This window comes from Halichoeres trimaculatus, unplaced genomic scaffold (genome assembly GCF_033239565.1).
Source record: "Halichoeres trimaculatus isolate MK-OKI-2021-1 unplaced genomic scaffold, fHalTri1.1 fHalTri1_scaffold_2, whole genome shotgun sequence".
NCBI classification, from domain to species: Eukaryota; Metazoa; Chordata; class Actinopteri; order Labriformes; family Labridae; genus Halichoeres; species Halichoeres trimaculatus.
Window position 1 is genome coordinate 33,333,388 of NW_027437180.1, and position 282,313 is coordinate 33,615,700.

The following is a 282,313-nucleotide window of genomic DNA, read 5'->3' on the forward strand; positions in this document are numbered from 1 at the left end:
TGCATTTTCTGCGAGTACATTCTGTGTTTGTTTTGGTTAAACTTACCCCGGAGAGACTCAAATCCAAATGCTAACTTTAAAATTGGCTCCGGATTCCCACTGATGGTTAATGTTTTCATACTGGCATCTTTCTTTGTCCCTGCTAATGTTTGTGTGTGTAACTTTGTCTGCGTGTGTGCATTTATTCTGAGCTCCCTGAGCCAAAATAATTAACAGTGAGTGCCGAAGTAACCTGCGGTAAACACAACAGATAATGATGAATGTAAAGGTCAAAGCCTTATGCTGGTAATTAAGTGAGTGGTTGTTTTTGTGCATAAAAGCACGACACAGATCATTCTGTTCTTAATATTAGATTATTCCTTGAGATCAAATTTGTATTTGGCCAAAATGAAACCACGGTTTGGTTTCTCTGTAAGCAGTCAGCGCAGTTTAACCCAGACTGATGTGAACAGAACTGAAGCCTCGAGAATCGGCAGCACGTCTCGAATTATGGCAAAATTTGAAGAACAAAGAATCAACTTCTGTTTTAAATTAGACTTTAAAATTGTGTAAAATTGAATAATAATTCCTTTCATTTGAGATGTTGCTTTAGTAGAAAATAAAAGAAAGCTTAAATTTGTGTTTCTATTTAAAGCTCCTGTGAGGAAATTACAGTTTGTGTCAATGTTGGCAGCTCCTGTGGACGCAGCCGTACATTTTCTTTCCCTGCTGATCCTGTCCTGTGCATGTGTAGGTAGTGTTTAACATTTTTTATATGCATATAAATACATCAAGAATCTCTGCCATAGATCATATAAAATGGCAATATCTGCAATGTTCGTATAATCACTTCGCCTACCACCTGCCTCTCTGCAGCTGTGTGAGGCTTCACTTCTCACAGGATTGTAACGATCAATCTTTGTGCTGATGGTCGTCTTGCTCTTTGTTGCTCGTGTGGACATCAGTGTTGAAATCAGAGGGCTTCACTACTGTAGTTAAAAAAACATAATGTCAGAATAAAAGTTGTTGGTTTTGTCATTTTTGGGGAAATCTAAGTTTGACCAAGTCTTGCTGAGAAGAGTGTAGTTGTGCTCTTCATGCTGCCACACTTACATCTGTACAGTCCTATGGACAGGGCTTCTAGTGGCCTCTAGTGGTTTGAGTATGATGTTACTCTGAAGTGACATTTACCCTTTGCACAGTCTTTAGTTTTTGCCAGAATGTGCTTTTTTTTATTCATTCATTAAAACGTAATCATAATTTGTACTCACAGTAAATCTTTGAGTCGAAAGTGTCTGACGGGGATGGGAGCAGAGTGGCACACTCAGAGGAGGACTGTCTCTACAGTTGCATATTGTTTAATAGCTCTGATAATGAACTGCATAAAAACCTGATTGAGGATCAATGCATATGTTGCAGGCAGAGATTGTTTGGTTATGAAGTTGCTGCAAGATTGTGAGTGACCCAAATAGAATATGTTAACTAGAAAAGCACTCAGAGAGCGCAGACCTCCTCCAAGCATATTGTGAATGTCACCAACACTTTAGTCCTACTTTAATGTTATACTCCCTTTCAGCAGACTGTCTGCTACAATTTGGTGTTAGTTGCAGGTTTGTACGATAATTTATAACCTGACAGTGTTGAAAATTATGATGACCCAGTACATATTTCATATTCTGTATCTTAGTATCCAGAATATTTCCAGGAACTGTATTGTACTTTTACATCTGTCAGAAATTATGGTGACCTTGTCTTGTATTGTTTTGCAAAGCAATCCAGTCGTTTATGAGTTATATACATATGGTGAAAACGGCCCTATCTCACAATGATAAAGAACCCTTTAAAAAAAAATCCTGGATCCAGAAGGTGATCCGGATCACCTCCAAAATTTAATCACTCCTTCCTCATCCCATTTTGCACATTTCCTGAAAATTTCATCCAGATCTGTTGTTACGTTGTTCACAGACAAACTCTCCCAAACACGTAACCTTCATTGCAGAGGTATCTAATGCCTGTCTATCTAGACATGTTTTGCTGATGATTTATTATTTTTCAGAGTATTATAATTAACTGCATTTGTCCTCTGCTCCAAAATCACCTCAAACATTCTGACACAAAGTCTTTTTTAATAATCATGCTTGTGAAATAATAAACAGTAAATCTGTCTGCAAAGAAGACGTGTAGCCCTAAAATAATCATAAGCAATTAAATATGAAATGGGCTTAGTCTTCAATCTCACCTAAATCACATCCCAAACAAAGCTTTTCTCTTCAGGGACAACACTCACATCGCCAGTTTCTTTGCTCAATAAATGTAACGCACCTGGACTTAATAGAGCACACAGAGATTCAAATCTGCGTCACAACAGGCTCAACGCTTCAGTTGATCTGAAACAAGCCAGCATGTTTGTGATTTAGGTTTATTAAAAAAATAACAAGCTTACAGCTTGGAAGAATTAATATTGGTATTAAAAACAAAAGTGCTGTATGTAAGCGAGAGCTGATGTAAATATGAGGAAAAATCCTGTAACAGTTACAAGCGCGAGGGGTGTACAGAATCAGATTTCTGGAAGTTATAGGTTAAAAAAAAGCAGCATCATGAAATGTAAGTGCACATAATTTTCTGTTTGAATCTGAGTGTAAAATGTTTAATATCTTGGAGCTTTCTACCTCTCTTTTCTGCTCTTTCTGTGAGGAGTGTGGTCTACCTCCTTCTCTGCCAATCTCTGCTACAGTCTCCAATAAGCGAAGAAATCACAGCTTTACACAAACAAGTTAAGAAAAAATATCTCCTGAAAAATAACTACTGAAGAAAAAAAAAACTTCAAAGTTGGTTCATTTTTAAACTTTCTTAAAATGACAGAAATTTTGATTTCAGAGTGAGACCGACGAGAGGAAGCCAAGGATTCAAACAGCTTTGGAAAGCAAGCCTCCGACAAGTTCTTCTGCAGGGAATATATGCAACACTAGTCTCTGCTCACCCCAGCAGTGTAAAACACCCAACAGAGCCAGGTCATATAATTTGCCTTAAGAAAAAAAATTGAATAAAAAAAATCTCCCCAGGATGGAGAACACGAGTTTAATAGTTCTTCTTATTAGCTGGTACCACTGCTGGGAGCCTGTGAAATAAAATTGCTGTTTTTCTGTTGATCTGTTTACGCTCGCCTGAGGAACTTTACAACCCAAAGAGCCAAGACTCCAGAGCAAAATAAAAAAAAGAACTTTTTCTCTCCCCCTCACAACCAAAGTGGACTTATTATGTTACTGATGGCAGAATTCCCAGTGTGGAATTAGGACTTTGAGCTCCGATAACGTTCCTGAATCCCAGCAAGGCGCTGCTTTTTACTGCTGGTGGTCACACACAGCTTTCTGCTGCGCCCTGAGCCAAACCAGGCGAGGAATTAGTCATCAATAGGGGGAAGACTTCAGGCTGCTACTGTTTCCCATACTGATGAAGAAAGAAATAACTGTGTAGTGATGTTTGTGATATGTGGGAGGTTTAGAAAGGTTTCTCTCTGCGTTTTTCAGATTGTGTGAACAGTGGGTGAATGAATTTCCAAAAGTGTATTAGCTTATGGCTTTATGATGTTTTGTGACCTCACTTGTTCACCTTTCTGACTCCTAACACAGCCTCTCAGTCACTCTCTTGTATTTTTGATGCCTCTCTGTGTCCCCGTCTTTCAGCATTAGCAGCATAGCCTCCGTGCCCCCGTGTTTCAATGCTAAAACAATAGAGTGCAAATCTTCCAATCTCCTTAATGTTCTCTAATCTAATGAGTGCGGCGGGGATATTAAGCAGATTGCTGAGCATTACGTTTTACCATTAGAGACACAGCCACTAGCTATTTCAGCACTTCTGCTCTGAAAAAAATGATCTGATTTTACCATTATTTCTGCAGTCTGATCCTATCGGCCCGCTGCGTCTTGGGTAGATTATGATTTGGCACGATGAGGAGTGCGGTTACTGCTGAGTGTGGGAGAAAGTGAGTGGGAGTATGTGTGACCATACGTGTGTGTGTGTGCGTGTGTGTGATAGTGAGGGAGGGAGAGAATGGTGTAATAACAAGCCAAGTTAATAAAGGGAAACAATTAGGACATAAAAGATTGACATGACCCACTGATTTGAACGCTCTTGTCTATCTCAATGAAATCCCTTTGACAATATCTGCTGCGCTCACACACACACACACACACACACACACACATGTACATACTCATTATAGTGGTCTCATTGCTTCCCTCAGGCTCCCCTGACAGGTGTGGCTCCCACACACAGACACACAGAGATAAACATTCACAAACACACACGCGCACACACACACACTAACCAGGCCCTACAGGGCATTTTCCCTATCCTGGGACCGCACAATGGGCACTTTGTACACCCTCCCAGCCCTTACACCATCAGCCCCCCACCAGCTTCCAGCACATCCCTCTTTAAACGGGAGATTATGCAAATGAGCTCACAGCAGCGCAGCACCCCACATATAAGTGATGTGCATTCAGTGAAATCTAACGTCTGTCTCTGAGAGTCAGCGCACCAAGGTTTCTCTGCACTCACACACGGAAGTGACCTAAATAAACGTCCGTGAACCTTGAAGGGATATTTTTCTTATCAAAAAAACACAAGCTTTTCCGACTTATTGTTGCTTTCCATCTCACGTCTCATTTTATATTCCACAGCAGATATGTTTTGTAAATTTCTGCTAAAAATAAGATGCTTCAGTTTGCAGAACGAGGCTTTTGTGGCTGAGAAACTTTCTTTGATCTGTAGCAGCTGTGACTGGACTGATGGGGGAGCAGCTACAATATGGTGCTGAAACTTATTAACGAAAATTAAGTGAACAAGATGTCGAAACTGTGCCATATCAAAAGAACTATTAATTCCAGTGGTGGTGGAAGGATTAAAAGGCTTTATGGAAGTAAAGTACAGAGCAGAAATACTAAAACTTTGGTGCAGCACGTTTTTCAGGAGTAGAGAACAAGAAGATTCAAAAGAAAAACTTTTTTTTGTAGGAGAACATTCAAGTTTTTTATTTCTGTGTAGTTAATTATCAAAGATATTCACGACTGGTGGAGCGGGACAAAATGGAATGATTAAAGCTCCTGCTGGGGGCTTTCCGTTTGTGTTGATTTTGGAGCACCCTGTGGACAAAGCTGCATCTTTCATCACTTTCCTGATCCTTGTTCTGTAAATGCATCGGGGGCGTTTACTGACCAAACACACATCCAGCTCTCTTTTAAAAAATTCACTACATTTTATTGTTTAAGATCATTGCACTTTCATAAAGTTATTAACCCTTAACATATGTCACCTTAAACAACAGATTTTAGACTCTCTGTTTATGACTGATTGGGCATATATATCTTGTTCTGTTGCCCTCACTGTTTTGAAACTACTATTTATGCTTCCTTTTGGCCAGCTTATCACTAAAAAAAAAAACCTGGTCAAATGAAGGAAGAGGTATATGTCACATGAGCCACTTGTTGTGGATATTTGCTTTGAAAAAAAAACAAGCAGGAGGGTTTTTTCTGCAGTAACTTGACTTGTCTATCACCCTCTTCACAATGCTACAGATAGGGATGGGTACCTTTCACATTTAAAACTATATGGTACCGATACCTGGTACCTGGCAATTGGTACCGTTACTCAATGTTACCAATTTTCGGTACTTTTTTTGTGTTAATGTGGTAAAAAAAATACCAATTTGTTTAACAAAAAAGTATAAAGCTTTTTTTCATTTTAACATATTTATTCTTCATTATATAACCTTGCAATGCTGTGTTCATGTCCAGCATGGAAAATCTCCTACTCTTCCACTCCCTCAGTCACAAGGATGCATTTAGGTACCTAAACATGGTACCTTTTGATTTTACATGAATCAGTACTCGGTACTTTTGACAGAATTCGGTCGATACCCATAAGAGTACCTAAGTCGGTACCCATCCCTAGGTACAGATGCTAAAAATTATAAAATTATAAAATCACATGTCAATTTATATACTGATGGTTTGCTTTTTGAGGGTCATGAATAAAAAACAAGTATTTTTTTCCTAAGATCACAGCCAGAATTTTACTGTTTCTTTCTCAAAGTTATGAAATCAAAGTAAGACTTCTGCCTTTTTTTAAATAATTTTTAGAAAAAGTAATGACATTAAAGTCTTTTGAACTTCTACTGAGGTCCATTCCACAAAGGGACACAGCACCTTCTCTGCACTTTTTGTATCAAAAGTTTTCAAATATATATATTCAAATAAAAAGAAGGAGTTCAAAGACGATTAAACACCACTAGTGTAATTAAGTCCAATTAGTCTAAAACTGTGAACAATCAAAGTTGAGAGAAAGTAGCCAGAACAAACAGTGCATAAAGGAATGGCCACATAATAACCAAACCAATATCATTAAAACAAACTGCAGGTGTAATTTGTAAAATTGCACTTAAAGGATCTAAAATACAATCTAAAATAAAAAAGCAATAAGACTGTCAGTTCATTATATCTGCAAATCACACTGACTGGTAATGCATCAAGGTGCACAAAGCAGCCTCAGCATATCCAAAAAATATTCATGTTTTTTAGCAAAAGCAGGTGAAAAGAAATCTTTTTTATGTGTTTGTGCTGAATCTCCACTCCGGGAGGGATAGGTGAAGTATTTCTGATTCTAAAATTAGGAAGGCTCAGAGATCAGGAGCAGCAATGAATCAGTTCAAAAGCTAAGACTAACTTTGTCTGGAACGTTTGTTTTGTTTTTGGCTCTTCTACAGCAAACATGAGCAGGGAAATGTCAGTGATCAGCAGAATTAAGTAAAACAATCACAGTTGATGTTAAGAGCCACTTGCTTGAGTAGACTGGCTCAATGTGATGTGTAAAATCAGATTCATTCATGAGTGTCAAAAAACTGTTTGACTGATCACTGGATCTACATGCAGGTAAAAGAGCAGAAATTAAAAATCGAGTTAAAAAAATAACTTTGTTAAAAATAATGTGCGTAATCTTGGGGTCCAGTAATGGGGCCTGATAAATTTAAAACCTCTTGATAACAGAGCAGAGAGTAGAAGCCACCTTTCCTTCAAACGTGAGGAAATGTCTCTCAGGTAAAACTTGAGACTCAAGCAGCACAGTGGGAAGTTTGGAAAAGAAACTAATCAGACACAGAGAGAAAGAAAGAGACTCTGCTGATGCTGATTCTCTCATAGGGTGCCGAATACATGAGTGTGCAGACAGAGACGTACTCGAGCGTGTACACACAAACACACACCGCAGGCTTGTTACATACAGCAGTCAGGTTCAGGGTCAGGCCGGGACACAGGTTACCACAGGGTTAAAGCCTCGTGCACATGAGAAAAACAGCAGAAACAGATTTAAGAGAGACGTGCATGCCAAGAGTGCCATCTGCTTTAGTTCCCCCCCTTTCCAGTTTCCTCTCTCCTCTCCCATCCCTCCCCGGCTCCATCTTTGTTTCTCCGCACATTCCCCTGTTCTCATCTCCCACTTAAAAACACATACATATTTTCTCAATAGCTAAATATTATCATTCACTATTGGTTTCGCACGCCGCTTCAGAACTGGTAATAAACTATGATGGTAAAGATACAAGGACGGCTGTGGGGGTGGGGGAAAAGGGGGGTAAGATAAGTCCAAATCTGGCAACCGTCTCAAGTGTAATGACACCTCCATCTCTATGGAAAACCATCCCCTTTTGTCTTCACTTGCATGGGAGCTCTTTCTTTTTACTGTTTTGTTCCCAGAAAACCCATGGAACATTTGCCAACATTTTTAAGAGCTGCGAAAAGCAGGATTTTTTTTCTTCTCTGCCGGTTTTTTAAGTCTTCCACCTCGCAGGTGTTTCTTTTTAAGGCGTGCTCGACAATGCCAAGCTCGTCTTGGCTCGTCTTGAATGCCGCAGGCCTCGAGAGGGGGTGGGGGGGTGGGGAGGAGGACTGGAGGAAAAAAAAACAAGGTTGGAGAAATCTTATTGATTAGCAGTTGTCGCTTCCCTTTTCTTTATCTCGCCGTGGCTCTCGGCCTCTCCATCGCTAACCCACACTTTTGAAAGTTCTTATAGGAGAGTGAGGAACCTTTGAAGGACAGGCCAGAAAAAATACAACTAAACAAATCTAAACTAATACTTCAAAGGCCCTTTTTTCTCACAGGAAGTTGCTGGAATTGAGGTGTCAAGGAACAGAACTGCAGCTTTGAAATGTTGCACAAATAACATTTGAGGGTGTATTTGTGCAAAGTGTTTATGTGTCACAGACTCCAAGAAAAGTCCAGCTCACCACAGGCCTGCTGAATGTGAAGTCTTCATGAAGAGGTGTCTAATTCCTCCTCGGCCTTTAGGCAAAACTCTGGCTTCACAGATGCCGTCGAACCTGATTTATGATGCACGCCTGCATGTCATACAGAAAAGGAAAAAAAGGAATAATCAATCTTATCTCATTCTGATGAGCCCATGTTTGTCTGATTAGTATTCTGTGGGTAATTGACACAATTGCAGCCAAAGCTGGGTTCATTAATGGTGAGACAGATTGCTGCTCGTTAGAGCCACCATGTGGTGCAAACACAAACAGCAGCCATCTTGTTGGAAAAAAAACTGGAGTTGATAACTGTGTAAAGCCGTGTTTGGTCTTAGCAAAATGTCATGTTAAAGTAATAAGTAATATTAAAACCATGTTATTGCCCTTGAGAGGGAGGGAAAATAATTCAGGTGTTTAAATTAGAGCAGGAGGGGGAGCGACTGAATAAACAGGTGGACTGCCAGTTAGGATCAGTGCTATGCCGGCTGGATGGAGAGAAACACGGGACAAAAAGGAAGGAGGGGGAAAAGCTCAGAGAGAGGGATGAAAAGAGGGACACGGGGAAAGAAGTACCATCTGTTTTTTAGGCACCAGGAAGATGAAAATGTGCATCGCGCTCAGAGGCGGCGTGTTGGTGTAGACTTGGGGTGTTAGAGGAGGAAGCTACGAGGGGCACAAAGAGGTAAGGGAGAGACAGGGCAGATAAGAGGGAGGCGGACAGATGGAAGACAGGAAGATGAGAGAGGGGGAAAAGAGTGAGAGTGATTGTGGAGGAGAGAGAGGGGAAGGGGGGGGCCTGGAGGTCTGGCAGCGGTGGGAGCGCACTGGGCACGCTCACATCAGGAGGGGACATGACTCGACATGCCTGCTCAGCCCAGCTGGGTCAACGCTCTGCACTGCCATGTTGTTTTGGCTCCTACACACACACACACACAAACACACACACGCAGAAACACACACACACTGTGGCACAAACTGACAAACAAACCCCCAGCTTGCTCCTCTCTCTGTCTCATATCTGGACACACACTCAGTCACAGGCAAACACACACAAGCTCACACCCAAAATGCCAGGGTTTTGGCGAGAGCAGGCCAGGCGGGCGAGGGCCCCGGACTAATGGAAACGCCAAACTCGTTACTCTAACGCTGGGTGACAAGGGCACCTTGGGCTGCAGATGTTCCTGCTGATGACAGATGGAGCCGGGCACTGCCAGGGGACAGTGGGCCAGGCCGGCGCCAGCTCCATGCCACCTGCACCCCTTCCTCTGTACCCCTCCACACAAACTCCAAAATGCACACACTCCCCGCTTCCTCACTTGGCCTATCTCTCCGCAACACTGGCGCCCTGCTTTCCCCCCTTTTTTTTCCTCCCTCCTATGTGTCTGTCTGTCTCTCCCTCAATCACCCGTCCTCTGTTTCTGTCTTTCTCACACACTGGCATGGTCCTCTTCCTCCTCTGCCCACTGCGAGGGTTACTGTTTGCAGACAGATATCTATGACACTGGCAGAATGCTGTTGGATGAATTGTGGCTTTATATGTGTTGATCCTATTAACAGACAGAGCACAGATTAGTGTCTCATGACCATAATTCAAGATGAGGAAATTAACAAACTGTTTTGTGGTGAAATGTCCACGACAGCATCCGATGAGCACTGTCAAAAAAATAAAAAAAGGGAGAGATGGTTTCACATTTTGTCAGTGCAATCTCATGACTGAGAGTAATCCATGCTGCCATTTCTGAGCAGGAAGTGGATTCCAGATCAGCTAATGCGTGATGGAGACTGTGTAATGATACCATTTATCTTCATGGAAGTGGTGACAGGCTTCTGGAGGTGATTCGCCGGCCTGGCTCGAGGAGACCGTCCACCAGGATAATTTGCTCGATGGTGTTTGTAGCCAGATTACCAAAGTGTGCTCAGCTGTAATTTTGATGATGGTGGTTTTCACGAGGCTTTCAACTCACCACAACCGCTTTTCACAGTGTCATTGTTCGAGGCAGGAATAAACACAACGAATGCAGCTACCCTACAGAAAGTTTAACGGCAACTTTTTACACGTATTTAACACTTTATAAAAAGCCAAAGCTGCATGTAGCTGCACCGCTTCCCAGTTTAATACTAAAAACAAATAAAGAGGGAATGTGCCTGGGTGGATGGATACATGAAGGAGGTAAATCAGGGTTCACATCAAAGTCTTTTTCTCTTTGAACATGTGATGAGATTCTGGGAGAGTGCTCGCGCTGCAATGCCAGCAACAAATCCAGGAACATCGCCTGTCAGTCTGGGAATCCAAGTGTTGAAAGAACACCAAGCAAAAGAGATGCATATGTTTGCCGTTTCATAAATTTTGATAAATCGAACCAGGCTTCGTAGCCAAAGTTGTGTCTCCAGCTTGGCCCGGTGTTTTCGTTCCCACTGTTGGAATCTGTGGACAGTGATATTGAACTACTCCGTGATTAATGTCTATTTTGACATTGAAGTCGTCTAAATGTGCTGCGAGTTGAAGACAACAATGTGCATGGTTGTAATCAAAGTTTCATGGGAGCTTGAGAAGCTGCCAACTCAATAAACAGCGTTGCATTGAGACTGCAGCTACTTGGAGCACTTTTCTGAGCTGCAACCTCCCCCACCCCATCCTCCCCTGCACTTTCACCACTCTTGCCCCAAGCCGGCATCTCCCCCCTCACCACCTCCTCCCTTCAGCACCACCTCATCCAAAAACCATGTGCGGCGTGTCATTTCAACTCCCTCCACGCTGAAGAAGGGCCCCTAACAAAACAAAACAATTATCTCTCCCCTCGTTAGGACCTGGCTCGCATCCCCTCTCCCTATTTAACTCCTCTTTTTTCCCCCTGTCGGACCCGGCCTTCGCTCTTACCCCTCCGTAGCTGTCTCTATGACAATAAGTTGAGCTGAGGGTCTCTTAAGTGCTCCTGAAGTGGAGCGTTTAGCTGGTTTTAGGCTTCATGTTTCTTTTAGAGGCCTCAGCAGAAGCCGAAGCAGAGGTACAAGATGGCTGATGTGCCCATGAGAGAAAGATTAAGACGGAGCAGGAGAGCAGGCGAGCAGGAGGGCAGAGCAGCACAACGGATGATGGTATGTTGTGGTCTGAAGTAGGCGATAGTTGGAGGTGGGCACTGATGTGTGCCGATAAAGAGGAAAGGGGAATGGATGGGCTGGCAGCAGGCGGGGTGAGCAGGTTTCACTGTGCCAGCTCTTAATTACTTTAATTGGAGTCATTAGCTAAGTGAGCATGAGAGACATCACCTGCACGGCACGCAGGACCGCACCTGCCACAGAAACATCACTATCATCATCATCATACTCCAGGAGAGGGTTTACAGACAGCTTCACACTCGGCCACGCCGCGGCCACAAACAAATAACGAAAACCTCACACATGCAATCATTGGTAGTTTTACCTGTAGGCCAAAGTCAGAGGAGGAGATATCAGTCTTTTTAATGCAAGTCTAAGAAAATCACAGCTAGTTTGGCAAGCTGATGTCAGAAAGTTAATTCAGAATAACAACAGGGCCTTGTTGGCGCTAGGACTTCAGAACCTTCAAGGAAAATGAGCAAGGCTTATAACCACACTGCAAAAACTGAAATCTTATCGAGTGTTTTTTTTCTTATTTTAAGTAAAAAAAAAATTTTGTTAGACTTGATAAGAGCCACATTCAACTAGTCGGTCTAGAAAAATGTCTTGTTTCAGGTTATTTAAAGACAAAAATGAGGTCTGAATTAGTGCTGCACGATTTGGGGAAAAGGTGCGATTTGCGATTAGGTGGACAATATTGCGATTGCGATTGTGCTTGCGATTTAATAAAAAAAGTTGTGTCATGATGAGTCTACAGACTTGCTTGGTTATCATGGAGAAAAATCTGAATTGCATGTGCTGACATTGCGATTGCGATTGCGATTGCGATAATCGTGCAGCCCTAGTCTGAATTCCTTTTAACAAATAAAAAAAAATCTGCCAATGGAATAGGAAAAAAATGCTTGAAACTAGAATAATGTCTCAATATAAGTAACTTTTCTCTTGTTCCATTGGCAGACTTTACTCACTACAAGCAATTCAGACCTCATTTTTGTCCTTAAACAACTTGAAATAAAACATTTTTCTGGACTGGTTAAGTGAATGTGGCTTATATTGAGTCTAAAAAGACATTTTTCACAGAAAATAAAATAAAAAACCTTTATAAGATTTCTTTTTTTTCCAGTGCATATCTTCAACGACCTTAGAAACTCGGGCTGCACTATATGGCCTAAAACCAATATCTCGATAAAATGACACCAGTAAACTGAAATCTTATCATCAATTGTTTTTGTCTTATTTTCTGTAAAAGATGCCTTTTTAAACTTAGTGTGAGCCACATTCACCTGACTAGTCTAGAAAAATGTCTTATTTCAAGTTATGAAAAGAAAAAAATGAGGTCCGAATTGCCTGTAAGAAGTAAAAAGAATTTGCCAATGGAACAAGAGAAAAGTTACTTGTATTAAGACATTAATTTAGTTTTAAGCCAAAAAAAATGTCTTGACCCATTGGCAGATATTTTTTACTCGGTACAGCAATTCCAACCTCATTTTTGTCTTTGGATAACTTGAAACAAGACATTTTTTCTGCACTGACCAGGTGAATGTTGCTCATATCAAGTATAACAAGACAATTTTACTCAAAATAAGACAAAAACACTGATAAGATTTCAGTTTTTTGCAGCGTATGACTGACGAAATACTGTATGTAAGCAACTTTTTTCCCGCATGTGCAGGAGAGTTTTCTGGGTGGGTAGGGAAGTGAGCTGCTTGCTGTGTCAGGAGCACCAGCAAAAAGTAGGGGTGGGTGTATTGATCTAAATAACGATAGTATCGATACTAAGATGAGTATTGGTATCAGATCGATACTAGCGTGATGAGATTGATGCTGCAGTTCCTCTTATGTTGTCTTGCAATTTACTTTACTTTCCTTCATCTGCCGCTTCTCTGTGCAAATGGGAGGAACCTTTTTGTTATTTTGCACTCATGACTTTTTTTTCCTAAAACAATTGTGGTGGTAGAATAATTATTTCATTACTTTTATAAAGTATAAAATTATATTCTATTGTTGGGGTTAGTAAATACAAAGCATTTTTATTGCCTAAAATCTTTGTGCTGTGTTTTACCATAATCATAATCAAAATCAACCAACTCAAGGCAAAATCACAAAATTATTCAATGATCATTACATTTAATGTAAAAAGTATCGGCATCAGTATCAGTATCAGCGATACCAGCCCTGTATTTACTTGGTATCGGATCGATACCAAAATTCCCAGTATAGCCCACCCCTAGCAAAAGGATAAGGAAGTGAAATTAAACAGAGAATTACAAACCAACGTCCTAAAACATCTATGTGACTATTTTTATTGTATCGTTGCAAAATTGTCTTTTCATGCATCTCATGTGCGATACATTCGAGTTTATTTGATATATCCACCATCTCTACTAGAAACCAACAACTTGTCCCTATAGCTCCTTTTACACTTGCAAAAAACTTCTGATTATTTCCTGTTTCATTCAGATGGGCTGCATGTCTGGGTATAAACATGAACATTTTTTATCCCAAAGCCTTATCCAGACTTCTACCTGACATTTCTTATGGTGAGGGTCTGCTGATGTAGATCAGGAAAGATACTTTTCCAAGTGGGCAGAGTGGTGACAACGCTCATATCAAGCTGTTTCTCTGCTTTATACTCTTTTTATTATTCGGTTGTCAGTATCACTCATTCTACTGTTGCACTGCATTAACCACACAGCGCATCAGACACAGTTAATCTCTTGCTGTCAGGTGCACTTGTGAACAGCAAGATCGTGAAAGCATCAGGGCCAGAATTTCCTGAAACCATCACGAAGAAGTCAGGAAATTTTGATGTGTCCTACCTTCATTGGTTTGATGCTGTAGGAGCTTGTCCGCTTGGGACAGGACAGGAATTGGGGGATTTTTTCAAGCCTTAAAACACCAAGGACAGAAATGGAACGTTAGCATCCACCAGTTTTATTTGAATTGTCTTCTATAAGATTTCTACTTCAGGACTCTAAAACTATTACGGGACTTTACCCAGTGACAAACTTTGATGTTGTCCAGACCTGCAGGCTACATCCTCCTCTGTCTCCTCTCAGCACCCAGCAGACAGCCTGGCAGGCGTGCTGGCAGACGGGCAGGGTTGCAGTAGACTGGCAGGCTTCACCTGGGGCACCATCTCCTGCAGAGCCAACTTTGACCAGCTGGTCCGGACTAACACCACCGAGTGAGCGTGTACCACCAGATCAGTGGGGAGGTAGATGTTAGCTGCAGTCCAGACCCTCTCACACCCAGAGCCTGACACCTCCAGCAGAAAACCTGCACCCAAGAGATTCAGGTGAGAAGACTCTGTCTGGTTTATGACTTAACAGGTTGTCACATTTCTCCTGGCGGACCCTGCCGCCATCCCGCTCGCTTTCCAGAGAGCAATGCATGATGGACCTCTATTTGTTCTCACCTGCTGATGCCAGGTCTATGAGCCTGATCCCCTTTCCAGTTTGGTGCAGTCTACTGTGACAGTTCAGCTCCAGCAGCTCTCCAAAAGGCTAGGGAAAATGGAAAAGGGCAATGCTCTTCCAGCTCAATGATGATAGTAAGTTAGCTTAGCACTGATTAGCATGAGATTCAAAGAGACACAGGGAGTAAGGGAAACAAGGTTTGCAGCACACTAGAGCTCACCAGTGGCAGTTCCATGAAGGCCTGCATGGTGAGAGGAAAATACATGTAGGTCTTCCTAATTTATCATTACAGTAAAAATACAAAGTGCATCTAATGAATTATGTCAGATCAAGCTGTTTACATTTCATGCATCTATCAGTTTTAACACAATAATGTGTATTTTTTCATTGCTGTACTGACACCATGTAATCTGAGGGTAGCTGATGGCTAGCTTTAGCTTAATCTTCCTGCGTGTACATTTAAACCTCTGCAAATGATCCAGAATGCAGCAGCACGTCTGGTCTTTAACCAGCCCAAAACAGCACATCACCCAGCTGTTAATCTCTCTTCACTGGCTTCCAGTAGCAGCTCGGATCAAATTCAAAGCTCTTCTTCTGGATTACAAAACATTGACAAGAATGGCTCCTGCCTACCTGGGGTCCCTCATGTAGGTCTACACTCCCTCTCACCCACTACACTCTGCTTGTGAAAGACACCTGGTGCTCCCAGCCCAGCGTGGCTCCAAATCACTAGCCAGACTCTTCTCCTCTGTTGTGCTCAAATACTGGAATGAATTACCTAACTCTATACGATCCGCAGAGTCCCTTTCTACTTTTAAGAGATGTCTGAAAATTTATCTGTTTAGGGAACACTTGTGCACTTAATCTGACCCTTCTCCTCTTTGCCCAATCTTGGGCAAGGCTTGCTGATTATTGTACCCCCCCACCAAAAAAAAAACAAAAAAACAAACAAACAAAAAAAACAATTTGCACTTAATGGCAGCACCTGCAGCCGAATAACTTGTAGCACTGTTGTCGCACTAACTAGGTTTTCCTTTTGTCTAAATTCTTGCTTGTTTCTTTCGTCACTTTGGACAAAAGCATCTGCTAAATGACTGTAAACTGTTAACTGTAATCTGATGGTCAAAAATATGAAACAATGCAGAAGTGCAAATTTCTGCTGTTTCTCGAGTGTTAACTTGAGATTGGCTTTGAAAGTACTGGAAGTCACACACACCAAGCCAAAAAAAGCCATTTTCAGAGCAGAAATTAACATATTTACAGCCTGGTTCAAAAAACGTCTCCTGTCTGAGTTGCTAATTTCACTATCGGCACACACTGTACGCGGGATGAATTTTTTTCAAACTCTGCAGTTCAGAGGATATGAAGATCGCAAGACTCACGGAAGGACGCCCTATAGCTGTACGCTTAGCCCTTGCCCCTTCCAATATGGCCGCGATAGCTGATTAGCTTCATTTTCCATTTCAGGAACAGACGGGTGACGTTTGGGAGACTATGTCCACGTCTTATGTAGTCTATGCGGTCATACCACGGATAAAATACACAAGCTGTGTCAGAAAACATCACTTCTTTCCATGATATAAAATATTTTATACTCACTGTGATGATTTCAGACGTTTGCAATTCCTTTACTGTAAATGATAATGTTTCATGATGTGTCGTGCAGCCTTTGCCCAAAGTTTGGATCCCACTTCTCCCTGTCTCTCTTCAGGGATCTCATGAGAAAAGCAAAGTCTTCCTAAATACAACTCAAAGACAGAGAAAGTTTGATAGCAACACAATTAGCTAACCTGGGAATATTTGTTTTCATGTCAATTATGAGGCACAAATAAACAAAGTAAGCATCTCGTGCTGTTAATTAAACTCAGAAAACAATTTTCAAAGAAATACTTCAGAGTAAAAGAGGTCTCAAATTCTCAGTTAATAATTAGGATTCTCCTTGATATACCTTGATTGACCTGATATCATTGAGCCCCCCCTCATCATGCACCTCCCAACTGTTTCCACGTCTGACAGTTAAAAGGCCTACACACACAGAGAAAGAGCAGGCAGCTCATTGTGCGTTTTAAAGCGCTAACTAGGCCACTTAGCACCCTGTGACGCTGATCTGATCCCTGAGGCGCTGAACTTGGCAGCGGGCCCTCCTCCTTTTCGCTCCTTCCTTTCCCCCTCGCCATGGGAACCAGGCCATCCTTAATGACGCAGGAGTGCTCCGCCGAGTCCCACAATGCAAAGGGGGCTGACATCTGTCTTGCTAAGTGGTGCACTCTCTTGTGCACCTTGTTTGTTCAATCAACAACCACCACCACCTCCTCCCCTCCCTCCTTTCCTCCCTCCTCATCCACCCCCCTCCCACTCTTCCCTCTACTATGCCCCTTTTTCTTTTTTATCTCTTTCTTTGGTTAAAAAAAAAAGATGGAGGAAGAGGCGTACAGAGTTTGAAAAGAATAGACAGTGAGATAGTGAGATCATGGCTCTCCCTTCACTGCAATCATCACACACACAAAGCACAGTGGGCAGATTACAAATACAAGCAAGTGTCTGATTGTGCAGGATAGAAGAACTCAGCACAGGTTCAGTTATGAATCAATGTGAACCAGGCATATCACAAACAATCTGCACTCTGAGGATTGAAAAGCAGACTCTGATCGCGTTAGCAGGCCTGTTTGAGCCTGGAATCCTCTCTACATTCTGCATATCTAGAAAAAAAACAAGTGCCTGATTAAGAGAGGCCCCTAATTCCTCATAGTTAAGACCTGGGCAAATATTTGTCCCATCAATCTTGGAAAATATAGCCATCAACCCAAGATGCTAATCACATGCTAATGGAATCCGAGGGGTTCAATGCAACCCCCGTAGCGCAATGAACGCTTTCACTTTTCAGAAAGCCCACGTGAATGCAAATAGCCATCTAAACAGTCATTTTGACAGCATGCCAAGGCGACGTAAAGAGCCCTCTTCTTTATGCTCCTCTGAGAATGTATGTAGAGATGTGTGGGATGAGTTCACTCTACCAGACCCAGCTGCCAGGATATAAATGAATAATAGGTTTTATGGACCCTAACTGAAAAAAAGCACATACACACATAATCACACATGCTCAGCCACTCGAGTGCATCTGCAAAGAAGGATGTTCAAATTCCCACAACTACCCTGAAAAGAGATTGGGCATGAGAATAGGTGGTTCCTATACATAATTCAGGGGTCCATGCTGAAACAATTATGTTTGCTTACTGCTAAGTACCCGTGCTCAATAGCTCGTTTGCTCTCTAGTTTGGTGCTTTCAGATGTAAGTGCTATGTGCTAAAAGTCGCTGGAACAGGCCTTTTTAATAAAATATAGGAGCTGATGCTTGAACACTTGAATACGAGAGTGGATGGAAAAAAACAACAAATGCTCTTCATGTTTTTACTCGAGCGTTGCATGCAAACGGCATTGCACTTGTGAATCTAACAGCAGTAGCAGAAAACTAATTAGCAATGGCAGGCAAAGGGGGACAATTGGGACACTTCAATGACAATATGACAGATCACAATATTTCAGTTCAGATTAATTTAATCACATTTTTGAATGTTAGCAAAAGTCCAGTATGGACAGAACCGTCTGTAACATGACCAAAATATAGGTCATTTAGTCATCAGTGAGTGGTGGAAGTAACCACTACAACATACTTTTCTGAATAACACATTCAGACTCATTAACAATTACAACACAGATACAGATACATGATAACACAGAAAACAAGAGTCTTAGTATTTTTCATCAGTTAGGTGGAACAAGTCCTTATCTTTGTAGAGATCTGACAGTTTTTTATCAATCACTCTTTTCTCTTCCAACTGTTCTGCATTCCTGTAACAACCCCAGTAACAAAATTAAAGATGTTCAGAAGCACTTCTTTCCTCTCTTCCTGTCTCACACTTGCACTCCTCCACCACCACCAGCCGCCTCTCCCTGACCTCAGCTCCACAGCGTAGTGGCACGGTCACGGTATGAGATTTGGACGGAGCGCAGCGAGAGCAGGGGGCTCGGTGGTGGAGCGACCCTGTCCCGGTGGCTCCCGGCCCCGTGAACTCTCCTTCTGACGGCACAAACAGGGAGCTGCACTGGCCAAAGCACAGCTTGTTGTGCACCGTTACTGTGCTGCATCCTTCTGCTGTGACATGCTGACGGGAAGAGAAAGAAGGTCAAGATTAGCTCAAACATCTCAGAATTAATGTTTTACAAATCTGCCTTCATGGTTTCCTTTCAGGCTTTGGATGGGACACTCAATGTGGCTATAACGTGATGTTGCTATTTGACAATATTTTGATTTTAACATTGTTGAAGCATCTTTAAAGATGCAAGATAGTGAAATACTTGGAGTACTCAAAGCAAAAAAACATGTTTAACAGCCCTTTATATACTACTTAAACAAAGCTAACACTTTATAGCCATTATGTTAGCTTACACTGAATTAGCAGGTTAAAGGTTTCATTCCTACACAGTTTTATCCTTTCGTTTGCATACTTAATACTATTTGAGGTTTAATGTTTATTTTGGTTTCAGCCACTTCCTCACATACAGTGATATTAACTAGAAAACATGCCAGAATGCTAAAGTTGGCAGATACCTGACCTGAGTTTAATGTGTAATTAAATACAGCCAGTTTTAGTGGCTCATTATCTTGTCAGTTTTTGTTCATATCTGAGCTATTAAGTGGTAATTAGGTCAGATTGTATTCATAGACAGGATTCAAATCCATATACAAAGCAGAAGACTATTATCACAGCATCTGTGGTTCTACCGTGCAATGACATCAGTTGAAACTTGGTTTGAATCTTCTGGCAAGTGAAAACTTTTTTTTACACACTCCTATAAAAATTTCCCATTTTTGTAGGCTCCTATGGACAAAGTGGGACATCTTTTGTTTTTAATAATCCAGCCCTGTACACCCTGCCATGTTTTCAAATAAGAAATCTCACCATGCTTTTTCTTTCAACAGTCAAACAAAACTAAAACAAATATCTGGTATTTGGATCAACAAAAAGATTTATTTCAAAAGTTGTGTTTGCAATTTGGTTTGCAATTTGGTCAAAAGCTTTGGCACATGATTGTCTTTTTCTTCAGGCATGCTTCGGCAATGACCTTAAATGACTTGATGGATTTTCTCGTTCTTCACTTTGACATATTAGTAGTGATCTTTATAACACATCTCATCACATGCAGCACAAAAAGGTTGATTGGTCCTCTCTATGTGGTGAGATTTGCTCATGAATCTATGTATTCATTTAGCTCTTTTTGGGATGCTACCTCTTTGTATTTCCTCTTTGTTTGTCTGAACCTCTGAAGCACATCACACTGGGCAATGATTGACTACTCAGGTTCCCAGAGTTCATTCTTTTAACACTGTTAGTACATAGCATACATTTAATGTTTGATCAAACTTTTAAACACATTTTTTTTCTTCTTATCATGCTGTTTCACCCTTTACCCTGCTCAGAAAAAGAAAGAAAAAAAGACAATAAAAAATACAATAAATTGACACTTTTTATTTATCATTTTAATCTTCATTATTTTAATTTTCAATTACTTTATTATTTTTTAACTTTCAATCAACCTATTCATCCATTTCTGACATTATTACTATGATAATTATTTTTTTTTATTGCTGCTTGTTCCCTTTGGATCCTTAGTAGTTTTTTTTATTGTTTATTTGTTTTTGACTGATCATCTTTTTTTCCTCCAGGGTTTAATTTTCATTTGTTTATCCTGCATTCTTCTTTTTTTTCTCCACACAATTGTAAATAAGGGCTTTTCTCTGAATAACTTTTAAGCCTAAAAAAGAGAATCCTATTTTATTTTGAATTGTGAATCTTTGATAAGCCTGTTTCTGCAACATTCAGACACCCTGACAGTTGTTTAAATCATTACAATGACTATGCAGCAATAGTCCGTCTTGACTTTCACAGGTCACAAAGAGGCATGACTATAAATTTCAGTCAGTTTTATAACCAGCTGCAGATTTCTGCCTGGAGCTTTAATGTTCCCGGTCATGTGATGCACAGACATGAATTTGGCAGAGACATGAAAGAAAAAGCTTTGAAAGTTCTTTGGCTCTTACCTGAGTGAAAGGTACTGCACTGCATGTCTGTTTGGTGTCTTTCAGGTTGACTGGCAGGTGCATCTTCTCCCCTTTACTTGTGGCTCTTTGCCACATCTGCAGGCCTTGCCTCTTCTTGGGCTCGATGTCGTTCTTTGGATTCAGGTGATGCAGAGGACTCACTGGGGTCTTACGAGCCGAGGTCTGTCCGGGGCGCCCGCTTGCTAAGAAAGCAGGGAAGGACAGTCTGGAACCAAGGGAGGGGGGTCTTCTGGGGGTGAGTCCTCGTCTGAAGAAGCCTGAGTGGGACATGGACAGAGGGTCTAGCTGCACCACTTTAACTATTCCTCTGACTGGTTCGTCTGGCCCACCGCCTGATGATTCAAAATCCACTCTTGACCTTTTCAAAATGTTGTCAAAAGCGCTGTGAGGGAGCGCAAGAGCTGAAGTCCAACAGGAGAGAAGGAGCAGGATTTTCAGGGATGCCATTCTTAGAGAAAAACAGTGAAAGAAGAAGAGTTGCAGTTATTTTCCAATCTGATTCAAAAATATAGCAAAAGTCAAACACAGAATTCTAAATAAACGTTGTCTGCTGGTTTGGTCCAAGGTTCCAAACGGTAACCTTGCTGTCAGTGCAGTGAGAGTGTGACGGAGAGAGTCTTTTATACAGGTAGCTGACAGTTCTCACCTGTCTTTTAATGCACAGAAGGTGTCGTATTTCCCACGCCAGGCCAGACGTCACACCAGGTTTAGAACTTCAGCTTGTAGATGGTTGCCAGACTGAGAGGACTTCAGTGTCAAGGTGAGGGAGGCGGGAAAAAAGGTTGGGTCTTGACATCCAAAGTAAAATTATTTGTAGGGATGCATGATATTATGGGCACAATATCGGTATCGGCTGATAAAAGCTTAAAAACACATTTATCTGTATCGGCAGATATGAAAATTTTTGCCGATATGCACAGCCAATATGGTGCTATTCAGTTAGGATTATTATTCTTTTCCATCTGAAAAATAAGCTCCTTAAATAAAATGCAGCAATTCATTTATTTGCACTGCAGAGCTCTGTGTCTGTCACCAGGTTGTTACAGTAGCTCTGAAATAATCAAATGCAACTTGGTTATGTTTAAAAATGCATTGTACATTTAAAGTTCATGTGATCTAAATAAATTATTTTTCTGTGTTTCAATACTGAATGTCTTGAGTTTGAAAAATAATACATTTCTTATTCATGGTAAAATCAAATGTTTTTTGTCTTGTTTTATGTGTGTTTCTTAAACAAATGAGACCGTCACAATAAGAGTAACATATAGATTCCAGTACAGGAAAGACTTAGCTTTCTTTACAGTGAAAAAAACAAACAAACTTGTGATTATCGGTATCGGTATCGGTATCGGTATCGGTATCGGCCAAAAGGGGTTTCGATATATCAGCATATCGGATATCGGCAAAAATCCAATATTGTGCATCCCTAATTATTTGAGGCGTATTTGGAGGAAAAAAACAATTTTCATTTTACATACTTCAGTCATTTTATATACTAATGTCAGGAAAGGGCTTTGTTCATCTGTATATCCCTTTAATGTGCAAAATATAACAGTTACAAGAGCCATAACTAGACATGCACCCATCGATCGGCGCTGATTTCCTTTATTTTGGGGATCAGTGATCGGTGATCAGGGATCAGTTATGGGCTCATCCTTACATCTAAAACTGATCTTATATACCTCTGAGAAGGTCTGACAACCAGCCATTGTTGATTTTTGCTCTAAGACCTAAAACTCAGGACACTTAATTGGTTGTTTAAGTTAAAACATAAAGATTTTATTGTTTCACAGGTATTGTTCAATGATTTTCAATAAAAAAAAGATTGGAACATTGAAGGTATATGCTTTTGGTTACATAAAAAATAAAAAACGGTATCAGCAGGTCAGGCTTTTTGAAAATCGGTGATCTGCCAGAAAATTGTAATCGACGCACCCCTTGCCATAACCAGTATAAAAAAAATTGTATTTCTTTTTCAATCTGTACACAACTAATTATTTTTTTGGAAACCTGTAATGTGATCATCACAATAGCAGAATATGCGCTTAAAAGACTAAACCCAACTTCAAGTTGAAAAGCAGCAGTTTTACCCAGGATGAATCTCTTCAATTGGATTGTGAAGGACTGCTTCAGTTAAAAAAATGATCTCGTCAACAATAAAAGCCTCATTCAGCAGGTGTTTCTGCTACAGTTGGTTGTAAAGCAGTAATAGCTTTATGCTCTCTTCGTAAACAAGCCATCTCCTGTCTACACCTCCCACAGCCTCCCCACTGTCGCCCCATCATTACACCATTAGACTTCAGTGAGCTCTGTCAGCCGTGACCTGATCACACAGCGGCCGCTGAAAGGTGGTCTGGCTAACAGTGTCACAGTTTCCAAAGTGTTTGACTTTCTCATAGACCAAGATCTTCCAGCTTGGCACTGCACGTAAAGGTCCAGACAGATTCACAAAAGAGTGGGAGAAAATAATTTGAAGAAGACTTACATTGGTGAAGACTTTCTTCTGGCTGTTTTTGAGAAATAAGCAATGTCTCAAAAACTGTGAGGATGAGTCCAGCAATAATATAGCAAAATAAGTTCCTTCTTTTTTTCTGCAGTGTATATGTTCTCCACAAGAGGGCAGACTCCACCATCATGTTCCCTACATGACAGCCTGCTCTCTTTGAGACAGTCTGTTCCACATGAACAGTTAATGACATATTAAGTGTTTTTAATCATACATCTCTGTTTCTCACACACTTACAGGAAGTTTTTTTTATCCGTTTTCAACACCTGACAAGAGTCCAAGTCTGTCTCTGCTTTCTTTTTTGTCTTTCAACACAAGACAAAGTCTTTGTAACACATTTAGAAAAACGAATGACTCCAATGACGCTTTTCACAGAGTTAGCACATTTGCCTGAAGCAGCAGCTGAGGTGTGACAAACAAGAAGGGTAGAAAAAAAAACCTTCACTTCATTAACTAAAAAAAATCAAGTCAATAAAACCTGATGAGAAGATATACAGGAAACAACGTAACGTATGAGTTTGGAGACCCTGTAAGACCAATGAGAGTTGAACAGGTGGAACCTGTAACGTGCACCCAGAACGTTCCCGTAGCCTCTGAACAGGCCTGCTTTTCTGTAAACTATCAAAAAGTGGCCAAACAAGAACAAGACTTTAGCAAGGAGAAAAGTTGAGAGGTGATAGAAAACAAGCTCTACCCGCTAGGAGCATTTTAGGGATGTCTTGACTCATTTTTTGGATTTTGACACTAGTTTAAATCATTTTAAAAACATGTTTTAAAAAGGCAGATGCAAACCTGCTGTTGTGAGACTTAAGAAATACAACTATGATGATGCAGTTCCCTTAATGTGTTTTTACTGCTTTAAAGTTTTCTGATCTTCGTTAGTGTGGACCTTTGTACTCATGTTTTCAAGCATTGTATGGCTTCTCTGCTTAACTTTATGTACTCTCCACTCCAAATCAACTTTTACAAGACTGCACCCACACAGCCAGACATAAAAACGTCCCAAGCCAGAGAACATAACACATAGTTGTTACATGCGGCTTTTAACTGCGGTACAAATTGTTTTATGATTGTTTCACAGCTGGAAAGGGAGCGAGATGGACAGAGCGGATGTTTCCAGGTTGTGATGTCATGGCACAGGGTCATCAGGTATCTATGTCGGGCATGTGACAGGACAACCTGCTGCCTCAGCAGCTGGCACAGAGCACGCATTAAAATTCACTAACTAGAGTCTGCTTGGTGCAAAAATATCTGCTGACTCACACACTCTCTCTCTCTCTCTCTCTCACACACACACACACACACACACTTTATTCTTACATTCTGTGTAATTTAAACTGTCTGAACAGATCAGAGGAAAACAACCTACAGAAATCTTTCACACAAGTGTCCTTGACAAGACCCCCAGAAGCATGTTCCAACAAAGTTAGATCAAACAACACAAAGCTTTAAAATATGTCAACATATTCTGGATCACATGACGATAAGTCACCACTCACAGCATCTCCAAAATTATGTATCTTCCCTGCTGTCAAAAAACATTTTTTAAAAGACCAGTGCTCTCGAACCCGAACCCTTCTGCAGCAAACTCAGGACTGCAGGAGGACCTAAAACTATTCATTCCTGTTTTGAGACATACTCTGGGGACAGAGAGCAAAAAGCAGTAGCATGCCTTTGTTCCCACAGCCCTATGTTCTCACAATTCTACGACTTTTTTTTCCAGAATCTGGTTTTGTTTGTCTGACTTAAGCAAATAAAATAAGCTCTGCTTCAGCCACAAACCTTTCTGTTGAGCCTATTTTATTTTTTCATGTAATGAATGTGACATTTGTAGAAAATTGCAGGAAAATTGAAGGGTTATATGGCAACACAAGGCCAAATTTTGAAAATGCCCTTGAAATGTGGGAATATAGGGCTGTGGGACCACTGGGCTTTGAAACCATCGGACTGTGGGAACCTAGGGCTGACCCCATCAAAACAAGCAAAGCCTCTTGCTTCCAGCATTTCTCATAGAATCAAACTGCATAGATGAGGGAAGTCTCTGCCTGTTTTTAAATCCCTTCTTAGGGCCCACCTTTTCTCCCTGGCCTTTAATGCACAGTAGCTGGCGATTGTATTATTATTATTTCTTTTATTTTGATTGCTTCTTCTGCATTTTTATTCATTTTAATTGGTTTTATGTCTTTTATATTGCTCATTGTCTTTGAAAATTCATTTTACTTATGTTTTATGTCTATTCTTTTATCTTGTATCTTATTCATTCTCCTGTACAGCACTTTGTTTTAACTATGGTTGTTTTTTAAAGTGCTTAACAAATAAGATTGGATTGGATTGGATTGGAAGTGAGTTAAGAATCGCCTGTGATGAAGTCTACCTAATGGGTTAGGGACTCTAATGTTGTGATGAACCTCGGGCCCCATAGTAGACAGCATGAAGGCACTGAGATGAAGCATGGATATCAAAAACTTTACAATAACCCCTCAAAGTAAAGACAGTAGCTACAACAAGTTGCAGCTAAAGAGAAACAAGACTCATATCTGAAATAGAAGCCCAACCATAACTTTAACTTCTCAAGTTTCTCAATGTGAGGTTTAAAGGAAAGAGAATCATCAAGAAAAAATCCAAAAGAAGAAAACAGACCACACACATCACTTTTAAACGTGGTTGTCAAATTCGGTTTTAACTGTTGAAGGTGTCTTTCACGTGAAAGTGGCAGATACTAAGTTGCATCCTGGTTCTATATCAATTAAAATGCGGTTCAAAGCAATAAAAGTTCAAGTGAAACTACTAAATACTAAAGGTGTGAGTAAAAGATCTAAAATTTAACTGCCATTGTTATCGTAACAACAAAACCCGACTCCAACTAGCTAGCAAGTGAGTGTTAGCTTAAAATTCAGGCACAAGGTACTTTACAGGCTCAGCTTATTTTCGAGTTTCGACACACGTTAACTTACCTTATAATGTGGCTGAATCCGCCAGTCATCTTTTACACTGTCCTATCTTCATTTTCTTAATCCTCCAATTTAAGCTTGCAGTGTCCTGACCCCGCTAACAGTTAGCATCTTCACTACTGGATATCACCGTCAGTAGTCACCAATGGCGGCCGTTTGTATTAATTGCTGTCGTTTGTATAACAAACGAAAGAGTCATTATCAAGGGACTGGCGTGAAATAAATGTAATAAATTATTCCTAAGTGATTATTTTATTAATAAAAAAAAAGTATGGAGTGTGTGTGTGTATATGATATTTTTAACTTTTTAACTTCACAGTGAAACACAGGACAAGGCCAAACATGGTATCTAGCTTGACCAAAATGTCATCAGATTATGCTTCATGTAATTTATATAGTGTTTTCACGTGACGTAATCAAGTCGAGCTCTGTTAGCTAAAGATGCTAACTCCTCGTACGTGTCTCTCCTGTCTCTAGGCGTAATTTTTCAATATGTCTCTCCTTTTCTTGATGGCTTTCCTCTGTACTATAAGTTCAGTGTGCTCCGTGAGGTTTTCCACATTTGTTGGCGGATAAGGCATCTTAAAAATGTACCGCGCACTTCTATCACCGTCCATTCAATGTTTACGTTAACGCCAATGCGGCCGCACATCCGGGTAACTACCTAAATCATGACATCAGCGCAAACGCTATAATGCTCTCAAAATCTCTCCAGCTTTTTTATTTTTTTTTATTTATTTATTTTTTTAATTGGGCTAAATAAGAAAAATAAATCTGTGGTTAAACACACAACATGTTCAAAATGTGTTATTTAAGTTAAAAAAAAAACTGTTGATTATTTCAATAATAATTTTTCAGGTGAAACATAAGTGGGACCTCTATTCCCTGACACATGGCTTTTACAATTCAACACATGGTAAGATATTGGTATCCAAGATATTGATGAGTAAAAATGAGCTTGGATCTGGTTAGTATTTTGTATATCCATTATTATTTTTTTTTTTTTCATAGTTCACTGTACGGTACAGTTCGATATTTAAATATTGAATGACAATGACAAATGCATTCATAAGAATCTAAACAATTGTGCATTTGTACATCCTATCTGTACCAAACAAAAACGTGCATATTTCAAAATATGCTAAAGAAAACAAGAAGTCAAGATTATAATATTTTATATTTGATCAAGCATAAAAAAATAAACGTGTCATATTATTACAGTGTATGCAAGTGATATAAACAACTGACACATTCCTCTTGCCCTGTGCATCACGACACAAAACTTTATGTATCAGCACATGCAATATTAGTTATTAGCAGCCCTATTAAAACACAAAGAACTCATACAGAAATGTGCAGAAATACAGTTTTAAGAAAACATCAGCTCCACTGACCAATCCTTGAAACGCTCCACAAGCAACAGGCCCCGTTTCTTTTATTGCTCTGAATCAAGAATAACATTTACACATGAAAGGGATGCTTGCTAGGGTTGATTTCCACTCATGCTGTCATCCAATTTCAATCACAAGTCACTATGCCTTGTTACCAATGTTGTTGTACAGGATCATCGAAACCACCATAGCAGCAATCTGTAAAGACAACAGTTCATCAATATATCATTGAAGCAGGGATCTGAGAATGAATGAATATGTTGTTTTAAATCTGTTGAATATCATGTATTGACTCTACTTAGTGGACTGTGACCAAAACACATTGCAGTCTTTTAGAATGGGGTCTGAAATAATAATTAAAAAAAGTCCAGACTAGAAATGTCTATGTACCTCAAGAGCAGCAATTCCGAGAGCCACAGCCGCAACAACCACAGCGTTGTCCTCTATTAGCTGTACCAGTTTGTCAAAGCAACCATCAATCATCTAGAAAAATGATGGAAATTAAGATTGTAGGGTGAAATTCAGTTCAAATACAATACTTTTTTTTATAATTACAATTCCGATTAAAAGGTACTTGGTTTCATACCGAAATATGTGCATTTTGCTCGTTGCAGACGTTTCCTGAGAATGTTGCATTGCAACAAGTGGTTGGAAAAACATCATGGTCGTTTAAAAAGGGAGAGCCTTCAAAATCTGTGTAGTTCCTGTATCCACAGCACTTGAACTGAACAAAGAAACAGAGAGAAACAGTTCAATGACTTTTTCTAACTGCAGATTAAGACCAGACGTGTGGACTACCATGGAAATAAAAAAAGAGACTAACCTGCTCCATGGTGGTATTCCAGAGAGATGTCACACCCTCGTTATCTCCATAGTTTTGTTGAATGTCTTTTCTTACTTCATTCTCCAAACTCTCAAGAAGTGGTTTAGCCTTTGAGGATAAAATGAAAAAATATATAGTTAGTTCAATTTCAGCAAACATCTTGGAAATTTTTAGGTGCCACACTTTATTTTAAGTGCCACTCAGTATTCACTGGATCATGTTTTGTTTCAAGAGACACTTACAACATCATCAAAGACAAACAGAAGCACAGCTCCAGCGACCTCGATGAGGAAGATGATCAACACGATACTGAAGAACTGAACAAAGAGAAAAATAACTGTAGGACTCAGTGTATTGGTAAAATCTAATCGCTTCAGAAGAGTTAGAAGCAGATCTGAAACCTTGACTTATTGTGCTTTTGAGTCATCTATAGCTTTGTAGATAAATATTGGACAGAACCCTATATTTGAATAAAGACAGAGTGCAGTCTTTTTTTTTCTTTCTTTCTTTCTTTTTCTGTTTTACCATAACTCATGTTTCATGTGGAAAAAGATGCAAATACAAATGCGGATTCAAAAAACGTCTACTCTAAAACCTCTTTAAAACAAGCAAGAAATTTAAAAATACCATAAAATATGTAACCAGTATGTAAAACACAGTAGAGACCAAGCTTGTCTGTCTTTGTAGCACAAATGCAAATAGTATTATGGGTGTTGATAAATTAATTTAGTCACAGCTCAGCATGAAGCAGTGTCTATTTTTAAGAACTTCCTCATTGTGTTTAATTCCATGGGCTGGAGTTGAGATATCAAACATCACTTACTGCCAGAAGCATACACCTGCTCTCCCTCATAGCACCGCAGCAGCCCAGGAAGCCAATGATCAGCAGCACAGCACCCACCCCGATGAGCAGATAGCTGACATAGGCAAGCTCCGCCAACCCAGATGGAGCATTCTCCACGCTTTCTAGTATACCCAGCAAAGAATCGCTGTCCACCTTCACCCATATCCCGATGCCAAGGATGGCTGCGCCTGCCAGCTGCATGATGGGTAAGGAAAAGATAACAAAGAACAACGCATTAATTACAGCATGAGGACAGAGTATAAGAATAAATTTTCCTAAATTACAAATAAGTGTAATTTGTGCAGTTGAGTTGTACAACTTCTAGAGCAAAATTGCATTGCATTTGTGCTTTTCAAGTTTGGTGGAACCTTCATGACTGAAAGGTCAAGGCTGGCCACACACAAGATGATTTGAAGACAGTACAAATATTTTAAAGCTCTCATGGTTAAAAACCCCTCAAACTTGAGTGTAGAGCTCATAACATGTTCCATTTAGCCTGGCCTTTTTAAGTTTTAAAAAAGTTAAGATTTGTTTCTTTTTTTCTTCTACCAAAGCTAAATAAGCTTAAACCCTTTTATGCAAGTTGTCCTCTACAGTGGTATAATACCTGGATGTCATTTTGCACTTTAAGCCTATTGAATCAATCTCACAAAAAGTAGCTGTCAAATAGCAAAGCAAACCAAACCATCTAGTTTTTTTTTTTTTTTTTTTTCACAAAATGTCAAACTATTTCTATTAGCTATCACTAAATCTACATCCACTGCACAGCTACATGGAAAGTTTTCACACTGAAATACACTACCGGCTATAGATGTGTGGTTTGCACCTGACTTGCATGTAAACACACCTGGAAAGCAGACACAGACACAGACACAGAAAAATTCTCATTTTTTCTACTTACAAAGATGGCGCCATTGAAGATAAACATCATAATCTTGAGAAAACCGGAGCAACACATCTTGGCAGTTTTTTTTTCACACTGTAAAAAACCAAAGAGGTTTGTTAGTTTAGTCTCTCACTACTTGATAAAATTTTTTTAAAAAAGTTACACTTCCCTCATTTTACTTTTGGATGTGAGTAAATTTGCATCTTAGCAAAATTTGTTTTGCATCTTAGGAAAATCAGTAGTATATTTGAGGACGGCTCTAAACAAAAGCAAGCGCCATGGTGGGTCAAATGGCATTTGCTTTGGTTATACATTAACCACAGTAACTAGCAGGGAAAACACAAGGGGTCTTACTCTCTCTTTGAATGTGCTCAGCTTTCACGCTGTCCTGATCAGAAGTTTCAGTTCATGTGTGACATAAAATGCATGTTCACATCCACACATGCTTTATTTTCATCTCACTTGGCCTTTAAGCTATATAAAGGATTATCAAGTACACACTTGTGTCACATGATGTGTTTCCTCTTTTTGAAATAAGGCTCTGTGCATATGTAACTGTACTATTCATAATGAAGATGTATAAGTGACTCCTCAGACTTATCATGATTATAACCTATATCTGTTTTAACTATGCCATAAAATTGATGAGATGTAGGTGGAAAGGTAGCAAACGTAGGTCATGGCCATGTCATTTTAATCTGACTGTAATCAAATAGATTCTGACCTTTATGTTTCTGATGAAGACGTCAGAGTATCTTATCAACCAGCAGCCCATAAAGTTCTCATACAGTGGCCTCTTTTCCAACAAGTCTAGTTATTGATCATTGGCGCTTCCTTATTGCACCTCTGACGGTAACAGCTTACAGGTACGCTTAGTCCCGTTTCCTCATGGCAGTATGCAATAAAAACTTTCCATAGCTGAGCCTGTCACATGTTTTTGTAGGTACAAGTTTAATGTCAGCCCTTTTGGGATCAAAATAGACAAACTACAGTTTGGTGTTGTTTTTCGCAGCTTGAAGTCTGAGAAACTTTTGAGGTTCCTGCATCAGTGCTGTGACAAAAAAAAGTATCTGATCCTCCACTGCTGAGAGTCAAAGTTTGTCTTTTATACACTGAGTTAAAGAGAACTGAGCTGGAAAGTATTTGGCTTATCACTCTTTTGATTGTTCAAATGGTGTTTTTTCAAGTGTAGGCACATAGATGAAACTATTACTACACTAAAACTGCTAAAAAAAAGAGTACTGCTAAACACTCATCTGAGGATCAGTCTGTGATAAGAATATAATTTGTTTTACACAAACCTTCATCATTCAAACTTTGTTGTGAATAATCCATTAGTTCTCCTGTTAGCTCATTAGACTTAAATATCATTTAATCCCTAAGGTGTCCAAAGTGGATTTAACATCTTAAGACCCAGCATCCACATATGTGGACATTACATTTCTGCCTCTCAGACCTATGATACTTCATTTTTTTATTACATCCATTTTAGTGAAAAAACCCAACATATTTGAGTTCAATAACACTAACAACAACTAACAGACAACTAATAACAAAAATAACCAAACTTCCTGTACAAAGACCAAGTTTAATTATAGTTATTAGGTCTTACTTATCCCACATAACAAGGTGAACACCAGACAAAAGCTTGTATTTTAGAAGGCTAAAGTAAAACTCAAAGCTGTCAGTCAAATTGTTCAACAGTTACAAGCAAGAATAAGTTTCATACCTGTTCTGCTCTGACGTCTGTCTGTCCGCTGAGGTCCAATCACTCAGAAGTGTCTGCCTCACGAGGGTTTCACAAGCTCCCTTTATCCTCTCGCCACAGGTTTCATCCACACACACACACAAAGTACACACTGATAGGAGGGAAAGAAGTTCATGCCCTGCACGTCACCGACGGTGTTCAGGACAAGCAACATTTCCTGGGACCAAAGTCCAACCCAAAATAGAAACTTTATGACGTTACAGCCAAGTCATGGCCAAACTTTTATACTGGTGTTAATTAATAACTGGCTAATAATCTGATTAGATTCAGAGTAATGGTCAGATACAAAAGTGGGTAAACTGGATTTTAAAGTGACTCGTTTTTTCTTTAAGCACATTTTAGAAATGTTACAAGAACTGTGAAGCCTTTCTCAAATTTAAGACATGCATCTAGTTATCCTGTTCACTAAAATGAAAACCAACAGTCAAAATGTATGGATCCACATTTTTTAATCTGAACTTTTGAGGGGAAAATAAACTTAGAAGGAAATATTGAACTTGCACTTATCCTCTCAAGGTACAACAAGAAATAAAAATATCAACAACGTCAGAAAAAATAAATTAAAGGCATATGAAGATTCCTCCAAACAGTGACCATAACCAGTCAGGACATTCTCATAGAAGGACACAGCAACTTTCACCCACATTTGACTTTTACTGAGCAGTCCACTCACTCAGCAGGACTAAAAGGGGAAATCTGAAGTATACGTGAACAATCACAGTGATGTATTTTTATGCAATACCCACAAGGGGGCAGCATGACTCAAGTAAATCACAGTGAACCCAACGCTATACTGATTAGGCTCCTCGCTGCTTCTCACATCCTCACCTGTAACAGGTGCTGCTCACCCTTCAGTAAAGAAACCATAAAGCAGACGTGTCTGGGGACAAAGGCACAGCTGCTCAGTGCAGCTCTTTGGCATGTCAGTGTAACAGTCACACTCAAATCATCTCAGCATGTTGAGAAAGATCAAACAAAAAGGAGGACGAGAATTCATGAAAGTGTTGCAGTAACATAAGTTAAGGTACATTCACAATGAGAGATCTTGGACAGTTTATATGAATGTGTATGTGTGACTTTGAAACCAGCACGAGCATCAGCACGAGCAGCCGCCCTGGTTTTTGCGAGGCGGTTCACTCAGGTCAGCTCCCTTGTGATTCGCCGACTGCCCGGCCTCTCCGTTAGGGCTCTCGTTCATCTTCTCACAGATGACATCCACCAGCTTGTCAAAAACCTGCTTCACGTTGATGTTGTCTTTGGCGCTTGCCTCAAAGAACTGAAAGCCTGGATGGAAGAGACAGACGGGGAGCACAGGTTAGGAGTCATTATGAAGTAATGTGTGTTCTGCTGAGTGTGTGATGAAAGTCAGTGTGGTCGTGTTAGTCTGCTCACCGAGCTCTGTAGCCAACCTTTGGCCGTCTGCAGTGGGGACCTGCCTGTCTTCTTCCAGGTCCAGTTTATTACCTACCAGCGCTACCTGAGCATTGCCCCATGAGTACGTCTTGATCTGGGTTGCCCTGAAAAACAACAGATTCACAATTTCACAACTACAATTTATCTCCTGAAACTTTCTGTCTCTTTAGAGGGTTACCGTATTAGTATACCATATAATGCAACTATTTAAATTTTATTCCTAGAGGAAAATGTTGTAACCTTTGTCTGATTGCATCACATAAGTAATTTTAATGTGCAGTTATCTCACAAAGTACGATAAATACCCCCGAACACAAACTGTGACACTGGTGTGTGAAATGGCTTCAGTAATTAACACTTTTTACCTACTTGAAAGGGAAAAACCTTTATGTTATATGGAAAAAATATGATTTATTTAATGTTGATAACAATATTGTGCTGATTACAGGAAAACTGTGACTGAAAGTTGACCCTTTGTCCCTTTTCTTTCTAGAAAAAGGCTTCTGTGAACCAAATTTTATATTTATATAAAGTATAAGAATTACAGCTGAAATAAAATAATAATAAAAATATGTTAAATGAACCACTTGGGGTATTTAAGTCCCATAAAATTAAAACAAACTGCTGTCTACCAGATATACGACAAGTCTGGTAATGGGCATACCTTAATTTGTTTTTCCAGTGACATTTTAAAAACATATTTTCAACGGTCTTGATGGACTTGTCATCTCCAGGCATTACAATTTGTAATGTTGTTATCGTTCTTGGCAGCTTGACAGTTGTTTAATGTCTCTGCTTGGTGTTTATTATGATAAAAATTGGCACCATGATGCCTTCTCTCTTACTGATAAACACTGTAAGACAATCCCTCAACATAGATCCAGTTTTGCAAGGTTGTAACTGCCAATCTGCTAGATTTCTTTGCCATATTCTAAAAAGGGACTCATGATTTTCACTCAGGTACAGGTTTTCTTTGACTTTCATTATTTACAATTACTGCAGCAGCTGAACTAATGACATTAAAAGCTTCATAATTTGCTCTGAACACAAACAAAAAGGAATCATCCCTCCAGTCATACAAAATAACCCATTATAACAGATGGCACTTATCTTCTCAAAAACCTATTTGAAGAACAGGCCCGTTAATTGTAGAACATGACCAATAGAGATGCACCCACCAGTCCTGTACAGCACAGAAAGACTCCTGGCTGGTGATGTCATACATCAGCAGAAATCCCATGGCTCCTCTGTAGTAGGCTGTGGTTATGGTCCGGTAACGCTCCTGCCCTGCTGTGTCCTGTGAACACATCACATGCCTGATCACTATTGGGCTCAATTTTGTACAAATGATAAGAAAAATGTAAAATTTAAAGCTTTTCTAGCAGGTTATCATGGCTTATACATGGAAACTCTAACCCTATTTTTGAGTGCTGGTTGTGAAAATACCAAAATGCGCACTGAAGGAGGACTTTCTGAAACTCACGTGAGACTGTAATAAAAGTCCAACTGTCCTGCTTTTGGGCTCAATAAATAAATTGTTCAACACATATTCCCACCTTAAGGGACACCACACAAAGAGGTCTATTATTAAGGAGGACAGGCTGTTTTCCAGAGGAGCCAGATCATGAAAAACAACAACAAATGCTTTAAAATAAAAGACTAAAAACATGAACTGATTCTGGGAGGAGGAGGAGAAATGTTTAACTTGCTGTCCTGGTGGGAAAGGTGAATCATTAACACTCGCAAAACAGGAGGTAATGTCTCATGCTGTGTGTTGATGTGGCCCCACCCACTAAACACACAAGGATCCGCATGAGGCTATGCCTTAAGGGCCACACAAAAAGTCTGGAGATGTTATATCATCCATGTTAAGCTCCAGTCTGATAAAACATCACAGCCTTTAGATTTGTTGCAAATGTACCAAGACCTACATTACGGACTCTTTCTCTCACAGAGCTCATACTGTGGGAGTCACAGTGTGAGCTTTTACTGGCAAACCCATCCAAGTGTTTCAGCATCCAATAAAACGTTCCCTTTGTGTAAATGTATGCAACTGAATCGCTGTTCAGCAGAGCAGAAAAGTCCTGCTACACTGAATAATTAAAGCTAAAAATGTATTACTTTCATCAAACTGTAGTGCTCTGGGTGACTCCTGGCCCTCCACTAACAGTCAGTAATAGATCTGTCCTGGGTGTCAGCCTGCCCAGTAAGCACATTCAGCTCCGGCGGCTCTTAGCCATGCATCTTTCATGAACCCTGCCATCTGGAGACGATGTTAAACATCAACTGTCATTAACTCCAGAGAGTGAGAGATTACTTCACACCACAGCCATGACAGGCCGCAGCTTGTAGGGGAGCAGACTACACTCTGGGCTGAGGATACACAGACTGTATTGGGTAACAAAGCTTTTGAACGCATTGCTCACTCTGTATGTGGTTAAAACTGTTACTGTGAATCTCTCTGCCAAAGTTTGTGAATTCAATTAATATTTGCAAATTACTGTTTTGACATTCAGAGGCTGCAGCCTTTTTAAATCCAGTCTTTTGTTGTTGTCTATCAATCCTTTTCCTCTGTACAAAATAATATCTGTTAATTTGTCTGTTTTCATCATTGAACTGAATTAAAGTTTAAGCTGTATTGAATTTAGTTTAATCCATTAGTTGACAAAGAAAATGACTTCACAGGCATTTGGATTAATCTTACAAGCTTAAAAACAAACAAAAATGCAATGACTTTGATTTTTTATTGGACTGAAAATGTAAGAACTTTACAGATGTCACTCAAATTTCAGAGAAATTGTGCAAACATCTTGTTTTGGACCTTTTACAGCCTAAAGAATAAAGGGATGACAAGAAATACACCTCAGAGAGTCTTTTGTGATTGGGGTTGGACACAACTGTCCTTGGCAGGTTCAATCAAATAAATCATGTTTCATTTGTTCGGGCAGATGAGTCTGGTTCCTGTCCATTTGTCCTCATTAGGTTCATGACAATCAAAACCATTTATGTAACACAGAGAGGGATAATTGTGTGGACTCATGCAGTGAGTGGCTGCACCCAGCTGGTGACAAACATTCTGCTTTGTATCCTGGAAATCAGGTTGATTCCACTTTTGTTCAAGTTAAAACAGTAAGTGTTGGTCACTCAGCCATATCTGATCTACTGTGTTTAGATGCTCAAAGGGAACAAGAGGATTTTAGACACATTTCTGTCATTATTTGCTTTCAGAGCTTTCAGAGGCAGCTTAAGGTCTGTTTATGACACCCTTAGAAATCAAAGGAAGAATTGCCTCTCCAAAATCTGATTATTAATTCATATATTGATGGCAGAAGACTCTTATTTTCACAATTAATGGCAACAATGACAAACCTCTGACTCTGGCTGATCCACACATGACTCTGTGACTCAATGGAATCATTTTTTTTTGTCATTTGATTTTAAGGATTGAGTGATGCACCAATCCGTATTTTTAAGACCCAATACTTAGGGCTGGGACGATATTGCGATTAAATACCATTCCGATTTTAGGGGTGCCGATTCGATTTAAATTGCAATATAGATATTTTTTGTGATCTTTAGTTTCCTTTTTAACACCAGATCATGTGAAAAAATTATAGATTATGAAAATGTCTACAAAATATATCAGGAGCCATATTTTCCCATAAAATGCGCATCCCATGAGTCAGAGAGAAACATTTCACCCTCTGCTGGAGCTAAGAGGAAACTTTTTTCCAATCCAGTTTATAAACAAAGGCTGAAATGAAGAATCTGAATTTAGAGAAAATAGAAAAACAAATTTCACAAAGTATCCTGATTTTGATATTGTCAAACAAAAAATCCAGATTGATTCCAATTCCGATTTTCAATTTTTTATCCCACCCCTACAGGTACCAATACTGATAACTGGGCTTTGATAGTGGCCGATATCTCAAGTAATTAAGCGTGACACAGCTTCAATTTAACAATATCTCTCCTTAATATGAAGATGAGACTGAGAATTATAATTTGGCAACTTCAAGCTTTTCTGAGATGTCAAAACCAAATTGATATACACACACACACACACACACACACACACACACACACACACATATATATATATATATATATATATATATATATATATATATATATATATATATATATATATATATATATATATATATATATATATATATAAACTGTGCATCTGTAATTAGGACATTAGGACAAAATTTGGACAAAGAACAGCTTCATGAATCAGGGAGAAGGCTGCTTATTCCCCGACACAAGTTATACAATTGAATATGTCTGTGATTAAATTCAGAGTGGTTTACAGTCTGGAGGTTCCCTTTTTGTAGACGTTAACATGCTCAAAAAGATTTGTAAATCAAATCAAAACTTTAAAAAAAATATGAGTTCAGTGATCCACAGGAGTTCTAATTTAAGTGTTTGTTTGTAATTAGACAGTGCAGCTTTTGTACTGGAGAACCAAGCTGAGACTTTCAGCTGGATGTACCAAAACTTCAGCCGTGTCATTTGGTAATGTAAAAACTTTACTTCAAAAACTCTACTCTTATTTGGGTATAAATTCCTTTTAGTGCTTCAAAACTCTTGTTTTCCATTTCTTTATTTTACCACTCTTACTTTGAGAGTAAAAAAAAACATTTGTAAAAAGTATGAACCTAAACTAATCTGGACCTTATTTTGACTTGTTTGTGCTATTTCTGATCTTCATTCCATTTGAATCAACTATTTCATCACTTAACAAACCAGCTTTTTCTAATACATTTCAGAAGCATGTTTGAGTAATCTCACCCAGATCTGAAGTTTGACCCTCTTGTCGTTCCTGTAGATTGTCTTGACTTTGAAATCAATGCCCACTGTGCTGACAAAAGCTGAGGTGAAGGTGTCGTCTGCAAAGCGGAACAGGAAGGAGGTCTTTCCCACGCTGCTGTTACCGATGATCAACAGCTTGAACATGTAGTCAAAGTTTTGATCGGCTGCATCTCTCTGCTCCAGGCCGGCTGGATCTTTGGCAAGTGCCATCTGTGGGTTAATAAAAAGAAAAAGAGGGCTTTAAATCAAACTCCAACTTAATGATTGTAAAAAAGGAAATGGAATTAATTTAGAAAATGTTTTATTTGGCATGTGGCTGTTAACGATTCAAAGGAACAAGGACAAAACTATTTAACTAAGCACTTGTCACACATGAGTCATTTACCACAACGATTTTCAATAAATAGCCTTGGGTTGTTTTTTGTTTGATATTTGTGTAGATAAGTCAATTTAACTGTCTTGGTTTTTGGTTGTGGTCAGAAAAACAGCAAAATATTGGATGTTAACCACTGACAGTATAATATATATGGACGTGGGCTCAATGACATCACCCATCTGTTTCTGATACACAGTTTGGAGCTCATCATCAGTGAGGGGCCAGATTGGAAATTCTGAACTCTGAAATCTGATATGCACTTTTTAGATTTTTATTTTGGAATTTCTGAAACTTAAAGTGCTTTCAACTAATTCACAGAACAACCGACACACAACTTATCATGTAAATTAAAGTTAACTTCTGACCCTTAAGAAAATAATATTCAGAAACACACCTGCAGCCTAGAAGAGGACTGTATTGGTTACACAAGCACAGTAAACTATCCCCATGTGCAAACAAGTTATTACAGGTTAAGCAGGGCCAACACACGAGACAACAGCACATTAAAGATGAATTAACTTCTGTGCAGGAAATAGTGATCAAAGAGTACAACATACAAATTTCAGACCATTAATCAGCATGGTGCATGAATTTTCCAATGATTCTTGTCCTTGATAAAAACATTTTGACCAATCAGAGAACATTTTAGTGGAAAGCTAATGCAATAAGTTTTTAACTTGAAAAAAGTGAATCTACTCAGTAAAAACTGTGAAAAGTACTCCCAAAAAGTTAAATGAATATCATTTTCATCACCAGTAAAAAAGTAGATTTGGTAAAAAACTGTTGATTTTTTTTTCTTTTTAATCCTAACAAGAGATTGCTACTGGACAAACTTCACATAATGATGGTTTATTTCAACTGTTTGCAAAATGCAACAAGTGTGTCACTTGGGGTCTAAGCTGAAAAAAAAGACTATGAAAGAAGATCTGCAGCTAAAAAAGCACATGAAAATAAAAGCACAAAATTCCTGGACTTATCAGTACTTAGAGTAATGAGTAAGACTTGGCTTTAACCCAAGCTGCCCTTGCTGATACAGCTAGATTTCTTTAAAGACCTAGAGCTTGGATTTCTGGGAAAGCAATGTGGTGAGACAGTACGTCTGTGTTCCATTGTAAGAGGAATCTCAACTATTTGATGATTCAGGTTAACACTCACATGTCTGAAAATTAATGTCAATAGCAGAGTAGATTCTCAGTGGTAAAAGGAAGTGCTGTTTTAGTAATGGTCCAGCAACGGCAATTTCTCCCTTGCCTTGTGCCATGAATCACAGCCAGAGCGTGCATCCTCCACTTTTTCTCCCTCTATTAGTCACTCACTGGACATTATCCACATGGACTGACCATATAAAATGTATGGCATCACTGGGTCTTGAGCAGCAGGCTCAGGGCGATAGATTCCCCTCCCCTCCTCTACACTGTATATTTCATCCATCACCCAACTGGCCATTCATCGACCCACTGACACACCCATTTAAACACGCAAGCACACACCCATTTATCCTCCTTTACTCTCTCATATTCATCCATCTTTGCATCCCTCCTGTCGTCATCCATTCATATCTCACCTCCCAGTCCACACTCTCTCACAACAGCACCTTGTGCATCTTAAGGGGGCTGAACCCTCCATTCATCCTCACATCCTCACCCCCACCTCCCTGGCTGCTGAGATCTCTCTGGAGACCAGCCCAGCATTACCGCCCCAGAGATCACACAGAGGAACCGGCCGCCGGCGTGCTGCTGTGCACACTCAGCTCAACATCAATATTTGCGCATGCGTGCTTTGGGCTTGTATGGAATGCGTAAAAACACTGCGCTCTTGGTTTTTACAGAAGAAACAGATAATTTCTCATAAATAACTCAATCACGTCATGATGTAATTTGTCACTTTGCTGTCAGGTCTTCCTGTCAGTGTCTCGGCCTTGATGAAGTGATAAAATAAAATTGGGTGTGTACTTCGCAGGTCTAAGTTATGGTTTATGGGGACACATGGGGTTATCCCACTTGTTGACACTTAGAATTAATCTCATAATTTCATCACAAACCAGCCGATATGATACTAACACAAAGGTTAAAGCTTGTTGATAGAATATTTACTCAAAGCTGTTTGAACCGTTAGCCTGATTTGCCTTCACAGTCCTACCATACGGTAGAAAAACTGCAACCCCTCACTTAACTAAACCTTGTTTCATGACGGAAAAAAGTGAATATTTGTTACCTCGCATCTAATTTAATGGTCCGTCTCCTCCGTCCTCTCCGCGGTCTTTTCCTCTACCCGAAAGCCGATGGGCGTGCGCAGCTGTCGGGCGCTTCTGCTCAGGCGCTCCGCTCCCGGATCTCTAGACTCTGCATGTGCCTGTCCCGGGACTCCCACCCTGAAACATGTCAAGTTATCGATACACACAAACGCCACTTCCTCTAGAGAGTTTCAAATTAAAACAACAGGTTCGTTCATGCTTCAAAGTTTAGAAAATTTAAGTTATTCTCGAGCAAATGAGATCATGAATCCAAATGAAGTTGTGAGACCTTGCATTATGTGTGAGAAGAAACTATTCAAAGCTATTTTTTTAACCTTTCTGGCTGAAGCGTTTCCCACCCAATATTTATTTTGAAGTTAAGAGCAGTGTGTTGACGCTTGTGTGTGGCGCCCTTGGGCTACTTAACGCACTTCAACTGATAAACTTCAAGCTCTGCTCAAGTGTGTGCTGAATAGCGATGGCGTTACGCACTGGTCGCATCCAAACTCATGACCTCACGGGTACTGAAACAGCGTGGATAAAATATAGCAGCTGATTTCTCACGTTGAACGGAAACATTTGAAAAGCCAGTAAATCAAAACACTCGTCAAACTTTCCAGTTCTGGCCCATATCAACAGGCATCAGTTTGACTGTTGCGCAATGCTGGATTAGTCAAACAAAGCCCTTCATGCCCAAACCAGACCCACTCTAGTTGATTTTGCAAACATTTAATGTTGATACCAGGCACGTATTTAGACTGTGGGTGCTTTCATGTTGGAGCAAGAAGAAAACTACAGCCACAGGGCAATGATGCAACAGACCTGCCAAAATTGTAGAATGAAACAGGGCTCATTGGGTGCTTGGTAAACATGATAGTGGGTGAGACTACAGAGGCACACCCTTCACAGTACACTGAGTTTCTAAGTCTAGAGTAATTCATTACACACAAGGAGAACTGTGAATTGTTTTTTTTTTTATTTGGCAGAACACTCAAATTCCTAACTACCCTGGATAATCCCTTGTTTCTTAAATCCCAAACTAACCCGGATAATCCCTCATGTTTGGATGGGGAAATGTGCCGTGTAATACATTGTTGATTGTAAACTTAACATTAAAAAATGATTTTAACTGATCTATAGGGACACTTTTCTCAAAGAGCCAACCTGTGCCATGTTGGAAGATAGAGACATTTTTTTCTCCACACAAACAGGAGACTTTTCTTTCGATAAAACGTAAAAAGATGACGTAGATATGGTCTGATCTTTGGACTGTGCCCAAAAGAAAAGCTGCAGGCTATTATATTTCAACATGAGAAAAAAACTGAATACAATCGGAACTTAGCCTGACTACTTCAATTACACAGTCAGGCTTTAGTCATCTTCTGATTTCAACAGTGTTCAGAATTCCAGCCATAAAACATCTATCATTTTGAGCAGTAACACTGTCACTTAAGTTTTGATAGTAGAAATTAAAGAAGAGAACTGCAAACATATATCAGCTCGGCTGAATTTCACACATACTTTCCACCTGAAAGTTCAAGAAGTCAAACTCCTTACTGATCACAGTCTAGGGCTTTGGTTGTGAGCAGCTTAAAGGTCGCTTGCATGGATCATTTTTAACCCATAACCTGTTGAACTCCTGGGAGAAGGGTAGCAGCAGATCCTGCTCCTCAGTGATAATGAGGTTCTCGTCATTGCTCTGCACTGCTGTGAGTGTCCAGTTGAGGGAGCCGGTGATGAGCAATCGACTGTCCAGCACCACAAACTTGTGATGCATGTACACAGTGCCCTTACTGCAGCGCACACATATGCCTGAGGAGCAGAGAGGTGGGGATGAGCTCATTCAATAATCTTTGAGAAATGTGCAACTTTGAGACTGGGAGGTGAAATATTTCTCTGCTTCTGAAAAAAAAATCTTAAGACAAAAACTCAAACCAGACATAATAAGCAATGCTGACCAGACACTAAAGAATTATATAAAGACACCTTAAACATTTAAAGTGCTCCATTGTTTTTTTAGTAAAAGGCTTCAAACAAACATTTTTTTTATCTTATTTGAGTGGCTGGAATGAAAACTAGTTAGAAAACTAACCAAATTGTGCACAAATATACAAACAATAATGAACCTATGCCATTTTTTTATTGTCTTGACTTGTCTTTCTTTCTATTTTAATGTCTGTTATGTCTGCAATTTCTGTGAATATTAAAAAAAAACACCACCAGCCAATGTATGCAATGATGGATAATTATGACTGCTATTAGCTTAGGCGCACCATGAAGATGAACATTTACACAAATTTGTTGAGAACTTCACTTTAGGAAACAAAACTTGTGATACAAGAATAGCTAAAGCAGCTATTTTCCATAAATAATGAATAAAACGTAAAATAAGGGATACTTACGTTTAGCCAATTTTTTGGTAATAGTTTATGTGGAACCTTTTACTGTTTAGTTAAATAAAACATACATTTCTTAGCCACCTAAAACAAACATTTGATGTCTAAGTATCACACCATAGATGAGTATATATTTTAGACCAGACTGCAGAATACACCCAGACAGTGATTAGTCATGCCAGCTCTCTCCAAGAGAAAAAGCAAAAACAATTAGCAGAATTTCTTTTCAAGGGTCACTTTTCTGAGCATTTCCATTCAGAGAATCATGACCCTGTGCTTCCTAGAATAAATCAGCTCATAATGAATACAGACAAAAAAAAATCCAGCATGGAGTAAATGCAACCATCAGTTACACTTTTAAGTATTTGAATTCTTAACCCCACAGCACAGATAGCTAAGAGGATGTCCCTCTAAAACCACTTTCAGATCCTGCAGGCATCAATCAGCCTTGCTCTCATAATTGAGATGTTTTATAATCAAATTCTGAGTTTCAAAGCAAACTGTGACAGCATGCCAAGCCATAGCAGTGTGCTGAGGTGCCAATCAGATTCAGCTACTTGAGGATACGAGTTGATTGTGTCTTGTGCCAAAGTGGTTCTCGTGAGGTCTTCAGTAAACACACACTCTCACTCAGAGACACTTTGCTTAATGAAAGTCATTGCCTGGTTGCCAATTTCTTACTTACTTAATTTTTACTTAACCATATGCACTAGCAGTAATTCATTAGATGCAGTAGGCTGAGGGACAGAGAGACAGAGAGAGACAGAGAAAGGATGAAAGACTGTGTGAGTGAGCCTGACACGTGACACAAAATCTTTCAGAGGTTTCAGAGTATGATTACCCTGAGTCATAGGAGCACTTGTAGAGGCAGGCTCCATTCACGCAGACAATTCCTATCAGCTCTCCATTCACAAGCGAGAACCCTGTTGAGCTTACTGACAATGGCACTTATGATTCAAGAACACAGAGTGAGCACCTTCTGTTGAGTAAGAGCCACGTCATCCTTCCTGTATCTCAGGTTAAAATTGTCCACGATAATGACCCCACAGAGGCTGGTGTGACTTCTTAAAAACTCTGGCGACAGATGATCCTCAGAGCCTGTTCTGGTTGTTTTTGCACAAGGGTGCTTTATGTCCTATGACATTTATGCAAAATAAAGATAAAGTTATTTTCTCTCACCGGCCTTACGCAGAGTTCCTATCTGGGAGCCAGAGATAGCAGTATAGTCTTTGTCAGCGAGGACTCGGATGATGACACCCCTGCTGTGCAGTGCCAGTATTGCCCTGCCCAGGTCCATGTTAGAAAAGGCAAACACACACAAGTCCAGAGAGGAGGAAGCAGACAGGATGTGTCTGAGGAGACGAGAGAAAGACGTCTCTATGCCATGAGGCAATGAACAGAAGCAGGAACTGGAAGAAGAGAGAAGAGAGTGCAAATTAAATATCATTCATGTTGTTTTCTGTACAAATATGTGCTTAAAAAATCTTCATACCTAGCACAATCAAGGTTTGGGATGTTGATGTTGTAGATATATACTAATGCTGATTTTCTGGCAGCAAGAATAAAGCTTCAGATATAACTGCCAGTTAGTGTGTGCATTAATTCAAAAACAAGGTCTGCGTACAAGCACTTATAGGGCCACTTGCTTTAGTTGCATGATATTTTGCATCTTTTACATTATCACAATTTTCCCTCAAGCACTGTTGGCTAGGCTGTAACAGAATTTGGAGTGTGTTCTTCTGACCACAATACAAGATGACGCCATACCTCAGCCACTGTTTTGAGCATTATTCATTTAATAGTGGAAAACATGCATGCTGACACAGATTTATGGATAACTGTCTGCAAATTATCAACCGCACCACGTGAATACAGCTTTCTTCAAAGACTTAATATTAGAAAAGCACACCAAAAGTCCAACCATTAAAAGATATCTGTTGAGATAAAAACCATTTCAACTTTTCCATGAAAGCATTTTTTTCCTAAGTAGTTTGCCTCATTGCTATTTTTGTAACCAGCAGCACAGATACCTCCCTTCGAGTTAGCACAGCCATAGTGTTACTCACTAAGTTAAGGTGGGATTGAAGATGTGCTCCACACAGGCCAGCTCTGAAGGAAAGAAGAGGACCTCATTGAGGGCTTTTTTGGGCCTGAGGTGACGAAAGACCCAGCAAACCAGCTCCACACTGAGGGAGAGGGCCACCACACCAAGGCTGACCGCTTTGACTCTCCAGCTCACTAGCATTCTCCACACAAAAGAAACATAGCAATCATAAGAACTCATCTGTGATGTGTAGATCATCTGAAAATTTACATATGTTGGTTAACATTTGGTATGATATGATTCTGGTTGCTAAAGAGTAGTTTTTCCACACAACTAATGTCTTCATGAAATTTACTAAAAGCTGCCGTTTGACATTTTCTAAATAAAAAATATGTCAATTCAAGAATGTGTATACAAAAATACCCTGATCTTCAAAGTCATGTCTGTAAAAAAATCTTAAATCAATAAAAATAAATAAAAAAGGAATGTAAAAGTTTATTTATATATGTAATTTTTACCTAACTCAATAAAAAATTGTAACTTTTCACACAGCATATCAGGGTAACAAATTTACTTTTTCATAAGAGGGAGACAGAAAACAAAACAGCCAAACAAAAAAACATGACTACATATTTTAATACTAATAATATAATTAATTGACACAAGAAATTTCAATGTGCAGGGGAAAACCTACTGATAGAAAGACGAAAAACGGAGAAAGTAAACAAAGGATATGAAAAGTAGCCGAGCTAAAAAAAAAAAAAAAAAAAAAAGTTTAAACAAATCAAGTAGGAGGGGTACAGAAAAAAAATCAACAAATATATTAAATAAAAAAGCCAATTAATATACTTAAAAGATCAAAAAGTGCGCATTAAATATGTATTTACCTAAAAATATTAACTTTTCTACCTTACATGTATGTTCACATGTGAGAATCACATGCATGTAAGTTGGAAATGTTGATATTTTAAGGTAAATACACAGTCATGTTAATGCTTTTCTATAGTAAGAAAAGCTCGCTGAATTAGTTAAACACAAATTGAAACACGACAAAACCTCTTTTTAGTTCTGCTAGCTTTGTTGATTGAAGTAGTTGGTGAATTTAACCGCAAAAATAAAAGCTAAGTAAATTCAGAGGTTATAAGATGGTCATGTAAAATTAGTTCGATGTTAAAACACACAAGTTTTAAATCGTAAACACTGCCAAATGTGCAAAAATATCAAATATTAAAGGGTGTTTTTTGACAACACAATTTACCTGGTTAAGCTTCTGTCGCCACCACGCGGGAGTAGTCTGTTGCATACGTTATTACGTCACAGAAAAATCGAGTTAACTGACGTACCACGCAGCCAATGGCTGAACACGCAGCACGACCAATCCACTAACGCGAACAGTTAAAGAAACTGGAGCTAAAGGAAGCTCTTCTCCCTCTGAACTGCAACGTGTATTTTCCACAACTGTAGGTAAACAAGACGAAACTTTTACGATATAAACACATGCGGTTAGAAAAATACGTATAGCTAAGTTAAAGCAGATGATACGTACCTGGCGAAGTTAATACGAGTCGTTAGGCGATATATAATGGAGTTAAGAAGATCAACAACAAACATGCTAACATTAGCATCCAAACTTGGTTGCCAACTGCATGTTGTAGCAGCTGCTCACAAGACCTGCTTCCTTGTTAAGTGTATAATCTCATTGTTACTTGTCACACACGTCCTTGTCACACAGTCTGCCTTGTTTTTGTCTCTTTCCTCACGCAGGTTTCATTCAGTTTGTGAGAAATGGGTCGTCGCAAGTCGAAAAGAAAGCCACCTCCTAAGAAGAAGATGACGGGAGATTTAGATTCCCAGTTCACCTGTCCTTTCTGCAATCACGAGAAGTCCTGTGATGTCAAAATGTACGTACAATGCCAGTGAAAATACATATCCCAGAACTACTGCTTAAGATCATAACTAGTGGTTTCCAATGGGATTGAAATGCAAACTTAATGGTATGTGTTGTCAACAGGGAGAGGAGCAGAAATACTGGGATAATATCATGCACAGTCTGCCTGGAGGAGTTCCAGACCCCCATTACCTGTATCCTTTCACCTAAATGACTTCAGGAAAAAGTAAACATATTTATTTCACCAAAAGTTATGTCATGCAATAAGTAAAGAGTTGTTCTTGATACTGAAGCCAACAGTATCTTATGCTAGGGAGTGTTCCTATTAGGCTTCTAAACTCAATCAGAAATGCTTGTTACGTAGTCAAATAGCCCTCCAACACTATCCCCATGTCTTATTAGGAAGGGTTTTTTTTATGTGTTGTTTACAATTAATCGAAAATGTTTGGATATCAGGCCTTACTTTGAAAAAAATCCTGGACATACAAAACGTATAGGTAGAGCCACTTTCACTACCCCAGAACTAAATTTAAACCTAGTTGATGGTTGAAATGCAGCTTATTTGAACCCTACATCTTCACAATGTAACACCCACTTCACAGTGTGTTTTGTCAGCTGTGTGATGCTAGGAGTTGAGCAAGAGCTTCAGCTACTTTGTTTAGAGCTTTTACCTTCTGTTCTTTAATTTATTTCTCTTTGCGTGTGAAATGTTGACAATACTACAACTTGAGTATAACTTTTCACAGCCATCTGCATGTGATCTTTGCAAAAATATGCATGAATGAGCTTGTCTATTGTCTGTACAATATAAACAATTCTGTTGCCTCGCAAAAGGAGGCCTGTATTTACCCTTCCTAGCTACATCACTTCATTATCGTAGTTTAGTCTGAGTAGTTAGAGTTGTTTATTTTCTTCCTACAAACAGGTATAGTTTTGCCTCCTGATATCTTTTAAACAGCACACTCATTGTGACATGAAGCTATGTGGACTTAAAGAGATAGTGACCAAGGGTTAAAGCTCATATCCCAACCTAGCCTTGGCCCAGTGACCAGACCAAATCTCTTCTGGTTGTTAGCACTTGCCAATATTTTATGATCATGTTTTCATCTCAAAAAACTTTTAAAAAAAATAAATCATTGACATGGATGAAAAAATAAGAAAATGAGTAACTTTCTGGCTCTATGTGAAGTGGAATAACACTTAATTGATGTCTCAGGACTGGGATTTGTTTATTGTATTTGGCCTCAGCTTTAAGATGTTTCCTTGGTCTGTGACAGGTTTTGTTTTGATTTTTACTGCCAGTTTTTGTCTGTTACTGCAGCCATTTATCTCTTTACCAAGGGTTTTTTGATGGTGTAGCTTGGGCTGTGAGAACCTTAAAATTTGAGTTAAACAAAAGAACAAGGAGGCTTTCTGCTTTTTTAAAGTGTCTAATCACCTGTTATGATGTGATTGAGTTACTGCACTAAGGTCATGACAAAACCTGACTTGAATGCATTTGAAACCAAATTTAATCTGCTTGAGTCAACAGGTAGAACAGGCTCAACCATGAGTTTAGAGTCTTTCTCAACACTTACTGAATTGCATCTCCCATGAGGCTTACACAGCAAACTGCCAAAGACTCATCTGAGGAAAATAAAGAGATCCTTAAAAGGAAAAAAGGAGCTATTCAGTCTTCTTGTGTGCAGTGAATCTCTTTATTTTCCATCAAGTTTGATAATTCCTGCTACCATCTGCACCAAGTATTTAGGAGAGTTCTCTGCACAAGGTACCTACTTTTGTATTAACTTGGAGGTATTGTTGTTGAAATAAATCACATCTTTTGAAGGAATGAGCCTCTTAAATCTTGTCTCAGCTCTGTGAGACTGATAGGTGAGGACGTGTGGTAATGGAACACAAAAAGCTGAAGAGCTCAGAAGTTGCTCTACAGGGAAAAACAAGGCCTACGACCACCTGTTACTCAGCTTGTTTTACCATGTCTTGTCTGGTAATTCTAGTTTATCTAGTGCCACATTAACTTTAAAAAAATCCTAAATTAAGAATAACTTTGTCTTTTCCCCATTTGGAAAAATGCACTGCTATAAACAGTCATACAAAAAAGAGAGAATGAGACAGAATTTGTTTTCATCCCTGTATTGATTTCCCATGTTCATGCGATCATCCAGTCTCACAAACTCTTACTTTAGCCTCGTGATTTTCTTTCCTCCTTAACCCATTCCTCCTCAGACCTGTCGGAGCCGGTGGATGTTTATAGTGACTGGATAGATGCCTGTGAAGCAGCCAATCAGTAGCCCTCGTGGAGCTGGACATTTCTCAGTAAGAAGGGGGAGGATGAGGATGTGGCTGGTGAACACGGGCCCATTAGGATCAAGCTGGTCAGGGGACACTTAACAAACTTTAATTATTCAGTTTCCCCATATGGTCACTTGAGTTGTACAGCTGTGCAAAGCTGTTCTGATGTGCTCTTGCTCTTCTGATTTCTCCCCTTTCTCTACAAGCCACATCTCCACTTTAGAGTTTTTATTTTATGATTTGTTACATAATTAGACATTTAGCAGGGTGGCTGATATTTTCTTGCACATTGAGGTGCTTTTAGTTTTTATTATAATCTGAATGTGTCTCAGGGATGCTTGAGATGCATTATAAACATGCCTCAGAAATGTGATTTTAGGCTTTTTATTTTCTTTCAACAGAGAAATAGTGTCACCTGATTGATATAATTTTATGAAATCTGGCTATTAAAAAGAATTAAATCCCATTTAGAGCTTTTGAATAATAGGAAGGTTTTGTTGCAGAACAATATGAGAGACATGGGTTTTCAGATCTTAACTCGAACAGGAAAAAAAGTGATTTGATTTCTTATCCTCATTCCTGATCGTACTCTCTGATGCAAGCTGCAGGACCCAGCAAAAGATTACCATCTTCAGACAGGCTTGTCAAAATGTACTTTAGTGAACTTTTTTTCTTCTTTGTTCAAGTTGTTACAGCTCTCGTCTCACTCTTTAAGATAGATCTGCCAAAAACACAAGGTCATTCCTCTGGAGAGGAATGAAAATGTAAAAGGTTTATTTTTAGCTCCTAGGTTTAACTGTCTAATCATTCTGAAATAAGTTTTATCAGTTTTAGCTTCATTTGAAGAGCAAATTTTGTTAGTTAATAAAACAACACATAGTGGTTTGCTTTGACTGAACCTATCCTCAAGTCAGGTGTGATATTTGAAATAGTTTTCCTATGCAACAGCAGTTCTTATGTAGTAGCCTTAAAACAAGCTGTATTTTTTCTAAATGCTGTGAATTTGAAAATTGTGATCTTGGAAATAAACTGGCATTAAAACTTGAAAACAGGGCGTGTTCACAGGTTGTCGTTTTATTTTTTAAGAGTGATATAAGTCCCTGGATTGATGATATGGAGAAAGTACTTACATGAAGAGGTCTGGTTGATCAACTGAAGGAATGATTAAAAACAGACACAGATGTCAAATCTGCTTGGTTAAAAGAAGATAATAAAGACAGTCATAAAATCTAACACAACATAAGTGAAGACAAACTACGGGTTAAATATGGGCATTTCAAGTAAAAATGATACTTAACAGTCACTTCTATTTTCCATTTATTCAAATAGCCTCTTCCACATGCAGACACAAGGAGATAAAGATCAGATTAATGGCTTTACATAGTTGTTGTAAGCTAGTTAGCTGTAATGTATGTAGGGGTATAACTTTGAGAGAGCAAAGTTTGCACCTAAACTTTTTTTTTTTTTTCAAATTTAAAGAAGTTTTTCCCAGGACACTTCAACGATGCGCAAGCCCCTGAGTTTTTCGCCAGTTTTTCTAAATCAGACAATGCCACACACATTTTACTGGCAACTGACACTTCTGCTTTCTCAAATTATTTGGCATGTGTTTATGTTATTATGGAAGTTTTCTGTTACGTAAAGGTCAAAAGCAAGCAGCTGCCCGTCACCTGAACTGTTGGGTTTTTAGTTACTGAACAGTCCTTTCAAAACTCAAAAATCATCCCTTTGCACTTTGATTTAAAATGACAGTCAAAAGAAATCTGTATTTATTAAATGGTTGGAGTCAAACACTTTTTATATGCAGTCTTTCACAAATTTATTAGAACACCTGTCAAGAAAATCATCCAGCATGATGACCTCTTTAAATTAAAACTTTTTATTTCTCTGTGGGTTCTCCATGCTTCACCATTTTAAACAGGAGTGAGGACTTTCAAACTGATTTCGCATATTGATTCCCAAATTTGAGCCAGCATGCTGAAAATCTCTGAGAAGTCAGAACTTAATCAGGAATGATACAGCTAATCAGATCGTCTGGAACAAAATCTTCTGATCAGGAATGAAAGATATCATTTTGATTAAAGAGACTGCACATACTGGTAGATTAAAACATTACAGAAACATAAAATATATTTTGGCAATCAGCAAAATGCTGTCAAATTAAGGCACCACTGGCAAACACCTTACACTGGGCGGTGGTTTAATTAATTTGTCAAAGACTGTATATGAATTGTATTTACCTGAATTAAGAGTAAAATAAAGATTTGGGGTAGAACTTGACTGAGAAATCAAAGAAAAGAATCAAGTCTGCATGTCACCTTTTATTTGGGTTTGCACTTCTCCACACTGCTACTTTTTTAACACAGGTGTAGCCAGCCTTGAAAAACATGTTTTGTTAAACCTGGTACAATAGGATCCCCTCAGCCAGTGAAAGGATGGAGAACCACCAAAAAACACATTTTAATAATTACACTACTTCTATTCAAAGGTGTCACACAGCAGTGGAAGTGCCAGTTTCAAAGTAAAATGTCTCTGTGCTCTACTCTTCTGTGGCATCTGTGACCGTGACACATTTTCAGGAGTCCAGTATCCATTCATGCCCGCTGAGCGCAGGATGCTGCAGATCACAAGTGAAAGCAGACACAGCAGAGTGCGGCCGTGCACCAGGCGAGGCTGAGTGATAATAGATGAGATGTGGAGTGCCTGCCCGGGCTCTCCACCCAGGAAGGAGTGTGTCGGTGCATACGCGCGCCACACCGTGCATTGTGTTTGATGATGGACCCCAGCTGGAGAGGTATTGCCATCGCCTTATGAACACGCTGGAGGATGATTACAATAGAGAATGATTATCACTTAGTCTCTCATCTGTCTGCGCCCGTCCCCTCCCACTGCCTCCCCCTCTCTCTTCTATTTCTCGCTCCTTCTTTCTCTTCTCCCATTCAGCACGCGAGGTCAAGTGTCACTCCTTCTCCGTTGTCAAGGCTGCCAATCACCCACACAGTGAGTGCGAGGCAACTGTTGCCAAGGAAACAGCGATTCGGTTGCTAGGCACCTGGAGCTGTGCTCACAATAGTCATTTTGTTGCTTAGAACACACTCACACACACACACACACACACACACACATACACATGCATACACAAATACACACAAAACCACAAAAGCAGATTTGCCAAATCAACAAGTTTACACAACGTCAGTGTGAAATGTGTATAAATTATAATTACTTTCTGTGCTAATAAATAAGAGATCTGCTTACACAGGAGTAAGAAATCATGGAGGAGGAAACGATAAGAGTGTAATTTATCACAGGCGCATTCGCAAACAGATGCTAATATATTGCTGAATTTGCAATGAAACTTTGAGTTTTTAATTTATAGTACTTAGCAATAATGCTAATGTACCAAAAATGTATTTCTGGATGTTTTATTCCAACTTCCCCGCTACCTGATTAATCAGCCCGACCTGACTGAAGAATTCTTCAGACCTGCACCTCAACTTGATCAATAAAAGACATAAGCATCCATCATTCTGACTAAAAATAGTTCCCCATAAAATCAATCAACCCCTTATTTCCCCACTGGCACATGGACTCAGCGAACCCCACTGCAGTGTGTGTGCATTCAAATAAACGTGGGGATCCAAATGCTGCTGTTCTTAAGACCCATCAATCCCTTACATCCCTGCAGGCATGTTAATCATGTGAACCCTTGTGCGGTGTATATACGTGTCTGCCTGTGTGTGCGTCTGTGTGGGTCTCCATCATGACAGCCAGTCAGCTGAGCCAAAAGCTGAAATGTCAGCAACGGGTGCAGCCTTGACAGGTCCTCGTGTGTTACTATCTCCTGTTGCTGCTACAGGCATCAAACTCTTCGCACATTTTTAGCATGAGCCGGGAAGACAGAAAATAGGAGTGTGAGAGGAGTAGAGGCAACAGTGGGGTGATGCTTATGCACAAATATCTCCCATCCTGTGGCATAGCAGTCGTTCCCGTCCCAGGTCCTAAAAAAAGCTGTTTGGGCTCCAATTTTGTAAAACTTTAGAATTCAGCCTGAATGAAGGAAATGTTTGGTGCAGAGTGTGAAGGGCTGCAAAGACATTCATCAACTGATAAGATTATGGGCTCACTTGTGTGCTCGAATGACTGACAAGAGTACGTAATCAAGAGGGTTTGGAATTAACGTCTGAGTCTGAAGACTTTTGTGTTAAGCCCCCTGAACTAATGCCTGGGGGGTTTAGCTTAGTGGCACGGTGCAAGTCTTCCCCCAATGTTGCCAGCGCTTTCACAGGAGAGGCTGAATTTGGCCAGCGAAACAAACTCATTTCCTCCACAGGTGTGAAGAGTGACATGGTTGATAAAGCTATGATGATAAAAACCGTTTCAATGGGTGGATTTGATTTGGCAGGTTCCTGAATGTGCTCGATTTAAGAAACCTTTCTGATAGAACAAAATAAACCCTTAAGGATAAAAATTCACCTTGAAAAACAACAAAAAATGAGCCCATGTGTGTCACCTTCCTGATGTTGTCTACACATCCATACATCCTACTGCTTTTTGGACCCTTAGACGACAAAGCTTCCACTCGACTACGCGTATTCTCAAGCAATAACATCCACATCTGTATTATCAACCCAAGAATACCCGTGGTCGAGACCGGAGCAAAGAGGCCCACCTCCTCCCTTCTCCGTTACTCCTTTTCTTTTACTCCTGTTCAGCTCCTTCATCTCTCCGGCGTGGAGGAGGAAGGAGGAGGTCTGCACAGAGGCAAATCTTTCAGGACAGCACCTAGGATAAGAAAAGACAAAAAAATGTGTTTATTCCTGCAGCAGCAAAAGGTTCCAGTACACATTTCACGCACGCTTTAAGTCACGTCTTGTGCACGATGTGAGACTAATAACCAGATTGTAGGTTTATGCAGTAGCCGGCGCACACTCAGGCAGAGACACGCAGGCAGCCGGCTATGCATCTTTACCTGAGCTGCACCGAGTAAACAGATTGCACTGCCAACAGCTAGTCCCTTTGCTCTCCCTGGTATCAAGCAACCGTTTAGCCCGGCGCTGAGGGAGAGGGCAGGCTCACCAATTATCAAATAGGTGTCAGTGTGTGTTAGACTGCACTGAGGGGAGACTGATTATCAAACAGATGTTCAGCCCTCACCTTCATGCCTTCCTCCATTACATCTCCCCTTCCTTCTCTGTCTACCTATCTTTGTCTCCTCCTCTCACTTATTGTGGGAAGACTCACACACACACTTCTTCTTTTCCTCCCTCTGTCCCACAGAGAATAAGCCTGACTCTCCCACCATCCACACTTGCCAATTAGAGACACAGTAGTTGTCAATCAACAGCTGTGGAGGAGAGAAAAGGAGAGACATTGGGAGGAAAGGGGGAGGTTTTTTTTTTTTTTTTTTTTGCATCAGCACCACAGACAGCTCCCTGTGGAAAACTGCTTCTTCTGCCGTCTCCCCTTCTTCCTCCTCATTTTCACGTCCAACCCCCTTAACCTTTCCACTCCAGCATCCTGACACCCCCTTCTTCTCGTTTACCCTTTTTAACCCTCCAGTCCCTGCTTCCTCATCCTCAGATTAGCTTGTTTATCTGCCCAGACACGTGCATTAACCCTACATCCGCCTCTGTATCCTTTAACCCCTCGTCAAAGCTGCGCATCATGAAACCTGACACTCCAGGCAAAGTTCCCATTCGTCACTGACAAACCTTCTCACCTCACTCACACCTGTGTTCGTCAACATGCTAGCCCGCTGTCACTGCAAAAGGAAGTGCCAAAAACCAAAGATGGAGAAGATGCTGACACTCGTCTCCCTCATTACCTAGTTTCCTCCCTCTCTCCCTCCTTGCCTCTTGCATTCTCCTCCATCCCAACTGTCCATGTCTGGGCCGCTGATGATGACAACTCAAGTGGACGTGTCTTCTGTTCTCACCAAGAGCTGTGAAGAGATGTACGGAGGTGTCAGGGATCTGGTGTAAAAATACACCCTGCTCCTGCTGTTGCTGCTGCCCTCCTCGGTACACAGGACCAGTGTGTGTCTGCTCCGTGTCACTCCAGCGTCTCCGTCTAATTTGGAGGCAGGCTTTAGTGTAGTTTTTAGCTCTTTTTGTGTATGTCTGTGTGTGCGTGTGTGTGCGTGGGAGTGAGTCTGGAATAGTTGGGTGTGCCTGCAGAAGCAGTTTTGAGTGCATGGACTGGGGCCTTTTGTTTATTTGATACTGGAGTTTTTATGCAATAAGGGGAAGGTTGTATAACGCGTAGAAATGCACTGTAACCACTGATTTTTGATTACTTTTTTTAATATTTATGTCCATGCACACTTGCTAAAGCATTTTTTGGTGATTTGAAAAGCGCCAAGACACATTCTTTACTTTTCCCTTCATGCTATCTGACCCTTCATCCACATGTTTTAAACTACTTCATTAAAAGCTGCATGGACCACACAAGAGCTTTATTTCACAGTGATGGACATCTGGCACGCTTTTATAAGAAAATCCATTTCCTGAATTGACTTGATTGAAAGTGAGTTGGCTCCAGCTGCAGCGCCTTATAAAAGGCGTTGGGTCCGTGTGTCATATTTATGTCCGACTTATCAATCCTTTAATGTACCTGGTGTTGCAGAATCACAAGTGGCAGTGCCAGAGGCAAAGACAAGAGCTGGTTTGGAGCCTGAGACAGAGACAGACTGAGCAGGCTGCTGGGCTCTGCTGCTTGCACATCACTGCTTAATTGCTTGGAACTAAAGGCGCTGTTATGAAGATGTTTATGCTTATGCCTGCAACAGCAAATCTTTGCAGTCATTTTGGCTGCACTGTGGAGTCTAACTGTCACTACCCAGACAGAAAAGTAAACGAGCCGGTGGTGGCTTTTGCAACAAATTCAGCCTGGAGTGAGGAATAAGAAACTTTCAGTTGCAAACTTAACAGACATGTTGGTTTTCCTTAATCCTCCCTCTGGGCCTAAATGTATCATAAAGGCTGTATTTGGCCTACTAGCCCAGATAAGCAGACAACCACACACAAGCACTGTAAAATGCACATAGACCAGCACCTGTCTCTTACGTGACACGCGTGGATATTAAGCTTTCTTTGTTTGTAAATACATCCGCTCCCACTGACAAGGAGAACCCAGTTCAGAGTGGTAAGCGTGGATTGAATCTTTAACCCTTTGCAGGGAGAGTTGAACCATCTTTGTCTCTGCTCCAACAGGCTACAAAGGAAGTGTCCCAGCCACAATGACACATGCTGCTGGTTAAATATTAAGCTGCGTTCAGGTGCAGCCTTCATCAAGTCGTTTGATAAGGAACTTGGGAGTGAAGCTGCTGGGACCAACCTGTTTTTAGTTATCAAATCATTACGCGTGCCAGCGACTAATTGATCGTGCGTAAATCCCACGCTGTGCGCAGCGACAAAACGGCTCGTTTAGCCCAAAGCTTCAATCTACAAATTGTTTTCTCACTTCAGGGATCAATAACGAATTTGTCGTAATTTCAGGACAGTCTAAAGTGATAGGACCTCGACCATCGCTGCGCTGTCAGCTGAGTCCACAACGTGTTTAATATTCAAATATCAGCCCAAATAATCAAACTTACCGTTGTGTCCACCTTTCCTGAAGCAGCAGTTCCATATGCATCACATTGTATCCATGCCGAGGAGTGAGAATAGGCAATACCGTGCAGGGAAACGCCCCCCTCCTCCTCTCCCTGCTATTCCTTTCTCCCTTGTGCGCTTCTCCTCCTGCTTGTGGGGAATCACATAACCACTCCTTGTTTTCTGCTTTCTCTTCGAGGGAGGGATGGAGCGATGGATGGATGGATAGATGGAGCCTCTGCAGCAGCAGCAGCAGCAGCAGCAGCATCATCCCATGCAACTCCGCTGCAACCTCTCACCTCTCCTCTTCTCCTCCCTCTCGCTTCCTTTCTCTGTAGTCCATGCCTTCATTCAGCCCTGACGCTGGAGAGCATGCCCTATGGTGCACCGGTTCCCAAACGTGGGTCCGGGGACCTTAGCGGGTCTCTGTGAGGTGTCTTTTAACGTCTGGTGAGGGAGGGTTTTCTTTTTCATAGGAGGTGTTTTTGTTTGAAGGGGGTAATTGAACCTGTCTGTAGTTGTTTTGCATCCCCAGGGTGACGTAATTTAATAAAACCTTTGAGTGTAGTGTTTACAGGGCCTACATCCATGTGGTTTGGTGATTGCTGTATCCTTCATGATAGTGGACAGATCTGCAAAATATAATGCAATCCAGTGCAACAACCATGCAATAAATCACCAAAACCTGCTTGGCTTTCGAAGCTCATAGTTTTATTGAATAATATTTAGACTTTATAGCAGTTTTACAGCTGTCTGAAGCTGCTGGTCCTCTTTAAATACTTTTACTCATCATAAAATATTCTTTAACATGATCCGGGCTCTGTGCTGCTATCCTTTTATCTTTGGAAGAAGTCAAGCTGTGATACAACCTGATGGGTGGTGCCATATTGTTTTGGTGGAGTGCATTTAAGGAGACATCCAATGCACCCTCAGGTCAGTGCAGTTCACATTGGGACAGATTCTTGTATTGATATATAAGAAGTTAGTAGTTGTGTTTTTATCAGCTTGCTGTTCTTTTTATGCTTTACAAACACAATAAAAAACACAAATACTACGATTTCACGTAGCTTGCATTTGTCATTAAATCACTATTTAAAAATAAAATCCTCTCTAAAAAGGAACATTTGCATATTTTCAGCATGATAAGAGCCAAGCAGTATGGTAGAAAACATGTTTGAGAAACTTTAGAGGCGTATTTCACTTTTATAGTTTATACCATGTCATATCTGTTACAAAAGAGGAGGCAGGCTTTTATCACATAGGTCAGTCAGTGCTATACCCTTAAATGAATAATAATTAAATAAATATGGGGAACAACAGTGATAGAAAACACATACGCAGAGTGCAAAATACCATCTGAAATTTACAATATTTGACTGTAATATTTTACAATGAATCACCATATTATCACTTCACAGGCTCAAGCAGTAATTCTTTGAACATGTTAATTGTGAAGTAATAGTATAAATCTGTATTTATACTGTATTTAACTGTAAAATATGTAAAGTAAGTGACTGTGAAGTAGATCTTTATTGTTATTATTAAAAACAGTCATTGATAAAATAACAGCATACGAAATAAGGAGAGTGTTAAATAACGCAAATCAAAATGGTTAAAATAAGCTAGAGAATCCTGCACAACTGACATTGTTTATTGCAAAATATTATCAGTCTCAGTAGAGTTTTATCTGAGTGGTGGGTGCAACTTTGTTGGTGATTTGAGAGAAGGGGAAACAGGTTGTGACCATAGGCTGTATATAGAGTGGACAGCGTGGCTCCACCATTTATCATTGTACGGTTTTGAAGCCAAAATACCGCCATCTCAGGCGCAGCCATTATAGCAGTTTGGAGCCAGAGTCTGCGCAGTAGAGACTATGAGGGATTCTAGGAGAATCTGAGTGGAGCTGGGTGACAAAAATAATAGTTTTTTTCTTTTGAGAGTCTAAACACTTCTTGACTCCACCTCCCGACATATTTTACAATCCCCGAAAACAATACACGAGAACAGCAGCTGTCGATCATCCTTAAACGGTACATAAAGCCTCGCTTTTAACCTTGTATAACAAATGAAAACGAAACTTTTCAGAAAAAAGAGGACTTGGATACAAGACAGCCAAATGTTATCTTCAAATCACCACAACAATCGGACGTGAGACACATTTCTACCAGGTGTAATGATTTTTTAAAGTTTGACCACAGCCCATCTTGAAAGGCTGGAAAGCCAGATTTTTTAACCTATACTGCAGCCAGTCACCAGGGGGTGTCGTTCTTGTGGAGACCTCACTTCGAGCCAAGCAAGCGGACGTCCATTTTTTATTACAGTCTATGGTTGTGACCACAAGGTGCCAAGTGGGAAAACAGAGCACAGTCCTCCTGCTGGATCCCAGAGGCATTGCACATACACATACACAGGATCTACGTGATGATCCATGTTCTAGGCCGTATAGTGTTAACAAGAAATACTGGTGCACACCGTATGTTGTGAAAAGAACAATTTTATTAAAGGGATGAGTTTCGTCTGACTGAACAACCTGTCTCTTCACCAGAGGGCGCTCTAAGGGTTTTAGTGGGTCAAGTGTTGGTAAATGCAACCTATGATTAAGACATGGGCAATTTAAGAGTGCAGTGAAGAAATCCTATATACCCATAGTCTGGGCTGTGGTATAAACGTTGGAACAATGGAAACCATGTGCTGCCACGTTAACAAGCTCTTTGCATACCATGTGATTGTCCTCATCTTTGTTCGTATTTTTTCTTTGTTTTTACTGATTACTTTCACTTGAATCCAGCCTGAATTAACTCGGAGGTACACTGGATGTCGAAGTAGAGGAACATAGTGTCTCACAAAGCCACCGCTTTGACCGCCAGTCATTAGCGCTGAAATCATAATAGACTGAATGGGACTGAATGGTGTTTCCTGCAGGGTTTTAACACAGGTTTGTAGATGGCCTGTGGTGAGTGTGAGCATGTGTGTGTACGAGAGTGTGTGTGTGTTCTTACTTCTAATCCTGTCTCCTGGGACCTCTGTATCCGGTTGATGGTCTTCCTTAGCAGACATGCTGGATGGGATTGGTAGTAAGGCCCTCTATAATCCCCTCCTCAGCTGGTGGCCTGTAAAAGAGCTGCCCATTGAAACCCAAAACGTGTTTGTGAGGAAGAGAGCGCGCTGAATACTCAGTACTCAAACAGGAGTATCTATACTTTGACTCAAGAAATAAAGAATCTATAATGATTCGCACAAGCTGCACAGAACAAAACATCTTTATCTTTAATTCTCTAACATTTCTCCTTCTCTTCCTCTCCTTCGTTTTGGTTTGGATATGTCAGGCACAGAACAGCAGACAGACAGGGGACATGTAAATTTGATGTTCGAGAGCCCACAAAGCACTGGAGCCTTCAAGGCCATAAAAACCGACAGCATATTTTCTCAAATAAGCAGCCGTAGAGTCTTTTTTTTCCCCTCACACACAGACACGCATACACACACTCAGTGTTAATAGCTTCATAATTGTCAGGGGCAGACCGTTGAGCATAATCAGGAGACTGCAGCAAGGCGAAGACCAATATTTGTAATTTACAATGACAGATAGTACATTTTTATTACCCAGGGGCTGCTGGTTTGTTTTGGGATGCGATAAACCACACTCATCCACACACTTTTTATCTCTCACTTCACATACTCACTCACTCACACTTACCCTTTTCCTAAGTATTTCCTTTCTCTTCCCTCCTTCTCTTTCACTCTTTCTCTCTTTCACACACACACATACAGAGACACACAAAGTGGTCCAGCCCCAGACAGTGTGTGACCTCGGGGTCAGGCGCATTACAGAGAACAGACAGACACTGAGTCAGGGAGCAAAGTTCAGCTAATAGCAGGAAATCACAGGTACGCACGCTCAGGCAAATATACACAAATACATACACACAATCAATCATATATAACCCTTTCATAAATACTTAAGATGTCTCTGAACGATGTGGATTGAAAGGTGAGACTACAAACTGATGTTTTCCCTTCTGAAAAAAAGATCCTCCGATATCTTACTCTGGGTGTGGAGCTCAACCACTAATACATTGTTGTATTGCTGTGTTTGAGGTTGTATGTCAGATAAATGGCTTAAAATACAAATTAGTATTATTGCACCTCTTCTGAATTAATAAGCAACTTAAAGAAAAACAAAGAGTGAAACTGAGAGACACAAGTAATGCTTTCAGTTCAAAAACATACTTGAGTTTAAAAAGATATGAAGCCTATTAGCAAGAGTAATAGATAACCAATCCAGTCTCTAGCTAGCTAAAGTTACTGTTATCTAGATGGAACTTAAATTACTTTACATTTTAAAAGCTTTACACGCCAATGGAAACAGGGTAAGAAGACTAGGCTTAGAAAAACACAACTCTTTTAGTTGCAAGTTAGCTACTTTTAGACAACAGCTAATGTTAGCATTTTAAAACATTAACTAGAAGCTAACACCAGCTACTTACAAACTTAACCCTTATTTATCATATTGTATGTCTCTTACAAAATGAAATGTAGGTATTCTGTCACTTTCTATCTAGTGCTAAAACAAGCTAACACGTTGCTAATTGACCATATTAGCTGTCAAACAGTTTGCTTGAAGAATAACACCACTGAATGTCCATCCAGACTTTCCCCTACTGTTGTCCGATCAGATGGTCGTAGGTCTTGAGATGGTAAATTTAAACTACCAAGGTCCAGATCCAGCCCGCCAGAGCTTTTGAGGAGAAAAAACTGTCATTTAATCTATTTTTTAAATGAAATGAAAAAAATAGTATCTAAAAAGTATCTCGTGCCATAGCCTGCCTTCAGTCAAAAATTACCACAAATTGGTTGCATGCTGAGACGCACTTGTGGAGCCACTAAAGACAGCATGCAATATAGAGTCATAATTTGCCCTTTGTGAATATTTGGTGTATATATGTTTATAAATCATATGTATGCTTTGGATCTTGCAGGATGATTTAAAGTTTTATTTTTTGCACATTTAAATATTGTGCTATAGCAGCTGTACTTCTCTGTTTACGTGTCCTGCTGCTGAGTTTCAGCCACCATAAAGTGTAGTTTATTGTCGTAAAAAGCCACGCAAGGAGCAGATGAGGAGGAGACAAGCTCTAGTTTGAAGGCATATCAAGCAGGATAAGGAGCTATGTTCTCTGACCGTTAGGATGTAAGTTATTGATTAAAAAATGGAAATGTCATATCATTTGTAACCTGCAGCTATCTTTTTGAGGAATAAAATGTTCCTTTTTTGACACATTGAATGGGTTCTCTTTCGTGATTAGATGACCCCTCACCTACAGCTTGAAGACTTAGCACAAAAGCTAGCATTTAAGCATACATACCTTAGCATGGACAATAAATTATGTTTACAGGCAACATTTTTGAACTAACATGTAAATTTAAACCCTATTAAGTTACAGTTGGGGTGAAAAAAAATCCATAAAGAATTTGTCTGGACCGTGATCTGGTTTCTATGTCCTGTTTTTACTTAAGGGGCAACTCAGCCACCATTTAAGTTCAAGATTAAGCATGTTTGAGGGTTGACTTAGTATTGTCACCATGACCTGAAGCTGCCTTTATGTTTTGACCCAAGATCACTTTCATCAAGCAGATATTATTGTCCTCTTGTTAGACTCTAGACAGGAAGTTGCTGGGATGAGGTTTTAGGAGAGAGGTCAGTCTGATTTTGTTTTTAACTTACATTCCTCAACCAGCAGAAGGCAGTCACACGGGTAATGAAAAGTATGAGCCATCTTATTTTGCTTTGTGACAGCCTAAAACTCTCCTGTCAATATAACTGCTTTAACTGCTGCTATACCAGGGGTGTGGCCACCAGGGTGGCAGCGGCTACTGGCACTGGGGTGTTTTAGCCACCTAAGTGGCAACCTCCAGTCTAAGATGAGACAGTGCAGAAGTGCTAAAACCTGCTGTTTCTCAAGTGTTTGCTTGAGGCTGGCTCCGGAAGTAGCTGAAGTCACATACACACCAAGCCAAAAAAAGCCATTTTCAAAGCAGAAATTAACCTATATACAGCCTGGTTCAAAAAACGTCTCCTGTCTGAGTCGCTAATTTCACTATCCACACACACTGGACGGAGGGTGGATTTTTTTTCTAACTCGGCAGTTTAAAGGATATTAAGATCGCGAGCTCACCCAATCAGAGGCACAGCTCAGGTCATATGACTGACAGGCACCCTATAACTGTACGCAAAGCCCTCGCTACTTCCAATATGGCTGCAATAGCGGATTTACGTCAACAGGCGGGTGATGTTAGGGGAGTCTACGTCCATCAATTACACAGTCTATCGCCGCGTTTCCACCCAGCAGACCGGTCCGGTTTCGGCTCGGTACAGCGCACATTTTGTGGCGTATCCATTGACTTATTCCGGGACAGATCCCCAAATAACCGAGACGAGCCGTCCCACTTTTTGTGACCCTTTTGTACGGGTGCCAGACTGACCAAATCCGCTCTCAGAAGGTGGAGCTATAACACCACAGACCTTTGATTGGTCTAAAGAATCGTCACTTACCCCGTCAGCGGATGCATTTCTTCATTTATTAGCAGGGTAAACTGTGTCACGCTGCTACGGCGTCATGCTATTGTTAAACAGCTGCGGCTTTCGGCATCCAGCTTACACGCCACCTACCACGAGAGGGCACAGTTTGCTGTGGGAATGCAAATGAGATCAGGCTTAACTGTACCAAACTGTGCTAAACCGTACTGAACTGAACCAGACTGCTTGGTGGAAATGTAGTCACCCTGTCTGGCCATCCCCAGCAGAGCTGTCAATCAGTTTGTTCACTTGAAGTTTTAAAACCACTTTACACTGTACAATGTGTATTATTTGTTATATTAGCATTTAGCCCACTGTTTTAACACAATCTATGTATGGTATTCAAAAAAAAAAGAAAAAGAAAAAATATTCAGTGTGCTACCTTTCTAAAGTCTGTGCCCCTACCGAGTCCCCCAAGAAATACATTCTAGACACCCCTGTGCACTGAAGCATGCCTGCAGCTCCCTCTAGTTTGTCTTTTCTGAGCTACCATGGCATCGCAAGATGTCAATGGCTTATGTAGATATAAAAAGGTAATTTTAAATCAACAGAAACCTAAAGGTATATCTGTACTAATGAAAATTTTTCTCCATATCCCCCAGGTCACTCCAGCTAAATGCTGCTAGAAGCTGCACATTGTACCTCAAATGATGGTTACATTTAATTTTATATCATCTTAAATGATAGATAAATCATAATCCTTGTGCTGTAAAATATCAAATTTCTAAAGTAGGTTCACAAAGTAAGGAAAGATTGTTTGGTGTAAATTTGGTGTTCTGTGGTTTTCTGATAATACTTGTTTCCCTTTCCAAGATGAGCTTCTAAAATATGCCGGTAAGCTGTGTCGTGTCACACCAATTCAATAGTGCTTTGGTTCAGTTAATGTCACAGGAAACAATCAAAACCAAAACAAATAATTTCTGTAACGCCGTTGAATGTTTAAAACATCAATAAACCAAAAGACACACATTTATTGTCTGAGAGGCGACATTTATAATTAAAAGCATATCCTTTTCGTTATCCCCTTGTTCCCTGATTCCTTATTTATTCAAACATGAATGAGAAAATGTTTCTCAAAGGCTCCCGACTCATCAATGACCATTTCTCATGTCCAAAAGATTCACAGGTCATTAGAGCAACACAGGTGAGCGGAGCTGCACTCTGATGTGGAACTTTCAAATGTCAGTGATTCATACTCTAATTGAAGAGGAAGGATGCTCGTGCTGCTCAGCAGTCAGTTAGTAGGACTGAGAATGTGGAGGCTGGCAATCAGCATGGAGAAGCTGTGTGTAAAATGTGTGTGTGTATGTGTGTGTGTGTGTGTGTGTGTGTGTGTGTGTGTGTGTGTGTGTGTGTGTGTGTGTGTGTGTGTGTGTGTGTGTGTGTGTCAGTGTTAACAAGAGAGACAAATAAGACACACAAATAGGACCAGAGAGAGGGAGAGAGGGAGAGAAGCAGGTGCATCACTAATGGCTTTTTAAAAAGGTTACAGCGTAGAGCTCTTCTTTTCTAATGGGGCTCCGGCTGTGCTTGAGAAGCAATTTCCGGAAAAGATAATGTTATAGAGAGAGTGCAGAGTTCTCTGTGTGTGCAAGTGTGTCAGTGTGTGTGTGTGCTTTGTCGTTAACAAGACTGACAAACACAAACTCAGAGGAACACAAAGAGGGGCGGAGAGAGATTTGGGCATTTGAGAGAGACAGAGAGATAGAGAGGAGTTGCCTGTGTCTTCATTTCAAAGTAATTGTGCTATTACATTTCATTTATTAGCTTGCTGACTAATGCCTAATGTGGGCCAGTGGAGGTCTCTGGTGAAAAACATTTTAAAGTGCTCTTTTCTGTTTTAGCATATTTTTACATCCCTAATATGCTGTTTGATTTCATAAACATTAAGGCTGCTTAATTCTGAAAGCCTCTCTGTGGGTTTGCCCTGTTTTTCAGGTATCCACAGTTACACTGCCACCCTGTGGTCAAAGAGTATGACTACAGCTTTTTGAAACAAGCTCTTCTACAACTGATGGTTTTTATTTATTATCCCTTATGTCCAGGAAGGTTATTCTTGTTAACTTTGTAGAGCTTTCAGTGACAGACTACACAATCAAATGAGTCAGAAAAACATATACCAGCTAATAATTATAAACAGCATTCATGCTGCATCTTGCCACTAGGGGGCAGCAACCTCCCATCAGTGTTTGCTGCTTCTTTTGTGTCCAAAAAGGAAAATATTTCACTGAACACTGCATCTTATTGCAAAAACTAATTTTTTTTTTGTTAATAACTATAATACACTTGACATTCTAATAAAAATGGGGCTTGATAGCAAAGTTTGAGTTTCAAAGCTTTAACAGCTCTTTGACATCAGGTGAGACATTATGATTTGCTACAACAGAAAAAGCAAAGGAATAAACAACAATTTTGAAAATGGGAAAAGTTTGAATTATGAATTATGGCTCCTTATCACACGTAGGACTGGATCCCATGGAAAACTTGCTGAAACCTGTTAATTAGCTTGTGTTATTGTCAAGATACATCAAAGATTGACAAATATGTCTTTATACTTGTAGTGTTCACAGCGATTGTTGAATAATGATTTAAAATATAAAACAAATTTCCCCAAGGAGAGCTGAAAACAGTGTAAACAAGCAGAAATCTGGCAGCAAAATGTGGCAATTACAATTTATTTTGGTAAATAAATACAAAACAGAGACATTTTGACATGAAAATAACATTATTTGGACGATTATGTTGTTTTATACCTCTTCAGTTGTTTACAAAAAAATTCAGACTGAAGAGCTTTTCTGAAGGTAATCTCAGAGCTGTAATGAGCACCTTCTGCTATAACAGGCATTAATAGGACGCCTCAGCAGGGGTCCTCCTAAAGGCCTGCAGTTACACACAAGCACAAGTGTGTCATTATAGCAGCTACGTTTGACAGTTTAACTTAAGAAAACAGATAACCAAATTAACAGTAATGCTGCCATACAATGTGCTCATTATAAACGTACACACGCATTTCATTTCCTCACACACAAGCACTCACACTCACGCACAAACCATTAAAGTATCTCTTGTATATAGCCTAGTGCTGTCTCTCCTGCTCATTTCACCTGTCTTCACTGTCTTCTCTAACAAAGCAAAACAAGTCAGAAGCCAAACACTCTTATTTTCCTATTCTTTTTGATTTCACACTCTTCACAGCTTCAGACAGCATCAACTTGCACACACAAGTTAAGACGTATCAATAATGTAGTTTATATAGTGTGTAAAGAAACCTATATACTGTACAAAACTATACAAAACTCAGAGGTCTCACCTCTGCGTCACACACTGGTCTGTGCCATTGATTTTTTAAAATCAGAAAAAAAAGCTGTGATAGTGACATGAATGAACAGAAGCTTTTGCATCGGATGCAACTAACCATGAGCCGGCCTGACAGCAGCCATTTTGCTCTGATGTCATCCTCAGATTGGGAACCTTAAATACTGTCATAATCTTGCACTGCAGAGTTTTGTGGTTTTAAGTAAATATTTCAAACATAGGACAAACTATTACTCTGTCATTGGTCCTAAATGCTAAATCAGGCCACACTGAAGGTAAAACAACAAATTTCATTAGCTGTTTTAACTTTGGACAACAGCACATGCTGCAGCAGCACATAATTATTGTAAGGTAGTGATGTAACTGTATGTTTTTATCTAATCAGAATATTGTTGTATTGTTTTGTGTTGTATTGTACTGTTGATCTACATCTTATCACATTATAGTGAAGTGTATTTCAGAGTAGAGAATTTGAAGGAACTAAACAGAGTCATACTGTATCCTATTGTGTCCAGTCGTTTTGTGTAGTATGGTATGGAGTATTGTATCATATTATACTGTACCGCACTGCATCTAACTATATCGTGATTTATTGTATCATATTGTATTGTAACATACTGTATACTGTGTTCTGTGTTGTGAAGTTTAGTGTGTCGTATTGTATTGTACCACATGGTATCGTACTGTTGTGTTGTTTTGTGTCGTAACCAACTATAACATATCATATTATCCATATCATGTTATATTGTAGTGTATCATATCATGCTGTGTCGTGTCGTACTGTAATTAGGGATGGGTACCTTTCACATTTGAAACGATACGGTACCAATGCCCGGTACATGGCAACCGCTACCGGTACTCAGTGGTACCAATTTTCTGTACTTTTTTGTGTTTATGTGGTAAAAAATATCAATTTGTTCAATAATAAAATAAGATTTTTTTTTCAATCTAATACATTTATTCCTCAGTTTATAACCATACAATGCTGTGTTCATGTCCAGTATGGAAAATCACCTACTCTTCCACTCTCTCACAGTCACAAGGATGCATTTAGGTACCTAAACATGGAACCTTTGGGTTTTATGTGAATCAGTACCTGGTACTTTTGACAGATTTTGGTCGGTACCTATAATAGTACCTATCTCGGTACCCATCCCTAATTGTAATGCAGCGCTATTCACTTAGCATCCCGAGGCGGCCTGAACGCAACCCTTGAGTGGCTCAAAAGCAGCTGTGAAGTTACTGGGATTCAGCTCTGACGAAGAAAACCTCTTTTACTTACACTGACAAGTTCTTAAAAAAAAATTCAACATCAGTACAAATATTGACAGCAACACCTATCCTAACCTGGCAACTAACCCACAATGTATTGTGTCATTGAGCAGGTGTGTTTGAAAAGTTAGCATCAGCAGTCCTACACAGGTGAAAATAGCATGTCCCTGTCTACCCTAAAACAAAAAAATCAGCATGGATAATTGTCAATTTAATCCTGTATGGACTGGAAAGTATTTATTTAATTATTTCACTGCCAAGTTCAAAAATGCGTTGCAGTGCTGAAAGATACAGGAGAGTACTTTGCACGTCTAATTTAGGAGACAGATGGGGCGGTGAAAAAATACGATGTAAACAAGTAGGTGGACTCCCGCACACTGTCTAACTTGCAAGAAAATAATTTATTTGCAACGTTACGGTCACAGACCTTCATCATGCAAACAGTTTTTTCAAAAGGGCAGAATGTCTTAAACAAGACGTGGCAATCGCACCTATGGCCTATCATCATCATGACGTAACATCTGCACCAGAAAAATAAATACACAGGACATCAAACACACATTGACTTCCTGACTAAGATAGTCATCATGATGAAAGCCTATTAAAGGCCAACAAATAAGTCTAAAATAGAAACATCAATCACAAAATATGCAGTTTAGGGGACATTAAAGGTCCATAAGACAAGTAACATGAGAAACATTAGATTTAACTTTTAGTTGAGACAGTCCATTGATGATTACATCACTTAATTCCCTGAGAGATAAAAAGCCTAAAAGTTGGTTGTGCCCCATTCTTGTGCTTTTTATCTCTCGGGGAATTAAGTGATGTCATCATGATGACTTTCTGAGTCAGGAAGTCAATGAGTGTTTGTTGTCCTGTGTATTTATTTTTCTGGTGCAGATGTTACGCCATGATGATGATTGGCCATGGGTGCGATCGCCACTTCTTATTTAAGATGTTCTGCCCTTTTAAAAAAAAAATGTTTGCATGATGAAGGTCTGTGACTGAAACGTTGCAAATAAATCATTTTCTTGCAAGTTAGACAGTGTGTGGGAGTGCTGAAAGATTAAAATGTCCAAAGACGCCACACTGAAAAACATGCTGCGATTCAGACAAACTTTACTGGGGGAATTCAGAGTTTGACTGCGTACTACAGTAAAGCCGGGTTGCATAGCTCAGGAGAGGACCACAGCAGCTTAACTTTGCGAAAAATGTGCCCAGCTCATGTCCTTACTCTGAAAATCCGTCCCGACTAAATTTTTAATTGAAAAGCCCTGCTGTAACGGATTATATCGTGACATATTAGCAGATCATATTATATCATGTCATGATCTGTCATGTAGTTACACATTGAAGTTTTTTTATGTGTTCTATAGTATTTCAGTTGCATTGTACAGTTTTTTCTAAATTTCACAACATGTTTTACCTGGCTTTATCTTGAGTCTTGTCCTATTTTGTATTGTATAACATCATATCCTCAAATATTTGCAAAAACAGCATAAAACAGTGCAGTTACACTTCCCACATTTGAGATTCCCACCAACTTAACGCTGTCAGAGAAAAATGGCCACTGCATGAAAAGGTGAACACTATTATCCCAAACAAACACTACTGGAAAGAAAATGAGATTAAAATAAATCAGTTTGATTAAATAAAGAACAGTGTGTACCGAAGGTGTTGAAGGTAAAACAAAGTGAGACTTTTCTGCAAGCTAAACAAAAACTTGACATGAGTATAGGTTGTAAATATTGAATGACACTATCTGAATATTTCACAGCTTTGACGTAAACCTACAGACATTTATTAACACAGACCTGAATAGTAAGTATATGGCAATGTCATTCACTTCACTTCAGGTATAAATCAACTGATGCCCCAAAACAAATTTGGTGTCACAAGCACAGCATGTGTGTGTTCATGTAAACCTCTTCAGTGAAGTCAGCAGCCAGATTAAACTCATAAACCCCAAAACAAATAAGATACAAACACAGTTCACTGAACTCTACAAAGGTTCTTCTGTGCTATTTATCCAAAAGGTGCTTTCTTCTTTGATTGCGTCTCTTCTAAGTAAGAAAAAAAATCTGTACTGTTATTCTCAACAGTACCTGCATTTTGATGACACGAAAGTTTTCGTTCTCAATCCTTTTCCCTCATTTTATTGTCCTGAGTGTTACCAACGGTCTTTTTGAGGACGATCATCCAGTGAGAAAGATTTCTATTGACCATAAAAAAACAAACACTGTGGTTTTTTTAATTGATCAAGTGTTTTATCAAGTCATCCCCAGCCAACAGTCTTTTGAGTCACTGGTCTTTTTGGACAACAGGTCATGAAATAGGACACAGTATTGCTTCATCAGCTCTGGCTTTGGCGAGTCTTTCGTTAGGTCTTTAACACCTGAAAGAAAGAGGAGGCCATCTTGAAGGACAAACAGGACAGAACTGGGCAGAGAGACATATATCCATCCCTACTCCGTCCTTGGCAGATGACATGTTTCAGCCATGCATGCCGTGTGCACATGCTCCTGTTCTGCCTCTCTCGTGATTGGCTGGACCTTTAGACCTGGGTGGATTTGACTCGTCGGAGAGGATTTCGTCCTTCGGGGTGAGCTGGGCAAGGTGGGGGGATCTCAATGGGCAGGTCTAGACTGCGCTGGTGAGGCAACGCCGCGAGGGGAGGAGCACATCGGGAGGGGTGGGGGACGGGATTGGCTGATGGTCATGTGATCTCAGAATACGGTAACCCTGGAGCCTAAAAAGAGGTAAAGGTACAGGTGTAAGTTCAGGAAGAAGTGGAGCTATTACTTAACTATTTGGAGTTAAAAATTGAAAGAAAGAGCACATCACTTTGCTAGAATGCAAAGATATGAAATTAGGACATGAGAAAACATGTACACAACCGAAAGACAATCAATATCTGATGTATTTAGATACAGTTAAACAACAGGGTTATCACTAAGTAAAATAAATACCCAAGACCAAGAGCTGAGAGCACTCCTAGCTGCTCTGTGAGGTTGTTCTTCGGCAGTCAACGCTTTTAGCTTCTTGCTAACACAGACATGCTAACATGCTCCTGATAGCAATGCTGCTATTCATATTTGGGCAGGAGTAATGTAGGCCTTTTGGTGTAGCATCTTAACTTACCATTGTTTTCTAATTACCAGTTAAAGAAAATACCTTAAAGCAGCTCATGGGATTGTCATTAGATCAGAAAGTAACACGAGTTATGATAGTGATGGTTATAATTTGAAATATAAATGAAAACTCTGATTTAAAAATTTGCACATAACCACAAATGTAAACCTTCTGGTGTCAATCACTGCTAAGGCTAAATGTTAATTTAATAATTCAGTTTCATTCCTCTATGCTGCTGCTGAATTGACGACCTACTGTTCTCTCTGTTAAAAAAGCTAAATCAAGTAAGCTAGCTCAGAAGTCCCCAAAGCATGGGTTGCCAACATGTCTTCAAAAACAAAAAAACAACAAAAAAAATTAACAACGGCATATTATTATAAAAATATATGAACAAAAAAACAGGGGTTATATTTTTATAAAACTAATGCAAACAGAAAATGTTTGATCTGTTTTTCCACATTTTTTCTAGACTAGACTCTCTATACCCCTTTATGTCCAAGCAAGGATGATGATGGCGCCAATGGTGGAAAGTTAATCCAGGAAAAACACCAATACATGCACACAGAGCTTAAACATTTTTAAAAGCAAACTTAAAACTTACCTTTTACTTATTTATCTATTTATCTATTGATGTTTGGATCTTTGTCTTCTTAAAGTTGTTACTTTCAGCTTTTCAATACTGTATCTTAAAGTTTTAGTTTTACATCATTTCTCTTTTACTGCGTTAGTCTTTTAATATTTTATTATCTTATTTGTTTCTTTAAATTTGGTTGTTTAATTTTCTTATTATGAGTTTAACATTTTACTTGACCTTCAGTGTTTCCTCATTAAGGTCTCCAGATAGCATTTCCACAGTTCCTCAGGTCATCTGCAGGGATTTTAATTAACTGTATTCACCTTGTGCACTAGGGGTGTGGGTTGGTGGGTTGGAGGTGGAGGCTTGTACACTGATGTGTGTGTTTATATGGGTTTATCAGATCGCTTAAGATTATTATTATTATTTTTTCTTTTCTTTTCTTTTCTTTTCTTTGTCAAGCACTTTGTGTTGCCACTATCCTGCTTAAGTTTGATTAATTTAAGTTTGATATGCAGTCATATTCTAAAGCAATCAACTAATTAATGATCTAAGGTCTTCCTTTGTTTATTTTTGGATTGGCCCATTGCTGTATTCCCAGAGACTGGTAGGGTTTTGCTGTTTTGGGGGTCACAAGCTGAACAGTTTGGGAACCTTTAAGCTAGCTCTTACTAATGTCTATGTTGGCTGGTAAAACAGAGGAAACATTTTTCTTAATTATTTTCCCCAAGCTGTTATCTGTAAAAAGAGACATACATTGTGATGTTATTTTGACTGAAAACTAAGTGAGACTTGATTAAATGAAACGCTCACTCTAACCTGAGTTTTCTCACTCTGATATGTTAGATCACCCATGTGGTATCAGTGTAAAAAAAGGGTGATTGTTCCTCTGTGGACCATGAAACTTTAGCACTTGGGAGAAATTCATTTTTGACCAGAGTGAAAGTAGATGAATTGTAAATGGAAAATGATCTAACCCCCAAACTTCTGAGAGGGAGCTGTAGTCCGTCTAATCGACATTATAACTGGAATCTAAAGGGCAAGCATTCACCAAAATGATTCCCCTCACTAAAAGAAACTTGAAAATCTCTGAATAAATGATGTGTTATCAAAGCTTCTTCTTTATTGATTTCCCCCATCCCTTACCTGGACGCCACTTAACTTTTCGAGTGGACTCTCCACACGGGGCAGAGTAAGGAGGGGCAGCCCGATGGACGGCTCCGGGCGATGTGGAGGTGGACTAGGAGTCGGCATTGCAATGTGGGTTGGCTGAAAGTTGTTGATTACACATGAAACCTGGGAAAGTGCAGAGACCGGAGAGAAAAGAGAATTAAAAGGAGAGATTTTTCTCTATAGTGGTTCAGAGATGGATTTTCTGGTGAACAAAATGTCTAAGTGCCATTGTGAGGGATGGAGGACACTCGTGTTATGAGAGACTAGAACGAATGAAAAACAGGTGGACACATAGAAAGAAAGCTCTTTTATCTTTGAAGTAGACTCTGACCGTGGTAGATTTTACAGAAAATGTATCAAGCGACAGGATTAAAAGTATGATAATAAAGATTCATATCAGTTTCACCGTCTCTCCTGCACTTACATCACACTTACACTCCCTTTGTTCTTATTCATTATACAGTTTAAGCTGAACACTATCATCATATCTGGTAGAAGAAAGGAAGAACATGCTTTTTCTCTCCATAAATCCTTTTCTCCTTCTCACCAGGAAGGCAGCGATGGCTCCTCCGGTGACAAACCCCGCCAGAACATCATTCCAGTGGTTTCTGTGCTCAGTCACCCTCATCACTCCCACCAGCACAGCCAGAGACAGCAGCACCAGGCACAGGGTGGGTTTGGTCAGACGGGTCCCCTTGGTGCGGAACACCAGAGTCACGTACATCTGAGGTACACGGAGAATAAAAACACAACGCATTATTTATTCATTGTGAGCTGGAACAGGTGTTGGATCCACAGGTCTTCAGTGAGCCTGCTGATATCATTCAAACAGAGCTACTGCTTAAACAGCTTGAAGAGGCCACAAGAGGGCGCCCTCTGCTGCGATTTCACAGCAGCTGAACAACACCTACAGAAAGCTCAGTGAACACAGCTGCAAGCTGCTTCTTAGAATGACAAGGACACAGCACTGTAAACAAAAACAGATTAGGAGCAATTGAATCAGAGCTGAACACTTTTACTAAAGCAGAACTTTTAGATTTTAAAAGTCGTAGGTACTCAAGTTAGTCTTTAAAATGAGGATTTGTCAGGTAATGGCTCAGAGGTTACTTCCCTTCAGAAGAATCTGGTGTTACTTCTGTTCTTTCTTCACAACTTTTTCAAGGATTTTGCTGTTTTTTTTCTTTTTAAACTTTTTTTTTATTATGGAGTTATTTGTCAGACTTGTACAAAATGCTGTGAAGGGGTGTAGCAAAAGCCAGCAAATAACCCATTTAGTTTGGGCTCTGACTCGCAAATAAGAAATTATAATGGCCAAACTGTAACAAGCAACTTAAATTCACTGACAAAAAAGAAATTTCTTTCTTGTGGGCACTCTTTTTTTTCTTAGCAACCTTAATCTAACCTGTTATCTCAGCTTATACATGTAATATTTGAGCAGGAGTATTTTGATATGTTTAACTACTTCGCCAGTTGTTGCTATTTCTAGGTTTTATTGTCTTGTACGATCACAAATAACCTGAGCTACCTTTATTTACATTCATGCTGAAAATGATGTGTAAACGAGGCTCCTGTCCTTAAAATAATTCTTACAGATGTAGAGGACAAGATCGAAGAGCTAAAAGTTGTGACATCAGCCTCATTTTACAGCTGTTAAGACCAGTTATTATCTTTAAATAGTGTTTATTTAATTTTTTAGATGGTGGTCAGTTAATTAGCTCACCAATGTATAGTGAATAGGTGACCTGTAGGGTCAGGATATTGTCTCACCCTGAAGAGATTACAATTTTCATCCAAGCACTCATTCAACTATTCAACCAACAAACCAAATGTACAAACTTCCAGCTGTTTGCAATGAATAAATCAAATAAGAACAATATAAACTGCTCAACACACCTTATATTATTTTGTGCTTTTTCCAATTTCTACAAAAAAAAAGCTATTTTTACTGACTATTTCAGTTCCAGAATCATTCAACCCCTATGTGATGAGCATATTGAGTACTTAGCTGAGCACCCTTTTGCTGTTTTGACCTACTGCAAACATGATTCAGAGCCAGACATCAGCTCCTGGCAGAGTTCCTCAGGAATCTTAGTTCAGTCCTCATGGGTAGTGGCCTCCAGTTCATCAACAATCCTGGGTTTGCATGCTCAAACAGCTTTCTTCAAATCCCACCACACATTTCTGTGGGGTTCAAATCGGGCAGCAGGGATGGCCTTATACTAGAATACTCATGGACTTATTTTAAAACTAAGCCTTGGTGGACTTTGAGGTGTGAATTGGATAATTGTCCTGCAGGAAGGTCCAACAACATCCAAACTTCAGCTTCCTGACAAATGGTGATGTTTTCTCCTTAAATTTTCTGATATGTGGTACTTTTGGGTCACCTGGTTATGATTGGCTTTGATGAGGCAATTATTTACCGTCAGTACAAAAGGGGCTGTGATATATGCTTGATAGTAATCCTCACTTTAAAATGAGATTATCAGCACCAATATTGGTGGTTACAGGTTATTTTAAATTGCTATTTCTTAGCTTCCAGTTTGGGTCGTCCAGTACTGGATTGCTCCAGGGCACATCTAGGTCCCTATGACAACACCACACCAGCTGACGAGGTTTAGTAGTGAGGAGAGTGTTTTTCCTCTGCTGAGAAAAATTTCTGTGATTAATTTTTATAGTGATGGTGGATACAGGAGCCTAACTGTCAGACAGAAAAAAGGACAGAAGGCAGAAGAAACGGGAGAGTGATACAGCCCGAGCCAAAGGCTACTTAGCTAAGCCGTTTGTGCTAATGTTCATTCCAACCCACAGTCAGCAGTTATTCTGCAGTGGTCTGTTCAAACTTGAGAGTCTATCAATAAAATGAAGAGTGAGGTTACGCTAGCTCTGCTTGGTAGATGACTGGCAGGACAAAGCTAACCAGGATTTGCTAACGTTTCACATTACAGACATGTCTAAGAGCACCGGGCTGCCAGCTGTGCTAAATAATAATAATAATAATAATATCCTTTATTTAACCAGGTAAAAAAATAATTGAACCATAAATATAAACTACTACTAAACTTCTTACAAGCTGACAGTGTTTACTTGTTGTCACATTAGCCTACGGATACATCGGAGCACTAGGCTAACATGTAGCCGGCTGCTACGTCTGCTTGATGTCACATTTCAAACTGTAGCACTACGAAACTATATTGATAAATACATGACCTCCTGGCGTTTTATCCAGTAAAAAGTTGTCTTGAACAAAGAAAATATGTTTTGATCCGATCCCCATTTAATTCCAAACCAAGCACACGCCTCACTAAAAGTAATTTATGACAGTGTGCGGAGACTCTGGGCCACAAGGTGGCGAGGGAGTGCAATTAAAACGGAGCCTCCTCATAGCATCTCTAACCCCAAAATAATGTATAAAATCCATCTAAAAAAATGAGTGAACGACTTTCAATTAACCACCCTCAATTACAACTTTCTGTAAAAGCCCCCATACTCCAAAGTAACACCTCAACTGGCTTTAACTTTTGTTTGGTTGAATTGGAGCAAAACAGAGGCTTGTCCTCTGATACACTGCTTGATTTACAACACAATTTTGTACCACAGCACACACAATATCTTTAAATCCCACAATGACTGCAGTCCATCCCATAAAAAGTACCGTACCACTGTGTAGACGGCTGAATAAAAGCTGAGCGCTGCATCTTTGGAGGGGAAAGATTTCCGAGCAGACGCCACCAGGTACGGGTTCCCTGTGCAAGCGCGGCGCTCTGCGATGTACTGCAGTGGAGACTGACAGCCCAGAGCTGTGTAGTTGGGCTTGCAGGCTGTCAGGAAATGTGGCGTCTGGTTCCCTGTCACCACCTGACCTGCGTTGGCAAAGATTGTGGTGGTGAAGAGGCCAAAGGAGTAAACACCTGTGAGAGAAAGGATGGAGGAAGTGAGAGACTGAGAGGAGGATGTTTGTAAACTCAGGATAATTGAATCAATGTCTGAGGTGGGAGTCAAAGAAGAGCATTTATGGGAGTTGAACAGCTACCCTGGATGGTAACTGTGTGGGAGTGAAAGGCCAGACAGACACAGCCTTTGCTTCAACGCGCCACCTCAGAAATCTAATAACTTGGATAAATACTGGGAGGAAAGGGATCACATTAACAGAGCAGAACATGAGGGGAGGGGACAGAGAAATTAGTCCACAGGAGACCTATAAGACATGGCCTTATATCAGAGATGTTCAAGCCTTAATGAGCCTTCATCTCAGCGTGTGGGCTCTATTTAGTCAAAAGAGAGGAACCTTTAATACTCAGGACTCCAACTGACCCAGAAAACGCACAATCCTGCGAAGCAGAGGGTTGAAATAACAGCAGTCGGCCGTCACGATGGTCTTCTCCTGAGCTCCCTCCGACTTCACAAAGAAGCTGGTCACTTCCCCGATCAGAATCTGGGTCAAAAAGACGGAGAAAACCAAAACCAGTTTAGTCAAACAGGAATCTCAAACTGCGTGGTTGTAGATTTATCAACTTCATGGTGCCCAGTGAGATTATTCATGAGTGTTCCTCCCTCAGCCTTGTCATGATTGCTTCTCTTGGCCAGTCTCTTCTTTATCCCTCAGCATTTGGCTGATTTTATGCTGCATTAGTGTATCCAAACATTAACACCTCACATTCACTCTCATCAGTGGGAGCTTGTCAACGTTAATATCTCCTACACTCTTTCAATCTCTCATAGTCACAGCGCTCTATAAAACCATTACCCCACCATGATTAAGAGTCATGCAGGTTAATAACTCTAACAGAGGGGATGAGGTTTAGTAGATATTTGATGAATCAAGCATATCTAATCCGACTTTATGTTATCTTTAAAGGTATTAACTCACCATTTAATAAAACCTCCATAAAACTTTACTGTTAGCCATATCACAGTTTGAACACACATTTAAAGAGCGCACAGCTGAAGCCTGTGGCAGCCGTTCAGGAAGCAGTTTTAAAACCAAGTGGACACTGATCTCTTTTGACTAGGGAATAAATTGACCAAACACCACACAACACATTCCTGGACATCACAACACCCCGCACACTTAACCTGTCTGCTGACAGAAGCATGCACAGATGAAGGTTACACACTCATACAATATGCATGGCCCAGGGCGCAGAGCGTGGGATGAGGCTCATGCACCAATGCTCCCCGTGCTTGGTGTGACAGATGAAGGCTGAGGTTTTGCACCAGGACTCATGTTATGGGCAAAGAAACACCAGTGTAAGGTTCAACGAGAGCTGAGAAGCTTGTGTGTCAACACAGATGATGTCTCTTGAGGATGAGTGTGTTTATGCAGCCTTGGGGTTGCCTGTGTCGAGGAGAGAGGTTCAAGGTTTTCATTGTGTTCGAAAAATGGCTCTTTGTTTGTTTTTGTGATTTCATGCTTGTAACACTTTTTTTTACAACTATAGATCAGGGGTTCCCAAGCTTTGAAGCATGAGTGCACGAAATATCAGTGCCCAAGACCAGCAATGAGAAAAACATTACCAGACTGATCCAAAACATAGACTGTACACAGAGTGGACAGCGTGGCTCTGCCATTTACCATTGTACGGTTTTAAAGCCAAATACCCCATCACAGGTGCATTGACAGCAGTTGCGCAATATATTTTTTTTCTTTCAAGAGTCTAAACACTTCTTGACTCTACCTCGCAACATATTTTACAATCCCTCCCAAAATACACGAGAACGGCAGCTGTCAATTATCGTTAAGCGTGACGTAATACTTCGTTTTTAATCTCGTATAACTAATGAAAATGAAACTTTCCAGAATAAAAGAGGACTTGAATACAAGACAGTCAAATAATATCCCCAAATCACCACAACAATCAGACGTGAGGAATATTTCTACGAGGTGTATTAATTTTTCAAAGTTTGACCACAGCCCATCTGGAATGGCTGGAAAGACAGATTTTTTAACCTATATTGCAGCCAGCCACCAGGGGGAGCAGTTTTTGTGGAGACCTCACTATGAGCCAAGCAAGATGACTTCCATTTTTTTTTACAGTCTACAGTCTAAAATAAGACAAAAACAAACAAAAGACAGAAGACACTCAATAGATTGAAAGTCAGACTTCTTAAGTGCACATATTGTACAGCCTAAATTAACCCGCCACCGTTGATACCTTTGTCATCCTGGCTTAATCACCATCTTAGCTTGGTAATACCTCTAAAAGACTAAGCAAACCATATCTTTTTGCTTGGTTTAATATAAGCTTTAACCTGTGTTCCTATTCAAATTCAATAACAATGGATGAAATGTGGTACTAAGAAAAGTTGGATTTTTCGTGACTCTCCTTAAGTAGTTTTGCACCCCAAAGGGACCCTGATCCCATAAATTGATGTAACTCAATGCTGAAGTTAAACATTTTCTAATCTTGAATGAGGGGTTTGCAGCGCTTGCATGAAGAAATCTGTTTTCACAGGAAAAAAAAAATCACAGTAAGGAGCTAAGACATCATTGCAGAGGTGTGTGTTCCACTTGATTTGCTCTCCATACAAATGGTTTATGTTGACAACATTAAACAGGGAAAAAAATGGCCATGGCATGCTTCAAATCCAGACCCCACAAACAGTACATTTTTATTAAGAATCTAAAAATAGAGAACCTTGAACCAGAACCTAAACCAAGAAAGTGCAAAGGTTTTATTTCTTCAGCCTGAGCAAAATGTGGAAAGCTTTCAAATACAGAGCATCACTTTGTACCAGGTTCGCAGCTTTTTGTAAAAGCGATCGTAACTTCTGTTAGAGACTTGAACCCAACAGGTGGAAAATAGAAAACTTTCTATAAATTTTAATACTGTTGAAACAACTTTAAAGATGTATTGCAGCATTTTTTGTTATATATAAAATAATTAGTCAGATTTAAGGTAAGGTTGTATGTAAATGTGACTTCTCGTTTCCCCATACGACCTTAAATACAGACACATACACTGTAAACAAACCCATTCATAATCTGCTCCTACAACAACTAAAGACAAAACACGCAACAGATTTATGAACCTGCAGAAATAAATTGGCCACATGCTCCTGAAAACTTGTCACGAATGATTAAAATCAGTTCCTTGTACCCCCCCATAATCACAAACCAGTTTGACTGTGCTATTTATTACAGCAGGGAGCTGGAGTGTGAGGTGAGCTATAATCTGTGTCTCTGGAGCTGGTGGAGGTTTGGCACCTTGCTGCAGGCACTTTGGCAGAGGAAGTGGGCGCCGCAGATCAGGCAGGGGGATTATTGCTATTAAGTAGCCCAAATTTGCCTCCATGTTGCTGGAAAATCACTTCACCTACTGCAGGTGTTAATAATGACTGCATACTCCCACCACAGGTTCAACTGGAAGCCTGGAGAAACAACTTTAAACATGGTTATCTGGTTTGGATGTATGTTTGTGTATGACAGGCCAGTGGGGTGGTAATAAGGTCCTAAAATTACAGGGCAAGAGCAGAAGACAGTCATTCTAAAAATAACCTTGTTTTATTATTTTTTATTATTATATTGGTCTTAATATTGCTTTAAAAAAAAAAAAAAAAAAATCATGTTCTTATCTGGTTCAGGTATCACTCTTCCATGTTACTTCCAGACAGATACTGTGTTTAAAACCAGATACTTCTGTGCGTACACTTATATGAAACACACTGCATATACTCAAATCAAACATTGCAGCTTTTGCACTTAATGGAAACAAAGCATTTCAGATCTGTTCACAGGTTTTCTTCTTCTATTCATTAATTAGATCTCTAAACCATTCTTAAACCCACTCCCACCCCTTCCACTTTATGGCCAAGGTGGCAACAGCTGTAGGGTGAGGAAGTGTCCAGCCTTCCATACTCAACTTTCTGTCCAACTGGGTGTGCCAGCTAAGAAATGCGCTACATTTTTCCACACTGCCAGTGTGAATGCATTAAAGGACTCAAAATAGTAAATCTAAGAACAGAACGCAATTTGAGACACAGCCTCAATGACTTTCACTGTTTCTTGGTGTTCCTTAGTGTTTCTCATTATTTCTCAGGGTATCTCAGAGTTTTTCAGTGTGCCTCAGTGTGTCTGGCTTGGCATTTTTAGCATCTTGGACCGAGTAGTTGGAGTCTCTGGGCCTTGTTTCAAACCCAGCTCTTTGTGTTTGGCATACCTGGCCATTTTTAGTGTTTTTCTCTATCAGGAGAGTCTCCTGTTGAGTTTCTGATCAGCTGCTTGGCAGTGGTGGTTTTGATTCTCATTTTTCTGGATTTTGCTTTCATTCAAGGAGCCTGCTTAACTCAGCTCAGTATTAATCCCCATTTTTTTTCTCTCCCTTTGTGACCGTCCATGATCTCAATGGTTTTTCCCTTTGGGATAACTTTCAGGGGCCCCCTTCTTTGGTCCATGATTATGTCCAACTTTCTCCCACCTGACACATTTATCCTCTTCATAATGTCTCCCATCACTCTCAAAAGCTTCCTTTAAAGGTCCCATATTATGCAAAAATCACTTTATTTAGTCTTTTAGTGAAATTTGTGGGTCTTTTGCTTTCCTCCCAGCCCACAAAATGTGACATTTAATGACAAAACCTGAACTTAGTAGTGCTTGTGAATGTAAAATCCTGACCTAAAACGAGCTGTTTGGATTTTGGGAATTTGCAAACGTCAGCAATTGCCTTTTTTGACCAATCAGGAGCAAGTCTGACCTGATTGGTCCTCCGGAGCAGATACCCCCGAACTCCCTCCCAGCCCATGCTGAAGTTGAAGGGCCATCACTGCTCTGTTTTTGGCTGTAAACAGCCACATAGTTCAATGCACAAGCTTCCCATCTTGGAAGAAGACAAGTCTAAGTGTCTAGAGTTCATTTATCAAGGAAATGTGCCAGCTACACTCAGTAAAACTGTGCATGTGCTAGTCACTTCACGGCCGGCTGCTTTTCCAACTTTGGACAGTACAACTTTAGCTGCAGTTAGCCAGTTGTTTTAGCCTGTAATGTTATGGTAAACGAGCTTTGCTGTTTTCTAAACATTGTGCACTCAGAGCTTGTGGCGCCACTCTCAGTGACACAGAAAAGCGGGGCGGTATCAGCGGTGGCTCATTTACATATAAAGGTCACGCCCACTAAGAGCGCTCTGAACAGAGGGGCTATGAGAGCCTGGAAACAATGCTGCTGTGCTTGATTTATTGGCTTTTTGGACCAAAACATGCTACTACCATTTCATGAAGACATCAATGATCCATATTAAACTGCAGAAAAGGAGCAGAATATGGGACCTTTAATGAGGGAGTGCGTCTTTGTTCCCAGTGTGTAATGTCCTCTTAATGTGACTTCACAAAGACCTTGCTCTGTGATTCTTTGGTAGTGTGAGTAATGGGTTAAAGTAAAGGCAGGACTCTAGGAGCCCCTGTGATGGGGATATGGTAGAAATGCTAACTTATTTCAGAGGCTGAAATATAAAGTAAACACTACTTTTTTCTCTGTAATGTTTCTGTCTTTGTGAGTGGGAATAGAAGACTGACAAGAATCAGTTATATAAAAAATTCAGCGACCACAATGTAGGTCAAAGAAAGTTCAAAATTATGAATGACAGGAAACAAATTCAAACATCCTTCACTTCTTTGACTGGGTTTGTGGTGTAAATCTGCGCATCAGCGAGTTGTGTCGTTACATATTCAAGCAACAAGACCACAAAAAGCTCTCAAACACCATGATTCAACTCATTACAGTGTTTGAAACTTTGTGCTAGATTTCTAAGTCAGATTAATGTGTGCTCTTCTCCAGGCCCATGTTTTATACTCTGGCAAAGCGAGTGCTGTCCTGATGTATTTCTGGGAGATGCGCTGCTGAAGTGAGTGTGGGAGAAGAGGAGGAAGAAGAGGAGTGGAGGAGACAGCATTCACTGATGATAGTCAGCTTGCAGCCAGCAGGACAGAAGGCATAAGAGACTTGTAACTGCTGTTGATGGCAATTAGTCAGCTTGAAACCGAGATTACAGATTAGGAAAAGAGGTTGATTGCAACATAATTAAAACTCTCAAAGGATCGTTCCAAGGTTGCCAAATTGGATCCTGCAGCTGGGTATGCAAGTTTAAGTGATGCTACAAGCTAAACTAAAAAGCTGTAATTTCTGATAAATCTGGTAAACACATATTCAGTATGGTTTAAATATCTAAAACACATGCAAACACAACACAACAAAACACAGTACAGTGGAATCTCTAAATCAACTATTCACCCAGCAGTATGCTCCTCTGGTGTCATACGAAGTGGGCCAGAAAGATTTACCCATCGTTTTTTCTGCTCTATCCAAAAATGCTTGCAGACAAACATAACAAACATTGAACACAGTTTCTATAGTTTATTCTCTGTCATCAAAAAGATTTACATCTCAATATGGCCACCCTTTGCCTTTATCATAGCCTGGAGACGACCTGGCACTGCCTGGCATGAGCGCTGCACTGTCTCTGCATCAAGTATTGACCATGACTTCATCAGAGCTGTCTGCAAAGCGCTGACACTGCTGTGAGACACTCTTGAGACCTCCCTCTTCAGTTTAGAACAGATCCCAAAGTCCATTGGATTGATGTCTGGACTTGACGGAGGCCACATGTTCTTGTCCCAGAGGCCAGAAAAGTGCTGCTTGGCCCAGGTCTGTGTGACATTGGATGTGTGAGCTGCTGCACCATCTTGTGTGAAGACAAACTGGTTTCCAAACACATTGGTACACCAAGGCAACACTTTTTCTTCAAGCATTTGAAGGTTCACCTGGCTGTTCACTTTCACACCCTCCTGAATGAAGACCAAAGGAGACTTTGAGCCATCAGATGCAACAGCAGCCCACACCATGACTCCAGCTGGCTTCTGACAATGAAAATGAGTTCTGCAGCCTTCAGGTAGGTGCTGTGCACTATGTGCATAAACCCTTTCTGGGAATCGACCACCGCCTGAACGGTGAAGATCTTCTCATCAGACCAAACCAGGACTCTGTCTGCAGCACTGTGGATCTCCTGCAGCATCATTTCCCCCCTGTAAAACTGTTTTTCCTTAGAAGCAGCTGAAATCAGTTGTCTGTGTTGCATTTTTAGTGCTTTCAGTCAGAGATCCTGTTTGACGATTCTTCTCAGTGAAGTTCTTGAGATGTTCACTTTCTTTGCTGTTGCCCTCATGCTCCTGCGAGGATTCCTTTGGATTCTCTTCCTCACCATCTCAAAAACTCTTTTGGTCCGAACTGAACCTTTTCTTCCAGGGATTGGCTTGCTTCATTCACCTTTTTCATGGTTTGCATTGTTGTCAGTTCAGCCTCCTTCAAGGCTACAATCTGGTCGCATTTACCCTTCGATGCCATACTCGACAATCATTAAGAGTAAACAAATGAACTCAGGTACAACAAAAGATATGCCTTTTCAGAGAAACTATCCAAAATTTTAAGTTTCGAGGATGAAAGCTAAGCAAACAAATTAGAGATATATGATGGGTAAATCTTTCTGGCCCGCTCTGTAAGGTATCGGAGGATTTGTTGACAAATAACTGCTCCACAACTTATCTTCAACTAAAAAGGCAATGGATGTAAAAACAAACAAAAAAACTAACGTCACAAAAACCATATGTTGTTTAAAAACAAAGACGACAGCACAACTTCCCTAAAGTGAAGTCCCTCTGGTGGTGAATAAAACACACTTCTGCTATTGTAATATAGATTGCAGAGTCTTGCAATCAAGTTTAAAGTTAAAACAACATTCTTGACAATAATTACCCCGAGCATATGACACTGTGTAGCTAATATTAGGCTAGAGTTAGCATTGTATTGTTAATGCTTTAGAGTGCAATTAGAAAGGAGTGCTTTGCTCTCCACTGTGAGATTCAAAACAAGTTCCCAACACCCACACTACTCAAAGCCTGCAGCAATACAAAACATTACAATTCTATCTTTGTTTTATTTTGTGTTAAGTAACAAAAACACTTTTCAAAATCACAAGCCAGCATCATTAACACATGGATTATTGAGATTTCTTTGAAGGGTAACTGTCCATATATTCATTATTTTTTGATGCCACAGAGGTAAGATGATATATTTTCAACAAATATGTTGTCATGGTGATAAATAAGCAAAATATGACATCTTACATATTCTCTTATTTCAAAGTCCTGTCAGTGGAGACAAAACGGGGTCAAAATGTGACAGAAACACGACTCAAAATGATGATGGATGTAGCTCTATATGTGTTATATTTCTCATTATCCAAGAAAAAGAAAACTGGATTTGGTTATTTGCAAAATTTACCATAAATCTTGTTCCAGGTAATCTTCAGTTCTGCTTTGATGTGCACACATTAAGGCTTAAAACACTCTGACACCACAGCTGTTAGCTAAAATCAAAGCCAAGGTGTTTATACCAACATATGGCCCCTACATATTGACAATTCAAGGCTGGATGAAACCGTTCTGCCTGTGACCTGCCAGTGGAGGTAGCAACAGGAAGATGGTGTCACTGTGAAGGATTGCAGCTGGCAGGTTGGAACAGGGCTGTGTGAAAGTGCACGTGTGAGTGTGTGCATGAGGGGCTCGCACTGTGTGTTCATTGGCAGTACCACAATGATGTAATGCACTGTGTTATCTGTCCAGTTGTAGTGATAAGTGTGGACACTTGTCAATGAAATGATTAACCACAACAATAAGGGAGGAAGGCAAGGCTGCTATACACTAATAGCATATGCTATAAGAGACGGAAGAAGTGTCAAAGCCATACAACGGAAGAATTTGCAGCAGTTGTTTTTGTCGTACTAGCGTTTGTGCTAACTAGTTACTGCAACCTAGGGTGACCAAGCGTCCTCTTTTGCCCGGACATGTCCACTTTTTACGTCCTGTCCGGGATGTCCGGGCGGGTTTAATAAATTCACGAAAATGTCCGGTGTTCACTGATTTTCATAGGACCATTACGCGCGTCCGTAAATTGACCACCGCTTGCAAACAATACTATGATGCGCGTCACTTACCGAGAGGCTGCCTTGTGGGCAGGTCTGCTCTGCGCGTGCACACACACGCATAGAGAGTGAGAGGGTCAGAGAGAAGGCGAGAGAGAGAGACATAGACGGAGAGCGGAGAAGACGGGGCTGTTTAGACAGCGGAGCTGTATTGCACGGAAGATGCCTAAGCGTAAGTGTAGCTTCACAGATGAACTGCAAAAAAATTTTCTGACATACCGTCCCAGTCGGGACAAGTGGGGGGCAGAGTATACCGTGTGCAAAGCTGGCACATATGTCTCAGTGTCCAATAAAGGTGCTGGAGTTTTCAAAGCTCACATGGACACCGAAAAACATGACATGACAGGGCATGTTTGGCATTTCATACTGTAAAACACCACAACAGCTACAGGTCCATGGATTGCACCAGTGCCTTGCTAAAAAGACATTTCCTGACTCTGACATTGCTAAAAAGTTTAGTAGTGCTGGCACCAATGCCCGGTACCTGGCAATCAGTAATGGTACTCAACGGTACAAATTTTCAGTACTTTTTTGTAGTTATGTGGTAAAAAAGTTCAATTTCTTTAACAATATTATATATATTTTTTTCAATTTAACATATATATCCTTCAGTATATACCCTTGCAATGCTGTGTTCATGTCCATCATGGAAAATCGACTATTCTTTCACTTCCTCACAGTCACAAGGATGTGTTCAGGTACCCAAACGTGGTACCTTTTGATTTTACATGAATCGGTACTCGGTACTTTTGACAGAATTCGGTCGGTACCTTTTGAAGTACCTGATTCGGTACCCATCTCCAGGTGTAATAACCCCCCATTCTGTTGAAGTCATTCATGAAGCACTCAAAAAAATCCAGTACTGTGGTGTTTCCACAGACGGGAGTGACCACGGGGCAGTGAAAATATTAAGAATATAAGAAGCCTGTCTGAATTTGTGCCTCGAGGCCAGTGCCGTTGTCCTCTTTTTTGGAAATCAAAATATGGTCACCCTACTGCAACCCAGAGTGCTGTTGTGTTAACCTAACATCATAAGTGTTCATCTGCTTTCCTCACAGTATTCATCATGTTGAAAAACATAATTACAATAATTTCCAGGTCTCATCTTGACTCAATCGATGCATGATAAATGTGTCAAAACAAAGTATTTTCAAACATGAGTGGAGTTTGATTTTATCTCATGAGTGAATGAATCTTGAACTAAAGCAGCTCTTAATTCAGGTTAGCCAAAAACTACAAAACTGGTTAGATGACACACCTCATTTGACAGAATTACTGACATTTGTAGAATACACTAGAATAACTCTATTACTGTTAAGTCCCAAGTCATCCCCTGAATCAAACAAGTCTGGACCAAACCCAATCTATGAAACTTCACCCAGTATGCTTCAGTGTCTCTCTCTGTCCCTCCAAACTGCAGCAGACAAACAACAAAACCAACTATATGAGTCAAATTAATTGTACAGACCTTACTGCATGCTAAAAATGGACATGGACATGAATTATTTTGTTGTTGGTTTATTGATGTTTGTTTTAATCCGTATTTGATACTGGGCTTCAGTAAGATGTTCATTCAAAACCAGATTTATTGATGCATTACTGATGTAACTAAAAAATCGGGCCAAAACCAGCCTTTTTTCAAGGTATCAGTACTTATGAGGGCTGCTGATACCAGCAGCTGATACTCAAGGCAAAAAAAATCTTACACTGAGTGAGTCCTCCTCTCCAGTAGTTGGCGCTACATTGCTGTGATTTGACAACACAGCAAATGTGCACTAGGTCCTGTTCAGACAATGAATGAACCAGGGAGTTAACAGATAAACTGTTTTATTTTGCACTTAAGTGTATTTAAGAGAATTAGTAAAACTCTGACAGTTGTAAGTCTTATTTTGCACTTTTGTTAATTTGTTAAAAACAAACAGTAAACTCAGAAAGAGTTGATTGTGTTTCATTTTGGTCTTAATGGCAGAGTGACCGTGCAGTATTTGATCAAAACTGTTAATTGAAATTTTATGTCTCGAGAGGTAGTACTCGTAGCGGTATCGGTCTGAAAAAAGTGTTTTCGATCATCCCTATATTATTCCTTTGAACATTTTGATTTGTAATGTTTTTGATGGATTAATTTGTCCAAAAAGGATGAGCATTTCAATCATTTATCCTATTAGATAGTCATCAAGAACTATTTGACGAGTAATCAAATAGTAACTGTTCCTTCTGCTGAGTGCCTTAGTGTGCGGTTATGGTCGTAGAGGTATATTATGCTGGGCTAGTTTGGCCTCCCGGAGTTTGAACTCTACATTTGCTTTATTTATTATGCCAAAGAGATTCTTCATAGAGCATTTAAACAACTGACAGCTCCTGTGGTTTTTCTCTGGTTCTGACTCTCACAGAAAAACAGCATTTTTATTTTACTGAACTCTTCTTCTTTTGCTTCTTCTTCCAGTAAAAATGAGGAAAGACTGTATGTCCTATGTAGGGAAATAGTCACATGAGATGTTCCATTCTTTATAAATAAAAAAAACAAGGCTAATCTAAAAATTTGAATATTTCATAGTTTAAAGAAAGATCTACTTCAGAAATTCCCCATACTCATTTATTGACTTTTACCCCAAAACATTACCAGTCTTATCCTACAGGGCATATAGGTCTTAATTTAACACTGGTATCGGCTCGGTATTGGTTGATACCCAAAGCCTAGATATCCATGTTGGTGTCGGAACCAGAAAAGTTGATCAGTGCATCCCTAATATAGTCAAACAGATAAGATGATGACGGTTAAAAAATGTTGCATACATCCAGATTTTTCCTAAGCTTAGTCAAACAAAGTTATGACAATTATTCCATTGCAAAGTGAACAATAAATATGAAATCCAAAACCAAGAGTGACATTCAGTTGCCATACTGCTCTTATCAGCTCCCTGTCTACCTGCTTTCATTTAGACACAGACAGCTCTATTCCTGCAGAACTTCTGTCACACTGCTGCGGTATGTCAGGTAAAAAACAACAGATCCAAGCTGACATTTACAACACAGCTCCTGCTCTGTGTAGACGGCAGTCTTTTTGGCATCATGTCAGTGATAGCAAATAGACAAAAACAGGGGCACACCTGCAGACATGCAAAACAAAGAAGAGAATTTGCACAAATTCAATGCCACCAAACAAAACAACACCTGGTCAAAAAAAAACAGAAGAATAGAAAATGACAGAGGAAATGGATTTCTGGGGAATGAACAAAGGGTCAGGTGTCATTGAAAGTTAATGAAAAGTTGATAAGAACAAAGCTAAAGAATAATGAGCGGGTCTGTGATTAGAAGTACATGTGTGGAAAGGAAAAGTATAATTAAGAGATAAAAGAAGAGAACAAATGGGAGATTGGGAGACAAGCCATGGAGTCTGGGGAAAAGATGAGATAGCCTGACACTCAGCGATCCTGAAATGCAAAGCAACAGATTTTCCAGTGCATTAGTCGTCCTCTGATGGAGAGGAAGATGGCGAGGTTATGTGAGAGCATTTTTGAGGGGATTTCTTTGAGAGGTGCAGATGGGGGTTGTTGCCGTGCCAGCAAGGAGCTCACAGCAAAATACACCCTCTTATTCATGCTGGGGCGTCTGCTGCTGTCCCACTGTGTGCCATCAAACCAGCATTTCTGAGACCGCAGTGGCCACAGATGCATGCACAAAAAACACTTAAAAGTCTGAGACACAAAAGTGGAAATCGATGATGACAGATACTGGTTGAAAAGAGGACAATTCTCCCTGAGTGAGGCCTTAAAATTCATATCTAGCAGATGTTGTGCCTGAGTCGGGGAAGTAAAAATGCTCCCAGATTTGAGAGGTTTCATATTTGATAAAGAGTTAAGTTTAGTTTCCTAACTTTGAAGTGCATTAGGCAGGTATGTGAGACTTGCCTGTGGGTTCAACTTTAACTTTCGATCTAAAAGTTTTCTAAAAATTAAAGATAGTCTAAAGAAAAAGTTTGAAAATCAACTGGAACAAGGTGAAAACCACAAGGCAGGCAATTAGTTTTGAGCAGATGTAGACAGTTTTCTGGAGGCAACTTGCTGTGTTTTTCAAGTCAACGTTTTCATATCCTGAGTTAGTCGGAGATATCAGGAGACATGTCAACAAGTCTGAGGAGGTGCTGGGATTAGGCTTCAGACAGACAGTTTTGTGAAAGGAGAGAGGAACAGGATGGAGCCAGAGGGGGGGAAGACTGAGACATGATGGAGAGCAGATAGATAGGTCAGAGGAGAGTGTAAAAGAAAAAGGAGTTGATAAAAATTGAAGTACAGAAAAAGAAAAAGATTGCTGAAAAGACAGTGAAGCCAGCTTATCATCCTCTGCCTCTAAGAGAGGAAAGATAACACAGCCTCTTTCGCTGAGGAAGAACGGAGGAGAAAGCTGTAAATACAAGTTTTTGTGAGGAGGGTGGTAACTCATTTTTGACAACTGTATAGATAAGTTGAAAAGAAGTCTGTGGGGATGGTGGTAGCTCAGAGAGGAGCCGCCTGTGGAGGTTGAGTGGGCTTTAATTGGCTTTCTTTCGTTTTTCCACCTATTGTGACAGAGTGGCAGTCGACTGTAGGATCCTCTTTTACTTTTGTGAGCTCCAAACAGTGTATATGTATGTGTGTGTGAGCCTTGTTTGATGTAAGATGTCAAAGATGATAAAAGGGTAAATACGCGGAAAGTAAAACAATCTAAAGGTGGTGAGAAGATATAAACACGCTCTGAAGTTGGAAACCTTATTCTCAAAGAGTTCTGGGAGGGTTCGGGCTGTAATGATGAGCACAGACTTGGCAGGTAAAGGAAATCTCTGTGACATCAGCCATTTGTCTGTAAAGCAGAGTTTTGTTGATGTTAGTCATTTTAGAAATGCTGACTCAACCTAACCACGATCAACCAAGCAAGAGGCAAAGAGGTAAAAATTGGGAGGGCCAACAAGTACAATAAACCTGTCTGTCAGGCAAGACAGCCTGTACAAAACTCCTTAGTATCTTCAAAAACAATGCGTCATCCCCTGAACAGTGTGTACTAATTGAGAAATGAGAGATTTAGAACCACAGTTTCTAACACATCTGTATCAGCTTTATAATTTAAAGACACTGGTTAGAATTTGAAGTATCAGTACAATCACCCACTGATATAAAGAACTGGATGCTACGGCATGCATTTGTTTTGGAGAGCAGATCCTTTTAACATTACTTTTCTTTGTTCAAGACAACTTTTTGCAGGATACAAAGCAACAATGTAATGTATTTATTGGTAGTGACAACATTCAAACTTAGTAAACTTAGTTTGTAGTGTAGTGTCCAGAAGGTGAGTAGATTTTCTGTTTACCTAACTCTATATGATCTGTAGAGTCTCTTTGTCTTTTAAAGAAGACTCTGAAGACTCGTCTGTTCAGGGAACACTAAAGTGCTTAAGGCTGGCACACATTACAGGATTCTCCAAAACTTTAGAGACCAGACACTTGATGATAACAAAAGACAGATTGCACAAGATATCTCTCTCCTGATCCTACAGTGTGTGGTGTGCACTCTGAGGACACTTCAGCAGAGCTTCAGCTTCTTCACACTCAATATTCCAAAACTTGTGTAGTAAAACGTGACTTTGGTGTAAACAAACATGACAGACCTACGGTTGTAGAATTTAAAAAAAATATACACAAAAGAAAAGGGATTATGGAGACGAGAAGGTTGTGGAGACGGCAGGGATCTGTACCGTGTCCCTGAAGTGCAAAACACAATGGCAAATTAACTAAACACAACTACAAATTAACCGTTGTTTTTAGTTAATTTGCCGTTGTGTTTAGTTAATTTGCTGTTGTGCTTAGTTTATTTGCCGTTGTGCTTGGTTCATTTGCTGTTGTGTTTTGCACTTCAGGGCCACCGTAGATATGGGCTGTATGATAACATACAGTTATCTCGCAATAACAATGCGAGTTGGAGGTGAGTAAAGTCGTTTTAAGTATTACAGATAGATTTCTTACTTTCTCTTTGTCAGCTCGCGTCTTGATTGGCTTTGCTCCAGTACATGTGACATTACATGCTGTACCTGCTCGGCTCCTCTCTGGGCGGCCCACACACTACAGGATTTCTAGTTGCAAATATTAAACATGGTCATTATCTACGATCTCTGAATCGGAGGCCTCCCGAGCAGCTCCAACCAGAAGAAATCACTCTTAACACACCCCACACCACAATCACACAAGGTGTCATCAGACAATCGGGCCTTTGGCTAGCTTTGATCGTAAGGGGGAGATTGGGTAACATGGGCAAAAAAAAAAAAAATTGCACGTAATGGCAGCACCTGCAGCCAAATAACTTGTAGCACTTTTTTGCACTAACTAAGGTTTTCCCTTCTGCTAAAATTATTGTTTGTGTTGTACGTCGCTTTATTGTCTGCTAAATTAAATTGTAGAACTGTAGAACTGAGACGTGTTTGTTGTGTAATGTAAGTAAATCCTGGTTATGTCCTACCAGTGTTCATCTACCAACTCCAACCTCACCAAGCAGAGCCAACGTAACCTCACTCTTCATTTTATTGATAGACTCTCTAGTTTGAACGGACCACTGCAGAATAACTGCTGCATGAACATTTTCACATACAGCTGAACCCGTGTCTCCTGTCCTTTTTCTTTTTGACAGTTCAGTTTAGAAATTACTAATTTTTGGGTTGAAAATCTTATTTCTAATCCTTGATTATGAGCAGGCGAAAGTGAATTATATCCTCATAGCGCCTATAAGATCACAAGCTGCTGTTTGGTGTCAGTTGGTGAATTCTTTGTGTCTTCTGTTTTAAGCTTACAGCTTTGAATGAATCAAAGGGCATGTACTGTACATAGAAAACAACAATAACATTAACAACACTGAAATTTTCATACACATTGTGTGTAAGTAATAGTTTTTCATTTAGGAGTAGAACAAGTGATGCAGCATTAAACGCTGGTTTGACGTCACAACATATAAATAGAAACCTTTGCTTGAGGGGGAGTGTGGAAATTTCACACCAGTGTCTCTGTGCATTTCAAGCAGATGTGTTTAAGATCTCCTCGTTCATCATTAACAGCTCGGGGATATTATGATAAACCCTAAATTTAGCTTCGCATTTACACCGTGAACATCCTCATTGCGAATCACGTCCGTGCTAAACTGCTTATCTTTGTGCTTATGGATGTATAATCTGTGTTTTAGTGGGAATCTTTTCGACCTGCACTCCCTCTAAAGATGATATAATGCTGACTGTATGAAACAAGGATACTTCCGTGAGGAATACACCGAGCTGACTTAAAGCTTCTGCAAACATCACATGACATTTGTTGATATTGCGAGCTCGGTGCTCTTCTTGAAAAACATACACACACAAGCACATACACACAAACACTCATCCAAGCAGGCAGCCGTGTTGCACACACAGGCAATGGTAACCATGACAATTTAGCTGCTTCAGCTTCATCATCACCCACACTCTTTCCATCCATCAGTCTCCTTATCTCCGTCTCACCCTCCTTTTATTCCGTGATTTGTTCAGTGCCGGGCAGCTTTCCCAGGTCTCTGTGGAGGAGAAACTAGGCTACCAAAACATCTCTTTTTTCTCTCTTTTTCACGAAATAATTGGCGTCTTTTTCTTCTTCTGTTCTTTCTCTCCTCACAGTTCTCATCCTGTTCTTCTCTGTTAGGTTTTCACCCAGTTTTGACGTATGACCCCATTCACGTTCTCCTCTCCTCTGCTTCACCCTCCATTCCTTTTCTTTTCTCCGAGCATTTTTCCTCTCGGCTCTACCTCTCACTCCTTATCTTTCTAACTATTTGTCAGCCTCTCTACACCTCCTCATATTCTCCTTTCTTCTCTGTTTCTGTGCCCACTGTCACACAGAAACACAGGGATCTTGGATCAGAGCGTGGAGAGGCCTTGCAGCTAATCCAGCTGAGTTAGAGTATGAGTGTATGGCTGGATTAGGATTCTCATCTGTGGGTTAGAGTATGTCTTACAGGCTATCTGGTGGGGGTGGATAGCTGCTCAGGCGCATCGATGTGGGGCTACATGGCCTGCTGTCTTCATCTCTCAATCCTCTGGCCGGTGTGATTGGCAGAGACGGGATAAAGCCGTGATTATCCTCTATTATCCCTGCCCTTTGTCACTGCTCCTGCTCATAAGCACAACTGCTGATGCTCTCTTCTGTCTGCCTGCCTGTCTTTTTTACAAACACACACAAACTGGATGACATGAATAGATGGACAAATAGAGACAGACAGAACGTGACGGTCAAATGTGGCTTATTTCCTGTTAGGATGGGTATTAAACCCCACAAAGAGTTTATACCCGCCCGTGAAGCAGTTTCAATTTGACGCTGCTTTCACAGTATGACCTACAAAAGACTGACTTCATTTGAAATTCCCGTCACCTCTACGGCTGATAAAGATCCAGACAAATCCGTTTACGGCACACAGACCGGGGCAGAGTGCCTTCTTTAAATTTCATTGGCAAAGTTCAAAAGATGACATTTTTCTTTGAGGTTTCTACAAATATTCATACACAGCAGCATCAGGGTCAGATGAGAGAAGGCTCTGATAGAGTATGAGTCAGCACTGGTCTGAAAACTATTCCTGGATATACCCTCTTCTTCTTCTCAGACTCATGTGAGATATGTCTGCGGTATTTCTGGAGTAAATTACTTGACATGGTTTTTATATTACATTTATATTTAACAATTCTGAAAAAAAGCTGTTCAACTCAAGTACAAGAAAAGTTATGATTACAAGTTTTTATTTAAATGGATATAAAGTAACAATGCTACAGATTTCTAATCCCCTTCACTCATGTGATGTAAAAATGTCTGTATCCATCAGTAAATGGCTCAAAAAGGTCTGTTCTAAAAACACTATGAGATCTTCACAAGATTTTCATGAAATATTCATGAGACTGGTTGTAATGATGAGGTTATAGCATAACTTTTGAGGAGAGCTTTTAATCATCAAGGTCTGCTCCTAGCTTTGCCCCCGACAGGCCTCCAGAGAGCTGGCCAATCAGAGAGAAGGGGGTTTGTGGAGCAGGGGACCTAAACGCCCATTTATATGGATTTGGATGGAGCCTTCTGTCCGTGCTCTGCGTCAATTTCCTGTGTATTTCTACACGTCTAAATAAAGCTTACGTATACAGAAAAATGGAGCAGTACCTTGAACTTGTTCTTCCTTAAAACCAGGAAAAGTAAAAATGTTTATTTCTGGCAAAAAAACTCTGAGATACAAAGATCCACCCAGTAGAATGACTGTAGCTGGCAGAGCCATACTACCTTTTAAACTTTATTCTGTATGGTTTGTTACTCTTACTGAAAACTGGAGGTCAGTAAAATTTCACAGTATTCCTTTTTCTTTTTCAATTTAGAAATGCAAAAAAAATACTTGTTTAAATGTTATAAGTATCCTTTGTCATGCTAGTCGTACTATAGAATGACTTCAAGCGTATGCTAAATCGCAATCGCAATATTGGTCCAAAAAACATCACAAGTATATTATTTCACAAAATCGTTCAGCCCTAGCTGTTACTACCCAAAACAAAGCTTTAGTGAGACATGAACAAGAAATAGCAATGGTGGAACTTTTGTGATGTATCTAACCGCCTCAACGACCACCGCCTCCTACAACACTGCCTCGGTCTTTTATGCAAAAGGTACATTAGCAATACCTCCTCCATAGTCGCCATGTTTGTTTTTGAGTTTTGTCGTCATAAACATTGGACTCTGAGTTGCCCCCCCCCCCCTGGTGGATGTATTGGTCAACTGCAATGCCAACATAAAGGAAGTGATGGTAAAGCAGTGATGGTAACATCATTTGAAAAGGATAGATACATTTTTGTATGTAAAGGGAGGATAAATGGGCCTTTAGGGCACAATCATGTCAGCAAACCCTACCATGCTCAAGCATGCTTTAACCCTAAAGTCCAGTTTGTTTGGCCAGTGTGACCGCAAGTGTGCTGTGTTGAGCACAATTCCGTCCTATGCTTTGGCACGCTTCAGAAAGGTGGGTTTCAGTGTGGTTCACCTCAACCACTAACATAAGCACATGGACATGAGGTATGATCAATGATGTGCTATCCCTGCAGCCGCTCCTCTCGTCAATCATTTCAAACAATGGCAGGGTGTGAGAGGGCTGTGTCAGACCAAAATGATTTAACATAAGCCAAAAAGTCTCTAAAGTTGCAGCAGAGTTCTCAGAGTCTCATTGTGCTGACTCTGATGAGATCGCAATTTGTGTAAACAGACGCTTCAAGATGACGCGAGTGGGCCATGCGTGTGTCTTAAGTCGGGTTAATATTGGAGTAGAGTGACCGCTTACAAACAGATGATGAAATAAGGGGTTTTCTAAATCACTAGTATGAGAGGAATGGGAATATTTTTGAGCTGTAAAGGGAACTACCAAATCACCACAGGGACAGAAAGCCTTAAAACAAATGCACGGCACCTTCTCTTTACTCTAACAATGTAAAAAAGGACTTTCTGTCTTTCTTAAAATGCACTTAAAGTACTGAATACTTATTTTGAAATTAGGGGGTGTAGAGTGAGAAGAGCTGAAAAGATTCTGGTGAGCTCCAAGTCATGCCATGTCAGAACATGTTTTCATGTACTTAGTTAAAGTCTAACCAACCGGATAGCATTAATGTGAGAGATTTTTAGTGGTGGCATTCAGCTGAGAGAGGCTGCATAAGAGCACTGGGGTCTACCATCAGAGTGCTTTCTTTGTTTACATTTGAATGAGAGTTTGAGTTTTAGATGCAGGAGATTTGATAATCATTACCCTCATCAGAGACTCAGTATGAGCCCTATCCTGAATCTATGGTAATTTAAATAAACTTAAATATAGTAATACACTGCTGACATTGAGAACAACATCTTTATAATTCTTCTTTGTAAATAACCACCCATGACCTCTAATTGCGTTTGATTAAGCCAACAGGAAAATCACAATCAGTGGCTGCCCATTTCATTGACTGCTGTGATGTGTGTAAGGGTTTTGTATTGAATCAATATCACACTCCAGGTCGAGATGCCGTGCAGACAATCAGCAGAGCTGTGGTAATCTCCAGCTCTCGGGCTGCAGCCTCGAGCAAATGAGCAAATAACAGCATGGCTGATACGCAGGACAACATTCATTCCTCTCATGCGAGACTGCTTAAATTTCATGCACCACAGCCATCGTGCTCTTTGTTAAATTTTCTTTTTTCTTTTGGGCTGATATCTTCCCCAAATTTTGACTTATTCTTATCTGTTTTTCATTTGATTTTCAAAACGTGTTTTTTTTTATAAACTTAAAACAAAAATATAAGGCAGTTTGTATTTGGTAGATGATTTCTTTGTTGTAACAAGCTAAGCCCATGAAATATTTTTCAAACCCCAATGCCAAACAGCTTAACATCTTATTCTGAGACTCTTGTTTTGAGCTTCTGGTTCCCCTATAATGGGCCCTGTTACAGTGGTCAGGAGATGTCTGCTCCAAGTCACAGCATGCTGTTTGTACACTGCCTGGCCAAAAAATAAGTCGCCACAAAAAAAAAAAGTCTGTTGGAAATGAGGTGAGTTGTATGACATACATCTAAGTGTCACTCCTACTCTGCTTTCCCAAACTGCCTTGCAGGGTACCTCTAACTGGGTGCTCAGTATCTTCCCACGCTGCTATCCTGACAGAGCTACTTTGTCCACGCTGCCTTACAGGGTACCTTTAACCGTGCACTAAGTCATGTTCCCACACTGTTATCCTGACAGGGTACATTTTCACACTGCCTTACAGGGTACTTTTTACTGTTCACCTCAGTTAGTTTCCCATACTGCGATCCTGACAGGGTACCTCACAGATAGTTTGTCACTCTCAAATGATGTCTTTGTTCTTAATTCCTCAAATACTTAAACTACTTCTTATTGGAAATGTGATGCTATCAATCTAACCAAAATACACTAAAATTATTAATCTGACTCCATTCTCCTCTCACCTCTTTCCGCGCAGTTCGTTGATGGGGAAGGATCAGGAGACGTCCTGGTTCTCAGTTGAACACAAATTTATTAACAATATGTCAAGAATATGTATTTACAGAGATCTCTGGTGCAGCCTCATTTCCCTGTTCCCTACATGTTGCAGAGACAGTTCATGAGACTGACCCCGACTCTCTCTCTCAGCACCAATATATAGTCACTAACAGAGTTTTTCTAAAGAATGTAGGTTGAGTCATCTTCTTATTGGCTCTCCAGGTGTTGTCCCCCTCTGATTGGCTGCTGGCCGTCTTCTGGCTCTGTCTGTGACTGGCATTCATCAAGTGGGTGATCAGCCCCCCTTCACTTTTCTGTAGAGAAACTGTTAGACACACAAATCTCGCTTCCTTCCTTCCTTTGATTGTTTACCTTCCTCACTTCGACTGAAACACCTCAACTCTAAAAGAGTAATTGCTGACTTGCGTTATTGGTGTTACACAGTTACTTCTTTTTATTATTGGGTATAAACATTAACTTCACTTGTGGTCACCCTACACTCTGGGTGCTCCATAAAATCCCAGGAATCCCCAGCCCCCCTCAAGTGTCCTGCAATTCATACCAACAACAATGAGCACATGTGTACAACCAAGTTAGTAAAAGCACATCTGTATAGTATTGTTAATAAAAACATGTCTACATGGGCTATATATTCTTTCAAGTCACACACTCTAATATTTCGTTGGACCGCCTTTAGCTTTGATTACGGCACGCATTCGTTGTGGCATTGTTTTGATAAGCTTCTGCAATGTCACAAGATTTTTATATCCCAAAGATTCTCAATGGGGTTAAGGTCTGGACTCTGTGGTGGCCAATCCATGAGTAAAAAAGGTGTCTCATGCTCCCTGAACCACTCTTTCACAATCTGAGCCCGATGAATCCTGGCGTTGTCATCTTGGAATATGGCCGAAAAAACCCACTGATGGAATAACTTGGTCATTCAGTATCTTCAGGTAGTCAGCTGACCTCATTCTTTGAGCACAGACTGTTGCTGAACCTAGACCAGACCAACTGCAGCAACCCCAGATCAAAGCACTGCCCCCACAGGCTTGGACAGTAGGCACTAGGCATGATGGGTGATCACTTCATCTGCCTCTCTTCTTACCCTGATGCGCCCATCACTCTGAATCAGGGTAAATCTGGACTCATCAGACCACATGACCCTCTTCCATTGCTCCAGAGCCCAATCTTTATGATCCTTAGCTCACGATCATTCAGGATTTTTTTCCAGCCACATTTCTTCCTCGAAGACAATGGGTCCCCACTAGGGATGCATGATATATCAGTATCAATATCCGTATCAGCCGACGTTGGTCATTTTTTTTTACATATTGGTATCAGCCTAAATGTGAAGACCCGAATAATATTGGTTTCTATGACTATGTAAACACCAAAACAGATTGTTTGTTTGTTGTTGTTTTTTTTTTTACCAATATTGATTTTGGAACCTGAGGGGATACGGCCTTTTCAGTTGCTGACCCCTCTCTTTGGAACTCACTCCCACAACACCTCCGTGATACTGCTGACCCCACCGCCTTCAAAACAAAGCTCAAAACTCACCTATTTTGCAAAGCTTTTAACTTAAACTCACAAACCCCTGTCCTGGGCCCTGTTCTACTAAGCAAGTTCAGTCTAGCGAGATAGCCTTGGAGCTACCTCGCTGAACTGAGCGCGGTAGCCGGAAATCTCGCTACACGGTTTTACGACGCTGGTTATCAACCTCATAAGTGGATCCAGCTCGGCAATTAGAGCGTGCACACATATAAGGCGGAGCCCGCTGTATCTGACCAATCGCGGACATAGAGCAGTCTGGAGCATCAGAGCAGGCCGGAGAGAGAAGGACCGCATACTTCACACAGGAGGAGCAGGAGGTGATCATGAGGAAGTATGACGAGCTGAAACATGTAATTAACGTTAAAAGCAGCACCGTCGCCACTGCTAAAGCACGGAAGGAGTGCTGGCAGAAAATTGCTGACAGTCTAAATGCGTAAGTGTAGTGGTGTAGTGCAAATAAAATATTTTGTGCCATTATCATCCTGAAATAGCACTGTTCACCATGCACTTTTACTGTAACATGCAACATATCTAATTTAGTTCTTACATGAATTTATTCATTTGTTCATTCCTATCGTGTTTACATTTTTTGTGATATGTAGCCCACATGAGCCCTACATGAATTCCTGTCACAATTTTAATACGTCAATAAAATATTGTCATGGAACAGAAGTGTTGGCATTGAAGATTTTATTACGGCAATGAGAGTTCTTCATTCCCTTTAACTACCTGAAGAAAGTGTCATGTACTACCAACCCCTCCCTGGAAAACTGGTAATTTTCATAGAGGTGGTCATCCGAAAAAGAAAGTGGGTCGGGCTCCGATGTCCACGGGATCCCCTAGGAACGGACAAGCCATTTTTTCGAGAGGGTTTATTGGTCAGAGGGCAGGGTTTTAATAGTCCGCGAGTTCAATCTGGAACCTAACCTGCCCAGGAGCAGGTTAGCCGTTCAGCGTACGTTGCCATGGAGACTCGCCTCGCTGAGGAGTGATCCCGTGTCGTAGGACAGGGAATCCAAAACCAATCCTCAAAGCTACCTCGCTAGGCAGTAATCCTGCTTCGTAGAACAGGGCCCAGACCTTGCTTTTTCTCTGCACCTTTGAATTGTTTTTGCTTCGTCTTCTTTTTCTATACATGTTTTTTTTTTTTACTGTTATTTCATTATTTGTATCTGTTTTTAAACTTGCTCTTTATACTGCTTTTACCTTTTAAAGCATCTTTGGGTTTTTGAAAAGTGCTCTATAAATAAAATGCATGATTATTATTATTATTATTATTATTATTATTATTATTATTATTGGTAAATATTGGTTGTTGGCCATAACAGCAATATCAATATTGGACCTCACTATTCATATCAGTGCATCCCTAGTCCCCACTATCCTTCCAGTTTGTAATAATGTGTTGGACAGTTCTGAACCCAGTTTTAGTAGTTTCTGCAATCTCCTTAGATGTTTTCTCTGCTTGACACATGCCAATGATTTGACCCTTCTCAAAGAGACAAACATATTTTCCACAACCACAGGATGTGTCTCTCCTCATGGCTGTTTGAGAAATGAGTAGCAACTTATTGCACCAGTCGGGGTTAAATAACTTGTTGCCAGCTGAAAGATAATCACCCATGCAGTAATTATCCAATAAGAGGCTTGTACCTATTTAGTAAGTTAAATCCAAGTGGCAACATTTTTTTTGGCCTGGCAGTGTATTAGACTTTAACTCTTACTTTCTGTTTTCATTAGCTAACGCTGCAACATGCTTGGTATTAAGTCAAACTGAAATTCACATCTGGTCTTCCTGAGCAACAGGGTGAAAGGAGAGCTCTTGGTTAATTTCAGCTTCTTTTTTTTCCGTAACTTAGATTCATGAAAAATCTGATGCTTAAAATCCAGATGTCCCAGAAACATACTACAGTCTGCAAAGAAGGCAAAGTTAGTTTTAAGGATATGAGGCCAGCACTGCATCTCTCCCAGCTATCTCCCCTTATGACGAAAACACATCTGTTTGATTTAAGATGCACAACTCTAGAGTCAATAAAAGCATCTGCACTCATACACTGACAGCATAAGAAACTCTCAATATTTCACACATGTCTGTTCCAGAAAAAGTTTTCTTACAAGTAAATCAAGAAAAGTGATCCTCTCACTGTCTATAGTTTGGGATGGAGACCAAAATAAGAGTTTGAAAACTTCACACAAATCTTTTCTCAGCTCCGCAGTTCCTCACAATCCTCTTCTGTCTGTCATATGTGACTCCATTATTCATGAAGGATTGTGCCGAGGCTTAACAGTATGCAAACTCCTGCCCAATTTGCATACCCGTATTGGACTGTTTGTGGTGTGAGTATACCACAGAATAAAGGACTAATGACAGTCTCAGTCAGATCAGAAATGTAAAGGAAAGAGGATGATTGGACCAATAAAGAGAACTATTCCTCCTGTTTCATGATCTTTAAAGACTTTCTCATCAGCCTCATTTTGTGTTCACATGAAGTAGAGTGTGACCGTACATCTGTGTGCGTTGGTGTTCCTTTTATGCAGATTATCAAAGATGACAACTCTGATTGCGAGAACAATAGAAGGTAAATATAGGATAAGGAGGCGAGAACAAGTGAACGGACACAGAGTGGCCAGATTTTCTGAACAACATAATTTGCTCCACATTAACATAACAAAAGCACGACTGGAGCAAAAGGACTCACCTACAGCCTCCCACTGCTTAAATCATATGTTTCAACCTCAAGCAGGTAAGCAAGGGGCACAGAGAGAGACCAAATCCCACATCTAAAATGTTTATGACTGAGAGAAAAAAGTGCCAGAGGCAACGGTAAGATTTGACATTTTCATATTTTTCTGGAGCTAGTCAGGAGGATTGGATTTTGTGATATTGCTGCATGTTACCACAGCTGGAGGGGGAGCTTTGTGGATAGGAAGGAGGTGTGTCTTGAAAGAGAAATCAGCCAGGGATCAAACATGACGCATCTCTAACAGCTAAATTTGGATTGAAATAAATAATTTCAAAGATTCTGCCACAATAAGCAGAGGGACAAGCCGGAGCAATGAGGCATCAGTTTTTACACAGAGCAGATCAGCAGAGAGTCAGGCACTAAAACAGCATAAAAACATCTGGGGGATTTTCAAAATAAAACACTCTGCATCGATACCAGACCGTACTTCCTTTTACTGCAACAACAAACTGACATAATGAGCCTGGGCAGGTCTGGGGTCAACCGATGTGAGGTTTGTAGAGCTTAATAAAGACAACGTGAATGAAGAGAGGTCACACATTGAATACACCTCCAGCCACTTTATTAGGTTCACCTGTTCAGCTGCTCGTTAACCCAATTATCTCATCAACCAATCACATGGAAGCAACTGCATGGTGCATTTAGGCATGTAGACATGATGAAGAAGAGTGGTTAAGTTTCAAATAAAGCACCAGAACAGGCTCACCAGAGAAGACTGGAAAAAGTCACCTGGTCTGATGAGTCTGAATTTCAGCTCCACATTCAGATGGTCGGCTCAGGATTTGGAGGAAACAATATGAGAGATCCATCCTGCTTTGTATCAACGCCTCAAGCTGCTGCCGCTGCTGCTGATGTAAGAGTGTGGGGGATATTTTCTTGGCTCACTTTGAGTTTAGTATTGTTGCTGACCATGTCCATCTCTTTATGAGCACAGTGTACCCATTTCCTGATGGAGACTTCCAGCGGGATAACGCTTCATGACACAAAGCTCAAATCATCTCAGACTGGTTTCTTGAACGTGACAATGAGTTCACTATACTTCATTGGCCTCCACAGTCCCCAGATCTCAATCCAGTAGAGCACCTTTGGGATGTGCTACAACAGGAGATTCTCATCGTGGATGTTGAGACAACAAATCTGCAGCAACTGTTTGATGCTATCATGTCAGTATGGAGCGAATTCTCTAAGGAGTGATTCCAGCAACTTGTTGAAACTATGCCACAAAGAACAAAGACAGCTCTGAAGGTGAAAGGGGGTCCAACCTTGACTTTAGACTTGACTTGGACTTGTGCTCAAAAGACTTCAGACTCAACACTGACTCATGTTTTAGGACTCATGAACAATCATTATGTTTTCTTTTTTGGTGTACATCTGATGATGTGATTCCTTCCTTTTTTCCATCGTAACCACTTTATGCATCGGTTGTGTGCCTCGCAGCGGTGGTATCACTTGTACATAGGATTACAACAATGGCAACGAGTGGCAGATCTGCAGCTGCTGCTGCATTTGTCGTTTAATTTAGTTATAACAGGACGGCACCAACAAAAGGAGTGCTGACTGCAAGTCTGCAGTATCCGGATCAAAGACGCTGAATCACCATACTGTATGCTAATAGCTAGGAGTAATAATAATATAGTAGATGCTTTGAATGCTTTTTGTAGCAACAGCTGTGCAGTACTCTTAGTACACCAGATAGCAGCAGATGATAAAAGCTCATAAGACTTATTTTCTTAAGACTTGAGACTTGACCAAGGTGGGCTTTACATAAGTACGAATTTCTACGACTCCAGTAAAATAAACTATCGATCTGGTGATATTGACACACGGAGACGCGTATTTGTTCATGACTCTGCATCTTTATCCGCATTATATCAACATTTTCTCAGAGAGCATGAACAACACCAGCTACGGCAACATCAAGTGCTCATGCAGAGACGCAGCATGTTATGCGTGCATGAGCACTTGTTGACGTGGAACCCGCCTCGGAGCAGAACCAGACGGGCAACCCGACCACAGTTTTGCGTTGTCATGTAAATGCACAAGCCTATGTTCAATACGATGTGTAAACAGCGATACATGTCTTGATGCCGACGCCAAGACGACACGGGGCTGTCCTCGTGTGAGGAGGGCCCAAGTCTCACCCCACAAAGACGTGAGACTTGCAAAAAAAGACTTGCGAGCATCTCTGCCTGGCACTAGCAAGGTGTATAAAGTGGCTGGTATCATGCATAACGGAGGATAAGGGCATAGTTTCTGGCACAGTATTTGTATTAGAGTATTTGAGTATTATCTGGGCTGAATTAAACCCAGCTTTGTTTGAGTGATTACCTCCGCTAAGGAGGCTTTGTTTTTTGGAGAGCTTGTCTGTTTGTCTGTGAACAACACAACTCAAAAAGTAACAAACAGTCTTGATGAAATTTTCAACTCTTCAAAATAGGATAAGGAAGAAGTGATCAAATTTTGGAGGTGATCTGGATCACTGTCTGGATCCAGGATTTTTTAAAAATGATTCTTTATCATTGTGAGATAGGGACATTTTTACCATATGTGTATATAACTCCACCATAAATGGTCAGATTGCTTTGCAAAACAATACAAGACAAGGTCACCACAATTTCTGACAGATATAAAAGTATGATCCAGATCCTGGCATTTTTCTGGATACTAAGATCTGGAATATGAAATATGTACTGGGTCATCATAACTTTCAACACTGTCAGGTAACAAACTATTGTTCAAACCTGCAACTAACACAAAATTGTAGCAGACAGTCTGCTGAAAGGGAGTATAACATTAAAGTAGGACTAAAGTGTTGCGTTAGAATCACAATATGCTTGGCGGAGGTCTGTGCTCTCTGAGTGCTTTTCTAGTTAATAAAGTGACACAACAGTCAGCAAAATGTTGTGATTTGTTTTTAACATTAGACACATCCTAACAGGGTTACATAACAGTTCATGGCCGGCCAGCTCTACTGTTGTACCTCTGATACTCTCTAAAAAGGTTTTATGTTATCTGTTTGATTTATTTATTAGAAAAGATAAAAAGAGGAACAGTTGTCTTGTTGAAAGAGAAACCTTCAGCTTTTCTTACCAGTGCTTGGTATTATCTGGGCCTGACCTCTGGAGGGTAAACAGCAACCATGCTTCATTCAAACCTGTCGCTTTTCTTTAACATGGCTCCACGCTTAGGTATGTTCGCATTCTGGCTTTTAAAAGATCAACACAATGTGGCCATGACCACATCCAGCAGCTGGTTTTGGAGATACAGTAGCACAATGCAGTTTATAAAGCATCAATAGCTCCCATTTAAAAACCTTGGCTTGACTGGATGATACGGTCTGCCTCCATCTTTCACCTCAATCCACATCTTTCTGTTACATGGAGCTGTGATATAAAGCCTCTCTTGAGGTTTAACACAGTAGCAAAGAAATTATAAACAGCAGATTAATGGCAACAGACAGCCTCTCTGTGTCTCTCTGTCCCGCTTCATGTCATTTTTATTATCTCTCTTGTGTTTCTGCTCTCACAGCCTGTGTTGAGCTCCTCGTTCTGCCTTCCCCTCACACTGCAATCTGAACTCTCAGCGTCTCTGCTCTCAAAGAGCGCCGTGGCTTTGCCTTCTCCAACTGTTTGAGAGGCTTATATTTAGCAGCATTAGCGCGTCTCTCTCTGGGGCAAAAGCATTTAGCATTATGCTTCTGACCCACATAAGAAAAGGTAGAGGAATAAGCTTCTCATTCAAAACTTTACTCATTCATGGCTTCATAAGCTAACCAGAATGTGTGTCCGTTTGCTGTGAAGGCTCACACTATGTCAGGTACAACCTAAGCTTATTATTACCATTTGATCCAAAGGTTGGTCAGAGCAGAAATTTATCCACTGATGGGTGGGTAAAGGCTGTGAAAGCAGAGAACCCATGAGGCTTTTGTGCTTTTTAACACTCCACGCTGCGTCCGTTGGTGTCCATTCCCAAACTGCAGGGGGCAGTGTACCACAAATGGACGTCTACCAGAGTACTAAACGAGAGTCAAAGAAGTTTGCATTTGTTTGCAAACTTAGACTGTAAAAAAAAAATGGACGTCATCATGCTTGGCTTGAAGTGAGGTCGCCACAAAAACTGCTCCCCCTGGTGACTGGATGCAGTATGGGTCAAAAATTCCAGCTTTCCAGTCACTCAAGATGGGCTGTGGTCAAAATTTTAAAAATTAATACATCCCGTAGGAATGTTTCTCACGTCTGATTGTTATGGTGGTTTGAAGATATAATTTGGCTGCCTTGTATTCAAGTCCTCTTTTTTTCCTGAAAAGTTTCATTTTAATTTAAGTTATAAGTGGTTAAAAATGAGGTTTTACAACACGATTGATGATTGACAGCTGCTGTTCTCTTGCATTTTTTGGGGAATCGTAAAATATGTCAGGAGGTAGAGTCAAGAAGTGATTCGACCTCGAAAGAAAACAAATAGTTACTGCTTTTGTCACCCGGCTCTACTCAGATTCTCCCAGAATGCTTCACAGTCTCTACTGCCCAGACTCTGGCTGTACAAATGTTACATTGGTGGCACCTGTGATGGGGGTATTTTGGCTTCACAACCGTACAAAGGTAAATGGGGAAGCCACGCTGTCCACTCTATATACAGTCTATGTTTACAACATAACATATCTGTCCCAAAGACTTTTGCAGGTTCTTTAAACCCATTCCTCTTCTCTGCCGAGAGTGGCTGCAATTTCTTATAAGAGACGAGTCATACAGATGCCTGTATTTCTGCACTTTGACCACTAGGAGATCCCATTCTTCTGCCATCTTGTCAGTGCAACTCTGTCTGGAAGGTTAGAAATTTTCAAGTGTGTCTGGCACAGAAATTTTCAGCGTGAAAGGGACCGTGCGAGTTGCAAAAATGACGTCATTCGGACACATCGTGGATAATTCAGCCTTTAGAGTGTGCAATCAGCACATGCCTACAGTCTCTATTAACCTACATCTTCAAAAACCTGCACCAATAGTCATCCAACAGCTCAAACTGTGCTTTTATACTGAAATGCGTGTTTTATATGTTGTTTCCGTGCTGTCAGAGCTTCATATGTGTGTGTGATTGAAATTAGCCTCAGTTTTAGAGAGTCACAGAGATCGCCTTCAGCTATTCCGAGCAGTTCTCAGATCCCAGCAACAGTCAAGACTCGCACAAACACAAAAAAATGGACTCCCACCTGCACACGTACAATGGGCTTCAGAGGAAGTGGAGGAGAAGATGTGCGCCGTCATCCACCCACACACACTCACCTTCACTGATGCACTGAAACTTGCAGCATATTTGCAGAGTACCACACAAGTGCCTCTCTTTTACTCATCCACTCACTTCCTTTCTCTTTGTCTCTGCTACACAAACACACACAAACACAAACACACACTACACTACAATAGTGAAATCTTTTTTTTTTTTTTTTTTGACTGCGGTCATCTCTGGTGTGTATTGTTCAGATCCTACAGGGTCACTTTGACATGAAAGCCTCAGAGATTCCTGCTGGTTTTACATTTGCAGGCAGGCTTTTGTGTTTCATCAGACCCCTGAGACTTGTTGGATTCTGCTTCAAACCAGAAAACTTTCATTATGCCCTCAGGAAGCCATAAAATGTGGAATCTGAATCATTTCTCTTTCTATTTGGTACTGATGGATTTTCGTACAGTGGCCAACAGTGCCTTTGTATCACATATACTATCATCATAGAAGCTCAACTCTAAATGTCTCATAATTAGAAATTCCTCGAAAATCAAGGGAAATTTATGTCAAAAAAGCTCAACTTTGATTTTATAATTCCCAAACCTTTTACTATTACTCCACACACAAGGTGGCTTTATAATTCAAATACTGTTTCTAAAGTCTGTGATGAAAATGCATCTGCAAAGCGTGCTGTACCCTTTCACAGTAAGACACATTTTGTCTTCGTGACAAAGAAAAACACAAGTCCATCAGTTCCCATTATTATCACCCTTTCTTGTCCTGTTTATGTGCAGTATTTTGTTAAACATCACTTTAAATGCTTTTTTTTTTGCATCTTTTATTTAAGTTACATTATTGTCTTTATTTATCTCTTTCTATTGTTATGACCTCCAGGGGGCTACAGATAAGAATTAGCCTCATGGCTAACTGCAGCATGTTTCAATGGATGTTCTGCTTAAGGGTAGATTTGCAGGATTCTCCTGAAAAATAAAATGTCAAATTTTACAGAAATAATCCTGCTCAGTTGTCACTTCTGGGCCTCTATACATGTGTGTCAGTGTCTGCCTCGAACCCTCTCCTCAGCCTGTATGTTGATGTTTTGTTGTATCGGGAAGTTTCTGGGCGGAGAGTGGTGGTGTGTGGTTACCTTAGCCAATTGCAGTGTGCCCAGTGCGCAAGTGACTTTGCATGTTGATTAACGAGTAAAAGAAGTAATCCCAAGCCGCTACGAAAGTGGACATAGCACGAAAAAAAGGAAAACACAACCATTTAGAGATGACACGGATAAAGTTTTTTTTTTTTCTAAACTAAGGTGAAGCTTGGCTCAACTTTCACTCGCTTTCAAGCACTTGGCTTTCTGCTAACCAGGTATGTGTCAAATGACGCAGTGATTAGCTTGTGCTAACATTCCAAGTCAGGTGCACAGCTCACAAGTCTCACGTAGACACGCGATACCACAGGTGGTCGCTAAGCTAGTTAGTATGTTCACGTAGCCATGGTCAGAGGCTGTGGGTGTGTGCTGCCACTGGCACTGAGCCAAGGAGGAGGAGCCTAGTTTGAGTGTTGTGTTTACTAACAAGAAAATTCCTGTAGACCCTTCCTTCAAATGACGTTTAATATGCACTGTCCTGTCAAATAAATCAATAAATAACAGTTTCATGTTCAAGGTTGTGCTCGTTAGCTAGAAAAAAAATGTTAAAAATTATCCTCGAACATGAAATGTTGGCAGTGTTCTAAAGCTCCAGTGAGGAACTTTCCACTGCTCTGGACAAAGCAGCTCCTTATATCTCTGCTGGATTTGCTCTGTAAAGTTTTAGGTACTGTTTTCAGACACACATTTGTCACTCATTTTTAAAATAGGCTGAAGAAAAAGATCGAACAGGCTTTTTCTTTGGGGGATGCTGTATACATCATCTTACCCCACTCCAATTCAAGCTGTATATATTACAACTCAGACATGTTGAATCATGCTTTTGATGGTCTCATTCTTCCTCATAATTTCATGTCAGTCTCTTTCACAACCAGATGAAAAAAAATCCTCACAGGTGCTCTAAAGCATTTTAAATGTGATGTTCCTCCACCCACGTTAAGGCTTCCTCACTACCTTGGTTATCCATTTCTCTATTTCTTGGCAAAGTACTCCTTCCTGTGGATCAGTGAAATAGAGTTACACCACTGCAGGGATTTTTTATGGTTACAGGCAGTTGTGCCAGAGGCTAACACAAGATGCCAATTTGTTAAAACTTAAACTGCTCCATCGTGCTGCAGCATTGGGGCCAGATAATATGTGAGCCGATGTTTTTCCTTTTTCCTTAATACAGATACATCTGTCCATCCCATTACATTAAAGAGAAACATAGCCATGCATTAAATATCTATCTATGAGAGGCCTTTATGAGTGGTTTCAAAATAATGTCACTCACATATTTGCCTGTTCATAACCCAGGATTTTAAATGAGTACAAACAAACCTGGTTGTTTCTAAATGCTATTTCTCAGCATCTGTGATCAGGTGGGATTTTCCCAGGAGAACAGGATCTATTTATGCCACATGGACCAAAAGTCCCTTTGACGATACTACACTTCTTGGCAAATATTAGCAGTGAAAAGTGAGAAGCAAGAGCTCAACATCTTGCCAGCCCAGCTCCAGTTTATGCCATTTTTACAAAATAAACCCAAGAAATCTTCTTCTTCAGAATAAAGGACAAAAATTGCTTCTTACTGCTTAACTTTGCCAGTCAGTTTGGTGTCACCAAAGGGATTTTTCAGTGGATGTGCTGAAAACAGATACCAATATAACTATGACACTTTGAGGTTAACAGCTCTCACTTCAGCAGCTTTAAACTTTCTGTTTTGAGCTCAAATCTCTACTGTTTCAAGTTCTCATGAATGGAAAGTTCATAAAATAGGGCATCAACTTGAGCCGGCGTAACCCTGAGTGGTGCCTGGTAAGATTTCTGAATTGAGCATGCTCAAAGCTTTCTCTACGGAGGTTTATTAGATTAACTTAAAGATGATGTAAATGAAGGCAAAGACTTCTGGGGACACTCCTTGGATTTTACACACCATAGGGGCAATTACTCATCCATTGAACACTGTTGTATAACATCAGCCCTGGCTCAGAAAGAAGCATCAGAGTTGGATCATGGGAAATGTAGGCACTAGGAAGAACTCGTGTTTGCTCCTGTTTCAAATTCTGATGATTCATGTTTGCGCTGACATCCACACACAATTGTCACACATACACGGGTGGTATGTGAAGCTACAGGAAGCTTCTCTGCAGTTTGTCAGAGGAACTCCTCCATCCACCTGAAAAGGTTTAAAATCTGAGAGTGAATTAAAGAGACGTGTGATGAATTTCTGCTCTGTAACCGAATGTGAACAGAGGCTCGTGGGATGATGTGGTATCTTGGAGCGTGAGAGAACACAAATGCTCTGACTTTCCAAAAATGCCGCTTTACACTCCTAGCAAAAAATAATCACGCCACTCTGCTCCCACTCTGCACACTGACACACAACCAAGCCTCCATCCATTGCTGTGCATGTATGTCAGGAGACAGTCACTCCCAGAAACTGAAAGTGCACCTGTGAAGCTGTCAGAGTGTAACTGAGCAGGTGTGAAATCATTTGAACTTGTCTGTCTTTGCGCACAATTGGACCTGATGGGCCCCCTTTCACCTTTAGAGCTGTCTTAATTCTTTGTGGCATAGGTTCAAAAAGCTCATGGAGACATCTCAGGGATTTTGCTCCATATTGACATGATAGCTTCAAACATTTGCTACAGATTTGTCTTCTGAACATCCACGATGAGAATCTCTTGTTCTACCACATCCCAAAGGAGCTCTATAGGCTCTGTGCACAGTTCGCTACTGCATTGGGGTGAAGTGGATTGGGAATTTCTGGTTACCGTAAAAAGTGACAGTAGATGGGTGTTATGATGGTAGAGATTAAATAGATAAGGTGTTGGTGCTGGAGTTGCATGAAGTGTCTGTTAACGATATTTGCAGAATCGTCCAGGTATCTAGTACAACACCATGTAGCAAGTCGCACAAAGGCTTTAAAATGTGTGTGTTTTTATTTCTTTAGAGCTTTTAAGGTAATTTGCTAACACTAGCTAGCATGAGCTAGAAGACTTGCTTTTGTGTTTCAAGTTAAGTGCTTCAGGTCAATCATACTTTAAAGTAAGTTTAATTATGTGTATATACCTCTCACTTCATGTGTTTGTACTTCTACAAAAGCACAGCACAAACAAGTTTAATAGTCTTGCACAAGGGATTTATTTTTAACCTATTCAGCATGTTTTGTAGCTCTTAATCTACCAAAACACTATAAAGCACTTGGCGCTAGCTTGATGCTAGCATGCATTGGAAACTGCATTGATATGCTAGCAGTTAGTACACACGATAAAACTTTGTTTCCCAGCAAAATAACAACTTTTATCAATGAACTCACAAACAAGTGTATATAACTTCCTCAAAAGAGATTAATTTACAATCCATTCAACGTGTTATATCTCTCCTACAGCACACAACAGTGGTGTGTAGATGGCTGAAAGAGCTTTCATCCCGTCTGAGAAAGGACACCTATGTACGATCGCATGTAATCTCCTTCAGTGTGTAAAAAATCAGGCCACAATTAAAATCATGAACATTACTGTTAACATTAATCATACATTGACAACGAAAATGCACCGTTTTGGATAATTTGATGTCAAACATTCACAATTATCATCTGGGAGCATGGCACTCTATGGTAACCAAGAGTTTACATGCTACCTCATTTTTAACCCAATACATCATGCTCGCATGTGCATAAGACTTATTGGATTGAGATCTGGTGACTGTGGAGTCCACTGGAGTCCATTGAACTCATGGTCATGTTGAAGAAAATAGTTTGAGATGATTTGAGCTCTATGACATTGAGCATTATCTGGCTGGAAGTAGCCATCAGAAAATGGGTACACTGTGGTCATAAACGGATGGACATGGTCAGCAACAATACTCAGGTAGACTTTAAATAATGCTCAGTTGGTACTAAGGTGTGGTGGCCCTGAGAACTCACAGCACTGCAACTCAAAAAAACAAATGCAAAAAGACAAAAAACAAGCGAAGTAAGAAAACATCTTCATCAATTTGACAATATGTTTAGAATATTTAGAAAATATCCTGCAAAGACCTCAAGACAACATTGTATTACAGTATGTGTAATAGAGCTGTGACTGAAAATCCATGGCAACAAGCATGTCAGGACATGTGCATCACTTTTAAGTGTCCTCCGGAAACACTTCCGTTGTGTTGCAGTGTATTTGCAAAGTGACACGTTGTCAAATTGATGAAGATGTTTTCTTAATTTGCTTGTGTTTTGCCTTTTTGCATGTGTTTGCTTAAGTTGCAGTGCTTTAAGCTCTCAGGGCCACCGTACTAAGGGGCCCAAAGTGAGCCAAGAAAATCTCCCCCACATCATTACACCATCAGTTGCTGCCTGAAGCGTTGATACAAGGCAGGATGGATCATCCTTAATCCTTACTCCAAACTCTGAGCCGACCATCTGAATATGACATGTCTACATGCCTTAATGTATTGAGTTGCTGCGATGTGATTGGCTAATTAGATTTGCATAAACGAGCAGTTAGACCGTTGTTTTTAATAAAGTGGCTCTTGTTTACGTATAGTTTGTGCTTCATACTTGCTTGTGTTTGTTTACGTGCATGTGTGTGCACATGTGTATGTGTTTGTGTGTGTGTGTGTGTGTGTGTGTGTGTGTGTGTGTGTGTGCTGCCCTAAGCACCAAAGCAGCCATGTTGCAATGCCACCTAACTACAGGACATCAAAGAGACATGCCATGGGGGACAAGACAGACCGTTGTGGAGACAGCTTTGATGAGGATGCGAGGCGGATTCATTATTAAAAACCACCCACTGTACCATCAGGAGGTATGGCTGCTGTCACTGAATTCTGCAGATTGTAGAATATTTGCAAAGATAACAGCACAAATACAAATGCTGCATCTTAATTTTGTGTTTTTAGATGACATAAGTCCCTTGCATGAATAAGGAAGCGGAATATTTTGGTTTATGATCTGCTGCATCAATGCTGCCAAACATTCATGACCTACAAACTGCATTCCTGTATGTGTGTTTAATTATTAAAAAGCTCAGATTTGCATTTTTCAGTCATGAAAAGCCTTGTTGAAAATAATGAAACTCTTCCTCTTGGGCATAAATAAGGGAGGCCATTTAGCCTGCATGATTTATTCTGTTTTAGCGCTGTGCAGAGTGGAAATAAGAAGAGAATCTGTGCACACTGTAGCTGTCTCTGTGGAGGACAAATATAGTGCCCGTTTCCATGGTTATGACAGGGAACGCATCCTCACAAACAGAGCAGAAAAACCACGAGGATGCACACCCACACATCTCCCCTCTTTCAATCCACAATCACCACGTGCACATGAGGAGGAACCATCCCTGTGTGTGTGTGTGTGTGTGTGTGTGTCACATGTAATCGATTGTGAGTGTGATGAGCACCTGTGGAGGAGGATTTTTTTTAAACAAGTTCAGCACAGACTCACCGTCACAGTGGGGATGGCGGTGACGAGGGAGTAGACGAGGACGGGTGGCGCCTTGCTGTTGTCCTCTGGTCCAGGATAAGGCTTGGAGTAGGCTTTATCGAAGCAGAAGAAGCCCTGGATGTGCACGGGGAACGTGTCCGTGTACTCAAAGTAGTACGCCAACAGAACAGTTCCTGCCATGATGACCAGCTGGAAATAAAACATATTGGTTCCAGCTTTAGGATCAGATCCACAGAACAGAGTAGGAGTTCAAAAAAAGACACAAGACAACCAGGAAGAACGGTATAGAAACCGATTTACATAAAAAAAAGAGATTTTTCCTTCTCAGAGCAAAATGATGGATGCTACCGTAATGTGTAAAATGAATCAAGTGTGCGTGGAGAGATAGTGAGGAATGAGGATGAGGGAGGGAGAGGGGGAGGGAGGGAGAGATAGAGACAGAGGGAGACAAATAAGGAGAAAGTCAGATAGAGAGTGGGAAGAGAAAGCAAGGACAGAGATAGAGAGCGCAGGAGAGAGATCCCTTCAGCGATGTCAGCGGGTAGAGTGGGAGGGTGAAGACTTAAATGGAGACCGATCAAAGAAAATGACGCTGAATGGAGGACGGAACTGAACGGGGATGGGAGACGGACGAGGGTGAGACACAGATGGGGAAAGAGGAGAGAAAGGAGACACAACCGGGGGAAGAGGAAGCGCGTGTGTGCGACTCTCTGCATAACTTAAGGAGTGTTTGTATCACACTACAACCCAGCCATATGAAACCCAAGCCATGAAGGACAAAATGTTACCTTTACAAGAATTAAATCATGAGCATGATGATAAAATGCGCTGGCAATTCATGACAGATTGTAGGCGAGAGGAAAGAGCTGAAGAGGGGGGCGATAAAGATAGAAACAGTTTTTCTGCACAGATGAAACAGATGCACAAGTTACAATTGCTCATTTATACCCCAGTTAACAGCACATTAACTCCTTTCCACAGCAGCACAGTGAGCTCATCTGAATATGTGACTTTAAACAAGATGTTTGTGCAGTATTTGTTCACCACTCAGGCAAAAAATGTCCTCAAATAAAAGCCACAAGTTAAAAAAAGAAAAGGAATGTGAGTTTAAAAATAATTGGTTTCATGAATGGTTTCATCATAATCTACCGTCTCAATGCTGGCTTCATTAACTTCTATTGTATGTAAAGGAAAAATTTATCTGCAGCAGAACAGGAGGAGCCTCTTTTGGCAGCTGTTTGACGGCTGCGTTGAAACAATGCAGGAAACAAATCAGTAGTTGTGACGCTGGGTGCAATTTGTTCTTTTACTTAATGGAGGAACAACGTGGAAAATCTATACTGCAGGCCTATACCTTTAAAAAAACAACAATAGTGGAATAACAGACAAATAAACTCAGAAATGTGCAGAGATTTACAGGTTCTGTCACCAGACAGCTATCACAGCACGTACAGGGTGAGCGATTTTCACAGCAGACATTTTGACTTGCCAAACACAGTGTAACTAACGATACCAGTAATCGTTGAATGGTATAACAGTAATTACTGGAAAGGAGAATGCCATTAGTGTGGCACGTGTTTATTGTGCTATTAGAGGTCAAAGTGCTGCTGGGGAAAAGGTCTATGAGTCTACAAATTTAGTGTCATTCAGTTTCCGAAACTGCTCGACTAGATCATAAATATGCTGAAAACAAATTAGATTCTGTTTTAAATTAAGACAAATGTAATGCTGTTATTAAAGTTTTTTAAGTCAACACTAACATAGGAGAGTCCAAACTTTTTTCAAAGAGGGCCACATTTGATTTCATTAAAGTGGCTCTAACATGACATATATACTAACCCTGAAAGTAACACATAGATGCTCCATTTGGTGACTATTTCTTCTAGAGATTTATATACCAGTAGGGTCAAACATCCTTGTGCTATCAAACCTCACCTATCCTTAAACTGTCTCTTGATACCAGATGACACGTGGTCAGTTTTCTGCAGTGTAACATGCTGCGTAAACATCAGCAAACTGTGCTTCATTTTTTGCTTGGTGCCGCCCTGTTGGCTATGGCTGCCTTTTGCAGCAGCTCTCTCTTCTTTGTCCGTTTCTTGTAATTTTTTCGTCTTTTTTTTCTTTTTCGTAATTTTTGTATCTGGGGTGGATCATTACTTTGTTTGGCTCATTTGTTGGTCATGGACACCAAACTTTTTGTGGCTTCAGTAATATCTTTACAACTTTTTCTCCTGTGTTTGTCTGGAGATCCTACATGCAACCATGGCTGCATTGTTTGCATGTGAACTCAGCTGTTAGCAGTCTGTAGCATGTCAATGCTAACTGGTGCAAGGTCTGATGTCTTCCCACAAGGTGAGGAGAACAAGGAAAGGATGACGTGCCAGTTCTCAGGTGTGTGCTTAGAAGTGACGACATGGACCTGTCCTTCCATCCATTATAATTGGGAATGTAAGATCTATCTCCAATAAAATGGACAAGCTAGCCGTGCTAACCCAGCAACAGAGGGAATACCAGAGGGCAGAGTAGCATCATGCTATTCACAGACATGGCTAACAGAGCTAACACCAGACACCAACGCCACATTGGAAGAGCTTCACCTGCTGTGAGCAGACAGGATCCAGGAGACAGAGACTGAACAGACTGCTGAAGAAGCTCAGTCCTAGACCCTGTGGAGGTGGAGGCTGGCTGAACTGGACAATGATGGACAAGCTATCAGCATCTTTTTTCTTATGGACCTTTTTGCACTTTCTATACACTTTCTTACTTTTGTTTATTTGATTGCTGCTGTGACTTCAATTTTGTTGTACTTGTTACAATGACAATAAAGCTCTATTCTATCCTGTTTTATTCTATTCTGTCCAAGGAAAATGTTCTCCATTAGGGGGCGATATGAGAAAAAATATCTCAGGATGTTTTTATGGCAGGATCAGGATCTGGATTTTATCAAGATTGTTTTTCAGGGTGTTTTAAGACTATTTTCACTTGCAATTAACACTTTTTTTTTGCCACAAATAGTCCTTATCATGTATCGTTGATAATCTTGATGCAGCTTAAATGACATTTGTAAAGATATTTTTTGGGCTTTTATGCCTATAATTGGATAGCAGAGAGATGACAGTGGATAGTGAAGGAAACAGGGTGAGAGTGGGGAGTGACATTCAAGAAAGAGGACACAGGCTGGATTCGAACCCAGGCCACCTACATAAGGGTAAACCTCACAGAGTGCGATCTAAACCACCAGGCCATCTGCACTCCTGAAATAACATATGTAGATCATTATATTGATTCATATTCTACACATAAAAAGATTGTATCAGATCCACTATGTCACAATATATTGGTCAGGGGATGAACTTCTTATGTCTATACATATAACTTAGTTATAACTATTGTGTGTGCTATACTCAAATTTTCACAAAAACAATCTATTTTTGTAATTGTTAATTAATTCAGGCAGTAAGGGGTTAATCTAGTCCCGTGTCCTCAGATACGTCTTCTGAAGCTCATTTTCACATGATAAATACTTTCATTTAAACAAACACTGTACAGCTTTAGCTTCATACAGGTAGCCTATGCACAGTCCAGATGTAGTTTGTGAGACATTACAGATATATACATTTTTTTATGAAACCTTAACAGAAAATCTAAATGTACACATAATTTAGAACATGATTCATTTCAGGGACATAATTAACACATTGTAAGATGTAAGCTGGGGTGGTATTAAAATGAACCTCAGGCCATGATTGGCTCCTCAGACCTGACTTTGAACACGCCTGCTCTTTTGTAGCTTCTCATTTCTAGATGAGTTTTGATTCACTTTGCTGGATCAGTTGTTTGATTAGCAAGCCAATGTGCGTCTGGTCCCGCTGCTTCTGTATGCAGACTGGCAGACGGACAGAGAGCAGTGTGTAAAGAAAGAAAAGAGATAGCTGAGTGTGAAGCAGAGACAGATGAGCTAGAGACAGTGGCAGTTGCTTGTAAGGAAACAGTACATGAGCTGAATCTCAAAATGTCTGTTTTCAATGTTTCACTTACACTTATATTACCATCATCATCATCATCATCATCATCATCATCAACATCATCACTGCAACAGTAATGTTAATTTCCAAACAGTCTGACTCCAACTGTTCAGACTGACATTTTTGCTCCTACTCCCATTATCAATGCTGTGCAATTATAAATGCTAATTTAGGGCTTAAATAGTCTAATTACTGTGAGCTTTAGTTGGGATTTCCTGCAAATAGTGCAAATACATACTTTCACTTTCAACGTCTGTTTTGTATTCATGTTGTTATTGTTGTTTCATGTCTCTCTAACCCCAACATGGCCTCAGTCTGTCTCACATGAGTCTGGTCCTGCCTGAGGTTTCTGCCTGTTAAAGGAAGTTTGTCTTCTTCATTGCAACCATAGACTGTATATAGAGTGGACAGCGTGGCTCCACCATTTACCATTGTGCGGTTTTAAAGCCAAAATACCCCAGTCACAGGCACAGCCATTGTAGCAGTTGTGCAGCCAAATTGTAATTGAGGTTGTGAGGGATTCTGGGAGAATCTGAGTGGAGCCGCATGAAAAACATAATAATATATATTTTTTCTTTTGAGAGTCTAATCACTTCTTGACTTTACCTCCTGACATATTTTACAATCCCTGAAAAAAATACACAAGAACGTCAGCTGTCAATCATCATTAAACATGACATAAAGCCCTGTTTTTGACCTCTTATAACTAATGAAAATGAAACTTTTCAGAAAAAAAGAGGACTTGAATACAAGGCAGCCAAATGATATCTTCAAATCACCACAACAATTGGACGTGAGAAACATTTCTTCGAGGTGTATTTATTTCTTAAAGTTTGACCACAGCTCATCTGGAATGACTGGAGAGCCAGATTTTTTTTTACCTATACTGCAGCCAGCCACCAGGGGGAGCAGTTTTTGTGGTGTCCTCACTTCAAGCAAGCCGAGCAAGATGACGTCCTTTTTTTTTTTTTTTTTTTTTTTTTTTACAGTCTCTGATCGTAACCTGCTGAATGCTGTGAAGGTCTCTATTCATGATAAGTTAAGATGAAATCAGACTTCTTGTCTCTTCTTGATGTTGGGTCTTTGTTTGTAATATAACATAAAATAATCTGAACCTATAGTTTCTGTAAAGCACCTTGAGACTGCATTTGTTTTGACTTGGTGTGATCAAAACAGAGATTTAGTGACTGATTATAATGCCAGTTAACATTTAACTATCAATACTGACCTTTCACTTTGATAATAACAGACAACCAAGTAGGGTTTTATTTTAGTGATGGATGAAACTATGGCCTAGTGGTCTAGGTTTAGCTCAACATAAGGCAATCCCTCCCTCTCCATGAACATATCATATTTAATACATAGGTTTCAAATGAAATTGAACTGAACTTTATTTATCCCAAAGGGACAATTAAGGTGCGTAAAGCAGCCAAGAAGAACAGACAGCACAACATACAGACCATACTGCACATCAAACTTAAAGTCTACTGTTTAAAACGCTAAAATCCAAACTTAAAGAAAGTAAATGTACAACAATTGCTCAGAAAATAAAAATACAACAACAACAAAACCAGGGTTAAAAAAAATATTTAAGTGCTCATGAAATACTGAGACCTCTATCTCATAAACATTAAAACTATTTTTCTTTAAAACCTGTTAAAACATGTAAACAAAATGTATCCTGCCCCCTTAAGAATGATCATACAACAACAGGCAGCTGAAGTTGACTTTTGGCCCCTTTTAAAAAGGCTCTCATGAAATCATCCACAATTTTTTCAAGGAAATCATGGTAAATTTTTAAGGGATTTGGGGTAAGACTAACATTGAAATAGTTAGTAATTTTTTTTCTGCATTGAAAGAACCCATATTTATCAAAGGCTTTATTTAAAAGTTGCCAAAACTGCCCAATTTAACAAATTTGATTTAAAAAAAAATCATAAACAAAGTGGTACAGCAATATTTTTGTGGATTTTTTTTGAAGTGTCAATAAACATCTAAGCTCCAAAAAAATTGAATTTTCTGGCTATTTATGACAGGTCAGGGTATTACAGGGTTATGGTAAGGATTAAGGTTAATCTGTGGCTCCTCTCCTGCATGTCACTCTCCTGTATCACCCCATTTCCTCCTCTATCCATCAGGTCTTCACTAATTTAAGGCATAAAATTACGTAGAAAAAGAATCAAAACAATCAACAGAGTCACTGCACCGGGGGATCTTGTTACATAACCCTTAACTTAATGACGCAGCTTTTCAAAGCCTTAAATTCTTTCTCTAATTTTAGTTCAGTGAGACTGCAGCAAGATCTGATATTCAAGTTTTTTCCCTTTCATAGAAAACTTAGAAAAAAAACAAAAACAGAATCCTACGCACAGTCTGTAGTGTTCAGAAACTTAGATAACAACAAGTTATCTCTGTTTTGCTGACTTTGTTTTCATTTATCTAAAATGAAATATATAAAGATTCAATGCAGAGTCCTTTTCATGATTACAGCACCAAACAGGAAAAGTGACACAGCGGCAGATGGCTGAACAAGTGACGAACAACTGAGAGAACCTCCTCCAACGTGTTTATCCTTTCAGGAGAGTGACAGAGAACCCACTCAGTCCTATGCTTTAGGGAGGGGAAGGGGAGACTTGTTACAAGCTGCACATTTCAGCTTTATTACACATTGAAGAGTGACAATGAGCAGAAAGAGAGGCTGACCTAATTCTAACTCTTATATTATACACTCTGCTCCTCTGTTGGATCGGCTTCTTTGTACGCTCTGTTTTTCTTGTTCCCTTTTACAGACATTTAAAAAAACCTGAGCATGAAATCCAGCATGAATAGAAAAATCAAATAATTGATCTTTATGACAAATTTAGTCTTCTGTGAGGAGAGCGTTACGCCAGAGGGACGATGTGCTCAACACACAAGTTAGAGCGTGAGGGACAGACGTGCACATGGAGCCGCACATGCTTCCAATTTGAACAAACACTTCCAGCCTGAAGTGTATATATAGTCAACAAATATCCGTATTCTGTGTGTGTGTGTGTGTGGGTGCCTGAGTGTTCCTGTGCTTGAGTGTGTTTGAATGTGTCTGCAGGCATGTGGGTGAATTCCCATGTCTGAGGAGGAACTCTGACTCGGGCAGCCACATTTTCGTTGAACATTTCTCTCCATCATCCATCCCTCTCTTCTTGCCAAGCCGTGGTAGGCGTGAGCGAGCGAGGGAGGGTGGAAGTGTAGAAAGGTGGGAGGAAGAGAGAAAAAGGGAGCGTGAGGGAGGTCTACAAAAACACTCATCAAAGTTTTTGCAAATATTTGAAGACAGCTGCCGAAAGCCTCACAGGGAGATTGTGCGTGTCATTTCACACCAACATGTGATTATTTACTGCGGCGTCGGTTTGAGCTCTTACTGCCACGTCTGCTAAATAACACACAAGTAAAATGTGAGCGTAATTAAAATATAAAACTCCAAATTGAGTCGCTGAACACCTCGTTAAGATGAAATTTTCCACTCTGATTACACCCCTGGAGCTCCAAAACCACATTTCATCTCCCTACCCTCCTACATGAACAAAAACAACTTCCCTTTTTATTCTGCAGCCACGGCCACTTTGTCTGAATATTAATAAAGGTCAAAGCAACTCAAAGTTGATGGTTTCTAATTAGCAGAGGGACACAACTTGCACCAGTCACCTTGGACCATCTATTTGCATAAACATCATTTTTAAAGCATCCTGTGCATGTTCGGTATGAAACCACTGAAAGATTAATGGAGGGGGTCAGCACAGGCCGCCGTCACTCCATCCACTGAGTCTGGATCTGAATGCAGGGAGTTTACCCAGCATCACTGCATGGTGGCTTCAAGGTGTTTGTCACTCAGAGGAGGTAAACACTTTGAAACTTTGTCTAACAGTTTGTGCATTTTAATGTATGACTCACTCTTCCAAGGAGCTCAAGATCTTTACCTTTAAAAACAAATGAGCTGTGAGCACATGTGTGCTTTAAAATGTAATTCTGAGCAGCTGTTACTCATGCTGTAGACTAAGGCTTCCCAAACGCTTCAGCTGGGACCCTAAAATAGCAGTGCCTGAATCCAGTGACCACCGGACATAGGAATACAATAATAGGCCAGTCCAAAAACAGACAAGAACTGACAAAAAATATTGTATTTTTATCTTAATTAGTCAAATATGCACTTGTAAATGGTTTTTGATTTGCAAGGCATTTTGTGACTCCCCTATCAATCGTGACCCACTGACATTGACAGTTCAAGACAAAGTATTTAATACAACAACCCAGCAAATTTGGTCATTTTCTAATTCTATAATTCCAGCATCAGAAAGACTTCAATACCACACTACATTAAACATCACCATGAGGCTTTCACAATAAGCCTAGAGAAGGATTATCAGTCTACGACATCATAAAGCTGCACACACATCTTCACCCCAGAAGCAGTATTTGGCTCCATTCATTCAGACAAGTTAGCTAGTTAGTTTTTGAAACACTAAATTCAACCTGTTGGCAGCATAAAAATGTTTGGTTGTTCTGTGTTCAGTGGTCAGAAACAATACTACACAGTAGAGGCAACTTCTGTCAAGATTTGACCGTTACAGCGCAACCGGTGTTTTGGAGTTAATAGCGACCATGCTAACTGGTGACTTTCAGCTGATGGTGGCTGTGATTAACCATAGACTGTATAAAACATGGACGTAGTCTCGCCGACATCACCCATCTATTTCTGAAACGGAAAATGAAACACATTGGCTATAGAGGCCATATTGGAAGTGGCAAGGGCTTCGCCTACAGCCAAAGGCCGTCGCGTGACCCTCAGCTGAGCCTTTTATTGGGGGAGCTCGCGATCTTAATATCATCCCCCGTACAGTGGGAGCCGGTAGCTAAATTAGCGACTCAGACAGGAGACGTTTTTTGAACCAGGCTGTAAATGGGTTAATTTCTGCTTTGAAAATGGCTTTTTTTTTGGCTTGGTGTGTATGTGACTTCCGTTACTTCCGGAGCCAGCCACAAGCGAACACTCGAGAAACAGCAGATTTTAGCACTTCTGCATCGTCTCATATACTCAGACCGGAGTTTGCCGCTTGTGATTAACAGCCGAGTGTCACCAGTTAACAGGGTGACACTTTACACTGATACACCAGTGACGTCTGCGGGTGTGTAATTAATTGTGTCTTCTTTATTCAACCTCGGTTAACCAGGTTTGACTGCAAACAAGTAATATTAACTGCTGATACTCATAATACAGATTTGACTTTGCTTATTTAATGAAAAAGTTGGTACATGCGAGATTTCTCTGCTAAAAACGTCTGTCCACTTAATATCTGTCGGTTGACAAACCATTATACTCCTCAGTGCTTCTGCACCCAAGTTGCGCGCCCATCCGCCGTTGTTGATTAACAAATAATCCCTCTCCAGATTCATCACCTAATAATTCAATCATTTTTTGTAATTTGTGATAATACACTTTATCTCATAAGATGTAACCGCAATTGCCGTCTTTTCGTCAATAGTAAAGTTTTACATCCTGAAACAGGTGCCAGTGTGTGATCCCTGATTAAGGTACCTGTTGATTCCTGGTCCAGTTGTTCTTGTTGTCAAATCGGTTTTTGACAAGGTTTCATTGCTTTTGAAGTCATTAGGTGTTTTCAGGTGGTTTCTATCACAACCTCCTCTCCCACTGCATCTGCTTTTTGTAAATTGATGCGTCACAGCTCCAGCAACTGGCAAATTTAGGAGGCTTGCGTATCTGATGTGCCCAGCTACGACTTGCTACAGCAGAGACTCAGCCAGACTACAACAGAGCAGATCCAATGTGAAACTCTGACTTGAATAGAAAACTGTCTGATCTGAAACACATCTGGCGTAATGTTTTCATTTCTTTTGATCTGACCCATGATGTACATGTTACCACTGTGGATGGACCCTTTTACATCTAAAACAATACAATATCAATACCCTGTACCTGGCAATTAGTATTGGGACTTAACAGTAACAAGTTTCAATACTTTCGTGTGTTTATGAGGTATTAACACTAATTTGTTACCTGTTTGTCTGTGAACAACATAACTCAAAAAGTATTGAACCGATCCTCATGAAATTTTCAGGAAATGCTCAAAATAGATAAGTGAGAAGTGATTATATTTTGGAGGTGATCTGTATCACCATCTGGATCCAGGATTTTTTAAAGGATCCTATATCATTGTGAGATAGGGCCGTTTTCATCATATGTGTATATAACTCCATGATAAATGGTCAGATTGCCATGCAAAACAATACAAGACAAGGTCACCATAATTTCTGACAGATATTAAAGTACAATCTGGATCCTGGCAATATTCTGGATACTAAGATCTGGATTATGAAATATGTACTGGTTCATCATAATTTTCAACACTGTCAGGTAACAAATTATCACACAAACTTGAAACCAACACTAAATTGTAGCAGACAGTCTGCTGAAAGGGAGTATAACATTAAAGTAGGACTAAAGTGTTGCCTGACAATTACAATATGCTTGGTGGAGGTCTGCGCTCTCTGAGTGCTTTTCTAGTTTAAAAACAAAATCTCAGAGTTTTTAAGTTCACATATTTATTTCTCAATATATAAACTAGCAATGCTGTGTTCATGTCCAGCATGGAAAATTGCCTACTCTTTCACTCCCTCACAGTCACAATGTGCATTTAGGTACCTAAACATGGTTACATTTGATTTTATGTGAATTGGTACTCTGTACTACAGACAGACTTTGGTTGGTATCTATAAAAGAACCTTATTCAGTATCCATCCCTCACTATCACTCCACACACTCATTTGTGGTGAATTTTTCCAAATGTCCCCAGTGTTTTACAGAGTTGCATTTTCCTGCTGACTTTTGCGTATATTGTACAGAGTTGCTGGCAGAAAAATTACTGTTCAAGTCAAGAAAACCTGAGAATATTTGGCTGACGAGCTGAAGATGGTGGTGTGTAGCGTGGAGTTTCCTGCATGGGGGCTTTTGACCAGAGTAGAAATACTACTCACACTGGCTGTGATACGCAAATGTTTTGTACTTAATGGGACATTTCCTTCCTTCACGTAAGACTCCTGACACCAGAGCAGAGGTGGAAACGGGTAATGATAAATGATTCATAAAGATTTAGTATTCCTGCAGCTCATAAATTAAATATCTGGGCTGATTCTGCTGACAGGATTGACAAAAGAGGGATCTGCTGTGGAAAGAAACATGGTTTGACTAACCAAAAACCATTCTGCATACATTTAGCCACAGGGTGAACCCAGCGTTTACAAAATCAAGAGTATTTATTTTTCATGATGACCCTTTCTCGGCTTCCCCAGTCAAGCTTAAAGACGAATCAAAGGGAGGAATTAAGACTTAATGCTCATACCTATTCACTTCAAAGAGAGTGAAAGCGAGAAAATCAAAGAGACTAATTTGGCATAGATATGACAGAAACAGAGGAGAATCTGCTGCCTGTAAAAACCTTTTAAGCACACATTCAGAGAAACAGACAAAGATACATTTCTAAGGTGGGAAAAAGGGCAGCTTTGAGGATCATTAGCATCTCCTGGGGCTGAACTGTGAGCGGGTGTGGATGATGCAGGTCGACTCTTGGCCCGTGCAGAGCAGCCAGATGGCAGAAAAGTCAAGTGATAGTCAAACAAGTTTACAGCAGGTGAGCGTTTGAATGGAGAGTGGAGCGGAGATGACGGCACCCTGCTGGGGGGAGATGTACCTCAACCTGCTCAGGAGACATGCTGCTTCAACCTGCTCTCAAAATGTCTGATCTGTTTTTCAATTAGCTGAAACTACAGCATGAATGAATGAATGAGCATGAGAGGATGCAGCTCAGGCTACACAGCAGCTTTGATCTGGTCAATTTGGCTAATTCTTTTTAAAGAAGACGGTTATTATCTGTAATTCAGTCAAAAGCAAACAGCTAATCCCAAACACAACTCCTTTCTGCTATCGGCAAAGCAATTCTCATTTTATAAAATCTCCAGTCCAAAATCTTGGTTAATCCTGGGTGTAAAGCATTAGATTATATTGGTGTCATACCAAATGTTTGGTCAGAAGGTATGGATAGATGGATTTATTCAGTGTATCCTCTGCAAAACAAAAAGTGAGGCTGTGAAAAAAATATTGGGAACAAACACTGACAAGTCCTTAGCAGGGGAAGTTGTAAAGCCAAAACCCTGCCGTCTCTATGTTAACTGTAAAAATGTTAAATCTAGGTTGAATAAATGTTGGTCAAACATGGTTTCTGACACTATAGTTAGTTTTTATCCTGCTGGTTTAGGTCACATTTTACAGTGAAATATTAATTTGAAATATTAGCTTAACATGAGAGAACTCCTCAGTGAACATGTTTTATCTTAGCTAGACCTGATATTAGTATTTAGTATTAGTATGCGGGGCAGCAGAAGCTCATCATCCATTAGGACTTGGGCTGGCAACTCGTGGGTCACCAGTTCAAGTTAAACGGCAATCTACAGTCAAAAATATGAGGCAATACGATAGTGCTGTAAACTGCATTTCACCAAGTGTCTGCTTGAGCCCCGCTCTGGAAACCACATAGACACCAAGCCAAAAAAAGTAATTTTTCCCAGCAGAAATAAACATGTTTACAGCCGGGTACAACAAGCGACTTCAGTCAGAATAGCTAATTTCTCTATCAACACGCACTGCACGGGGGGTGTTTGTTTTTCTAACTCAGCAGTTGAGAAGATAATAAGATCACAATCAGAGGCAGAGCTCAGATGATTGACAGGTGGGTGCCTTATCACCTTTAGTAAAGAGGCTCAAATCCTGCCTCATTTCCAACATGGCTCCCACCGATGATTTGCTTCAAAACTCAGTTCCAGAAACAGGCAGGTGATGTCACAGATACTACATTCAAGATTGGAAATTGAGCTAGTTGCAGTAGAAAGCAAGGTAGTGAACCCTTTTACTTCCACGTGGTCTATGACAGGGGTTGCCAAACTTTTTGAGACCAAGGACCCCTTTTAAGTGAGACGTTTTTCCAAGGACCCCCTCAATATCATAATACAGATTGGCATATTGCAGTACAATGGAATAATGCACTATGTAGTTCTTTGCGATGATTAAATTAAGCTACATTTATAGTTTACAAGCAATTCATTTTATAAATTATGAGTACATGCTTGTTCCAAAGTGTTTTTGTTTAAATGTTTTGTTTTGTTTTTCTATTGTTGCACAATATGTGATCAATATGTCACGATCATATCAAAATTGATGTAAGGGCACAAAACTAAATAGGGTTGGAGTATTGGAAAAAAAGCTGATTTTATTGGTGCAAGAGATCCAAGTTTGTTGATATGCTTTATCAGTAATGTAGCACGCTTTCACAATCATTTTTAAATTACTCCCAAACCCCCAAGCATTGTTTTGTGGACCCCACTTTGAGACTCACTGGTCTATTATACTGTGCAAAGTGCTAAAAGTACTGTTTGTGCATGGGTCTCTGTGTAAACATGATCAAGGGTGAAAAAGTATATCTTCTCCTTCTTCTTCTTCTTCTTCTTCTTAATTCTTCTAAAAGAAGAAAAAACTTTAGTAAACCAGAGAAATATTCAGCAATAATTTGGCATCACCCTCAGCTTATGGTAGCCTAAAGCAGTGGTTTCCAAACTGAGGGTTGGAACCCCAATTTGGGTTGCGAAACACCTTCCAAAACAAAAATTATTAAAATGATATCAAAACTATATTGTAACTAGTAAAATACTCAAAAAAGGGTTATATTTTACGCAAAACTATCCAAACAGAAAATGTTTGATCCGTTTGCCACATTTCTTTGTTGCCACAAGTCCACCGAGGTGACTCAGACAGAAAAGCATAAGAGTAACAAAAAATACAATATGTGCCTATAAGTTCACTCGTAAAAACTTAAATCTTATCAAGTGTTTTTGTCTTATTTTGCAGTGAAAAACGTCTTTTTAGACTCAATTAGCCTAACTCAGAAAAATGTCTTATTGCAAGTTGTTTAAGGACAAAAATGAGGTCTGACTTGCTTGCAGTGAGTAAAAAACACTGCCAATGGAACAAGAGAAAAATTACTTGTATTAGGACATTAATCAAGTTTCAAGCAAATTTTCAAGCAAAATTTTTCTTTTTCCATTGGCAGATATTTTTTACTTGTAACGAGCAATTCAGATCTCATTTTTGTCTGCAATAACTTGCAACAAGACATTTTTTACTTAAAATAAGGAAAAAAACACTTAATAAGATTTCAGTTTTTTTGCAGTGTAGTCTATTTTTCTACAGTTCACCAAAATTGAGCTTTTTGTTTTGTTTTCCGATTGGCCTGTTTAGGTCTTGACTAAAGAGTTTGGAAAGCTCTGGTCTACAGGAGGAGTAATAGTCGTTCAGAATGACGTTACAAATGCATAAACCACTGGTTTTGTTTTGATATTCTGTTCATGAGATAAACTTTCTTTAAAAAGAGTAATTTGTGAAAACAATTTTATTTACCATTATTCATTTAATCTTATTTCTGCTCTTCAGGTGTGCTCATTAAACAGATTTAATTAACTGATATAAAAAGTAATGAAACAATAATTTAGGGAGACAAACAACTCTAACCCTTTTAATAGCAAAACTCTAAATCACTTGTGTTAAATTTTAAATGTTTTACATTAATTTTTTAATCTGCTCTAAATAAGCATGAAATAGTCTGCAGCTTCCTCGTCCTTTCTGTGTGATTATCTCTCATTATGAACTGGTCACATGATCACAGGCACTGATGATTTCAGAGCAGATGAGGTTTCATATTCGCCTGGTAATTTTTTTTGCCAATAAAAAAGGTTTGACTGTAAAACACAAACACACACACACCCTTCACACACTCATCTGCATAAATCACATTTAAATGATTGGCACAAGAAGCCAATAAATTCCCCTTCAAGGGCAAAACGTCTAATCAAGCAGCAAGCAAAGGGGCTTGACTGCCGCCTGGTGTCAGTAGACTGTACTACAACACAGTGTGGTGTAAGATATATGAGGCGGCTAATAGAAGTGAGTGGACAAGCCGGAGGAGGCAGGGCCTTAAAGAGAGGTCAGGGAGACACAGCACAGGGAGTGAGGAGGAAGATAAACAGATGGATAAAACAGTTAATGAGACATTAGTATATCACAGAATGCACCAGGGCAAAGCTGAGTGTGCCACTGGGAAATAAAACAGAGGAAGGAGGCAGAAAAAAGAGACAACAACAGGCGGGAGGAGGGGAGTGTAAATGAGGATATATGGGAGAGGTGAAGAGGAGAGAAAGGTAAAACACAAAGAGGCAACATGGGAGGAGAGGAGGATCAAAGCAGGCATTCATCTTTTCAAGCGGCAGAGTGCCCTCCGCCTCTTCTGTCCTTCTGAATCCTGGTTTTATTAAATCACCATGCCATGTTTATCTTCAATTCATCCCCCTTCAATTATCTGTCACATAACATCTTCCCTCAATCATTACCCAAACCCACGCTCTTTGAGTCTCCCCCCTTCATGCTGCATTGACTTGCACGTCTCTCAATCATCCACGCTGTCAGAAACCCTCCGTATCTGCTCGCTGGCATGCACACTTCGTGTCTCTGCATCTACAGTATCTGCCTTACTCCATCCACGCTCTGGATTCACTATGACTACAAGAATCTCATAAATCTGCAAGATCCTTAGCAAACAAGCATGCCCCTGTGCTTTATGGGAAGAATAAAAGCAGATGCATACCCTTGGATAAACCCTGCAGCTCTGCTCTTGCATAGAAAACAATTTATATCAGTTTAGAAGAAAAATGAAACCCCCGTCTGTGTTAGATCGCGTCTTTTTAAATGCTGCCTTAATGCAACAGTTTTTTTCTGCAAGGAAAGGGAATAATTTGGCTAACAAATTTCACTTTGATGCAATCTGTCCCCGAGCCAGAAAGGATGCCAATTTCAAACATCCTTTTGGAACAAGACTCCTCAGTTACAGTTAATGTAGCTGACCTCACGCAGCACAAGCAGCTCTGAGAATCAGGCTGCATTTCTGAATCATGTAATTGCATGTAGCTCAGGAAGAAGCCAAAGCAAAGGGAGGAGATAATATCTCACACAAGCTATTTTATTTTAGAGTCTTACTCCGACAGCAGGGGTCTCCTATTTCTATTTCTGTGGGGATAATTTGGCCTCCAAGCTGCAGCGGTAGATATGCAGCTTCTATATCAGACGTACGCAGATGATGGGAGTATATGCGGTGATATACAGGGTCTCTCGTCTCTTTCTCTTCCCTCCCCCCTCAGGTAATAACAGGTGGGTAGCAGGCAGCTAACAAGTGTTTCAAACATCCACCCAGAGTGCAGAGAAATCCCGGCGCAGCAGACAGGCGGACAGCTGCTATTCATGGAGTCTCTGAGATAATGAGGGGGAAACGAGGGAGAGAATAATGTGAGAATGAGCTCTTAGTGTGTCTCTCTTGCAGTATGTGTGTGTTTGTGTGTGTGTGTGTGTGTGTGTGTGGGTAGAAAAGAAATTGGGTACATGAAAAGAATGGGTGTGAGCATTTTCATAAAATGAGCAAGAAAACTAACCCAAGAGATATAATAGATAAGATATTCTTTTGAGACTGTATGTGTTCAGGGATGGGTTGAAACTTAATAATTTTTCCACCCACTTTTACAACTTCTTTAACTGAAAATAAAAGATGCTGGTGATGTATAAGTTATCTTTAAAGATGTGAAGAAAGACTTTAAGATAATCACTTGCTCTGTCTTAGGCAACAGCTTAAAGGGCTGCTGTTTTGGAGAGATTTCATCTTTGGGAAACGCATGTGTTGTAAGTATTAAAAGAAGACAAATACAGGACCAAAGAAAGCATATTTTGTGCTTGGATATTTGTGAAGACAGTTTGTTTGGGGGGTCTCGGTCTCTGCACAAGGAACAAAACATCTTTAGAAAAGAATAAACACATGCAACAAACGTGTTTCTGGGAGGCAGAGGATGTACTGAGGCAGCGTTAGACACAGCGGGGAGCAGTGGAAAGAAGTCGGAGCACATGCGGAGAGGAGCTGCAGAGAAGAACTGTATTCAGTGCGATTTTCACTCTTTCACTCAGCAACTTGAGATGCAAAGTCCTCGTACTTGCACAAAGAGTGGTGGAAGATAGCAGGGACAGTGCATGCTCGGATGTGTTGACACTGATGTTGTCAACAAGCAGGTGAAGTTGTCTTTAGGCAGTAAAATCAAGAAAAGCCATATGGTTGTAACATCCAATTCTTAAGAGGAAACCCATTTTCATGGCAATAGCGCTTATAAAGAACAGTTGTCTCCAAGCATCATGTCATGTATGTGACAATGCTCCATTGTACACCAAGCCAGGGCTTTCTAACTTTTCAGCCTGCCTTGTATCCCCCTGCTGTGAGAATAAACCAATCCAGGAACAGAAAAAAGGCTTTATGTACTTAAGTAAACTGAACAGAAGAAAAATGAGCCCCCTATGTGCACATATTGTGTTTCTTGTCATTTTTAGTCACCTTGGAGGTCTTGTGCCTACAAAGAAATGTGAAAACGGTTCAAACATTTCCCGTTTCCATGGTTTTATATGTATTTTCACAATAGTTGATAGAGTGTGGAGTTGTAAATAACCATTGATTTTAGAAGGCCCCTCATACCAGTGTTTTCATGACCTCCAAGGGTAATAAATGTCAACTGGCAGCTTACTCTATGTGGCCAGAGCTTTTCATCAAGCCCCCCCCCCGAAAATGACTGAAAATGGAGAAAAAAAACTCACTTTTTTCGTCTACTTAAAAAAAAAAAAATTGAATGAAACACACGTCATCTGCCATAGCCTGCTGTCAATCAAACACAACCACAAACTGGCTGCATGCAGAGATAAACTTGTCGCCCTCTCTTGTTCAGTTGAAGTTGGGTTAATAACTCCTCTTTATGGGAGTTTTGAGGTTTTCAAAGTAGAAACATTTCTCTGACTGTTCAGGACTTCTTGAAGCTTGTGATGCCTAAGATTATATTCTTTAGCAGCAGAGACAGTTTGGTGTCAGATGAGGCACACAGGTACAGCATTTTTAAAAGTTGGAATACCGGAAACAGACCAAGCCAAAAAAGACAATTTTCATGGCAGAAATAAACATGTTTACGACTGGGTACACAAAAAAAACCCCAGTTTCAATCTGAATAGCAAATTTCTGTATTGGGACACCCTGTACAAGGGTGTTTTTCTTCTGCAGTTAAAGGGGCTGTGAGGAGTTTGAAAGTGATCTTGAAATAGTCTCCCTTCTAGATATATGCCTTAATGTAATCCACACTTTAAAATAACATTATCAGTCCCAGTATAGGTTATTTTGATATGCTATTTCCTAGCTTTTTCATAGTTCCTCATTTGGGTCAAGCAACACTGGATTGATTTGCAGCAAGTCCAAGTCTCTATGACAACACCATGCTGACTGACAAAGTTTAAAATAGAGAAGAGAAGCATTTTTCTCTACTGAAAATGATTTCATGGAGTTTCTGACGAGAAGAAGCTATTAAGGTTGGAAGTTCGGTCAATTAAATTCACAGGTCAGCTTACTGAAGGCAGGTGTCTTACATCTGATAGTTTGGAGGCTCTAATTCTGTTTTCCAATATGGCTCCCACTGACAATTTGCTACAAACCTTTGTATTAGAACCAGATGCGTGACATCACAGGGACGGCACGCAGTTCTTATGCGATCTATGGTCTACTAATGACAGATGCTATAAAAAAAATCACTCAATCACTCAATCATAACTTAATTTATAAAGTGCTTTTCATACATACAAGATGTAACAGCAAAGTGCTTTACAGTGCAGCTAAAAACAATCATCCATGCCCACCCAACCCTGAAACCCGTGGTTAACAGTTGCACACATGCTCACCCAGATTAACACACACACACACACACACACACACACACACACACACATACACACACACACACACACACACACACACACACGTATATGAAGCTGATAAAGCTGAGTACAGAATGAACCAACGGAGGAAGCACCATTAGAGGAGCCGTCTGCACCAGGAGCAGGGAGCCGGCCACAGCCAGGGAAAAGGGTGTAGTGGACACCACCCACTACCAGGGACCAGTATGACAGGCTCCTGCAACCACAGCCGACCAGTGGAGAGGGCTCCCTAGAGGAAACACTGGGGGAAGCTGAAAATACTAAAGGGATAAAAACCTGTTAAGACTAAAAGATGAATAAGATACGACTAAAAATAGTGAAGGTACATTTAGATAAACATGAAATAAGAAACCAAGGCTACTTAAAAACAAACAAATAAATAAATAAAAGACATAGATGTGGACATATTACTTATTTACATCATTTCCATGCCGGTGGAAGCTAATCTGAGGACGACTGAGAGATGAGAGCATCTAGCCCTCACAGTTGCCCTTGGACAAAAGGAGTTGTCGACCCCAACTTTGGGAATCACTGCACTGAGCTTGAAAGATTGAAGGTTTGAATGACTTAAAAAGTTTTCAGTGTTTTTGAATTGGAAATTTTTGCTTCATGTCAGAATGTCTCTTAACATAATAGAGTCCCATCGACTACTTGGCTCGTGGAGAATAGTTTCACTTACACACAAAATATGTTTAAAACATCTTTTGAATAACTCTGCCACCCACGTTCATCACAATGCAACCACCCACACTTAAGCTATGTTCTCGCGTATAGCTAGACACAGCTCAAGGCTGGCACGGTAATAGATTTGTGAAACCTTACACATGACAACTCATGACAGATTTATTGTCTATCAAATAGTATTTTTGCTTGAAAAGCTCATGTAGAGTGTTCAGCTCTGACTCTGCCACTTAAGTGAAATCACTCGAGGAAAATAAGCAGCTTTCATTCAGGTCTGTGCTGAGCATCAAAAAGCTCTGCACAACCTTTTCTCACTGAGAATGTGCAGTTTCATCCTCAAAAACAGACTTTGAGGACCAACACACATTATGTTGTCATTGAAAGCATGAATGCTGCAGGCGAAGACTTGCCCAATAAGTTTAATCATGTCTTAATGCAGGGGTGGCCAACCTGTGGCTTGGGAGCCGCATGTGGCTCTTTGCCTTTCAGTGTGTGGCTCTTCAATCCATTTATATATATATATATATATATATATATATATATATATATATATATATATATATATATATATATATATATATATATATATATATATATATATATATATATATATATATATATATATATATATATATATATATATATAGTTAAGAGTAGTGGTGTGCCGATCACTGTAAAATATTGATATACCGATGCCAACGTTGGGATCAGTGTTGATCAATGTTTGGTGTACAGATTGATACTTAAGTTTCAGTTTCTCTTCTCTAGAACGAATCAAAACACATAAACACAATAAATCTTTATGTGTGAGAGGGAGTGTGTTTGTAAGACCCTGTGACGTGGCTCTCTATAGTACCGCGGTCATTTATGTGGCTCTTGGTCTCTGACTAGTTGGCCACCCCTGTCTTAATGTGCAAAAAAGGTGAAGTACATTATCTTCAAAAAGTGATTTTATGCAGTTGCACATCTTTAGATTATGAACTGCATAAGAAACCTAAAGTATGCATCAAATTTCTACATGCAGAGAAGTAACTCAGGGAGAGTGTAACCGATGATGCAGAAACTCCTGAGCAGGCACAAATGAGGGCATCTACAGGGAAGGTAGGAGAAATGAGAGATGTGAGCGGACATGAACCAACACCTTAGAGTGCCACTGAAGGCAGCACAAGCCATAGACCCGAAACATTATGGGGTCCCGTGCTCAGCGGTCCGTGCACTTTACCGAGCTTGCTGTGCCACGGGAGGACGCAGCCAACGAGGCATGAGGAGGAAGGAGTGGAGAGGAGGAAGATACGCTACAATGAGCTGGCAGTTGAAGAAGAACAGAAAAACTGGCCAGGAAGACTGCACATTGCAAAGGAGGGACACCATGAATGAGCAGCTATAGCGTTCATTACCGTATCATTACTGAAGACCACACGTTACTATTAATCTAGCTCATATCACACAAGAACCCACTGCCTGCGAGTTGTCTGCTCAGTGAGACTCACTCACAGAGTCCACTTGTAGTCTCTGTGAGCACTTTGAAACTTAGCTTCAGTACAGATTTCTCACAGTAGGGCCGTCTCACACCAACGAGTAACACCACCCTCCTAGCGTCTGAAGCCAGTCAGGAATCAGTGGTATCAAAATGACTTTTTAAAGAGGGTCCTTTGAAGCTGCGTTCTCTGTTCGGTGCCAGTCCGGTCTCTTGTGTGGCGTTCGCAGCATGACGATAGAGACAGCAGCAAGACAGCAAGAAGAGAGGAGCCAAAGATCCACTGAGAGAAGACAACTACTTTGTTTCCATTATGCTTTCTCCATACAGTTCTGCTAAAAGTGAAACTGCTTAGACTCATCATTTCTGATGGAGCTAAAACAGGCCAATCTTACATCTTAATGTAGAAGACGGAGGAGACATTGACTTGGAGGGAGAGACAGGAGATGGAAAATGAAAAAAGAATTATAGAGCAGAGACAGAGGAAGAAAAAAAATCCATTATTGGTAGAGAAGTGATAGTTGCTGAGCCTCTGCAATGACTGAGACCAGGGCGTCCATACTCTTTTCAAAAAGGTCCACATTTGATTTGGTGAAATTAAAAAATAAATGCTCTATTTGTCAACCTTTTCTTAAAGTGATTTCTGTTAAAAATCAGTCACTACGTGTGCTCAAACTTGCCTGTGCCATCACTACAGACTTATGGAAACAAACCTCACCTGTCCCTCAGGTGTCTGTTGATACCAGACGATAAATGATCAGTTTTCTGCAGTGTTACATACTGCGTAAACATCAACAAACTCTGCTTCTTCAATCAAGGCTCATCTTATGTGGCTCACAAGAGCCTAAAAGTTCTGATTGTCTTGTAATTGATAAGCCAAAACTACCCTAAACTACATTTCCCATAATACCTACTGATAATGTTAGACACGAAGTGACGGCATCCTGCATTGGACTGCAGTGTTTTTATATCAGTGCAATTTTCCGAAGGAGGGGAACTGAGAAATAAACCAATTAACCCCAAATGTCCAGGAAGAGAAAGTTAATGCAAATGGGAGGCTGTTTCAAGAAAGTAGGCGAGTACATGTTTGTGCTTCAAGGAGACAAAACGGTATGTTGTAATAGACTGTATTAAACATGGACGTAGTCTCCCCGACGTCATCCGTCTGTTTCTGAAACAGAAAATGAAGCACATCGGCTACTGCGGCCATATTGGTAGTGCCAAGGGCTTCACATACAGCCATGGAGCGCATGTGGGTCACCTGACCTTAGCTGCGCCTCTGATTGGGCGAACTCATGATCCTAATATCCTCTAAACTGCCTAATTAGAAAAAAATTTGCCCCCTGTGTGCCAATAGAAAAATTAGTGATTCAGACGGGAGACGTTTTTTGAACCAGGCTGTCAACAGGTTAATATCTGCTTTGAAAACAGCTTTTTTTGGCTTGGTGTGCATATGACTGCCTGTACTGTAGCCAGCCTCAAGCGGACACTCGGGAAACAAGACAGGGGTTGCCGCTTGTATGTTGCTTGCGTTATGAAGCTGTGGCGGTTGTCAAAGAGCAGAATGTACGTTAGCATTTTTTGACCAAACATGGAGCTAAGTAAGCCAAAGTGAGCTTTAAAGAAAACAACAAATGGAGCAAGATTTAAATTGCAAAGTGTTATTGCAGCAGGTTGTGTTCAAGAAAGCCACGACCAAGAACAACACGGCAGAGAAAGCTAGCTTCACATGGCTGAAGAAATTGCCCAAGCTGCAAAGTCCTTTTCAGAGGGTGCATTTTTGAAGCAGTAGTTGCATTTACTTTACATTAGTATTAGTTACATATAGCTACATGTTATACTGTCTTACAGTTACATCTGGCCCTTTGAGGCCAACCGTTATGCTGATGTGGCCCTCAGTGAAAATGAGTTCGATACGCAGATGTTCTCCTTTACGGGGCAATATGGGAGGAAACATGTCAGGATTTCATTTTTTTCTTTTTTGAGGCAGGATCAAGATCTGGATTTATCAGAATTTTTTTTAATATTTTGACTTGCAAACAACATTTTAACCCCAAATATTTCTTATCCTGTATTCTGAACTATTTTTCTGCACTGTTTCATTATTTTAATCTTGTCTTTTGTCCTCTATCATGTTTTCCAATCTCTCATATACTGGCATAATGATAAATTCATTCATTTATAGACAGAAGCTGTAAGAGCAGTTGAATTTCTGCAGAGTTAACAGATCTTTAGCTTTATACAAGTAGCCTATGCACAGTCCAGTTGTAGTTCAGTGAGACATTACTAGATAGACTTAGGTTTGGTTTGTGCACTTGACATCTATTTCAGTAGCACGATTAGTACACTGGGCATATTAAAACTGACCTCAAGCCACGGTTGGCTCCCAGGAATAACATCGGACATGTCTGATCTAGGCAGTGAGGTCAAGCCATTGTCATGTTCCTTGTTTCTCCCATCATGAGTTTAGTATCACATTTCATGTATCGTGCTCTATATTCCCAATTCCTTATCCTGTATTGTGTGTCTTGTTTTGTATGTCATGGGTTGTAAATTGTTCACCATGTCCTGTGGATCATGGATTGCATCATGTGTTTCTTTAATCGTTTTTCATGTATCCCAGTGTTTTGTTTGTGTTTCATTAATCCAATTCAGTATATAAACCAACCCCCTCCATGAAATAAAAAGTTTTCAGTACATCATGATGTGACAGCAATAAAAATCAATCTCGCTCTGGCTAAGAGTGTGTTGTTGTGTCCGCAAATATCAGCAATCAATGTTTTTCAACTGATATCAGGCATATTCTTTTGATTGCACTGCTATCGGAGGGTTCTTGACATTTACCAAAAAACTAAAGGCAAGAAATCAGAATTTGAAATGAGAAATAACAAAATATCTTTAGGCTAATATGATTCAGTAAGAAGGAAACAGTGAGGGACAGAGTTCTGAATTGTAAGTAAAGAGAAAGTAGGAATCAGCAACTAGATCAGAAGTGATATGGAAAAGACTGAGTGTTTGAATTGAGAAGAAATGACTAATGAGATGCTAATGTAACAACAAAGGAGCGAGCACCCTCCGGGGGGAGCTATGCTACAGCAGGCTGCTGGAGTATGAGCACAGACGGAGAGAAGGGGGTTTGAAACTGCCCTTTATCAAACTACTGCAATGTACACAGATTCATGTGGGTGCAAATACAGTGATTAGAGTCAAACTGGAGTTACATCACCCCACCTCCGGCTGTGGGAGAATTAAATTTAACCAAAGGCTGCACCTGACAGTAGGGCGAAGAAGGTGACGAATGGGAAGAAACTGCCGACAAACAAACTGAACACCCTCTCTCCTGGATTGTGTTTGTTCATGACACCTTCCTGTCTGTGATATGAGGTGAACATGAGGACAGCGTGTACTCTGTGAAAAAAAAGAGCAGAAACATGTAAGCTGTGACCAGAAACAGGAGGAGAAATTCAAAAAGAAAAAAAAAAGAAAAAATGTTGGAGCCCCCTGAGGATACATGAAGCCTGAGAGGAGCGTAAAGGAAAAATGAGGAGAGTGGTGGTCTTTGCAAGAGTAGAAAGGCGTTTTGAGTGGGAGGAGGAGATGAGGCTTTGCAAGTAAAGGGGAATAATGGAGAGAGCCATGGTGCAAAAGATGCAATTACTCAAGGGAACAAGTGCTGGAGAGGCTGATGTGGTGGATCTGCATGAAAAGAGTGACTGGGCAGCGCTCAGGAGACCGTCAAAGAGAATATGGAAGGAAGGGGAGGAGCCGCACTGACAGATACAAGCCTAAAGATATCACAGACGGTCTTTAAAAAAAAATTAGAAAACTGGAAATCATTATAACAAGTCCTCAAGGGATGCTGAAAATGAGCCAAGGGAAAGGCGCAATGAAAGAAGGTAAAAGTGAGATAAAGATCGAATGTTAACCTGCGGGGATTGTAAGATGTTTGTGCAATAAAAGGATGCAGCTGTAACTAAAGGTGTGTCTGACAGGGTGCGATTCATGTGTGGAGGAAAAAAATTCAGGGGAATCTCAAGAGTATGTTGTGAATGAGTGAATGGGAACAAAGACGCAGAAGAAAAGCAAGGTTGAAGACAGTCCTTCAGGAGATTCAGACTATAGAAGATGTGCTCCTGCAGGTGCTCTAAAGAAAGAAGCAGCTTGCTAAACATAGTTCACAACAGAAACTGTTCTTTTCAACAATGCAATGCATCCTGAATAAGACACATTTTTCACTGAGTGTCTGTTTACCTTAGTTTGCTTGAGCCAGCGGGACAAAATGATGCACACAACTTTTCTTAGCCCGATAGTTAGCCTGCAGGATCCTGATACAAAACCATTTTCTTGACGACTGTATAGCACCACATGACTAGACAATTTTCACAGTTTCATGTCAACATTATGACTCAAGTAAGAGTGAAACATCACATTTTTAAAGGGGGGATTAAAAGGAGAAAGCTCAATTTGATTGCTCTAAAACAGGTGTTTCAGCTCGTTGGAGCTGAGAGGACCTGTGCGCTTGGAGCGTGTTAGCTGCAGCATTGGCTAATTGGGTTTCCTTTCTTAATTAGGCCAATTAATTAGGAAATGCAACCTAGGCCATGAGCGCTCCATCAGGTCATTCAGGGATTACAGTGAGCGAAGAAGAGTCGTGGGAAGAGCAGACGAGGAGTCGAACAGATTATGAACAAAAAAGGTCACATGAGAGGGCCTTTGTTGTGAGAATACCTCCTGCTGAAAGTAATCGCTGAGCCACTCGTGAATTGGGGGTAATTACCCATTTGTGACGATTCAATCAATCAGTTCTTTAGGGAGTCAGTGAATGGAAAAATAGGGCTAATTCAAAAAATTTCCCAGCTGACGCTCTTTGTTGTTAATCTGCCGTGAGAAACGTGAATTAAGGGAAGGGAAGGGAAAGTGTGGATGTGGAGTGGGAGAAGACTGTAAAGTGTGTTTTCATGTGTCCATCAGTTTGCGCTGAGTGACTCATGATTCCCACTTAGAGCTTTTCCACTTGTTATTTTCCCATTTTTATGTTTATGTGGGTAGAACAGTTTTGTGACAAATGTAGATTAAAACTCCAAATTGGAGGTTAGGTTTTAAAAGAAACGGGGTTCAAGACTCACCTCCACGAAGAGGAAGCAGGGCACGATGTAGGTGCTGGTCTTCTGCAGGCTGCTGTCTTCAGAAAGAGTCCTCATCGGCCTCCTCTGTGCTGACAGCTGACCGCCAATCATCTGTGGGGTCAGAGTTTGTTGTAAGGTCTTGGTTTACTTTCTGTGTCTGTGGCTTTGCTCCACTGCAAAAAGCTGAAATCTTATAAGTGTTTTCGTCTTTTTTATAGTAAAAATTGTCTTGTTATACTTAATATGAGCCACATGAAACTTATCAGCTCAGAAATGTGTATTGTTTTGAGTTATTTAAAGACAAAAAATGAGGTCTGAATTGCTTTTAATAAGTAAAAAAAATCTGCCAATGGAACAAGAAAAAAATTGCACGAAAATTTGCTTGAAATTAGAATTAATTCTTATTAGAAGTTATTTTTCTTTTGTTCCATTGGCAGATTTTTTCTTACTTGTTACAAACAATTCAGACCTCAGTTTTGCCTTTAAATAACTTAAAATGAGGAATGGGCGAGTACCAATACCATGTATCGTAACTTCAAGGTAATAACATTCGTAAAAGGTGTGGATACCATATAAGCAAAGAATTCTTGCGTTGAGTAAGTCTTCCTCACCAGTAGTTGGCGCTACATTGCTGCTGTTCGACACAATGACAAGTGTGCGTCACATCCTGCTCAGACAATATGAATGAACCAGGGAGCGTAAACAGTTAAACTGTTTTATTTTGCACTTCAGTTTATTAAAATACTAAAACTCTGACAGTTGAAAGTTATTTCTTTTCTTTTCTTTTTTTACGCTTTTGTTAATTTATTTTAAAAAATAAACTCAACAAGATCTTTTTGTGTAATATTTTGAAATTAATGGCAGAGTGGCTGAGCTGTCTTTGCTAGAAATGATCTGTCACTGTGAATTTAAATTTTATGTGTCAGAAGTACTAGTAGTGGTATTGGTACTCAATATGAGTACTCAATAGAGAGTACTCATACTTGTATTGGTCTGACAAAAAGTGGTATCAAACATCCCTACTTAAAATAAGACATTTTTCTGGACTGGTCAGGTGAATGTGGCTCATAATAAGTGTAAAAAGACATTTTCTACTGAAAATAGGACAAAAACATCGATAAGACTACAGTTTTTTCCAGTGTGCAGCAGAAATCAAACTACTTTATGTTTTGAAAACAATGAAATTGAAAGTGTTAAACCTGAAATTCTAGTAACACACACATATGGGAAACAAAGACAGCTGACAGAGTGAGTCAAAGACTTTCAAGCATCGAGCCCTGGTAATCTGGGTAGAGCTGAACTGGCAGGTAAGGACAGAGACCTTGACTTTTTGTGATTTACCTACTTGGATCTTCTTCATCTTTGTGACTTAAGTAACAGTCCTCTGAATTCCAGATGATACAAGAGAGTAAATACAGTAGTGATCTTTTTTTATACACTTCGAGGCTTAGAGTAAATCTAAGGGTGAAGGTTTCATGGTCTGTTGACGCACAGCCAAGAGGCAAATCATTTCTCTTTCATCTGAAAGTTCAGTGTCCATGAATCTTTTCATTTTTAAATACGCATATTCAAATATTCTACTAGCTATGCCAAAAAGATACACAGCTATACAGAGATGAGATGACCACATAAGATTACCAGAGTGGATGTTTCATATAAGGCATACAGCTAACTTTATGATCAGTAACAGTTCAGGTAAGATAAATCAAATAAGTATATTTACATAAATTCTTCCTCTGAATGCAGCTTAAAGAGATTTGTTCTTTAAAAGGTTATTTGCAAATTTTACACAGCATGATTTCTTCACTTGAATCATTTCACAAAACAGCTATATCTTTTAAGATTTGCATTAATAATAACATAACAACTGAATCGTGATGGGAAACTGACAGGAACTACCCACTGTGGATAAACTGCCCAGCTGTGTGAAGAGTGTGGGACTGATTGTTGATTGATACAGTCATCCTGACTTGTTTGATACAATTATCAATACACCTCTGCCAAATATTGATATTTTAATTGAAATCGCACTTTTAACAGATCCCACTGTGAATCTGACTCATTACTTCATGACTCAATAAGGTGGTGCTAACAACAAAAATTAAATGTGTCTAGAGGAAGTGGTCGACAGAAGAAAAGAGAAAGAAAAGATGACAGCTGATGATGTTGGCGGTGGTTGTGTATGTATGTATGCATGTTTTAGAGTAAGCAAACTGAAGTTTACATACACAAATTAGTAACTCTGGGCCAAAGTAGCATGACAAAACTACGTAATTTTTAGGATTCTCTACACTTTTCCTTTCAAAAGATAGTATTAGTTTTCATGCATTATAATGAAATGTATCTTAGCGTAATGTATCATAACCAATGTATCGCTTCACAAGATCAGATTTCTTTTATTTTGCCTCCAACTGTAAGTATTACGGCTGAGATGATAAGCGTTTTTCCCAATTCATTTCTTTTATGATTTTAGGGTGTCAATTCAGTTTAAATTGCAATCTTTGCCATTTTGAATTCACTTTTTTAACACCAGACCATGAGAAAAGGTGGAATGATGATGATGATCTCTACGGACTATAACAGAAGCCATGTTTTCCCTAAAAATGCACATCACATGTGAGTCAGTTTTGAGGATTAATTCAGAGTATCTGAGGTCAGATTATGGGATAGTTTAAGAAAAAAAATTTCCCCCTCTGCTGGAGAAAAGCATCAACTTTTCTCAACCCTGTTTGTAAAAAAAGACTAAAATGAAGGATCAACATTTGAAAGAAAAAAGTTTTTTTTTTTCTTTTTTTTTTGGTGAACAATTTTAAAATTGTCGAACAAAATACTGATACTTATGTGTATTCATGAACCCCTATGTGTTGTACTGTATCAAACTGTGTCATATTGAATCGTATGATGTTACAATGTGCAGCGATTACATAATTATACATAATTATACATAATGTAACATACATCACATATCATCACATATCGGGACGTAACATAGTAAAACATACCATTCCATACCATCTTCATTTATAAAGCACTTTTAAAAACAACCACAGCTGTAAACAAAGTGCTGTACAGGTAGATTAAATTAAAAAGATGAAAACAGATAAGGAAAAACAGACACATAAAAGAAAAACATATTTAAAACAACTTAAAGCAAATAAAACAGATAAAAGGGAAAAAGAGAAAATAAAAGGGAATAAGACAAGGCAAAGAATCTAAGTCTTGCCAAGGTTAAAAGCCAAAGAATAAAAATGGGTTCTAAGTTGATTTTTAAAAGTGGACAATGAAGAGGCCTCTCTAATGTGCAGGGAGAAACATGACGTAACCCGTAATGAAAAGTAACATTGAGTATTGTAACATAACATAACTTTTCGTAACATAACATGTTGTCATGCATGGTATCCTATTATGTATGGTATCATGATGTATTGTTTTAGATCATGAGTTACCTGGTGATTTAGCACCATGTGTAGGTGCACCATCAGTTTTTGCCTCACAAACAAATGCATTATCACAACTCAATAGCCAACTCTGATCCAGAAATTCTGTTTGTGGATCCTTTTCCTTCCACAGTTTCCACTGGTAACACCAATTTGATTTATTTCAGTAAGCTCAGTATGAAAGGACGTGTACTTGTCAAAATGCTATTCATACGCCACAACTTTCCTATTTTTCCCTCCAGATAAAATCTGAATATATCTTTTACCTTTGAAATAAAGAGAATTGTAGCTCATCCACCTAAGTGATCTCTTTCTTCCACTGTAGAAAATAGAAGTACTGTGTGTACAACTGCTTAAGATCTTCTGAACCAAGACCTCCTGACATGACTTTCTTTTCCATCCATTTATAAACCAGGAGCCCAGGTGACAGTATACGTGCTTCATGTTGACAATTTAACATCTAATCATCTCTCAGCACAGAAAAGGTAGTAGAAAAAAAAAAAGAAAAGTCTATTTTTGTGCGTACACCCACACTTGTATACTTTCCACATAGTTACAAACTCTCCTACCTATACAGATGCTGTGATGCCTACCATGTATGATACATCAAGGCGCATACACACAACCGCACGGGCTGGCAATCAAAAGGGTTGAATGGGGAGGAAATGAGGTTGAAAGGAGGAGAAGTAGAGTGGAAAACAGAGGAGCGATGATCAAAAACAAGAGCCTGACAGAAAGAGATAAGAGAGACACAAAGTCATGATGCAGACGTTTGGAGCCTCCTCTGAAGTAGACAGGGTGGGGTGAAAGCTAGCCGACTCAGCAATGGGAAATAATAGCAGTTGGGTAGGAAAACAGGTAGAAACGGTAGGAAAAAAAAAACTCTGGTCCCTAAAGGAGGAGTAAAGGAGGAGGCTGTTGAGGAAAATCAGAATAGAAAGGCAGACTAAGACATGCTTTGGGGCTTTGAGACATGCAAATGACAGCACTCCAACCATACAATGTCAGTTTCTTTCCTGGATCAAACAGCAAACACAATTTCTCTAGCAACTCTGAAGCGCCAAAATTATGATTTCATCAATCATAAAGCAAATGCCCTGAAGTGCACATTCTTTCTCATATATATTTTTTCATACTGCTACCAATTGGTTCTCCTCAGATACTGAGCCTGGTCGCTCCTCGCCTTGACAACAATTATCTCACTGACTTTATTGCTGAGGGCGAATCTCTGCTGCCGTGTCAGCCCTTTCTCTAATCAATGGTCGTTTTTGGTGAGAAGGGAGGAAGGCACTTCACACGGATGGAATTTGTGAATGTCTCCATGGTGCATCAGGAAAACTTTGAAGAATCACTGACACAAAGCACATTTTTACCCTCAAACTATTCTAAATCTAATTCTTTGAGTCAATTTTCATTGTTAAACATAAAAGAGGGAGACATGACTGAAACATTCTCACAAAAATACACCATTTTGATAAAAACTGAATACATGCTTCTTCAAATATTATGCACATTCAAAAGAGACCTAATGTACTGTGTGTATTAATAACTCTCATGATATTATATTCTCAGAAATCAGGAATCCTGAACAGTATGTTCTCGATTCAAATTGTTTCAAAAGGGGCTGGGGGGAGTATGAAAGTGATCTTGAAAAAGTCTCCCTTCTGGATAAATGCTTGATCGTAATCCACACTTTAAAATGAGATCATCAGTGCCATTATTGCTGGTTACAGGTTATTTTAAATTGCTTCTTCTTGGCTTCCAGTTAGGGTCAGTCAGGACTGGATTGATTTATAGCAAGACTATAGGTCTCTATGACAACACCACGCCGGCTGAAGTTGAACAGGAAGCAGAGATAAAACACAGAGATCTGTGTTTCTCTCTGCTAAAATATGATTTCTATGACTAGTTTTGTAGTGATGGTGGAGAAAGGAGCCTAACTGTCAGACAGAAAAAGGACAGAAGAGCATAAGAAAGCTAAACGGGAGAGTGATACAGTCTGAGCTAAAAGCTAATACAGGGGCTAAACTGATAATGTTGATTCCAACCCACAGTCGCCCGTTATTCTGCAGTGGTCTGTTCAAACTTGAGTCTATCAATAAAATGAAGAGTGTTATGATAGCTTTGCTTGGTAGATGACTGGCAGGACATAACCAGGATTTGCTAACGTTACGCATTACGGACTTGTCTTGGAGCACCGGGCTGCCAGCTGAGTTAAATATAAACGGCTACCAGTGTTGCCAGATTGGGCAGTTTTCCGACCAATTGGGCTACTTTTGATTACATCTGGCGGGGGAAAAAATGCATTGGGCGGGTATATAATATTTGGGCTGCTTTTGCCAACATCTGGCGTTTTTTTATATTGTGGAAACAGCACAACAAACTGTTATTTTATTATTATTATTTAATACAAAATTCAGAATACTTCATTCACTCGTATTATATTCAATTAAAAACACATTTATTTGCAGTGAGTTATTCAGTCGCTTTCAATGTCGCCATAACAACGTGACATCACATCAACAAACTAGCGTAGTGTGCTGACGCAGAAGCCTGAGGCAGAAGCCCGTGTGCTCTCTCGTCTCTAAGGTGCAAGGTGGCTGTTCATGTAAATCCACTGTCCCCATGTCCATAGTAAATCGTTTTACACTATTACACTAAAACACTATTGGGCGGTTTTTCGCAGAAGTGGGCGGGTTTTGGAGCGTGATTGGGCGGAAATAGCTCAACCAAATCTGGCAACACTGACGGCTACTAAACTACTTACAAACTGACAGTGTTCACTTGTTGTCACGTTAGCCTACAGATACATCAGAGCACCGGGCTAACTTATAACCGGCTGCTACGTCTGCTTGGTGTCACGTTTCAAACCGTAGTGCTTCTTAACTGTACTGATAAGCTTCTTGCCTCAGTTGTATCCAGTAAAAAGTTGTCTTGAACAAAAAAAATGTGTTTCGATCCGATCTCAATTGAATTCCAAAACAAACACACGCTTCACTAAAAGTAATTCACGAAAGTGTGCGAAGACCCCGGGCCACAAGGTGGCGAGAAAGTCAAATTAAAACAGATCCTCTTCATAGCATCTTTAAAACAGCAAGGATTCTGAACCACCCTTGTACTCACACTTACTCTTAAAGTACACCCAATATGCACCAGGAATGTCATGAATAGTGCTCAAACCAAGTCAAACTTGCAGGATTTGCTAAGACTTGCAATCCTCATTTCTGTAAAAACCACCTCAGGTTCTGCTAGAGTCCAAAAACTTGAACTTCAATTATCTGGCATTTCAGTCCCTTTTGGCCGTTTTCATTCCACGTCACAGATTTCTCATCATGGTCCTCTATTTTTAGTCACATGAGGCATCTTTATGGCCTCAAATGAGCTTCGTGGTCAGACAGTTCCTTCTATGTGTGTTAACCAAGGCCAAACATACATTGCGCTGTGTGGATGACTATAAGCAGAGTGTAGTTTTGTGCTTTGTTACACACACACAAATACAGAGAGCAGCACAAACTATTCTTACTCAGTTTGAGTGCGTTAATTATTCATGCTGCGGTTCATATTCTCGGTTTCATTCCTTCTTTCTTTCACTTTCCCCGAGCTGTGCCTCATGGGAAGCACAATCGCAGTATTATCGCACTGTTACAATATAAGTACAAGCTTCTACTACTCTGCTTTCAGGCTTCTGGTGGTAAAACAGCATTCATTGATCCCGAGTAAAGAGAACAGGTTGTACAAGTTGAAGCTGATGACAGACGGATTGTAAATATACATTAAAAACACACACACAGGAGGTTGTGTGTGTGTGTGTGTTTGTTGGGGGGGAGAAACAGAGCATTGAAGTCTTCCGTTATGTGTCCATCTAAAGAGCAAAGCAGGCAGAAGGTTGGCATGACTGATCGTCTCTTGTGTGGCTGTCTGTGTCGCTCACTGTGATGTGCATCCTTAAGCCTCGTACTGGCACCGCAGCAAACAAAAGACCCACTCTATCTCACTGACACACACACACACCATTATCCTAGTGTTATTACACATCAACTCAGTCCAACAAGTGGTGCTGCATAGCTGATGTGTGTGTGTGTGTGTGTTAGAGAGTGTGTGTGAGAGGGAGAGATAGGACAGAGAGGAACATAAACCATTTATCTCCGCACCCACACACTCACATACATGCTATACTGTATTTTTATATCTTATAAAAATCAATTTCTGAGTAATCATAATCTTAATGTTGTGTTAATGTTTATGTAGCCATGCACAGAATGTATTTCAACACTTTGCAAGCGTTGGGTTTGAAACTTTTATTGCGATGCAGCCTTTTGAATAAAATCAGTAATAATTTAGAGAGCATCCTGCATAAAACCGCTCCTGTTCTGCACCTGAGGTTTGTCAATGTGGGTCATAGAGATGCACAGTCCCAGTCACACACATGCACACATCCAAGAGCAACCTGTTCCCAAAAGAAGCAGAAGAAAAAGCCCAGCAGTAACTGGTTTTAAAACTCTCACCTTAAATCTGTGTGTGTTGGAAGCTGCTGCTGCTGCTGCACAGTGACCGCTGCCTCCTCCGAGTTTCTACGAAGATTTGCTCCTGCAGCGGACTCCCATTTCTTGCCTGTGTTCTGGTCCCAGCCTTGCTTCTGTTCCTTGCACCCCTCTCGTCTCTTTCAAAGCAAAAAACCAGCCCCTCACTTCCGCCGCGCTGCCACTGAGAAGCCCCTCGGCACTGTGTGTGAATACACAGAGATACAGAGAGCTCGCCACACTGCCAGGCAGCCAGCCCCCAGCCAGCCGAGTCTATATCTGTCTGCACTCTGCCGCTAGGTCGCTAAGCTAAATATGATGATCTTCAACAGCACTTCAAGGCTAATTAATCAAGTGAAGGGATCCACAGGCTGCTGAGGGAGGCTCCTCGGCACAGTTGCCTGTGGATGTGAGGAGAGGAAGAGAGGCAGGAGAGAAGGAGAACGGGAGAGTGTGTGTGAGTGTGAGCATCTGTATGCATGTGTGTGAGAGGGAGAGAATGGGAGGTAAAGAGGAGGAGGAGGGAAAAATCAGAGTGGGAAGAGGGAATAAGAGAATGAGAAAGCTGGAGTGGAGCAGAAGAGAAACATCATGTGCAAAAGAGAGAGGAAAGCAGAGAAGGAGAAGGAGGGACTGTGTGATTCAGAGACTGAGGCATTACAGTGGCTAAAATGGTAGACACTGTGCACTTAAGCACCCCGGAAACCACTATGATATCAGCTGAAACCATCGGGCACAGGTTTCTGTCTCTGTGGTTTGATTTGTTGCTGCTTTGTGTGTGTGTTTGCACATTAACAGGAAGTCAAAGCATGTGGGTGAAAGGCGAGCAATCTGAGAGTAGTGTCAGTGCCTGTGAGCCTTTAGACTCAACCAGCCTGTCAATAATGACAAAGTGAGCTCAGGTGAGCTGGGATTTAAAGCCAGCTCAGTCCTTGTTACAGTAGATTGTGGGTTAATGATGCATGGCCAAGCAGAAAAGTGGAACACGTCCTGCTCATGGCCCAATGTGGGTCAGAGGCCCCAGGTGAAAGCTCACCAGCAGCTTTTGGCTGTTTTGTGTGTGTGTATGAGTGTGTATTTGTGTGTGTGTGCTGCATAATGACATGGGTTAGTTCACCACAAACTGTCTGTCTCCCTCAGGGCAGAAACAAACACAGTGTGTGTGGGTGTGGGTGTTTCGTACATGTAAAATGTACTTGAATGTTGCCCTTGTTTAGACAAGTCATGGCCCTGACGGACATCTGGATAGACAGACAGCTGGTGAGTCCTGTTTGGCCCCATGTCCACCAAGCAGTCCAGTTTAGATCAGTATGGTTGCTGATCGCCGCATCAGTTAAAAAACAGCATGAAGCCATAACAGCTTGACACAGTGTATGCTGCTAAAAATACAACGAAGAAGAAAAATGTGACAGTAACAAAGAGCAAATATGAGTGAAATCCATTAATTCGTCTTCTTTGTGATTGGCATGTGGCTCTTTGTTAAAAAGCTGAATAAAGTTTTGTTTTAAGAGAAAACTGTGTGCCACGAGGAAGACATAAAGCTGCTGTCGCACGGTAAGTGACAATTCTTTCGACCAATCAACAGACTGCAGTGTTGTAGCTCCACCTTCCAGGATCAGAACGGTTTACTCTGGCACCCCTACAGAGAGGTCCCAAAGAGTGGGACGGCTCGTCTCAGTAATTTGGGGATCTGTCCCGTGATTATTCAGTGGAAAAGCCATAAAATGCGTACTGTGCTTGGTGGAAATGGGACTTTTTTTCGTTCTCTTGAGCAGAGCCAGATGCAATTGTAGGATGAGCAGCAGAGCTGTGTATGTGGGTTACGCCATGAAAAATTTGCCAGATCTTCTCTGCCAATGCCAAACAGCTGATTCTGCCATTGACTTTTGTTTTGTGGTTTTGGTCAATGGAATGACTACAGAGTATCTATTACATTCAAAAATAGTAGTATTTAAAACCTCTCTTTATATCAAAATTCTTGTATATGAAGCTAATGCTAAAGTAAAAAAACCTGCAGTTCCTCCAGTGTCCACTTGAGGCTGTTACCAAAAGCCTGGAGCGACCATTAACGTGTATGTTACAATGCCTTTCTTTACAGCCTCAACAAACAAGTTTTTAGATTGGTAAAAAAAAGCTTTTGGTCTGAATAATGCATCATTTTTTAGACTTATTCATTATCAAAGTATTAAGGGTTACAAGTTTTGCCAAATACGTGACATATTTGACTTGTCGGACACAACAGCTGCTTGCCATAAGGTTCAAATTCTGGTAAGTCTGGTAGCTAACTTGGTTTTGGTTAACTTAGGCTACACCGATGTTTCATACAGTTGACATATTTAAGAGACATCAGTCATTCTGTTGAATTGGCCATTAAAACATCCATAGAATTAATTAAATACAATGTCATCATTAAACCATGATGCTCTGTATACCATAGATTAGAGTCATCATAAGGAACATTTGGTCATTTTTGTTATAAAAAAGAACATTAAAAAAAAGGAAATGGTCCCTTCAAGTCTGGACAGCAAGAGCATCCAGCAAATATGTGGCGAGCTGTATATTAAGTGGACAGATCTGTTGAACATCCAAAGGAAAATCTTTGGCTTGAGTTGCAGAAGGTATGGGATAACATTAGAGTTAAAGCTCTCAGGAAATATATTGCAGTATGCCAGAGACATGTGTCGCTGTAACTGCAAAAAGTGGACAAACCTAATATTTAAGTTAAACCTAGATTTAAAAAAGTAGGACTCATTTCATCTGGTATTTGTTGAGCCCAGGGCAAACATCAGAATATATCATGATTATGATTTGGAGGCAAAACGTTCAGACCCATCAGCTATTCAAATAGTTTTGGCCACTACTAAAAATGTGATACGTGTTGTCCAAAATGGATTAAAACTTGATTTATGCAACATGTTGTTGGAAATACATTATTTCCCTCTTCCTTTTTAGGGTTTAAATCAACAGTTAGGCTTTAAAACCGTGGCAGAAAGATAAAGAGCCTAGTGTTGGAGTAAGGAGTGGATTGGAGGAAAATAGGTAGCATAGTTTAAACTACAGTTGCAAAATAGTAGTCCAACCTTTCTTGTTTAATTTCAGTTTTATTGAACTGACTCAGTCAGTAATACACTAACTTTACAAACCTCAGATCTGATTTTTGGGATAAAACTAAGTAGATATAGACTAGATGGGTTGAACAACTCGTGGTTTTATATTTTGCCTATTAGTTTTTCAACAAACAGAAGAGGTTCAACCCATAGACTGTAAAAAAAATGGATGCTTGCTCGGTTCGAAGTGAGGTCTCCACAAAAACTGCTCCCCCTGGTGGCTGGCTGCAGTATCGGTTTAAAAATACAGCTTTCCAGTCATTCTAGATGGGCTGTGGTCAAACTTTAAAAAATTATTACACCTCGTAGAAATGTTTCTCACATCCGATTGTTGTGGTGATTTGAAGATATTATTTAGCTGTCTTGTATCCAAGTCCCTTTTTTTCTGAAAAGTTTCGTTTTCATTAGTTATACGAGGTTAAAAACGAGGCTTTATGTATCGTTTAACAATGATTGACAGCTGCCGTTCTCGTGTATTTTTTTCAGGGATTGTAATACATGTCCGCAGGTAGAGTCAGGAAGTGATTATACTCTCGAAAGAAAAAAAAATTACTATTTTTGTCACCCAGCTCCACTCAGATTCTCCCAGAACCCCTCATCGTCTTCACTGTGCAGAATCTGGCTCCAAACTGCTACAATGGTGGCGCCTGAGACTGTGTTATTTTGGCTTCAAAACCATACAATGACGCGCTGTCCACTCTATATACAGTCTATGGTTCAACCTCCTTACAACTTGTGAACTGCTAGCTCTACCTCCTAAACTACAGGCTCCTGCTCCAACATCAATTCCAAACATGTATGATTGATGGGTCACAAGTTAACCAGGATCATGAAATCCCCCATCACTTTGAAAACTAGTTTGAGTGGAGCAATTATGGTCACAGTTGGAGTATGTCATTAATAGAAATGAGATCTCAGAGCAATAGGTGGGCAAGGAAATCCTTAAGTATCTCTCTCCTTCTCACTTCCCATCATCATTTGGTAGAAAAGATTTTTTATCCAAATGTGTGAGGAAAAGGCATTATACAAGCCTCCCACCCTCTTTCAGCACTCAAACAAATCACTCACAGCTGGAGAGGGGCACCAGTCCACTGACAGTAAAGTGTCTTTTTTTTCCTCCAAGATGATGGATAAAATCACGTGGTGTCACAGATGTCATAGTTCCCATGGCAACACGGTGCATTCATAGAGTGGGATGACAAGTGAGGAAGTGTGCATAGGCAGAAATACACTCAGTCACACTTACACATTTAATAGTGTACATATATGACTGGCAGACTGCTCAGATGCCAACTTCAACTTTTTTTTTTCCCATCTCACAGAAACACACTTGTTTAGTTTGACTAGCCCTTCTTAGTGGTGTCTGTAGCTGAAACAATTAACTGTGAAAAGCTCCAGGACAAAAGCTTTGAATGCAAAACACTCCCAAATTTAAAATATAATGTCTTTAAATCGCTGCCATTATCAAAAGCTCATTCACAGCCTTTTGATCTCAATGAGAGGTGAGTGTCATTTTACGCTAGTTTAGGCAGAGTAATAGCTTCCTGTTTTACCTTCCATTATCATCCTCACTGCCACTTGACTGAACCCTGAAAGTCCCCTTAGGCTTATCCTCACTGTATAATATATAACATGAAGCTGTTCATAATAAAAGATTTAAAAGCTCATCAGGAGAGAAGATTTTGTTTAAAGAGGGTGTATCCTGTTTTTGCATATTCTAAACATGGATATAAAATCACAATACTGGATGTTGACACTGACATGTTCATAGTCATCACATGAGGACCTGCTAACTAGGTTTGCAGAGGGTTTTTTAGAGCCCGAAATGTAAAAATGACCCAAAAAGTAACAATAGGGCAGGTAAAAAAAAAAGTTTAAAAAAATATATTATATAAAAACTTTTAGCCCAAAAACATAACAACTTGTCAGTTATTACATTTTTGGGTTTATTACATTTTTTTTATTACATTTCAGACTCCACACTTTTGTTACATTATGAACCAATTATTACATTTCAGGATTTTTTTTTTTATTTTCATTTTTATTTTTTTATTTTTTTACATTTTTGGTGGTTGTTACATTTCAGACTCTAACGGGGCTGGCCAATCAGAAAAAAGGGGGTTTGTGGAGTAGGGAGCCTTAAGGAGACAGCAGCTTAAACAAATTGATTCACACAGATGCTGAAAAAAGGGTTTACATCCCATAAAGCGTCTACGGCGTACCAGAGGAGCAATATAAACCCTTAAAAAACACAATACTCCCACTTTAAATTTCTGTTGTCTTTATTTTTATGTAACAACTCCACCTAGTTGCTGCAAAGACCTGGGCTGATGCATTAGATTTTACTGTACCTGCCTTTTAATAGCCTCCTCAAGGATATCTATTGCATATTATCTTATACACATTCTATTGAATTCATATCATGCAGGTGTGTAGCTGTCTGTAGCACCCCCTGTGTGATGTGTGTGATGATTTTATAGAGAGTCCTGTCTGGTCTGAGGGGAATATAAGAGATGTAGCGTCACCCATTGTAATTATATAAAGAATGAGAGCAGTTGTCAAAGTCAAGGGCAAAACAGAGGCAGGTAAGATACTGCAGGGCTGTGTAAATAGAGCAGGTGCACAGAGGTAGCCAACCATAGCATTGAGAAGATTACACACACACACACAGGGCACAAGCCTGTCATCCCTAAACTTTTCTTTTTACACACTCCTTTAAGCACGGTGTCCCTGAGAATCCTATCTACAGTATATTTCACCACTCTGCATCTCATAATCTGCATCAAAGTAGGTATCCTGCTCTCTATCTAAGAGGCTGGAGGTTTGGGCTTGTTGGTTGGCAGCTGATGTGTCTAATTTCATCTAAAAGCAGGAGCTCATCTCCTGTCACAGATGAGAAACACACACTTCAATATGTATGATGTGTTCAGAAAAAGTGCAAACCTCTAACTTAACACCGAAGAGGCCCAAAGTCAATATTTTTTTTAAAGACAGAACTGCGTGACTGCTTGTGAAGCACACAGAAGGGGGTCAAACCAACAAGAACATCAGTTTTTCTTTTTGGTAAGTGCTTCAAGGGACTTCTGGCTTTTTCTCATGTTGTTCTAGCTCAAAACTTTTCTATTTGGGTTCACAGTCACATCAGGGTCTTTTTCAAAGAGCTTTAAGTGGAAAAATGTAAACTACAAGTCTACGTTTTATACACACTAATTAGTAGACTGACAAAGAGGCTGTTGAATTCAAGTGATGTTGCTGCTAGATGTGTTAAATCAGCTCCTCCTTATTCTCAAGGCTGTGTCTTACAAACACACAAAGCACCCTCAAGTCTTTGCATAAGAAAAAGAGATTTGAAACCAGTGTTGTGTAAACCTTTGAATGGAAAATAAGATGATCAGGGAATCAAATTTCAAGGAATGATTACTCAGGTTGGGTTTAATCTTGATTGATGCGCCTCTAGTCCTACTTGTAGCGAGGAAACAAAGCTAATTTCTGACATACCATTTGGTTCCTAAATCTAAAGAAGAATCTAAAGAAACTGATTGTTAGACATTTTGAAAACATTCTTAAAAGAATACAAACTCTACCATGAGTACATAAACCTCATGTGAGAGCAGTTTTTAAAGGCCTGTGGAGACTTTTTAAGTGATCATAAAAAGTCTCAAATTTGTATAAATGCCTGCACATAATCCATTATTTAAAATGAGAGGTCCCTCATCCAGATCTACACTCCTTCTAGCCCACTGCGCTCTGCTTGTAGAAGACACCTGGTGCTCCTGACCCAGCGCACCTCCAAATCTCTAGCCAGACTTTTCTCCTCTGTTGTGCCCAAATGGTGGAATGAATTACCTAACTCTATATGATCCACAGAGTCCCTTTCTACTTTAAAAAGATGTCTGAAGACTCATCTGTTCAGGGAACACCTAGGCACTTAAGCTGACCCTTCTCCTCTTTGTCTTCAGGGGTAGAATGAGTCAGAAGGTCTCAAACCTAGCTCTTAGTGAATTTTCAGCACTATTTACTGAATCTTGTTGAAAGTTGAAGTATATTGTTGCAGCAATTAATTGTGGTTAGTTGGCTAGATTGTTCTACCTCATTTTTCAAAAAAAAAAAATCTTGCACTTAATGGCATCACCTGCAGCCAAATAACTTGTAGCACTTCTGTCACACTAACTAGGTTTTTTTCTTTCTGTCTAAATTCTTGCTTGGACAAAAACATCTGCTAATTGAAACTGTAGAGATTTTCAGCTCCCAAATCTGTTATTTCTAAATGCCACTTCACAGTATCAGTGGTTGGATCAGACTTTTCCAGGAGAACATGAATCCATTTACGGCACAACGCGTAGAAAGAAATTTCCTTTGATGATACAACGCCAACGTGAAGTTAAGTAGTGAGGTCAAGATCCATACTTTTTTCTGCCGATAGGATTTCATGGACTTATTTTGCATTAGTGTTGGACACTAGAGCTGGACTGACAAAAAGAAAAAAGACAATAGAGCGGAAGAAAGCTAAACTGGAGAGTGATACAGCCTGAGCTAAAGGCTAACAAAGGGGCTAAACTGTTTGTTATGTTATTCATTCCAACCCACAGTCAGCAGTTATTCTGCAGTGGTCTGTTCAAACTTGGGTCTATCAATAAATGAAGAGTAAGGTTACGTTAGCTCTGCTTGGTGAGGTTGGAGTTGGTAGATGAGCACTGGTAGGACATAACCAGGGTTCACTAACATTACAGACGCATCTCAGAGCACCGGGCTTAACAGTCTGCTCACCGTCTGAACACTAGGCTACACAACAGAGTTTACAAAGTTTGGTTGTTGTCATGTTCCAAACAATAGCGCTACATAACTGCAAATAATTACATTACCTCAGTGCTTTGCATTCTTGAAAAAAAATGTCGTGAACAAAGAAAAGTAGAATTTAGAAGAAGATCTGCTCTCCAAAACAAATGCTGGTAAGAGTCACATCTTTATGACAGTGGATGATAGTGCTCAGGGGGAAACTGAGTCTTTTTCCCAGAAAAACCCAATGGATTCCTGCCAACCGTGTCACTGCTATCAACACACAAACAGGTTGCTCTCACAGCCTCTTAAATAATACTTATACTGTTAATTTTGTGTTAATATCTTTGTTTTAAGAACAGTTTTATATATGTTTCAATAAAAGGTATAAAAATAGACAAAATGCATTGAAAGTAGTTTAGAGTCATTTAAAATATAGCTCTTAAATTCGAATTAGACAGTCTGGATTGTTTGAGGATTATCATCCCCCTTCTTTATGCATGCTGGTACACGTGATGTATTTTCAAACTCACTTCTGTGGCTCTAGGGTGGCTGAGTGGTTACACAAAGTATTGTTCAGCCAGTCGAGCACAAGCTGTTTTTCTGTAAACATCTGTACCGTAAATTGCTTTCACAGTAAGCTAACAGCATTTTGCAAAAAATTAAATAAATATATGCAGCCTCACATTGGAAACAAACATCACAATGAAAACCACTGCTGTCATTCCTTTTTGCATGTGTTTGTGGTCACATGGATACAAATGGTGCTCTTTCTACAGTGCACCACACAAACAGATATACACACATACACATTCACATACACACACCAAACAAAGGAGAAGGTGCTGGTGTGTATGAACTGATACAAAAGCACAAGCACAGGGTATTGTCAGGAAGAGGTTGCCAACAAATACCTTCAATCAACAAATACACACACACACACACACACACACACACACACACACACACACACACACACACACACACACACACACACACACACACACACAAAAAAAAAAAAAAAAACCAAAAACAGTGGGATGTTTTACCTTTTTGTTTAAGGAAAGCTGTGCGATACATGAGCTGTGTGCTCCCACTATCTGGCTGTTCATGTAAAGACTCCCTCTTGTCTCGGGGAATCAGAAGTAGGCCGAGTCCGTGGATGTGCTCATTTCATACACCATCGCTGTGGATCACTGCCAAGGACATCCTTGCTTCAAATTGCCATACTGGGGAATTTAAGCAATAAAGAATTAATCAGATTTTTTTGCAAAAAGGGATTATAAAGAAGATAGAGTCCAGGTCAGCAAAGATGTAATTTATGTGGCTAAAATACTGACCGTCACCTAAGATGTTGTAACACTCATACTTAAAGGTTTCTTATTCCAGATTTGGGCATATTAAAAAAGCAATTAATCAGGAGAATATGAGCCTGAAGTGTTTTGTCGTATTAATGAAATATGAGTAAGCTATAATGAAATATACATAAAAATAGCTTGGCCTAGTTTCATCTTTTTGGAGCAACAGTAAAGGGTAGTTAAAAAGTGCTTTTCAGGCAGTCCTTGCTGTCACTCGTGGATAAAACCTTTTAAATCTTCACAGTCAAGATGAGAGCTATTGTAGATTAAGTTTAACAAAAGTCATCTCTTTGATTCAAAAACTTGGACAATGCAACATTCATAAGCAAACACTGTAAATGTATCTTTCCTGGAGGGGCTGTGTGCATAGCTGCAATAAACGTACAGTTTGTGTCAACATTATTTATCGTAATTCTTCAATAGTGTCTCTCATTTTCAAGGTCACTCTAAAGATAGAGCTTTAAGCGTAGCTGGAAAGAAAAATGACTGAGTGCTGGTATAGCCCAGCTGGTATGGCAGACACTCTATGTATAGTGGCTACAGTCCTCCTTGCACTGCTCACTGGATTTATGGTAAATCTCATCCCTCACTCTCACCCCACAATTCAGGTCACTTACAAGCTGTACTAACAAACAATGTTAAAAGAGCCTGAACAGTACCTCTAAGTAAATGAAATATACATTCACTGCCACTGTATTAGGCACACCTGTCCAAATGCTTGTTAAAGCAAATTTCTAATCAGTCAATCACATGGCAGCAACTAATTTAGGCATGTAGACATGGTCAAGACGATCTGCTGCAGTTCAAACCGAGCATCAGAATGGGGAAGAAAGGTGATTTAAGTGACTTTGAACAAGGCATGGTTGTTGGTGCCAGACGGGAAGGTCTGAGTATTTCAGAAACTGCTGATCTACTGGGACTTTCACAACCATCTCTAGGGTTTACAGAGAATGGTCCCAAAAAGAGAAAATATCCAGTGAGCGGCAGTTCTGTGGGCCAAAATGCCTTGTTGATGCCAGAGGTCAGAGGAGAATGGACAGACTGGTTGGAGCTGATAGAAAGGCAACAGAAGAAAGGTAACTCAAATAACCACTGGTTACAACCGAGGTCTGAAGAAGAGCATCTCTGAACACACAACACGTCCAACCTTGAGGCAGATGGGCTACAGCAGCAGAAGACCACACCAAGTGACCCTCCTGTCAGCTAAGAACAGGAAACTGAGGCTACAATTCACACAGCAACACCAAAACTGGACAATAGAAGATTGGAAAAATGTTGCCTGGTCTGATGAGTCTGGATTTCTGCTCCACATTCAGATGGTAGGGTCGGAATTTGGCGTCAACAACATGAAAGCATGGATCCATCCTGCCTTGTATCAACGGTTCAGGCTGCTGCTGCTGGTGTAATGGTGTGGGGGATATTGTCTTGGCTCACTTTGGGCCCCTTAGTACCAACTGATCATGGTTTAAAGTCCACAGCCTACCTGAGTATTGTTGCTGACCATGTCCATCCCTTTATGAGCACAGTGTACCCATCTTCTGATGGCTACTACTAGGGATTAAGGCAGTTCTGAAGGCAAAAGGGGTCCAACATGGTACTAGCAAGGTGTACCTAATAAAGTGGCCAGTGAGTGTATGTCACTTTTGTTTCATTCCTACTTTTTTTTTATTGATGAAGTTTTGCCAACTTTAGGGAAGCAATTTTAAGTTCATTGACAGTCATCAACATTCTCCTCAGTTGTTTAAGAAAGCGCCTTCAGCTGGTCTGACACATTTTCAACATTTCTGACATCTCCAACATACTTTTTTTTACAGCCGCACACAACAGACATGCTTTCTGCCAGCAAGCAGATGTTAAAGCATGACGAGCAAGCAAGAAACTTCACACCGCTCTGTTAATTTGACATTAATTTCAGCTGTTTGATAGGCTGTATCCCACAACCTATCCTGAATACAAATCAGATGGAGTGAGGTTTGGATTTCCATCAGTAAATATAATTAACAAGTTTCAGGGAATACGCCAACCTGCATCCTGACTGAACACATCAAACTAGTTTGAGTGTAGAAAAAAATTAAGAACACAAAGCCTGGAACACATCATGGCATCCTAAAAACATAACAGACATGGGACTCAAATCCAGCATCACCACATTACATAAATTCAAGAATCTATCACGTGCTGGGTGGTGTATCAACTGCAGTATACTCCCAAAAAAACAATACATTACATTCTCAACAATGACCCTGCAAAGATTGTGGGAAACGGCATCAAAGTAAGTTTATAGAAGCGTTTAATGGCATATCTGCAGCTCAAGTTTCTACCTCCTGAGTGCCAATTCAAAGCAAGAAAACTATAATTTAAATCCAAGTGTGTCAAAAACCAGCATGGTTTGTTGATGCAAGGATTATTAATGTTTCCTCCATATAATACGTTGAACAAGCAATGATTGTTATAGTTCTGCCCAAAAAGTATTCATTTAAAACCCATATTCTCTTTCATGTGAAAAGTCTGGTCAGGAAGTTGATTCTATAATTTTGGCCGAAAGGGATTTTCCACTTCTGAGGGCCCCTTTCATTCAGAGAAACACTGAGACAAAATTTCAGGTTGGCCTGAACTTCAGCACTTTATAGTAGGTTCCATGCAAGCATTACCTTTTTTCCCAGCTGACTCGTTTCTTTAAAATAAGGACCTGGAACACCTGGAAAAAGGAGACAACATGTGAGACTGGATTTCTGCACCGAAATTGAATAGCAATAAATTAAAAGCAGTAATATAAAAGTAAAACAGTACAATGGAAGCAGTGCACATGTTGGAGTCACCATTCTTGAAGCTCCCCCCTATTTACTTGCTGAATGTCATAACACCCACCCTGTAAGATAAGATATGATAAGATAAGATCCAATTTGTTAATCCAATCAACATGTGGAAGATAAGTCAAACTAGAAAATAAAAATACATGTCTACAAAATATTTTTCAACCATTTCTTTTTTTATTTGTAATATTTAGCATCATGCAGGTTAAGGAGTTTATTTTTCGAAGAGGATGAGTGTGACTATACGTTAAATGTTAAATAAGGGTGGCTATAAGGTGCAAAAAAGAAGAAAAAAACAACAGTGAAATGCAATAACAACAGAAAAAACTCCCAAAAGACATCAAACAGGCTCCAGTAGCATAGACCAGTGTTTCTCAAATTGTGGTCCGCAAAGACTGTGAGGAAATTGTGTGTTTTTTTAAATGGAACATTCAAGTAAAAAGAGGGGTGGGGGTGTGAGTTGTTCGGTAACTATGCAAATTGATAAAATCTACAAAAATTGTTTCATAAAAGCGTTGAGTAATTTAATTTAATCTAATTACTTAAGTATTTAAATACTGGAAATTTTAAGTATTTTGGAATAATGTATCAGTAATGTAGTTATACTGACATTTTCAGGTCCATTTTCGCCCTCATTCTAAAAAAATAACAAAAAACCCCACCAAACTATGAGGGACCAAGTGCACTTTTTTACTCTTGTCTAGTCACTGTCATTTTGAAAAAAAACTTGTTCTGAATAAAGGGAATTGAAGAAATAAAAATAAATTGGTGTATAATCAATTTTCAAAATAATTGTTAGTTGCAGCCCTAGCAAGTTGTAACATGTATGATTTGAGTTCATAGTATATGGGTGTTGTTCTAGGGCAGTTTAGCTCGTCGTGGTCCGCAAAAGTTTTCTGGGGGGATAAGCGGTCCTGAAAAAATTTGAAAAACACTGGCATAGATTATTGAATTAGTAGAGAAAAAGAAAAAATGCAAGAGAAAACACATCGCTCACTGACTCTACAGTTATACACTCTCCATAGGGTTAAGTGTCTGCTTCAAACCTGTTCTGCTGTGGACTGTGCAGACCCACCGATATCTTTTATGTCACACCTAGCTAGAAAATTATCCTGTTATCAAGCTTTTTATGTCAAGGTATTAAGACAAATTTCAAATAAGGAGGGAAAAATAAGCAGGGCTTTGAATGTAACATTCAACATAAATCATTTTACACAGCATGTCAGTTCAAGGCTTCCGTAGCATACATTAAAAAGATAAATGTGGAGCATCTCTTTAGCTAGGAGCCAAATAGTTGAGCTAAATAACCGTTTGTATGGGTAAACTCTAAATGAGGAATAAATAAATGCATTGGATAGCCTTTGACAAGCATAAATGACAAAATAACTACTGGAGAGCAGTAAAAATTAGATGAAATACTTCTGAAAGTGTCAACGGACAAATTATGCCACTGAACAGTTGGTACCTAGCTTGTTTTAAACCGTAAAAAAAACAGAAAATGTAACTTTTTTCATCACAGTCGCCCTTTTCTGCACACGAGAGATATTATATTGGCCGTTAAATGAAGAGAAACGTGTTTGCATGGTTTACAGTCATTTAGAGCGACAACAACAGGAAACATGAAGCTGCTGCCGAGCTGCTGAGCTGCTGTCTGGAGGGTTGGCCTCACCGTAATGACTGGAGTCAGGTAACCATCGGACACACCGACTCATTCCCCCTCACGGACGGGCCCAGACACGGAGGGAGGCGGTGAGACTGGCTCTTTAGCCACGGGTCTACTTCTTGTCGTGTCAATGAGGCGACTTTACTTCTGAAACGAGCAAACAAAGGCAGCTGCAAAAGTTTGCGACGCGCAGCAACGTGTCGTTCATGTGAGGAGCGGACTGTGTCTGTGTGTGAGAGCCCGACGAGGAGGACCCAGACTCAGGTGTTCAGTTTTGGGCGCTTTTTTGCTCTTTTCGCCACAGAATTCACTGAGCTGGGGGAAGGATTGCTCCTTTTTTTGACGTGAATACAGTTTTTACGCATTCCTTCTGGGTTTCGTTTTCCGTCCGTTGGACTCAGTAACACCCGGGGACAAGTTTTAACAGGTACGTGATAATTTGCACCTTTTTCGGCAGGAATTTGAGCAAAGTTTATGTGTTTTTCGTGGTCGGTTGTCAACTTTTGAAACTGGGCCAAGTGGTGGAAATGAGCCCAGTCGGAGCTGGACAGCCCCAGCAGCTGTTGACTTGTCTGACCTCTGTTAAGCATTGCTAACCAGAGAGTCAAACAATGACTAAAAAACCTTTGAAATGTCACCAAACTGTTCAGACTGTGCTGTTAATGACAAACCCCGTGTAACACGCTTTGGCTGAAATTCGCATACTCAGCCAAACTTAATAGAAACATTTACGCATGGATGCCTGCTTTACTTGTGATCAGATGTTTACAGTGACTATCATATCACAGGTGTTGTACTTTTTTTTTATCTGAAAGTTTGCCCCAATTACAACAGCCTGTGGGTTTTATGTTTCTTTTAGGTTTTTAGGACCTACAGAAGCTGATTTTGCATGTGTTTGTTCTCAGAACAGAGCTTTATGAGCTATTAAGTCCAAAAGCTTCAAGCCTGCAGGGCATTTAAAAGAGTTTATGGTGCAGTGGTTAAGATTGTGCTGTCTTTTGACACTTTCCCTGCTGCAGCTGCATCTCCACACACTCACACACTCACACATACCACACCACATAGATCATATAGCCAAGATCACAAGCTCTGTGCATTATATGAACCACACATTTCCTTGTTTAACTACACATGTTTGACTGCTACCCCAGCACTTAGCTGTCTCATCACTTTCCTAAGCACCCCTGCAAGAGCTGTGCTTGAGTGTTATTAAAGAAACATTTCAGCCCAAAACCCATCAAACAAATGCTACTTAACATACAGCCAAGCATGCAGCTAAGCATACTGATTTACAAGCAGAAATCCCAGTAGGAGCTACTGACGCTGCTCTTCTTCTGTCAGGCTAAGATGTGAGGGCCTCCAGGCCATATCCGGGGTAGTTAACGCCCCTCTGTCTTAATTTGACTCAGGAAGGAGTTACTTTCTTGGGGGTTTGTTAACAAGCTTGCTTATGCCCTAAGTTTCAAAGAGAAACTGCACATAAAAGATCAGTGCACAGGATACGCGGAATTATAAATTTCACAGCAGTCAAAGAAAAAAGATGAGCACTGATAATCACTGCTGTTTTAAGATGGTATAAATTAATGCTATGAATAGGACAGTTACTGTCCTGGGGAAGCTTTCTATAAGGTTGAGCTCATGTCTCCACAAACAAGTCTTCCTGTTCAAAAGCGCTCAATTTAAAGACGGATAACGCTTACAAAAGAGCCAAGACCCTTGACGCTGTGATGCTGCTCTTTTAGCTTCTGAACACATGGTTAACATCCATCAGTTTGATGTGATAAGTCACTGTGGTCATTCAGTCACACTTTAGTCACTGTCACAGCTATTTGGCTTCAGAAGCAAAGCGTTGTTTTGCTTGTTGCACTTTGTGATTTTAATCATAAACTTCAGTGTTGCTATCGTCGCTGATTAGTCAGACTGCAGATCCTCCTTCTCTTTTCATTCATCTTTGAATCACTGAAGCTTTGAAACATGTATGAACTTTTTTAAATTCAGTCTCAGGAAGAGACACTAATAATTTTAAGGATTGGACCCCATGGGCCTCCAGGAAGAGATGTTCCAACACCACTTTTTCTGCACTCAGAGGAATTATCAGGACTTTAAGATTTGGGGTCTACAAAAGTCAAAGAGCTGTGTCGCATTTAATAGGGATGATGGTGTCTGGCGAGAATTATGCGTACCGCAGAAAAGCGAAGTCACAGACATAGATTCTGTAACGATGAGCTTTTCTGCTTTCTTTAGAGACCCTCCTCTGGTGTAAATGAAGGAAGTGTGCAGTTTAGGTCAGGCTTGAGGGCCAATCGTGGCCCATGGTCTGCTTACATAAGACCCCCAGCTTTCATGGAAAAATATATTAATTATTTGAAATCATGTTTACATTAATATGATTTGTCAAGAGCACAAAAAAACAAAGTATATCCAGTCACCTCTCAAAAAACTACATTTGTAGTTTAGAGCCAAAGCTCTGTACTTTCTGCAGAAACTCAAAAACTCTCACAGCTGACGTGTTTAGATAAATGTATTTATTATGATGTAAAAATGTGCCTCATGAACATTCAAAGTCCGAAAAACACATTAGAGGACCCAAGACTAGACTAAAGTTATTGAGATGGTAGCGAAAAAGCCCAAAATAGTGGATAGAAATTGGATTTAAAACAATCCTGTTAAAATCCAGATCCTGATCCTGCAGTAAAAGAATCTGGACATATTCTCCCCATAACCTCCCTGATGGAAAATGTTTTTCTTGGTCAGAAACAGAGTTTGCTGATGTTTACGCTAGGGCCAGGTATTGCTAAGAACCTCACAATTTGATTTGATTTTAATTCTTTAGGTTGTGATTCAATTCGATATAGATTAGATTTAATATTGATTAATATGCTTCAATTTTCTTGCCCATGTGAGTTTATGTGGTATGTCACCTCACATTTTGGAGCAATAAAACAACTCAAACGTCAGACTTTAAAGTGATACTCCGAGATAGAACAGGTTGGGTCCTATCACAAGGTTTAGGGCAGAAATTACCCCTACAGCAGTGTTTTTGTGCAGCAGAAGCCCTGGGCGCTCGCACCAAACACCCCCTCCCTGCTCCTCTGCCGGTTTCCTCTGCACTCAGATGGGTCCATATTTTACTTGACCAAAAACACAAATAAACGGACTCCCGCCGAAAAAATCTGATATCGGTCTGCATTCACGCTTTATTTAGAGAATTTTTGTGTCGTAAAATGGCGCTACCTCTGCTGTAGAGCCACAGCTGGCTACGAGGCGCTCGCCGCTTAGTGTATCAGTTCGCGCGCAGCATGCCAGATATAAACAAACGCGAGTAGTCTGCCAGGACGAAGAGACATGATGAGAACTAGAGCCTTATTTAGCGGTGTTTTTGTGTGAAAGTAACGCACTGAAAATTCTCTAAATAAAGCATGAATGCAGACCGATATCAGATTTTTTGTGCAGAGGAAACCGGCAGAGGAGCAGGGAGGGGGTGTTTGGTGTGTGCGCCCTGGGCTTCTGGTACACAAAAACTCTGCTGTAGGGGTAATTTCTGCTCTAAACCTTGTGATAGGACCGAACTTGTTCCATCCCGGAGTATCACTTTAAAGCTCAAAGAGCTGGCTTTACACTTCTGCTGCTGCTGCCATTTTTTTGTTGTTTGGTCTCGTGTTGAATTGATATTGCAAGTAAATATTGCAATGCATTTATTCATCAGTGTTTTTACTCACCTCTAGTTTACACAGCATGTAACACTGCAGAAAACTAATCACTTCTCATCTGGTATCAAGAGACACCTGAGGGACAGGTGAGGTTTGATTTTATAAGTCTGTAATGATAGCACAAGGATGTTTGAGCACAAAACATCTGATTTTTTACAGAAATCCCTGAAGAAATAGCTAGCATTCATATGTTACTTTAACTTTTAGTAAACATACCAGTAAAAGCTGCTGGTCCTTGATCAAACATGACTCTCTTTAAAAAATGGTCTTGGTTGCACTATTGAGTCTCTGTTTACACAAACACACAAAGAGAAATGTTACAAGTTTTTTTTTTATGCATTTGTTGTTGTTTTATCTGCTAATACGCCCCCTTTGCTCAGCAGAAACTATCAAAGATTCTTCTGGATAGAGAAAGACGCTCTATGGCACACGTGGCACATTAGTGTAACTTCATTACTTATTCAAATGTCAGGACACGCCAGCACAGAGCTGGACAGGATCCTATGTTTACCAACATCCCTTCTGCTTGACTTCAAAGGAAAGTGGGCTTTAGATATCTGACTGGAGCGTTTTAGCAGGTGGGTCTGTTTCTGTGGGGGGATTTTTGTTTGTTTGTTTTAGCTTGAGTTGGTCTGAGATAAAGCAGGAGTGTGAGGATATAGAGGTGATGGGGTTTTTGTCTTTTTGGTGTCTTCCGACTGACCTCAAACTGTGAGCAGCACAGAGATAAGGGAAACATGAGCAAGCCCCCTGACCTATTGAAAAAACTCATGATACTATCTCCTTATAAGTTAGAGCTCTAATGAAAGTCTAATGCAAGACCATGCACCACCTATGCGCCTGATCCTACATCTTTAAGTGATAGATTCAGATTACACATCCAATGCTCCTGCGTTTAAAAATCTCTATGAATGCTACGCTCAGCATGTGTAGAGATTCAGTCATTTTACTCTGAATCTGATTGCTTTTCAGCTGAATGGTTTTATCTGTTTAAAGAAAATCAAATGCTTTGAAGTGCCTTCACGAAGATGCATTAATTACTTTCAAAGCAGTTGCATTTGATAGGGATCTGGGAAATGTAAATCAATGCATGAAGAGGAAGAAAGAAGTCGGCAAGAGTGGGCAAGATAGCTGCTACTGATGGATAAAACAAAATCTGTGTGGTCTTCAGCACCACCAATCAGCAGGAGTCTTATCTTTTCCAATAGTGTTGTAAGAGAGTCAGACTCCGACAACAACACTGAAGATTAAAACCTATAAGATAAAGAGGAGGACACAAAGAGCAGCTTGAAGTGATCACTTCTTTGCTTGAAAACTGGATGATGGATGAGTTTCCAGCAGGAGGGAAATTCCTCGCCAGCGTTTTCCCCGCAGCGAAATCCGTCTGTCTTCCTCACTGTGTGTCCATCCTCAGTTTAATTGATGTTAGATTCTCACTGAGCTTCATCTCGCACAAATTTGCATCATGAATCAGAAGCGATCTTCACCGTGACTGTTGGTACATCTCCCCATTTCAGCTTGACTCCACAGTGTGGGTAATAATACCTCACATGTGTCATATTGCCACTGCTCTGACTGTGTGTTCAGATTGCACAAACAGGCTTCAGGCTGTTATTATTATGGCTGTGGAGAGGATTAGCTTCAGACGTCACCAGGTGAATAAAGATGGTTCATCTGGAAACAACAGATCAGTGAGGCACTGGCCACACAGGAAGTTATTTTTCTCCCAGTCATTTAGATCTCATTATTTCAGGGAAGAAAAACAGAAAAGATGAAAAATAGTTCTTTTTTTTATCTCAGAGGAAGAAGTCTTATTTTTTTTGACATACAGTATGTGATTTGGCTTATTGAGTGATGTTCTTTTATGCTTTTTAAGCTCATTGTTGCTCCAGTCTAGGTTATTGGGTGATTTGATTTAACGGTGGCTTAAGTCTTAAACAGCTAATCCTCTCATTTAGAATTTCAGCCACATACAATGTGGACATGTCAATAGATATTAAAGCTCTAAATGCCACAGGAGCTGAGATGCACCAAAATGATGTTAGAAGCTCACATCTTTCAAATTCCACACCCCTAAATTTTCCTCTGCTCTTTTTCCCCAGGCTGAAATTTTCTTGATTACATGATTGCTGCACACTGAGAAGTATTTCTTTGACCATAACACAAAAACAGCTGTTTTAAATGGGTGGAGGGCCTTATTTTAGGGGGTTAATTTCAGGTTTGCAGCCTCTGTGAGTGCAACTCGTGACTGCTTTAGCCTCAATAATTAAAACAGAAAAAATGACGGTAGATTGCTCCCCAGTGACAACACAACCTGAGCATGTTTTTGAATTTGTCAACATACCTGAGATACCAGCAACACCTCCAGTAAGGAGAATTTCACTGACTTCAGCTTTGTTTGTCCTTTCCTATCCTTGTGTCTTGCTTGTGCAACAAAAGGTGCTTTTCATCGCTCTTTGAATCATTCAGCCTGTGTGTCTGCGTGCTTTGTTCCTTTTATTTGCAGCAATCTGTTGACCGAAAGACCGAGAGATTCAGACAGGCAGCAGGTTAGAGAGAGGAAGGAGGCCAGAAAAACATTTACAGTCTTCAGTTTACATAATGTCTGCTGCGCACTGTACACATGCCCCTCATTTGACACCAATAACAATGCATTAGCCAGACAGAGGAGGATTAGAAAGTTATGAATGTGGGTGTACAGGTAATTGTCTGAGGAGATAGCTTAAAAAAGGAAAACAAACATCTAAAAGGATGTTCTAAACGTCGCAGAATTTGACATCTTTGTCGTGATTTTTATATGCCGAGTCAAAAGCAAGCAGCTGTTTCCTGCACATGTTCCAACAATTACATCCCCTCTGGTTCCCAACATATTAGGTACAACCTGTTCAGTCTAGTGCAGTCTATCAGAAGCAGCTGAAATCCCACATCTAGTCAACTTAAAGCACATGTAAAGAGTTTTTTGGATGGTTATGAAAGACATTTGAATTGATATTGATGCCTTTTTATGAGCTATAAAAGCAAAAAATACCAAAAGCCACAAGATTGATTATTTCTATGTTGTAGTTTCTAATGTCCAAACCATGTCACAGGGTTTCTCACGTGAACTAATTGACCACCAGCTGTTAAATCAAATTTTTGAAGGGCTGTGAGGAGTTTGAAAGTGATCTTGATAAAGGCTCCCCTCTAGAAATATGCCTGATTGTAATCCACCTATGAGATTATATTGCTTGTTACAGGTTAGTTTAAATTGCTACTTCTTAGCTCCCCATTGGGTCGAGCTGGACCGGATTGATCTACAGCACGTCTAGGTCTCTATGACAACTCCACACCAGCTGTTTAAGTTTAGTAGTGAGAAGTGATAGAACACAGAGATCTGTGTTTTTCTCCGTTATAAACAATTTCTATGATTAATTTTGTAGTGATGGTGAACACTGAAGCCTAACTGTCAGACAGAAAAAGGACAGAAGAGCAGAAGAAAGCTAAATGGGTGAGTGATACAGCCCAAGCTAATGGCTAACACAAGGGGCTAAACTGTTTGTGATAATGTCCATTCCAACCCACAGTCAGCAGTTATTCTGCAGTGGTCTGTTCAAACTTGAGAGTCTATCGATAAAATGGATAGTGAGGTTATGTTAGCTCTGCTTGGTAGATGACTGGTAGGACATAGCTAACCAGGATTCACTAACATTACATATTACGGACATGTCTTACAGCACCGGGCTGCCAGCTGCACTTAATGGAGACGACTGCTAAACTACTTACAAAAAGGCAGTGTTTACTTGTTGTCACGTTAGCCTACAGATACGCTGGAGCACCGGGCTGCCGATAACACTACATATAGCTGGCTGCTACAACATTTGCTTGATGTCACGTTTCAAACCGTAGCTCTATGTAACTGTACCGGTAAATACCTTACCTCAGCCTGTTGTATCCAGTAAGAAGTTGTCTTGAACGAGGGAAATTTTTTTTGATCTGATCTCCATTTAATTCCAAGTGTGCGTGAGACTCCGGGCCACAAGGTGGCGAGGGAGTGCAATTAAAATAGATCCTTCTCACAGCATCTTAAAAGAAAAAAAAAACTAACATGAATTGACCACATTTTGTAATTAAAACCAAATTACTAAACTTAATTTGCCAACAAAGGTATGAGTGTTCGAAATTTTCTGATGCCACTAAGAACAAAAGAATACTGGTGTTTTTCAGCCTCAGGAACTTTCCCCCTGAACAACATGCAATTCTACTGTTGAACAAGGGCCTAAATTAAGTTCAGGGTCATAAATTCTCCCCCCAAATAGATACTTTTTTGGATATCCGGGAACTTTGGGAGGCGAGGCTTGAAGGCTAAACATTTCTGGTTGGTGGAGCACGCACAGTGTTTTTATTTCTCCCTCCATCCACAACAGCATCACTCATAGCTGTGATTGACTTGGTTTAATAACTCCTAAACAATGGTTTCCTTTCTGATAGCGTGAATGTGTCTCTGTCAACTCCTGGTGTTACAGTTCAAAGAGTGACCCTGTAGACTCCAGGCACAAGCTGAATTACCTTTCACAGTATGAGACATAGTCATTGATGTGCTAAGTGTGTTATGATGCCTCGTTTAAAATCACATCACAATTCACTGGAAAAAAACTATTTACTTAAATTAAATGTAAGTGAAGTGTTTTCTGAATGCAGGCAAAGCATGATTTCACGTTACACCTTTTTGGTTACAACCACTAAATTGAATTAGCACAACATGCCATCAATGAAAAGCAGAACTGAAGCCATATATTTCCATGTGTGTCTTTCTACGGCAGGATGGAGGACGAGTCTGAGGTGTTGTCACAATTCAGCCGTGCCAAAAAGCTGTCCAATGTTGCATGTCCTTCCAAAGCTGCAGCTAATGTGTGATGTTGTGTTTTCTAGTCCGTCAAACGATGAGAGAAAGATCTCGCTGTGCCAATTTGAAAGAAAATCACCTGTTGCTGAATTTCTCAAAATGTCAACGACAGATTTACAACCCACACTGCATTGAACTGATTTACAGAGCTTGTTTTTGCTTGTGTGGTTTGTGTCGTGGTTTTTGTTCTGGGTCCTGGCAGAAATTCATACGCAGAATAAACATCCTTTTCATCACCAGACGAGGCGGCTGGGGATGTCTTTACGGTTTCTTTTGCTGCATATAGTCATGTCTTTGTACTTCTGGTGTTCGGTTAAATAACATATCCTAACTCTTGAGTCTCTGCTTACTACCGCAGCTTTTTTTCAAGTTGCTTTTCCTCTTTAGCCTGACAATACAAGTAATGAACTGTCAATCACGCTGTAAGTGCTGTTTTCAGGGGAGGAGCAGGAGTGCAGATTTGGAAGCTTTGCCACATTTTCTTTCTGTACAGCTGTACACACATTTACCTGTGATGGAGTCTTTTTCTTTATCTCTGCAGCACGAAACTAGCTTTACTTCTATTACTTCTAATTCCTAAGTCTCTCGTTGCATTTCCGGATCACAATAAGATGTTTTTACTCTTTAGTGTTTTAAGTTTTAGCCTGAGTTGTAAAAACAGTGACAACCTGTGTGCTCATATGATGGATTTTAAAAGTGATTTTGAGCCCATGCAGTGATTTCTACTTCAGAGTCATGTCTGTTTTCAATGTCTAAAGATCACATCCATCCAGTATTGTTTCTGGTCTTGTCCCTTTTGTCCAAGGAATTCTCTTGGTTCTCTTTTTGAAATACAATGTTTTGTTGCTGACATCCCCAAATTCTCTGCATTTTTATGCAAACTCAGAAACTGAACTATTTACTCAGGCAGTCTCCCACAGAATAGGGAACTTCTTTCCATCTTTGCTTCAAAACGACTCAGTCTTTGAAGTTTCTGTTTTTATACACACAATTATGACTCACCTGTTCCAGATAAACCAAACTCTTTGGGAGATTTTCCTCCAGGCTTTTTTTAATATCAATAAAACTTTTTCAGTGATTTGTTTTGTACAAACTATTTTGAAACGTGTTGCTGACATTAAAGTTAGAATGAGAAAACTCAATAAAATATTTAGTTTTCATTCGGTCACATTTTTATTCTGGTTTGAGTCATATTGAAGTGTTGTTTTTTTCCTTCCTAACCGGGCTCCTGTTAGTGATAACACATATTATTTGTCTGACTGGGTCAAGAAAGTGTGAAGTTGCCCCAATGTGTTTATGACCGTGTTTATGGTGTTGACCAAAACCTTAAAAAACAAACAATGTTGCCTTAGTGAGCAGAAGCATCTCCCTGGACCAGTCTGTTGACCCTGGTTTAGCCATGATGGTTTGTTGGCCGAGTTGTTGTTGAGTTAGTTGGGTCCTGGGAAATGTATCTGAGATATGTAGCCCCAGAAAGAAACAAACCTTGAGAAAAACTGAAACTGCTTGTTTCAACGACCTGGAAAATGACCATCTTGTATCCCCATAGCATCTTGACATTATTTACAGCTCAAAAAATTCCTTCTTTTTCTCTCACTGGTGTTTTAGAGGCCCCTTTTTCCTAGTCTCTGACTTAAACTTTTTGTTTAGGCTACTGTCTCTTTAAAACTCCCTGCTCCACAAACCCTCTTACTCTGTTTGGCCAGCCCTCTGAAGTAGGGCTGAACAATTTTGGAAAATAAACTTTTTTTTTTTTTTTTTTTACCAATATTGTGATTGTGATTTGTTTTTTTTTGTTTTTTTTTTGGAGGTGGGTCTTCTACATTATTCGTATAACACGAGCAATAAACAGTTCTACAGTAAGACGACCACAACAAAGGATACTGTCAACAAATGAACAATTCTTTCCTCTAGGCCAGGCCTACATGTCATGAAGAAATGAGGTGAATTGATGCATGAATTGATACGAATCATATATCTTTAACTATGACAATCACAATAGGATACTGACTGATGAATTTAACTTCAAGCCTTGTAGACGTAATAATATTATCATTAATTTCCTTGAATATAATCAATGAATGGGGCAAAGCACTGCAGAACAACAGGCCTGGTATGAACAATAATCTGAAAAATAAATATGAATCCTCTCATCTTTCAATCTCACACAAAATAAAGAGCAGAAATATTAATAAGATCAAATCTCTGGCTCAACCACTGAAATATACCAACATGTGGAGTGCACTCTTTTATAAAATGAAAAAGAAACAGTGTGTGAACATACGTATTAAATGTATATAAATCTTACTGAGCTCTCATCAGGAACAAAACATAAATTAAAGTGCAGAAATGTAAATAAAAACAAAGTTTTGTCTTAACCACTGAAATATGTAAATCTGTTGATTGCGCTTTTTAAATTTACCTTAAAACTTTTTTTTTTTTAAATTGCAGCCTATGAGATTTGAAAATTGCATACTATTACATTGTGATGTCAGTTTAAATTTGATTGTTCAGCCCTACTCTGGAGGCCTGTTAGATGCAAAGTTATGAGTGAACCTTGGTGTTTGAGGTCCACTCCTCTAACATGACATGAAACAGATAGAAGATCATGATGTGATGTCTCTTGAAGATCTTGTGCTATTGTTGGAATGGAACATTTAGATCAGTTTACACACAGACTTAGGGATTGCTACAACAAATTTGCACACAAATATGACCATCCAGCATTTTTACTCCATGATTTTAATATGGAAAAGCACAATAGACTATCTTTAAAAACACAGTTGAACATTCATCAAATATTGTAAAGTTTTTTATTTTCTCTGGTCCTGAAACTTTCAACATGCCAAAAAACTGAGTTTAGAAAAAACTGTTTGTCCATCTGACTGTGTCACTACTGCTGTCTCATTGCTCTTTCAGCTTTCACACTTTTAAGAGCTGCCACACATTTCTCTGTGTGCTCTGAACATAGCTTGTGAAAGGCTGGCATTTATCAGTCAAACAGTCATTTATTGAAGTTGCTAAGATTTTGTTTAAACATGGAGCCAGTGCTTTTAATTTTTTAGGTTTGAAGAAATGTCTGTGAAACTTAAGAAAGAATATAATTTGCATTTGGAAATTGATTTTGATTTATTTTATTTTGAAAACAATTGTCTGCTTCTTTTGAAACATTGGCAGAAGTCTCCAACGAACTGAGCTCTGATCTTGTTTCCAATATTCTGCTATGAATGAGAGTTTGCATGTGTCTAAGTTAAAGCTGCATTACATATTTTCCACTTTTGTGTTGTTGAAATTATTGTGTGGATTAATTCTTCTGCGTCTTCAGGATTCACCATCCCAGGGATGGTGAATACCTGCGTGGTGAAAGACAAGAGGGCTGCTTGGTAATTTGTAGATGATCAGGAACTTCTTGATTTATGAGGAGGGGAGTTCAATAGTTTCCAGTTCCTGACGAGACATTTTCAAAGTGACTGGACCGTCTTTGTGCTGAGGTTTAGACAAAACCCCCATGGGTCAACATGGCTGGGTCTTATCAGGTGATAGTGAATATGTTGTCATATTTCCAAGTTTATTCAAGTTTCAAGGCTGAATGACGTCAGTTTAGAATTGTTCAAAGATAAAATTGTGACACTGGGTTGAGTTGGTTTGTTGTGTCTGTTTTCTGACAAAGGCTGCGCGATAAATGTGTGTGTGTGCATTATGTGAGATGATGTGTGTAATTGTTAGAGAGCTATGAGGCCCTGCAGCACACAGACCTACAGGCTTTTGACTCCATGACAATAGCCAAAATGAACCGAGACTGGATTACACCAGTCCTGCATTCCTTTCCAAACCTGTTTGACACACACACACGCGTGCACACACACACTCAGGCCTACACATGTCATGCAAATGCTTGTTCAGAGTACAAAGAGAATGATCATTTTAACAATAGTTACAGGGCTTGTGAACGTGAGCTGTTTTACTCATTGAGAGAAAGTTTTATCAGTCCAAAATTCAAACTTTTCACAGGGCCTCACTCTGCAATCAGCAATGTCGAAAAAAAGAATAATTTCATCACTCACTCATCTTCATATGTTCATTTCTGATTTCCTCTGTGGTCAAAACCTTCTTTCCATTAATACAGTTTAACTTCTGCTCAGTGCACATGGTGGTGAGTTATTAGACCACAGAGCAGCACAAACCATCAACGCACAGCAAGCAGCTTCACTGAGATCTACACTGACAGTGTATGTTGATAAGCAGAGAAGGCAGAGCCAGCATTAGTGAATATCATAAATAATTAAAGCTTTGAGCAACATTGAGCTCTTGCAGTGTTACACGTGTTGAGGTGTGGTGCGTGTTTAGGTGTTAACTGTAGTGGTTTTCATCAGCAGCAGAGGATGGAAAGGACTTCAGCCAAGAGATTATTTTTCATTTAGGTATTATCTATTTGTATAGTATAGATGAAGGAGGTTGGATTGTCCGCCATGGAAGAGTTCATCCACGAAAGACGCCTAAAATTGGCTACAATTGGCCTGTTTTCAACCTGATAATTTGAAATATCTGACTTCCTGTTGGTGTTACGATACAGATCATAATTACCTTTATTGTTAGGCACACCTTTCTAGGTTAAACAGGCTGCAAGGGATGAATGTTTTAACATTCCTTGTACAATTGGGGCATGGATTAGTCAGCTGTGGAACCACACCCTTTGACCAAACCTTTATAAATGATCTTATTGTTACCCTGGGTTCTACTGTAGGGCGTTTGTGACTCTAAGGGCATTTTAAACCCTTTTAAATACTACTTGCTATTACAACACTGCGGCAATAACTTTGGTGTAATATACTGAAAATTTGACATGCACCGATCGATCAGCTGGCCTATCAAACCGTGACAATTTCCTTAAGTTTTGGGTGATCCATCCTTACATATGAAGCTGATCTTATATACCTCTGGGAAGGTCTGACAGCCAGCCATTGTTGCGTTTTTGTCTGAGACCTAAAACTCAGGACACTTTATTGGTTATTTAAGTTGAAATATGAAGATTTTATTGTTTCAAAGGCATTGTTCAAAGATTTTCAATAAAATAAGATTGGAACATATGCTGTCAGTTATAAAAAGTAAAAAATAAAAATTGGTATCAGCCCGAATCAGTATCAACAGGTCAGGCTTTTTAAAGATTAGTGATCGGCCATAAAATTGTGATCGGTGCAACCCTACTGAAAGTGTGCAGGAAATGTGCAAAGAAGTTGGGATTTGATTATGGTTTTGGTCTGTTGCCAGTTGAGAATGAATAAATATATTATATATTCAGTTGTTGGTGTTTGTTGACTTATGCTCCTGAAGTGTGGTATTTATTTTTATTTATTTTTATTTTTATTTATTTTTTTTCTTCTTCTTTTCTCGTTCTCTCTTTCTTTCTCTTTTATCTTCTCTCTCTTTTTTTCTGTTTTTTAGCTGATGTTATAGTCTACTGCACAACTTTATCAAAAGAAGACACTTTTCTTGGTTGAGGTGCTTCTCAGAAAAGGGTAAAAACATACATCCTGTTACCCAGCCTCTCAGGATATGACATATGGGCAGAGACTGTCCGAGTGTATTAGAAGGCTATACAGACAGTGATTGGCTCCTCTTGTTTGTGGGCGGGACTTGGTCATAGGTCCATTGTCTTGATATTAATCCATAGACTGTATAAAACATGGGTCTCCCGACGTCACCTGTCTGTTTCTGAAACAGAAAATAAAGCAGATCGGCTATTGTGGCCGTATTGGAAGTGGCAAGGGCTCTGTACTGCTATAGGGCACCTGTCGGTCACTTTTCTGACACCTCCTGCTTAAAACCCAAAAAGTCAGAAGGATCGTGAGGCTCCGCTGCCAGTTGTGAATGAATAAAAAAATTCAGTTGGTGGTGTTTGTTGACTTATCCTCCTCAAGTTTGGTATTTAAAAAACCACAACAACTGGGCAGCTCCACATCTTCTAAGCTCTGAACAAACACAATTTACCCATCTTTTCATTTATCATCTTTATCCGTCTTGCAGTCTTTTTTGTGAATCTTTTATGTGAAATTGTAAACAAAAGCCCTCTCTGTCTGTGCGCTGTCAAATCCTTTCCCCAAACACCGAGCCAGGAGACGTGGTGACAGGCGGTTAAATAAGTATACAGGAAAGTCAATATCCTGGTGGTCTTGTTGGTTTTTGTAGATCATATAGACACATCAGCATTAATTGTCCTCTGTTTCTGGAACAGCTGAACACCCATCACAGTGTGTCTGACCAAGCTTCCCCACCCAAATGTAAAAGTCCCTCCTCATTTCCAAAGATGAAACTCACAGGGGTGAATATTGGCAAGATCCCCATGATACAATACACATCAGCATACTTGAGTCACGATATGATATCATGATATCACAATATTGTGATGCAATGCGATATTCTATAGTTAACTATATTTAACTGGTATATAACGATATTCACAGTTAACTGTGTTAACTACTGTGACATTGAACTAATGTTGCAAAGAAATTATTGGGTGAAAGATGTGGTCATTTGGCGAAACTGAGAAATATCACTTGGTGTAACCAATGTTACTCATAAAAAGTCTAATATCCCACAAAAACATAACTATGATTAGTATTTTATCAGTCAAATACACTGCAAAAATTAAACTTCAAATGAGTTTGAGCTTACAGACCCAAGAATAGAGAGAAACATTAATGTTTACGGCATCAAAACCCACATCATCAAGTTTAGGAGTGAGGTATTTTGAAAATACTTTGAAATGATATTTATCATTTAGTTTATGGGCAGCTCTTCGGCGCCATCTACTGCAGTGGAGTTGTGGAAGACATATTGCACTTCCAACTCACCTAAACTATGAATTTTTATTTCCACCAAAATATGGATATTAAGATTCAAAATATTGATATCTTATCACAGGTCAAAGTTTCACGATATATTGCCGGATCAACATTTTTTTTACACCTTTAGAAACTCAAGGTTGATGACCCTGCCAAATTGTATCTGCTTAAAAAAACAGCCTTGCATAAAAACAAGCTCACAAAACACTCAAAAAAGGCTAAAAACAAGCTGTTATGGTAGCTCACTTCCCCTTGAAGAACTGCATTCTCAAATATTGACTTCATTGACTCAACTTTTAATGATCAGATAGCTACTCTCCCATGACACAGCTGCAAACCCTGATACTTTCATTTTGAGAAATGACACTGCCACTCTGGTGACTGTGGTGGGCTGAGTAACACTAAAACTGTGACTACTGTGAAGCAGCTGTGCTCCATCTGCATGTAAAAAAAACTGACAAAATTGAGCCTGTCACATGTTGGTTGTGAACATGGTGTGTGTCTTAGAGCTGTTTTTTGGTGAGATGCTGGCAGAATATGTATGTTGTGACACAGCCTTGTGTGTTTTGTCAGGGCTTGTCAGAACAGGTGTCTCAAACTCTGATCCCCCCTCTCCACACATCTCCCTGGAGTTCATGTTTTCTTTCTAGCTTCAACCTGTGCTTCCCTGCAGGATTCCCTTCTCAGAAAATGTCTCTGTCTTTTCACTTCTGTCATTCTTGCCTCCCCCTCTGTCTCATCTCTGAAGAATTCTTCTGCTCTTCATGATTCACCGGCTGTGAGGCAGGTGAGGTCATTGGGACGTGGGTTTTATTTGAACAAAGACTTTATGAAATCAAAAGTCCACACTCTTGACTTATTTCCATGCTACCTGAAGTTCCCTGTAACGACCAGTATATATGAGACTCCTTGAGATGTTGTATATACAGTGTTTGTCAGGCATGGCACCAGCACTGTTTACTAAACTGAAAATAAAATGCTAAAGGGCTGTAATGATATTCAGCTAGTAGGAGTCTGTGACTCTGTTTCCCATGAAAACCAAGCTAGCCTGTAATCTCCCCTCCTCCTCAAAGCCAAACACACACACACAAACACACACACACTGTATTTTACCTCAGGGTTAAAAACCGGTGTTTCCCCTCTTATCAAGAATGCTAATACATGCCTCAACTGTCTTTGCACAATGTTTGAGGAGATAAAGCCGTAGATATTAGAGTTCATGACTGCCGAAACACTGAGACCACAGCGATTAAGTCAGTCTGTCCCTTGGAGCAGATAACACATTGTCTCCAACTCTAAAAGTCCCTCAAGGTCACGGCTGAGAGCAGCACATGGGGAGCTGAGCAGTGAACCTACAATTTACCAATTCAGTCCTGGTGGTTCAGTACAAACATTGCTGAGTGCTTCTAAGGCCTTTCCTGTCTCAGTGTAAAGCAACACTATTTTGTGATCGGCTACCAACTTCTATTAAAATGCTCATTGTATGCTAACATTTCCTACTAGCTGGTGAAAATAATATTTTTATTTTTGTTGTAGGTAAATTTCAACTCAAAAGTGCCAAGAGTCTTTCACAATACATCATTTTAAGGGATTAGTCCTGATTTTTGATAATATTTAATAGGGATGTCCCGATATTACATTTTCACTTCCGATACGATACCAATACTGCAGCATTGAGTATTGGCTGATACCAATATTAATCCGACATGATATCAGCATTAAACATGCATACTTTTATTACTTATTTTGTAGTATGTCTGTCATGTTAGAAAAGGCTTGATTAAGTGAAATTATTCAAACAAAGAACAGTAGTCAGCAACAGTAGGTATGAGGAAAAACTGACCCATTTGTTATTAACCAATGGGTAACAGAAATTTTATCATTAAACATAAGAATATACTAGCAATTGAATAAAATAAAGAATGAATAAGAAGACCCAGAAAATAACCTAAATAAATCAAATAAAAACAGCAGGAGTGGAGTCTGGAATGGACTGCTTATATCGGAGATTTTAGATGCATTCCGATATAATTCCGATACTTGTTTTTTTGCCGATAGCAGACTGATATCCGATATCAATATTGGACTGGGACACCTCTAATATTTAATCATTTAATAAAAGAAATTAATGGTTTATGATACCGTCATGTCGTCAAAAAGAATTTTAAAGGCTATTCATCATTAATTATGGTGTGATATTATTTTGCTTGAAATGCTCATCCCTACATGTATCCAACAAACTCCACCACAAAGATATATAGTAGTCCAATGGTTTAAAGGTAATTTTAGTTTATGTTATATCATGTTGTGTATTAAGTGAAGCACTGCCAGCTGGAGGCTGTAGCTTAGCTTCGATAGCTGCCACAAAGCCAAAATGCTCTACTACCCTGATGAAAACAAACAGGTAATAGATGGCACCTTGTTTCTGCAGAATTGTGGCATAAATCATGGAAATTACTTTGTTTTTAGGCTGTTAATGGTTGAACAATCTTAACCATATCAGGCATGTGGGTGTTAATCTGCAAGGAGGGCAGAAGGTTTGACTCATTTTACTTAACTTAACTTATTTGTCATTGCTTATCTGCTAATTTGGTGACCCTGTGTTTAGCCCTGTCGATTAAGGCTCAATTTGAACTATTTTGGAATGCTTTGCCTTTGGGTTATTTAGAATTTCAAATTTGTCTAAATGACCTGGAAACGAATTCTCGGAACAGCCATGTTTTTAACTGGTAAGCTTTTCCATCAAACATTGTTTGGTACTATGAAGTTCCCAATTATGGTTGCTTATACAAGGCAAATTTGATGAGCACTGAACAAACCATGTCATGTCATAATATTCTTCCTTGCTCTGTTTGAAAAGACAGAATCAGCTTGTGGTTGAGAAAAACAGAATTTGACTCTGTTTTTTTCAGTATACATATGAACACAGCAGTAAGCAATCCTTTATGACTAGGACAACAAGCTAGACAAGGTTGTTTAAATATTGGATGACCTTGGGTATGAACACGAAACTGTAAGGTACAGGCCTACAACTTAAACAAGGTTTAACATGTGTCTACAAAATACATTTGTTATAAAGACGTTTTTTTGAAAGTAGGGGAATAGTATACTGTGAAAAGTTGCAAACATAAAAACAGAAGGGGGGTAATTGTGTAACAGGTCAGTTGGTTAAAGGTCGATGGGTTGTCTGTATTTGTACAGTTTAAACAATGTAAGAAGTCATGCTGATGAGTTCCCTATTAACTGCAAAGTTCTGCTTACCAAACCTTCTTTCAAATGTTTCTGCAAGGATTTCAAAGTTGATCTTCTCACCCCTCCCTCTACATTATGCTACTGTAATTATGCAAGGCCTTTCACATATGGTGAACAGCAAGTCTAATTCCAGTCTGTTAAATCCTTTCTAGCTCATACAGTTTTATCAGTTTAACTTTGTGCATTGATCAAAAAACAGGTAAAAGAGAGAAGAGCAACTTGATCACAGAGACGTCGCTGTATGCCTCCAAAGCAGAGTCCTTCTAAGAAACACATACAGTGAGACCAGTGCCACAGTGTGACCTCTTCACAGCTGGATTAAAGCATTAATCCTGTATGTTAATCATACCCAATAAGCCAAGATGACTCATCCAAGCTGCATATGATGTTATTCTTCTGCCTCATCATGCATATGTATGATGTGCATGGCCGTGTTAATCTCTGTAGGCCTGCTGCTGATTTGATGAGTGGATGACAAGGTTTTACAAAGGCTTCATCATACTGTCACTTCTGATCTGCTGCACAGCTTTAATGGCTGTGGAACTGAGTTTTTCACCCCAAATCCCTTCAGACGTATTATTTTAATGGTGTGCAGCAGATGGTGGGTTTTGTTATGGCTACTGATCAGAAGCTAGTACGTCGTGGGAACAGTATTGAATACGCAGCCTTATACAATATTTAGCTTAATGTCAACCATCCATGACATAATGGCTATTCATCTTGCAGCACTGAATCTGTCAGAAGTATGACTGGTTTTGAAAAGGTGTAGAGAAAATCTGTCTTTGTATTGTTTGTATATTTAACACTTTACTGTTTGATTAAAAAAGTTGTTGAAGATGGCTGTTTGCCAGTGAATCTGGTACTGAAAGTTGAAAGAAAGTTAATCTTTGCTCTTGCTGCTACATATTTACTCAAGGTGGATTAATCGAATATCTCTAAGACAAATATTTCCAAGGTTCATGTTGGCCTCAGCCAGGTTTAGCCCTTGTCCAGCCCTGTCTGTGATCTTCATGGACAGGATATCAAGGCTTGAATCCAGAGGAGAGTTTCCTGTGAAGGGGCCTCAGAGGTCCACCTCTGCTTTTTTTGCAGATGGTTTGGTCCTGGTTGCTTCTCCAAACAGAGACTGCCAGCAGACACTTGGGCTGTTTGCTGCCAGGTGTGAAGTGGCTCGGATGAGGGTCAGCACCATAGACTGTTTAAAAAAATGGATGTCATCTAGCTTGGCTTGAAATGTGGTTGCCACAAAAACTGCTCCCCCTGGTGACTGGCTATAGGTCAAAAACTCTGTCTCTGTGGCCAAACTTTAGAAAATAAATGTACCTTAAAGAGCTCTTTTTGATGATATGAAGATGCTATTTAGCAGAATTGTGTTCAAGTCCTCTTTTTTATGAAAAGTTTCTTTTCCAATCAGTTATTAGTTCTACAGTTTTGCTGTTTCATTTAGCAGACACTTTTGTTCAAAGCAATGTACTACTCAAGCAAGAATTAAGACAGAATGGAAAGCCTAGTTAGTGCGACCAAGTGATACAAGTTATTTGACTGCAGATGCTGCCATTAAGTGCAAGAAGATTTTGTTTTTATGTTAAATAATATAACCAACTAACCACTATTAACTGCTGAAACAATATACTTCAACCTTCAGCAACCTCCAGTAATTAACTGAAAATTCATTAAGAGCTGGGTCACTGGATTTCACAGAGCGTAGTGGGTGTGAAGGAGTGAAGACCTGGATGAGGGATGGCCTACCTGGGGTAAGGCATTAAAAACGTCCAATGTTAAAAATGTTTTACAATAGTTGTTAGCTGCTGATCTTGCGTGTGTTTTTTTTTTGGGAAATAGTGAAATACGTTGGAGGGGAGAGCCAAGAAGAAATTGGACTTTTGAAAGAAAAAAATTAACTTCTTTTTGTCTCCTGGCTCCCCTCAGATTCTCTACTGAGCAGACTCTGGCTGCACAGTGGCAGCACCTCAGACAGGGGTATTTTGGCTTCAAAACCATGCAATGATAAAAGGCAGAGCCACGCTGTCAATTAATTGTCAGCACAGTCCCTGGTCCTCAACTAAGGTGCTGTTTACACGACAATGGTTTTAGGATGAAACGCAAAAGTAATGTTGGGTTTCGGATGCTTGTTTACACATAAATAGTGTTTTAGCTGACCTAAAACGCAAACTTTTGGAAACGGCCCCCAGAGTGGATTATTTACTGAGACACTGCCACCACCTTTGCCGTGTAAACCGTAAGCCGGATTTTTAGAGGAAATGCTGACGCTATGTTTTGCTTTGCACTGTCTCTCAACAAAATGCATAGCCGCTCCACTTTTGCACTTGACATTCTCCAATACACCAGACGATTGGCCCAACTCTACTTCGGTGGAGATCTATCAAAAGCCGCAAGACAGTTGTAGCACTATTTCTTGGATTGGCATAGTTACCACAGCATTTTCAGTCCCTTAGCAGATTTTTTTCACTGTGTTTTAGCATTTTTGGGTGAAACGTTGTGTAAATGGGGCCTAAACCAGAACCAGGAATAGTCACTGGCCAGTTATGTTGAGGAGTATCCCAAAGCGTTGACTGCAGCTTGGAGGAAAACAGATGAAGGAGAGAGGAGGGAAATCTTAGGAGCAATAAGCAACCATCCACAAAAGTCTTTTACCAGATACACTTGCAAATCACACAAACTAATTGATTGTAAGGTGCAGCAGGTCTAACAGTTAGGTGCGTCTTAATGAGAGGTGGGATTGGTGATCAGGTCCACATTAGTTTTAAATGTAATACAAGATTAATCAATCTTTAATGGCAAATTCTGCTGGTAGTCCGTCTCTGTGTGTTGTTCACAAGTGAGGGCAAGATGGTCTGTAAAACTGACAGGCGAGTTAGTGCAGCATCAGCAGTACTGCATGGTTGGTGGTGAAGAGGAAGCTGAGCCTGAGGGCAAAGCTTTGATTCACGGGTTGATTTGTGACAGACAGACAGGCAGACAACTTACTGTCTCTCTCAACAGGGACAACAAGGCTCACAGTATGCTCCTCCTTCCTAAAAACCTGACTTTTTCCCTCTGTTACACTGATGTATTGTTGATAATGATACTTTTGCAGCACAGGTGTATATAACTTTAAGCAACAGTAATGACTTTAGAGTTTCATATTTCAGCTTAGTCCTCCCCTGCAGCAGCTTTCACAGTGTATTTTCCATAAGGTAAACATGCCTTGTAGACCATGGGTTGTGTAATTTTGCAATAAAAACAGTGAGAGCAGAAACCCACTCGTAAAGCACTGGAACAGAGCATAGCATATACTCACACAGATATTATGTTTGGGTTTAATTCTCTTAATATTGGTGAAATGACGTGGCAGAGTTCACCGTGTCTGCAGCAGTTAAAAGCTTTGCTTCTTTGACATTGCCGTGCCCAGTTTCTCAACAAAGCAACCAGAATTGATTCTTTTTTTTAATGATTTTATGTCTAACTGTTAGCAGAGAAGCCATGAAGGGCACTTTTTCCTCTTTCCAATCTGGTGCATAGCATGAGCTCCTGTTAATCACTGGTATCTTCAAGTGAAGTCAAGAAATGAAAGTGCCTGCAATGGAAGTGACCCATCGTTCAATAATTTCTAATTTTCTTTCCACTTTGTTTGTTACTTGAAAAATAGACTATGAGCTACCAAATAGCAACACTGGACCAAACTCAGAGTATGAAAGCAACCACTGAGGCCCTGAGAGCTCGACGTATAATTTTGAAATCTCCATGTCTCATAACTTTCTGGATCAGCTCAAATACAGATCAGATGGAGAGTGGAGAGTGCAGGGTGTGATTGTGTATATAAGAGGTCTTTTACCGCATTGGGATACTGTGGGCAGGGCCAAGCAAAGGCTGAGACCAGCCTACCTCCTGCTAAACAGAGACCTTATTGTGTGTGTGTGAGAGAGAGAAGGAGAGGGGTGAGTGCTGCGAACGTGCACATGTGTGGTACCTGACAGACTTCCATTGATCCTCCTCAGTCCTATTTCTGACTCTTTAATGTTGAGCCTCAACGACAGCAAAGGAATCATCTTCTTTGAGGAGCTATTGTTTCATCACACTTTCCTCTCTCAACATGATTTAGTCAAATTGTCAACTCATTAAACTTGCTTTAGTCTAACTGTTGAATGCCAAGACCTGTTCGAAGATTTCTTTTTATTTCCCCTCTCAGTGTTTCCTTTGATGCTCTCCAGCTCGCGTGTTCAGCGGTGATAATTTGTGCCTGCTTACTGTATGTATCTGCAAAGACAGCCCCATGGTAAATATGTGATGGGAAAGTTCATGACATGTTTTGAAGTTACATAATTTTATTCTCCTTTTTAACTTCAGAGGTTCAGCTGAAGTAGGAGTGTCATGGTCTGTGAAGTGCGGCGCTGAAAAATGACTTTGAGACGGGCTGTGATGTAAATGGTTGACTCTGATAATCCCCAGCACGCTCCGGAGAGTACTACACTGTTAGCTGTGTGACGTAAGAAGCACACAAAAATCACACATTAACTGTCCGTCCTTTACTCTCTCACTCGCTCACTCGCACACACACACACACTCACTCACATGCACACACATTAGAGGAATGCAGTGTTTTCATTCCCTCGACCCGGACTGTCAATCACAGGAACTTGGCTGTGTGCTGCTGCAGAGGCACCATCCAAGTCACACAAATTCCACCCATACCACCCACACTCACACTCATACACACCACTACAGACTTCCACTGTGTCAGATTTATTTCTATGTAGATAAGCAGGATATCCATCTCCTATAATGCAATTTGTGCTGCAGTCTGTAAAGCAGCTGCGAATCAATAGCTGATGAAAAAGCACTTCACAACAGATTGTCTCTGTCCATCCCTCGAGCTAGAGAGCGACTGCTTCTTTGATTGCACCGGATCCAATTAAATTTGTATCTGGGGCTGTTTTTGTACAGTTAGTTGGCTGTCTGTTTAAGTCAGGATCTTCCTGAGCGCTAGATTGTGACTTCAGCTGAGGATGCAGAGGTTCAGAGATCAGGGTCGTTCAGATTTCATGGTCTGTCTGTAATCGTCTGGAGGACGGTGATGTTTTTGCTTTTCCTGTTCCCAGACACTGTGGAAAGACATTTCTATCATACAGTGTCCTTGGTTTACTTAGTGCCTATAGTCAGAAGCCCTTTAATTAAAGACAAAATGAGACATTAACATGTTTTATTGTTGTGTTTTTTCTGCACTAGATTGAAAAAAGGATCATCTTTAGATTACATATTTTATGTGTTGGGAGCATTTTGGTTTCAGGCTGGAAGTCAGATGTAGCAGCCTTTGATTGTTTGCAGGAAAACAGGAAGAGTATTTTTTGATCCCCACACTCTGACGACTCTTTTAAGCAGATTGTTTTTAACTTATCTTTTGTCATTTTGACATCTGTCTGAACTATGTCCATTTTGAATCATTGGAGCTCAGGTCTAAATTTACTCCTTATGTTAATGAACCATCCTTGAATTGAATCAAAGCTATCAAGGCTCACATTAGATCTTGTCGAGGAGAGATACTCAGCTGATTTTAGTAGCAGGCCTTTAATTGCAGTGGCATGACTAACTCCCTAAAATTAGCATTACCTGGTTCTAAGGGCTAATCACAATTCTACTCCTTAGCTCTTGGTTTAACGTTCTCCATAAGATCAAGGGGGAGGGCTACACAGCCCTTGAAACGAAGGTAAACCAAGACCTTACTTGAAACCAAGGGTTAAGACAAATTTCCCATGAAATCAATATTTTTTTCTCAGATATCCAATCCAACATCAATTAGCCATGTTTGGCTGTTGTTTTTATTTTGAAATAGCTTGTTGTAATGATCTACCTAATGTGGCTATAGCTACAACTACAGCTATAGCAAATAATAACTACACAGGGTGACAGGTTCGCAGTGGACAGACTTCACTGCTGTGGGCTGTGTTTCATAAGTAATTGGACAGCTAAGCTACATTCAGGGGCTGCATCAGCTACACAAGCTATGAAAGGCAAATGTTATGGTATTCAGAAGCCACATAATAAAGCCTCAGAATACCGTAACTAGGAATGGGCACCTTTTACATTTGAAGCGATATGGTGCCGATGCCCTGTACCTGGTAATCGGTACCAGTACCAGTACTCAACGGTACCAATTTTCGGTACTTTTTTGTATTTATGTTGTAAGATATATCATTTTTTTAATGATAAAATCTAAAAGTTTTCTATTGAACATATTTATTCCTTAACGCATAACCTTGCAATGCTGTGTTCATGTCCAGCATGGAAAATCACTTACTCTTCCACTCCCTCACAGCCGCAAGAATGCATTCAGGTACCTAAATATGGTACCTTTGGGTTTTACGTGAATCTGTACTTGGTACGTTTGACATAATTTGGTCAGTACCTATAAAAGTACCCAATTTGGTACCCATACCTGACCATATTGTTGCTTTTCATGATTTAGCTGTCTTGTTATTTATTTGGTGCGGTGCATGTTGGTGGTGTCTGTTAGCTGTGACTTTGTCATCCTAATCTGACTTCAGTTTGAAGAAATGTGTTTTGTTTGGAGGTGAATAAACAGTCGCTCTGCCTATGACAGCCAGCAAGTGACGAGGGGTGATGACGTAGTGGGGATTGAGTGGCGTCATGTTTCTAAGGATGTTTTTTACTCCTTCCCCTTGGCCCTTGAAACAGAAGGTCAAGGGGAAGGGGTAAGACGAAGGCAAAAGGGGTAAGATTAACAATTGGGAGTGGCCCTGTCAGAACTCATCTTGTTTAGGATTGATGGCCAGCTTTTAAAGATTTCTAATGTAGCCTGCAGCCTCATATAAAAACTTTCTTTCTCTCCATGTGCTTCTTATCGTTAAAGGATAGTTTGTTTTTTTAAAAGGGGTTGTTTGAGGTACTTTCAACATTGAGTGCCTTTCAGAAAGGAGATGCTGTTCAGCTCTTTTACCGAGACTCTGTCATGGAAGCTAAAGTAGTCTATGAACCTCAGGTGATGGAGTTCTTACAGAAAGTTAGTGAAGTACCTTTGTTTCCATGTCCCAGTCATAGCACATCTGCACTGACAGGTAACTTTGGATTTCTCCTTCTCACCAATTGGTACAAAGGTTTCTTCTCACTCTCTCTGCTGAGTTTTGTCCTTTCTCTGATTTCTCCGGTTCAAAAAGGCTCTTGTGTCCACAGTAAAAGTCCTCATGCTGTCAGAATTGATCACTATTTGGTTTGGTTTTTGTCTCTGACTTTTTCAAAGCCCACAGAGCAGAAAATCGAATGAGTAGACATGATTCATTCACCTAAATGTGAATGTGAGCTCAGCTGTGTTTTGTACCTGAGTGTAACAAGACTTCACTGCAGCTGCAGTGGGAGCATTGTTATGAACATGAGACATCAAATTCATGCCATGTTAAAGTTAGTATCATAACAGAAAACTTGATATCAATTTATACTGAAATCTTGGTGTCGCGTTCATGGCTCAGTCCACTGTCCAGACCAGGGAAGATGAGCTGCACATTTAAAGAAAGAGCTGTCAACGCTACAAAATGTATCCCAGAAAGCAAGAAAGGAGGCAAATCGAACAACAGGTGCACATTTAGTGATGTCCATCTTCTAGCCAGAGTTTCAACTCCATCAAAGTAAATGTGGCCCAGCTGTTTGAGAAGAAGCACTCCCAGGTGTCTGGCAGCGAGGATTTGGCCAAATATGCCTGTAAAATAATCCGTGTTAAGAAATACAATTGTTCCAACAGTTGAACCTGTTTTTTTTTTGTATTGTTTCTTTTTGTGGAACACCTGAAGTGGCCACCTGGTGACAGGATTGGTTGTGCAGCCACCTTCAGGCAATTTGAGTTTAAGACCCCTGATTGAGATAAATGTCTTGGTACCTTAGCCAGGTAAAACAAAAACTATTGACCAATACCCTATACAACCATACAATCATACAACAAAAACAACTTTTAAGAGTCCAACAAGACCCATGAGAAATTAGAATTGAGTCACAACTACCCAGTAACACTGAAGAGCAGATTGTTTGCTGCTCTATATTCAAATTTTTGTTTATTGAGACAAACTAAAAAACAATACCACTTATACTACATATAGCTCATTAGACTAACTGTGTTACTTGGTTTCAATCTTGACTTGGAATGAGCACAAATTCAGATCTTATCTACAAATATTATCTTGCTATGAACCATAGACTTAAAGAAAAAGTGGACGTCAACTTGCTCCGCTTGAAGTGAAGTCGCCACAAAAACTGCTCCCCCTGGTGGCTGGCTGCAGTATAGGTCAGCAAATCCATCTCCCCAGTCATTCCAGATGGGCTATGGTCAAACTTTAAAAGATTCATAAACCTTGTAGAAATGTTTCTCACATCCGATTGTTGTGGTGATTTAAGAATAGCATTGGGCTACCTTGTATCCAGGTCCTCTTTTTCTGAAAAGTTTCGTTTTCATTAGTTATGAGAGGTTAAAAACAAGGCTTTACATCACGTTTAATGATGATTGACAGCTGGCGTTCTTGTGTATTTTTTGGGGAGATTGTAAAATATGTCAGGAGGGAGAGCCAAAAAGAAATTAGACTTTTGAAAGAATAAAACAATTATTATTCGTGTCATCCGGATCCACTCAGATTCTCTCTGAGTCCATCATATCCTCTAATGCACAACGACAGCCAATGGCGGTGCCTGTGACAGGGGTATTTTGGCTTCAAAACTGTACAAATGTAAATGGCTGAGCCATGCTGTTCACTCTATCACATAACATAGATTTGAAATGGTGGGTTTTTTTTGTTTGTTTCCTTTCAGCCACAGCAGTCATAATCCTGTGATGTTAAATGACATAATCAAACTACTTCTGTGATAGCTTTTTTGTTTTGTTTTGTTTTGATTTTTTAAAAGTAATTTTTACTTTATTTTATCCAGTCACACTTAGCTCTGTTCCATTCAGAAATGCTTACAAGAGCAGGATGATCAGACACGGTGATGCAGGGTGGTAAATGAGCCACTAGCAGATGAATCTTTTGAGGCTAGCATCACTAATACAGGTATTAGAAATTAATGACGCCATTAGTGTCTGTCCTCGAATGCGCTCATTTTACCGTGTGTAATAGGGAGCACATATCTGATTATCAAACCTGTTCTCCTCTCCCTCTTCCTCTCTGTGTTTCATTATAATCACCCCCTTGCTGTATCCCCACGTCTCTCCAAGAAATGGAGCAGAAACTTCAAAGTGCAGAGAAGCAGGGTGGCCAGCAGTCTAACAGCAGCATAACTGCATCATCACACAAACACAAAAATGTCACTGGGTGGCCTTTTAATGGCTACCTCCGCCTCCCTCCCCTGCCTCCTGTAGACCTGGAGCTATTTTAGCCGCTCTGTACATTGTGCACTAGACAGCCTGTGTTTACTGAGACAAACAATTCAGTAGATTGCTCTTCTTTGATCCTTTTGCGTGCCTTCCTAACGATCAGATCAGTTAGTAAGTGCTGATTATCAAATTTGTGTGAGTGTAAAAGATGATTCTGAAATTATTTGATGTGACTATGTTTTTGTTATGGGCACTGTAAATATCCTTTGTACTCTATCATTTCTCTGTAGCTGTTGTTGAGAAGTACAATGGCTGTTGTGATAGTTGATTCTCCATCAGAGCAGATCTGTCAAGCGTGGGTGAAATCTGTACAAGGAGGCGCCCTGTGACACTTGTTAGACTCTCCTGACCGATATCTCACTTCTTTGCCTCCACTGCAGCTCATGTCAAACCTCTTTGTGGTTGTAGTCAACAACCCAGCACCCTGCTCTTATTTATACACTATGTCTACTCACATTCATGCTTCATGCTGCTGGGGCTGTGGAGGGTTATAAAAGCTAGTTTGTGAGCTGTGACGTATAGAAAAACTTAAAATGTGTGTTTGATATTATCAGTTTGTGTAGTGTGGCTACTGGATGATTCTCCTTTTTCCTGTTTTTGAAAAGAAAACGTTTTTTGCTCTTAGGTGTTATTTTTCAATTGTGTTTGCTTTGAGGTTTTTCTATACTATCACTTTTTGAAGGTTGGTAATTGAAAAAGTAAACCCTTATTGTGGTGGAAAGGAGTGTATGATAGAGTATGTGTTGTGTGAACTCGTTCCCCATCAGATTTTAAATTCTGTCGTGACAACCCTGCTGATTACACTGATTGCTCCTCTTGAAAATCCTTTCAGGGGCTTTCCTTTTAAGCATTCGGAAAATGCTAATGCTTCAACATTTGAGGTATTTTGCTCACGCTCTTTTCAAAGAATTATTCAAGGCAATTTTTTTCTACCTCACAAAAATTTATGCTGTTCTTCCTGAAAGATAAAACAATGCAGCTTCGTGCTCTTGTTGGAGAATTTCTTTTACATGCTCTCACTCGCTCTTGATCTTTGAGTGTGAGCCAGAGATATACAAAAGTAGCGAGATGTGATACTAAATGATTCTTAAAGTTTATCATTCCAGACACCCTACTGCTCCTCCATCTGTTCCCACAGAGCTAATGTCACCACACCAGCACTCGGCATATAGACTTCATGGCACCCTGCTAGGCAAATACACATTGTTGTATAAACACTCACATATTCACTAAAGGCAAATATACATTCTTTAGTTCGAGGGCTGGAGGAATGTTTGCAGAGAAACTATGCTGACAGTTTGGTGTGAAACTGAAGGACTGAAAAGCAGCTAGAAACCATCCTAAACACACTCTGTTAAGCTTCTTTAATTCACAGTAAAGCTCCAATTTATCTTTGTTTCACTACATCCATCTGGTAGTCTGTTATTTACCATCAATCCAGTCACTTTTCATATTTACAGCCAGGGCTTGACGTCAACTTTTTTGCTCACCAGCCACTTTGGCTAGTGGTTTCCCAGAGTTACTAGCCGCTCAGCATTTTCACTAGCCACAGTTTTATCCTTGGATAATTATGTTTAATATGATTAAAGCCAACAATAACATGCTAAAGTTTACTTGAACTAGATTTAAAACATTTTTAAATGTAAATGCCCCCTGTGCACACTTAAATCAAGACTACATTCATGTTTAACACCACAGGTCATTATCAGGTATTTAGTTTAGAAATTTTTGTGTGAAGAAGCATATGCAGAATTGATCCAACTTTTGGACGATAAAAGCCTGTCTCTTGTAATGAGGGACGCGGCAGATGATGGCAGAAAGGCGCTAAAGATTCTGAGGGAGCACTACGCTGGTAAGGGGAAGCCACGAGTGATCAGCTTGTATACAGCGCTAACGTCTCTTCAGAAAGCTGTCAATGAGAGCGTTACAGACTATGTCATTCGTGCAGAGACTGCTATTACAGCATTAAGGAACGCAGGAGAAACTTTAAGTGATGGCTTATTAATTGCAATGATTCTGAAGGGCTTGCCGGACTCATTTAAGCCATTTTCTATCCACGTAACACAAAGTGATGAGAAGTTAACTTTCACCGAGTTTAAAGCAAAGTTGAGGAGCTATGAGAGCACAGAAAAATTCAATGCTGCCAGCTCAGATGATGACTGTGATGAAGGTGAGAGGAAGAGAAAGTTGGAACATGAAGCTGTCCTGTTATAACTGCGGCCAGAGGGGACATAAGGCTGTGGATTGCACTTCTGCCGGTGAACGCAAGGAACAGAGACAGTGGTGCAGCTTCTGCAAGATTCCCAGGCACAAAGACGTTAACTGCAGGCGGAGAAAGAGAGACAAGGTGAAGCGGGCGGTGGATGAGGAGGACCACACATTGTCTGTAGACTAAACAAATCACTTTATGTTTGAAACAGTCAGGAAGAAATTGGAATAAGATGCTACATGATTTTCTGAACCAAAATGATTTCATTCAAAATCCAGCTGACCACTGTGTTTACAGTAAGCAAACTGGTAGTGAGAAAATCATACTGATAATCTGGGTTGATGATCTTGTTGTTGCAGCAAGTGACAGTCAGACGCTTAAAAGTGTGAAAGAAATGTTGGGAGAAAAATTTAAAATGAAAGATCTCGGTAAACTCAAACATTTCCTCCGTCATGTTATAGTTTTATAGTCGGCACTCTATCCTTTTAAGATGGCAACCTCAACAAGATACATTAATTGTTCTTCTCTTAAAGGGTAAGGCCACCATTTTCATTCATCAAAATATATGCACATAGCTTTCACATGATTTTTTTTATTGTCAATGAGCATTTGACTGCCTTACCTGTAACATTACAAATCTATCACCCTAATTTTATGACTACTCTCGAGTAGTCTCTGGTCAGTTCCAAAGATGCTGCCGCGAGTGCTGTGTGACATCACATGAACCCCATGAACAGTGGAGAAGACTGTTAGGTGTGGTTCAGTTTTAACGCAGCATTGTGCAGGAATTTGTGTTTTTCTGTTTCTGTAGAGCAGTTTACCCTCTCACAAAGCCAGTCTGAGATTTTTACACTTTACACAGCCTCTTGCTCCATTTCTCTTCATCTTCTTCCATTTCCTCTGCCATTATGTCCTTGTTGAGAGTGGGAATTAGGCTGTAGAGCTCTCTGCCAGAGAGTGGTCCCAAAGAGTATTGAAACTCTGCAACAGAGATTGGTAATTAAGGTTGCATTGTGGGTAACATACAAACCCATTTCCAAAAAGCTCCAAACCCAGAGGTGAAAAATGTTAACAGAAGCGGGTTTTGATGGTTTACAAATCATTTAAACTTGATCATTTTATTGAATCAGTGCAAGGCAACATGAGAGAAACTTAAAACAGTGTTTTTTATGGAAGAAGTGGGTTAATGGGTGACGAACTGGGACTGGAAACAACTGAGTCTCACAGCCTGGCTGTTCTACCATGTAGCTGTGCTGTTGTATTACTCCAAGAAGGAGATTTTCTGATTATCTGGATGGCAGTGTGTGTTTCTCCAAAACCTGTACAACATTTGATTTAGCTTTAATGGTTCCTTCTCAGCTGTGTAAGCTACCCATGCCAGGGGTACTCTGCTTTATTACAGCATCATGAATGCTGGCTTTTGATCTTCTCACTGATAAGAAGTAGGGCGGTCATGCTACTCGTTAGAGAAAAGGACCTTGCCTCCATGACTTCCAAAATGAATGTCAGACTCAGATTAATCAGACTACAGCACAGTTTTCTACTTCAGTTTATCCTACATGGACTTCAGGCTTATGTTTCTAAATGACAGAGCAGCAAACTGGTCATAGGTGATTGTTTCTTGAAGTGATTTTGGACCTATGCAGTGACTTCCACTACAGAGCCTATTTCCAAAGATCATGGCCATTCAGTGGTAGTTTTAAGCCTTTTCTACTTTTGATACATTTCTTCAGATTCTCTGAAGCTTAGAATGATATTATAGGTGAAAAATCAATTTTTTTGGTTGTTTTGTCCTTTATATCATAACTTGTTTGAAACATGTTGCTGAAATCAAATGTGAATATTTTCCATTAAACAATAAAAGTCTTCAGCTTCAATATTTAATAAATTGTCTTTGCAATTCAATTTAGGGGCTGAGTAAATCGCAAACTATCAAAATCTGCTTTTGTCAGCGTTTTACACAACATCCCAGTTTTTTAGGGAAAGTGGGGTTGTTGTTGCTTAGTTACCATTCACACTTTTTTTTGTCAGCATGACCCGTACTATTACTAACATGTGGAGTTTTATTAGAATATGCCAGATTTTCAGAAGGACAAGATGGTATCTGGAGTTCAGCTGCAAAGATAATGATCCTTCATCTTAAGCTGTCATCCATTTGTCCAGTGACTTAACATGAACGCATTTATCAAATTTATCAAGACCTTTTCCTTTTTTGAGAATTTTATTTCTCCTTCTCTCTCTGAGGCATCAGTCGTAAAAAATAAAAAATTTGAGGATGTGGTCTTTTGGTTTTGTAAATTGTGGGTGACAGCTTTGCTGGAGTTGAGAGATCAAGCAAATGACTGTATTTTGAAAACTATCAGCTGATGACACAGAATATTTTATCTACCATCTTTAATCTTTAAATGTCTGAAAATACTAAAGGAGGCACATCAAGACTCATCACTGTCATGGATTCATAAAAAACATTTGATTTGACTAGAGTTGCGTCTAATGCTATCAGTAACACTTTAATAAGAGGTGACAATGTAGCAGAAAAGTTTTCATAGCCACCCCGTTGTGCCTCTCTGTGTAAGTGAGCAATGCAAACCTTCAGAGCTGAGCTGTTGTGGGAGGTCATTCCACTGAGGTCAGACAGCCTGCAGCTTGTTCAACTGGCAAGCTTTCCTATATGAAATAAATTACTGCCTTAAAGACCAAAAACTCATCATTTTTAAGAAACTGCAGCTTTAGTCTCCTCGACCATCTGCGCTAGCGTCTAACAGGTGTTACAGGTGGACAGGTGTCAGTAATTGAACACTGTGGCAGGCAAGCTGTGTCCCCGGCTGTGAAGCCATGTGCCTTATACTTATTTTCTTCTTCTACTGTTTGGTATAGACACAGAGAAGATACGGAGTAAGCTTTTTAAAAGAGGCACGTGCTGATTTTGTCTGCATCCCACAGCACAGGTGTGGGATGTTGTGCTTTCTGAGTAGAGCATTGTGGGAGTTGTGTGAAATTTCACAGTTAAGGTGCAAAGAAGCATAATTTAAGTAAAGATTTTGCATCACAATTGTTTGTTTTTGTTTTATATTGTAAAAAAGAAGGGGTAGTTGGGATGTATTTACTCAAAACGCTGATAAGTTGGCCTCAAATCTCAATGAAATAGTTGTGAACATAAATCCCACACATTTTCTTACGCTATTCAAGTCTACAGTGAAAGTTTTTCTAACATGATAGTGAAAACGGGGATATTTCTTTTGCTGCTTTTTGGAAATTCATTCAATAATTTGGGCTTTTTCAGGTTAAAATATTTCAATTTAAGCCTCAATTTTTGGGTTAGGTTTTTCTTTTTGATAGCAACAGTTTATCCCCATACTGTATAATTTTATCATTACTTTGTTGATCTATTCTAAAACAGATGTTACTCGAAGCGAATACAAGAGGCTTAAAGGATTAAAACAGCAAAATCAGTATATCATGACCTTCTCCAGGACTAAATTTTGCATTAAGGTGAAATTTTTAACTGAAAACAGTAAGAGAAAAAAGACAAAACAAACAATGTGAGTTGATATTTCTAGTACTATTTATGTGAAATTATTTTTCAAATCAGATGTTGTGTTTGAATACATTAAATGTGATCAGTCAGTGGAAACTGTCTGGCAGCAAAATGCCTTACAACAATCGGTTAGTCATCCTACACGTTTGGAGATATAAAATTATCATACGGAGCTCAGACATTAACCAATCTTCAGGGGTTTTTTTCATACACATAAAGAAAACTGTTGCAAGAATTTGAACGCAAACTGTCCAATTTAAAGGGCCTGTGTGGAGTTTCTAAGTGATCTTGAGGAGTGTCCCTTCTATATTTGCCTGATTGTAATCCACACTTTAAAATGAGATTATCATCACCAATATTACAGGTTTCAGCTTATTCTAAATTGCTATTTCTTAGCTTTCTTATCAGGTTGAGTAGGACCAAATTGATCTACAGCATGTCTAGGTCTCTATGACAACATTATGCGGCTGATGAAGTTAAGTAGTGAGAAGAGAGATCTGTGTTTTTTCTCATTTGAAAATGATTTCTGTGATTATTTTTGTAGTGATGGTGGACACAGGAGCCTGACTGTCAGACAGAAAAAGGACAGAAGAGCAGAAGAAAGCTAAACAGGAGAGTGATAAAGCATGAGCTAAAGGCTAACACAGGGGCTAAACTATGTGTGATAATTTCCATTCCAACCCACAGCCAGCAGTTATTCTGCAGTGGTCTGTTCTAGGGTATCCGATATTACAATTTTACTTTCGATACGATACCGATACTGCAGCATTGAGTATTGGCCGACACTGATATTAATCCCATACAATATCAGCATTAAACATGCATACTTTTATTACTTATTTTATAGTATGTCTGTCATGTTAGAAAAGGCTTGATTAAGTGATATTATTCAAACAAAGAACAGTAGTCAGCAACAGTAGGTATGGGGAAAAACTGACCCATTTATTATTAACCAATGGGTAACAGAAATTTCAGAGTGCTTATATCTGAGATTTTAGATGCATTCCGATACGATACAGATACTTGTTTTTTTGCTGATATCGGACCGATATCTGATATCAATATCGGACTGGGACACCTCTAGTCTGTTCAAACTTGAGAGTCTATCAATAAAAAAAAAAGTGAGGTTACGTTAGCTCTGCTTGGTAGATGACTGGCAGGAAAAAGCTAACCAGGATTTACTAACGTTACACATTACAGACTTGTCTTAGAGCACTGGGATTCCAGCTGAGCTAAAAATAAACGGCTACTGAAGTACTTACAGACTGACAGTGTTTTCTTGTTGTCACATTAGCCTACATATACGTCGGAGCACAGGGCTGCTGATAGCACTACTTATAGCCGGCTGCTACGTCTGCTTGATGTCAAGTTTCAAGCCGTATCGCTACGTAACTGTACTGATAGATATGTTACCTCGACGTGTTGTATCCAGTAAAAAGTTGTCTTGAACAAAGAAAATTTGTTTTGATCAGATCTCCATTTAATTCCAAAACAAACACACGCCTTGCTAAAAGTTAATACGACATTGTGCGTTAGACTACGGGCCAGAAAGTGGCGAGGCAGTCCAGTTTAAACATATCCTCCTCATAGCATCTTTAAAATCTGACTGTTTGTTCTTTTATCATTACTAATGCAGATCTTTGTGTTTGTTGAAGTCCAGCATTTTATTGCAAACATTGATTCTTTATGGGGTTTTTTTAATGGCTTTTGTATCTCAAACTATTTCTCTGTGACTTCTGTTTTAATCTTGGAAGCTCAACCAGGTACAAGGGTCTTGAGAGTAGCCAAGGCTAGACATCCGTATATGTATGGCATCTAGTTTTTGTACTTTATGAAATGATGTTTTACCACTTTTTAAGTAGCATTCAATTGTAAAACAATCAGCAGGCTGAGTCAGCTTCACTTGATGAACAACTTGGTCTTTATCGGTGCTACTTTTCCTGGTCACCTTGTCTCTCCATCCTTCATCCCACTGGCGCTGTAGGCGTGAGTGACGGCCGGCTTCAGTCCTGGGAGACTAGATTTGCTTTACAGATAAGTGGCAAAGTCCACTGATGTGAAAAAATTGACATTAAGAAACTAAATCCTGAATAAATTAAGCTTCCTTTTTTAGATGTTTTTTTGAGGAAATTAATCAACAGTGGACAGTAGATGTGAAAACACAAACAGCACAAAAGTAAGGAAATATATACCATTAGCTATTAGGCATTGACAGAAGATTTGGCAAATGTCTTATGAGCTCAACTAACATACTTAGCTCTGCTGCTCATCCCAATGCTATGTTCCCTACAAATGTGGCACCATTTAAAAGAGAAATAGACAGGCTTTACTATAGTATAAGATTTATTGCCAAGATGTAATGGTACAACAAAGGAATCTTCTCATGTTTTGCGCCAAGTTTAGAAAGTGTTTCAGAGGAGAAGAGCAGTGGATGAGGTGCAAATAATGGCTAAGGCCAGCGTAAATGACTGTTGTATACAGGGTATGCATTTCAACTACTAAGCTCAACCGATTACCCACGCTGTTGACATTTTATCTCCCAACATCAGCAGCCTTTCACTATTGTTGTTGAATATCCTCAAACTGAATTTTAGGAGGACTAACAAATTATGCTTTCACTGACGGATATTTAGAGTGGAGAGGGTTTGAGGCCAATGCTGATAAAAGCACTGGTGTCAAAACAAATCCAGTTTATCCAGGGTAAATCTTTTTCTATTTTGTCCATTTACAATCCCCACCATGTGACTCTCCTCTGCCTCTGCCACTTCTCTCTTCATCCACTTTCTGTCTCTTAACTTTTTGACTTTGTCAGCTTCCCTCTTCTATCCTCCTGTATCATGTCTAATTATCAAAATCAGTGTGCGTCTACAGGGATCTCTTCAATACCTCCTCATCAAAGCCTCTGTTTGTGTTTGCTTGTTTATCTCTGGCTTCTATTCTGGGCGCTCTCCTGGATCCCTGATGAGACACAAGCCTCCACTCCCCGTGGAGGCTCATACTGTAAGCTGTCACTGCACCTCCAGTCATTCAAAACATTGCCAAATGAGATTTCCTCCCTTTAAACTTTGTCTTTTTCTTTTCTTCTCCACATATATATATATATCCTTATATATTTTTCCTGCCTTCGCTTCCCCTTACCTCAGTTCGTTAAAGAACTTCAGGCTAATGAAAGTGAGCCAGGAGTTGGTTCCTAATCAAAAATGTTGCCTTTCCTCCCTCTTCTTTTACACTTTTGTTTCCCCCCTCACACACACACACACACACACACACACACACACACACACACACACACACACACACACACACACACACACACACACACACACACACACACACACACACACACTTCACCTACATTTTCAGATTGTTCCAAATGGGCTCTTTTCCCTTAACTTCAGCACTCTCACACACCTGGAGGGCATTGAAAAAATCCTGAAAGTGTGAAAGAAGGAGAAGTTTCTCGCTTTGTTAACTCACACCCCTTAAGGCCCGAGAAGATCTATTGGAGAAGTAACAACAGGATCAGTTGTACTGTGTTACCTTCTGGGGAAGAATGGGAAACCTTATTTGTAGACTGTTTAAAAGTAGCATAAGGACAGGGGATTGAAATATTTATATATAGAGGGATGCCTCGCTCGGATCGGACTGCACTGGATTTGTTACGTGAACGGGACCGATCGAGTTTTTACACGTTTTCAGCACCGTCACGCTTTACGGCTCCTGTAAATCAAGCCACTTTGCAAACATGTCCACTGTGTGGGACTACTTCTCTTTGGTAAGCAATGGTAGTAAAACACCGTCTTGCAATTTCTGTAAAGTGAGCAATCCTCGAGGAGGTATCGACAGGGCTCACGTCAGTACAACAAATATGATTCATCCTTTACAACAGAATCACCCAACAGGGATTTATCAGAGAGAGGTACAGGCAAAACATTGTATTCGGAGTCAAAAAATCTGTATCTGGATTGACATCCCTAGGTTTACCAGCCACTTTTTAAGGTACACCTTGCCAGTAGCGGGTTGGACCCCTTTTACCTTCAGAGCTGCCTTAATCCTTGGTGGCATAGATGCAACAAGGTACCGGAAACATTCCTCAGAGTTTGGTCCATATTGACATGATAGTATCACACAGTTGCTGCAGATTTGTCGGCTGAACATCCATGATGAGAATCTCCCGTTCCACCACATCCCAAAGGAGCTCTATTAGATTGAGATCTGGGGACTGTGGAGGACATTTGAGTACAGGGAACTCATTGTCATGTTGAAGAAAGCAGTCTGAGATGATTCCAGCTTTATGACATGGAGCGTTATCCTGCTGGAAGTAGCCATCAGAAGATGGGTACACTGTGCTCATAAAGGGATGGACATGGTCAGCAACAATACTCAGGTAGGCTGTGGACTTTAAACCATGCTCAGTTGTTGGTACTTAGGGGCCCAAAGTGAGCCAAGAAAATGTCCCCCACACCATTACACCACCAGCAGCAGCCTGAACCGTTGATACAAGGCAGGATGGATCCATGCTTTCATGTTGTTGACGCCAAATTCTGACCCTACCATCTGAATGTGGAGCAGAAATCCAGACTCATCAGACCAGGCAACGTTTTTCCAATCTTCTATTGTCCAGTTTTGGTCTTGCTGTGTGAATTCTAGACCCAGTTTTCCTGTTCTTAGCTGACAGGAGGGTCACCCGGTGTGGTTTTCTGCTGCTGTAGCCCATCTGCCTCAAGGTTGGACGTGTTGTGTGTTCAGAGATGCTCTTCTGCAGACCTCGGTTGTAACCAGTGGTTATTTGAGTTACTGTTGCCTTTCTATCTGCTCCAACTAGTCTGTCCATTCTCCTCTGACCTCTGGCATCAACAAGGCATTTTGGCCCACAGAACTGCCGCTCACTGGATATTTTCTCTTTTTGGGACCATTCTCTGTAAACCCTAGAGATGAGTGTGGGTTAAAATCCCAGTAGATCAGCAGTTTCTGAAATACTCAGACCAGCCTGTCTGGCACCAACAACCATGCCACGTTCAAAGTCACGTAAATCACTGATAATCAAGTATTTCCAGATATTAGCTTGAATAAGAAGTATTTTATGAACTGCATATGGAAAGTATTTTACATTTCTGTATGTGTGCACATTCCTCTGGACACATTTTTGTGTTTCAAAGCCCTGTGATGGTGATTAGCGACAGTCACGGTGACAGTTTGGCGTTCACTGCAGAAATAGGGCACTGTGTTGCTTAGATCTTCCCCATTTTCAGATCTCAGTTGCTGCGATGGCTTAAGAGTTATTTGATGTTGGACAGAGTCTTTACTCACCACATGGGACAGTCAGCAACTGGAAGATTAATGCTGTCATGGCATGGAAATCTTCACTGTCTTTTTCTGTCTTTGTGAAAACACACCCAGTGCAGAATCACCTGTTGGATGAAAATAAGTGTTTCTCTCTTGTGGAGTTGTTTTTTTTTCCTTTGAAAAGGGAGGGTTTTCTTAAAAGCAGAACTCTGGCTTGTGATGCTGGGAGCTCACTAATGACTGAGCTGTAGCAAGCTGGGTGCCATGTATGACTCCAGTCTGTGCACTCTCATTACCTCTGAGTTTTAGGGAGTTTAAATATTGTCACATTTGTTGTCAGCTGCAGGGGAAAACAAGCATCAACACTTTTTTTTTTTATTACCAGATTCTTCAGGCTGTGTCAAGAGAACATCGAGAGGCTCAATGAGGATGGGGAGAAGTTTTCTGTCTTTTTGTGGATAGAGGTTTTGATCTGAATTACTGTGGGGCATAATTACTCAGCAGGCCAAGGCATATCAGCAAGATACTTGAGCGTTGAAAAGCTCCCCAAATTGGAAACACTGGTGTCAGGTTTCGATTGTATGTTGCCTCTTTATCCTCAGAATAAGTATGTCTGGGTCTCGAGGGCAGGATGAAAAAAGATACAGTCTGAGTTTCTTCTTGTCATTCTTTTAGACCGTAAAAAGAAAGAAAAAAAAAACATACAGCACCAAAGAATGACCACTACACCGAAGAAATGAAAGCCTGGGTTCACTGTCTGAGTCTGGTGAACACTGATCCGGTTGACTTGTCTCATATTTGTTTAACCCCTGACCTCTGACCTTCATCTCTGTTTTGTTCTGTCACAGGAGCCAAGATGGATGAGGCGGAGAAGTACCAACAGCGGCTGGAGGCGATAGCTGTGAGTCCACAAAACACACACACATTCACACACACACACACACACACAAGCTCACATTTTCATATGGATCCGGTATCCATTGTTAATCCTGAACTCTGAAGTGAGGCTGACAAAACTGTTACAGTCCGTTGGATCTGTCCACATAAACAGAGTCCAGAAAACTAGTTTTTCAGGTTTGTCATTGTTAAGAATCGACCCCACGGATGAAGTAAATCCATGAATGTGGAGGGCTAAAGGAGAAATTTAATCTGTGATATCCCTGATCATTTGCGTTTTATTTTAAATGCATCATGCTACAACTTTTAATTTTTTCCTTCCACTTTTTGCTGACTAGACTCAGGCTGCCATGTTGTCAGAATTTCACCTCATGTTTATCATGGCCAGAAAAAATTATGGTAACAACATAATTGGGATATTTGTTGACAACTGAGGAGGTGGATGGCAAAATCAGTCAGTTGAAATTTCAGCTTTTCTGTTCCAAGATAAAAAAAGCAGATATGAACAGCAGCAAAGACTAGACTAGACTAATTGTAAATGGTGAAAAAAGCAACAACATGTGAGCTAAAAATCATCAGCTGATATTGGGACACATAGCGTAGTGTGAGACCACAGTCGACTAAGATGTGTCCATTGTTCATTTCGTTCCTTTTTGTAGTCACTGTTGCGTTGTTCCACATTTCCTGCAGACTGAAGTCTTCACAAACACCTCGTCTTTTATTCACAAAATCCAAACTGATGATGATGAAGCCTTAGTGAGGTTCAGGGAGAGTTCTGCACTTTCATCTGTCACCTCCTTCGACATGATTTGCTCAGCAGTAGGAGCTACAAACTGTCATTAAGGCTAGCTCAATCGGCACAATATCAACTTCCTATCTATTTTTTATTTCAGTGGTTATTGCTAATAACGGTTGTTGTGGCATTCCTCTTCTACAATAATGTCAGAAAAACAAACATGCAGAGCTGTTTGCTCTAATGTTGTAAGAAGGGTCTGCTGACCTTTATGTTCTCTGCAGGCAAACACACACACACACACAGAGCGAGAGACAGAGAGAGGGGGGCTCCTTTTCTGCTACTGTGTCTCTCTTGTGAGTTGTTGTGCTGAAAATTCTCTTTTCAAATGGGCTGTATTGCTTCAAATGTTATTTCACTATTGTCGTTTCCTGCTCCCACAGTTATGTTCTTGTCCACAGCTATTCCAATCTCCTCAATTGAAATGTTTAAACCAAGTTGTTGGTTAAATAATAGATGTTTTTTGTCTACTCTTACATCAAATCATCTCAAAAAAATGTATTTACGTAGATACTAGAAATGCATCATGTATTAGATATTGGAATTCTTATATAAATCTAATATTTCTTGGGTCAGTTAGTTTAAAGTCATTTTAAGTTTAATTTTTACAGTGTGGTAGACTGATAAAATAATAAACAAAGTCATTAGGGGTGCTCAATACCACATTTTTTCAGACCATTACCAGTGCCTCTTGACTACTCACCGACTTACGATTACCAACATCACTGGTACTTTTGATACATAAAATTTCAATTAACAGTTACAGATAATTTCTAACAAAGACAGCACAGTCACTCTGCTATTCAACTCAAAATACAACACAAAAAAGTTCTGTTTGAGTTTCTGATTTATTTTTGATAAATAAGTGCAAAAGTGCAAAAAAAGAAAAAAAAATCTAGCAACTGTCTGAGTTTAAGTGTCTTTTTTTCCAATAAACTTAAGAGCAAAATAAAACAGTTCAACTGTGAACTCTCCCTTGTTCTTTCATAATGTCTGAACAGGACACACCCAGTAATTTTGTTGCAACACTAATAGGTCCCATATTATGCTTCTTTTCTGCAGTTTAATATGGATCATTGATGTCTTCATGAAATGGTAGTAACATGTTTGGCGCCATGAGCTCTGAGTGCACAATATTTAGAAAACAGCGAAGCTCATTTACCATAACATTACAGGCTAAAACAACTGGCTAACCGCAGCTAAAGTTAGCATCCTGAAGCTAACACAGAGACAGGGGGACACTGAGGAAAAGCTCCTACATCTGCTACAGTATTTAAAATACTCACTCTGCTGGAGAGATTTCTCTCCAGATGCGGAGAGAGGAGTGGGCGGGGAGGGGGTCCGGGGAATTTGCTTCGGTGGACCAATCAGGTCAGACTTGCTCCTGATTGGTCAAAAAAGGGACTCGCTGACGTTGGCAAACCCCAGGAGATTCCAAACAGCTCGTTTTAGATCAGGATTTTACATTCATAAGCACTACTAAGTACAGGTGTTGTCATTAAATATCATATTTAGTGGGCTGGAAGGAAAGCCAAAGACCCACAAATTTAACTAAAAGACTCAATTGAGTGATTTTTGCATAATATGGGACCTTAATTGTCACAGTAGTTTAAGTGACAAATTGACACACGTTATGTTTCTAAGTTAAGTGTATTTATGGAACACTGCATCTGACTTTCATTATTTCAAACATAATAAAATAGAAAAGCTGTTTTCAATCAAATAATGAACTGTGTAGGTTATCGCAATACATCACAATATTATATCATGATATTATCGTATCGTGACCCAATTATTGTAATGTGTCTTGTATTGTGAGCTTCATGCCAATACTCACCACTACTGTTAAAGTTAAATTGAAATTGTTAAGTGAAATTGTTGGGGGCTCCCTATCCAGGGTATTAAGAGTGCCCTTATTTATTTATTTGTTTTTTTTGTTGTTTTTTTTGCCATTTGACTGCTGTGGAACTGCTCCTGGAGGATCAGTGTTACAGCAAGTTTTAACAACTTTGTCGCAGCTCGTCTCCTTTAACTCAAATTTCCGATTTGTCTGCACACAGACAGAGAGGGTAAAGAGACTAAGCTCTCTAAGCTGTCTGCAGCTCCTACATAATTAATTGAATATACAATGTTGTGTGCCGGGATGTCCCTCTGGTCTCAATACCAGGTTGTCAAGGGGATAGCAGCCCTGAGCATTATGGGATATAGAGTTTACCAGATGTCTGTGGTGACAGTGTCCTTGTGACAGATGGTTGACCAGGTGTCCCTGTTGAACTCTCATCCACTGATGTTTTATTCACTGCATCTCTTCTGTTATGAAGTCGCATTAGCTTCGATCTGTGTCTGGCTGCTGATCACAGTTTGCAGCTTCTCTTTGTGTGAACGTGATTGAACTTCTCCTGCCCTAACTATTATAAGGCTGCTCTACTCTTCTTCTATTGAGTTTTCTCCCTCCGTCTTCCTCTCTGACAGGAGAAGCGCCGGCTGCAGGAGGAGCAGGACAAAGCAAGGCGAGAGATGGAGGATGAGAGGCTCCGGCTACAGCAGCTCAAGGTCTGACACACACTTTGATCTAAGCTGTTTCATTCATTTACACACCCACAGACACACACATATACATATACATACATTACATGCATCCTTAATTTCCCGCTGCAAAACTTCTCTTGTCTCCTCCTCATGCTTGTTAGCAGGCAGATATCTTTAACATTTATTTCCTTTTTTGCGCACACACTTCCTCTCACACACACAGATGAACTTCACAGACTTCCACACTTCCTGTATTTGGCCCGCTACTCACAAGGTTAAAAGCAAGCCTCCCCCTTTTTGAAATCAGTTTTTATGTGAATGTTTACACTCTCTGCAAGTCACAGAGCTGCTCTATTGTTTTCACATCATTTCCACACTGGCGTTCCCACTTCCTACTCTGCTGTGTTACACTGCCCCGGGGCACATTCCTCAAATTGTGTGAAATTTTTGCAGCATGTGTTTGTGTGCACTCAGGTATGCATGTGTGTGCAGACACTGTCTTGAAATAAACTATTTTGCATATTGTTCCCACCTTGTATGTTCATGCAGGTGGGTTTTTGCATCTTGTGCTGAACCAGAACTGCATGTGCGCGATGGAAATTCAAGATGCTCGCAGCCTCAGATATTCTAAATGATAGTGTCATAGCTTTTACTACATTCATTAGCTCTGACATTGGCTGTAACTTCAGGGTAGATGTAAGGATGTGATAAAGAGGGAGCAGCAGCTTAAACACACACTGCTCCTGACCTGCAGGGAAGTTTAGAGAGGGCTGCGTCCAGTGAAGCCAAAGGCTCAGGGTGGGGAACAGAGCAGGGCTTGTTCTCCTCAGCAGGAGAAAACACAGAGATGATTTTGTGACGCTTATAGTTGAGTAAGCAGCTACTGGCTAACGGATACCAGATTTTGAAAACATGGGGCTGCAGGGGTTATGGGGCGTTTAGATTCACGCAGACTGAGCCTGGTTTCATACAGGAAGAGAAGCATAACTGCTGTAAATGGAATGCACTTCAATTACAGACAAACAGTATTTCCATTATCTTGGGGGTAATTTGATTATATTTTCTAAAAGGTCCTGGTAAACAGATTCTATTTATTCCTGCTTGTCAGGGTCAGCTTAAGAAAAGCGTTCCTGGAGCTGGCAAGAGTTTACTGTCTGGCTCAAGGGCTGCACAGATGCTTACTCAAACAAGCACTTGAACCAAGGTCAACTCATCGCAGCGCAGCTTTCATATGTGCTAGTCATCCTGAAGTACTGTTATTAGTCCAGACATGTTGGAGAACACTACTGCTTTATTAAATGTAATGTTTGTGTGAAAATGTTTTCTTTGTTGACAGTTTCCTCTGTATCTGTATTTTTCCTGACTAGGGATGGGTACCTTTCACATTTGAAACCATATGGTACCGATGCCCGGTACCTGGCAACCGGTACCGATACTCAGTAATGAGTCTAATAACAAAATATGTTTTGTTTTGTTTTTTCAATTTAACATATTTATTCTTTAATATATAACCTTGCAATGCTGTGATGACGTCCAGCATGGAAAATTTCCTACTCTTCCACTTCCTCACAGTCACAAGGATACATTTAGGTACCTAAACATGGTATCTTTTGATTTCATGTAAATCGGTACCCAGTATTTTTGACAGAATTCGGTCTGTACCCATAAAAGTTCCTAACTCGGTACGCATCCCTGTTCCTGACAGTTTACTGTAAAGAGCATCAAACGGATAGTTTCTTTGTTGTAACAATCTTTCTTGGAAGTGAATCTTAGACTGTGTTGATTTTTTTTTAATTGAACCTTTATTTTACCTGGAATATTCTCATTGAGATCCAAGATCTCTTTTAGAAGGTAGTTGTGGCCAAGACAGCAGCACAAAAATGTTTCAGGGTAAGACAGAAACGAACAGCAATAAATAAACACTAAAGGTGTGAAAAAACATCGATAAGGCAACATATCACGCTAAAATATGGATATTTTAGCTCTCAGTACCAATATTTTTGGTAAAATACAAATTCACATTTTGGATGAGTTGGAAGTACAGTGTGTCTTTTGCACCTCCACTGTGGTAGATGGTGCCAAGGAGCTACTCCACCTTATGTTGCCCACAAACTGTATAATAAATATAATCTCAAAGTATATTCAAAATATTTTATTCCTAAACTTGACGATGTGGGTTTTGATGCTGTAAACATCATTGTTTTCTCTCTATTCCTGGGTCAATTAGTTTAAAATCATTTGAAGTTTAATTTTTACAGTGTAGTAGACTGATAAAATAATAATCAAAGTCATGTTTTGTGCAATATTAGATTTCTTATGAGTAACATTGGTTACACCAAGTGACATTTATCAGTTTCACCAACTGACTACATCTTTCACCCAATAAAACTTGACACACTTTATATTTTCAAGTTTAGTGTATGTATGAAACGTCTTACTTTCATTATTTCAAACATAATTAAATCGAAAAGTTATCTTTAATTAAATAGTTAACTGTGTAGAATATCCCAATATATCATAATATTGTGATATCGTGATATTAGCGTATCATGGCCCAAGTATCGTGATATGTATCACTAGGATCTTGCCAATACTGAACCCTAATAAAATCATCGTGTCTCTTCGTCCTGGCAGACTACCTGCGTTTGTTTATATCTGGCACGCCGCACGCGCGGACTGATACACTAAGCGGCAAGCGCCTCGTAGCCAGCTGTGGCTCTGCAGCGGAGGTAGCGCCGTTTTATGACACTAGAGCCTTATTTAGCTGTGTTTTTGTGCGAAAGTAATGCGCTGAAAATTCTCTAAATAAAGCATGAATGCAGACCGATATCATATTTTTTTCGGTGGGAGTCCATTTATTTGTGTTTTTGGTCAAGTAAAAAATGGCCCCGTCTGAGTGCAGAGGAAACTGGCTGACAAGCAGGGAGGGGGTGTTTGGTGCGAGCGCTCTGGGCTTCTGCTGCACAAAAACACTGCTGCAGGGGTAATTTCTGCCCTAAACCTTGAGATAGGACCCAACCTGTTCCATCCCGGAGTATCACTTTAAAGCACTGTGACCAAAGACAGAGCAAGTTCAAGGAACCACAAACAGGATCAATCCGTTTGACTGAAGGTTGTGTCCAGCGACATCTTTAGGAGTCAGTAAAGAGCATAAATAAGACAGAAGATCATTTGATAATGTCCAAAAAAGAAAGATATACCACTGCTCCATTCTTCTGTTATGAAGTGAAGACAGACCTACTTTGTCATACAAGACACAGTTGTGTGTTAAATCTTTAACCAGACACAAAACACAAAGCAGCATGTGACACTGAGTTTAGCATTTTCAGAGAGGTTGATGTAGCATGCATAAAGAGAATATAACCATAGTCAAATACAGACTTAGAGGTTGCTTGAAAGTCTGTTTATTCATCTTTTAAATGGTGCCACGTTTGTAAGAAACATGTGTCTGTTGGAGAAGCAGCAGAGCTGGATTTGTGTGTTGTGCCCATAAAAAATTTGTCAAACCTCCTCTGCCAATGCCAAACAGCTTTCCCTTCTTTTGTGCTTAGTTGAGTCAAACATTTGAGAAGTGTTCAACAGCAGGCATTTATGACAGGCCTGAACAAACAGCACTGCAACCACTATTACCGTGACACCATATTGTGATGTTTCATCACTATCATCAGTTATGCTGACAGTATAAGACATTTATAACTTTAAAACCATTTGCCCTGTGAGCACATGTTGACGGATTTACCTGCTTCACTCATCATGAGTGAACACAAGGTGTGCAAAAGTCAGCAGAAATGCACTTAATGTTCTGGAAAGACATATGGAAAGGTGAAAAGTGAATATCCCTAATGTATGTGAAACTTGTGCAGTTAAATCCTCCTGTGTGGGATTTATATCACAAGCCACATTCAAAACACACGAGCAGACGTACTACTGCATGTCAGTTGCAGTGTCAGAATAAAAAAGTACAACAAAGCAGTGGAAATAAAGAGCTATGCTTGTGTTTTTGTGTGTGTCTCTTCTGCACTCGTAGTAGACTGTTTAAAGGATGATGCTCGGAGACTCAGTCCTAAATGCTACTGAGAATTGGGTTCTGTGTCTTTCTTTTTCCCGAAACTTAAAAGTACTTGCTTCAGTTTTCTGTAAAGAGGGAATAGCATGTAGCCTCAGGCAGCGTTCGTTCCGGGTCAGGACTATTTACTGAAGTGGTGTAGGAAGATGAGGATAAAAGTGAACACATGCTTTAAATTCATGCTGGAATTGAATAGCTGAGGTGAAAAACATCGCCCTGAACTCACTCATGTTCTTACTCTCTATTCCACACCTGTTTTGTCTTGTTTGTTTTTGTTTGTTTCTTTTTTTTTGCCTCTCCGCTTCACTACCAGCCAATGACCACCTTTTGCTTAAGCTTCCCAGTTCCCTCTCTGGTCATGTCACACCTAAGTGCCTCTTCTCACCTTCACTTCTTACTCTTTGAGTCTGTCAGAACCTCTGTCCTTAGTCACTCATTTCTTAATCTCATAATGACAAGCTGTAGTGCTTTTTCTCTCTGGTAATTAGCATTTTAAAGACCTTTTCACACCAACGGCGGCAAATAAAACGGCACCAAATTGTGAAAAATTTGGAGGAGTCATATTCAATCCCCGCAGCTATTCCCCACCAAACGATGTCTTTGTAATCATCTTTGTAGTTTTAATGTCTTTTGTTGAACCAGGTGCTGGGACATGAACACAATCAATAGCCACGTTTACATGGACCCAAATATTCCGTTTACTATCGGTTTATTTGCTCAAATGGAAAGAATTTAACCTTTGTTTACACCTCATTCCAAAAAAAAGTGTGAATCCAATTGGAAATTTAATCGGTTTTACAGGGGTGGAATATTCCTTTCCCCACAATGATCGAGGTATCATGTATCCACTGAAATGGGAAGTTTTCAGGGTACTTTCTTTCAGTGCATGCTCAGATTACATTAACACTTTGTTATTTAAGTGATCGGTGAAGTTCTGTATGACTCAGTTCTTCTATATTACTCATTAGATTTGAATGCCCCATGACACTTATTAAATCTACAATATTAAGGACGGGACATGATGCTTTCCTGTACATGGAAAAAAAATCAAAAAGCTAGATGTGAGTGTTGGCAGATTTTCAAACATTTTCATATATTGTAGAAATCCCTGAATTTAAAACCGTCTATTCTAGAAATAGTATGAGATCTTAACAAGACTTCCTGGAAATGATGACGTCATCACATAAGGATCTCCTACCTGGCTCATGGAGGAGCAGGCCCCTAACACCAAGGTATACCCACAACTTTATACTCCAGAGGGCTCGCCATTATGAAGCAGAGAGCAGTAGCTAGAGAGAAACATTTCGGACAGAGGCTGAATTTTTGCTTTTCTGAAACACCAGTGTGAAAAAAATATAAATTTTTAGTTGAGCTGAGGATACCAGAGGGACTGTAAAACTTGAAAAAGCACAAACTCCATCTTTAAGGATACCTAATGAAAAGATTCACATTTCAAATAACTCCTACACAAACTGAAAAAATTATTCTCAGTAAGCCATCGTACTTAACTTAAGACTTTGATCTTTGAACTGCAGCATCTCTAATCAATAACTACTAACTTCAGCCCTTAAAGCTCCTCTGAGTGTTTAGTTGGTTATAAAATAAACTGTAATGTGTTTTGCTGCCGTTATGTGACCCAAAAGGAAACAAGTACACAAGTGTGAAGTTTATGGTTTTGTTCATCTATTTATACCAACAGAAACTGCTGCTAGAGGGAAGGTGTTAGAGTGACAAACAGAAACAGATTCTTTTTTCTTAAATTCATCACAAGTGGTTTGTTATGATGTGTGATAGTTTCTACTATAAACAGAAAGGAGGATGAGACTTTTATCAGCAAAAAATGACACAAAGTGCCTCACAAGAGCTTCAAACCAAACCAGCAGCCAATACCTTCACTTTTTTATTGTTTTATTAAATTGCATTAATAGACTATTTCAGGAGTTTTCTGTATTATTGTTCTTTAATAAATGAAAATGTGTAAACCTGTACGGTTCTGTTTTTATTATAACCTAGGACCTTCAACCACCATCAGTTTTCTTCAACCCACAATCAGTTTGATCCACTTCTCCAGGGATATTTGGATCAGTCATCTGGGGTTGATGCTTCAATGGCCAAAACTCACAAACTGTTCATATTCTGATGTTTCCCTTTAAAAAAAGTATAGCTATTAAAATCATATACCTAGAAAACGTAGACTGTGTCACTACTTGTATATGTTTTGGGTATTTGTCTCTATGTATGTCAGCAAACCAGTCTCATTAAGCCGGTCCATGTCACATCACTGCAGAAACCAAAAGATGTGGGCCAAATACTTTTCAGAGCACAGAAGAAATCAACCGAATTTTTAAAAAAGGAAAAAAGGAATAAATTATTGGAGAATACTCTGAAAAATGAGGCAAAAACATTGAAATTATGGAGCACTGAGCTAGAATAGTGTGATAAATATTTGAAAATATGAGATTAAGTGTCAAAATTATGAGATACAAAGTTGAAATCAGATGAAAGGTCTAAATTGGACATAGTGAGTCATAACCATGACATTAAAAATCTATCAAAGAGCTTGGCCAAAATTACAGGAAAAAAAGGAAAAATTATGAAATGCTTAATTGAAAGTAGGAGGTTAAAGTTCCAAAATATGAGATGAAAAGTCAAATTTATGAGATACTATGTGAATGTGTGGTGAAAAGTCTGTATTGAAGGCATCTAGTCAAAACTATGAATTAAGCAAAGTCAGAGTTACAAGGACCTAAATTGCAATTATTAGGTAAAAAGTCAGAATTGCAACATCCTAAATCAAAATTACGAGATGAAAAGTTTAAAAAATATGGGATTAAATGATGAAAGTATGCAATAAAAATCAAAATTTTGAAATATGGAGTCAGACTTATGAGAAAATTAGTAGAGTTGAGATGTAAAGTCTAAACTGGAGTTATGTAGTTATAATCGAGACATCAGCAAAGTTATTATCATGAGGAACCAAGTCACAATTGCACACATGCTCTTTAATGGCAGGGTAACAAATGTGCTTTCTGTTGCGGACCCATTCTTGCAAAGGATGTACTATTCTGAATAAGATCAAGACTTTTGATGGCTTGAGTGTTTTTGAGATATAAGATACAACAGTAGTTTTTTTTTTTTTAATTAGCCAAAGTTTATGTTTTTTGACAGAATCATTAATTTGATTTTCTATAATGTGGACTGTTTACTTATCTCTTTATATGGAATTTTTATTTTATGATTTAAAATCTTAATATTTATTTATTTATAGGCAAGTCTGGCCTTTTTTCCATCAGAAACAGGCTTCAACCATTATGAGTATATTCTCTTACAAAAGAATTATGTTAAACAAAATCACACTATCATATGCCCACATGTCTTCTAATTAAATCACAGTTTCACTAAAGAATAATGGAGAGTTTTAACTCAAGCAGAGCGTGGTTCATCTTTTCCTAATCTGATTTGGAATATGAATATTTTTCCTCAATTAAAAACATTGCTGTTAGCAGTTAGTTCAATTGTAACAAGGAGATTGCTGTCATTACTTTTTATTTATTTTTTTATTGTGGTTCTATCAGTTTAAATATTTTTTTTCTCAAAGGACACTCAAATAAAGCATTGCAGGCTTATTTCTTCCGCCAGGTAACCAAGTAACCGTTCACCAGCAGCCTCTCCCTCACTGTTCTGCCACCAGCTGTTGGTTTCAGTTGAACATTCTGTTGCCAGTAGCAACAGCTGTAAGGTTAGATCAAATGTATCTGTTGTCTGTGTGTTGGTTAATATCAACATTTTTCTTGTATCTACTCGTAAAACTCCCCTGCTCGGACAGACGAGAGAGGGTAATCAATATTTTCAGTCAATGTTTTGACAGTTTTTTGATGTAAATGAGATTTTAGATGCTAGGAGACTTTAGACTTGAGTTAGCCAGGCTGGATCAACTGCTGTAGTTTGCTGCTCAATATACTGAGTCTGTGTCAGTTGCTGTTAGCTTACTGAAGAGGGTGATGTTTTATCTGTTTTTGAGTCATACATTGTGAGTTAAGAGGTTTTTTATTTCTAGTTTGTAACTAAAACAACAGCTAATGCTATCATTTAGCGCATTGTTTTGTGAATCCTGTGTGTTTTGGCTGGTGAAGTTTGTTTCAGTTCCTCTGAGGTTTTGAATATTAACAAAAGCATAAACTGTTAGTCATCAGGTGGATTTCATGTCAGCTCAAAAGCTGTTATCCAGGTAGTTATCAGTGTCAACATCACATATTTAATCAACCTTTCCTCCATGTTTTTCCTCCTCTCCAGAGAAAGTCTCTGAGGGACCAGTGGCTGATGGAAGGACCCTCTTTGTCCCCGACTTCTCCAAACTCCCAGAGCCCCCGCTCCCCTCTGTGGGGCTCCCCGGCCCAGGAGACGGAACAGCCCACTGACAAGTAAAGCCACAGCGTGTGTGATCGTGTGTTTGTGTTTGTGTGAGAGGTAGAGCGGGGAGGCGAGGAGACTTTTGGTGACAGTTAGCAGAGCTGACAGAGCATGAGAGAGCTGTCATCTTTTTGTTGTTTTTGGTATAGTCTGAACGGCTTGTACTGTATAATTGATAGGTGCAGCATTCCCTTTTCTATTTTTGTTTTCATGTCATTTCTGCTGCTGTTGTGAATTATGTATGCTTTGGGAGAGTTGAGCTAATATTCTCCCGAAAGAGAGTTGGAATGTGATCCGGCCTTCACAGCTGCCAGGCAGGATCGGACTTTTCTTTATTGGAGTGGACATCTTGTCAATTCCTTAAACGATACACTGAGTGATCCCGATCTTATTACCCCAATCGTCCAAGCTCCTGACTTTCTATAAAAAAAATATCCTCTCACAAACATACGCAGCCTCTGGAAGAATTAAAATTTGCAGCTTTGAAAAAAAGAACATATGTCGAGATACAACAAAATTTTTGATTGCTTTGTTTTGTGTTTGTGCGTGTCCATCCAGGTTGGAGCCAGAGAGCCAGCGCCTGGCAGAGGAAGAAGAGAAACCGAAGGAGCAGATGGAGGATGGCCAAACTGTAAGAACAGCACACACACACTCTCACACACACATCCACACACACGCTCACTCTCCTCATTCTTCGGACACCGAGGGGGTTGGAATATGTGTATAACAAGCCTGCTTCCATCATCTTCCATTAGGCAGAACATTTTCCCACAACTTCTGTGTCTGGCTTTCTGCCATGAATAATGTATTTCTCCTCTTAATGTACCTTTGATGTAGCATCTTGTTCAAAAGCAGGAACTTTATGAATGTAATCAGCGCTGTTACATAAACAATTCAGCACTTGATCCACTCTGGAATTGTTATTTCACCTCAAGCTCAGCACAAGTGTGTTTCCCTCACCTCGTTCAAGGTCTGCAACAAAAGACTGCAGCCTCCTCTTTTTCCGCTGCGTGGCTCCAGGGTCTTTTTCTGAGGTTTTTGTAATCATCACATATTCATTTTAACCTTGGCTTTCAGCTTTAAGCAACCAGAGACATAAACAGAGGATTACATGCAGCATTTAATAGCTGTTGCTGTCATGAAAGATGAGGCTCTGAATGTTTGACCCTGTCCTGTGTGTGAAATGATAGCATTTAAAGAATCTGTGCCACCAAAGCTTTGCTTTAGTGGGAAAATTGATATGTGGAAACTTAAAAAGGCACATGAGGATAATTATCACATCCTTTCACTGATACTTCCTGATGCGTGAAAGCATGTCACATCCCTGAAAGAGGCATTACTTTACTACACATGATTATGGTACACGTTAAGTATATGCAGGGGAAATTATAGGAAAGGGAGTGCTTTTCACACATAAGGCAGAACTTTTAAGCTCAATCACTCCCCCTTGTGACCAGGCTGCCAGACTTTCATGACCCCTTAATTGCTACAATTATCCTCAGTTTACAGTTTACTAGTCTGCAATCTACATCTCTTTGCTTCTTGCATTGAAATACATTTCATAAAATTCCATTTTCCCTCCAAGCTTCATTATTTGCAACTCAGATGTATTTCTTTTCATGTTCACTTCAAAAATGTACAACTCCATCACTTTCACCACACTGTAAAACAGGATAAGTTGAGTTAACTTGAAAAATGCTTGTAAACCGTTTACCTTAGAGAAACTAAGTAATGAAATATGAAACTTAAGTTGATTTAACTCAACATCTTAAGTAGTTACGATTGTTATGGAAAATCATTCTACTGAATGTCTTTAGTCAAATAAACCTGATGCTCAGTTGTTACACATTAAAATATTAAGTAATGTTATAAAAATTTTGCATATCACTGTAAAACATAATAAGTTGACCAAACTCAAAAGGATTCAAGGTTTTCATTTGCCATTTGTAGATGAACTGACAGTCCAGGCACATTAGATATCTTGTAGGGGGCTCTCTCGGAGTCAAAGACAAAAGATATAAAGGATATAAAGATATGTATAAAAGATTTAAATAGGGTATATAAAAGGTTTAAGATAGAGAAGATTAACACTTTAAATAAAGAATATGAAACAATTTAAATAAAGAAGTACCAAAAAAAACACTCTAAACAGAGTAGAAAGTATTGCACTTGTTGGAAGGATATGTACTTCACAGTCAGATTCTTGCACACAGAAACAAGTTTTCGCCGACAGGGTATTGCACAAAACTGAAAGATGTAATATCAGTTAATTTGCCTTATGAATTAAGGAAATGTAATAATGAAAAAATTAAATAACAATACAACAAGTATAGCTGGGTCTCATTTCCCTCCAGTGTTCCCTCCTCACATATAGTTACAAACACCGTTACAACAAAAATCAGCTCTAAATCAACTGACTTTAACGTTTTTTTAAAAGTATAACGTTTCACCTTTAAAAGGAACCCCGACTGTAAGGACTAATAGGCATAAAAATGCATAAATGCTTGTCTCAAACAAGAATTTGGTGTTAAAAGACATGAAGAATTGTTTTTTCTTTAAAAAAAATACAGTTTAAAACACTGTTTCTATCCTACGGGCGCAGCCATTGTTTTATTCTTGGTTGAGGACGTAGATTGGTTGCTTGGTGCTGAGCGTCTGGATTTCACCGTTTACGTTTACCGTAAGTCACTAGGTTTCAGGAGCGAAAAAAACTATTATGTTGCCACATTGCGCTGCTTTTGGGTGCACTTTTCAGTCGAAAGGAAACAAGGAGACTGATGTTAGTCTGCACAGCTTCCCAAAAGACAAGAAAAAAAGGAAGTTGTGGGAAATCCCTTGTAGGCGTAAACAACTTCCATTGGACAACATCAAGTCGTCGGTTATCCTCATGTAAAAAACACAACAGCGAAGGATTCTAGTGACTGAAATTATTTTTGATTAATTTAATCAAAGGACAGGTAGATATTGTTACCTTGAACAGCTGATGACAGAAAGTGAACCTCCTTACAGCAGACGCTCTCCCACTCCGTTGATATAGCTACGCAGCACCCGCAAGCACACCAGCGACTTTGGCCGGCTCTCGCCTCTTCGCGTCCTCGTTCGTCTTCATTTTTAAGTTCGTTTGATTGTTTGTTTTCAGTATTATCATTTTCACTCGGGTTCAAACTGAAATGGCTGAACAGACGACATGACTTTGCGTCGTGAGGTTAAATCCTATATAAGACTGAGACCGGTGCAACCATATGATGTCACTACCCAGACGTCATTGCGGCGTAAACAACAATGGCGACCTATGAGTGAAAATATTTTTTCAAATTTAATACAAACTATGATATTTTGAGAGATTTTATTATCGTTCTTATGTAGCTGGTAAAAACACTGATCATTTAGGAAAATGACGTTCCGGTAGCCAGGGTTCCCTTTAATATAATTTTAAATGAAATGTGTGACTGTACTATTATGCTATTCAGGCCAATTTTGAAAATGTGAAAAGGTATATTAATTTATTTTTGACGCAGACAGCTAGTCCACACCACGTAGAGCATAGACAGCTGATTGATGCCACAAGGAGCACAGACAAACAGTCTATGTCGTGTGCAGCACAGACAACCTGTGCCACTGTTGTACACGTCTCGAAGTACAGTAGGGTCTCATATGGACTGCATCCCCTCCTCACTCATGGTTACAAAACGCAGTCTCAGAAACTAATGAATTAAAGTTGTGCTACTTAAACAGTAGAAAAAAAGTAAATCTACTCAGAAATCATCAGTTTCAACACTGAAAGCTCAGACATTTGAGTAAATTGAACTCAATAACAAACTTTAAGTTTTCATAGCTTCATCTAATTGAGTAATTAGAACTTTGGGGTTTACAGTGCAGTCGAGGCACAGTACGTCTAACTCCTCTCCTCTCTGTCTTCCTCATCAGGAGGCAGTGAAAGCAGCTGAAGCTGGAGAAGCTGAAGGTGAGTGGAACCAGAAAAACCCTTTTTGGCTTTGAGAAATGTTGAAATTACAGTGGACAGTTTAGAAAGCTGCACTGCCATGAGCTCTGCCCCAGAGAGGGTGATGAATTAATGAACATTACATAGCCGTCAAGGGGTTAGCATGAGTGTTTACAGTCAATTTTGACAAGCTCTGACATCCACGGTAAATGACGGAGTGAAAAATAGCTTCCTGACACAGTATTATGTGCAATTCATGTCAAGCACGTGAAACTCCATCTTCCTGCTGCCACCACCTGTCAACCTGTGTCAAGTCTCCTCATGCTACTCATACTTAATTACTTCAGAGCATTTTGATCTGTTTAGCTCAAAAATCAGACACATTCCCATTTCTTTTTGTGTGCTTACAATGAAGACAGGGAGAAATTTTGCTCTGGAAAAGGAAAAGTTCATCTTTTTTTGGATGTGTGCATGGTTCTTATGACAAGATAAGTGTACGTCAGATGCAGTTCGTCAACAACTTTGTTATTCTTTCTCTGACAGATGCATCTTCTTTTGATGTTTTGAATGTCAACTCTAAGTGCACTTAGTGGCATTTCCAAAGAAGTCAGTTTGCAAAATCAGTAAAGAGAAACTCCTATGTCTGTACTGCACATTTGAAAACATCGGCCTTAAATGCGTCATCTTTTCCTCCACAGATATAATCCAGGACGTTGTTCTGCAGAATGGTGAAAACAATCCAGCAGGCATTGGTGAGTGTAGAGCTGACCTGTGTATCATACAGACTTACAGAGACACACACACCACAGTATTTATAGAAAGCTTGTATGCAAAGTAGAAAAACACTCCCTCCACAAATTAAATTACATCTCATTCATGTCTGAATCCATCTCTTAGCTTTGATCTCACTCTTTTGTTCATTTCAATCTACACATCCAACAAAGACTTTCTAACCACCTATGAAAATGATTGCATGCATACATTCTGCGTGGTGATCTCAATAAATTTGCATATTAAAAGCCAGTGTGGCGTCTTTACTTTGTACACTGTCATGAAAACTTATTACTCCTCACATATATTTATGCTAATAGGCTCTTGAGTGCATAAGTTGCATTTTAGAGGGCAGCGGGTTCACGGACGTGTCAGTGGGGAAGCTGCCCAAGCTGTGAAGTGGACAAGAGAGCTGTGGAGATGAAATTGAGCCATCCGTTTGAATTTAAATCGAGTCTGTAACTTCAGACAGCCTGATCCAAAACTGCTGAGGCATGTCCTATAATCTGCTGCTAGTTTATACGCTACTGACTTCTATATCAAAGTATTTTATACATAATTGTGCTTTCTTGCCTGAAAGCTCAAAATGATCATTTACATATCTTTTTTTTTTCGAGCTTGTCTATTTTACTTCAAGAACAAAAGCCTTCAGTGTTCAGTGCCCACTTCATGGCCTGTGGCTAAAACTGTGCTGTCATCGTTTGTTAGCTTCTGGATTTATTTTCTTCAGCAGCAGAGTAGATGTGTAGAGCGTTAAGATTCATAGATGGCAGATCCTTTTGTGGAGTGCATTAAAACCTAAGTTTACTTTACAGAGCTCTGATATATTACTGATAAAGCTTCCACTAATTGCAATCAAGAGCCGGTGTCTATATTATCCATTTAGAAGCTGTTAATCAGAATAAATGACAGTGTGGCATACTGATTGCTCATTTTCTTAACATAATTTAAATACATAAACAAAACTAGCTAATTAAATCGTTGTCACTAAAATCTGCTCTTTGCCTGACAGGGATATTAATGATTTTTATTTTTTGTTTAATCTCCAGAAACAGAAGATGGTGATGTAAAAACAGACCTACTGAAAGAAAGTGAAGCTGTCTTAACCAACGGGGAAAGGGAACCAGAAGTAACCACCAATCACAGGGCTTCAGAGGACAGTGTCCCGCCCACCTCCAACGGACCAGCTCCAGCCTCTGAGGATGAGCCAGAGTTGAACCAGGGTGAGGCTCCACATGTCAACATTGAAGAGGAGGAGGAGGAAGAGGAAGGCACTCTGGTAATGAGAGCAGAACGTGTGATCATAACAGATGAAGGCGAAGATGTACCTGAGGATCAGACAGCCCAACAAGATCAGCAGGACGCCACTGATCTAGAGGAAACTCCTCTGAAGTCGGAAACAGAAGCAGGTGAAGAGGGAGAGGCGGCTGTGGAGGTGGGAGGGAAGGTCGTGGTTACAGAAGTCGATCCAGAATCTTTCAGTCAACCAGAGGCACAACCACAAACTGAGGAGGAGGTCACAAGGGAGGATGTGAGGGCAAACGAAAAGGATTCAAAAGCCGAAGAACAGGACGAAGCGACAGAAGAGCCGACCTCTGTGCAGCCGCAGTGTCAGGTTGATGCTCTAGAGGGCGCCACAGTGGCTCTGGTGCCAGTCTATTCAGAGGCGTCTGTAACTCTCACCCCCAACTTGGAAGCAGAGGGTGAAGCTGAAGAGCCAGCAGAGGCAACAGAGGCAGCAATAAAGGCGGAGGACCCAGCTCCAGGGTCCGGACAGTTCCAAGAGGTTCCCCTGGTTGATCCTCATGAGAGCTCAGAAGCAGCAGAGCAGGATCCCCTCCTGTCCCAGGCCAAAGACCCAGACACCCAGGCAGAGATATCAGCAGCAGCCAACAGCCTGAGCAGCATAGAGACACCAATCCCATCCAGGGCTGGCCAGGAGGAGGAGACCCAAGCGAAACCTAAACGCAAAAGCTGCAAGTGCTGCTCAGTCATGTAGACACTCTCCCTGTGCCTGCGTGACCTCTCCCTCCTCAGTCCGCAGCATCCTTCAGTCTGTCACTGCTGTTACAAACATACCACACACTGCTCCCATAAATACCCCCTTATTTCTTCAAACCAGGACGTCCACAAGCTACTCCCACATCTTGAATTTTCCTCCTCCCACCCTGAGTTTCACACTGAGAAATGGACTGGACTTGTCAGTGTTTTAAGTGCCTTGAAGAGCTCTCTCTTTAAAAATCCCATTTGAACTCTTCTTACTCTTCAGCGTAGACCAAGATATGAGATGTTTATTTAACACTGTTTGATTTTAATTTCTTATTTCGCCCATTTTCAAAGGATACTAAAATTCATATATTAAAAGTTGTGCAATTAACCAACTGAATATGAATTATTTTAAGCAGATGTATTTACATTTATAGCTCAGCGGGTCCTTTGGATCTGAACAGCAGATTAAACCGAAAAATGCAAAGATCTGGAGCAGACGTGTTCTTATTTAATGAATTTAAAGCTGAATTATTCTAGTCATTTCTGTCTTTTATCTGAGAAGAATCTAATCCACTTTTAGAGCCTGACTGTTTTTATTAACTCTGCAAACAGAACACTGACTTTGATTTCAACATGATCATTTTGTGAGAAACAGTAGGCACAGCTGGATATCTTTAGGCTGTTATAAATAGAGATTATTTTGGAATACTGAAAACATGACCTTTGTATTCTCACCAGATCAGAGCTGGTGTCACAGCTCTGAGTATGGTTGTATATACTAAATACAGGAAAAAAAGTGGAATCTGGAGTGTCTTGGATGTCAGCTTTGAAATGATTGACGAATGGTTGAATGATTAAACTGACATTTGTGATACAGATCTTGGTGTTCATCCAGCCTTTCTGTCCCTCAAGCAGTAGACCTGTCTCAAAGATCAACACAGCTTTACAACAATACACACACACACACACACACACACTGATTCAAGTTTCAGACTGATTCATTCTGTTTGTAGTCCAAAACCAGTGACAGTTTGAGACAACCTAAGGGGTCAGTATTTCTTTAAAGAAGGAGTATTCTGCTTTGCCATATTTAAACCATACCTGCTAACATCAGACTTTGACAAAGCAGAGGGGATTCACTCCCCTCTCTTAACACCCTCTTTTTATCCACTGTGGTCTACATTGTAATCTACGAATGCTTGTTGCTGCCAGGTGGGATTGTGTATTTATTTAACAGACTTTAGTTGGTATTGTAACATTTGTAGAAGAGACCCTGAGATTTAATCCAGCTCTGATGTGAAATAGTTTATTGAACCTGAACTCCAGAATACCAGTTACTGTTGGACGTAACCACAGCAAAAAAAAACAAACAAACACTTGGATCTCTTCTTATAGGGGCTGTACGGAGTTTGAAAGTGATCTTGAAAAAGTCTCCCTTCTAGATAAATACCTGATTGTAATCCACACTTTAAAATGAGATTATCAGCACCATTTTTGCTGGTTACATGATATTTTAAATTGCTACTTTGCTTCCAGTTCAGGTAGTCCAGGACTGGATTGATCTACGGCACATCTAGGTCTCCATAACAACACCACACCAGCTGACGAAGTTCAGTAGTAAGAAGAGATAAAACTGAGATCTGTGTTTGTCTATGACAAATTTTGTAGTGATGGTGGACAGAAAATGTCAGACAGAAAAAGGACAGAAGAGCAGAAGAAAGCAAAACAGGAGGGTGATACAGCCCGAGCTAAAAGCTAATTAGCCTTTAGCTAAGGCTGTATCACTGTATAACACAGGGGCTAAATAGTTTGTGATAATGTTCATTCCAACCCACAGTCAGCAGTTATTCTGCAGTGGTCTGTTCAAACTTGAGTCTATCAATAAAATGAAGAATGAGGTTACGTTAGCTCTGATTGGTAGATGAATGGCAGGACATAACCAGGATTTACTAACGTTACATATTACAGCTATGTCTTAGCGCAGCATCTCTTTTAAGATTCAAAGGATCTCTAAGGAAACACAGTGTTATAGAACGACTTAGGTGGGTAAGAAATTGTCCTCTGCTGCTGACCCTCAAAAAATTAAAATAAAACAAGATTAAAAAAAATGAAATAATAAAAATAAAAATGAGGGGGATTTACGATGTGAAACTCAAGTCAGATTTTTCGCAATGTTGACATTTCTGTTTAAAGTAAACTCACTCGGGACACAGATGGCCTGGAGGTCTAGGTTGCCCCATGAGGTTGGCCCATGAGCAGGTGGCCCAGGTTCAAGTCTGGCCTTTTTCCCGCATGTCATTTCCCACTCACACCCTGTTGGCATGAAAAGCCCCAAAAACAACTTTAGAAAAACAAACAGTAAACTCATTGCAGTGTGGCGTGTGCAGTGTCCAGGATCACGTGGACTATGCTTTGTAAATATTGATGAACAGCAGCCATAAAGCCTGACCCCCTGTGTCTGTACACCACTGTGAGACAGACGCTGAAGTGACACCAGCTTTCTTCTCTTCATCTGTTGAGATTTCTCCACACAGAGACATGTTTGCTGTTTGCACTCTTCTTTTTCTGAGCCTGCTGTCTGTGAGCCACCCGGCTCCTCTAGATTGTAAAGACTTACTCAAGCCTATGGAGGGAATTGTGCCGTCTGAGTTGGAGGGTAGGTGGGCTTTGGTTGCAGGCAGCATGAAAGTCATTGAGTCTGCAGAGCCTGTGCCATACAGCCGCAGCGTCGTCCTTGATCTTTACAACTCCAGTATAGCCAAGGTTCATTTCATCGGCTCCAATTGCTATCCTGAAATCTACAACTATACACTGAATGGCTCCAACTATCAGCTGAGTGGTGAAAGGGTACCGTTGATGAACGGGAGCCTCTTCCACTCGTCGTGTCCGGACTGTGTGTTGCTGAGCTTCAACGTGGATGGGGACTTTTTTAAATCACAGGAGCTGTGTCTGTTCAGCAAGAGGAGGCAGCTGGAGCAGAAGGAGCTGGAGATGTTCAAGGCTCAGGTGGTGTGTCTGAACCTGCCTCCACCTTACATGATGGATCCAAAAGAGGAGCTTTGTCCACCCCTTTAGAGGCCCTGAGAAAACAGGATTAAAGCCCAAGAGACTCTGTGCAATGATGTCTGTTAACAGAATAAAACCAATGTTACGTGCACTTCACAAAGATTCTCTTAAGGGATCAAACATTTCAATACCAGGGTGAATGAGAGAATTTGGAAAGTTGGAATAAAGAAAATTCAACAAAAAAATAAGTTTTGATTATTACTAACATAAAACAAATAACTTTTTAATGTTTTATCTTGTCTTGTACTAATATTTTGCAAAAATTTTTGGTCAAACAGTGTGCTGATATTTACAATATTTACACCAAGTTAAGTTCTGTCACTGCATCAGGCCTTACTTATAATAGCTTGTCAACCTTTTGAAGATACAGAGCAATAGGTATCAATCAATCAATCAACCAACCAATCAATCAATCAGGATTTAGAATACAATAGAATAGAACTTTATTGCCATTGTAACAAGTACAACGAAATTGAAGTCAGCAGCAATCAAGAAAACAAAAGTAGGAAAGTGTAAAGAAAGTGCAAAAAGGTCCATAAGAAAATAGATGATGACAGCTTGTCCATCATTCTCCAGTTCAGCCAGCCTCCACCCCCACAGGGTCCAGGACTGAGCTTCTTCAGCAGTCTGTTCAGTCTCTGTCTCCTGGATCCTGTCTGCTCACAGCAAGTGAAGCTCTTCCAACATGGTTTTGGTGTCTGGTGTTAGCTCTGTTAGCCATGTCTGTGAATAGCATGAAGCTACTCTGCCTTCTGGACCAACGCATCTTCCTCACCTCCTTCTCCTTACCTTGTGGGAAGACATCAGGCGTTACACCAGTTAGCATTGACATGCTACAGGCTGCTAACAGCTGAGTTCTCATGGTAACAATGCAGCCATGGTTACATGTAGGATCTCCAGACAAACACAGGAGAAAAAGTAGTAAAAATATCACTGAAGCCACAAAAAGTTTGGTGTCCATGACCAACAAATGAGCCATATAAAGTAATGATCCACTCCAAATACAAAGATTACAAAAAAGAGATGAAAAAATTACAAGAAATGGGCAAAGAAGAGAGAGCTGCTGCAAAAGGCAGCCATAGCCAATAGGGCGGCAACTAGCAATTTATGTTATTCGTATAACACTGAGTAACACAAAGTTCTCAACATTCAGAAAAATAACCAAATAAAGTTGCAAGACAACCCTTGACACACACACACAGTTTCCTTTATCCCAGCCCATGCAAAAAACACTGATGAGTTTGATAATAAAATACTAAAGAGTGAATCAGTAAAAGGGGAGATGCTACGCTCATATTTAAAGAATGATTTTAAAGAGCTGATAAAAGCTTGTGTAATTGACTAAAACAAAAAAATAAATGGGTGATTTAAAACAGATAATAAGGTAATGTACTGTACATATGAACCTCAAAGAAAGACTACAGATTGGTGCTAGATCTGCTAGTGTTACCCATACGCACTGAATGGGGAAAAAAATGAAATCTTATAAAGTGTGTATGTCTTATTTCAAGTAAAAATGGTCTTTTTGCACTTGATATGAGCCACACTCAACTTATTCCCTCAGAAAAAAATGTCTTGTTTCAAGTTATTTAAAGACAAAAATGAGGTCTGAATTACTTTCAACAAGTAGAAATAATCTGCCAATAGAATAAGAAAAGTTTGCTAGAAACTCTACTTGAAACTAGATTTATGTCTTAACTACAAGAAACTTTTCTCTTGTTCCACTGGCAGATATTTTTTAGTTGTTACAAGCAATTCAGACCGAATACTTTTGGTAATATAGTGAATTCTTAATGGTTATAAACATATTTATCTATAAACATACATGATTAGAATTATCAAACTTTAAATTAGATAAAAGTCAGAACTTGTTTTATTAAATAAGGTAAGGTCAAACTCAGTTGAATTGAGAAATGGTTAAACCAGGTGTAGCCCTCAGGTCTGCTGTGTTTAAAAGCTGGCTCACAGTTAGTCCTTGTTTCTACCTTTGGCACTGTTAAAGAACTATGACCTGGAGACATGAGTCCTTTCACGGGCACATCTGTTAAACGCAAATCAGATAAATAAGAAGGTGAAAGACCATCAAGAGATTTCAAAACCAGTGAAGAACCTACAAATCAATTTTTAAAGATACTGGCAGCCAGTGCAGACTCATTAAAACAGGTTTGATATTTGTCGTCATTCTGGCAGAGAAGTTTTGAAGCAGCTGAAGCTCAGAAATGCTCTTTTTGTACATCTATCAGTCACTAATTCTACTTTTGATAAAAGCATGAATGAGTATCTTGCATTGGCTGGAGAGAGAAATGGACTTATTACAATGATGTTTCCAAGTAATACAAACAGTAAAGTTAACAGTAAAATATAATGTGCAAGTGCAATTCAGCAGCCTCTATTTTTCAAGTTTTAAATTTTCAGTCTTAGAAGACATAACTATAACAACACATTTTACTCTCCCATAATAAAAAGAATTATAATGATAACTTCTTCTTTTTTTTTACATCACAACTCAATAAAGGATCAGAGTTAAGTCATTGTTTATTTATTGCTGCTTAGAGGTGCAGAGACATGTCTATGTTTCAAAGTAGAACGTGTCTCTATTTTATGTGTTGATGGTAACTCTGCAAACCCCACAACATTTATCTGATGGTGAACATTGTTAAAGATTAAACGTTAAATAAATGTTAAAATGTTATTTTTTTGATTAGGTAACTGACCGTAAACCACCCACATTGCCACAGATAAGAGAAACCCGAGCACATCCATTGCAAACAAACATGATGTTTCATTTCACAATCACAAAATCCACAGCTTGATAAGAGTCTTTTTTTCGTACAACTGGACTTTTTGAAGCCTCTCCAACCAGTTTATATATTTGCTGGTACGCCACAGTGCAGTCCACTCTTCATATTTCAGTACAACAGACACAGACATGTTTGCTGTACTCTTTACCTGCCTCCTCTGCGTTCTGCCTGTGAGCTGGTCAGCTCCTCTGTCCTGTGAAGACCTGCTCCGGCCTCTGGATCAGGTGGAGCCTCATCATTTAGAGGGACAATGGGCTTTAGTCGGAGTCACTATGACGGACCCTGAAGCTCAGGCAGCCATCAAAGGACGAGACAGTGTGGCCGTTGATTTCTCCAACTCCTCGTACATACAGTCAAACAGGGTTAAAGGCTTATGCCACTACTTTCCCAGAAACTTCTCTGTGGACAGTGGTGTATTAAAAATACACGTGGAAGGCTTCAACGTCACCACGACCCTCTTCAATACCTCCTGTCCAGACTGTTCTCTGTTTACCCTGCAGATGGAATCCCCAACTTTTAAGTTCAACAGCTTGAACCTGTTCAGCAAGAGGAGGGAGCTGGAGCCGGAGGAGATGGAGGAGTTCAGAGCTCAGGTGGAGTGTCTGAAGCTGCCTCCACCTGTCATAATGGACCCCAGCAAGGAGCTGTGTCCACAGCAGACGGCGTCCACAGCTGAGGAGTTAGCAGAGGGCCTCTCAGATGCTTAACATATGATGTTTTAAAAATCCCAAAGAATAAGAATAAATGATTTTTAAAACGGATGGTTTTGTTGAATTTTCTTCCTGTCATGAAATGCATATTGGCAAGAGCTATGGCTACAGCAGGAGAGAAAAGGGTAGCACTTTAGATTACAGCCCGCGTCTTACAGTGTAGTTTCCTGTCTCTTACAGTGTAGTTTCCTCAACTGTAGGGGTAACTCTCACACATGTACCTTGACATTTTGCGGTACCTATCGGGTAGTTACGCTCTCGTCTTACAGTGTAAGTCCTGGAGTCTTACAGTGTAGTTTCGTCAACTGTAGGGGTAACTCTCACACATGTACCATGACATTTTGCGGTACCTATCGGGTAGTTACGCTCTCGTCTTACAGTGTAAGTCCTGGAGTCTTACAGTGTAGTTTCCCGTGTCTTACCATGAACTTGTCAAAACAGTGTAATTTTCCTGGGCATATGCTTTTGCTGTTAATGTGCCACTTCCTCTTAACAATCAGTATTGTGAATAAAGTAGACCAATGATGAACCTAAACACTGTAATGTATTGATGAGTATGTAATCTTGTTGTTTTTAACCTTGTTTTATTGTCGCACCTTGAGATCGCTTTGATGAAAAGTGCTCTACAAATAAAATTTATTATTATTATTATTATTATTATGTGTTTCACACAATAATGATAAGACTTGCAGATGTAAAAAAAAAAAACTTTATTTTTTTTTTAACACACAGAGACCCCACATAGTAATTCACCTTTTAAGTAACCCGGCCATTAAGTTAACACTAGCCACTGCTTACTGTCTAACTGTCCAGTACTTCCACTGCGACAACCCACTACTTTACCTGTAACTACTGGTCAACAACTGGAACCGGGCTGGATTATAAAGTGCACACTTGTTGGCTTTACTTACTGTGTAACTACCCACTACTTTACCTGTAACTACTGGTCAACAACTGGAACCGGGCTGAATTTTAAAGTGCACACTTGTTGGCTTTACTTACTGTGTAACTACCCACTACTTTACCTGTAACTACAAGTCAACAACTGGAACCGGGCTGGATTATAAAGTGCACACTTGTTGGATTTACTTACTGTGTAACTACCCACTACTTTACTGTAACTACTGGTCAACAACTGGAACCGGGCTGGATTATAAAGTGCTCACATGTTGGCTTTACTTACTGTGTAACTACCCACTACTTTACTGTAACTACTGGTCAACAACTGGAACCGGTCTGGATTTTAAAGTGCACACTTGTTGGCTTTACTTACTGTGTAACTACCCACTACTTTACTGTAACTACTGGTCAACATCTGGAACCGGGCTGGATTATAAAGTGCTCACATGTTGGCTTTACTTACTGTGTAACTACCCACTACTTTACTGTAACTACTGGTCAACAACTGGAACCGGGCTGGATTTTAAAGTGCACACTTGTTGGCTCTACTTACTGTGTAACTACCCACTACTTTACTGTAACTACTGGTCAACAACTGGAACCGGGCTGGATTATAAAGTGCTCACATGTTGGCTTTACTTACTGTGTAACTACCCACTACTTTACTGTAACTACTGGTCAACAACTGGAACCGGGCTGGATTTTAAAGTGCACACTTGTTCGCTGTACTTAATGTTTAACTACCCTCTACTAGTGTGCATTTTATAATCTAGTCCAGTTCCAGGTGTTGACCAGTAGTTACAGGTAAAGTGCTGGGTTGTTGCAGTGGAACTGTTGAAGCTACTGACATCTGTGTTTCTATGATGAATAATGCTTGGACACTTTATCCACACAGATACTCCGGTCAGAGAGTAAAGGCAGATACACAGTTCACAGTTCAGTCTTTTATGTATCCTTTAAGAAACAGCATTACAGCAACGGCCGGATGCATGGAGAATGAATGAACGAAGAGGATGACTAATGTGTGTGACATCAACGTCCAACAGCCACTTATCAGTAGTGCATCTCAACAGGGTTGGCAGTGTATGGTATCTGAAACAATAAATAACAGAAGGTGAATCAAAGACAGTGTCTACCAGACGTTAATGATGCGCCCACTAGCTATTTAGCATTAGCAGTGCAACGTAAGGGAAATACGAGCCAAAATTCCTGCCACATAAACAAACTAAATGTTTATTCCCCTCTCAACACTCCTTAAAGATAACTTGTAAGCTATTAAAGTACTTACTTCCTCAAGAATGCATCACTGATAACTTATAAGATGTTTTGAAGATGCTTTTAAACAATCGCGGAATCCCCGTTCGGGATATACAACTTTTAGGACCCCAGGCTGCCCGTATAAAGGCATGAACGCAAATACGCAAAATCCTAAGGACCCCGGTCTGCCCTCCAAGTTGCCTGAATAAAATTATATACAAAATGCTTACAACACATCAACGAAGAACAAAGGCAATTTATAACAGAAAATACTGGATAGTTAGCCAGTAAGCAAAGACAAGTGTGATTTTAATGGATCAGTAACTTAAAAGGAGAATTACAATGTGGGGTCTCTGTGTGTATAAAAAAATAAAGATATTTTATACGTCTGAATATCATTATTATGTGAAACCCATACTCATCAATACATTACAGCTTTTAACTTTATCATTGGTCTACATAATCTTTATCCATGCTGATTCTTAAGAGGAAGTGATACATCAAGGTTTGCATAGTTAGAGCATATGTCCAGGAAAATTACACTGTTTTGATAAGTTCATGGTAAGACACGGGAAACTACACTGTAAGACTCCGGGACTTACACTGTAAGACGCGAGCATAACTACCCGATAGGTACCGCAAAGTGTCATGGTACATGTGTGAGAGTTACCCCTACAGTTGACGAAACTACACTGTAAGAGACGGGAAACTACACTGTAAGACGAGAGCGTAACTACCCGATAGGTACCGCAAAATGTCAAGGTACATGTGTGAGAGTTACCCCTACAGTTGAGGAAACTACACTGTAAGAGACGGGAAACTACACTGTAAGACGCGGGCTGTAATCTAAAGTGCTACCGAGAAAAGAAAATGCAAAATACTATTGAAACATGTGCAAGCAAATCCCACATACTCATTTTAACTTCAAGAATTTTTTTTCTTTGCATGTCCTGTCTGAAGAAATAGCTTTCTGTGTAAAAAAAATGAATACTCCATGCTAAGTTTTGTTTTCATATTAGTTCTTTTAAAACAATAGGTACTTGGTAACATGTCATGAGAAAAAGTTAAAGCACCTGCCTGAAGTAAAGCAGTTTATTTATTCATCTCTTATTAGCAACTCTATAAAACCAGGAGTACAGAGTGTTAAGTAAATGACTTCTTGTTGTTCTCACTGTGTACACATGATGTTTGCAGAGGTCAGGACTTCTCTGAAAACAGTGGATGGTAAATGCAAAGTCACAAAGATGACACAAAGCAATGTTTTTTTAGGCCAAATGTTCCTGACACAGCTTAAAAAAACAATGCTGGAGCGGATCTCTGCCTGCATTCACCAACACAACATCTGCTGACCAACACATCCCAGCTTCTAAAAAGTTCACTATGTTTCTGGCTACATGTGCCATCGCTCTCTTCTGCTTGATTTCTGTGAGCCGCTCAGCTCCTCTGGGCTGTGATGACTTAGTACAGCTAGTGGAGGACCCACATTTAGAGGGTAGCTGGACTTTGGTGTCAGTCACTATGATGAACGACAAATGGAAGTCTAGATTGGTTCAAAGGGAGTCACAGTCTCAGGATAAAGTTTTTCAGCACCAGCAATTCAGCCAACATCCCAATGGAGCATGTGCTTGGTTGTTTTAATGACACTTGTGAATATCTTCTGTTGGTTATTAAACTCAATGGCAGCAGCTTTTCCTCCAATTCAACTAACACTACAGCGACTGTGCTCCACACCTCATATCCAGACTGTCTGTCACTGCAGTTTTTTGTCTCAGGGGAGCTTGCATCCCTGCATTTGTACAACGAGAGGAGGGAGCTGGAGCAGAAGGAGTTGGAGGAGTTCAAAGCCCAGGCGGAGTGTCTGAAACTGTCCCCACCTGTTCTAATGGACTCTACTAAGCTGTGTCCAGTGGAGCCAGCCAGCACAGCTGAGGAGGAGTTGAGGGCCAAAGTTTTAAAGAGACTTGATTTATGATTTGTTAAAATATCTCAATGAAAATAAATCAATTTTCAAAATGTTTGATTTTTTAAAAAGTTCTTTAAAGCCTGTTTTTATTGTTTATATTTGCATTGAAACAAGGAATGATGCAGTATTTTGGAGACTTATTCTGCACAGATTGTGAAATTTAGTAAATAACACTCAAGGGACTGTGAGCCTGTGCCTGATTTTGACCCACCCTTTATTCCAAGTTGCTACTTCTTAGCTCCCCCATTGGGTCAAGTAGAACCAGACTGATTAACGGCACGTCAAAGTTTCTATCACGACACCATGTGGTTGACAAAGTTAAGTCGTGAGAAGAGACATCTGTGTTTTTCTCTGCTAAAAATGAATTCTGTGATTAACTTTGTAGTGATGGTGGACACAGGAGCCTAACGGTCAGACAGAAAAAGGACAGAAGAGCAGAGGAAAGCTAATCAGGAGAGCATGAAACGATACAAATAATGACTTTTCAGTGGTTATTATAAGCTGAAGTAATAGTTTTATTTATAATTAAGTGACCATAAGTTTTAATTTTGAGAATCAAATGTTTGTTTTACAATACTACTACTACTACTACTACTACTACTACAAAAAAATAATAATAATAATAATGATAATAATAATAATAATAATAATAATAATAATAATAATAATAATAATAATAATAATAATTATTATTATTATTATTATTATTATTATTATTATTATTATTATTATTATTATTATTATTATTATTATTTTAAAGCTACCATGTCTTCTGAATCTTTAAGCCATGTTTTTTATAATCATGTGCAGCTTTTTACATGAAAGATAAATAATCAATGCCATATTTAGTTGTCACTTAATTCTGTCTAAAACAAGAATCATCTTCCGTTTTGGTGCTATTTTCTTCAGGATAAATAAAGTGGATCTGATTTAATCCACAATAAAGCATTTAAGTTGATTGAGAACAGCTACTTCATATGCGTATTCACACATATGCCTATACATATATTTTTCTATTTTGGTTTGTCATAATGACTATAAAATGAATATCTGATATGCAACCGAATGAATCTATTTGAGGAATTTAACTCTAGAGGCTGTCATAAAAAGAAAAAAGAAAAAAAGAAAAAGAAAAAAATAGAAAAATAAAATAAAAAATTTAAAAGAGTTTATCAAAGGAAATAAATATAATAAATAAAAGTTAAAAAAAAAAAAAAAGTAAAAAAAAAAAAAAAAAAAAAAAAAAAGAAGACAAGTAAAAAGAGTTAGTCAAAGGACTTTATGTTGCTCCCACAGTGTGCACATAATGTTTGTAGAGGTCAGGACTTCTCTGTAAACAGTAGATGATCACACAATGAACCCAAAGCAATGTTTTATTTGGCAGTCAGTCCTGAAGCTGAAAACAGGACTCTGCTCTCTGGAACTTTCTCTATTGTATAACCAAATGTTCCTTACTTGACTTTAAAAAGCAGCTGGACCTGATCTCTGCCTGCATTCACCAGCACATCTACTGACCAACATATCCCAGCTTCTAAAAAGTTCACCATGTTTCTGGCTACATGTGCCGTAGCGCTCTTCTGCTTGATTTCTGCGAGCTGTTCAGCTCCTCTGGGCTGTGAAGACCTGCTGCGACCGTTGGACCATGTGGACCTTCATTCAGAGGACGGATGGGCTTTGGTGTTGGGCAGTCTGACGAACGCTTCATATGTGAAGAGGTTCAAAAGTAGAGACAGTGCCAGGCTTAAGTTTACCAACACCAGCAATCCAGATGACATTCTGCTGGAGCGCATGTTTGGATTTAACGGCACTTGTGAATATATTCCCTCCAACATCACACTTGAAGGGGGCAGCTTTAACTCCCATTCATCTAACCTCACTGTAACCTTCCTCCATACTTCATGTCACGACTGCCTGCTAATGCGCTTTGTGGACTCAGGGAAACTCAGGAGTCTCTACCTTTTCAGCAAGAGGAGGGAGCTGGAGCAGGAGGTGGCAGAGGAGTTCAAAGCTCAGGCAGAGTGTGCCAATAGTCTTGCACCTGAGATGATGGATCCAACAAAGGAGCTGTGTCCAGCAAAGACCTCTGAGCAGCCAGAGCAAACCGAGGAACACAAGGACTGAGAGACAAGTATATTATCAAGAGTTGTGTTAAAACTGTGAATGAATCATCAGTGAGTGCTTTGAGAAAGATTCATGGAGCGCAGTGTAATAAAATTCTTTTTAAGAATAATCATTGTAGTGTTGTGTTTTCCTGTTTTGACTTAGTGTCTGCATTTCTGTGTCACGATCTTCAAAAAAATAATCAAATTAAATAAATTCTTTTAACTGTGGGTTGACACAACACAAAGGAGCAAAGTTCACATCACCTGAATTTCTGGAAAAAAAAAAAAAAAAAAAAAAGATTTCCCAAAACAAATGCATAGGACTTGTTTAATAGTGGATGGTCAGTTACTTTTGTCCAACAGTGATAAACACAAGCATCAAGAGGATTATTAGAAATGGCTGAATTCCAAATGACTGTGACGGTTGCTCACACAGTCATTAATTTAGGTCTAACTGAAAAACTCTGATCTGTTGTGGATCTCCTGAAGACAACAAGCTACTTAACTGCACATTTGTAATGTCTATAAATAATACAAGTTTTCCACTTAGTCAAGACTTCACTTACATTATTAATACACAAAATAAATGACACAAATAAATAGGTTGTATTACAGGGGTCCCTAAAACTAAGCCTTGGGGAACCTCGCTTTCTAACATCTACCTACAGATATGATTTTACCTGGTTTATTTTTTGTCTTTGTGCGTGTTTTGACAGCATAATAAAATAAGATAACAGAAAAATATCCTCATGCTATTTTTATGTTTCTCTTTATCATGAATGATGAGTTTAAGTAAATTTAGAACAACCACCTTTGTGGTAATCATCTATTAACAGGTTTTCCCTCACTGTGTTGGATACTGGATACTGATTGGTCAAAATAAATTGCTACAGCAATGCATTAATAATGCAAATATTTAATACCTCTGAACCAACCAGATCACTCACATCAAATCAAATGAATCCAAGGAAAAGAGTTCAAAACAGCAACAACATTCAGAACTTCCTCTTTTTGTTGATGATGTGGCAAAAACGTAACAATCTGAGGAAAATGTCTGAATACTCAACAGCAGACATACAGAAACAAGCAATGGATACTAAAAGTGTCATACACACAGAGTTTAGTTAAGGTGAAGAAAACAATCTATGCAGGATTATTTTCAGAGAAATGCCATTTTTTCAAATCCTAAAATAAATTTTAATGTTCAATTTTGTGCAACTTAAAGGAGTTCATCAGGCACGTGTTGATGTTTCAACATGAATGACAATGTTCAGTTTAATGTTGAAACCTGAGTCTTTTTTTTTTCTTTATAAGTTTAACAACAAATTCCTTTTTACATCAACAATTACACCAAGTCCTACTTCTTATTTTTACCCCTATCACTGTGCCCTTTCCTCTTCGAGAGTTCAAAGTTGAAAACTGGGAAACCCTTAAAAACCCGGTCTTACATCATCAACAGTATTTACGTAAACACAAAAATCTGCTTCTCAGAAGGGGTCTCACTCTGTACAGATTTTATGTTACATAATACCTCAATCACTGCACATTATCCCAGACTCGTTAGTAGTGTGTTTTTCATACATCAATCCTATATGGCAGTCAGTTTGTAATAATGTGTTTGGAATTGCATCATTTTCCTAAATCCAGAGAAGGACAGCACTGCACAAAACTGAAATCTTATCAAGTGTTTTTGTCTTATTTAAAGTAATGGGTCAGTCCAGAAAAATGTCTGGTTCTAAATTATTTTAAGACAAAATTGAGGTGAGAAAATGAGAAATTTGCTAGAAAATTTTTTTAAAACTAGAATATTGTCCCAATACAGGTAACTTTTCCCTTGTTAAATTAGCAGATTTTTTTTTTACTTGTTACAACCAATTCAGATCCCATTTTTGTTTTTAAACGACTTGAAATAAGACATTTTTCTGGACTGGTCAGGTGAATGTGGCTCTTATGAAGTCTAAAAATACTTTTTTTTTTTTTTTTTTTTTTTTTTACTAAAAATAAGACAAAAAACACTTGATAAGATTTCAGTTTTTCCAATTAGAAAAATCTGTGGAGTCTACAAAAAGTGCAGACGTAACCATCTACAGTGAAATGCATGTTACTTAGAAAAAATAAATAAATAAAATAGAAGACAATATATACATTTTCAAAACCTTGATGAACTAATTAACGCACAGCTGCAAGAGCTGGGGAATTTATCTCACTGCAAACATTTTTCTTCTCCAGAAATATATGCAAATAGAGGAAAAAATAGAGTTTATCAACTACAAACTTCCCTCCATTGCACAACAACAGTATTTACTTTTAGGACACTGATCATGAACCTGCACTATGTTGCAATCCTGGACTTTTTGAACCAGCTTGAACTATAAAACAGACAATAGCTACTGATACAGACAACAGAGCACAGATTTAAAACGCAATAGTAAGCTGTAAGAGCAGTATCTGTATAATATGAACATGCTAACTGTATTTACTGTCTTTCTCTTCTTGGTATCCACGAGCCGCTCTTCTCCTCCTGACTGTCAGCCATTGGTCCAGTCTTTGGAGCAGCTGGAGCCTCATCATTTGGACGGCACGTGGGCTCTAGTTGCTGGAAGTCTCAGCCACTTACCTTCTATGAAGGCTTTGCGACTCCGGGACAGCATCACTATCCACTTCTCCAACTCCAGTGAGACCTCCACCTACTCTTACACCCAAATCAACCGCTTTGGTGATGAGTGTCAGCCGCTGCTCTACAACATCTCTGTAGTCGAGGTCAGCCGCTTCATCTTTGACGTGCAAAATCGCTTCAACCTCACTGGATCTTTCCTCCACACTTCCTGTCCGGACTGTGTTGTGATGCAGTGGATTGTAAGGTCAAGGAGGAGAGAGTCTCTGGACCTGTACCTGCTGAGTAGAAGGAGGCAGGTGGAGCAGCAGGAGATGGAGGAGTTCAGAGCCCAGCTGGAGTGTCTACAGCTGCCTCCACCTGTTGTGATGGATCCTGCCAAGGAGCTTTGTCCGGTACCAGCTGAGACCCGACCGACCTTACCGGCAGACGCAGCAGCTCAGAATGAAGATGCAGAGAAATTAAAGGCATGAAGGACTTCTAGGGATGGTTTCTTTGACTCTTATCCATCACTCTTATACTGTGCTACTCTGTGATCAACGTAATCAACGTATCTAACCATGATTACCTCCCTTTGTCCAGTTGAGTGTGATAGCTGGCAGGTCGGGGCTGATTGAACCCTCTATTGTAAGCTAAAAGAAATGAAAGGAAGACAGAAGTGGATCAGATCACAGCCATACAAAGGAAGAACTAGCAGCAGCTATCATCCATCATTTGCCTCGGACACAGGATTCATCACACGTTCATATCGTATCAACAGCAGTTCTCAGGTTTCAGTTTCCATCTATTGCAGTGAAAATTGTTGAATAAGTCTGCAGTGAATTGCAGTCACTGATCAAAAATTCAAATGTGAAAAAATAAAGTATTTGTAAACAAGTGGAGCTGGATTTTATCACATTAGCAAATTAATGATACATTTTATTAATAGAGCGCTTGTCTAGATTCTCAAAGACACTTTACACAGGTTAATTATTAAAAAAAAGTATATAAAAAACAACACAGAATAACAAAACAGGAATTTAAAAGAAGCAAGACAAGAAAAAAGAAAAAAAACCAACAAAGTACATTAATCTTTGGACTAAGTAAATGCTCAAATGTAAACACAACAAATACAAAAAAAGTAACACAAAATAAAGTTTGAACATTTCTTATTTAAAAGCACTGTGGACTTAAAGTTCCACCTTTATGTATTTGCCTCTTTATAATCCATGATTTTAAAATAAGATTATCAGCAGTAATCATCTGCTATTTCTAAGTACTGCACAACTATTTAGAGCATGCATGCAAGTAGCATTTCAAAATAAATTCTAAAAGAAACAGGGAGTCAGTGAATGGCAAACAAAACAGGCGTTACATGTTCGAAACAGCAAGTATTTGTTAAAAAGCATGCAGCAGCTTGAACCACCTTATCCCACAACAACACTACAGATTCCCGCCAGAGGTGTCACTGTTGTCAATGCCAAACAGATAGTCCTGTCAGCGCCTTTATGGACATTCCGCTGCTAGGCGCTACCCAAGTAGCTACCTGTTGCAGCAGCTCTCTCGTCTTTGTCCGTTTCTTGTAATTTTTTTGTCTCTTTTTCGTAATCTTTGTATTTAGAGTGGATCATCACTTTGTATGGTTCATTGTCGGTCACGGACACCAAACTTTTTGTGGCTTCGGCGATATTTTTTACTACTTTTCTCCTGTGTTTGTCTGGAGATCCTGGAGGACGACGTGCTGGTTCTCGGATGTGAGCTGGGAGGTGACAACGTGGACCTGTCCTTCCATCCATCGTTGTTGGGAACGTGGGATCTAGCCCCGGGGGATGGACGAGCTAGCTGTGCTAACCCAGCGGCATCGTGCTGTTCACGGACGTGGCTGACGGTGCTGACATCGGACGCCGGCGCCACATTGGAGGAGCTTCGCCTGCTGTGAGCAGACAGGATCCAGGAGACAGAGACTGAACAGACTTCTGGGGAGGCTCAGTCCTGGACCCTGTGGAGGTGGAGACTGGCTGGGCTGGAGAGTGGTGGACGAGTGGTGGACGGGAAGTCGTCATCTAATTTCTTATGGACCTTTTTGCACTTTCTATACTCTTTCTTACTTTTGTTTTCTTCAATGCTGCGGTGACTCCTGAATTTCCCCTCGGGGATAATTAAAGTATTTCCTATTCTATTCTATTCTATTCTATTCTATTCTATTCTATTCTATTCTATTCTATGCTAACTTAACCTTGACCTAACTACCCACAAAATGCATGTAGCCAATGCTACCTAACCTGACGAACAGTTTCATATATCCAACATGGAAATATTTGACTGGTCCATCTGGGTAGCAGCTCTTTGGATTTGTTTTCAGCGGAGGGACCTTCGAAAAAATCAGCAGCTAGTGAATGGACGACCATTCTGATTGACACACTCACCACAGACCAATCCTCATCAAGCCACGGTATGATGTACCTTATGCGCGCCGCTGCTCGAAAACAATAGACAAACAACTGGAGGAACACGAGAAACAGCTGTGATAATGGTGTTAGACGACTGCTGCTGTTTTTGTAAAATTAACTTAAGAATCAAAGGAACGCTGACAAGTACGAAAGTCTGCTGACATCATGTCTGCTCGTCACTTCCGCAGCTCCCGCCTCTTGTCCCTGATTGGGCTGTTAAGAATTTAGCCGAGCTAATTTGTTGGTCAATAAAGCCTGGCAAGATGGATCTGCAGGATTTCAGAAACTGAATCAGGCAGGTCCATCTGCTCTGCAAGGTTAAATGCTCCCACTACTTGTGTATGATGTTATGATAATGATGTGAAGCAAGAGCCACCTTTTCTTATATAATTGGACACTTCAGGTGCCATCTCATGAGTTATAATTGGCTTAATGCCAGCTGAGAAGTAGACTAGAGTTAAAAACCAGTTTAAAGCTGTTTTTGTCCCAGCCCATGAAAGATTTTACTTTGTTGGAACCTTTTATGGTGACGTTTGAAGAAACATCTCCTAAATACTTGAATAAGATTTGAGTGTTTCACTTTTTTGTGTTAATTTTTAAAACAGTATGAACACAGAGATGTTGCTCTGTGATACTCTGAAGTCAGAAGTTAGAGGTATTTAGTGTAGGGACCAGTCAAACATGCATTTTTAGCATTTTAGCATCCTCGTGTTTACACACATGCCACCCTCACAGAGGGCAGTGCCCCAGCTGGGCCACCTCTGTCAAAAACCCTGCGCACATCGCTGATGTCAAAAAAAGGTTAAAGCATAAAATGTTTAATAAAATCTGGTTGTTTATTCCCCAGATGTAGGTCAAAATGAGAGCATGCAGCGATAAAATCATCCTGGTACCCCTCGGGGACGTTCTCCATTCACTCACACAGTGTAAAAATTAGAGTGTGTTGCTCGCTAATTGGATTAGCAACATCCATTTTCAAATCCACAACAATAGGGTAAGCCTCCAGGACATGTGTTTATGCATGCACACATGTTCCTTCTTGTGTGTGTGTGTGTGTGTGTGTGTTTTAGCGAATGATTGCAATGTGAGCATGGTTTGCTAATGTGGGCGTGCAGAAAGGGATTTAACCGAGGGTGTTAGTGATCACAAGGGGGGAAAAACAGGCAGTGAGTTTTTGTGAACTAAGAGGCTACCTTTGTGAGGATCAGTAACACCAAGTAAGAAAAGTGTGTTTTCTCAGAAATGAGTGTCTGACGACTGGACTGAAGCCTTGAAGCAGTTTCAAACAGGTATGTGTAGTTGTGTAGTTTGTGTTGAGTGGAAAACTAGTGAACAATTTCAGATGGGCTAGGTTAAAATCAGTTTAATAATTTCCTCTTTAGGGTGTTTTAAGACATAATATTGGTCATATATCTTTTTCAAATCAAACAGTAACTACAATATGAACTGTACAATAGAAATGATCCTAAACAGCTACGCCTGCAGAGAACAGCTTACCCTGTTGTGACAAAAACACATCGCAGCAAGTGGCTGAACAATGTGCAAAGAACCATGTCAGCAACCATTAGAGAGCAACAGAATAAACTCTAATTAGAGATGAGGCTGGCTGCATTTATTTAAAGTCATTTGCATTTTTGACAAATGCCCTCAGATCTCACCGTACCTTAGGACAATGCTGACCATAAAAAGTGTGTTTGGGGGGTGGGGTGGGTGGGGGAGTGGGGGTATTTGTGAGGGTCGTCATAGATGTATTTTTAATGATGATCATGGTGTTGCTTCTGATATAAAGTGAGTCTCTTTGTAGATAATGAGCAAAAACATAAGTCTCTTATGTAACTGTAGTTTTAATCTGCAATCTCTTGCAACTCCACTCACCCAATGAGAGGAGAGGATGAATAATTTCTGGTTAATTATTCCCCCAAAATGAAACAGAACATGTCTTATTAAATATTTGTTAATTTAAGTTTAGGAAAAGTTTTCACTCAAAGTAGTCAGAATGCATTACCACACACATTACTGTACAAAGGAGCAGATTGCTTCACAACTGTAGCACTGCCGGATCACTGTGTTAATGATCTGAGCTTGTTTGTTTTCAGAGGATTTTCATAAGAAGGCGTAAAAATAGAACCATTTAAGCAGAGATTTGTTAAAGATTTCTTGTCAGAGTGTACACTATTACACCAATCCTCTCACACTGTAATGTAAGACCCATTTTCATGCACCATTGCACCATGAAACTTTAAGCTGACAACACAGTGAATGAGTGACAAACTGTACAACCTTTATGAAAGACACAAGTGTGGCTGTTGAAAGTTTTCATGAGCGATCTAAACTCTACACCTCTCTCCTGTAGTGTTGTCACGATACCAAAATTATGATTTGATAAAATACATCTCGATATCGATACTTAATTGATACCATGGCAAAACCTAAGACATTAAAAAATTGATACAATAAGCAGCTTGAAGAGAAGGCTGCCTTAAGTGAGTGCTGATTTTTCTGACATCTGTTTGTGTGTCTATTTGGCTAAGGCTGATTCGTAAATTGTGCTTTGACAATTTATTCACTTGTATACAGTTGTATAGAATATAACTAAATAGAAAACTAGAAAAAAAACATTGTTGTACAGTAATGAGCAGCCCTGCCAGACTTTAACAGCCACCTATTGTTTTCATGCTCAGCACACTGTAGTTTAGCCTACACTGCATGTGTTGAGACACTGAACAAAAACACACTTTTAACATGAATACTCTAAAAAAAATTGAACTGTGCGAACCACGGATGCACCACTTTAGTGTCTTCTATAGGATTCTATCATTGTTTAAGTTAGAAAACTACTTGTCACTTATTTAAACTGTGTCAACACCACAGCTCTGTGACTCAGGACTGCTCCATGTAGCTCCTGTGTTTATGACGCTGATTATTTGTCGTATCAGCAACAAGCAGTGGTGAACTAGTTTGCTATCACAAAGTAACTGACAGTTTTTTGTCTTGTGTGTTTGGGCATGTCGTTCGAATCTGTCACTCTTGCTCTTTAAGGAGGTGAGGATGCTGAACAGTGAGGTGCTTCGTCACGTTCGTAGTATTTCCGTCTTGTGTGTCAGAAGCTAGCTTTATAGACGGGCTTTGATAGCTCTATTGGCTTACGAAGCCACCACGACTGTCGGTTTGGTAAGTAAAGTAATACCAAATTTCACCCCGTGCACCGGCTTTTTCAACGAGCTGTGGCCGCTGAAACTTGAAGCTGATGTCTGTAACTCAGTCAGTATGTTTACATGCAGCTCAATGAATCAAAAAGTGAGCTAGTCGGCATGAGATCGGGTGATTAAGATGCACGTTAAAGCTATGGTCTACGATTTGAAGCCAGGTAATTATTTTTTAAAACCATTTTGAGGCTGTTATGGTCAGATGGTCTGATCTACACATTTAAAAACCAAAAAGATCGAAAAAAAATCCATTCAGTACACCAGCTGCAAAACGGCTCAATAATTGACCAATCTGAACTGCCATTTCCCTCATTTCGGATTTGTGCTTTAGTCCATCCAATCCCCTGTCTTCCCTGCTCCACACCACACTATCCATGGTCCCACCTCATCCTTCCCCACTACTCCTCTCACGTCAGCTAGCTGCTCAGCTACTGAAGCATTATGTAGCCAGAGGAGACCAAAACCAGGAAGCTGTTACTGTTACCCTCCACAGCAAAGGGAGGAAAACGAAAACGTTTCAAGGAATAGGCTGAGGCAAGGAAGAATTATGAGTGATACAGGTGCTAACGGAGACTGATTATTGGAGAAATGTACGACCGGTGTAAAAAGCTGCAGAGGGATTTGGGACTGAAGACTGACGCCAAGACAGCTGAGTTTCTGTTGAACAGGTATTGACTTTGTTTACCACAGTGGGAGATGTCAGCTGAATAACTCTGGTTAGTCTGTGCCTGTACTGGCTAATGACTGAACACTGCTGGTTGGAACGGGTCGGCTCTGTCAATAGATTTTATCATAAGTTAGCCTCACACCTTTAGCATTGTAAACTGAGCTGGTGAAGACACGCCGAGAAAGGTAAAGCCTCGCCCACAGTCAGCTCTGCTTTGATCAGCTGGCAGTGGCAACGCCAGGCCTGCTTCACCTGCTAATTCATGGTTTTGATCGCGTCAGTCCAATTGAAAAAGCTACCACTGTGTGTTACAAGGGGGATGACTGTTTTGTTTGTTACATTTTCTGCTGTCTGGCTTCTTGCTCTGTCGGAGGGGGCGTGTTGTTAGGAGGCGAAGAAGGATGATACGAGCTGGGGGGGCGGGATCTTGGAACATGGAGGGGAGGGGTGAGTGAGGCTGCGTTTTTCAAATGTGTCTCATCAGCCAAACTGGGTTTCAGATCACATGCCATAGCTTTAACTTTGTCGGACTGAAAACGGCCAAGCATCGACATGGGTACTGGCTCACTGTCTAACTTCACAACAACAGACCACAGACACTTTGGAGAGGAAGCAAGTCCCCACCCACTTCAGAGAGGGAGGAGAACCCTGATCGGTGGCTGCAGACTCACAAGTTGCCTGACTCAGAATGTCTGATTCAGACAAAAAAATTCAAAAAACACATGGTATTGTTTACTTTTTGAAAACAGGGAGCATCGATACTTTCTCAGTGTCAGTGTATTGTGCAACCCTACTCTCTTATCATTCTCTGCTGTGTCTATAAAGGTTCAGTATAGATGAACTCAATTATTAAAATGAGGTTGAATTTCATTTAAATGCTGTAATAACTGTGCCAACCATCCCATTCTCCTTCCTGCTCATGTCCCATGTGAACTCAGGCAGTCAGACAGCAGCCAGGAAACATTTCATGATATTAAGGATGTACCCTGAGCCTGTTCTGATGAGCTGTTTTATGCATCATGTTGATATTGGAAAAGAAAACAAGCAGTTTCATCTGGAATCAGAATATTAATGGGTGTTAAAATTACACCTTTTTGCTGTGCCACTGAAACCACTTCAGTTTACCACCTGGCAATATTCACACAGCAGCCATTTGAATCCACCTGTACGCTAGGATACTATTCACACAGGGATGTTTTCAACACAAATTGGTACCATATGTTGAATTTTGGCTTTACATTTGCATGGGAATGATATTCTAGGTGGCAGGAAAACAAAACTAAAATAGGATCCAAAGCAAGTAAGGCAGGTTTGGTGACAAGGCCATTCATAGTGCTCAACACAAGACACTGAAAAGTCAACAAAACACATTGAAAGAAAACACTTAAAAATAGTCGGATAATGGATTTGATTGAAACAAAAAAAAGGTTGTATGCAGCCATGAGCACATTGCATGGTGACATTGTAATGTGTAACTGTGTGTCATCTGCATATTTATGATAGCTTACGTTGTTGTTTTCTATCATCTGAGCCAGTGGAAGTCCAACAGACGAGGCCCCAGGATGGAGCCTTGGGGGACTCCCCGAGTAACATTTGTCTCCTCAGATGCACAGTTACCTATAGACACAAAACACTTTCTGTCCTTCAGAGACGATTTAGTGCAATGCCAGAAAGCCTCACCCTGTTCTCTAGTCAGTTTAGCAGTACATCATGGTCTATATGACAAAAGCAGAACTGAGATCCAGCAGTTCTACAACTGAAACTCAAACTGCAATCAGTGATTAAGTGAATGTCTTGAAACACCTTGGCCCATATGCACGTTCAGCCATTGAACAAACAAACAATTAGTACTAACATTCTGTTATGGAACGGCCTGTTCGGCTGCAGCATTAGCGGCATGCATGACTGCAAATAATTAGCCAGTGAAGTAATTACACCATGAAAGCAATGCACGTCATAATTAAGAGGAACCTCCTGGAAAACCCCATCAAGCAAATTCGAACTGCACATGCCTACCACTCATAAACAGCAATAAACCTGGTAACGGTGTGATTGGAAGAAGAAGATCAAAAACATTTTTTCAGGGGAAGAAATGAATATTTTAAAAGAAGAATACACATAGACCCATTGCTGTTCTCACCTAGATATTCAGATAAACAAAGAGAAAAGGAAAGTTTGGCGATCTCGAACATAGTAAATGTGTGTGGTGTTTCCGAGAGCTCAGTAGATGACCTCAGAAATATAATAAGCAATATAAAAGCTGCTTTGCAGAACAAGCGCACACATCTTGGAAGGACCCAGAGGTATAGAAGCAAAGTACGAATCAAACTTGTAAAACTGACGGCAGTGAGCCCCGCAGGTTTGAGACTTCAATTGCCTCCCTTATCTCACCTGTTTGCAGAGAAAATGTCTCCTAAATCTAAATTTGTTGTATGGCTACAAATCCCCACCTTTCCAAAGGATCGACCACTATCTTTGCATATTTCGTCTCAAACGATAACGCATTGTACAATGTCCGCCTTTAAACAGCCGAATAGGCGCTGTCATCCTGCTGTTGGAGCCTGTAATGATGGGGCTAAGTTGCTTGCTTATTTGGCCCGTTAGCCTGGCTCATGCATACCTCTAATTGATTTATTTTTTCGCCGTTGGTGCAAAGGGTCAGCTTTCCTCACTTCTGGCTGGATATGGATACAGGCCCTTCACCAGAGTAGTTTTTCAACACAATTCCCTATCATGTAATGATTGTTGCTTACTTACTGTGTCTTCTCTGTACTGCAAGATACAGGGTGGGCCAGAAAGATTTACCCATCGATTTTTTCGCACTAGCCAAAAATGCTTGCAGACAAACATAACACACATTGAACACAGTTTCTATACTTTATTCTCTGTCACCAAAAAGATTTACATCTCAATGTGGCCGCCCTTTGCCTTTATCACAGCCTGGAGACGACCTGGCACTGCCTGGCATGAGTGCCGCACTCTCTGCATCAAGTTTTGACCATGACTTCATCAGAGCTGTCTTCAAAGTGCTGACACTGCTGTGAGATACTTTTGAGACCTCCCTCTCCAGGATAGACCAGATCACAGGGTCCATCGGATTGATGTACAAACTTGACGGAGGCCACATGTTCTTGTCCCAGAAGCCAGGAAAGTGCTGCTTGCCTCAGGCCTGTGTGACATTGGATGTGTGAGCTGGTGCCATCATCTTGTGTGAAGACAAACTGGTTTCCAAACACATTGGTACACCAAGGCAACACTTTTTCTTTAAGCATTTGAAGGTTCACCTGGCTGTTCACTTTCACACCCTCCTGATGAAGACCAAAGGAGACTTTGAGCCATCAGATGCAACAGCAGCCCACACCACAACTCCAGCTGGCTTCTGACAATGAAAATGAGTTCTGCAGCCTTCAGGTAGGTGCTGTGCAGTATGTGAATAAACCCTGTCATTCTGGGAATCGACCACTGCCTGAACGGTGAAGATCTTTTCATCAGACCAAACCAGGACTTTGTCTGCAGCACTCTGGATCTCCTGCAGCATCATTTCCCCCTGTCAAGCCCTTTTTTCTTAGAAGCGGCTGAAATCAGTTTTCTGTGTTGCAATTTTAGTGCTTTCAGTCTGAGATCCTGTTTGACGATTCTTCTCAGTGAAGTTCTTGAGATGTTCACTTCCTTTGCTGTTGCCCTCATGCTCCTGTGAGGATTCCTTTGGATTCTCTTCCTCACCATCTCAACAACCCTTTTGGTCCGGACTGAACTTTTTCTTCCAGGGACTGGCTTGTTGGTGGTATTGCCAATCTCCTTGTATCGGTTTATGACATTGCAGTCTTAGGACAAACATTCACCTTTTTCATGATTTGCATTGTTGACAGTCCAGCCTCCTCAAGGCCACAATCTGGTCACACTTATCCTTCGATGCCATACTTGAAAATCATTAGGAGTAAATAAATGAACTCAGGTACATCAAAAGTTATGCCCTTAAAGAGAAACTATCCAAAATTTTAAGTTTCTAGGACAAAAGCTAAGCCAACAAAATAGAGATATACGATGGGTAGATCTCTTTGGCCAACCTTGTATTGACTTAAGTGCCTTAACCCTTACACTTTCACTTTTTGAATGCAAGGGATATAAAGTCTATTCCATTTTTAACCCCTTTATGTTCCATCCAAGAGCAAGAACAACCAAAAAACCCAAATTATTATTTGTATTTTTATATTGTTGAGGCACTAAGTTCAGAAACCACAAAAGTGCTCCGGTTGAGCAGCAAGTAACTGCGTTTTCTTTCTTGTCTTTTTTTCTCAGATCAAATGGATGAGAGTCAGATATTTGATCTGCATCCCCAGCAACATTTGGCTTCACAGACTTATCACACTTCAGAACGCTTTAACTGACCAATCAAAGTCAAGTATTTAGCACAACTCAGTCATAAGACTCATCCAAATGAAGTGACGTCAGAGTATTAGATCAATAACAGCCCATGTGGGCCGCAGTGATGGTGCACAGTTGGTGAGTGGTTCCCCACAAACTGTTGATAGTAAACAATGTCTGTCAAAGCTGTCATGACTTTTCCCACCCTCACTGTTCTTATCCTAATTTACCAGCTCCAGGGCACGTTTTGTTGCGATGCCTACACGCTCAGCTATAATTACAGATATAGCACTCCCCACTCACCCTGCTATGTCATGCTGTCAGCCTCTATTAACTGTACATGAAGATGGAAATACGCTCTAACTAGCTTCCAACTATCTGCCCATTGAATCTTTCCCAGTTTGTCAGAGTCCAGCCATCCCTGCTGTGATCTACATTCCTCTTAATGATCACAGCGCTGGAGTCCAGCCACCGTGGCTTGGCATGAGTCAGCACTGAGAGGGATTGGAGTTTGACAGGATGTAGGCCAAAATGAAGACAGCAGGAGTGTGTGTGTGTGTGTGTGTGTGTGTGTGTGTGTGTGTGTGTGTGTGTGTGTGTGTGTGTGTGTGTGTGTGTGTGTGTGTGTGTGTGTGTGTGTGTGCTATTATAAAGGGATTAGGAGGGTAAGTAATATTGATACAGGGCAAACTTTAAACTATACGTGCATTGAAAATATTACAGGAGCTGGACTCCCCTTTTTCAGTCTACCTTGTGAAAAATCCTATTGTTATTCCAGGTTGCGTGTGTGTGTGTGTTTGTGTGAGTGTGTGTGTTGCTGAGCCATTTACCAAGCCTGTAAGCTGATCAAAGAAAGGTTTGTTCAGCGAAAAACTTTATACTCTGCACAGTGGAGTATCTGCTACCTTACAGATGAAGCCAAGCACAGTTATAAACAGCTTTCCTGTAGTGCAAAAACAAGAGCACGGTAATATCTACCTGAAACAATGAGGCAACGGTGATTTCTCACTCAGAATTTGTGCAGTTTTTGATTGGAAAGATATAATTTCTTGACAAAAGATTTTGCAAGACCTCAATCAGTCTTTTTGACTCATATCCAATGAAAAACTTGAATTTATTGGAGATCATTTGTCCTGGGAACATCATATTTTAGCAGTATAAGACAACAGTTTTGGTCCATTTTCACACAGAGACAAACAGAATTATGTCGCAGCATTAAGGTACATCTATTGTCAATATAAATGGATAAAAAAAATCTTTAAATTGAATGGGGATTAAAAAAAGGGTGTGTTAAGTGTACTTAAAGGTAGGGTCTGCAGGAATTTTTATTGCTTTTTAGGAAAAACACCAATTCCATTTAGGCTCCTCTTCCTTGGATCAGTGCCAGGAACCACTATCAGAGCCGCTGGATAGCATCTCACAAATCAACACGGAAGTCACTTGCACACTGGGTGCACTGTGATTGGATGAGGTAACCCAGGCACGTCCTGAACAACCAAAACATCAACATACAGGCAGAGGAGAGGGTTTGAGGCAGACACAGGCACTGACACATACAGAGACCCATAAGTGGTGAATGAGTAGGATTATTTATGTAAAAGGTGAAATTTTTTCTTTGAGTAAAATCCTGCAGACTTTCCCTATAAGCTAAAACATACTGACATTTACGTGTAGGTTGAGAGGCCGTTAACATGGCAACAGTTTTAGGGTGAAACCCAAAAGTTTTGTTGTGTCTCAGCCTCCCGTTAACATGGAAACAGCGTTTCAGCCGACCTCGAGCACAAACTTTTGACACAAACAGCGTCCTGAGTGGGATTTTTCTGAAACGCTGTCGGCACCGTTGCCGTGTAAACAGTAAGCCAGTGTTTGGAAATGCTGACGTCACACTCCACTTCGTGTGAGCACAACAGGACAACAGTACTGTTGTTAGGATCGTCGCGAACTACCATGTTGTGCTTGTGCTGCTCAATCTGCTGACTGTCTTTCAACAAAATGTGCATCTGTTGCCCCACTTTTGCAGTTAGCATTCCCCGATACACCAGATGATCAGCCCAACTCTACTGGTGAAGATCTCCCAAAAGAGGCCTCCGGACAGGACAGTTATAGCACCACCTACTGGCCTGGCATGCTTACTACAGTATTTTCATTCCCTCTGCATTTCCGAGTAAACACAGATTATTTTCACTACGTTTTTAGCTTTTTCAGATGAAACATTGTAGTGTAACTGGGGCCTGAAATTCTTAATATGTTGCATCAAAGCTATCTTAGTGAAACCAACCACCATAAAGCAGGGCATAACTCCATTTAGTGGTCACTTTTATGATGCAAGAACGCTGTACTACCTGGGTTAAATTAAGCATGGATGACATCTGGTGCTGCTGTCAGTATTTTGACCTGAAGTGGGATAAAATGAACTCTTAGAGTGTCTGATCTAACAAGCATCTACCTACTTGTAAGGGATAATAAGCACAAGTATGTGGACATTAGTTTGCAAAGAATGGTGGGAGTTCTGCTATTTGTTGTTGCACTTGATAAAAAAAAATGACATGTGTTGTCCTTTTTGTTGTGTGTATTCCTTATGTTCATCTGTCTTTTGTGGATTTATCTTCCATTTCTTTGTGTCAACAGTTACCTTTTGTGTCTTGTGTGTTTTCCTTTGTGTTTCCTGTTTTTCTTTATAGTTGTTGCTCTTTGTGTGTCTGGATTACTCCTACCTCATGCCCTTGTGTTTTGATCCTGTGTGTTGACTCACACCTGAGTCTTTTTTCATCTCAAAGTAAGAGACAGATGATGTAAGTGGGTCACACACATCTACTGGGCTAGCTTGTGCTTGTGTGTAGGATACGGTAAAGTACTGTTCCAGTCAGAATGAAAATGAAACCAGCTTTTTTGTTTCTTTTTTTATTTACTTTTTATATCTAACTTTAAATATTTCACAAACTTTTAAAACTGGAGTTTTTCTGTATTCGGTTTAGTCTTACATCAAAGGTTGAATAATGTTTTGAACAGCAAGGACAGCAAGGCGCTTCCCATTTCAAAACTTTTCACACTAAATGTCACAGTTAAAACGGTCTGATGATTCACTGAAGGAAGTCATTTTGACTGCACTTGAATAACTGTGCTGTTGAGTTTATCATCCTGTTTTTCACCTGTCTCCTGTGTTTTTGTGTTTACTCAGATTGACCACCTGGAAGCTGAACACACCTAAGAGGTTTTGAAACAGTAGACTTCTTCCTACAGCTGCAATGTCTGAAACCAGCCAGGATCAGGAGCCAGTCAACCAAACGGACGATCTGGTCAATGAGTCCCAGGTCCAAGAAGAAGTGGATTCAAATGTGAGCAACAATTCCCCCCAGCAGGACAGAAAGACTCCTGAGGTAAATCCAGAACAGGATGTTGAAATCCAACAGGAAATTGCTGAAACTGCTGTTACCGGATCAGAAAATCAGGAAACAACAGGAGAGAGTCATGACATGGTGAAGGAGGAGCAAGAGATACCGAAAGTGGAGGTTTCACCTCCATCTTCTCCTGTCACTGCTTCATCAAAAGATGATTCATGCAAGAAAGAGAGATCGCCAAGCCCAGAAGAGGACCAAGAAAAGCGTGACAGTGATCCCCAGATGATCTCAGACCCAAGTGAAGAACATTTAACTCCTGAGAGCCAAGCATGTGCAGGACGCCCACTGACACCTCCTCCAACCGAGCCAGCTGATAAAGACACAGATCCAGATTCTGAAGAATTGACGGATGATAATATGACAACCAACTCCCCACCAGATGGTCTTCACAACAATAATAATAGAGCTGAAAATAATATTCAGGAGCCTGCAGCTGAAGGAATAAATTCAGCTCCTCATTATTCTCCCTCTGACAAAAACAGCCCAGATGATGTAAACACTACATGCTCTTCTCCTTGTGCTGATGAAAGTGAGGAAGAAAAGGAAGCAGGCATTGATATTATGTCTTGTCAGCAGCAATTGACCAAACTAGATTTGAAATACAAGCTCCTCCAAACTTTAACTTCCAGCAGGTTATCAAACCAAGCTTCAAACAGGCCTGTAGTTACTTTAGCCAGGCTGAGGGAGGAGCTGTTGGCGCAGATCCGACATGAGATCGCTCTCAGGGGAGCAAACCAGGAAACGGCACAACAGGTGCTCAGCCAGGCCCTTCCACCTTTGTCAACAGTTACCATGGAGCTGTCCAATGAGGGAGGGGCAACTTCTTCTTGTGTTGTAGCCGGGAGAGAAACACAGAGCAGGGCGGGGGAGAGGACAGAAGGAGAGAGCACGCAAACAGGTGAAGAGAGCAAGCAGACGGAGGGTGGACTTGATAAGAACAAGGTTGATAAGCATTTTACTAAAGCAGCCCAAACACGAAAGCCTAAGCCAAAAAGATACAGATTTGTGCCTTCCAAGCAAGCCAGGATGGAGAGCGACTCATGTGAGGATAGCCAAAGTGACAGCGGAGTTTCAGCAGACTTCTCCCCCTGCAGCACTTTGGACGGGAGCACCAACATTTCTCAAGGCGCTCCAGCTCCTGCGCTGAAAGAGACTCCCATTGAGAGGGAGATCCGACGGGCTATAGAGCGAGAACACAGCCTGAGAAGGTCCAGAGGGCTCCCGAAGCAGCCCACCCTACCTGAGTACGTAGACATCCCTCTGAAGAAGAATGCCCTCTTTCAGCCGCAAGCAGCCACTCTTGAGAAGTCTCCAAGCAAAGATCGTCAGTTTGCAGGCAAGAAGATGCAGCATGAGATCCACGAGGAGGTCCAGAGGGAGCAGGATCTGGTCAAGCTCGGGAAAGTTCCTGGATTCTACCACAAAGGCACGGTGCGCCAGCTCAAAGAAAGGAAACGGCTCTTTGAGGCGTTTCAGACGCCAGCTATCTCAACTTTGCCTCCACCAACCAGGACCAGAGCGAGATCCTGGCCCTTCTCCTCAACTCATGACTCTACCAATGACATTACAAACCTCGTGAACCAGGACATGTCCACCATGAGACGCTCAGTTATAGAGAGGATCCCAAGTGCTCCCAAAGGAGGAGGTTCGACTTCTTCAGCTCCCCGAGGACCAGGACTCTCTGAGGGGACGGGCTGCCAGGTCATTATCATAGAGAACAGCCTGAGCGCCCCAGCACAGACTCTCTACCACACCAAGCCTAAAGCAGAGGCCACCACTGTAGTCGACTTTGCGAGGCCGAGCATCTCGTCACACAGGACTGAAGGACACGGTGGGATCAAAGTGAATGAGCATGAGAAAGAGAAAGAAGAAGAGGAAGAGTCGACACCCAAGGAGAACCCTTTCTTTAAGCTGCGCACCTCGACAAATCTGCTTAAAGTGGAGCAGGACATCCGGGAGGCCCGAGAGAGGGAGAAGGAGCTTCTCCAGCAGAGGATCTGTCTATATGGAGGAGGAGGAGGAGGAAGAGCAACCAACATAGAGAGGAGGAATACCAAGTTAATCCGTTCATCTTCCCTGAACAGAATCCTTGAAACAGACTCATGTGGTGGCATACCCAGACCCGCAACTGCACCCCCAGCAGGTTCGTACAGTGCTCACACACACACACACATAACGTATAAGCGTGGATGCTTCTGTGTGTCTCTGTGTGTATGTGTGTGATTTTTATATCTATGGAAAGATGATGAAAACCCCCTGAAACAGCCGAGTGAGCACATTATTTTATTTTTCTCATGGTCAGTGGAAAACCTCCAGCAGCTTCTCAAACCAGCATTAGCCTTTAGGGGCAATAATTTTATGTAGAAGACTCGAAGCCGGCCAACAAGAAAATAAAATCCAGTACAATAATGAAAGCTTCTCCTCTGTCATACTAATTGCAAAACCTGTGCTTAGGAGAAGTCCTGAATCATGTCTTCACACTTTATTGTTCAGCGAGAAAAAGGCTCAGAAGAGCTATAATAACCCCACACCTTTTCTTGCTCTTTCTGATGATATAGAGGATGCAAAAAGTAGTGGAGGAAAAGTAAATGCACATCTTACCTCAGAACAAAGCATGCTGGGAGAATGTGAAATCTACCAAAGTTAGTCACTAAACTCAAAGTGTGGTAAATGGTGAGTACAATACAAGTTCTGTGGTAGAAAGATTTCCAACCATACTCACACGTCTTCCATTCGACTTTCATTTCACACTCAAGCTGGGGAGACCAAATGCTGTAATATATTTTTGCTATTTTGTCATTTACTCATTGTCAAGCAACTGAAAAGATCAGAAAATCTGGGGAGAAATGAGGCCATATTTCAGGACAACACATTTGTGAATCCATTAGCTACGACCCAAAACAGCATGATTTCTCACACTGAGCAAGGAAGAGGGTTAAAACTTATGTATCTCATTAGACATGTTATAAAAAGTAACAATGTGTTGGCTTGTTAATAGGCATTTGGTGCAAGCAGCAACCCTCCAGCCATGAGAAATGGAGCCCATGCTGAAGTGTTAAAAAAACTGTAGTTCTTAGAGGTGCTGTTTGAGGCTGGCAGCAGAACGGCCGAAAACCACATCAGACACACTGTCTTTATTTTTCAAAATAAATAAACTTTCAAGTCTTGCCCATATAAGGGCATGGCTGACTTGACTGACAGGCAGTATGGAAATCTTGATTTCCCAGCTGGCACACCCAAAACGGTCAAAAAGTTGAAAGTAGAACCCTGGACACTTCTCACTCTCACCGTCACCATCTTGGAAACGTAGTGGAAAGAGCAGAAACAAATCAAATGATGGATGACTGTTGCATTTAATGAATAACAGAAGAACACCAGCTTTAAAATGTGATTGTTTCCCGGAAGTGCAAAAGCCGCAGTGTTGATTTGAGAAAACTCTACCCTATGAGATTTTGTGCACTGCGCTAGTAAGTGCAGAGAGTATTTTTTATATCTCAACAAAACATTGACAAGAACGGCTCCTGCCTACCTGGGGTCCCTCATCTAGGTCTACACTTCTGCTCGCCCACTACGCTCTGCTTGTGAAAGGCGCCTGGTGCTCCCAGCCCAACGCAGCTCTAAATCTCTAGCCAGACTCTTCTCCTCTGTTGTGCCCAAATGGTGGAATGAATTACCTAACTCTATACGATCCACGGAGTCCCCTGCCTACTTTAAGAGATGTCTGAAGACTCAGCTGTTCAGGGAACACATAGGCACTTAAGCTGACCCTTCTCCTCTTTATCCTCGGGTAAAGAATGATTCAAAAGGTCTCAAACTCAGCTGTTACTGTATATTTAGCACTGATTATTGAATGTTGTTGAAGGTTGAACAATATTGATGAGCGATTTATTGTTGTTAGTTATGGACACATTATTCTACATGGGGAAAATATCTTCTTGAACTTAATGGCAGCACCTGCAGCCAAATAACTTGTTGGACTTTGTCATACTAAGGTTTTCCCTTCTGTCAAAATTCTTGCTTGTGATGTATGTTGCTTTGGACAAAAGCATCTGCTAAATTAAACTGTAGAACTGTATTATACAGTCAAGAAATAGCATTAGCAATTATCTAGTAAGTCACTGGTTACCAAATATGCTGTTTCACCTTGAAATTTGGTCTGATATCCCTATTTTTGTCATTACCAACTGTCTTTTCTGATAGTTACTAATTTTAAAAAAATGGAATATAACATATTTTTAACCCCCAAGATTTCCATGACTTCCAACAGTATTAACAGTAATATCACAAAGTTATAGATAGAAATACAAAAAGAAACAAAGTACAATTTTCAAACACATCATTATGGATTAAGAATAAAACAATCCATGAGTCATATCTGTTCGAACAGTGGAGCTAAGACGTCAATGTCCATGTCTTTTATTTTAGTTTAAAAACATTTAACGACACCAACTCCTTGAGCTTTGAGTCATTCTGTAACAGATTCCAGGCAGAGGTTGCAGAGTATCCAAAGCCCTTTTCCCAATTTTGCCCGAGCATTTGGGTTAGATAGCATAACATACTTAACTTTATTAGAACAAAGCTATCTGCTCTGTTTCTGACTTTTTCTGACTCTTTAAACCAGCCTTAGATGGAATCTGCCTTACGTTTTGCCCGTGTTTAACACCAATGTAGAATATTCCAGGTGGTGGTGAATGAGCCAGACTCTTGTCTGAGGTTTGACCTCAAATAACGTGTGATCAGGTTGTTGCTTTTGCTGTTAGGAACTAACCACTGTGGTTACGGGGCTTTAACCAATTGGAATATTCAGCACAGCCCTCAGCTAAGATCTTGTGTCATTCAAATGGGATGGCATTGATTACATAATTTCAATTCACACATATGGGAAATGGCGTGTTTTGCCAGTAAAAGGGTATCTTTGTTCATCAGGTAGGGATGTGATGTGTCACTGTATGTTCGGGAGTGTTTTATTGGCAATAAAGGCCCAAGTCAATCTTTAATACAAAGAGTATTGTACCTACAGTAAAGGGTCACAATTAAAAAAGGACAAACATGACTGTAGGGTGTGCCGCACAAGACCTGAATGACCATGACTCATTCAATACTGTATAGAAAAGGAGTCATATAACCTTTTTATTCTGTCTGCCTTTTACTTTCTACCACACAGTTCATGTTCTTGTAGATTTCTGTGGATGTATGATTCAAGGAGGCTTTGTTGCCCACATTTTGGAGCAAAATCACAGCCTCATTGTTACTGTGCTCCTTCTCATACTGCCCTAAGCCACTGTATTCTTCTTCTTTCTTGCAGTACGCCAGTCAGTTGGCAAGTTGGGCATGTGGCCCCCAGCCCAGGCTGAAGAGGAGAAGATAAGCCGGCCAGAGGTGAGTCATCCATGCCAGTAGTTGTTTTGCAATGAAGTTTAAACAACACAACTTGCTACATGGAAACTTCTGCTGTTTGCTACAACTTTTTGGAATTGGTGACATAACATGAAAATGTAGGCAAATAAGCTTCCTGAGTCTCCCGTGAATGCTGCTTAAAGGATATCAGGTTGCACAATCACAAAGCTGTTTTAGCTTAGAGTTAACACGTGAGTCCTGACGTTGCTAAGGGGCTTCAATTAGTCTCTCAGCGGCATGAATATGAATGCATGTTTGAGACTGCACTGGATTGTAAAGGGATGAAGAAAGGCTCCTGGGAAGAAGATGTTAGCATCTCTTTTGCAGTGAATGTGGGGCACAAACATCTGATAACATATTGAACACACAGTAAGGAGCTTATCTTCATAGATAAGAAGAAGGCCAACAGCCCTGAGACAGAGAGGCTGAGTCTGCTGAGTTTTGTGAGTGTGTGTGTGTGTGTGTGGGCGGGACAGTGTGTGCCAGTCAATTGCAGAGAAACAAAAAGTCAATTGAATATCTCTTTACCTGCCTTGCATCTCTTTCAAACTGTGCTATCTCCGAGCTTTAGCTTCTTAACTCACTTTGGTGTTGATACGCTGAGATATTGCGCTGCACAGTTCAGTGTGACATACGTTAGTATCTCTTTCCTCTTGCTACCTCATGTGCCTCTTACTCTCTCCTTCTTTCTGTCTCTCTGTTGAGAGATTATCTGCTTTCTGCAAAGATCTGGCTTCTGACTAACGCTCAGGGAAAAATAAATGAAATAAGACAATTGTTCAATGACCTCAGATTCTGGTGGAGGCGAGCAAATTCTATTATATGTCATGCTGTACAGCACAAAGGGCTAATCTTCGATTCAAGGTCTTTTTAGTGTCTGTATCGGGCCACACCATTGTGTAAAAAGCAACAACAATCAAAGCAAAATAAAAAATGGAGAACAATCTTACCACACACATTGCTTAACCTGCATAAGAAGCTGAAATAACAGCTTAACTTGATGGAAGAGCTACAGAGATAACGTCACATTTTTAGTAAGTTTAGATAAACTTGAGTTTTTCTCAGGCTTATAGGCTTGGTCTGTCCCTCCTGTGATTCTCAAATAGGTATTGGAACATCAAACATCTTCTCATTTGAAACATTACTCGATATGTATTGCTTAACAAATTAATTAGGCCACCTGTCATTAACAAAAAAAAAACACCCAGCATCAAAAAGTGCTTTAATAATGACTCTTTCTTTATCAGAGATTTTCCTCGACTACACCATTTTGAACAGTAGTGAGGAGTTTTTTTTGTTTGTTTGTTTGTTTTTGTTTTTGTTTTTTTGCATACATAACATAAAAAGCACTGAAAAACATGTTTTTCATTCGGGATAACTGTCATTTGCCAATCAAAAAATTATAATGCGCTTTTCTTTTTTTCTGCTTTTTTGTAAAACTGTACATTAAAGAATTCATGGATAACAACAATTATTTGTTTGAGCATTAAATATATAAATTTGATGAAAGAGCTTGCACATCGTGGTTAACCATTACGTGTTGATTTAGGGCAGTGGTGGCAAACACCTTACACTGGGTGGTGGTCTGATAAGTTCAAGCACTGCATGCCTGAATTAACTTGTAGCTGATAACTGTGATTAAGGCATAGGGCCACAGTAAAATTTAAAAAATGATAGTAAAATAGGATAAGATGAGAAATTAAAATTATAACCGTAAATATTTTAAGATTTAGTATTTTAAGTATTTTAAGAACTTTAAGATTTAAGTCTTATTGTTGTGAGGGTCAAGATGTGATATTAGGGGAATATAGTCTTAATCATGGACTGTATGGACATAGCATTGCAATGTCACCCGTCTGTTCCTGAAACCGTGAAATGAAGCCAATCCACGGAACAGCTACTAGGTGCCTGCCAGTCACATGACCTGAGTTGTGTCTCTGATTGGACAATCAAACGATTCTAATAACTTCTACACCGCTGAGTTAAAAAAAAAACTCACTCACTGTACAGTGTGTTCTGATAGCGTAATAAGCGTTTAGGACACAAGCCTTTTTGAACCAGGCTGTAAATATGCTTTGTAATGTCGCAAAAGTCTGTTTTTATGGCTGGGTGTGTAGGTGACTTCTGGTCTTTCTGCAGCCAGCCTCAAGGGGATTCTTGATAAACAGCAACTTTGAGCACTTCCACCTAGGCTTCATTTTTACTAAGTGAATTTTTCCCCTTTGTCTTAAAAACCTCAGAAAAAAAAGATAATCTTAAGGCCATGGTTAGCCCATGTGCTGTTCTGGTATGACTTATAGTATGTGCATAGCAACTTGTTGTTGCTTAACATTATGCCTTTATTAACATAAAATTATAACTATTACTTTTAGAATGTTTTTTTTCTGACTCTGCAATTCAGAAGATGACAATTGTACCCAATTAGAGGCAGAGCTCAGCTGATTGACAGGCTGGCATCCCATAGCTGTTAGTGTGGAGGCTCAAAGCGCGCCCCTTTCCAGTATAGTTACTGCAACAATTTTATTTCAAAACTCTGTTTCAGAATAAGACTTTAACATTTGTTACACAGTGTATGCTTTATTTTATTTTTTTAATCTTTACAAGTGTCTTCCAGTAGTACAAGAACTGTTTTAACTAGGGCTGTCACATTAACATGTTAATTAGATTTATTTATTACACCACAAATTATAACAAAATATGCATCGTAAAAATTGTGGCAAAAATTAATTTTAGCACACAGACATTTTAATATTGGGCAGTTGAATGACCTGTACATGGCAGTGGCACATCACTTCACACATGCACTGCCAATCAAACAAAACAAAGCCAAGCTGACAACAGGAATGGTCATCACAATTGCGAGTGAGGCTAGCAAGTTTTTGCTAAACGGCACACTTATTTACAAAAAGATGAAGACAGGAGAGTCAAAAAAAACATGGTTATTTGTAGCTTATGTAAAAAAAATTTTTTTTTTCTTATACTCCGAAGCTGCAGTATTATTCCAGTATTATTATTAAATATAGAATTTTTTGGACAAGATGCCCTGACTTAGGTTTTATTCACTTACCAATAAAATTGGGGTTTACAAATCTTCTCTTCTTTGTGTGTTCATTTGAATATTCATTCACTACAATTTTGTAATACTGTAGAATCCAAATACTTTATTAGGGTACCTTCAGCAGATATGAGATTAAAATGTGATTCATTAGATTAATTAAATAAAAAATAAATTGCCTGACAGTACTGGTTTTAACTTGTTTGCTACAGTTCAGTAACTAACGTGATATTTTAACATTTGCAAACTGTGATGAACCAGTTTGTCGTTAGATGCACTACTTACAAAAGGGGCAAATTTGCAGCAAACAAAATGTTAGTCTGGCTTTTTGTGTTTTTTTTTTCCTTTCTGTCCAATTTGCTTCTTCTCCTCTGGGACCTCGCGTCTCCAGCTCTCTCTGTCTCTCACTGTGCTGCGTGGTTATGTGCTCTCAGAGTTCAGGTTTCTGATTGCTGTTCAGGAGTAAATGGAGGACTGCTGAGGAAATTGGCTTCAGTTTTTGACTAAGTCACAGAGAACATGGTCTCGAATCACAGCCGTGCTAATCTTCCTCTGAGTAACAGAGTTAATGATGCTCTGCAGGAAATACAATCATGCATCTCTTTTGATCTTTGTACTCCTGTTCCCCAGGTTTGACATCTTTGCCTCCTGCTCCCCCTCACCTGATGTTACCACAGTCACCAACACTTCTTTCTTCACCTCACTATCCGCGCTCATATCCTCTTTATTCCTGTCTCTTAACCCAGATCCTCCTCAGTCCTAGAAAGAAGACACCTTTGGTACAACGCTGGGAGGCAGGTCTGATCAATGGACACAACCAGGATGGCGACTGAGGACCAGGGAAGGCTAACTGAGACCCTCACTTTTTGAAGCAGAGGGCTGAAAAGATTAAGAGATAGAAATTAGGGATTGTTTAAAGGAAAGTGGGAACAGACTAGAGGGAGCTGTAGCAAAGTAGAGGGAAGAGAAAATAAGAGGCAAGAAAGAGGTCAGGGATTGAGGCTACGGAGGGGGTCAGGAGAATTGGGAACAGGGAAAAGGATTGATGGTGAGCTCAAAACTCTGAGGAGTCTTTCAGCAGAGAGGAGAGCAGAGGGAAGGAGGAGGAAGGCCACCTATTAGTATAAGCACTTGGCCTTCTTAAGGGTACTGGAGAACTTTGAGACTAATGAATGTGAAATAGCAAAAAAAAACTAATAACAACACTGCATTGTTGAAGAGAAATGTAAATTTAGTAAAGATGAGAAACTTTTAATGAAGTTGAGTGAGTTTTCTTTGAATCTGGAATAGTTTTAACCAGAGAAGAAATTAGATTGTATGTTGTACCATAAAACAAGTATCAACATCAGTTTTATAACTGTAATGGCATCTTGATCTACTTTATCACTCAAATACCCTGTAACACATTATCACATAGCAATAAATCCTGTCCTTGCGTCTGAAACTGTGTCAGTGAGTTGTTGATGTCACTTTGTGGTTGGACTGCGTTTGGCTGCATCGCTATCACAGTCATCTTGTCCCATTTACATAATGGTACAGTAAGTTAGCAACACTTGTAAGCATGATGAAACAAGCTTCACAGCAGCAGATCACTAAAACACGATTGTATTTGATCAACTGTAACTCAGTGAGCTACTGTAGATGAAAAGCATTGCCCTGTCTTCACGGCAGGAGGTCGCTTCTTGAGCTTAACACATGGTTCTTGGGCTTTAATAGAAGATGAGTTCTCAGTGAATAAACCCACCCATCTGCTGCCTCTACTGATAAGTTTAGTAACCCTCTACAAAGCTCCTCAAGCCTCCCAAACCCCCCAAAGCCTGGAGCTTTGCACATCACAGGGGTTATCAAGTGGGCACCTCCTTTAATGGTGAATTGTTCAGTTAGGCCTTCGTCAGCTCCTACCATCCATCAAACCCACCAGAAAACACCTCAATTTAACTTTTAACAGCTCAACCCATTCACTACTGAAGAGTCTGTAGCAAGAGTCTGTTAGAAGACAGAGCCAAGATAAGAGGTCTGGTTACACTGACAAAACTGAAATCTGGGAAAGTTTATGTCTTTTTTTTTTTCAGAAAAGAAAAAATGTCTTTTTAGTGTTAATATGAGCTGCATTCACCTGACAAGTCCAGAGAAGTGTCTCCTCTGAAAAGTTTTAAAGACGCTATGAGGAGGATCTGTTTTTTTGCACTCCCTCGCCACTTTCTGGCCTGGAGTTTCACATACACTGTCACAAATTATATAAAGATTGGATAGAAACCAATTTTCTTTGTTCAAGACAACTTTTTACTGGATATACAACACCCAGAGGTAAGGCATTTATCAGTACAGTTACAAAGCGCTCCGGTTTGAAACATGACATCAAGTGACATCGTCAACCCGGTGCTCCAACGTATCTGTTGGCTAACATGACAACAAGTAAACACTGTCAGTTTGTGAGTAGTTTCGTAGCCGTCCATATTCAGCGCAGCTGACCGGTGCTCTAAGACGTGTCCGTGATATGTAACGTTAGTGAGTCCTGGTTAGCTATGTCCTGCCAGTCATCTACCAAGCAGAGCTAACGTAACCTCACTCTTCATTTTGTTGATAGACTCTCGAGTTTGAACAGACCACTTCAGAATAACTGCTGCATCATTTTCAAACTCCTCACAGCCTCTTTAAAGAGAAATATGCCACCTACTTGCAAAGAGTTTAAAACGTATTTAGACATTCTTATTTCAAGACACTTAACAAGTACATTTATCTTACCTTACTGACAGATTGTTTTTACTCTACAAGCATTTCCGGAGTCTATAGCCACGTTTCCACCAAGCAGACCGGTTTGGTTCGTCTTGGTACAGCACATTTTGTGGTGTTTCCCCTGACTTATCCCGGGACAGATCCCCAAATAACCCAGACGAGCCGTCCCACTTTTGGGACCATTTCGTGTGGGTGCCGAACTGAACCGATCCGCTCTCAGAAGGTGGAGCTACAACACTGCAGACCGTTGATTGGCGGACAGGATCAGGCTTAACTGTGCCAAACCGTACTGAACCGAACCAGACTGCTTGGGGGAAACGCAGCTTTTTTATCTTTTGAAACCTTAAAATGAGGCATTTTCTGGACTCCTTAGGTGAATCTGGCTCAAATAGACTCTAACAAGACTTCTTTTTTTTTTTTTTTTACAAAAAAAAAAACAAGACATAAACATTTGCTTAGATATTGTTTTTGCAGAGAAGGCCAGACACTATGCTTTCTCTTCCTTCTCTCCTCTCAGAAAGCATAGTGTAGTTGGAAATAACACCAAATCTCATGTTCCAAAAAGAAGACTAAATTCAAACTATTGAGTCAATAATGGAGACATGTCAGCAGGGCTTAACCAGTGATCTTTTTTTGACCACATTGTAAATGTTTCAGACCTTTTCCACAACGACACCCTTCATGTTGTGTTTTTATGTTGGCTCCCTTAACTGTCAGGGATCAAACATAAATCTGTCTCCATGGAAACAGCAGCTGGAAGAAGCAGAATTAAGTGGATAAAATTCCTCCGTAGACCTTTGTCAAAGTGTGTTTGTGAGTGAGTCTGTGCAGGTAAGATCAGCAGATCACGCTTTAGTGACCTCCCAATCTCCTGTGAATAATTCATAAGCTCATTCTGAGTGGACGCAGCCCACTGCCACAGTGCTTCTACGTTATTATGGTGGAGCTGCAGCCAGTTAAGAGCCCAAAATTATTAATAAGCTTCATTCCTCGCTGGGCAACTTCCCCCCTTTGGATACAGTGCCAACACTAATCAACACAATAGCAGCAGCCTTGTTATTGTAGCAACCTTTGTGTAGATAGAAAATGAACAATAGTGTGAAGTAAATGGTATATAATATGAACAACAAAGAAGAACAAAAACAGGGGAAGAAAAACTGCACCTCCCATAAGAGCTAAGACGAGTAGCACAGCATGGTTTCTGTTTTGGTATCCAGGAATAAAGCCTGAGTCAGAGATCAAAGATCATTCTTTTATATTCAGACCATCAGCCTATCCAGACGGGACATTCAGACTGTTTATCTCTCTCTTTGATATCTAATCTGGCTGCTTTTCAAATGTGGTGACCCAGCAAGAAGCATGCAAACCTGTCTATCACCTGCCCGGCTTCACACTCATTTCCATGATATTTCATTATCAGCGTCATCCGAAGTCCTGCTGGCTCAAAGTCATCCCGGCAGCATTGTGTGAGACAGTCAGCATTCGGAGGATTAGCAGCTGCTCTTTTTAATGCCTCATTGTTACGAGGACAAAAGTATGAGAGGAAGGGAAGGAGATGGGAGTGTATGTTTGCGTGTGAGTTTTGTTTTCAGATGAGCACTTATGTGTGTGTGCGTGTGTCCATACAAAATGCTTTGCGTTTACCCAAATAGGTGTTAATGTTAGACTCTCCCTTCAAGTGGAGCAGTGTTTCGAGTTGACCCACTCAAACACTTTTATTAGGTATAATTTTGATAAAAGTACATGTACCAGTGCAAACATTTATTTACAGCTGTGTGTTCTGCAGAGAAACATTGGTATCAAAGTATTTGAATGCACAAATTAATTGGATTACAAGTTTAATTTCTGTAACACTCATCCCTTCATTAAAAACTTAACCTCAGAAATAAAAAAAAGATCTGCTTGTTTGACTTGCTTTGCTAAAAAATACTACAAAAAATATACTTACAGAGTGATTTCAGTGGATTTAACCAAAGCTAACCAACTACTGCCTCAGGGACCTGACCCAGGATAAGTAGGAGATAACGGCTGGATTGATGGATCAACCAAAGTGAAACCAATAAACAACTTTGATACTTCTGCTTTTTTTATGCTTGGTATCAAAATATACCAAGCAGCTGTAAACAAAGAGTTACAAGAGGTTGCAACAAATATCTTGTGCAAGATGAGTTGATTCTATTTAAAAAACATTTTTAGGAATACTTGCTGAAAGTAAAAGGAAATTAAGGCTGTATTCAGACCAGAAAAGTCCTTTGGTCCACTTGTTTGGTCCGGACCAAAAGAGGACTCTATTTTTTTTGTTTGGTGTGGTTCGTATTCAGATTGTACTTTTTGCAAGTGGACTATATTCTGTAAACACATCCACGTGTGTCACGATCGGTGCTCTCATTGAACAGCACTGACAAAGGGCGGCACACAGAGTACAGACCCGGGAATGGAGGTAAACGTGTGTTTGTGCTCTTATTAGAGCTGCAAAATCATTTTCAGTTTCAAGAGCAGCTCCTTAAAAGCAGGCTTAACAACATCGTTTCAAAGTTTGGAACAGCGAAGACGAATGCGCGCAGCAAGGAGACGCTATGCTCTGCGTGTCCTGACCCACAACATGCCAGAAACAGCGTGGCCAAACAGAAGACTGAGGATCAGATATGAACCAAAGACGGTTAGGTTACAGTGGCTTGATAGGCCTAAAAAGCGCATGTATCCTGTAGTTAGTTTGGATGGACCTTGGTTTGTATTCAGACCTGCACAGGAGAACCACGAACCGCACCAGAGTTCGTTTGGAAGCGGACCGAGACCACCTCAAAAAGTGGGTCTCGGTCCGGTTGTTTGGTCCGCACCAGGGTTCGTTTGTGTCTATTCACACCTGCATGAAAAGTCCGCACCAGCGTGGGAAACGAATCCTGGTCCGTTTAAAGTGGACCAAACAGTCCAGGTCTGAATACGCCCTAAAAGTCCCGTGAGGAACATTATGTCTGTGTAGGATTTGGCACCCCCTGTGGACAAAACATTACCTTTTCTATATTTGCTGATTTTGTACCGCTTATGTTACGAAAAGGATCCCCAGAAAACAACAACAAAATGTCTTAAGTTGCAAAGGCAGTATTACATACAAAAAAAGTCAGTGCATGCAGCTTCGAAAATTTGGACTATGCATGTTAACAGCTTTAAGGATAAGTTCGGTTTATACAGCTTTTACATTGTTTATAGAATGAAGTCGAACAAAATACTCACCCAGAAGGTTTTCCTGATCCAAGCAGTGCTTCAGGAGATATTTAGATCAAAAATCGTGCAGTGGACGTCCGTATAATGGGATCCATCGGGGTATAGACAGCGCCGCTCCTAAAACTGCATTAATCGTCCAAAAACTTGTGTTTTTCACCAATATTCCATCATGGTGCACTCCGGGTTAGTCCTCTGCTGCAGTCTGTGCCACTCCAGACAGCGCTGTGTGGCTGTAATGACCTCTTAACTGACGAAGACTTTGTTTATGTTTGCCCCTCAAAGAAAGGAGGAATTGAAGTCAGCTCTCCAGAGAGTACTGCGCATGCCTTTTTAAAAGTTTTAGGTCGGCTGAAACGCTGTTTCTGTGTAAATGCGAGGCTGAAATGCAACAAAACTTTTGCGTTTCACCTGAAAACCGCTGTAGTGTAAACAGCCCCTTAGTTGTTCTGTTGCATACATGTAAATGTACTGACTGAGAAAACAAGATCTCCAAAGCGAATGGAGGGAAAAAAAAGTTGTTTACACAAAAATTCTTTAATTGTACTGATCTTGATCAGAACCACACTCAGACATATTGGCCAGAGCAAAAAAAAACAACTATTCCATGTTCAAAGTCTCTTAAATCACTTTTCGTTTTCATTCTGATGCTCAGTTTTTACTTCATCAGCTTGTCTTCACCATGTCTGCTTGCCTAAATGCTTTGAGTTGCTGCCATGTGATTGGATGGTTCAGTATTTGTGCGAAAAAGCAGTTGAACAGGTGTTCCTAATGAAGTGGCCTGTGAGAGTATTTGCCAAAAGGCCTTTTAAAGATCCACAATGCTGTGACACTTGAGTGTGTTTGATCTTCAGTTACTCTGAAACCTTTTTGTGTTTATTGTCAACAGACAATAAAAGCGGCTCCTTGCTAATACCTTTGATTTGCTCACATATTATCCCTTTTGCGTGTCATAATGCCTGATGTGGGTGTTTTGTTGCTTTGATGTTTGTGAGACGGGGTCAAATGATGGCAGAGCTGAGTCACTGAGAATCAACATTAACCTGTGACAAGGCATCCGAAACTATGATAAAAGTCTAAATCATTTGCATGCTTTGAAATTACGCTGAATTTCCAAAAGAACACACAGCTGGTCAAAAAGACGGGAGAGAAGGCTGTCTTTGAAAGGTGCTTTTAAAAATGGTGCTCACATTTTAAGCCATGTGTATCATAAAAACAACACTCGGTGATTCACATTTGCCTCATTCTTTGAAACACAGGATCTTTTAAGAAGCCGTCTGGTGTTTTTAACATGAAAGCACTGACAGAGACAGGTGGAGAGTCTGAAAACTTAAAGATCTAATTTGCCTGCCAAATCAAATCCTCATTTCAGTCACGACACTCAAACTAAATAAAGTGTGTTGCATCAGATTACATTAAACACAGGAACTTCCAGGGTGTTAATAAAATGCCTGCACCTTTTAGGTTTGCACTCCGTCTATACCCACAGCATGAAAACAGCAATTACTGTCTCATGAATTCAAGCCTGCAAAAGCCACTTCTTATACATCTGACTCATTCAGTGCATCACATACACACTCGATGACACATAGGGTGAGGCTGTGACCAGTGTGTGCGTGTGTGTATATGTGTGTGCTGTGGCTGCAAATGAAGGTGCCACTCAGATTTAGCAGCATGTGGAGCTTCATCACTCGCTGTCTCACCATTGTACTGCCAAACACTCCAACAGATCAGACATTATTTAGACCTGAATGTCTTCACTGTGTGTGTATCTGATCACACAATGACAAAAATATGAGGGAGGCTTTCGTTTTTTTCCCTGTGTCTGGAAAATACAAATGAATAAATACATCCCTGTGTGCAGGTCTACCTCTGATTAAAAGCCCTGTGCTGTGAAATGTAATAAAACTCAGCGCTAATACAGAGCTGGCTTTTTGTAGCTTCCTGTCGAACAATGACAGCTCTTCTCTGCAGAGTTATTGTGCACTATAAAACCACATAAACAGGTGTGAGGTGAATCTCTCCCTCTCTTGAGTCCTTTTACTTTGTTACTTTCACTGAGAAGTGAAATCTCAGCACATTCACCAACAATGTCAGAAATATAAAAAAAGAGGCACAAGGTACAGGTACAAGTGCTGAAATGCAATGTCCTCAGGTTGATCCTTGTTCTAAAAGGTAAAAGCAAAAAGCACTTTTCAGAGGCTGCTGTGTCACTGGCTTCATGTACGTCACAGACACTGTTCCTCTGAACACAGGAGCTGCTCTGAACGCCTTTCTGTTTCTGACATTCAAAGTGCATCTTAACGCTGCCCTCTACAGAGCGCTGAGAAGAACTACAGCAGACTGATTTAACAACCACAATCTGTTTTCTGTTTGCTTTTTTACAAAGTGAGTAAACCAAAACAGAAGCTGAGTTCCAGATCAGAGAGATCAGTAGCCTTTTATTACTTCCTGCTGTGGGGCAAGAAAGTATTTAGACAGTCATGATTTTGCAAGTTCTTCTACTTAAAAAGATGAGAGCGGTTTGTAATTTTTTAAAGAATTTATTTATAAATCATGGTGGAAAATAAGTTTTTGGTCACCAACAAACGAGCAGGATACAGGTGGCTCACACCTGTAATTCTTTTTTAGGGCCATGTCCACACAGAGCCGGGTATTTTCAAAAATGAGTATTTCGTCCACATGTATTGGGCAGTGTGGCTTGAAGCATGCTAGACCCATAATGGGTAGTGTTTTACAGACGTAAAACCCCGGCCAGCCAATCAAACGGAGCCCCTGTTACTCAGCTGTGACGTTTGAGAACTGAAAACTTGGTTTACCAGCGTCCACAAACCATGAAACTGGAGTTTTCAAAAATTGTCTTTTTCGAATGACATAAAGCTGAAGTTTCGTTTAGATGGCAAGTGTAAACATATTAAAATTCATGCGGTTTCCCAAATACCCAGCTATGTATGGATATGACCTAAGAAGCTCTTCTGTCCTCCACTCGTTACCTGTATTAACTGGTTGCCTGTATAAAAGATACCTGTTCACAGTCAGACTGCAGACCCAACCATGGCTAAAGACCTGTCAAAGGGCACCAGGAAGAAATTTATAGACCTGCACCAGGCTGGGAGGAGTGAATCTACAAAAGGGAAGAAGGTTGGTGTGAATAAATCAACTGTGGGAGCAATTGGAAGAAAATGGAAGAGATGCAAGACCATTAATAATCTCCCTCAATCTGGGGCCCCACGCAAGATCTAACCCCAACACAGTTGAGGCAGATTTCTGTCTAACATGAGTCTGGTTCTGTCCGAGGTTTCTGCCTGTTAAAGGGAGGTTTTTCCTTGCCATTGTAACTTTCTAAATTCTGCAAGGTGCTGTACTCATGGTGGGTTAAGATGAGATAAGACTTCTTATTTTGTCTTGATGTTGGGTTTCTACTGATAAAATTTTATTAACATTTACAGGTTAATCCTGTTAATGTTTCTGTAAAGTGTCTTGAGATAAGGTTTGTTATGATTTTGCGCTATGTAAATAAAGACTGATTGATCCCGTGGGGTCAAAATGATCATGACAACAGGGGCAAATATCCCAGAACTGCATGGAGGGACCTGATGAATGGTCCGCAGAGAGCTGGGACTGCAGTCACAAAGGCTACCATCAGTAACACAATACGTTGAGAGGGACTCAAATCCTGCAGCGCCACAGTTGAAGTGTACCTCTGATGATAATTGCAGACCCTTTTCATCTTTCTAAAGAACTTGCAAAACCAGTGGCTGGCTAAATACTTTTTTACCCCACTGTATGTAGATTTTTGTTTCTCTAAAAACCTTTAAAAGTCTTTGTGTTTCATTACATAGCCATTTTGCATGTTTTTACATGATTAAGTCAGTAGGATAATGAGTGGTTTCTCCATCACGCCTGGCTGGAGATGTTTTGTTTAGTTCTTATCTTCTTAAAGTTTGATGTGGCTTGTGTCTTGTTCTTTCACCTTTTTCATTTACTATATTGTATAATCTCTACCTTCTTTTAGTTCAAGTAATTTGTCAAGCCCATGGAGTTTTGACACCCAAAGATTTTTTTTTACTCCTTAAGACCCAGCATATAGATGTTACATTTCTGCCTCTCAGACCTATGTTACTTCATTTTTTAAAACTCTGCTCTTTTAGCCACATTTAGGGACACTGCCCACGTCATCTTTTGGTGATGCCATTACATTACACCCATTTTAGTGAAATAAAACACGTATTTCAGTAGAATAACAGAAAAAACAAACAACCAATAGAGGACTCATAACATTAATCAAACTTTCTGTACAATGACCAAGTTTGGTTATTCTACTTATTAGGTTTTGCTTAAGAAGTTAAGACCACAGATTGTGTAATATACAGATGAGTTGTAGGTGATGTCATCTTTTTGTTTTTCATAGGTCTTTGAGAGAGACTAGGGGTTGCTGCTTAGGTTTACACTACCTTTGTAATATCACTATATATGATAATTCTGAAGTGGGATAACACAGATTTCATGCCATCATATCAAAATTATCATAAAATTGGAATAATGTTATTCTAAGACAAGAGATCCCATGGTCACAGTAGCCTGTCATCAACACTTTCAGAAGTAAAAGCAGTAATTAAAAAACAGGAAAATGTTCAAATCATTAAATCTGTATTTAGATTTGCTGGCTCAGAGGCACGTTACATCAAATAAACATTGTGTCCTGTACAATTTTGTTGCTACACATGAAATAGGAACTGAGGAAAGAGGCCTTTCCTGTCATGCTGTGCAACTCCAACTGACGCTACACTGATAAACTCAACACAAAGTATAAACAGAGAGAAGGAGAAGAGCAAACATTTCTAATGGATCTGATGGATTGGGGCTGTGAACGTGGAGAGTGAGGACCATAAAGGGGATCTGGAGCCTGTCCCTGTAGCTGCATCTGCACAGCCCCGTTCCTGCAGATAAACATATAAACACACAAGAGCAAGCTGTTAAATCTCTGCACACTGTTCTTCACTGTAATTTAGTTCATATCACACTTCTAGTCTGAATATAGCAGCCCTTACAAACTGCTTGAATCACTACTGACTCATTGATAAGTTCCCCATTTCAGAGCTCGTCTTGATATCATTACAGCATGGTTTTGCTTCAATAAATATCTTCCTCTTACAGAAGAAAGAGGAATGAGAGGTTTCTTTTTCTTAGAATCTGCTTCTTTTAGTGAATTCTTGCTGCCAGCAACACTTTTTCACACCAAAAATGTCTGTGTCAGCCAGAAAGCCACAGCTGTGACCTTCCTTAAAGCCTGAGAGATTCACCGTTAAGTTTCGATTAGCCACAGCATCCCCAGACAATACAGACAGATTTAAACCGTAACCCCTTGATGCCTGTTGTCGTGAATCTACACATACCAAGGCTCATATTAAATGCACTTAGAGGGTGAACTTTTTATATCTTTATATATTATATAACTTTTTTATAACTATTGTGTGTTCTATATTTAACTTAATCTCCTCTCGATTTAGCATCTATAAGAATGCAAAAACACACAAAACACTTTTTAAATTTAGTCGTAAATTAAACATGCTATGAGGAGGATCTGTTTTGATTGCACTCCATCACCACCTTGTGGCCTGGAGTCTCCGCACACTGTCATGAATTACTTCTAGCGAGGCGTGTGTTTGTTTTGGAATCAAATGGAGATCTGATCAAAACGAATTTTCTTTGTTCAACAACTTTTAACTGGATACAATGTGCCGAGGTAAGGTATTCAACATTACAGTTCCGTAGCACTACAGTTTGAAACGTGACATCAGGCAAACATTGTGGCAGCCAGCTATATGTTAGCCCGGGTCCTGTGACGTATCCGTAGGCTAACATGACAACAAGTAAACACTGTCAGTTTGTAAGTAGTTTAGTAGCTGTTTGTATTTAGCACAGCTAACAGCCTGGTACGCTAAGACATGTCCGTAATGTGTGATGTTAGTAAATCCTGGTTAGCTTTGTCCTGCCAGTCATCTACCAAGCAGAGCTAGTGTAACCTCACTCTTCATTTTATTGATAGACTCTCAAGTCTGAACAGACCACTGCAGAATAACTGCTGACTGTGGGTTGCAATGAACATTATCACAAACAGTTTAGCCCTTTTGTTAGCCCAAGGTAAAGACTAATTAGCCTTTAGCTTAGTCTGTATCACTCTCCCATTTAGCTTTCTTCTGCTCTTCTGCCCTTTTTCTGTTAGGCTCCTATGTCCACCATCACTACAAAATAATCAAAGAAATTGTTTTTAACAGAGAAAAACACAGATCTCTGTTTTTATCTCTTCTCTCCACTAAACTTCGTCAGCCGACATGGTGTTGTCAGAGAGACCTAGTCGTGCCATAGACCAATCCAGTCCTGGTTGACCTGATTGGGAAGCTAAGAAGTAGCAATTTTAAATAACCTGTAACTAGCAAGATTGGGGCTGATAATCCCATTTTAAAGTGTGGATAATGATCAGGCATATATCTAGAAGGGAGACTTTTTCAAGACCACTTTCAAACTCCTCACAGCCCCTTTATTAAGGCAGTAAGGGGTTAAAACCTACAATTTTCATTGTCTTTTTTGTGTTAATTAGCTCCAGAAATGTAATCATCTAATTCAAACTGCTCCTTTCATGAGCCAGAGTAAAATAAGTTTTGAATTGTTTACAGTTGCTGTCTCAATAAGAACATTAACATCCCTTTGCAGTGCAGCAGCAGCAAGTTGTGTTCGGCTCAAATCAGTGAGCACTTCTGGATGAATTTGCTGCTCCTTGAAAACAAGGTAACACAAGGAGACTCAGGACCCAGACACATCTGATATTAAATATGCAGCGCCTGTCGTGGGAGTCTCATGATTACGGGTTGGTCTATCTGTCAGCTGGGGATGACAGTGTTCTGTCCTTAAAGGTGGCTCTTCAGTAACACAAAGAGAAAGAAGAAGAGAGGCTGGAGAAAGCCTACATGCAGCTTCTTATTAATGAAAAAGATTAAAACCAATGCGCGTAGATCAACACCCTGCAAACCGTCGTGATGAGAAATATTCCTGAGACCTCTAAACTCAGTGTGTTACACTTTCCAGTGTAGGCACATCTGTGTCTCTGTGAGTGTGTGTTTGTATGTTTATAACACAGTCTTCTGGGAAGTTTACAGCTGTTTGTGAGAATGAGTCTTCAGGAGATATATGGAGGCTGCAGAAATACCAGAAATACTAAAAGAAAGAGGCAGTCACAAAACTGCAGAGGAGCAGATTTCTGTGACAAAATCAACAGCATTACTTCTACAATGCTCAACACGCTCCAAGGGTAAGTTTGATGTGATAGTTTGCTCAACAAATCCCATAAAAGGCCACATTCAGCAAAACATTGATCCAATTAGTGGAGTGAAAAATATCTCATTACCTTAAAATTTCCTGCAGTCCATACATAAATCCAATTATAGATACAACAAACCAAATATACTTAAGACAGTGTGCTGAGGAAAATGAGCTGCAAGCAAAAGTGTCGTTATAAGTTTCTTTAATAAACATTTCACCTAGGTTTAAAAAATGAATCTAGAAAATTGAGCTTTTGCAGCCTTTTTGCTTATTTTGGTTTTTAATATTTTAGAATTGGATTCATATCTAAACCCGTCTGATCGCGGTAGCTTATAGTAAGGTGCAATTAGATTATTTTCATTTAAATAAGACCAATACACTTGGTGATTTGATATTATTTAATAGTATCTTTTACTGTTTTCAGTCATCTATGTCTTTCCAAGCATGATTAAATAAAGGCAGTGCAACTTTCTTCAGTTTTGACCAGACTGGTGGACCGGTGGAAAATATGAGCCTCTTTGAGTAGTGTCTGTCAGTGGATCACATGGAGTAATTAGTAGAGTCTTTGACCTAGTTTCCAAGGATCATGGAATCAGAGCTAGCAGCAAGTTCATGTCAAAAATTATAAAGCCCATGCAGAAGAGCTAAGGCAAAAAAGGTGATTTTTACAGCAAAGCGATAAATAGCATGTTTATAGCCTGGTTCAAAACAGGCTTGGGTCTGAATAGCTCATATATCTATCTCATCAGTAACAAATCATCATTTCAAACTTAAGATTTTTGCCCATATAATAGAATTTATGACCCTGTTGCTGTTTGCAAGGAGTCTAAAGACCCACCTCTTCACCTCATCCAAAGTCCAGTGAAGCTAGGTTGAGCTCAGCATTTTCAATATGGCCGCCCTGGATGATGGGCTTCAAAATTCTGTATGAGAAACAAATGGGTGATGTCAGGAAGACTGCCTCCATATATTATACAGTGTATGGGTCTGAGTCTGCTGCATCCCTGCTCCGGCAGGTAGCAGCAGATATGCAAATCTCCTTTTTTTGCTGGGTACTGGAGTTGTGATGTGTCAATTTACAAAAATAGCTTTAGCAGGACAAGAAGTCATGCACGGAAACCACCTTGAAGTGCACGCTGGGTTTCAAAATAAAGAAACCGTATCAAAAACCACGCTGTATTTGGCTTGACTATGACAACAAACTGACACGATGAGCAGAGCCAGGCCAGGAGTCAACAGGTTTGAGGTTTTACCGCCCAACATGGACAAAGAGAGGCTCATCATTGCGGAGGGAGTCAAGCAGTCTAGTAGTCCCGCAAAATGCCAGACTGAACCGGTGTAAGTTGATGGATGAGAGAGTGCCCAATCAACACGCAACAGAGCCAAGCTGTACCGGAGAAGCATCTGAAGTGTCTTATGTAATCGACCCCAACAATTTCTAAGAACAAGGTCAACGACTCTGCTAACGACTCCATGTGACTCACTAGCAGACTGATGATTTTAAAGGCTTATAATTTCCAGCTGGAAACCCACTGACACACCTGGCACTTCCAATCCTTTCATGGGCTGTTTATGCTACATAAAGCCAACTATCCTTGACTCAAATCTGTGAGACTGAAGGATAGAAGGAAATAATGATGAAATTGAAGAGATTGCCTGCTTTGTCATGAGTATGTCCTCATTACTATTGGAGATGCAGATGTTGATCAATATTCACCTGAAAGGGGAAGCTCTCACGCCTGAGCGTCAGATCTGCAACAAAAAAAGACAACATGTTGTCAGGCGTTGGTTGCATCATTCTTAATAAAGTGCAAAATTAATGTAACTGCCTTTGGAAATAAATATCACTCACCAACAACATGGTCCCGGGAATGAACTCGAGTCCAGAACTGTGCGTCTTGTCTGAAATGTTAAAACAAAGCAACATTAACTAAACCCTGCAGTTGAATCAGTTCTTATGTTCACCAAAATAGCAAAAAAATGAACTTAATAACATAAAAAGATTTTTTTCAAGACAAGGCCATGAAGAGAAATGGATAGTTGTGTTGTTGGAGAGAGATAATTCAAGTGCAAATTTTTATCTGCGCCCACTACACATTTTCAAATTGTAAATCATTGTCTATAGGGTTATAAGTAACATTTAAAAGCTTATTACCTCACAGTCATGGGAAAATGTCTGCAGTTAAGCTATTCTAAATGTGTCAAGGCTGCTTAAATAAATCTCACTTTTTAATTCTCACTAAAAGAACACAAATGATCGTATCATCAATCAGGACACTACCTTTTTTTCTTTTCTTCTGCTCTTGCTTTCACTTGAAATGAGGAAGGAAAAAGACAAGTGAGAAGTATGCAACAATTCACACAGAAAAACAATCATGACAGCGTAATTTAGACGCAAGAAATCAACATCAGAGATTCATGTGAGTAATACCTTTCCGGTGTGCCACCACAACCACGAGTACCAGCGAACAGAGGAACAAAACCACAGCAGAAAAAGAGCCCAGAACAAAAGGCCAGTCCACACTGGGTACATCTGTGGATATTACACTTTCATTACTGTGAGGTTTGTAAATGTTTCAAAAGGGGTTTCAGCCGAAAGTGTTGTTCTATTTCTTTATTTCATCATATTATAATGAAAACACCTTCTGCTTTTAGCTACCCCCTGATGATAAAATTATAACACCACAGAACTTTTGACAGGCACATTTCACTTTGGGAAAACTCTGAAATGGCTTAGTTGACACAATAATTAAATACAATTATGGATAATTAACGAGATAAAACCCTTGTTTTATGCATACAATAGCATCATAGTGACTTTTAAATCTACTAATGCCAGACTTTTTTTACTCCCTGACATTGAAGTTTGCAGGTAAAACTTGGCTTGAAATAATGAAATGTGTCTACCTGGTGATGAAGGAGGAGGTATTCCTAAAAGAGGAGAAAAGAAGCAAACAGTCACACTTTGGGTAAATATGCAGTCTTGTATAAACTACATATACAGCCTGACAGTAAATCCACACCTTTTGTTACAGCCAGCGAGAGGCTTCGCTCAGAGCTCCTCCACGTCCCTTTCAGGAGGACTTTGTAATCACACTGGTACAAAGTCAGAGGAGTGTCCTGGACAGGCACTGGAAAGATGACCTGATACTGAATGATGGGGGCATGTTGAGCTGCTACATGGAGTTCCTGATCAGCCAGGTAAAGGGAGAACACAGCACCTGGATACGCAGGAGAGCCTGTGCAGACCAGGTGCCAAACATCTGTGTGCTGCTGGAAAACAAGGGTGGGCTTCGGTAACGCATCTGGGAACAGAATCAATGGTAAGAGCTTATCGATGAAAAGGTGAATCAAACCTCTCAACTTCGTTCTTTTCTTCTTCTTCTTTTTTATGGCAGTGTGAGGGCTATGGCTGTTTTCCAAACCACTTACTACATGCTACATGTAAACTACTACTACTGCTGCTTTTGCATGTAGTATGATAGTTCTGTTGGGTTTGTTTTGTAGTATACTACTCTGGTTTCCAGTCTCGGAAGGTGGAGCCACAGATGATTTGGGGTTTTTTTTGCCTTTAATATAAATATACACAACAATCTATGGGCAAATCTCAGCCTTTAGTTGTTTTGCTCATCATATCATAGCAGAATCATCATTCTTGATTTTTAATCTTACACTCAAAAGTTAAATCATTGACTGAAAATAAATCTGGATTTTTATTTTTACAGCTGATGAACAAACCACTTCCATATAATCAACATAAGGTTAAAAGTGACAAGATTTACAGGTGTTTCTTCACTTCTATCCAGGGCTTGACATTAACACCGGCCAACCGGCCAAATGCCGGTGGATTTCGGCAGTGGCTTAGTACACCGCCGCTCCCACTGGCCACTTTGGCGGGTTGAATTTTATCTCAAACATGGAGCAGAGAGACAAGCAAAAAGATGACTCTGATGATGAAAGCTCTGAGGAAATTTAATTTACCTCTCCTTCATTGTCATTCTCATGTAAAAAAAAAAAAAGATTTTCTGATTACAATCGTTAATAAATATTTAAGCAGACAATGTCTCTTGCTGAGTTTTTATTAGTTCAATTAATCCCCTTTACCATTTTAATATAAGCAATAACAAACTACCATTTTAATTACTATGACTTAATAGACTGCATATTTTCATATGAAAGGAGCACAATGTTACACACAACTTTATCAGAGGTGAATACCTGATTAAGGTCCTGTGGATTTTAACATTGATGTAGTCTTGTTTTGAGTGTGCATAGGGGTCATTTACATTTAAAGAGGTTGTAAATCTGTTTTAAGTAAACTTTAGCATGTCATCATCGGCTTTAATCATATTGAACATAATTATCCAACAACAAATTGTGGCCAATGAAAATACTGAGTGGCCAGTAACTCAGTACCACTGGCCACAGTGGCTGGTGAGCAAAAAAGTTATGGTAAGCCCTGCTTCTATCTCATGGACCATATAACGTTAGTGTTGTTGTGTTGTAGTTATAGCGCTGACTCATTCCACTAGATGGCAGTAATTCACCAAAACCTGCCACCCTCATTGACTAACAGTGTCAGCGCCGTGCATTGTGGGAAACAGTATGTCAGGTAGACTGGTTTGTTGCATACTGAGAAATTTCCCTGGATCAGTAGGACATCCAGAGATTTTTGGTATACTGCAGATTTTGTAAGTTTTCGCATACTACCTACTACATACTGAATTTCGGCCACAATTGTAGGCACGGCTAGTGTGGTAGGCGGTTTGGAAAACAGCCTATCTGTTTAGTTTGATTGCAGGTAGTGTTTTTCTGGGAAAAAAAGACTCCATTTCCCATGAGCACTATCATCTACCATTGCAAAGACAAGCATCTGTATCAAGAGAAAAGTTCCCCTAGGATTCAAAGCGACGAGGGAATTTTTTATTTGTCGTTGTGTAGAGCTTCTGTTTAAAACGTGACAACACTTAAACTTTGTAAACTCAGTTTGTAGTTTGCTGTCCAGAAAGTGAGCAGTCTGTTTAGTGTTCCTCACCAACTCCAGCCTCACCAAGCAGAGAAAATGTAACCTCAATCTTTATTTTTTATTTCATGCTCTATCACTCTCCTGCTCAGTTTTCTTCTGCTCTTCTATCTTTTTTTTTGACAGTGTCCGCCACAACTACAAAATAAATCAATTTGGTCCACTTACTTCTCAATGCTAAAATTTACTAGCTGGCATAATATCATCTAAGGGACTTTTAGTGTCATAATAGGATTCATGTTCTCCAGGGACATTCCAATTAGACCACGGCTGTTGAGCAAAAGCATCTAGAAATAAATAGTTAAACTCTGACAATGTCATTTTAAGTGAGACTACTTCAAGATCACTTATTAAACCCTCACAGGGCCTTAAATAACATGATTCTTTGTGATTCTTCACAATTCATTGTCATTAAAATGTCGTTGACATGAGAAATTAGTGTCAAACTGAGATTAACAAGAAAGGAAAAAGGATTATTTTGTTGAAGCAGACACTGAAACATGACTAGTCATTTGAATGATGTTATACTTCTGCAAAGTTCTGTAAACAAATTGTATCAGTATTCGGTACGCAAAGATGCAAAGAAACGCTGCTTTGTTTGATTTAGATTGAGACAAAAAAAATCAACTAACCATTGAGTGCAAAAAGTGTAAAAAATGAATTAACATCCTCACCTTTTATGGAGATATGAACCATATTGCTCACAGTTGAATTAACAACTCTTCTTGTCTTGCTGATTTGGTAAAGACAGGTATACCCGCCCTCCTCTCCTCCCTTGATTGGCCCCACAGAGAAGTGCCCAGGCTGGGGTTCACTGTTTGCAACCCGACTGGCCTGGGGCTGGAGGATGAAAGATATCTCCCCTGTTTCTGCAGTGGTCCTCAGCAAAAAGAAGGTCACCGGTTTGTTGTCAGAGCTCGACAGGGACTGAAGGGGAGTGGGGACTGAGCAGCTGAAGGTTAGCATGTCTCCATGTTTCACCACACCGGAGGGGGGCGTCACAGACAGGACTGGAGGAGGGAAAGAGGGTGTGGGGCGAGTGGGATCTGGAGAAGAAGAGACAGGAGAAGAGAAGGATGAGATACATCAAGGTTGGATGTATAAAATCACTATAGCTTTCAGCCACAAACATCACTGGTGGTTCAGTGTAAAGTGAAATTACAAACATGTTAACATTCTTCAAATTTTTATAAGGCAATTTTAAGCAGAATTAGCCTTTTAGCTATAAGTGTTGTCAACAGTGACACAGATTGGTATGCAGAAGTCAAATAACTGTAGCTCCTCAGCAATTTAGGCAGGTGAAAAAATGCAAATGGCTTTTTAAAAAAGAAAACATTATCTGTGATATCCTGACATCCTTATTATGGCTCTGCATAGGGTCCCACATGCAAGACTGTCCTAATCACAAGCAATAATCAATGCATATTGTTTTCATTTCCAACACCATTTCTGACTCTTTAAAGGACAAATATAACAAAAATTAAAAACTACAGGTGGTCTATGTAGGGCTGGGAGGATATGCTATTCTCACAATTTGATTCTATTACAATTTTTGGAGTGCCCATTTGACTTAAATTGCGAGTCTTTGATAGTATATTTTTGTGATTTTTAGTTTGCATTTTGAACATAAGACCATGAGAAAAAAAAAAATGATGATGACATTGTCTACAGGCTATATCAGGAGCCATATTTTCCGATAAAATGCACATCACATGAGTCAGAGAGAACATTTCACCCTCTGCTGGAGAAAAGTGGTAACTTTTTTTTTAAATCCACTTTACAAACTAAGACCGAAATGAAGAATTTTAATTTGAAAAAAACACTTTTTTTTCTTTGACAAAGAATCCCGATTCTGATATTGTCAAATAAAAATCCTGATATATTGATTTTTTTTTTTTCTCCCAACCCCATCTGTATGACACTTGCACAATAAGGGTTAGGGCATGTTTACTTTGGGAAAAAAAAAAAATCAGGCACTGTTAGCTGTCTGCTGTTTTTTTTCCTTTAACTTAGTCAGTCACTGAAATAAACCCCTTGGCTTATCTGTGCCATTTGTTTATTTTTTTGGTATTTTTATCAATCAAATATTAAATAACCTGTGTGATTTAAAGAATTAAAAGGCCCTCCAATAAGTCTTTGCTCAAGCTAATTTAGTGCTTTTAATTCTACCTTCAAATTAATATTGATATCTCATTTATCAGCTTGCATAGTGTCTGTTATAAATCTATTTTTTTTGGGGTCAGCTCTGACACTAGATCGCTGTTTGCTTGTCAGAAGAGGTTCTGGCAGGCCAGAATGATGAGACTGCTCACCTGAAACAGCAACAACAACAACAACAACAACCACAACAGCAGCTGCTCCCTAACCAGAGATTCAACAAGTAGAAAATCAACCACCTTTCCCCTACTTTCTTTGCTTGTGTGGTCTGAGAAATGAGCTACTTTGGTCAGCTACAACCACAGATCGATTCTTATTCTCATTATGCCTGACAGTAAACTAAACCATCCCCAGCTCACGATAGAGCAGAGTGCGTCTGTAAAAAACATTGTATAATTTTTAAAACATTTGTCAACCTCCCCACTTTAGTAACTTCTGACTCCAGACAACTAACATAGCTTTAAGCAAATGTGGGAACTCAAGCGTCAAAGAGGAACTCAATACGTCTCACATCCACTTCCTCTGATCTTTGAAATGTCTGCAGTAAACTTCTTGGTATTGCTGACAACCCAAAGTATGCCACAGCTGCTAGCCACATCTCCCTCTGTAACCATCAGCACAAGGCGTGAGCACAAATTGTGTTTGATGGTTTGTCTGGGTGTATTCTTGCGTGTTTGGTTTCTATATGAAATGCAGGATGTAACGACACTACACACACCCACTGAGCCGAGGACAATGAGAAGCCACAGAGAGCACACCTGCTTGCAGCAGCAGCGGATAGAAGTGTTTGTTATTTTACACCACATGCGAACACATTAACTCTACAACCTCGTGTTCCTCTTCTATAAAAACAGGGAGCTACTGCTTAATACAGCAGTAAAGTGTGTAATAAGTAGAAAAATAAGACAGACACATGCCTTTTTGGTGCTCCAGATGCAAGTAGGGACTGAAGGCGCTGTATCGACCAGCCTGGTCCTTGTACAGGCAGCAAAAGAGCCCCTCTTGGCCTGAATCCCCTTCATGTACACTCACAGTGAACTGAACCTCTTGTGCACCTGGCTGCAGCTCTTGAGAGTCCACCTCAATCAAGAAAGAAAACACTGGATCAGAATAAAGCCACAAGAGCATGTGGGAACACTCACAGAGATGCACGTTTTAAATTTAATACCTTTTCTTGGAATCTGTACAACATGAACGTAACCCCAGAGCGGCCTTCTGGGGCTCGGCAGACCAATACCACAGACTCCTCTGACCTCAGGTGGATGTCAAGCACAGGAGCCGGAAGACTGGGAGGAGGGGTAGAGGCTGATAGACTTCCTGTAGACAGGAGAGTGAAAGGTACAGACATTTCAGTTTCGCAAATCTCTTCAATATTTTTGGGCGTGGGAAACATATGAGACAAAGAAATAAAAAAATAATATGTGTATATGTATTCACATATATGTGTGTATGTGTATGTGTACATGATGTGTATTTTCAAGTATTTATTCTTCCTTTATTTACATATTTTAATTTTCAGTATTATGTCTTATGATAATAATAATAACAACAATAATAATAACAATTATTATTATTATTATTAGTGTTTATTTTATTATTACTTTTATCATTATTATTATTAAATTATTTAGTTGTTTTTCTCCATTTTAGTTTGTTAGCTTGTCACTAATCTGTTTAATTAATTAATTAATTAATTAATTAATTAATTTATTTAATTTAATGTATTCTTTAATTTTATCTACATTTTCACATGTGCATGCCTTTAACTTTAAAGCTAAAAACTGAATAAAAAGTGAAAAACTAGTGATCATACTTTGGTATGCAGCTCAGTTGGATCTTTAACTCTGTCTTAATCCTGAACAGCATAAAAGGACAGACCAGTGTGTTAAGAAGGGTTATTCATTTCCAGACATCATAAAAAATCTTTCTGTTAAACCAAAAGCAAATCAAACAAATGCAAACAAAACATTTTTGGTACAACATCAGAGTTTTTTTGTTTGTAATGTTTGTTTTAGTTGAGACAAAACTAAAGGAATTTATAACTTACCCCAAAGTTGTGGAAAGAAAAGCAGTGAAGTGAAGATCCAAAGTGACTTGCCACCACGAACAACCTGCATGTTTGACCCATCAGAAGTAGACTGAGCAGTTGAAATCAGTACACACCTACAAACGCACACACTCTCTCTGTCGCTCCCCTTCTCTATTTCTGTTTTCTTAATATGTGTCACGTCCTGTAACTCAGAGCATGGGGGGAAGCAGAAACCGTAAACATACTTCCTTTTTTGGAGTCTCCTGCTCCGATGCGTGGTATATCATAAATAATGGCAGGCATGTGTCTCACTGACCCACATGAAGCAATATGTTTGCTTTAGCATCCTCATTGAGAAAATATTTACTAACAGATGATCTTGTGACAGAAGGCTGAGATACATGTGCTTGAAAAGATTTGATCATGAGTTCCCCAAAGATTTGCTGCAGTTCAGCATTACAAAGGAAAAACTGCTACCCTGTCCAAATATTTGGTGATTTGAATAATTATAACAAATGTGCAAATGAAAAACAACAACAATGAATGTTGTGATAAGACTGATTAAATAAGGATATCAAATGTTTTGTGTCCTTAGTGATTGTTCCCCATCAAGATGTCTTCATATCCTCAGAGGGGATGATGAAGTCAATTCCAGGATAGGATAAACTCCCGATGGAGACAAGACACTGGTAGTGGTGGTTTTAAAAGAAGGGTACAGGATGCAGGGGCATGGTCATGTTTACCTGGTCAACCCTATAAATGTTTGTTACTCCCATTAAAAAGTCTGGCTCCACCTCTGGTGATTGCAGGACATGGTGAAAGTGTGAAGAAATAAACCCTGAAACTGATCCCACTCAGACTTTCTGTTGTTAAGTAAACATAGAGCTCTAGCTTGCCCTTTCAAGAATTCAAACCTGAGCTTGAAAAATATCAAGTGAATGGAGTTTGATTTTTAACCAAATTTGAAGATTTGAAGTTACCCAAAGCCGACCAGCCCTGGGCTTATGATGCCACCCAGACATCAGGTTTTGATGTTAACACAGACTTCCACCAGATCAGTACTTGGAATTTAGTATTTATTATTTTCCTTGGGGGTTTTTGCTCTGTCCTTCCACGACCATTAACTCCGAGTGGCTGCGTTGTCAGGACATGATGCTACACGACAGGACAGATGAAGCCACGAGACTGAGGGTTTTTTTGCTTCTTGCCCCAATGATGAGCCTAATTTTTCTTATTTGGTCTCTAAAAACCACACACCTGTT

The 282,313-nt window shown here is 39.9% G+C and overlaps 10 protein-coding genes and 1 long non-coding RNA gene across 14 annotated transcripts; 4 read left to right on the forward strand and 7 right to left on the reverse strand.

The window, feature by feature from the left end:
• Positions 1 to 18,395: 18,395 nt before the first annotated feature.
• Positions 18,396 to 21,359, reverse strand: dand5 (DAN domain family, member 5). Its single transcript, XM_074682920.1, has 2 exons — positions 20,892 to 21,359; positions 18,396 to 18,954 (listed from the first exon to the last, which is right to left on the reverse strand). The coding sequence occupies exons 1-2, from the start codon at positions 21,357 to 21,359 to the stop codon at positions 18,664 to 18,666; spliced, it is 759 nt and encodes a 252-aa protein (XP_074539021.1). The 3' UTR covers positions 18,396 to 18,663.
• Positions 21,360 to 27,901: 6,542 nt separating this feature from the next.
• On the reverse strand, positions 27,902 to 30,385 carry tspan34a (tetraspanin 34a). Its single transcript, XM_074663936.1, has 7 exons — positions 30,329 to 30,385; positions 29,407 to 29,622; positions 28,826 to 28,900; positions 28,584 to 28,691; positions 28,347 to 28,484; positions 28,151 to 28,243; positions 27,902 to 27,958 (listed from the first exon to the last, which is right to left on the reverse strand). Exons 1-7 carry the CDS (start codon positions 30,383 to 30,385, stop codon positions 27,902 to 27,904), a joined length of 744 nt encoding a protein of 247 aa, XP_074520037.1.
• A 2,167-nt stretch (positions 30,386 to 32,552) lies between these two features.
• On the reverse strand, positions 32,553 to 41,045 carry LOC141808789 (ras-related protein Rab-3D-like). The gene is made up of 5 exons (XM_074695502.1): positions 40,903 to 41,045; positions 38,292 to 38,522; positions 34,673 to 34,791; positions 33,474 to 33,598; positions 32,553 to 33,365 (listed from the first exon to the last, which is right to left on the reverse strand). The coding sequence occupies exons 2-5, from the start codon at positions 38,520 to 38,522 to the stop codon at positions 33,178 to 33,180; spliced, it is 663 nt and encodes a 220-aa protein (XP_074551603.1). The 5' UTR covers positions 40,903 to 41,045; the 3' UTR covers positions 32,553 to 33,177.
• Positions 41,046 to 41,673: 628 nt separating this feature from the next.
• Positions 41,674 to 46,702, reverse strand: pld6 (phospholipase D family, member 6). The gene is made up of 4 exons (XM_074695514.1): positions 46,620 to 46,702; positions 45,384 to 45,563; positions 44,497 to 44,726; positions 41,674 to 42,733 (listed from the first exon to the last, which is right to left on the reverse strand). Exons 2-4 carry the CDS (start codon positions 45,560 to 45,562, stop codon positions 42,489 to 42,491), a joined length of 654 nt encoding a protein of 217 aa, XP_074551615.1. The 5' UTR covers position 45,563; positions 46,620 to 46,702; the 3' UTR covers positions 41,674 to 42,488.
• Positions 46,703 to 46,737: 35 nt separating this feature from the next.
• Positions 46,738 to 50,594, forward strand: LOC141808805 (transcription elongation factor 1 homolog). 2 transcript variants are annotated; one of them, XM_074695536.1, is made up of 4 exons: positions 46,738 to 46,821; positions 47,126 to 47,262; positions 47,373 to 47,443; positions 49,476 to 50,594. In XM_074695536.1, the coding sequence occupies exons 2-4, from the start codon at positions 47,147 to 47,149 to the stop codon at positions 49,538 to 49,540; spliced, it is 252 nt and encodes an 83-aa protein (XP_074551637.1). In that variant the 5' UTR covers positions 46,738 to 46,821; positions 47,126 to 47,146; the 3' UTR covers positions 49,541 to 50,594. The 2 variants fall into 2 exon arrangements, with proteins under 2 accessions (XP_074551637.1, XP_074551629.1); XM_074695528.1 differs by having other exon boundaries at positions 46,742 to 46,825.
• Positions 50,595 to 50,806: 212 nt separating this feature from the next.
• Positions 50,807 to 57,527, reverse strand: LOC141808510 (uncharacterized). Its single transcript, XR_012599910.1, has 3 exons — positions 57,139 to 57,527; positions 55,369 to 55,485; positions 50,807 to 54,326 (listed from the first exon to the last, which is right to left on the reverse strand). It is a non-coding gene; the product is annotated as an uncharacterized LOC141808510 (long non-coding RNA).
• A 12,180-nt stretch (positions 57,528 to 69,707) lies between these two features.
• On the reverse strand, positions 69,708 to 148,957 carry plppr2b (phospholipid phosphatase related 2b). Of its 2 annotated transcripts, none has more exons than XM_074665299.1 (8): positions 148,422 to 148,957; positions 140,480 to 140,590; positions 114,242 to 114,430; positions 77,491 to 77,611; positions 76,837 to 77,087; positions 73,727 to 73,903; positions 73,169 to 73,302; positions 69,708 to 71,049 (listed from the first exon to the last, which is right to left on the reverse strand). In XM_074665299.1, exons 2-8 carry the CDS (start codon positions 140,588 to 140,590, stop codon positions 70,941 to 70,943), a joined length of 1,092 nt encoding a protein of 363 aa, XP_074521400.1. In that variant the 5' UTR covers positions 148,422 to 148,957; the 3' UTR covers positions 69,708 to 70,940. The 2 variants fall into 2 exon arrangements, with proteins under 2 accessions (XP_074521400.1, XP_074521401.1); XM_074665300.1 differs by having other exon boundaries at positions 73,153 to 73,302.
• Positions 148,958 to 162,502: 13,545 nt separating this feature from the next.
• Positions 162,503 to 221,502, forward strand: palm3 (paralemmin 3). Its single transcript, XM_074683713.1, has 8 exons — positions 162,503 to 162,580; positions 202,088 to 202,140; positions 205,402 to 205,482; positions 213,818 to 213,945; positions 214,493 to 214,565; positions 217,862 to 217,898; positions 218,576 to 218,629; positions 219,698 to 221,502. Exons 2-8 carry the CDS (start codon positions 202,096 to 202,098, stop codon positions 220,645 to 220,647), a joined length of 1,368 nt encoding a protein of 455 aa, XP_074539814.1. The 5' UTR covers positions 162,503 to 162,580; positions 202,088 to 202,095; the 3' UTR covers positions 220,648 to 221,502.
• A 14,397-nt stretch (positions 221,503 to 235,899) lies between these two features.
• On the forward strand, positions 235,900 to 236,523 carry LOC141800423 (uncharacterized). The gene has a single exon (XM_074682947.1). The coding sequence runs from the start codon at positions 235,900 to 235,902 to the stop codon at positions 236,521 to 236,523; it is 624 nt and encodes a 207-aa protein (XP_074539048.1).
• A 3,119-nt stretch (positions 236,524 to 239,642) lies between these two features.
• misp3 (MISP family member 3) lies at positions 239,643 to 259,803 on the forward strand. The gene is made up of 4 exons (XM_074663404.1): positions 239,643 to 239,768; positions 249,896 to 252,258; positions 255,421 to 255,494; positions 259,314 to 259,803. Exons 2-4 carry the CDS (start codon positions 249,963 to 249,965, stop codon positions 259,398 to 259,400), a joined length of 2,457 nt encoding a protein of 818 aa, XP_074519505.1. The 5' UTR covers positions 239,643 to 239,768; positions 249,896 to 249,962; the 3' UTR covers positions 259,401 to 259,803.
• Positions 259,804 to 269,190: 9,387 nt separating this feature from the next.
• Positions 269,191 to 281,228, reverse strand: LOC141784620 (uncharacterized). Of its 2 annotated transcripts, XM_074662476.1 has the most exons (12): positions 281,070 to 281,228; positions 280,191 to 280,339; positions 279,940 to 280,102; positions 277,540 to 277,911; positions 274,866 to 275,147; positions 274,750 to 274,773; positions 274,274 to 274,375; positions 274,124 to 274,154; positions 273,695 to 273,744; positions 273,560 to 273,594; positions 272,681 to 272,765; positions 269,353 to 269,462 (listed from the first exon to the last, which is right to left on the reverse strand). In XM_074662476.1, exons 1-11 carry the CDS (start codon positions 281,137 to 281,139, stop codon positions 272,730 to 272,732), a joined length of 1,314 nt encoding a protein of 437 aa, XP_074518577.1. In that variant the 5' UTR covers positions 281,140 to 281,228; the 3' UTR covers positions 269,353 to 269,462; positions 272,681 to 272,729. The 2 variants fall into 2 exon arrangements, with proteins under 2 accessions (XP_074518576.1, XP_074518577.1); XM_074662475.1 differs by lacking the exon at positions 272,681 to 272,765 and having other exon boundaries at positions 269,191 to 269,462.
• Between the last annotated feature and the right edge of the window lie 1,085 nt (positions 281,229 to 282,313).

What these genes read in the sequence shown, in the direction of transcription:
- dand5 (XM_074682920.1), bottom strand. Translation starts at nt 21,359, where the DNA reads ATGGCATCCCTGAAAATCCTGCTCCTTCTCTCCTGTTGGACTTCAGCT. An exon ending in GTGCAGTACCTTTCACTCAG is followed by an intron (nt 18,955 to 20,891) that starts GTAAGAGCCAAA and finishes TCTTCCCGTCAG; the next exon opens with CATGTCACAGCAGAAGGATG.
- tspan34a (XM_074663936.1), bottom strand. Translation starts at nt 30,385, where the DNA reads ATGTGTTGCTCCGGTTTTCTCAAGATTATGATGTTTATCTTCAATGGC. An exon ending in TCTTCAATGGCGCCATCTTT is followed by an intron (nt 29,623 to 30,328) that starts GTAAGTAGAAAA and finishes CCCATCATGCAG; the next exon opens with CTGGCAGGCGCAGCCATCCT. An exon ending in AGCAAAATGCACATATTTCG is followed by an intron (nt 28,244 to 28,346) that starts GTATGAAACCAA and finishes TCATTTTTCTAG; the next exon opens with ATGATTGATGGTTGCTTTGA.
- LOC141808789 (XM_074695502.1), bottom strand. Translation starts at nt 38,522, where the DNA reads ATGGCACTTGCCAAAGATCCAGCCGGCCTGGAGCAGAGAGATGCAGCC. An exon ending in TTCTGTGCTGTACAGGACTG is followed by an intron (nt 33,599 to 34,672) that starts GTGGGTGCATCT and finishes GTTGTTTTTCAG; the next exon opens with GGCAACCCAGATCAAGACGT. An exon ending in AAGGTTGGCTACAGAGCTCG is followed by an intron (nt 33,366 to 33,473) that starts GTGAGCAGACTA and finishes TCTTCCATCCAG; the next exon opens with GCTTTCAGTTCTTTGAGGCA.
- pld6 (XM_074695514.1), bottom strand. Translation starts at nt 45,562, where the DNA reads ATGCTAGTGAGCTGGAGAGTCAAAGCGGTCAGCCTTGGTGTGGTGGCC. An exon ending in TTCAATCCCACCTTAACTTA is followed by an intron (nt 44,727 to 45,383) that starts GTGAGTAACACT and finishes CTCTTCTTCCAG; the next exon opens with TTCCTGCTTCTGTTCATTGC. An exon ending in AGGAACTCTGCGTAAGGCCG is followed by an intron (nt 42,734 to 44,496) that starts GTGAGAGAAAAT and finishes TCTGCTCCTCAG; the next exon opens with GCATATGTGTGCGCTGCAGT.
- LOC141808805 (XM_074695536.1), top strand. Translation starts at nt 47,147, where the DNA reads ATGGGTCGTCGCAAGTCGAAAAGAAAGCCACCTCCTAAGAAGAAGATG. An exon ending in AAGTCCTGTGATGTCAAAAT is followed by an intron (nt 47,263 to 47,372) that starts GTACGTACAATG and finishes TGTTGTCAACAG; the next exon opens with GGAGAGGAGCAGAAATACTG. An exon ending in GTTCCAGACCCCCATTACCT is followed by an intron (nt 47,444 to 49,475) that starts GTATCCTTTCAC and finishes ATTCCTCCTCAG; the next exon opens with ACCTGTCGGAGCCGGTGGAT.
- plppr2b (XM_074665299.1), bottom strand. Translation starts at nt 140,590, where the DNA reads ATGATTGGCGGTCAGCTGTCAGCACAGAGGAGGCCGATGAGGACTCTT. An exon ending in CCTGCTTCCTCTTCGTGGAG is followed by an intron (nt 114,431 to 140,479) that starts GTGAGTCTTGAA and finishes TTTTATTTCCAG; the next exon opens with CTGGTCATCATGGCAGGAAC. An exon ending in CAGGATTGTGCGTTTTCTGG is followed by an intron (nt 77,088 to 77,490) that starts GTCAGTTGGAGT and finishes TTTCTCTCACAG; the next exon opens with GTGTTTACTCCTTTGGCCTC.
- palm3 (XM_074683713.1), top strand. Translation starts at nt 202,096, where the DNA reads ATGGATGAGGCGGAGAAGTACCAACAGCGGCTGGAGGCGATAGCT. An exon ending in ACGGAACAGCCCACTGACAA is followed by an intron (nt 213,946 to 214,492) that starts GTAAAGCCACAG and finishes GTGTCCATCCAG; the next exon opens with GTTGGAGCCAGAGAGCCAGC. An exon ending in AGATGGAGGATGGCCAAACT is followed by an intron (nt 214,566 to 217,861) that starts GTAAGAACAGCA and finishes CTTCCTCATCAG; the next exon opens with GAGGCAGTGAAAGCAGCTGA.
- LOC141800423 (XM_074682947.1), top strand. Translation starts at nt 235,900, where the DNA reads ATGCTAACTGTATTTACTGTCTTTCTCTTCTTGGTATCCACGAGCCGC.
- misp3 (XM_074663404.1), top strand. Translation starts at nt 249,963, where the DNA reads ATGTCTGAAACCAGCCAGGATCAGGAGCCAGTCAACCAAACGGACGAT. An exon ending in CGCAACTGCACCCCCAGCAG is followed by an intron (nt 252,259 to 255,420) that starts GTTCGTACAGTG and finishes TCTTTCTTGCAG; the next exon opens with TACGCCAGTCAGTTGGCAAG. An exon ending in AGAAGATAAGCCGGCCAGAG is followed by an intron (nt 255,495 to 259,313) that starts GTGAGTCATCCA and finishes CTCTTAACCCAG; the next exon opens with ATCCTCCTCAGTCCTAGAAA.
- LOC141784620 (XM_074662475.1), bottom strand. Translation starts at nt 281,139, where the DNA reads ATGCAGGTTGTTCGTGGTGGCAAGTCACTTTGGATCTTCACTTCACTG. An exon ending in GCATCTGGAGCACCAAAAAG is followed by an intron (nt 277,912 to 279,939) that starts GCATGTGTCTGT and finishes CTTCTTCTCCAG; the next exon opens with ATCCCACTCGCCCCACACCC. An exon ending in TTCCCGGGACCATGTTGTTG is followed by an intron (nt 273,595 to 273,694) that starts GTGAGTGATATT and finishes TTTTTGTTGCAG; the next exon opens with ATCTGACGCTCAGGCGTGAG.